The sequence below is a fragment of the Phyllostomus hastatus genome, unplaced genomic scaffold, assembly GCF_019186645.2.
Source record: "Phyllostomus hastatus isolate PE091 unplaced genomic scaffold, TTU_PhHast_1.1 phas_scaffold_182, whole genome shotgun sequence".
NCBI lineage: Eukaryota > Metazoa > Chordata > Mammalia > Chiroptera > Phyllostomidae > Phyllostomus > Phyllostomus hastatus.
Genome location: NW_025334013.1, coordinates 16,230,330 through 16,485,752, shown reverse-complemented (window position 1 = coordinate 16,485,752; position 255,423 = coordinate 16,230,330). Strand labels below are relative to the sequence as shown.

Below are 255,423 nucleotides of genomic sequence, written 5' to 3'. Positions count from 1 at the left end.
ACAAAGCTTTGGTTTCTAGCAGTAAACATGAGTTACATTCGTCCGTCTCCTATTAAACAATCTTGTGGCTACTTTGACATAAGTTTTTTGCACCTGCATAAAAGTTCCTGAGTGACTTGGATATACATTCATCTTCCCTTTCTTGGTCTCTCAACCCCACTTTCAAAATGCAAGGCCCCCTCATTGCTTCTCTGCCCTAGGATTAGAGATTAAAACACAGCAATCTAAGTGTTTGGCATGAATCAAATATCAAGGAATGGTCTGGACTCAGGGTATTGGGGAAAAAGGGATGGAATATTTTTAGCTTCTTCACATAGGGTGATACCCCACACATTTAGTGTGTATGTGTGTGAGTATGTGCACTTTTGTGGCGGGGTGAGGATAAAAGAGGAGACAGGGTAGGAGTCAAGTTTTTAGGACAGAATATGTGGTCCAAAATAGAAAATAGAGGAAAAGGAAACAAAAGAAAGGATGATTCAAGACCCCCACTTCAAGAGGGGTTTCAGATCCTTTTTGCCTGGTGCAGAACCTTTTGTCAAAGATGCTTTGGCTATTTTTCTCAATATGAAAAGAAGTTTGTAAACAATAAAGCCCCAAAAGAATATGGAGAAAGACCAACACATTTACACAAACTAGGCCACCTAGCAATCACCAAATCAGCTACTGTGAAGTCCCACAAAGCCCAGACAAATACAATAACAAGAGGGGGCAGCAACTGGGGGAGACAAGAACCCAGGATCAGACACACATAACCCAATGCATTCTATTGCATTTGCCCCGTTTCAACACAGTGAGGTAGGGTTTTGGTGATCTCACAGTATGTAAATGAAACCTGCTTTTCTCCTTTAGGTACTATGACACTAGTCACTGCTGCAGCAGGGCAGGACACTGGCTCTGGGCATCACAAAGAAGCCATCACTTATGGTCTCTCTGGAGGCCAAGAGGAAAAGCAAAGAATTTTTAAAGGTTGAAAAATTTAGTTGTTGCTTCAAATATCCATCCCCGGACAGCTTAAAGTGGGTAGAGAGGTATTGTTTTTAAAACCTATCTTTATTAACTCATTTTTTTGTTTTTAAGACACACACAGACACACACACAAACACCCCTTGTTGTGCATGGTAAGCCTAGCCCAATCTAGTGAGGTATGCATCTGGTATGTAATGTGAATCCCAAACCCTGGAATTAGAGGTCTGGAACAGGAATCCTTGGTTACACACATATAGACAACCTCACCTAATCTTGGCTTCCCCTCTGTGCCTTTCACCTAGCCCCTTCTCTCCTAACCTCTGTGCCAACCACTTATTCCTGTTCAGACCGTCTGCAATCTTCTGGTAGAAGGGGATTAAGTAATGGGGCCACCCAGTTAAAATCTAGTCTTCCACAAAACATTGAAGATGGAGGGGTTTCAAGAGGACACTATGGCAGAAAACCCAGCTCTAACTGGCAAAAAGGAGGTAGTTCAATAGGCTATACACTCCAAATAGTTGTTCTCCCTGATGATAAAACAACAAAAAGTATTCCTGCTGTGCAGACCCGGAGCTGCTGCCCACTTATCCCTGAGATTGCTCATGTACCTGAGAACACAGTGCAGGAACGAGGGCCTTAGATTAAAATACACAAAAATACAAAACCAGCATATTTATATTACGAAAAAAAAAAAAAAAGTTAAAATGCACAAGATACGTCGTTCGCACACAGCTAGTGCAGTTGGCATCCTGGAGAAAGTGGAACCCAAGGTGCAGTTATCCAAGGGACCAAATAAAATTGTATTGGCCCAGAAATGGGGTGGGAGGCAGCTTAGGAGCAGTGGGTCTGCAGCTGTTCCCCAACCATCCCTTTTGCCTATAGTCACAACCCATTGCTTGGGGCAATTTTCAGCACCCTCTCCCAAGAGTGCGGGATAAGGAAAAACCCTGCTGTACCCCTGAGAGATTCCCTCCCACAGAATGTAATCATTTGTGGGCTGGGTTCATCAATCTGGTCTCATAGTAATCTTTTCACTCTGGCAGGGGAAATATCATTACATATCCTTCTTTAAAAAGAAAACAACTCCCTATCCAGGTCACTTTCAGAAGCTGGAGACTCAATAAAGCCAGCACAGAGGTATTTTCCCCAAAGCCCTCACATGCATTGGATAGAGTGTGGTTGGGTTCCTTTGCCTCCCCGCTCCCCCTGACTGAGAAGGAAGAGGGGGTGAGTCTGTGGAACCCAGCCTGAGATACATGGCAGTGCCAGCTGCCCCTTACCCACCCTGTCCCCACTTTCTCCATTCTGCCGATTGATGCCTGCTCCTTGAAACTTCCTGATCACAAAAGGACAGCCTCCGACACACTGTAGCTCAATTCTGGGCATCTGGGAGCAGGGCAGGGCTATGGATCTCTTCCTCTTCATCCCGAAAGTAGGCTGGCTTTCCCTGTGAGCTGGGGGCCTGCTGGGCCTTCAATGGACATGAGGCCACCATATGGCTGATGCTTTGGCAGAAGTGGCACTTCTTGGGCTGGGGTGGCAGCTTGCATTCCTTGGCATGATGGTCTAGACCTCCACAGTTGTAGCACCTGGTACAAAGCAGGATGTAAAATTGAAAAAGGAATGAGAAGAGATCAGAAACCTTTTTTTCTGAGGATATTCAGGCTCTTTCCTTCCTGGAGACCAATTTTCCCACTTATAAAAGGAGACATGTGACTAGGTATCTTGAAGTCTTTTCCAAACCTGAATCTAGGTTTGGATCTTCAGATTCACATCACCTTGAAAACACTGAAATACCAAGAATAGAAACCATGGATCCCAAGTGAGCACTATGATTTGGGGGGGGGGGGGGTAGGTAAAACTCTACCATACCCTTAAAGATACTGTACCTGCCCTGGCTGGTGTGGCTCAAAGGATTAAACACCGGCCTGTGAACTAAAAGGTCACTGGTTCAGTTCCCAGTCAGAGCACACGCCTGGGTTTCAGGCCAGGCCCTGGGATGGGGGCGTGGGAGGGACAACCAATCAATGTCTCTCTCACACATTGGTGTTTCTCTCCCTCTTTCTTTCTCCCTTACCCTCTCTTTAAAAATAAAATAAAATTAAAATAAAATTAAAATAAAATAAAATTAAAATAAAATAAAATAAATAAAATAAAATATTAAAAAGACTGTATCTGCCTTTCATTAACAACATAGAAGAAATTAAAGGAGTCAGATTATACGTCTGTTTGAGCACAGAGCTACGATGAATGAAATCAGCCATTTGAAGACCTGGCGAAGGAGCAACAAGTACAGACACACCATTTCACAGCCAGTCTCCTTCGTTCTGAAGTAATCACGTGAGGTTAGTATCACTATTCCCACTTAGCAAGTGAGGCTACAGCTCACAGAGAAAAACTGTGTGTCAAGTACCCTCCTAATACACTACCTTCTCCTTGTCTCCCACATCTATGGGAGGTACCCTCACCATCCAGATGTTACCAGGGACCTTAGGCTTCATTTTATCTTTGGCAACCTGGTCCAAGAAATGAGGCAAGAAGATTGAGAGAACTCTCCCCATCCTCAGCATGTACCTACCAATCCACATAAGCCACCTTCCAATCCATACCTGTCTCCTTTTGATCTGCGCTTCTGCATGTTCTTCCCTTTTGGCCGCCTCTCACTTCCAATGCAGAAGACCCCACCGGGGCCAGTGACTCGAATAGACTCCAGGCCCTTGGCGGACTTCTTAAAGGTGAACTCTACTGCCTCGCCCTCCTTCAGGCTCCGGAAGCCCTCCATGTGCAGCTTACTCTGGGGAAGGGAAACACGGTAGATTTTACTGCTAGCATCCATCACTACACATCAAGTCCCCCCAACAAAAACCTGCACACATGTATTCTTGTAATGCAGGAATAACAAGTGTAATAACACTCCCATTTTATCAGTAAAGAAAAGGAGTCACCACAGTTAAGAACAAGAAATTTACATTATATTGACAAAGAACAATCATGTTATAACAGGTGCCATGACATTTTTTATAAAGCTAATCTCGTTTAAAGTTCCAAGTAAAATGGAAGAAAAAATTTTAAACATAGAATTTAAGGAAAAGACAGAATGACCCAAGCAGATGCATATATAAGGGCAAGTCCACTAGGAGAATCAAGCATATGAGGGGAAATCAATAGGTGACAAAAACAATTCAATAAATACCGTTGAGAACATTCACTGTATATTGGGAAATGAAGCCAGAATTCTACACTTTGTATCCTATGCATATAAAATATATTCCAGAACTTAAAATATGTATATGCTAAAAAGACTAAAACTATAAAATCAAGACAGATAATTAGACTGATAAAACTACAAAAAGCTACTATAAATTTAAAAAAAGAGAGAATCATAAAACAGAGTATAACTAGGTAATTTGCAGGACAGCACAATAATGTCATTGGTCGACAGCCCAGTCTACCTTGCTACTTACTGCTTCACAACACCTGGTTGGGGGCGACAGTCCCTCCCAGACCCTACCATGAAGCTGGTTAAAAGAATGTCACATCCCCGTTTTTGTCCACCGCTGCATTTTGCACCTAAATAATGCCTCACACATTTTTGGATTAATGAATAAGGAGTAGATTTTAATTACTTGACTTAGAAAAATGACCAAATATATTTAAAGGGAAAAAAAGATTTAGAATAATGTATGGAGCAACCCTAAAATACTACATATTTGTACCCAAGTTTAAAAACTTTGCAGGGAGCACTGGAGATCTTGCTTCCTGGCATATGTCATTAGTTTGGCTCAAATAAGCTCATAAAAATTCTCTAAAAAAAAAAAAAACCAAAAACCTGACACTTGCAAAGAAGAGCCTAGCAGCCTTCAGATAAACAGTTATTCACACAGCTAGTCAAGTGGCAAAGCCGGTGTCAAAAGAACCCAGGATTCCTGATTTGAAGCTCACAGCCCACTCCACCTTGCCCCTTACCGCTTAACATCACCTTACTAGAAGTGACAGCCCCTCCTATACCCTAACTCAGGATAGACTTCATTACAGCTTCCTTGATTACTTGGACAAATGTCAACAAGGTGTGGTCACCATAGAAAGTGGGGTTCAGAGAAGCAAGGGTCCTGGGGGCTGAAGGGAACATGAGGAAGTAGCATGAGTATTTTATAACTGGTGTTGGCGGAGGGGAGGGACGGGACACTATTTCAAACTGGGTGTTAGATGAAATGTGCTCTTTAGCCACATGGGGTCCCCAATTCATCAATCACATTTTTGTTTTAACCTAAATGGTGTTGCTTAAGACAATATTTCCACTGAGATAATTCATTAAGAGCACAGGCTCAGGTGCCAGATACATCCTGGGTCATGAAATGCTGGTTCTACCAATATCTGGCAGAGTAACCATGGTCAACCATTCACCTTTGGGCCTCAGATCCTTCAGAGGCAAGGGCTAACTACCAGCAGGGTATCTACATAAGGCTCCACTGCAGAAAGAAAGGTGCCAGCCCCCTTTCCCATCACACAGTAACGATCCTGAATTTGAAGTCAGATGTGATTTGTCTCTTGTTGAGCTGGACAAGCCATGAAATCAGGAGGTACTGGAGGAGTTGAATCACGACCCAGACAATAGCAGCTTCTCCTGTTTTCCTAGTGGGCTCATAGGCTGGGACACCCCCAGGTCTAGCTATAATTCAGCAGATGAGTGATTAAGAACAAGTCTGGAGACTTAGAAAGGAGGCCTGTTCCCTCCTTTCTAACCAACAAAATGGAAGTAAATACTAACTTTATGGTGGTACTGTGAGGTTTTAAGCATGAAAAAGTAATTAACACATCACCCGCCACACATAAATCCCCACTGAGTGGCAATTATCATCAACCTCTTCAAACTGGATCAAGGTAGAGAAGCAGAGGGAACCAAGTGTCAAGAGACTGGGAATTTTAACTCTGGTTTTTATCACTAATTAGCAGTGGAAACTCAGAAAACTATTCCCTCTTTGAGCTCCAATTTACTGAGGAAACACTCTCCTTATCTACATCTTATAGACTTACTGTAAGACCAAGAGGATAATATAAATGGGGCCAATATGAAACTGACTAGTCCTCTCAGGCCACCCACTCCATCATTGGAGGATTTGAGGTCTGTTTAAGACGTTCAAATAGTTAAAAAAACAACTGCAGCCATCTCACCATAACAGGTCAAGATTTAGACTGGATGTCTCTAGGGGTGGCTCCCTGCCCCCTGCTTGGCCCCTTCCTAAAACACATACTTTGAATTCCTCTCTTATCAGATAGGTAATCAGCATGCAGCCCCACTGAGCCAGGCTCACAGGGCCCAAATCAGAAAGGAGCCAGAAATTCTTGTTACAACCCCCACCCCACCCCACCCCCAACCACACACAAAGCAGGGCCCGCCCCTCTCCCCATCCCCTCCAAAAAAAGAAAAGGCTTGGGGCGGGGAGGGGCAAGGCTTGAGTTCCCCCAATAGAGCCCAGCCCCTGGAAACAAAGAGTTGACACTGGTTGGTTCTGGTGGTCAGATTCCTGGAGTTCCAGAGGCTGAGATTACACACACACACACACACACACACACACACACACTCACTCACTCACTCACTCACTCACCATTCATTGGTTCCTTCCTTCCTCTTCTCCTTGAGGTTATGGTTCCCGTGTGAGAAATGGAGACAGAGACACCTTTCTTCCCTAGTTAAGCATGGTGGGTCTGCCAGAGTCACCACCAGCAGCAGCCATCTTTCCTTCTCTCTGACCTGCCGCCCCTCGCTTCCAGGGCTGGAACTAAACAGGATCTGATCCCCTCCCCTCCAGTGCCTTCAGTCAAATCCTTTACACAGGAACATGAATTAGGGTTACTTACTCAGAAAAATTATTTTACGTATTTTTATTTTTATTTTGAGAGAGAGAGAGAAACATGGATTGATAGCCTCTCACGTGTCTCCAACTGGGGACCTGGCCTACAACCCAAGCATGGGCCCTGACTGGGAATCAAGCCAGCAACCTTTCAGTTCACAGGCTAGCGCTCAAACCACTGAGCAACACCAACCAGGGCTCAGGCTCCGATAAATTATTTTATAGGTGATGTAGGAGGCAGGTCTCCATTCTTCCTTTCCTAATGTGTTTAAGAAAGGAGGGCAAGCAGGCTACAGGGCAGCCCACTGCTCAGGGGAAGGTAGCATTTAATCAGACAGAAAAGTTTCAAAAGGCCTTTTTGGGGGATGGCAGGTAATGACTCGGGCCAGTTATGCCTTCTGCTCCCTTCATACCTCACCACTGCCTTCCGCAACCTTTCCCCACGTCAAGCATCCCCATCCCAGCACCAACCTATGCCCTTTAAGTTTAAAGAATGAAGAGACCAGACCTTAGGGGTCACTCAGGGAGTGTGAAGTAAAAAAGCTCACAGGAATTTGAGATTCCTTCATCCTGCTCAATGGAGGCTGGATAGCTTTGGTTCTTTAATCATCTGTAAAAGCAGGGATCAGACTTAGAGCCCTACCAGCTCTGACATATCTCTCCTCTGTGCTCCTCCCCACCTTTATCATATCGTTCTTTTCTACCTAAGGGGCAGAGTCAGGATTTCAGAACACTTACTCGTCTTGCCCACAGGAATCAAAGCTGGTGTTCCCAGCTTTTCTGTAACACCCACGGCCATTCCATCTCAAGACTACCTAGGGGCCCAGTATTGCACACAATTTGTGGAACAAACTATAGCCTGACTCTATAGCCAGCACTATGCAATGTAATGCCAATCACACAGACATTTTAAAACTTTCTAATAGCCACATTTAAAAAGTAAAAAGCAGGTAAAACTAATTTGAATGACTCAGTCCTGAAGTGTCCCATGTTCGGATCTGAGCTTCATTCCTGAAAGTAGAGGTTTGGTGGGGCTGGGACAAACCAGCCAGTTTTCCCAGAAGCAGTTTATTTGATAGTTTATTTGTTAGGGAGGGTGGGGAAAGAGATCTGTGCAGAACCACCTCCGTATCACCTCTGCTCAGACAGAGCCAGGACCACCAGCTCCTGCCTGGAGTCCTCCACCAGATGGTGCTGCTCATCAGCCCACTGGCACTAGGCTGCCAGCCGGCAGAAGGAAGGAGCTGCCTGTAAAGACAAGTGTTCACCTAGACTTCTCTCCCCAGCGACTTGGGGCAGACATCTCTTCTGTCCTCAGGCAGATGGAGTTTCAAGGGGACTGAACTCTGATGAGGGAGAGTCCCCTGGAAGGATGGGACGCTTACTCCTCACCTTGCCCCATCCTCCCACTCAGGGTACAAAAGAGGATCCTGGAGTTTTAAGCCAGTAACGCTGTGCTTACGCAATTTATAAAAGCCATTTATTTGGATTTCGGTTTCCTGTCTAAATTAAATGAACCCCAAACTGAGATAATTTAAACTTAATCTGTACTAATTGTGTACTATTCTTTCAAGTTTTCTCTTCCTCCTCCCTCACCTTCTTTGACCTCCCAGACTTAACGCTTAATAATTAGGCAATTACTATTCATACCCACGGAAGGGGGGGTAGATGTTTGCCTGGGGTAGTTTTCCCTTCCACCACAACCTAAAATTGAAAACAACCCATGGAATTACAGAAGGATGATGTTCTAGTTTGATTAGGAATGTTCCAGAAACCACACGCCCTGGGAGACACTGAAAACCACTTACAGGGCAAGTAGTAGTGTCACCAAATGCAAGTTATTAGTTTCTCATAGTGGAAGCTTTGCTCAGGATGGTGGTACAGCCCTTATTTGGGTCCTTTTCTAGAAACCACGTCTCCTCAGAAACAAAAGGACCCAAGAAGACACCTTAATGCTCAAATTAACCCAGGCACTTCTCTACCAACTTCCTTGAAAGTCAGTGATTCACTCATTTTTTAAAATATGCTTTATCCTATTAAGACGGAAATGAAGTAACCAATGACTGCCAATCCCATGGCTTCCAATCAATCCGTCCAGAAAGAGAGCAGCTATCAGTTACCATTCTCTCCCCATCTCCAGTCTTTCATTCTGAAGGAAGACCTGTACTAACAAGGACTCCAAACTGTTCGTGTGCTCCTGATTCTCCGAGGAGCCCCTTGCTTCTTCACATTCATTGCTTCAGCCTACCAACTGGGAACCAGAAAACTAACCCTGCAGCTAGTCCTTCCCTCTGAAGAGCTTACAGATTAGTTAGGGGAGGGGATAAGACTAAGTACATCACTGACTGGAGACGTGAGGTGAGCAGTCAGAGGTACCACTAATGCTATAACCCAGGTGAAAGATCTCTTTACACACACCACCCCCAGCCCCACGAGTCCTAGCCTAGACCCTGCCTGAGGCTGCACTTATCTGCAGGAAAAGCCGGTTTGAGCAGGTTCCAACAGTTTATCAGTATTAAAAACTTCTTCTAACCCAAACTCGATGGGGCTCTTCTTTTTCCTCCAAGCCTTCTAATACAGTCTTTCAGCCAGAAAGCTGTTTTTAAAATATTTGGGTTCTGATTAGTGGCAGGAGAAAGCAGGGCACCTTTTCTCATTTTTAATTTTGGGGGGTTTGGGAGTTAAGCCACAGGAAACATATTAAGCTAAAACGCTTCTCCAAAGGCCATGGAGATGTCAGAATCTCAGGAAATTGAGACTGTAGTTTTCTTGCTCCAGCTTTCCCTGTATACCTGTATTTCTCAACTGGGGGTGATTTTGCCTCTGAGGGGCATTTGATAATGTCTGGAGACATTTTTTTGTTGTCACAACTGAAGGATGCTCATAAAGAGGAATTATCCTGCTCAAATTACATCCTTAGTGGTTGAGAAACCTGGACTTAAGGGCTGGCCATCTGCCATTATTATGATTTTTAAATTCCTCTAACCCTAGGGACAGGCTAAGAGTTCTAGATCCAAAGACCTGTAGCTGAATAAAAGAAAAGAACTGTTAATCTCTTTGCTTTATTTTTTTTTAAAGGCTAAGGGTTTGTTGCATTTCCTACTCATTCAGACCCTGGGGGCATAAAGTGAGAGGGAGCGAAAGAACAGTAATGAACAGTGTTAAGCACCAAGTAGGCCCACCTAGGAAGGGAAAAGAAAATGTTAAATTGCTTTCCCCCCTTCCTCTCTCCTTAGAAGGGGCTCCCAGATCACCTCTCCTGAACTCTAACTCCAAGGTGCCCACCACCAGCAGTCAAAGAAGGGGAGATATCTTCTTAAAGAGAAATGTCTTACCCTCGCCCTCCACTTTGGGAACACTTTCCTCTCCCAGGACAATTTTTAAGGATCACCCTGAATCTACTTAATTCCTCTACATGAGAGTTCCAGAGAAATATTTCTCAAGTGCAGGGACTGGATCACTAGTCTAACTTACTGCTGTGGTAGGGTTTGAGGATTAATTCAAGCCCAGGCAGCGTGTTATCAAGACCTAATGCCCTGACCAGTGTGGCTCAGTTGGTTGGGCATCGTTCTGCAAAGCGAAAGGTAGCTGGCTTGCTTGCCCATCAGAGCACATTCCTGGGTTGTGGGTTTGGGTCTTGGTTGAGTTGCTGATGGATGTTTCTCTTCTTCTTTCTCCCTCACTTCCCCTTTCTCTAAAAATAAATAAATTAAAAAAAAAACTTTGGTGGGGGCGGGGGATGCTATCAAGTAAGGCTTAGTCACTGACTGTCCTGTGACTGTTTAGTCATAACAAATTTTAGATTCCTTCTCCCAGCTCAACTCCCTCTTGATAACTTATTCAACGGTGGAATGTTCCTGGAAATTCCAAGACTCTGAGGTCAATATTACCTCCTAACTAACCCATCTGAAACTGATGGTGTGGGCTTCACCCCCCACACCTGAAAGTTCCTGCTTTTCTCTCTGCCATCCAATATTTCCAATTGCTTTTGATCCTAAGGTTAAGTGCCCTGAGGCACAGATCTGCTTGCTCAGGGAAACCTTCCCCTGCACCTGGTTGTCCTGTGGGAGTTCAGAACTCGTCACACCAAGATGTGCCTCTGTGATATGTGGATTTTTCCAAGGAAAAGCTGCAGGATTAAGAAAGACTTCTTCTGCCCTTCCCTTACCTACCTATAAGAAGTTGAATTAGGGGCCTTGTCCATAGTAAGAATTTATCAGAAATAACCTCTTCTAACCAGTCTATAGGGTAGGGCAGGCCAAACTTCTTTTACTTCTTATGGTCCTACAGTAACCCTTCAAAGCCCCCAAGGCATCTTACCTCATCCCTAGCTCAGAATGTCTACAGGGGAACGCCCAGGTTTCCTTTGTATCTTCAAATCTCTTGTGCATGTGGAGTTCCTGACTCTCATATATGCAGGGTTCCTATACATGAGTATTAAATTTGGTTACTCTCTTGCTAATCTGTCTAATGCCTACTTGATTAGACCAGCCAAAAGAACCTTGAGGGTAGAGGAAAGTGTCTTCCTCCCCCACATCACCAAGGATCCCAAGATGATGAGGGGGTTACACCCCCCTATTCAGCAGCCTTAGGAATGAAGGCAAGGAAATGTTGATTCTGACCCTTATCCAAAGCCTCCCAAAGTTGGGGTAGTTGTCTAGTCCCTCTCCAGACCCAGAAGGGTTTTAATCTCTTTGTGATCAGATAAGTGGTAGAGTGGGGAACTGGCTACCTTGTGGAGGAGGGCCATTCAAAGCTGGTTCCTGTAATAAAGTGATCTAAAGAGGCTAATTTCCTTGTTTCTCCCACAATGACTTCCTGTGGATTATCATTCACATATGTAAATGAGACAGGGAAGGGGCAACGTCACTAACTAGAACTACCCGTAGTTGTCCGATACAGGTAAGAACCCGTGCTACAAGAGCGTAGGTAAGCGTCCCGCCGCAGACCCTCCTTGCCGATGTTCAAGCAGCCCAGTGACCCCAAGTCACCAACATTAACTGGCAGACCCCCATCTCTTTGGGTCCCCAATCTCCATTGTTGCCCCTCCCACACTTTACTTCCTCTAAGAGCCTTCAACCAGTCCACCCAGCATCTCCCTTCTCCACCCCTCCCCCTCCAGAACACCATCCCTCAGGCTCCAACTCTTAATCCCCACATCCTCCTTTCCCCTCCCCCATGGCTCTAAAGCCAACCTCCCCAAAGTAACCCCTCCCTGCCCGGCCTGGGTGCCCACCTCCTTGGCCTGGGATTAGTAGTTTCTTCTCACACCCAGCCCCAAACCTCCATAAAGGTGGAAGGGACACAAGCAACAACTTCCTTTACACAGTCCTTACGGGTGGCTAGTGTCCCAGGACCACCCAAAGGCTTCTAACATATTTAGGGAGGGGTGAGAGGGAGGCCAGGGAGGAGGAAAACCTGAAGTCTCTGGCTCCTTGTTTGAGGCTGGGAATGTTAGGACAGCAATGAATGGCTCTCTGGGGCCATAAATGCCAAGCTGAGAATAGGTCCAGAGGCTAGCCTCCCTCGACCCTTGCCCTGCGACACTGAATTTCACCCCCACTGTTCTGCCCTGCGGTAACTGAGAACTTGGGGTTGCGACCTAACTCCTCCCAACCTGGCCCAGGAATCTAACGCCTGGGCTCCTTAGATTTTCCTTTACGGTAGGAACCGGACAGCAAAAGCCCAGTCAGTAAACTGTATATCTGAGACTGGTCACTTGGCGGAGCTTCCAAGCCCCCAAATAGACCCTTTAAAGATCTGCCAAATTCGCCTCGGTAGGCCTCGGGGATTGAGTTTTGTGTGACCACCTGGCTGGTGAGGAGACCTGGCCGACTATAGCCTTTTCCTTGTTGGATCCTACAGCAGTTTCCCTTCCTCTCCCCGCCCGGGAGCTCCATTCACTTGTTAGTGAAACGCGCTTGGCACTCAGGGCCCTTGGTATGGCCGGGCATGTGCTTCCCTGGCCGGCATGCTGGCCCTCCCCCCACCCGCAAGCACAATACAACCTTAGTTTCTGCCACATGGGGTCACCTCCCCGCCCCTGCCCCCTTCCCAGGGGAAAGAGGTAACAAACACGTGGTAAGCCAGAAGGGTTCCCGGAAGGGAGTGGGAGGTGCTGATAATCCACTCTGCCTCTCACTCTCGTCCTGTAGGAGTTAACCAGGAATCAGATCTGGGGTACCATCGCAAAGATGGGAACGCACAATGGGGGCCCTTGATCGCCCTCAACCCAACAGCGGAGCGTGTTCGCTCACCCTTGAATATTCGCACCAACATCCCCTTCCGCGCTGAAGTTACCAGAATCGGTCTCACCTGGTGCACAAAGACATCCACCGGTGGGTCGAGCGCGACCCCGGCGCGGGCGGTCATGGACAGGAAACCGAACCCCATGCGCACGTTGAACCACTTACAGATGCCGGCACCGTGCAGCAACTGCGGCTCCTCTCCCGACGGGGCCGCGTCCGCCGGCGCCTCCTCCGGCGCCTTGGCGCAGCCACCTGGAGATTGAGAGAGCGCTCAGCTCGCGGGCCACGGAATTGGAGGGCCCTCCCAGAGGCCCGGCAGGAAGACCCGGGCTAGCCCCCCATGGACACCCAGGAGGCTGCAGCCAGTATAAAAGACCTGTCCCGGCTGCCTCCCGCGCTCCCCAACCTTACGCGGAGGCCAGTGGCGAGTGCCCCTGAAAGTTTTGCTCCTTTCCCCACAACACGTTGCCCTGGGATCGACCACCGGACAGGCCCTTCCTCTTCTCCCCCCTGCCCCGGTAGCCTCTGTGTGCACGCCACTGGGACACCAGCGTTCTTTGCTCCACAGATGACCCCCTGAAGCAGGAGACCGCACAGACTTGGGTTCTTCTGGCCAGCCTGGGGAACACTTTCCCACCTCCCTTTTAAGTGGCTTCTGGGAGCCCCTGAAGCCCAGAGTGTCCCCAGGAAGTCCCGAGCTCGAACCTGCAAACTGCTGGTTTGACACGGAGCCCATGGTAGTCAGCTAAGCCCGTGGCCCCGGGCCCCAGGTCCGGCGGCTGTTGGCCCCAGAGAAGTCCGGAGGCAAAGGGGTGGCTCAGAGAAGAGGCAGCTACATCTTCCCCAGCACAATAGCGGTGGGAGGGCCCACGGCTTTTCAAAGGCTCCCAAATTCTAATAGACAATGACCCAACCCCCCGCGGGCAGCCCCCTCCCCTCTCCTCCCTCTCCTTTCCCCTCCCTTTTCCTTCGGCTCCAGCTCCTGCCCTCCCCCACACTGCGTTCTCTGACACCTCTGGGGTGTCCCTTCTCAGAACCCTGAGGTTTGACACCTCCTCTCCATACACACATCTGGAAAGAGGGGCCGTCAGCCCTAAAAGTCTTGAGTACCCCAGGATTTGGAATCCTTCACTTTAATGACTCGTTGGGGGTCCCAAAGCAACATACAGGTGGGGGGACTCTGTGTGCGTGTGAGGGGTAGTTTCAAAACCACGTGACTTCTCCCCCACACACTCACACAGCACCCCCGCCCCCCGCGCAGATAATTATACATTCCAGAGAGTTGGGGGAGGGAGGTGTGAGCCTGGCGGCGCTGGCCAATCAGAGACACAAACCACCTGTCAAGGGAGAAATGGATGAGCCCTCCCCCTCCCCCAGCACTTTAGCGCCCCTCCCCCCCTTCCCCTTCAGGCCTCCGAGCTGACCCGGCTGCTCGGCGCTGACCCGCTCTCACCCCCCACCCCGTGTGCTTAGATAGACCTGGAGTTCAGGATACTGGGAAGCCGAGATGGGGGGAGCGCGGGGGGAGGCCGGACACCCGGCAGGACTGATCTCAAGTCCACACCAGGCCACTGCCTCCCCACGTCTGTTGGTCTCCTCAGTTTCCCTGCCTCCCTGAGTTACCGACTGAGTTTCTTCGGATCTCTCAAAGCGCTCCTAACTGATTGTGTAAAGAATCCTTCCCTTTTGCCTTCCAAATCTGCCTAAAATTGACCCCACGTGGAGCTTTCTGGGAAACCAGGAGGAACCCAAAACTTGAAGTGTGTTCCTGCCCCTGGCAGCGGCCTCCTCTCGCCCCAGCCCCACGCCGGCCCTGCGCGACGCTGGGAGAGGGGATGGGTGGGTGCGTGGGTCCAGGCACTGCCTCCAGTGCTCTGGGCACTGGTAGCCTCCTCGTTTCGGGGTCTACCCTGAAGCGTCCCCCTCTGCCCACAGAGGGGCTGGTAGGAGAACCAGAGTTGGGGATCTCCCCCTTGTAAGAGTCAGCTCCCCTTCTAGGAGATAAAGAGGGTTGGCCAGGGGGGTGGCCTAGTGCCCTGGTCGGAGATGGACAATGGCCCGGGGCTCAGTGCACGGCCCTGGCCCTGCCCCTTCACTTCCGGTGCTCAGTTCAAACTGGACAATGCCAGCTCCGGCCAGTTCCCCTCCCCCACTGCTACAACCCATTTAAAGGGACAGAGCCTGCTTTCGGAGGCTTCCGCTTGCTCTGAATTCAATTTTCTCCACCAAGCGCTTTTCACCCTGCGCCAGTGTGCTCGCACGTGCCTGTGTATTTGAGAAAGAGAAAGGGGATGCGTGGCGGTAGGGAAGGGGAAGGTGGTGAGGAGAGCAAGGGAGTGTGGAGAGATTATTTCTCTTTCCTACATGGAGGGCTGTCCAAGAGACTAAAACTTGAGTGTAAGGGGTGAGGGAGAGGACTTTTGGTGATAAAAAGGACAATGATGGACCTTTGCTACTCAGCCTAACAAATACAGACCATTAACAAATAGCATTAGCAATTCCCCGCTCCCAGCTGAGGACCCTAATTTAGATCTTGCAAGAGTTCTGAGAATATCAGCCAAATCAGTTTTTATTTATATACTGCTCCCCACCTCAGAGTCTTTTCTCCTTCGGTTACTAGCGCCCTTAAAAATATATTTACTCCCTTCATCTCTGTTCTTAAGATTCAGAAATGACTGAGTTCAGGTGAATGAGGTCTGGCTGAAGAAAAGAGAGAAGGGAGTTTAGCGTTCCGGCTTCGCTCGGTGCGCTCTGAATTGAGATTTGTTCTCCCAGCAGTCCCGACCACGTTCTCTGTCCAGGGTCCTGAGAGTTCCGGGAGCTCTGTCCACGGTGCTGAATTAAGCCTCGCTCTGCTCTCCCGGCTCCCAGCTTTGAGAGTGCCTTCTTGAGTCTCTACCTCCAAATCCTTCCCAGAAAACCTGACTCTTCTCATATCCCCAGTGACCCTGATAGACTTGAAACAAATTAAGTGATTCGCTTGAACACTAAAGAGGACACTTCCATCAATACATGACTCTGCAAGAGCGGTACAGGTATCTCATGCTCCCTTCCACAGAAATGGGTGTAACTGCACATGACCATGAGGGTGAAAAAAGAGGAGTTAATATTTTCTGATTCAAAGTAAACCACAGCACAAAATTTAAAAAACACTAAAAACAAACAAACAAAAAGTAAACCTGAGCAGAAGAGAGACTAATTTCTGTTTTCAAATTTTTCCCCTAATTATTAGCACTTTTCATAGGGGCACAGGCATTAAAGTCACCTTGCCCATGTTTGGCTATTAGCTCTATTACTTATGGCTCTGTGACCTGGGGCAACTTCTTTTTTTTATTTTATTTTAATCATTGTTCAAGTACAATTTTCTCCCCTTTACTCCCATTCCAGCCCACCCACCCAACCCTCCCCATGGGGCAACTTCTTTAACTTCTACATGCCTCCGTTTCCTCCTCTATCCAATGGGGATAATGAAAATATTTTACTCTCAGGATTATTATGAGGATAAAGATAGATCATGTAGGTAAAGCTTTTTAAATAGTGCCTGACATATAGTTACATTTTAATAATGTAAATTATTACTGTTATTATAGCTATTGTACACATATTTGTCTCTGTAACCTAGGACCTGCTGGCTCATTTGCTCCCTGAGGACTGGGACCATGCACATGTTATTTCTTTCTGCATCTTCTCCCACATCATAACCAGTACATAGTGCCTAGCCGACAGAAGGCACCCAAGGAGTGTTTCCTGAATAGGCTTTAACTGAAACATTAAACATTATTTTACAGTAGTCATAATGCTTATTTTTATAGGCTGCTTTCTTAAGTCTGAACACTGCAAGCCCAGAATGGGGTCAGGATCCCATCAAGTTGCATATGTAGAGCCCTGGCCAGGTGGCTCAGTTGCTTGGAGCACCCTCCCATTCACTGAAAGGTTACAGGTTCCATCTCCTGTCAGGGCACATACCAGAGTTGTGGGTTTGATTCCCAGTCATGGCACGTACAGGAAGCAACCAATCAATATTTCTCTCTCACATCAATGCTTCTCAATCTCTCTCTCTCTTTCTCTGTCACTCTTTGTCTCCCTCTCTTTCTCATTCTGTAAAATCAATAAACATATCCTCAGGTGAGGATTTTTTTTAATGGTTGCATATGTAAAGGCAGAGGATTCTTTAGGAAGGAGACATGATTCCCAACATAATTGATTCTTCATCCCCAGTGGAGTCCTTCCATGTGGGAGATGGGAACTCCTGTCCAAACCATCTTCCTTTCTTGGGTCCCTGTCTCAGTGAATAGTGCTGAGTTGTTAGGTACCCTCTGTAACCCAGTCATTGTGCTAGCTCACAAGTTTGGTGGGGAAATCAGGTAAACAAAATGCACTAAGCCCTGGCTGGTGTGGCTTAGTGGGTTGGGTGTCACCCTGTAAACCTAAAGGTCACTGGTACAATTCCCAGTTAGGGCACATTCCTGGGTTGAGGGCCAGATCCCTGGTTGGAGGCATGTGAGAGGCAACCGATGGATGTTTTTCTCTCATCACATCAATGTCTCTCTCCTTCTCTTTCTCCCATGCTTCCATTCTCTCCAAAAATAAAGTAAATCATTTAAAAAGTAATATGCATGAAGTGAAATAATGTCAAAATGTACCCCCACCACAAAAGTAAAGAAGAAATATTCTCCCGCTTCTAAGAAGTTACTGTATAGTTAGGAAGACAAGATGTGGTGTAGTTAAATATTGCAAGTTTCTTATGCATGGGTTTCTAAAAGTAATAATATCTAGGTAAAAGGGAAAAGGGGGAACTCTTTTTTCTTAACTTTTAAAAAAAAATTTTATTTATTTATTTTTAGAGAAAGAAGGGAGGGAGATAGAGAGAGAGAGAAACATCAATGTGTGGTTGCTGGGGGTTATGGCCTGCAATCCAGGAATGTACCCTGGCTGGGAATCGAACCTGCGACACTTCAGTTCGCAGCCCACGCTCAATCCACTGAGCTACACCAGCCAGGGCAGGGGGAACTCTTTAGACAAGACAAAGGTGTTTAGTATCAACACAAAGAATATTGGCCTTTAAATCACTTGGCCAGTCATGGCCCAACAGCTCAGTTGTTAGAGCATCATCCTGATATGCCAGTGTTTCTGGTTAGATTTGCAGTCAGGACACATACAAGAATCAACCAATGAATGTCAATAAGTGAAACAACAAATCTCTCTCTCAAATCAATCAGTAAAATTTTTTAAAAAGTACTTGCCAAGTTCCTCTTGTGTAGGTTTATGTTTTCATAAAAGAAAGAGCTGTAAGAGGTGCTAGTAATAATAATTACTTATTCAACATTTAAAAAATATTTATTGAACACTTTCTCTGTGGAAGACACTGTTATAAATGTTGAGAATACATCAATAAACAATACAAGCAAAAATCTTATATTTGTGAAGTTTATGTCCTGATAGGTAATAATAATAATAGCTATTATTTGTTGAGAATACAGGTACTTTTCTTATCTCATTCAAGGCTGTCAATAATTCTGAGTAACAGGTATTGATATTCCCACCTTACAGTAGAGGAATCTGAAGCTTAATGAATCAATCTAGCTTGCCAGGTATAGCTTAGCTAATATGTGACTGAGGCAGATTTGAACCCACATGTCGTACTCACATTGTTTTCATAGTTTGGGTATGTTGTTATTATGACTGGTGCTGACCTTGTTTTACCAATAAGGAATAAGATATGTTCAAGCAAAGAGACTATAGAGGGAGACTATATATTCAATATGGTTAGTAAATAGGACCTAAGCTTGTGATTCCTCTTCCCTGGGCTAGAGATCTAGTCTGGCTTTTCTACTGATCACCTTCTCCCAAACTCCTTGGCTTTCTAAATCAAAGGGCGAGCTGGCCAGAACCACAGCAGGTGCTCTTTTGGGCAGTCATCCATATCCAACTCCCATTTATGAAGTGTTTTGAGAACTCTGTGGTGGGGTCCAGGGTAGTTGTTTGGAGTTTAAACCCTGACCATCTACTAGCATGAATGATGGTGTGCATTTGATAAAGGTATTTCCCACAATGTGTCCCTCAGAATACTAGTTGCACGGGAAAGTTAAATATCTCACCATTTTTAAAAAGTTTCTATAGTGAAATCATATGGAAAATGGTATGTTAACTAGGTTTCCTCTGCAGGACTTTTGAAAGCCTTTAGTATGCTCTGAGATTCATCAGGAAGGAAATATGGTGTTTGCAGTGTTTCCATTCATTCATTCATCTGTTTATTCACTCACTCACCTAACAAATATTCATTGAGCATATATTATGTGTCATGTGGCACTGTTTGAAGAACTGGGAATATATCAGTGAACAAAATATGAAATTCCTGCCCTCATAGAGCTTATATTCTAGAGAAGAAGGACAGACAATAAACAAATAAGTAAAATGTATAGTACACAGTTTCAGTTTGTTAATTTGCTCTGTGATCTCAAGAAAGGCACCTGGTTTTACCCTTTAAGGGAAAAATGAGGGATTTGGATTAGTGGTTAGACAAATGTTTCTTCCAGTTATGATATTCTAAAGCTATAGTATGTGTGTGTGTGTGTGTGTGTGTGTGTGTGTGTGTGAGAGAGAGAGAGAGAGAGAGAGAGAGAGAGAGAGAGAGAGAGAGAGAGAGAGAGAGAGAGAGAGAGAGCCCATTCCTAATTACACGGAGAAACAATCTGCTTTTGCCCCATGCTGTCAACTTCATCCCTCTTTAAGGACTAGGGCTTCCTACATCAAGCAGGATTGTGCACCTCTCACCTCTTAGGCCTGTTGAATTGGCAGAAGGAGGATGAGCCAAGGGAGTCCCCTTCCTTCTTTCAGTTCTTCTCCCCATGCGGGCCTTGCTTCACAGAGCAAGACGCCAGGCACTTGCTTTCACCAATAATGGCTTCATTACATTGAAAGGAGAAGAGAGTGACCTCAGTGAAATAGACTTCCTGACCCCAGCTGACCTCTGACCCTCACCCTGACAGCCTCTAAATCTTTTCCTTCTGACACATCCCCCACAAGGTACAGCCAAGAGGAGAAAATGATGAGCCTGCTATAGAACACTGTCCAGTGACTGTAACTCTCCAAGTGTCCTCTTGTAGTGAAACTTGTCATGCCCAACTGTAATTTCCCTCATGGTTGCTGATCCTTTTCGTGATCCTCACTGTGACTCTACTGTGGCCTATGGGTCACAACTTATCCAGCTGTCATTCACCTGGTGTCCTTTTGTGTGTGTCCAATGATTGTCATGTATCATGGAGGCAGGAGGCAGGGTGTCTAACCAAATGCTGTCATTTCCCAAATGCTGCTTTAGGCTAGGTCTTTAACGTGTTCTTCCCTGACTGGGCACTTAACTGTTTATTGAGAGCAGATTATATACCAGGCATGTGCTAAGTGCTTTGCATGTCTTGTCTTTTTCTGTCCTCAATTAATATGACCTCTACTAGAGGAAACTGAGACTTAGTGGAGTTAACTGATTTGTCTTGACTCATAAATCACAAAGGGTACATCCCAGTCTAGCTCACTCTGATATTCTTCACTTTTTTTACAGTTAAAGTAATTAATGCATGTGGTTTAAAAAAATCAATCAGTATTGAAAGAATTATAATGAAGAACAACAGTCCCCTGACCACCCTACCCCCTCCACTCCCATGGGGCAACCGCTCTTTGAGTCATTTCTTCTGTAGGATATTTCCATATCTCTAAAAAGTAAGCATGCACCTATGTTCCTTGATTTATCAATTTTAGATACTGTCTGTTGATTTCCTGTTATAGTAGATGAGGGCCTACCTCCCCTTTCCTCTTCCTGCCAGTACAGTTAAGTCGCCATTTTCAGCTAAACTGATAAACGGCATTTACACTGTCACGATTACAGAAATGTTCACTGAATTGGCAAGTAGGATCCTAGGACAAAATTTTTTTTCATACTGTGTTTTATTTTCTAGCCTTTCCTTTTCCGCAATATTTGTCGTTGAAATATCCTCAATTATTTTCAAGAGCTTTATCACATTATCTTCTCCACTAAGCCCTCTTTGTCCCAGAGCCTCTTTCCTGGGACCCTCCCTCCTGGTTGCTCTCTAGGCTTGCTTCCAGCTGTCACCTCGGGGCTTCCTCTCACTGCGGTGGTTAGAGCCACTGTTTCCTGGACCCCAAGTCAACCTCTTTCTTGGTTCATACTTGAGGAGCACATCCTAAGAAAGGATGCTGGAGAGGGAATTTTCTGAATCTTACAAGTCTGATCATTTTTTTTAACCCTTACTCTTTTAATGGTTTCAAAGCCATACTCTTCACCATTCTGCTCTGCTGACTCCTAGCAAGTTGAAGAAAGACACTTGACTTGTTTTGGGGGCATTGAAGTAGAGACACCTTTTTCAAATTCTCAGGTGTGAACACAGATTTATCAGTGGAATAAAAATTACAATAGTTCATGCCTTTTGGTTCTTATTGTAATAAAAATTACAATAGTTCATGATAGGTTCATCATGTGCCAGGCACTGTTCTGAGTGCTTTACATAAATTATCTCAATCTTTACACCAAACTTTTGAGCTAGGCATGTCCTCATCTTACAGTTGTCCTCATCTTACAGTTGAAGCTGAGCACAGAGGGGTTAAGTAACTTGGTGAAGGTCACAAAGTAATAGAGTCAGTATTCAAACTCTGGTAGAATGAGCATTCATATTCAGTAATGTACACTTCTTCCATTAGAAGAGGATTAGTTAGAAGTTAGTATCTTCAGACTTTATCTTCCTCTTGCCCCATTTTGTAAATACAGAAATAAGACCTAAACTCGAGGCAACTTATGCTGTGGCTGGTGTGACTCAATGGAATGAGCATTGGCCTGTGAACCAAATGGTTGCTGGTTTGATTTCTGGTAAGAGCACATGCCTGGGTTGTGGGCCAGGTTCCCAGTTGGGGGTGGTATGAGAAGCAACCACGCATTGATGTTTCTCTCCCTCTTTTTTTCCTTCCCTTCCCATCTCTCTAAAATAAATAAATAAAATCTCTAAAATAAGATAAAATTTAGGCAATTTGTTCAATGTTCCATTGCTAGTTAACAACTGGAAACCCAGGTTTCCCAGTACCCTCTTCCAATCAGAGAATAGGGATTCCAATTCAGAATTGGCTTCTGAATCTTGGCTTCCCTGTCTGTTTAGTGAAAAGGACAGATATAAAAAGATATATGTTCCATCAGATTGTGGCTGGAACATGTAACAGAGGCATATATAATGCACTATGAAACAAGGAAAGCTAACTCATATGTTATGGAAGGCTTCACAGGGGAGGGGGCATTGCATTGGACCTTGCATAGGATTTTGAAGGCCAATGAGGGCGGGGCATTCCAGAAAAAAAGAAAAAAAAAAAAAGAGGAACAGCAGAATGAAAGCAAGGAGGCCTGAAAGTGAACAGTTGTCTGAGGAAAAAACTACAAAGTTTGGTTCTCATATCAGCAAGTCCTCCATGTCCCTGTGGAGAAATACAGAGAAACCTGTACCCTTTTCATTCATTTTTTTTAATTTTTAAAGAACTTTTATTATTTGATTGATTTGAGAAAGAGAGAAAAACATTAATTTGTTTTTCTACTTATTTATGCATTCATTGGTTGATTCTTGTATGTTTCCTGACCAGGGATCAAACCTGCAACCTTGGTGCATTGAGATGATGTTCTAACCAACTGAGCTACCTGGCCAGGACTCATTCAGTCTTCAACCACACATTCACTCAACATTTTGTCAATAATTGAGAAAGACTAACACGGCAAGAAAGTTCTTGCCCTGGCCAGTATGGCTCAGTGGATTGAGTGACAGCCTGTGAAATGAAAGGTTGCTGGTTCAATTCCCAGTCAGGGTACATGCCTGGGTTGCAGGCCAGGTCCTCAGTTGGGGGCAGGCAAGAGAAAGCCAACTGATGCTTCTCTCCCTCCTTTTCTCCCTTCCTTCCCTTGTCTCTAAAAATAAATAAATAAATAAATAAATAAATAAATAAGTTCTCAGTTCTAGTCCTAGATCTATCACTGTGTGACCTTGAGCAAATCTGTTCTCTGGGCCTCAGTTTCCCCATCTATCAAGTGGGAGAGTAGATTTATGATCTCTCAGATCTCCTCCTGCTTGATGCCTTTGTGAAAATTACAGAGAGAGAATAAAACAAAAGGTGTTGAGTTATCCTTGACTCCTCTCTGTTAGAGTAAGGAGGGAAATAACATTTGTTAATTCTTCTATGTGCTGGACATGACCCCCTCCAACCATTCTATGAGGGAGGTGTTGTCTCCCCATTTAACAGAAGAGTAAACTACAGCACAGACTGTTGGAATAACATCCTCAAATTCTCCCAGCAAGTAACAACAACAAAAACAAAAAACACATATGCACATTTACTGTATGCCAGACACATTGCCAAGCCCCTAAATTAGCTCATGTTCCTTTATTATATGGGAACTCTTATTCCATTTTTAAGACGAGGACACAGGAAATGTCTGATGCTGTAGTCTGTGCTCCTAATTACTAAGCTACACTGCATCTCTGTGATGCCTTCCTAGATAGCACCAAACTCCATATAAGCCACTCCAGAAGACAGGGGACTGCCCCTTTCTTTTCCTCACCACTGGGCCCCTGTGGTTTGGCCATGGTGGAGGAAGAATGACAGAAGGACAGATGCATGGAAGCTGTCCCTTTTCCCCTCAAGCCTCTCCTAAAAGCAAGCAGTACTTTGAGCTTCTGAGAAGAGATGCCTCTACCGCTATTCTTTTAAAGGAGGGAATATAGAGTGAGGAAAAGGGAGACCTGGGATCCTGGATTCCAAGACTCTAAGAGCCAAAAGAGATCTTGCAGCCCTGATTGGTATAGCTCAGCGGATTGAGCATGGGCCTGAGAAGCAAAGAGATCTTGCAGATCAGCTAATTCCCTCCCAGGCATTATGTCAATCATTTTCTAGGCTCAGCCTACAAATCTCTAGCAACCAGGAGTTTATTGCTTCTGAAGCCTTACCCATCCCTTGATAGATGCGACTGTTAGAAAAGTTCTCCACCACACCACCCCCGCCCCCCGCCCCCCGCAATTGAATTGAAACTGATCTCTACAGCCTTTACTCACTGGGGTCTTTAGAACAAGTTCCCTCCCTCTCTGCTGCAAAGACTCCAGGGTCCAGCTTTCTGTTTAAACTCTAGTCCCACCTTCCTTAGTTGTATGGCCTTGGACAACTTTGTTAGAGGCTCAATGCCTCGATTCTAATCAATTTCCCACTGTTCCTGTGGAAGTTACCTAAGGCCATATTTACCCAGCTTGATCCTCAGTGTTCTACAACCTCTTTCCATTGTCTGGGCCTTATTTCACACAGTGTTTTTCCAACCACACAGCCTATTTCCATGTATTATATCACCAGGCCCTGGAAGATGGGGCTGCTGGAAAAGGAGGGAGGCAAGATGGCCTGTGGTTATCTCAGTTTTGCAGGTAAGGCAGGTCTCTGGTCCCAAAACCATACTCACCTCCCAGCTTAACACCCCTTACTCCTGTCACCATTAGCTTTCCAGGGCCTCCATATGCCTTGTTCTTTCTTTATTTCTGGGGTTTCCCCTTGCTTACCCCTCTACCAAAAGCAATATTTCCCTTACTTTGCTGATCACTATCCATTCTTTAGGCTCCAACATAGATGTCACTTTGTTTAGGGATCTCTGCCTCCACCTACTCATTTACCCAACACACTCTCATGCTCTTATATACCCTGCACTTCTATAACAGAGTATTTACCCAACTTTATTATATTTGTTTATTTGATATTCTCTATCCCTGGCTGCTAGACTATAATCTCCATGAGGCCAGGGACTATGTCTCTGTCTTGTTCATTATTTGCCTAGCACAAAGCTTAGAATATAGTAATTGCTTATTAAATTTTTGTTGAATGAATAAATGAATGACTTGCCCAGTATTCCATGGTTAATGATGGCCAAAATTAGAATCTGGGTTTTATTTCTAAGTCCAAGAATTCTTTTTACAACCTTCTGGACCTAAGCTAATTCCTACCCCTAATGGCACTGTCACTACTTAATTCCCTAGAACTTTAGAGTGTGTACCTGGAAGGAATGTTAGGGCTCATCTGATTCAACCAGCTCATCTTACTTCATTTTATAGATAAAAAACTAAAATCCATAGAAGTTAAGTGGTTTGCCCAAGGCCATGCAGCAAACTGTGGCAATCCTTTCTGACTGCTAGATGGGTGCTTTCCCCCTGAGTTCACCTATGAGCTCACGGACTCCCAGAGTGAAGCAGTAACCAATAATTTCACCTAAGTCCCCACTTTCATGCTCTCTCACACATGTAAGTCCAGACATCAAGAATCTATCCTAAGACATCTCCCAGGCAGAAGTTTCAGGTGCCAGCCTGGTAGGGGAAGATACAGACATGAAAACAGGCTGTGCAGTTCAGCCCCACTGTTGTGGGGTCCCCCGAGGCTCCCACTGTGGCAACACCACTCCCTCTGCCCCTGAAGCTGACCTTTGGGGTCAGAGATCAATAACCTGTACTTTGACTTCAGCCCCCTTGAGCCCTCCAGTGACTACAGGCTGCTCAGAAGAGCTAGCAGGACTCAGGGTCATTAAGTAACTGTCACTCTTCCTCAGCCCCTCTTGGGGCACCGTTGGGGGAGGGGCCAGGGATGGAAACCACGCTGCAGGCACACAGGTGTGGTCCATTCTCCCCCGCCCCACCGGAGGAAGATCTACCTCTCTGTCTCCTTGATCTCCCTTTCTCTTCTCACTCAAGATTTCCTCTCCCCGTTCTGTCCCCTCCCTCATCCTTAGCACTGAGCCCCAACTCCCCCTACTGAGTCCCCAACCTCCTCTCTGAGCCTCCATTGTGTTTGCTGTGCCCCATGCCTTCCTCACTGAAAACCTGTATTTATCTTAGCCCAGTCTCTGTGACACCTCCTCCCATCCCATCACTGTGCTGTATAATTGGGATATTTTACACATTTCTCAGTCAAGGCAGTGGATGGGGATTCCTCATTCACCATTTTCTTTCTTTCTTTTTTTAAAAGACTTTATTTATTTATTTTTAGAGAGAAAGAAGGAAGAGAAACAACAGTATGTAAGAGAAACATTGATCGGCTCTCACATGCCCCTGACTGGGGACCTGGCCCACAACCCAGGCATGTGCTCTGACTGGGAACCTTTCAGTTCATAGGCCAGCACTCGGTCCACTGAGCCATACTAGCCAGGGCCCGTTCACCATTTTCTGTATGACTCATTCCAAGTGATTTCTCATCCCCCATGATCCCCCTTCTCCCTGTCCCCCCAAGAACAAATCCACCGTTAGCAAGATCCTGTTTCAGAAACACACTCACCCCCCACCCCAACCCCATCTCACCAACTTTCCAGGCTCCCTGTCCGCCATTCCTTCCCCACATCCACTCCAATGCCCCAGCCAATCACTTCTGATTGATTGATTAGGGAGCAGGAGGAAAGAGGATCAATGAAAGAATCTGGGCCTATTCTTATTCAAAGCTAAATGTCCAGGGGGGAGGGATACTAATTGTGGAGATGGTCACTATGGAGTTGGGGGTGAGGTGGTCAGTAGTATGCGGGAGGATGGGTGCAGGGAATCTGAAGGTTGGGAGGAGAGTGGTGGTGGGGCTGATAGAAGTGAGAAGGCACAAATCAGTAGGAGTTTGGCATTGGGTTTTGGTCGCACTATCCCACAGGTGAGAAATTTACCACCCTTTGTTCCAGCTTCAGAGAGGAGTCCTTAGTACTCCCAGTGTCCAGCAGGGGGTGCTCTGTCCCCACATTTCCCCTTCCCTCACCCACCAGACCCAAGTTTCTTTCTTTGTTCATTCATTGGAAAATATTGAGTACCACTGTATGCTAGGCACTGTGCACCAAACACTATGCCACAGACTGCAAAAAGGCAGGTATGGATGAGAGAGACAGACAGACAAACAAGGCCCCAGACTTCCTTGTACTTGCTAAGTAGGATTACAGTGAATAGTAAATAATGATAGTGGTTTAATTCAAGGGAAAGGGATCAGACAAAGTCTTCCCGAAAAACTGACTTTTATATTGAGAATTAACAGACGCTTAAATCTTAATCAGGTGACAAGGAGGAAAAGAGGTGAGGATGGGGTATGTAGGGGTTATGTAGGCAGAGGGAACAAAGTGCAGAAACAGGCAGGAAAGATCAGGGCCCCTTCAGAGGGAAGGAAAGGAGCCTGCCTGTATCTGATTCAGCTTTGGCCAGAGATTTAACCCTTTCTGTTGCGGGGCACACACCACTGGAACCCTCAATTATCGAAGCTCCATTTTCTTTCTTTTTAATCCCCCCCACGGACATTTTTTCATTGATTTTTAAAGAGAGAGGAAGGGAGGGAGGGGGGAGGGGGTGGGAAAAAGTTGATGTGAGAGAGAAACATCAACTAGCTGCCTCCCGAACAACTTGGGGGTCAAACCTGCAACCCAGGTATGTGCCCTGACCAGGAATTGAACCATCAACCTCCTGGTCCATGGGACAATGCTTTAACCAACTGAGCCACACTGGCCAGGGCTCAATTTTCTTGATAATTGCAATTTTTCAGAGAAGGGAAGGAGAGCCAGCAGGTCTCTGGGGCCTTTCTAGAGTAAACCAAACTTGGGAAGGAGAATTCCTGTTCATCCCCTTCCTAAATGCAAAAATTTTTATCCAGGAGTGGTACTGAAGCAGATTTAGTTTAAACTCTAGGGCCGCACCCAAGGATGTGTGGGGAGCCAAGGCCTGTGCTCACACATTTTTATGTGCAAAAATGAGATAATCACAGTTGGAAATTTTAAACATAAAATACCAGTAGCTGGTCTGTTAAAAAGTAACATAGAGGTATGCCAGACAACTAACTAATAGAAATATGTTTTATGCTCATGGTAGTTTTCAGCTTTTAAAACTTGTGATTTATCATGATGTCTTTTCTCATTCTAAATAAACACTCATTTGGGGTATACATTTTATATTTATGATCTTGTATTTCTTTTCTTAAAGAGAGTCTCCTAAACTGTGGAAGCTTCCAGCCCAATAAGACCTGGGTCTGCCCCAGTGGGATTCTAGAGCCCTCTGTCCACTGTCTCCACACCTTAACCTGCTCATGGACACTTCCTCCAACTTTGATCAGTCTCTTCTGTCCTGGGTGGGTGGCTCATGGGTAACAGAGATGCCAAGTGGATGGAGGGGCCCTGTGGTTCCTGTGGAGAGGCATGTTGAGGGCTACAGAAAATTGGAGCCATCTGTCCCCAGCTCCTTAGCTGGTCCCCAGAAGAGTAGCCTCCTGGAACTATTGAGGGTATTAGGCTGAAACAAGAGGCTGTGTGGATGCTGCTGTCGTTAATTCATTATTGCACCATGTTGACCCATCAGCAGCTCTAAAGGGCTTTGGTGACTTTGATGTCTACTTCACTAGTGTGTGTTAGTTCTGAGTCGGAAGCATCTTCATAGGCCCATTCTTAGGCAGTGCTGCAAACAAGGGGAGAGGCTGCACCTGATTTGCTCAGGTATTTTGAGATGGAGGTTGTTGGTGGTGTATGAGACTGATTTGAATGATGTAATTTCTTAGGATAGATCAAGCCTGACAGAGGGATGCGTCCCTGTCAGGCACTGGGTAACACTGATCCACATGAAAGAGCCTTGGATCTGAAGCTTGGATATCTGAGTTCGAATCCTGCTTCACCACTAATTTCACAGCCTGAGCAAGTATCCTCAGTTCTCGAAACCCTGGTACCACATTTATAAAGTAAAGATGTGATGGACCTTCTCCTCCAAATGCTATGTAGAGTCAATGAGATAATTGATGGTAAATGTTGTCTTTTAATTTTTTATTTTGCAATAAGTTGTAAGAATTCCTGTGTCCCCTTACCCACATTCCCCAAATGTTACAATTTTACCTCATTTGTTATCATACTCTCTCCCTCTATATACATATACTCAACTATTTCGGAGTAAATTGCTGACATTATGCCCATTTATCCCTAAATACCTGAGAGTGTGTTTCCTGAAAATTACAGAGACATTCTTGTATACAATCACAGTTACAATGATCAAAGTCAGGATGCTATAATACTACCTGTAAACCATACTTGAGTTTTTTTCGATTGTCCTGCTAAGGTTCTAATAATGTAATTTATTGTCCAGAATTATTCCAGATTCACTCATTATATTAAATTCTCTAAACTCTACCTCTTTAATATGAAATAGCTTCTTGTTTTTTCTTTCATGACCTGACATTTTAAAAAACAACAGGCCAGTTATTTTGTCAACTGGCCTTCAATTTGGGTCTCTCTAATGTTTCCTCAAAATTACATTCAAATTTTGCATTTTTGGCAAGAACACCACAGAAGTGATACAACTTTCCCAGTCCTTCCTATCAGGAGGTACATGATATTAATTTGTCCCATTACATGTTTAACATGAAGCACTTGGTTGAGGTGTCAGATTTCTTCACTGTAAACTTATTGTTTTCCTTTGTAACTAATAAGTATCTTGTAGGTGCATACACTGAGATGACATAAAAATCCTGTTTCTCACAACTTTCACCCAGTAGTTTTAGCATCCATTGATTAATCCTTGCCTAAATCAATTATTATTTTGACTATCAATTAGTGATTTTCTAATTACATTATCTCCCTACAGAAGAGCTTTCCTCTGTCCATTTATTCATTTATATAAGAATAAACTCATGGAGTCCTCATTTTTCTATGGGCCATAATTCATTACTATGAATTATTTTGATGTTTAAACCAACCCCAGTTGTACTGGTGGGAAGCCCTTCAAACTGGTTCCTGGGTCCTTGAGTCCTCCACTTTTTTTGAGCACTTTCTTGCTTTCTGGTACCTCAAACTCTTCCAGACTCCCCTATACTCTCCCAGCCCAACACTGAAGTCTGCATCTCTTCAAGGAGTTAAGTGTTTTATAAACTGAAAGGGATCTGCAGGAGCCGTGTTCCTTAGTGTTGAGCTTCGAATGTGTAGAGTGCAGTATCTTGTTTCTTAAAAAGCCTTTGGACTCAGAAAGAGCTGAGCTTGAACCAGCAGTCTGTTCCCTGGCTTTGTGACCTTAGGTAATAAAAAGTGGGAGCAACAGTGCCTATCCCCACCCCTCCCCCAAGTTGATGTGAGGATGGAAATGCCAGGAGGGCAAGAATCATTGTCCACTTCTGCCTGCAGTATCTCCAGCATCTTGTGAAGGCCAGTGTATTGTAGTCTTCATGACAGACTTGAAGGAAGAAATGACCTGGGATGACAGATGTAAAGCATTAGCATTGTGCCTGGCACACCGTCAATTGGCAGTGAAGGGTGGCCACTGTTATTTACTGGACTTGGTCTGTTTTGTGGACTGTTGGTATATGCTCAGAGTTAGAGGTAATTGTTAGGAGTGTGCTGGTGATAGGCGAGCTAGAGGCCTCTGCCCTTTTTAGAGGAGGGAAGGGTTCCTATTGAACAAACACAAAAAACTGGCCTAAGTATACTGCAAAGGAGGCCAAAGACAGGCAGTAAAGTCCAGAGGAAGTTGCAGCTAGAAATCAGCCAGCGGAAGCAGGGCGGTGGGGCAGGGTGCGGAGTAGATAATAGGCAGGGGGCACTGACAGGGCAGACTTCTGGGAGATGGGAAGAAGCTTTGTGCCAGACCTGGGAAGGTAAGTGGACGAAGCTGTATTTCGGAGACTCTGAATGACACTGCCAATCTAATGCAAGACACAGAGCCCACCCTGTGGGGCCTCCTCATTCAAGGGGAGACCAGGACACAACAGTTGAGGAACCCTTACTCAAATAGGAAAAACATAGTAGCCGCTCTTAGAAATCTCATACCCTGACCTTCTCTCCACTAACCTTGCCCCCCTTCTCCTTATTCTACTCCCTGATCCCCCTCCAAATCTGGATGGACCTTCAGACCCTTGGCTTGTCCCCCATGTGTCCAGGAAGCCTCATGATCTTGCACTGGGCTACATTTCATAAAAGCCGCCCTCCTTCACTCAGCTTCTGGGGGTTTCCTGGAAATAGGGTGGTGGTGAGAGTGGCCACCAGGCTCCCTCAGAGGTTATTTTGGAAGGTGATACCTTCCCCCTACTTACCACAACCCCCTCCAAAAGCCTCCCCCCCACCTCCTGACACCCACCACTGCTGACAGCCGATAGGGGGAAACCACAAGACCAGAAGTTGGGCCAGTTTGCTCAGGAGAAGCCAGCAGTGGAAAGTGGTGGGGAACAAGGCCCCTGCTTGGCACACCCAACTGGGCACAATGTAGAGGGTTCAGGATGAGCAGGCTTTGATGCCACATTGCCCTAGAATCCTCTGCCTAAGAGTTTGTCTCTAGGCAGAGATATACTGGCGGGGGGGGGGGGGGGGGGGGAGCGCGGCACTGAATGGCAGTTTCCAGAGACACATGAGAGCCCTTCTTTCTTGCACCTATTTTAGGTATGGAAACCAAGGAAGTGACTTGAAGAAGCTCCCAGAGCAAGTTAGTTGACAGAACTGGGCTAGAATCCCGGTCTCCCAGCTCTGCCCTATGTCTTCCCACGATCCCAATTTTCCCTTGCTCAGGAATCCATGGAATCCATAACTTTCCAAAATGTTTCCTGAGACTTCATGAAATATTCTAGAAACACAATTTTTAATAAAATGTATTAAAAATACATATATAATAAAAAATAAATACATTTCTAAGATTGGTCTTATTGTGACATGTTTATTATCTTTAATAAATGGTATGCCATGCCCAAGTGTTGTGCATGCCCCAACTCTAATGGCTGAAATCCATCACCACATTCTCTCTGAGGCCACACTTTCCATGGGCTACTCCCAGGCAGTGACTGAGCAGGCAAGGACAGGAACACAGGGCCATCCCAGGAGGTGAAGGAGTCCTCTGATGGGCAGTTTTGGAGGGAGGACTTCCCATTGGTTCTGCTGAAGCTTTCTTAGGATTGCAGAGTCTAAAACATTCCCTGCCTAACCTACATGCCCTCCTCTGTCCTCCATGAGGTCCCACCTACACCATGATCTGCCAGCATTCCTAGCTTCTTCTGGGTCCATTCTCATTTTCCCTCATAGGTATTTTCCCCAATAAATCCCTCCCACATCTAATCCCCTCTGGACTTTTGCTTCTCAGAGGACCTGAACTAATGCATTAAGAATTCCTACAAGGTTCACAAACTATTCTTCAATGTATAAATGCATTGTTTTGTTTCAACACATATTTTGTCAGCTTCCTATTACTGCATTTACCAATCATATATGGAGCTGCATTCAAGATATTTGGAAATTTTACTATGTTTTGCAACTGGTCTTATAACTTCAGCATGTGATACTCAGTGTTTATTGTCTATTCAAAATACTTGGGTTTTGAACATTTCTTGTAGCAGTTCATCTGTGACACCTCTGTTGTTTTGTGAGAAGCTAGGCTGTCTAATCTAGAGGTCATGATCTTCTGGTAGCGTTCTGCTAATATATTCTTACTTTATAAGTGTTCCATGGGAAATGAGTTTGAAAAGGGCTGGCCTGAGTCCATCTCAAACATGCATACCTTCTCAGCTCCTGATGCTGCTCAAGGCAATAGGCTTTAGGCAGCTCCTTTTGGCTGAGGGCAGAACAGAGTTTGGTATTGCCAGAATCCACAAGGAGCGAGTCTTCCAGAATTGGCATCTGCCCATCCTGACCAGAGAGGAGGACCTTCAGTTTTGCAAGCCACTTCATGCTGACCCCTTTGGCATCCTTTGATGTGATGATATTGTTGCATGACTTGAGGGTTTTGATCAAGATGAAAATATTTTCATGTTAACACAAAAGATTTTTACTATGAATGGTGGTTCAAATTTCTCTCATACACTTTCCAAGGTGTTTTCACAAGTTGCTTGTTTGGTTCTCAAAATGACTCTGGGATTCTTAAAGCACAGGCTCTGGAGCTAAGCCTGGGCTTAAATTCTACCTTGCTTTGTGACCTAGGGCAAATCATTTAAAATCTCTGAGCCTTATTTCCTTTTCTGTAAAGTAGAGATGCTACCTCCTCTGGAAGGATGCATTGAGGTCATGTGCATTTTAGTGGTGAGCTGGGCAGAGGCTGCATCAGACAATGCCTCAGAGGCTAAGCCAGGGGGTCTGAAGCATTTTGAGTGCTTAGTGACATGGTGAAATTACCTTCCCTGCCATGGTCCAGAGAGAAGAAGCCCTCCTGTTCTGTGCTCCCTCAACACTTTGTGTCTTAAAGCTCTTTATTATTATATCTTATTGGGATCTTTTCTACTCAGATTGGGAGATTTTGGGTGGCCAGAGCAGGTGTGGAGTCGACTGAGGTTCAGACACTATAGGTTGGCATGGGTCCCAGGAGCCCGTGTGTGTGAGGATGGAAGAGCCCCCAGGAGGATGAAATGGCAGTGATGCTGAGCCAGAGCCACTAGGTCTGGTTGGTCAGCAAGTCTACTTATCAGAGTCAAAGGAGTGGTTACCATGAAGGGCTCTGATATATGGGAGAGTAAGACATACCATTTTCTTTTTTTAAAAATCCTCATCTGGGAATATGTTTATTGATTTTTAGAGATAGAGGACAGGAGAGAGAAACATTGATATGAGAGAGAAACATTGATCAGTTGCCACCCATATCCATCAAAATGGGGATCAAACCCTCAACCTGGGGATCGAACCTGTGCAACCTTTTGGTGTATGGGATGACACCTCAACCAACTGAGCCACCTTGCCAGAGCAAGTCGTGCCATTTCTGCTCCCTCTGCGGACAAAGTGGGACCTGGGGGATGAGTGGATAATCTTCCTGTCACTGAGAGCAGAACATGGTTTTGTTTTGGTGGGTGTGACTTACTGGTTCAGTGCTTGGGGAGCCCCAGGAAGCACAAAGGTTGGCTTCCCATGGAGGTAGATGGGGGCATTACTCAGGTAGCATGTTTGGGAGCCTGAAATGCCATCACCAGAACCTCCCAGAAATAATCCTCTTAAGAGAACCCATTCATCCAGCCCTTACTCTGGGTGAGGTGCTGAGTTAAGCACTTTGTATGTGCAGAGTGCTACAACCGTCATAAGAACCCAAGACCTGGATCTATTACTATTCCTATTTGGTAGATTAGGAAACTGAAACTAAGGCATGCTACAGGACTGGCTCAAGGTGCAAGCAAGTGGCAGAGATGGGAATGGAACTCAGTATGATTGACTTTGGGTCCTTGGGCTATTAACCAAAATAGTCAACCACCATAGGAGAAATAGCTAGGAGATTTAAAGGCTGGGATGGAGTGAAATTTAAGTCATTTCTATCAATATACCCTCATCTATTTGCAAGCCTGGTGAAGTTGGGTGTTTGGATTACGTTTGCACCTTGTCTGTGCTAGGCACCTACCTGGCATTTGGAATTGTCTGTTATGTGACAGAGCTATGGCAGCAGGAGAAGTTCTGAGTCAGAACTGGGGGTCTTTCTGGTACCCAAGACCTTTGATTCTGGTCTTGGAAGTGCCTTCTGGCCAGGGTTCTGAGATCCTCCTGACCCCAACATGAACACAGCATCTTAGCATCATAGCATCTTAGCATCACAGCATCACAGCTGTGTTCCTGTATCCTTTGCTCCTTTGTAGATGATCAAAGGTGGTAAAAAGCTCAACAGACTTGGCTTATGATTCAGCTCTGCCACTTATGGCTGTGTGGCCTCCTACAAGTTAATTAGTCTTTCTGCATTCCATTTCTTATCTGTAAAACCAGAGGAAGAACATTCACTTTCTAGGGTTGTGGTGAGGAATAAATGAGGGAATAGATGTCGAGCACTTAACCCGCAGAAATCTTTAATAATAGAAAAGTTCCAATTCTTCTCCTCCTCCTCATTATTATCACTATTATTTTGCATGCCTTCTCAATCTCATAGCTTCTATGGGCTGCTGAGGGCGATTCTGGGTCCCCTCCCTGGATATGGAGGTTGAGACACCCAGCTCAGTTAAGCCCCTGCAGACTGACTGCACTGTCTATTCTGGAGGGGAGAGCTGCCTTCCGGTTCTGCCACAGGGAGGCTGGTTGGGGTCAGGCCTCAGAGCCAGGCACCTGAGTTCTCTTCCCAGCAAAGCCACCAATTTGCCAGGGGACCATGGGTGAATCACTTTTACTCTCTAAAGATCCCTTTCCCCATTGGTCAGCAGGGAGAGTTATATCTGCCTTGCTCATCTCACTGGGCTGTTGGGAGATAAACAGACCATGAGGATATGAAAATCTTCATAAGGGGTCAAGCCCTATAAGGGGCTATTGTGTCTCTTGAAGGAAGAGCAAGAAATGTAGGAACCCAGAGGATCCAAGCTGTCTCCTGCCTCCACACTTCTGACTAGAACTCTTCTTCTTCTTTGCCTGCTTCATTCATTCATTAATTCATTCATTCACTCCATACCTACTATGTACCAGGTTGGCTTTTAGGTGCTGAAAATACAGCAATTAGCAAAACAAAAATGTCTGCCTTCATGGTATTTCCATCCTAATGGTGTGTGTGACAAAGACACTAAAAGAACTATGTGCCAATGAATCATACCAGGCACCCCCCACCCCCAGAAAACTTTCCATGACCTTTACCCCCACTCTCTCTCCCCAAGTTAGACACCCCCCTCTGGCTCCTGTAGCCCAGTGAGCACACTGGTCTGTAATATCGAACTTATCTGTTTCATCACAGCCCGTGGGCCCCTCAGAGGCAAGGACGTTGTCTCCACCTTTGTATCATTGGCACTAAGCACAGGGCCTGAAACCTGTTTGAGACTCAAGACACATTTGTTCAACAAGTGAATGAATGAAATGAAATGAGTGATTTAGACCATAGGCTTCCAGTTGCTGACTCATTTGTTCTAACAGGTTTTGACAGGCAGCATCTATGTGTGTGAGAGTATGTGGGGGTGTGGATGGGTGTGGATGTTGACAAAAATAAAGTTCTGTCTCTGCCCTGAAGGACACTATAACCTGAAAGGAAATGGTAGGAGAGGGGCCAGGAGAGGAAACAACTATCTATTGAACAGGAATCGGGCTCTGAGTAAATCCCTTATAAGGGTTGCTTCTATATCTCTCCAGCAAGGTAAGTATCAGTAATGCTGTTTAACAGGTGAAGAAAGAGGTTCATAGAGGCTGCATCACATGCCAAGTCACACCGGCCGTGACTGATGTAGGTTTGAGATTAGTTCGGATCTCCCACTTTCTCCACTATAATCATGACACAAGGCAGGACATACTGTGCACCTGAAGAGCTGTCGATCTGAACTGAGGGCTGCTGACCCTCAGAGGTGGGAGAGTTTGCTGAACCAGAGTCTGATCTTAAGAGGTTTTTAGGAGGAGGAAGTTGCCCACTGTAACTTAAAGGTGGCGGGGGGGTTGGTGGGATGGGGACTAGGGGCCTCTCTGAGGGTGTGAAAGTCCAGAAGGCCTGGGGACAGTGTCCTTGGAAAGCTCTGAGGATGGCTGATGGTCAGGAGAGGGTGGAGTGATGACTCTACGTTGGTTCCCTGCTAGAGCACACACTCCTTCAAGAAGGCTCTGGGCCCATCTCCCTTCTAGAGGCACTAAGCCCACTGTTTGTTCTTGGTCAATGTAAGCCAAATGAATAGATCTTTCCTGATTCCTTGGATGAGCAATCAGGGTTGTAATCTGATCCAGATCCTAGCAAAGGACCTGTTGTCTTCCAAATTCTCTTTGTGATATTCAATGCGCTCCAGTTTTCTGAGGTGGTGTCCCTGCCCACTGAGAATTCCAACAGGCTGCAAATTATCTCTATTGAGATAATTTCTCATTGAAATGATGCCAACTCCTTTCTCCAAGGTGAATGGGATCTGGATCGTGTGCTAAAAGTAACAGATCTGTGTCCAGAATACTGATAAAAAGGTTCACACTGTGGACTCAGACACAAATAACTTCACATCCATTCTCTGCCTTCATGACTTGCTGATCTTAAGCCAAGTCCTTATCTTCTCTAAGCCTCAGTCTTCTCATCTGTAAAAGAGATCTACTGGTACTTAGACTGTCCAAGTCTGGTGGTCATTCCCTTGCACCCCTCTCTCACAGCTGACATAATTAATTCTATATTACTTGTCTCTGAGTTTTAAGGAATCAGAGACAGGGAAGATCAGGGCAGACTTCTGGGAAAAGGAGGATGCTGACTGAGTTTGTTTGGTGCCCCACAGGCATATAAACTATAATGACTCCTGATAAAATAACCAAAAAATAGCTTCAGTTCATTCAACTATTGTCAAATAGTGTACTAGGTACTTAAAATACTTCATATTTAATCCTCAGTAAGGTATTCTTGCTTTCATTGTAGAGATGAGGAAACAAAGGGTCAGAGTGATTACATCTTCATGAAATACCATTTGGGCGAAGCAGGTGTATTCATCAGGATGCACCTGCAGATAACAAAAACTGCTATTGCAGAGTGGAAAGAGATGTAATATTGGGCATTAAGCACTTCCAAAATCAGTGGAAGGGACAGAGAGCTGGTTCTAGACTATGTCTCCAGGAGTAACTCTAGAACAACTCCACGGAACTGACCAGCAAGGGAAGCTGCTCCCTTTGCTACACTCAGAAAGGTAGAGAATCTGTAATGTTGGCTCCAGACCTATGCTAGAGTCATATCAGGAAAGAAAAAAAAAAAAGATGCCCCAAACCCTGGCCCTGGCCCTCTGCTGACACAGTTGCAAAAATGGCTGACCTAGAGGCATTGACCTCTTCATTTTACCTTCCAATTCTCACCCAAATGTATATAGATTAGCAGAACCATATTCACCTGCAGAGTTCTAGCTGCAAGGGGGTCTGGGAACTGTAATTTTCCCACTTTCTACCTGTGCAAGACAGGAAGGCCTATTGGGAGGGAGCAAAAGATGTTGAATGCCAAGCCACCATCTACACCACCATGTCTGCCTGTGCATTGAATTTCTCTACTTGGGACTGCTCTTGCTCCCATACCTGTAAGTTTGTAGTGCGGGGTTGCTGACATACAGGTTTTAATGGAGACTTCCCTTGAACCTCCTTTCTTGGAGTTTCCTTTCTAGCAGAGGCATTAATGGGAAACTCTAAGAATGCATTCCAGTGTGAGGAAATCAAGAATATCCTCATATCTCTCTTTCTTTTTAACATCTTTAAGATATAATACTCATACTATACAATTCAACTATTTAAAGTGTACAATTCAGCAGTTCAAACATATTCACAAAATTGTGCAACCACCATGGTCTTAGAACGTCTTCATCACACTACAGCAGATACTCCCGATTTCCCCCCAGAACTCCAAACCCTAGGCAAGCACTGATCTGTTTTCTGTCTCCATAGATATACTTATGCTGACCATTTTATATGAAATTGTATAATATGTCACTTTTGTGACTGACTTCTTAACATATGTTTTCTTTAAAAAAATATTTATTTTTAGACAGAGGGGAAGGAGGGGAGAAAGAGAAAGAGGGAGAGAAACATCAATGTGTGGTTGCCTCTCATGCACCCCCACTGGGGATCTGGCCCACAACCCAGGCATGTGCCCCAACCGGGAATTGAACTGGTGACCCCTTGGTTCACAGGCTGGCACTCAATCCACTAAGCCACACCAACCAGGGTGGATTTTACTTATTTTTAGATAGAGGGGAGGGGAAGGGAAGGAGAGAGAGGGGGATAAAAATATCCATCAGCTGCTCCTCTCATTCACCCAACCAAAGGCCACACCAGCAACCCAGGCATGTGCCCTGACTGAGAATCAAACCAGCGACCTTTCAGTTCATAGGCTAGCACTCAATCCGCTGAGCCACACCAGCCCAGCCAGGGCTACTTTGCTTGTTTTTAAATTGGGTTATTTGTCCTTTATTACTGAGTTATAAGAGTTGTTTATATATTCTGGATACAAGTCCTTTGTGAGATATATGATTTAAAAATATTTTCTTCCACTTTGTGGGTCTTTTCATTTTTCTTAGAAAAGAAATTTATTGAAGTGAAATTCACACAACATAAAACCAACCATTTAAAGTGAACAATTCACTGGCATTTAAGATATTCATAACATTGTGAAACTACTACCTGTATCTTGTTCCAAAATATTTCCATATCTTTCCTAATCTTCATGCATTTCATTTATTTTTCTTATCTAATTGCCCTGGATAGAAAATCCAAGCAATATTGAACAGAAGTAGTGCGAGTGGGGGTCTTCCAGTCAAGATGATGGCATAGGCAGACATGGCTCGCCTCTTCACACAACCACATCAAAATTACAGCTAAAATTTTACCAAAATTACAACCATCACTCAGAATCATCAGAAATTGAGTTGAATGGAAGTCAACAACTACAGAATTAAAGAAACCACATCCATCCAGACTGGTAGGAGGGGTGTACAGGTGGAACTGGTTGGTCCCTCACCCATGTGTGGTGGATAAAAATTTGGGAGGGATATCTCAGGAGTGAGGAGTCCCAGCCCCACACCAGGCCCCCCAGTCCACAGTTCCAGTGTCAGAAAGATACATCCTCACAACCTCTGGCTGCAAAATAAACAGCAGGGATTGAGTCAGTGGAAGAAACTTCTGGAACCCCAACTAGTTTCTCTTAAAGAACCCACACATGGACTCACTTACTCAGACTCACTCCCTCTCAGCTCCAGCACAGGTGTAGCAGCTTGAAAGGCACCAGTGGCATAAAGGGAGGAAATGAAGTATCTGGAATCAAGGTGAGCAGAGGCCATTGTCCCTTTTCTAAACCCTCCCTCCACAGAGTCGGTAAGCTGTAGCCATAACTGGAACTCCATTAACCTGGATAACATTCTTTGATCCTCCTTGGAGATCCCTACCCAATTTATGGCCCCACCCAAGCTTCTTTTCCATATGAATGGCTGGTCTTGTCTCCAGCTTCACAACTTCCTAAATCCTCTCAAATAAGCAACAGCTGGGCTCAGTGAGCCCCAGGCCCGGCAGTAGCAGCAGCCAGCCTAGCTTGGCTTCACCTGGGAATCTCCAGGTCTAGCATGAGTAGCAGCGATCTCAGATTATAGCTCAGGCAGCCCCAGGCAAAACACTGGTGGGGGCTGACCTTGATCTGCACCACCTGGGAAACCCCAGGGCCAGTGCACCCAGTGAACAACTACAGACAATGTTGGAACACCACCACCCTGCCCCTGCACAACTGATACTCGAAAGAGGGCGGAGGTTGGTGGTCAGTGGTCACAGCCAGTCCTTACAGCTGTCTGGCCTGGGTAAATCCTTCCCATTGATTTACTAACAGCAACCAAGGCTCCACTACAAGAGGAGGGTATACTCAGCCCACACAAAGGGTGCACCTGGAGTACTCAATTGGGTGATAGGGAAGGCTGTGCCACTGGACCCTATAGGACACCTACTACATTAGGTCATACTACAAGGACATGAAGTCAAAGTAGCTATACCTAATACATAGAAACAAACACAGGGAGGCTGCCGAAAGGAGGAGGCAAAGAAACATGGTCCAAATGAAAGAACAGATCAAAACTCTAGAACTAGAGTTAAACGAAATGGAGATAAGCTATCTATCAGATTCAGAGTTCAAAACACTGGTTATCAGGATGCTCAAGGAACTTAGTGAGGACCTCAAGAGCATAAAAAGATCCAGTCAGAAGTGAAGGATACACTAATTGAAATAAAGAACAATTTACAGGGAAACAACAGTAGAGTGTATGAAGCCAAGAATCAAATCAATGATTTGGAACATAAGGAAGCAAAAAACAACCAGTCAGAACAACAAGAAGAAAAAAGATCCAAAAAAACAAATGAGGATAGTATAAGCAGTCCATAGGACAACTTCAACAGGTCCAACATTCACATCACAGGGGTGCCAGAAGGAGAAGAGAAAGAACAAGAAATTGGAAATCTATTTGAAAAAAATAATGAAAGAAAACTTCCCTAATTTGGTGAAGGAAATAGACATGCAAGTCCAGAGAGCACAGAGAATTCCAAACAAGATGGATGCAAAGAGGCGCACTCCATGATACATCATAATTAAAATGCCAAAGATTAACGATACAGAATCTTAAAAGCAGCAAGAGAAAAGAAGTTAGTTACCTACAGGGACATCCCCATAAGACTGTCAGCTGATTTCTCAAAATAAACTTTTAAGGCCAGAAGTGTTTGGCAAGAAATATTCAAAGTCATGAAAAGAAGGGACCTACAGACAAGATTGCTCTATCCAGCAAAGCTATCATTTCAAATTGAGGGGCAGATAAAGAGCTTCCCAGACAAGAAAAATCTAAAGGAGTTAATCATCTCCAAACTATTATTATGTGAAATGGTAAAGGCCTTATTTAAAAAAAAAAGAACAAGATCAAAACTATGAACAATAAAGTGGCAAAAAAAAAAAGCCTATCTATCAACAGTTGAATCTAAAAAACAAATTAAGCAAACAAGACAAACAAAAACAGACCTGGCTGGTATACAGTTCAGCAGATTGAGTGCCAGCCTGTGAACCAAAGGGTTGCTGGTTCGATTCCCAGTCAGGGCACATGTCTGGGTTTCAGGCCAGGTCCCCACTAGGGCACATGCATGAAGCAACCACACATTGATGTTTCTCTCCCTCTCCTTCCTTTCCCCTCTCTTTAAAAATAAATAAATAAAACCTTAAAAATAGAAAAACAGGATCATGGATACAGAGAGTGTTTTGGTGGTTGCCTGGTGGGAGGGGTGTGGGAGGGAATAGGTGAAGAGGTGAGGGGATTAAGAAGTACACATAGGTACAGAATAGCCACGGGGATGTAAAGTACAGTATAGGAAATGGAGTAGCCAAAGAACTTATATGTATGACTCAAGGACATGAACAATGGTGAAGGGATTGCCTGAGGGAGTGGGGGTTGCTGAGTGGGGGAGGGGCAAAAGGGGAAAGAAAAATCAGGACAACTGTAACAGCATAATCAATAAAATATAATAAAAAAAAGAAGTGGTGGGAGTGGATATCCTAGTCTTGTGTCTGCTGTGAGAGTGAAAGCAACAATGTTTTCACCATTAAGTACAATGTTGGTGGTGTATTTTTTGTAGATGCCCTTGTCACCATGAGGAACTTTTCTATCTGTAGCTGGGTAAATGCTCTTTGTTATGAAATGGTCTTAAATTTTGTCAAGTACATTTTCTGCATCTATTGAGATGATCATGTGGTTTTGGTCCTTTATTCTATTCACATAGTACCTTACATTAATTGATTTTTGGATGTTAAACCACTTCTGGTATAAATCCCATTTGGTCATGATGTATAGTCCTTCTTTTGTGCTCTTGGATCCTGTTTGCTCATATTTTGTTGTGGATTTTCATCTATTCAATATATTCTTAAGGGATATTAGTTTTGTTTTCTTGTGAGGTCTTTGGTTTTGATATCAGGGTAATACTGGCCTTATAGAATGAGTTGGGAACTGTTCCCTCTTCTGTTTTTTTGAAAACTCTGTAAATAATTGACATTAATTCTTTGAATGTGTGGTAGACTCCATTTGGATTGTATCTTTTGGAAATAACTGGAAACAAAGAAAGTCCTGGGCTCCTGGGATCTTGGGCAGAGGCAGCTGAATCTGGCATGCAGATCCCTCCTGATTGACGAGCATATTACTTTAAAACATTTGAACCAACTTTGGAAAAAATCTAGGGATTTTACATTAAAATCCTGATTTTAAAATCTCTAGAAAAGTCTGAATCTGGCCACACTGGTACCTAATTATGCTGAGTCATGGCAAATGGCCCCTGGTTCTCTGGTTTGTCTCAGTCCCCATCGTTGCCTGTCAATCCTGACACCAAAGCTAAGTGTCAGGTACTGTCTGTATCATATTCATTGCTGGATAATATTATGTTAACATTATGACATGGCCACTGTAAGTATGTGAATTGATACTACCTGGTACCTTTACTGAATGTTTTCTCATGTATAAAATGGAGACATTAATAATTCTTACCTTGGAAGATTTTGAGGAAGATTAGATGAGATAAAATTGTGAAGAGATTTGGCATATAGGATACACTCAATAAATGTACTCTTCGCTTTTTCCTGGCTGCATGGTATTCTGTCGCATAGCCATACATAATACGTAGCATTCTTCTAATGGTGGGCAAATAGGTGGACTTGAATTTTTCCATTTCACACGAGGGTGGAAAGGGCATCCATGGCATGGTGTGCAGCATTGCATGGTGGTTAACAGTATATCAGCTTCAGTGGGTTTGAAACCCAGCGATGTGACCTCTTTTTTATCTCCTATTCTCTAGGATGGAAGAGATGAGAGGATTGGTGAGATGACCTCAGAATTAATTTGAAGGCATATCTGCAAATTTTCCCACAGAGGGACTGGAAAGTCACGAGTGGGTGTAGGGGAAGATGCAAGAGTCTTGAGGCTCCTTCTGCAAATGTGAAAGCAGGCATGCCCTATCTCAAGATCTCTCCACCCCAGGGTGTGAAGCCAAAGTCCAACTCATTGCATCTGACAGACTGACAGCTGGGCTGTCCGGTGAGATGAGATAAGTGGGTGTCAGGCAGAGGGAGGCAGGTGTCAACCACAGAGCAAAGTGAAACGAGAGCACTGTGCACTGGGCTGAGCTCCCCACCCTCAACCCTGTCCTCAGAGTCACATTCCACACACAGCTGCTTAACCCTCTGGACCAGTGATGGACCCAGACCCCCTCCTGGACTCCTTCCTTGATGTCCTTCAAAAGTATCCATGCAGCAGAGCTCCAGGTCCCATGCACTGAGCTAGCCGGGAGCTCAGCTGGCTGGCCTCAAGGTTGGAGGCGGCAGTGGTTATGGATTAGAGAGTCTCTGAGGTTTTCAAAGAGGAAGTAGGGCTTCTGCCTGTAGTCCCATTTCTTCTCTTTGTTACTGCACAAGCCAACCTGACACGCTTGGCTCTACTTTGCTTCCTGAGCCCCCACCCTACAATAATAAGCCCTGATGGTCACACACTGTTTTCTATTTCAGCAACATCCCACAAGCCTTCTGATAAGTGGATTGTAAATTCCAAGGTCTGAGTTATGTTCCTATGGGCTGTATTCCAAGCAACTAGCCCAATGCCTGATTACATAGCTGGCAATCAAGAAATAGATGAATGAATAAGTGAATGAATCAATGAAAGGTTCTTGTAGAGTGCTAGGTGCTAATACCACAGCTCATTTCCCCAGTCCTTAATTTGGGCCTCTGTCACTTTTCATTTTTCTGGAAGCTCTTTGGCTCTTGAAGGGAATCCAGACTCTACTATACCACGTTTGCGGTCCCTTTTACTTCTTCCTAGGTGCCCCTGCAGCAACTCTTCTGTGAGCTGTTCTTCCCCTCTGGAGATGTCACAGCCCCAACCTGGGTGATGTGACCTTGAATCGGTCACTTTCCTTCTCTGAGTGTCAGTTTTCTTGCCTGTAAAACAGGAATAATTACATCCATCTTGTAGAGTCATTGTGCTGATGGAGTTAAACAAAGCATGTTGAAATGCTTTGCAGGGTTCCTGGCACATGGCGAGTCGAGGGTTGAATGCCTAGAGCAAGTATTGTTGTAGTGTGTAGACTGGGGAAGGCTACATTGGATGAGAGCAATGGTCTCCATCCAGGTTTTCATAAACAAGGGAACAAAGATGAATATAGTTCATCTCCCCATGCGTGCTGCCCACATTCTGGTCTTTCAAAGTGAGCCAGAAACATCTATCACACTTTTAACCCTTTTAGGAAGCTGACTGGCAGATACTTGCCTACTGAGACAAAGATTAATGTACAATATTAACTGTAAACCATTCACATTTGTCGAGTGCTTGCTTAGGGCCAGAGCTTTATGTGAATTAGCTTGTGGAATCTTCAAAGAAAAATCCTGTGAGGCAAAAACTATTATTATCTCCATTTGACCGATGAGAAAAAAAGATAAATGACTTGCCATAAGGTCACAAAGCTAGGATTAAATCCAGCAGAGCTAATATTCTTAACCTCTGAATGGAGGTTCTTTTCAGTATTGCATGGAACAGGGCAAAATTGGAGTCTGCCAATAGAGGAATGCTGAGTATTATGTCCATGCCTGCAATAGAATACTACACAGTCAGGAAAAAGCAGGAGACAGATGTATATGTTCTGACATGAAATCATGACCACAGTAGACTGTTGAATAGAAAAAGCTGAAGAACAGTATGCGTCATATAATCCATTTGAATGTAAAACAAAATTAAAAATTCTATCTACCTCCCTGGCTGGCGTAGCTCAGTGGATTGAGTGCGGGCTGCGAACCAAAGTGTCGTAGGTTCAATTCCCAGTCAGGCCACATACCTGGGTTGCAGGCCACGGCCCCCAGCAACCGCACATTGATGTTTCTCTCTCTCTATCTTTCTCCCTCCCTTCCCTCTCTAAAAATAAATAAATAAAATCTTAAAAAAAATGCTATCTACCTGTTTGTGGGTTTGTAGATAAAGGTCTGGAAGGATAGCCCTGACCATGTGGCTCAGTTGGTTGGGCATTGTCCCACAAAGAGAAAGGTCTCTGGTTCAACTCCCAGTCAAGGCACATGCCAGGGTTGTAGGTCCAGTCTCTGGAGAAGGAACTAATCAGTATTTCTCTCCTTTTCTTTCTCCTTCCCTTACCCTCCCTCTAAAAAGAAATAATTAAAATCTTTAAAATACATACATACATACAAACATATCTAGAAGGATAAACATCAAACAATTCACAATGACTCCTGGAAAATTGTGAAGGAGGGGAGCTTCCACCTTTTTGTCTCTACATTCTACGTTGTTTGAAATGTTTACCACTATTATGTGTTATTTTGTAATTATTAATTACATTACTTATTTAATAATAATTAATTAAATACACTATAACCCAGGAGCCTGAGGACCCCTGTCTATGCCTTCAGCTCTTGTCCCCACTTCAGATGCAGCTTTTCTTCAAAGGCCTCCCTAGTGATTCCCACTCACCCCGAAAGGCCCCTCAACCCTAGTTCCCATCCATGAGCACTTCCCAAGGACCAGAGATAGCAACTCTTCTCTCCTTTTCACCCCCACATACTAAAATTCCAGTGGCCTGCCAGTTCACGGTGGTTCAAAAACCAGCACGTTCAATTAACGACACACACATACATTTAGATGGAGTACATCTCCATGCCAGTCATTTTATTATTCAGTTCACAGAAAGTGATGAGCGTGAAGCATCTCTGACCTCTTGCAGTAACTTGGTGTCCCTGAGGGATTATTCAGCCACCAATTGGGAAACACTGGATTAGAGCTGAAACATGACGTGAAAAGAGGAAGGGATGCTCAATAATCTGTAAAGTGTTTCCAGAAACTTCCCCCCCACCCACCATACCAGCATGTTGTCCTGTAGAGTTGCCACAGGTAGGTAAAGGCTAGAGGGCGGCTCCCTTTGTCAGGTCTCACAGGGCCTCCAGCCTGCCCTCTTCTTCCTATTTGTGGCAACATCAAACATAACACCTTCCTGTCATCTCTCTGCACACACTGGGGCCTCAGCCACAGACAGCAGCTACCCGCCTGCCCACCTCCTTCCTTCTCCGGCCAGGAGGACTTCTGCGGAGCCAGGTGAAGAGCCTCAAGCAGGAGGCCCCTCCTTTTGGGGTGTTTGTTTTGAGACCTGGGACAGGATTGGGAGGAGTTGGGGAAAAGGAAAGGAGTCTGGGTTTTGGAGGGTGCTGGGATCCCCAGGGACACTTGGGGTAAAGAGGGAATGCAGTTACTGAGGGAAAGGGGAAGGGCCTTGGGGTGTTTGCTGAGCTGAGGTGATTTGAGTGCTTTGTGACCTTCGGTGAAAGACGGCAGAGAAGCGAGGTGCTAGCTGAACAGACAGCTGAGCACTCAGGGCATCTTCCCAGCAGGCCAGTCAGCGGACCTGAAGGACTCTTGGCCCGCTCTCGTACGCTGACCGTGGTGACAGAGCTGAGCCGGGGCAGTCTGGGCGGCAGGACACTGGGGCTTCCTTAGCTGCCCAGAAAAGCTATGTGGGTGAGCTAGAATGCAATTCTCCTTGGTGGAGAGCTGCCCTTGGTGGGGCACCTGTGGTTGGTAGAGTCATCGAGAGAGTCATGTGTCCCTCCCATCACGGAGGAGAGTGGCTTCTTAATTACCTGTGGCCCCAAGGAGTCTGGAATATTCCCTCAGATCTCTGAGCGCACTTGGTAATAACCTTCATGAAGACCTTTGTCTCTCCTCTCTTCCCCTGTGAAGGGAATCAGGCCAGCTCTGCTCCTCACCTCTGAATGGCTGGTCTCCACTCGATCCTCTTCCTGTACCTACCAGGAACAGATCGTTGACTTCTAAATGTCAGCACTGAGAGAGTCCTCACACATCAGCGGGTCCAACTCTTCCATTTCGCAGATAGGGAAACTAAGGCCAGGGGGCCAGTGAATGGCTTGAGGTCACACGGTGGTTTGATGGAGAATCTGCCCTTGGAGCCATGCTATTTAGAGGACCTGCTCCAAATTTACTGCTCACCTGTGACTGATTTGTCTTCCCAGCAGGTAGTAGGGGCATGAAGGGGGAACCTGCTCCAGAACTGGGTTGTTGCCACAAGACCAAACCCCTGAGCAGAACAGGGAGCACCCTGTCCCCCAGTCTGGACTTCCAGGCTTGCAAAGGTGACCAGGTAAGGTGGAATCCCAGCCCTAACTTTGAGGTCAGTCTGCTGTGGAGGGAGGGGATGTTAGAAGGAAGTGGGGGAAAATCTGAAGGGACCTGGATTCCTACCATCCACTGGTCCTGGGCACCCCTACCCCAGCACATCATGGGGGTGGGCCCTGGAGGTGCTGGAGACCCTCTCCCGTGCCCTAGGAGCCAGACTGTCCTGTGGACCATAAGAAAGGGACAGGGCCATGCAGGAGGCTTGGTTGTTTGATCCTGGCCTTGGCCTTAGGGATCATCTTGTAGAGTTTACATTTTTTATGAGGGTTTTCTCCAAGTTCACCTTGACTCCACTCAAAACATAGTAGACGGCCTGAGACACAGTAGGATCAGGGCGGTCAGGAAGAGAAGTGGGAGGGAGAATGCTAGATAAGGGGTTCTAGGAACAGAGGAAAGGTAATTCTGGAGTAGGCATGAAAGCCCCTGGGGAAAGAAATCTTTGGATGAGAGAAAGGGAAGTGATTTGAGTGATACATATGGTGAGGGCGAGTGGTTCTTAGCTTCTCCCCTCTCTTTGGAAACCAGGGTAGAGATGGGCTCCTCCCAGGGACCCAAGAGTCACAGCCCCCAGCCCCTTGCCCCTTACCCTCCAGGTCTCTCCAGTCTGTAGGCCGATTCCAGACACAGTGGACATTCATGGCCCACCCTGTGCCAGCTGGCTGTGCCCCTCTCCACTGGTACCAGCCAGGTCTGCCCTGCTGGCCTGCTCCCAGGGCCCGGACCTCTACCTATGCACTCCGCAGCTGGCACCCCCAAGCACAGCCCCACAGGGTCTCAGAGAGGACTCTTTGAGCACAAGTAAGCCCAGGCCATGCAGCTGCACCTTGGTGGAGGCTGGGGGTGGGGGGCACTGTTAGGTTTTGGGACGGGAAGCGGAGGGGATCGAGTATCATCAGTAAGGATGGAGCCTCAGGCACAGTAAACTAGCACACCTTGGCCTGGAGCTCTGACCTAGGGATGCAGGGATCTTTCAAGCTGGTGACACCTGAGCCAGAGGAGGTAGGCGATGGCTTTCTCAGGCATGGGGGTGGGATCGGGTGCAGGTGGGTTGAGGATGGTGCTTGCGTACCTGTTTAGCTGGAGGAGTCTTTATTATGGGAAAGGAGCCCTGACTGGGACTCAGGGAGTTGGGGTGGAGTCCTGGTGCTGCCTCTTTAGCTCAAAGACCTTGAACACATCACGGAGGCCCATTTCCCCTTCCATAAAATAAGCTCTCACTGTCCCCATGTTCTATGCTGTTGCATTATAATACGCTATCTCCTTAGGCCACTGTGACCTCCTGGAGGGCAGGGACTGCACTCATTTATCACCGCTATCCACCCTGCCAGAGCACAAAGCAAAAAGTTGCTTGAGTAAATGAATGACAATCCAAGCAGACAATCTACTTTTTAATATTTTTTCTTTTTAGTATTTTACTTTATATCACTCCTGGTCAGCTCCTACCTTACTGGCTGTTGCATCTCAGTCTTCCCTGCTAAGCTCTTCTCTACCTACCTCCTAAATATTCACCTGTTCTTCCTCTCTCCCTCCCCCAACCCTCCTCTTCTCCCCCCACCCCTTCTTTCCCTCCTCGGCTCTCCTGTTCTCTTTATTTACAGTAGTGCTGTATGGCAGAACTTCCTGCAATAATGGAAATGTTCTATACCTGGCTGTCCAATACCATACCTATTGAGATTTTTCAATATGGCTGGTGTCATCAAGGAGCTGAATTTTCTGTTGGATTTATTTTCATTAATTTCAACGTAGACTTGCTGTGTCCATTTTGGACACAGCAGATCTAGTGTCGTCCCCATGTGATATCATCTGGGCCCCTGGAGCTCAAATTTATACTCCAGCTCAGACCTCTCTTTGAAACTCCAAACCAGTTCATCCAACTGCACACTTGACTGCTCCACGTAGCTATCTAACAGGCTTCTTGAATCGTTTTCTCTCCCTAAAATTGTTCGGCACTGCACAGATATTAGCTGCTTTTCTTGGCAAGTGCAATTGCAAACCAGGAAAGTTCAGGGAGGGGGAAATGCTTTGTCCCAGTCAACCAACAGGCTTGCAGGCTAGAGCTCTCTCCCAACCCGGAGTGAGGCAGGTTAGATGGGGGGCAGAACTTTTACCCCAGCCTGTGGGGCCCTGACTGGCTTCCCTTTCCTTCTCAGAGCACCAGCCACCAGGGCCACATGCTGGCTCCCCCAACGACGAGAAACTAACAGCCAAGTATCCTCTGAGCAGGGACGAGATGGGAAGCCAGGAAGAAAGAGCTGACGAGGGGGTCCCCTGCCCATCCTTCTCTCCTTACAGCAGCTCTTCCTCAACCCCCTGGCAGAATAGAAAGAACCCCAACCCCTTGGCTTTCTGCCCCTGCCCCTCGCCTACTTTCATCTCCAAAGAACTCCCATTTCACCTTCATCCCCTCTGTCCTGAGTATCCATTTCTCCTGCCCCCACCTTACCTGTTTGCCTATGGGGCCCCACCTTCTGTCCAATGTCACCCCGTCTTCATGTTGCCACAAGACACCTCCTACCCCATCAGGGCTGTGCCCAGCTTGCTGATGAGTGTCAGTGAGTCTGGGCACCACAGCTCCTGGGGTGAGATCCTGCATCCTTACCCAGGGGCCTTCCAAGCCTCTGGCCAAACCCAACTCCCCCAGGCATGGATTCCAGGCCCTGGAGCCGCCAGGACCTACTCCCAAGGGCCAGAGCGTGCTGGCAGCGTGGTTCCAGCAAAGCGGACTCCACTGGGCTCCCGGGCAGCCCTGCCTTACCCGCTGAAGAAAGAGAATGGCAAAATCCTGTATGAATGCAATGTGTGCAGCAAGAGCTTCGGGCAGCTCTCCAACCTCAAGGTATTGTCCTCCTGGGCTCTGCTGCCTCTCCTCACCATCCTTTAGTGACCCCCCCCCCACCCGCTCCCATCCTGCTTCTAGCATCAAGGACGTTAAAGCCAGAAGGAACTCCCGGACAGCATCTAGGCTGTGACCTTGGATGGCTCATTTGGTCCTTCAGTTTCACATCTGTAGAGAGAAGATGTAAGATAAGATGGCTACCAAAGTCCTCTTCACCCTAAAAGACTGTCTATGAGATCATCTAATTTAAGTAAAAATGGGGAAACTGAGATTCCTAATGGGAAGAGTTTGCCCAAGGTCACTTTGATTTAATGGTGCAATTAGGCCTTGATCTCAGTCTCTCAGCATCTACTGCAAAGCGCTTTCCTGAACAACTATCCCTTCTGGATTCACAGTTAAGCCTTCTCAGGTTTATTTGTCTGATATTGAGTGGGGAACGTGTAGCTTTTAGTGAGTCCAGACGGCACAACTGATGTCTTTTTAAAGTGGGATGCCACAAATCAGCGCTGGTGCTCCTGATGTCCAGCAGGGGGTGACCATGGGTACAACTCTGTGTATCAGCAAAGGGGCAGCTATGCAGAAATTGGCACTGCTGAAGTTGAGGAAAGGTTAAGATTTTGGGGGAAGATCCTTTCTTGATCCTCTAGGACATGAGTTGTTAAACTTTACTGAGCCTCAAGCTATCAAGAGAGCTAGTAAACATGCAGATTCTTAGGCCCCAGCCCTAGAGATTCTAATTCAGCTGGTCATGGTGGAGCCTAAGAATCTGTAGTTTTAACATAGATGTTGCTGGTCTGTGGACCACACTTTGAGAGGAGTTGCTCAGGACATATGTTACTCTCACCTGGCCTTCTGACCACTGCCATCCCCGCTCCCTCAGAGCAACAGAAAGAGAAGGTATCCTGAGGAATGGGAGAGAGACCCTAAGGAGGGTGACAGAGGGGCAAGGGGGTTGAGAGGCCTTCAGGTCGAAACAAGGTCCTGTGGAGGTGTGGGTAGAGATTCAGAGAGGGTCCCAGGCCCTGCTGGGGGACCCCGGGCAGTCAGCAGCCTTTCTCCCACACCTGGCTCAGGTCCATCTGCGTGTGCACAGTGGGGAGCGCCCGTTCCAGTGTGCCCTGTGCCAGAAGAGCTTCACCCAGTTCGCCCACCTGCAGAAGCACCACCTGGTGCATACTGGGGAGCGGCCCCACAAGTGCCCGGTGAGACCCTGCTCCCCGTCCCCTGCACTCCTGCAGGAAGGAGTTCCAGGTCCCTTGGTGGGGTGGGGGGTGGCACCTGAGGCTCCATTCCCAATCCTCCTGAGCAAGTAGAGAGGACAGGAGGTGAAGGTGGGGGAGGAGAAGGATGCAGAAGACAGTGAAAATGACCCCTCTTAGCCTGGAAGGGACAGGATGTCCAAATCCTGGGATTTGGAGGGCGGAATAGAGTTGCAAGTCTGTAGGAGGAGGATAATAAAATTGGTGGTGGGGGGGGTGGTCCTGGGGAGTGGGTACCCATTACCTTCTTCCCAGCATTGCTGGAGGACACTGTCTATAACATCAGCTCAGTGTTGCTCCTTTCCTCTTTGAGCCTCACCACATCCCTTGGGAGCTTGGAAGGGCAGGAACTCTTGCCTTGTTTTACAGAGGCAGAAATGAAAGCAGCTTTGTGGTTATGAGTCTGGGCTATGTGGGTTCAAATCCTTGCTCTGCCTTAAACTTGCTGTGTGATCTTTGACTAGTGGCTTCACTCCTCTGAGCCTCTGCTTTCTCACTGGAATATAGGAGTTGTACTAGCACTTAGTCATGCTTCTCCAGGGTCCTGGGGAAAACTACATGAGCCAATTCCTGGCATGTGGCTGTTCCCAGTAACTGTTAATTACGCCCACTGAAGCTGCAGCTCCACTCATAAAGTTTCCATGTGATTACCTCGTTCAGCCCATTATACTGATGAGGTTAACTATCAGTAGCCACATGTAACCTATAAGGAGAGCAAGGCTCAGAGAGGGGAAGTCACCTATACAAGGTCATGCAGGGTGTAAAAGAACGAGGATACTAACCCAGGTCTGCCTGGCTCCAATGTGCCAGACACTGTGGGTCCAGGGTGGAATCCTGGTTGGGGAAGGGGGCTTCCAAGCCTGAATTACAGGAAGGGGGTGGGGAAGGGAGAGCAGAGATCCTGAGCCAGCTGTGTGGGCAGAACTGATGCCAATGCCCATTCCCATCAGATATGCCACAAGTGCTTCAGCAGCTCCAGCAACCTCAAGACCCACCTGCGCCTGCACTCGGGTGCCCGGCCGTTTCAGTGCAGTGTCTGCCCCAGTCGCTTCTCCCAGCACATTCACCTGAAGCTGCACCGTCGGCTGCACGATCCACTGCCCTGTAGCCTAGCTCACACCCACCTGCCTCTGGCATCTCTCACCTGCCTTGCCCGGTGGCACCAGGGGGCACTAGATCTTGTGACAGTGCCATCACAGGGGCAGAGGGGCTGGGATTCAGACAAGATCAAGGTGCCCTCAGCATCTCAGGGAAAGGAAGGGCAGTCAGCCTAAGTCGTGGTGTCTGGACTGCCCTGGGGAGGGCTCGGGGCAGAGCAATTAAAGGATTTTCTCTACAACCTGTTGAGGCCTCCTGAGCTTCAACAGTGGAGGGGGAAGCCACTGTGTATTTGCCAGACTTCACATCTCACCTTGGAGCAAGTCAAGAGACAGGCAGGAAGAGCCTGTGCTACCACACCTGGGATGGATGCCTGCAGCCATTCTGCCTCTGGCTCGGGTTTGGGTTCTGCTCCCTCTTGGGACCAGACCCTTCATCTCAGCTCACAGATGGACTGGATGGTCCTGCCTCCCAGGACTCTGCAAGGCGCAGGCTGTGCTGCCAAGTAGGAGACACATTGCCCTCTGACCTGTCCAGATGTCTGTCTGCTGCTTCCCACCACCTTCTTGTCTTAGTTCTTAGGAGGCCATAGTGCCCCTTTAACTGGTTACTCCCTGCCATGCATGGCCTGTACATGTCAGGGTTGAGGCTCCTGTGTGAGCAGAGGGGCAGGAGCACAGGAGGATGTCAGTGTCCATCATGATCCAGAAGCACGATGTCCTGTGTGCCAGGACCAGTCACCACAGAGGGCAAAAGGCTAAGGAGGTGCTGGGCTCAGGGAGGGGGTAGAGGCCCTGCAAAGACTTACAGGCAGGGAAGGACTAGCAAAGATTGCCCGCGGAACTAGGACCCTCCTGACGGCCTTTCTTGCGTCCCAGAGGATCCCCTCAATTGTGCAAGGTGTTCCCTAACCGCGCTGGAGAGTTACAGAGGCAGCATCAGGTGGGAAAGAGCACTGCCCGGGAGGCAGAAGGCCCAGTTTTTATTACCATAAACAGTAGCTATTATTAAATAATAATAGCTGGACAGCTAGTATGCGGCGCCATTCCCACCCATGTGGGTTTCACAGCCGTTTCCGGTGCAGCCAACCCCGTGCAGGTCTCCAGGACCGAGAACTCTCATAAGGAGCGCACCGTGGCCGGGCAATGGCAGGGTGGGCTTCAGTACCAACCGGTAATCAAAGTCCGGGTTCCAAGCCCACCCAGTCACCCCTCTGGCCCCAAGCCAGATGCCAGCGTCGGGGCTAGGTCCTCCCAGTCGACCAGACATCGCTCATTCCCGCGCACGGCCCCGCCCTTGTGTTATAGCCCCTCCTTCGTGGTGGTGGTGGTGGTGGTGGGGAGACCCTTCGCTCAGCCCGCCTCCCGGCTTCAGCGCATCCCAGTCCTTTTTTCCGGTCCACCTAGTTTAGACCCGGCTTAGGCTTAGGCGATACCTGTATCAGTTGGCCCCGCCCGAAGGAGACCTCAGGTAGCGAGGGCAAGGCCTCCGGGAGAGGAGGCTCAAGCGCAGCCACCCAGGGGCTGCGGTGGCCCCTGCAGAGCGCACCCGCTGCCCCCAGGTATAGGCCAGGTCAGGATCGGTGCCCCGCCTGCACACGGGCGGGGCAGCTGTTTGTTCAGCGGGATGGGCCTTCTCAGTAGGCGGTTCTCCGCAAATGAGCGGATCCGGGTGGGCCCGGCAGGCAGGCCCGAGCGGTCAGGTGCCCCATGCCCCAAGCCCGGGACTTGCTCTAGCCATGGCCGAGCGGCACGAGAGCTGGGGGGTCCGCCTGGCCCGCCGCCTGGCTGGGTTAGGGATCCGCAGGGAGCGCAGGGGGAAGCAGACCCCAGAGGAAGCCAGAGCCCGGGATAGGTGAGGGGATGGAGGGAGGGCCTTGTGGGGTGCCACTGGGGCCCAGGGTGAGTGAGTGTGTGTGTGTGTGTGTGTGTGTGTGTGTGTGTGTCTTAGAGTGTAGTGGATATTCAAATAAACGTCTGTGAGTGTCTCGGAGCATACAAATGTGTCGATTTTGAATATGTGAATGTGAAAATGGTCTTTATAAAGTTCTTGTACTCTTTGAAAACTTTAAAACAACTTCTGCGATTTCCTAAGCCAGGCTAGTGGCCTGCAGACCATGATTTCTTCTCCCGGGGAGACAGTTTTAAAGGCAAATGCAGTAGCTCCTTCCACCCCTGTGGACTTTGATTCTCACATCGCAGGACAGCTTCCCTCTGGTCTTCCTGTCCTTTCGTCAGGAGTGTGACAAGTTCCCGAATTGTCTCAGGCTGCACTGCATTTGCCCTTAGATCCCACAGAGGTTTGTCCTGTCATCCCAGATCGCAGTAACAATCAACTTTTATTTGCCACTTGCTTAGTGCCTTACTTGAATGATCTCATTTAATCCTTCCAGCAGCTCTGTGAGACAGGTGTTCCGTGTGATTCAGACATGGAAATGGAGGTTCAGAGACGTGAAGTTGCCCGGCCAACATCACCACTGGGGAGTGGTGGAGCTGGATACCAGCTTCAGCAGTCTGATTCCAGAGCTTGCATCCGGAGCCCTGGGCCGCTCTGCTGCCTGATAGAGAGACCACAGGACTGCGAGCCAGAGCACTGTCCTAATCCTAACCCTCGGTGCCCCTGGCCGTGTGGCCTTGAACAAATTGCTTTATCTCTCCGAGCCCATTCACTGGCCGCTGATGTTTGAGGGGAAGGAAAAAGGCTTTGTGGGTGGCTGGGTCAGATGGCTGGGAGGGGCAACAGGGAAGAGGACCCCAGTAGCTCCTGGGCCCTGTATTCAAAAACACGGTGAGTATTTGTGTGTCTATGCAGTTATTCAGCCATTTGTCCTGATCTTATTGTGACACACAAGTCTTCAGCTCACCCTGGGAGCCATGGGGGTTTGGTGGGGGCAGAGTGAGGGGAAGGGTTTATACTGCTCTCTCACCCCAGAGAGAGGGGAGGGAAGGGCCTAGCCACCCTATGCTGGGAAGCCCGGGTGGCCTGGGGGGGTGCCCACACCCTGCCAGTGCCTTGCCCTCCCCTGCTGGAAGACACACCCTCTCCCTTTACCCTGTTTGGCAGGAACCTGCCCTATAGGCCCAGGTGGCACTGCCTCTCCCTTTCCCCACTTGAGAGGAGGTGGGGTTGGGGTGCAGGTGATTCAGAGGTGTGGAGGGAAGGGGAGGGACTGTGTAGGCTTCTGCACTGGCATGATGACACATCCCGTGTCTGCACTTGGACTCAGTTCTCACCAGCCTGAGCACAGAGGCACAGGCCTCTGATTCCTGCTGATTTCCCGGGCTGAAGGTCAGCAGCACAGGGGAGGTAGCCAAGGCACATCCTCATCTTGCCCCCCATTAGTGTGGCAATATCCAGCCAGCCTTTGAAGCAGGATGGTCCCCGTGTCTTAATTCCAAGGCGCATTAGTTGTGTGACTCTAGGCAAACTACTTCACTTCTCTGAGCTTCAATTTCCTTAACTAAAAAATGGGGCACCAATATCCACCTTTTAGGCTTATTGTGAGGCTTAAAGAAGATCATGCAGGTGCAATGCCTAGTGCTAAGCCTGGCACAGCAACTGGTGAGCTTTTGAATTATTGGGGCTCTGTACTTTTTCTGTGTTCTGGCGCTGATACAGGCCTAGTCTCACTGTTCTCCCAAGCCCATCCTGTCTCTTTCTCTGTCCCTGAGAACAGAATGGACAGTTAGGGGAGGGAGCAGAAAGGAGGCTGCTGCAGACTCCCCACCTTCTCCAAGTTTCAGGAGCTCATCTGTCCTGTGGGCTCTGAGAGAAGTTGGGGGAGGACCACTGGGTCCAGTCTTTGGGTGGGAGGGGAGGGGACTACCTCACTCCCTTCCCCTTGTGCTTCCTTTCCAGGCCCTGGGGTGGCCAGAGCTGCCCCGACCTGGCCCAAGGCCAGAGCAGCACCAACAATGTCAGCCTCAAGGTAGGAGAGAATGCAAAGGGGAGGCAAGGAATGGGCAGGAGCTCTGGGAGGGGCAGACCCTGAGAACCCTGACTCATGATTCAGACAACTGGAGTTCTCTAGCCCTCCCTCTGCCACTGGGTGACCCTGGGCAGATCACTCCTCATCACCCCTCATCTCTGAGAACCTCCGTTTCTCCTTCTGCAAAATGGAGACAATAATGCCTCTCAGAGCAGCTGTGAGAAATGAGGTAATGGATGTAGGACATCCGGTTTGGGTTTAGATGCTCAGGAAATATGAGCTTCCTAATGCCTGGCCCCTGGGGAGGCACGTAGGGTCTGTACCTGTTCCCAGGACCTCCTTCTCCACACTTCCTGCTTTACCTTGGCCTCCCCCAACCTTTGGTCCCTTTTCCTCACTTCCTGGCATGGACCCCTGGGGGTGATGCTGGGCCAGGGGTCCATCTCTCCTGGACACTTCATCTTCTGGCCACAGTTTTCCCATCTGAGCCATGGGCTGGGCAGTACTGAGTGTCCTCCCCTTAGAGTTGGGGAGGCCTCCCCTCAAGCAGCTGTGTGTCTCTCTGTGGTCCTGAGTGCCATTCATAATTATTAGTGCTTAACTGAGTACTTGTTATTTGCTGGTGCTCTGCATGGATTATCTCATGAAATCTTTATAGCACTCCCTGAAAGCAGATACTATTATTATCATGCCAATTTTATACATGGAGAATCTAAGATGCGAGAGGTATCGCAGCTAGGAAGTAGCAAAGCTAGGATTCAAGCCCAGGTCGCCACCTCCCGGCCCATATGAACCACTCTCCCCGCCTGGCTCTTGAGGTGTTCAGTCCCTGCTGAAGGAGAGGCTGCATCTATTCACAGATGAGTAAATTGAGGCATTTGGAATCAAGGGTCCCTGCTAAAAGGAATTTTTGACCTCACACTTGGCTGCTCTGTTGCCAAGAGCATAAACCCGTTCTCGAAAACTGGTGGTTTTGTGGGAGGGAGGGCAGTGTCCGTATGGGTCTGGTGTCCTGGGCCCTACCGCCTCAGCCCCACAGCCAGACTGGGCCCTGGTGGCAGACAACAGACACAGGTTGGCTTGTCCCAATTTCAGGGAAGCCCTCTTCCCTGACTCCCTCACGTCCCAGGTCCATCACCCTGCCCAGGTGTGCCTGTGCCTGGAAATCTCAAGTGGGAGGGTACTGGGGAGGTGGCTGCAGGCTCTCTGGAAACCTGGAGTGGGCAGAGGCCATGGGCACTTGTGGCAGACATGCTCACGGAGCCCCTCATCCCCTGCGCAGCTGATTCCGAAGGAGCAGAGACCTGTGGATCTCGGGAAAGCAGCAGCTGGCCTGAGAGTTGGGCCCTCACTTGTGACAATACTCCTGTCGGTGTCCTCTCTGGGCTTCCCTTTTCTCATATGTAAAATGGGAGGGGGTGAGTTAAATGCTCAGGGGCTTTCCCAGAGCCCTGCCCCTTCATCCAGCTCATGGTCCTGGCAGCATCTCCTCAGGGAAGCTCTGCTTCTCCTGTGCCAAGGAGGGCAGTCAAGGGTGATTAGGGGTGCCTGGAGGGCAGGGGGAAGATGCTGTCACCAGGCCCTGCCTCTGTTTTCCCTCAGACCCAAGCCAAGAGCCGCTCAGAGTGGGACCTTCAGGATGGGAGCCGTGGTCCCTGGCTTTGGAAGCGAAGACACAGCTCAGGGGGGCCTGCTCAGCCCCTGGGGCGCCTACAGAGGCCAGCTGTGGGCAGCGCCTCTGACATGGCCAACTATGCCTCCATGGGCCTGGAGAGCCCAGCGCTGGCAGCAGACTCTGCTGGTGCCAGGTGCCCCTCATGCCCGGTGCCAGCTCCTGGATATTTGGAAGAGGGAACCCCAGACTGCCCTTGCTCACAACCCCCATACATGGCCCCAGAGGTCCCTCTGAATCCTGAGCCACCTGGTAATGTGAAAGACATGCTGCCCCGCCCAGCATCCCTCCTCAAGGCAGAGGGGACAAAGGGCAAGCCTGCCACCCCAGAGCCAGCGCTGCCAGAAACAGCCCAGATCCAGCCTGAGTGTCCTTCTGCCAGGAGGACCCGCTACCACATCACTGTCATCCTGCAGGGGCGTGGGCAGACTGCTGGGGAAGAGGGTGAGGAGCCCAAACCGGCCCAACAAGCTCTCCACCCCTTCTGCCCTGAGGAATTCAGGGGCTGGCAAAATCCTCCCCAGGGGCTCCGCCCCATCACGGGGTGCCCAACTGACCCACCCCAGGAGTCCCGGTTAAGAGCTTCACGGCATCAGGAAAGCTCAGCCCAGCAGCAGGAGCTCCAGGCCCCCTGGATACCTGGGTCCCCACACAGACGGTGAGTACAGGTTGGTCCCCACGTCGGGTGGTGGTGGGAGGAGAAACTGGCCCTTTCTGGGGATCTATGCCTCGTCTCTAGACTTTCTCAACTCCAGGCCCATTCATTCAGCTCCCTGGGCATGAACTGACTCTGCCTTCTCCCCCCAACTTGCCTTCCTCTCCCTCCCCTCACCCACACCCACGTTCCTGGTCCTGGAACCCACTGCTGTTCCCCTCCCCTGTCCACCTGAGGAGAGAGAGAGGATGGGGGAGGGGTCACCTCCTCAGCAACACCACCACTCTCTGCTTCTGTCCAGGAGACCACAGACCCCACCTGGGAATAGTCAAGCTGCTGGGTGTCCTGGGGCAAGTTGCTTAACCAATCTGGTCCTGGAGCTGTCAAACAGATTTGGTAACAGGAGATGAGGTGGTTACAGGATTATGCTTTGAACTCCAGAGAGTTGTGCTGCCAAAATAGCAGAGATGCTTATTAATAACACCTCAGGTGCAGCAATAATTACCCACCTGGCTCTGTGTCGGTGACCAAAGAGGAGCAGACACTGAGATTCCCAATCTTTCTTGATTTTTAGTTGTATTGAAATAACTCTCCCAACTCTGCTGAGTGGGCTCAGAGATGAAAGGGTGGGTTCTCTAAGACTCATCTGGAAAGGGGTGAACATGGCATCTCTCTAGGACCACCAGGAAGGGGCACTGGGCCTCAAATAGGGCTCTGAAAAGTTTCTAATGATGATGGTTGTAGCTGGGTCATTTATGGTTTTCTAAACATAATCCTATTTTACCCTCACAACAGCCCCGTGGAGTAGGACGAATCCTGCTCCACACCCCAGGCCCCAGTTATAGTAGAGAAACTAAGGCTCAGAGAGGTTACACCCCTTACCCAAAGTCAACCAGAAAGTGAAGGGACCAGAGTTTGAACATGGGTGCCTGGGCTCTAACCACTTCTCTCTTCTGCCTCTTATAGAGGCTCTAGGCACACAGTGGAGGGTTGAGTGTGGTTGTCCTGCAAACTCCAGGGTTTTCTCTGACCCTGTGGAGGTGGGTTTGGTGGCACTGTGCTAGCAGAAGCAGCATCAGGGTGCCCAGGCTGCTGGGCAAGAGTCAGGGTGCCTGGTCCTGTGGCAGGGAAGAGGGGGATGCGGGACCTCGGCTGGCTTGGAGATCTGCTCTGGTGCTGCAGCTGGAAGAGAAGGGCTGCAGACAGGGAAGGTGGTGGAGGAAGCAGGCCTGGGCAGAGGGCAGAAGAAGTAGCAGGTCTGTCTGGGGGGACTGGGTCTGTATCTGCCACTCCCTGCCTATTTTGGGCCCAGGTAAATGACAGACTCTGGTGGGAGGCTTGGGCTCACTTAGAGAGGAGGAAGGGGACCTCCAGGGACAGCATCCTTCTATGTCCCCAGGGTTCCCAGGCCAGCATTGGTAAATAATGGGGGGCGGAGGTGTGTGACACAGTTGGGTCCGCAAGTGGGAATGTGGACGCATTCAAGGGGGTGTGTCCGTGTTCGAGTACGGGTGAATTTCAAGAAGAGGAGGGCTTGGGGCTATGAATTGACTAAGTGCATGTATCATGAATGTGTGTTTGTGTCATTGGATCTGTGTGTTTCTGTGTGTCTGTGACTTGTGTGTTGCTGTGTCTCTGTAGCTCTGTGTGTTGGTGGGTCTGACTGTGTAAGTCAGCATAATGGCCTGTGTGTGTTTTCGTGCATGTGCTAATCTGTGGGTTTATGCTGGTGTCTGTCTGTGTGTCAGTGCATGCCAGTGTGACATAGCATGCGTTTGTGGGCATGTGGACCTGTAGACTGGTTTGGCTTAGTCTGGGTGACTCACAGGTAAGCGCGGAGAATCCAGGACTTGTTGGGTTAGAAAGGCTCTTTCCCACACTCCCCCCGCCCCTTCCTCAGCCTCTCCCTTCCACACACCTTGTTTGGAGGTTACAGGTTACCCTGCCAACAAATCCACTTCTGATATGGGGCCCTGGCAGGGCTCTGGGAATGGGGACTTTTCCTGGCCTATGAAAGGCATCCTGTGTCATCAGGGAATATCTTCAGAGCAAGGACAAAGAGGGGGAGCTATTGATAGCCGGGTTCCAGGATAGTCTGAAGAACATTCTAGCAGTCATGACTGTCCAGGGATCAGTCAGGTCAACTGTCAAATGATGACCTCTCTGTCCCTAGAGGTATGCAAGCAGAGGCCAATGACAGAATGCTTGAGGAATGAATGACTGTCAGGGGTGTTGTCCAGGAGTGGGGTTGGGCTGAGAGAGGCATTGCATTCTGACAATGGCTAATTTGATTATCAATGGCTTCCTCTGAAGCTGCTTTCCTGTCGCTTTGCCAAAGCCTATGGGGCCTTCTAAATACTGTTTCTGTCTTTATGTCTAATTTTTTGACCCCTGGACTGCTAGGATACCACCTTCATGGGGAAGTTGGCTTTGGATGAACCTAACCAGAAAGTAGAGCATCACCTAACATAATTAACATTGAATGAATGAATGACTTAGAACCCAGGCTTTGTCCCTTAATATATTTTTTTAAATTTTATTTTAATCATTGTTCTGTCCCTTAATATTAATGCCATTAGGGACAGGGAATCTCAGCAAATGGTAGTTGTTATTATTGTTATTCAGAAATGAACAGGAGACTCAGGGGGCTCAGCAAGGGGGTAAAGCTTATATAGGCGAAATCCCAACAAAGAGGACAGGGGTTCTGTTGGAAGAAAGGGGGCTCCTTAGTGAGAATGGGGTGGGGGAGGGTCAGATGCTTAGTGAAGGGCTATGCGTCCAGGCCTTCAGGTGTCTGAAGGTGTCCTGCTCTCAGGACTTCTGGTTTTGGAAAAGGACTGGGGCTCCTTCTTAGCCTGCCACCTTCCGGATACACAAGGCTTTTCTGGGGGCACTCAAACCCTGCCCCGGGCCAGGTCATATGCTGTTACAGTCACCAGTGGTCTCCGAGTCGGGTCAGGCTTCCCTAAGCCTCAGTCCCTTTCATCTCTGCCCCTCATAAAACCTGAGTCACTGCTGGGCTACAAGCAGGGTCAAAGTTCTGGGTTTTACCAGCTTAGGAGAGAGGAAAACAGAGATGGGGGAGGGAAGTTGGGGTACTGGGTCCATTTCTGGTCTTAACTTCCTTCAGAGTGGTCTAGGGTCTGCCTCATGGAAAGGCGGTGGGGCAGACCTGAAGACAGGCTTGAGGCTGCGGATGAACGGGTGGACTTCATGGGTCCTTAGGGCCAAACAGTAGGGTTGCCCTGGTCAGTGTGACTTGGAAGTCAGAATGGGGGCTGCATGACCCCTCCAGGACTGCTGTGACCCCCTTTAAAAGCAAACCTCCACGCCTTGACTGGCTTAGTTCAGTTGGTTGGGCGTTGTTGGCAAAGCAAAGGGTCGCTGGTTTTATTCCTGGTCAGGGCACATGCCTGGGTCATGGGTGCGTCTGGTTGAGGTGCGTGCAAGAGGCAACCAACTGATTGATGTTTCTCTCTCACATCAATGTTTCTTTCCCTCTCTTCCTCCCTCCCTTCCCCCTCTCTAAAAATGCAACAAAATAAAATATGAAATAAAATAATGTAAGCAAACCTTCAAACCATTGAGTCTCAGTTACCAGGTAATTGAGGAGTTTGCTATGGTGGTTAAGCACTTAGGGTTGGGGTTCAAGTACTGTCTCTGATACTGTGTGACTCTGGGCAAATTTCTTAACCTCTCTGAGCCCTTTTCCCCCTCATTTGCAAAATGGGAATATTTGTTCCTAAATTACTAATAATTTATTCTTTATGAGGTATCAAATGCATGGGATTCTTTTGAGGATCCCATAGGACCATGAACATAAAGGACAACGTAAAGCAAGGTGTTTGGCACAGAGTCAGCCCTCAACAAATGGCTATTGTTACTATTAAAACAGATTCACCCGAGAGTTTCTAGGGAGCTTAGAGATCTCCTAAGACATTTGTTATTATTACCCCCATTTAATAAAGGAGGTAATGGAGACCCAGAGAGATCAAAGAGGGTCAGAAAAGCAATAAGACCCTCGTCCCGCCCCTTAAAAGAGTGAAGGTAAGATGTGCTCTGCTGGAGAGGACCACTGGAATATCTAGATGTGATCCGAGCCTTTATCTTGGGAGCAGAAGGGAAGATGCCTGGACGTGGATTCAGATACGACTTCAATCCCCACCTTCAAACTTGGCAGGTGCATCACCCTGAGCCAGCCACTCCTCTTCTCCGACCCTGGGCTTCTTCACGTGTACAATAGGGGAAATGATCAGAGAGGAGAGAATTGAGGGAAAGTGCCTTTAAGTCCAAAGAGCTGGGTCCTGAGAAGCTTCATGAAGACCCATAGATGCACCCAGACGTGCGCCAACAGTCACACTGCAGGCCAAAGCTAGCACACAGGTGTCCCCACCTGCTGGTATTCGGTCACAATTCTCCAAGGTGACAAAGCAGAGTTTATGAGCCCGACTTTTAGTTTATAAGGCGAGTTTTTGTTCTTTCTCTCTTATTGCATCCTGACAATAACCCTATGGAGCACACACTCTTATTATTACGGTTTTGTGGCTTGGAGCCCTGAAACTTGAGGGGGCAAGTAGCCTGCTCAAGGTTATCTAGCTCGTGAGTGGCAGGGCCAAGGGGAACCCAGCTCTGCTTGAAGCCAAGGCCAGCCTTTCCCTCCCTTCTCTTATAATGGCAGAATGGGGTCTGAACCGTTGCCTAGTTTTCAGCTCTTTGGTTTTCCAGTTTTGGGGCTCCTCGGAGGGCTCCTCGGGCAGAGTCCCAGCCCCACCCATAGACCAGTGGGTCAGATTCTATGTCCTTTTTGCTCTATCCCTTCCCTCTCCTTCCAGGCTTAGGACACCGCTTTACCCCTTGAAGGTCCCTGGCACGGGGGACCACCTGAACATGGGGAGAGGGCTGGGAGTATCATGCCCATTCTACAGATAAAGAAACAAAGGCCCCAAAGACCAAAGGACTTGCCTGAGGTTATCCATCTGACTTTGGCAGAAGTAGTTATTCTGCACCACAGAGAGCCACCATCACCACTCCTGACCCTGTCTCTCTTTTTTTCTGGCACCTCTGCAGGGAGCTGGGCCAGACCGAACCAAGTACTCTTCAGGACGGGCTGCTGGAGCCCAGCATGGAGGAGGCAGGCAGGTCCCCAGCTCGGACAGAGGCCCGAGTGGTGAGTGCCAGACTGGCATGGCAGCAGCGGCCCCCTGCCCAGGAAGAGAGCAGACATCGTTTTCACAAGGTGTCCTTGGTATCGGAGGCCCACGTGGAAGCCCCTCAGAAGGAGATGTTTGAGTACAGTCACCGTGGAGAGGGAGTCAATGGTTTTGCTGCAGGGGGAGAAGAGACTGTGAATCACCGAGGCCCCCGAGTTGGGGCTGACTCCAAGAGCTTCCAGAGCCATGGGCCCATCTTTTCCAAAAAGTACACACTACCTCCCAGGGATAAGAGGCTGGTGGGGAGGCTGAAAGAGGCTGTGGACCAGAGTGATGGCAGCTCCCAAGACCCTAGGACTGAGCCACCAAGCCTGGGAGCCATAGCAAGGAGTGAGCTCTTGGTGCCCCTGCCTGGGCCCCGTGAGCCAAGCCCCCACCCAGGTACGAGCCTTGAGAAACGGCGGGTGACACGCACTGTGCGGACCACTGTAGTAGTAGGAGGGCATGTGGACCAACGGGTGAGAAGCTCTGTGACCTTGGAGCCAGTGCTGCCTAGGGGCCGCAGTGTTGTCCGGGCGGTGGTGGTGAGCCCCAGGGTTGAGGGCTTGCCCAGCCGCAGTCAGGCCCTGGAGCTGCTAAGTAGTATTGTGCCTGCTGAGCAAAAGCCACCTGCCAGCAGGCTTCCCCGGCCCATGGCTCCGGTGCCAAGGAGTGCAGGTCTGAGCAGCACAGTGGACACAGCCCTGGGACAGCTCCCCGAGATGGAGAAACCAGAGCCAAAAGACAGATCTGCCCCAGACCCTGTAGGTATCCCAGAGGGTGCTCACTCACCTCAGAACCAAGAGGTCCCTGCAGCCCGCCCAGACCAAGACCAGGTCCGAGCTTGGGACACTACGGACCATGAGGTCCCAAGGGTGCAGGGAGCCTCTAACCCCCCCACCCAGCTCTCCCTCCACACCTCTCAGGGCCACACACCAGTACCCTCTCCTCCCAGACTCCAGACCCACACCCCTTCCCCAGTCCTAGACCACGTTCCCGAGCAGCCTGTGGTGCCCTCTCACCCCAGAGTCCAGCTCATCCTTGACCCCCAGGGACCCCAGGCCCTGCCCTCTGTAAAAAAGGAGGGGATCACAGGTCCCCCTGCTGCCACCGTCATGCCTATGGGAACCAGTGAGGCTGCTACTGTTCCTGGACAACCTCCATCCTCTCCAAGAAGGAAGTGTATCCCCAGCCCAGAAAATCTGTCTGCTCCCTCTTCCCCAAGGAATAAGGTTGTTCAGGACTCTGAAAACGGCCCTATCTTCCCCTTTACCCAGAAAGAGACAGTGGAGGTCCCTGATATTCCTGCTGACACAGCCCCCACCCACAAAGGGGTTGTGCAGGGTCCCGGTACTCCTGCTGCTTCATCCCCCAAACCAACTGAGGTTGTCCAGGATCCAGAAGGCAGGCCTAGCACCCCCCCAAAAGTCATCCAGGGTATTGAGAGCAGCCATGGCTCTTCCCTCACCAAGGAAGAGTCTGTTCAAGGCCTGATTGCTCCTGCAATCCCATCCTCCCACAAGGATGAGGTTGTCCAGGACTCTGAAGGGAGCCCCATCTCATCTCCCACCCAAACCCAAAAGGAGGTTGTCCAGGGCCCTGCTGTTCTCCCTGCTCCCTCCTCCTCAGTGGGCGAGGTGCCCCCCAGCCCAGGAGGACCCCCAGACCCAGAGCCAATGGGAACAGGGGCCAGCCCCGAGTCCCGGCTTGTCCCTGACTCCACTGAAGACAAGACGCTCCTGCAGTCATTGAGGGACGAGGAGGAGGTGGCCCTGGATGCCGACCTGGAGACTTTCCTGGACACCCTGCGGAGCATGGAGTCCCCTGAGATCCTCCGCACTCACCGGCTGCCACGAGCGCCCCGCTCCTCCTACCTGGCCATGTACGCCACGCTACCCGCTATTGAGGAGGACCAGCCCAGGCCAGGGGCACTGGGACCCAGCCCCCAGGAGGTGCCTGCACTGGAAGAAAAGGAAGAAGAGGAGGAAGAGGAGGAGGAACCAGAGAACCCCTACCTGAGTGATGATGAGAAGCTCCAGCGCAGGCAGGAGAAAGCCTGGGGCCTCTGGGACTCCGGCCCTACCAGGCCCCACCAGACCTCTTCTTCTCCTCTGGAGATGATGAAGAAGCATGTCACAGATGCCAAGCGCTCCCAGTCAGAGCCAGGGTCAGAGTGGCAGACGGGCACGAGGCCTACTTCCCGCCTTGGAGGCAGTCTTTTCTTTGGTGGTCTGGTGCCTACCACCAAGGAGGTCCTCACCTTCGGATCACTGGGCACAAAACTCTCTGCTCTGCCTCCCCATGAGGCACCAGGGCTCAGAAAGGTGCCAGGACAGCTGCCCCTGCTCTGCAGCGAAAAGTTGCCGACAGAGAAGGCTGAATGTGCTGGGCCCCCTGAGGGCTGGGTGAGTGAGGCCTTGGTTGGGCAAGGGAGGGTGCCTGGCCTCTCCAGGGTTTGGATGGTATGAGGACCATGGTACTGGCAGGCAGAATCTTCAGGGGCAGAGGTTTGGGCCTTGTGTTTGGGCCTGAGCTTTGGCTCAGTGTGACCCTGTGCAAGCTACACCTCTCTGGGCCTCAGTCTTCCTGTTCGAACAGGAAGAGGTTTGCACTGTGGATTCCCAAGGGCTTAGTGGCTCCAATCTCTTGGAAGCTGGGGAAGGGGAGTAATAGGGACACAGCTCCTGGGACAGGGTAGGTTGAAGACAAGTGTGGTGTGCTCTGTGGGGATAGAGACCGATACGGAGGATGTGGGATGCTTGGAATAGCAGGCTGTGGGGGGCAGTAAGAAGACAACCCCATTAGACTTCTTACTACTCACTGCCTCCATTCCAGAGTTCAGCACCGAAGACCCAGGGCAAACTGAACACCAGGCCAGGAAAGGTAGGTGGGTGGGGGGCAAGTGTGTGGGAGGAGGCCACAGGAGGTGGAATCTTCAGCAGAGCCTGAGGACCCCTTCTGTGTCTTCTCCAGGTGATCCTCTTCTCAGAGCCCGGCTGCCAAGGCAGCAGCAGGGAGGTTTGGGAAGACATTGCTGATGCCTCCGGCTGGGCCCAGGTGGCCTCCATAAGGGTGCTTCGAGGCTGGTGAGTGCAGAGTGCCTGAGGAGCGAGGGCTTGCCCGTGAACCTGGGGCAGTGGGGGCAGCAAGTGCAGCGAGAAGTGCTCGGGCCAACCCAGCAGAAACCCCCTCAGCTATCCGGAAGCCCTGCCTTGTGGGCACGTCCTCTCCCACCCAGTGATGCTAGTTCTCTGTGCCCACAGCTGGGTGCTATATGAAGAGCCAGAGTTCCAGGGCCAGAAGCTGGTCCTGCCTGAAGGAGATGTGGAACTCAGGGCCTCAGGGACAGCGTGGAGTCTCAAAAGCATCGGGTCCCTGAGGAGGGTTGTCCAGGTGAGTGGTCTGGAGTTGGGGGCTGGATGTTGCCCTGTCTACCCTGGGCCCCAGGCCCTGAGGAGGAAGAAAGCCTCAGGCGCCTAGAGTTGGAATCTCTGGGATAGATCACACTGAGTAGGGGACAGAAGGGTTAGGGTTATTAGGGACTCACCTGTAGATTCCTGACCTTGGAGCCAGCTGGAGAGTGTTCAGCTTGGTTTGAGGGGGTGGGGCCAGGCAGAGGCCAATCCCCAGCTTGGGAAAGCAGCCTGGGGAGGTTTGAGCTGGCTCTGGAGAAAGAGTTCATTAGAATCACAGAAACAGGTGGGGGTGGATATGGGCGCTTCCCCGGTCGCCAGGGCCCAGGCTCTTAGGCCCACACTTAGACCCCAGGTGCCTTGGACATTTGTTCTTTCATTGGCTCAAGGACACTTGATAATGTTTGCTGTGTGCCAGTTCCCATGCCGGGCAATGGGGCTGGGGAGACCTGCTCTCTGCCCTGCTGAACTCAGGGTCAGGCTAAGGTCTCGGGATGGGGTTTGAAACAGAAATGCCATGCAATAAGATTAGAGATTTATAAACACCCCTGGCTGCCAGGAGGAGAAGAGACCAGATGGGGACCCCAGAGGCAGGAAGCCCAGGAAAGACTGTGATGTCCAGCTCAGGAGCACTCCTGGATTTTGAGGGTGGGATGTGTGGTTGGAAAAGGCATAGTCAATATTATAGTTTCATATCTGTAAAGCAGAAAAAACAACAACAACATTGTTTTTATAACATCAGTTTATAAACTACCAAAATTAAACTTGGCAAAACCATCTTGGCCACTAGGGAGAACCAGAAGAGAAAGCAGGGCCGGCCAGGAGGTTTTTTTGTTTTGTTTCGTGTTTTTGTTTTTAATGAGTGGAGGCATCACTCTGAGTCCAGAGCTGTTGCAGTCCTCCTAGTGAGAGGACGAGAGCTGATGACTCTTAACCAGGGCAGTGGCCCAACCATGCAAAGGGGGGACAGTTTCAAAGCCTCTCCTGAAACACACAAACGTTTGTAGACAATTTATTGCGATCTTCTCATCATGGTGTGGAAGCTAACGAGGTATAAGAGAAAAGGGTTTTGAGGTCAGGTGGACCTGGATTCATCTGATTAATTCAGTGCAGATCAGACACTTAGTGTGTTCCGGGCACATGGGGGGTGCTCAGTTCTTGGCCCTGCTACTTACAGGCCGTGTGCCCTTGGGCAGGCTGCTTAACTTCACTGAGCCTCTTTCCTAGTCTGAGAATGGAGTGATAACTCCCATTGACAGGACCAAGTGAAATGGGGTAAGATGCCCTTAGCAAAGTGCCTTGCAATCTGTGGATGCTTCTTAAACATGGGGTGAAGGAGGGAGTCAATGAAAATGGTTCTGATGAGGAAGAAACGCCCAGAATTTGGAGGGGACCTGCTGCTTCCTGGGATGAGGTGCAAGTGGAACCAGTCTGGACAGAGGTTGGAATTATATTTAAAGGAATAGTTGAAGTTAGACCTCAGGGAGCAGCTGTCCATCCCACCTGTCCTTCCAGCAGGCTGGAAGCCCGGCCACCCAGAGACAAGGCAAAAGGCATGGCACTTGGCAGGCTTCTGCTGAGAACTTTGGTCTCAGGTCCTAATGGAACAGGGCGGGACCAGCAAGGACTTTGGTGTTGGGATTGTCTAGCTGACCTTAAGAGTACACCCCAGTCATCCTCCTGGCTTCTGGGGAGACTGTCACAAAGGTTTCCCTGAAGCCTCCTGGAGCCCCGGTTGGGCAGACTTGGGGAAGCAGGTGCGGATGTGGTAGTCTCTGAGGGGTGCTGCTTTACACTTCATTTTTCCACCCTTCTCCTTCAGGACTATGTTACCCCAGAGATCAGCCTGTACTCTGAGAAGGGCCTCCAGGGGGAGCAAGTGAAGCTAACCGAGCCCTTGGAGGACCCCCAGAGCCTGAAGAGGCCCATGCAGGTGGCATCTGCCACTGTCTCTGCAGGACTGTGAGTCTGGGCTGTTCTGGAATCCCTTCATCCAACATTCACTGTGCTGGGGACACATGGGCGACAGGATACAGTCTTGTCCTCAAGAAGTGCTCAGTCTACTGGTGGGGAGAGGGAAGTAAGCAGACCGTGGCAATCCAGGGTTCTGGGATGGGGGAGCACAGAGCTGTGGGAGTACAGAAAAGCAGCAAACCAGCCAGAGGTCACAGAGGCCTGCCAGGAGGAGGAGATACCTCAGCTGGGAGGAGTTGGCCCCAGGAGAATAGAAGTTCCCTGAGGACAGGGATTGTGTAGACTTAGTTCACTACTGTATCCCTGATGCCTAAAGCAGGGCCTGGCACGGGGTAGATGCTCCTAAATGTTTGTTAATTGAATGAAGGGGGGAAAGAGTATATCCAGCAAAGGGAACAGCACCTGCAAAGGTCCAGAGGTGTGAGATCTAAGCTTTGAAAACCCAGTCTGTTCAGAGAGAGCAGCAAATGGGGAGATGCGAGGCCTGGGAGGAAGGCAGGGGGACAGACCGAAGGGCTTCTTTGTGCAGCTGGACTGTAGCGTCAGGCTAACAGGAAATTACAGGGGATGTTTCAGCAGGTCTGTGCACTGGAAAGAACTCTCCAGCTGCTGTGTGAAACGAGAGAGGGACAGGTCAGAGGAAGGGACACTGATGGAGTGGCTACTGCCCAAGATTATGGGGGTCTGACATGTCCTCCAGAGTCCCCTTGACAGAGGCCTTTCCCCCAAGACCTCCTTCTCCTCTCTAAGCCTTCCCTCCCATCCACCAATCTGTGTCCCCAGGTGTTTGGGGTGAAGCTACCTCTCTGCCTCCCCCAGGTGGCTGCTGTACCCCAAACCCTTGTTTGAAGGCACTCCCTGCATCCTGGAACCTGGAGAGTACCCCAACTCTGAGGCCTGGGGTACATCAGACCCCAGTGTGGGCTCCCTGAAGCCCATAAAATTGGTAAGGATATAGGTGGTTCCAAGTAGCCTTGTCCTACCGTCTGGGGGAGGGGGCAGGGCCTGGGAGCTCCCACAGGGAATGGGACCGGAGGAGAGGTGGAATTACCCAAGAGGTGGGGGATAGGGAGAACATGGGGTTGGCCATTTTTAGGGGTGTCAGGATCAAGTAAATCCTAGGTCACCAGCCCCATCTGCCTTCCCCCACCTCTGGGCTGGTGTCTCAGCTCTGTCTCCTCTGCAGGGCTGCCCAAGAGTGGAGAAGCCAGGGGAGCCCAAGGTAAGAGTCTGGGCTTTCGGGCCAAAAAGGACGTTTGGGCGGGTTTTGTGCATGTGTGTGGCTATCACGGCCTGGACTGGAAGACAGGAGAGGAAGGTCCTGGGAGCCAGCAGCTGGGTCTTGGAAGGTGGAACCTGATGGGCTCACTGGGAACTGGCTGTTACGTGTAAGGACCAGGCCAGAGGTCAGAGAAGAGACTAGAGTTAGGGCCTCTAGTCTCTAGAGTGAGTGAGTGGGAGGGCTTAGCTATATGGGCTGATGCTGGGCAGAGCCATCCTGGACTGGCTGGGTATGTTTGGGTCCGGATCACTCCCTACCAACCAGACTACCCCTTACCCCAGGCTGTGGTGTATGAGGCCCCAGGCTTTCAGGGCCAAAGCTGGGAAGTGAGCCGAGACATCTACAACCTTCAGCAGCCAGAGGACAGTCACAGCCCCCACCTGGCCTCTGTGGGGTCCCTGCAAATTCTTGGAGGCTGGTAAGGACTCAGGACCCTTCCTTCTACCTTATCCACCCCACTGGTCTCTACCCTGGGAATGGGAAATGATCATCCGGTTTGCCTGTGGGTGGGGGCAACTGTCTTACACACCCAGGGGTTTTCTGTGACTGAATCTGTCTGTCTGCCTCCACCCTCCCCCAGCTGGGTGGGCTATGAGAAGGAAGGCTTCAGGGGCCACCAGTATCTGCTGGAGGAGGGGGAATACCCTGACTGGTCACACTGGGGAGGCTATGATGAGGCGCTGATCTCCCTACGGGTCATCAGGACGGTAAGCAACATCAGTTGGGCCATCCCTCTGCCTCTGGTCAGAGCCATATTCCCCGCGCCCCGCCCCCCTGCCCCACCCCCAGTACAACTAGTTGAGGGAAGAATTTATGTTCCATCTCCCTCTTCTCCACTGCATCTGAATTGTTCCCTGAGGTCTAGCCTCTCTCCCTCCTGCTCCTTTTCTCCAGGCCACACTGATCACCTCACCCCAAAGTCCCCTGCTGGTCTGCCTCCCTGGGGTCTGGTTACTCCCAGGGGTTTCAGTGGGTGGGCGGGAGAGACCTGACTGTCCCTGGGGCCCAGGACTTCTCGGATCCGGCTGTGGTGCTGTTTGAGGCCATGGACTTCGAGGGGCACCACGTAGAGGTGAGCGAGGCACTGCCGGACGTGGAGCTGGCGGGACATCGCACTCACACGCAGTCTATCCACGTGCTCAGCGGCGTGTGAGTGACAGCGTGACAGCGGGGCGGGCTGGGGCGGTTCCTGCAGAGGTGCTGGCTCCGCCCCGCTGATCCGTGCCTCTCCCTTCTACTGTAGGTGGGTGGCCTATCAGGAGGTGGGCTTCTCCGGGGAACAGTTTGTGCTGGAGAAAGGAGTGTACCGCAACTGCGACGACTGGGGCGCAGGCAACAGCGCCCTCGCTTCGCTTCAGCCGGTCCTGCAGGTGCGGTCTGAAAGCGGGGCCTCTGGGAGGGTGGGACTTGGAGCCCGCGGCGGGGCTATTGACAGGAGACTGGAGAGCCGCAGCTGGCTAAGGTCGGGGATTTTGAAGCCCGAGGAGCTAAGGCGAGGGGCTGGTTCCCTCCTTATGTTTTGAATCTTTGATCTCTCCTTTCAGGCGGAGGAGCACAATCTGCACTTTGTCTCAAAGGTAAGGAGCTGGCGGAGGCCCATGTCTCTTCCCCCATTTGAGATCTCTCCCCCTCTTCCCCATTTTCTCCGGCTCACGCCATTGTCCTCCTTCACTCTGATCTGTTCCCGTCTCCGCCCCCAGATTCAGCTTTTCTCGGGTCCCGACTTCCTGGGAGACCACATCTCCTTCGAGGATGACCAGGCCTCTCTGCCCCCTTCTTTCCAGCCCCAGTCCTGCCTCGTCCACGGCGGCAGGTGAGGATGTGGGGGAGGGAAGCTCGGGGCGGGTGGACCTGCCCTGAAACATTTAACTCACTTTGGAAATTGGAGCTGCAGAAAGAGGGTCTTTATTTCAAATGATTTCCTTACTCTGGTTTCATTGAAAGGAGCTATTCTGTCCCGAAACATTAAAAAAAGCAAAGCAAAATTAAGTTTCAATGGAAATGTAAAACTTGTAGATAATATAGTATAAAGAATCCCAATCTTGTTTTGTCTGTCCCTCTGCTGTTTTTTTAGTGGAGTATTTAAAATTCCTGGCCCAACATAAAATTTCACAGGTAAATACTTAACCATGTATATCTAAAAAGAAAAGACCCCCCCCACACACACACATACAGTCACAAGTTATAACATCTAATAAAATTAACAATAATTAATACCTAATACCCAGGCCATGTCCAATTTCTCCTGTTGTTTCAAAAAAAATGCCTTTTTAAATTGGTTTGTTTTTCGCAGGACCCAAACAAGGTGCACACATTGCAATTGGTCAATTTGGTCTCCAGTGTATAACAAGCCCCTGCCCCCTTTTCACTTTGTTTTACACCATTTATTTGTTTGAGGAAACCCAATAACTTGCGCTGTGAGTTTCCCTTCTCCTGTATTTGGCTGATTGCTTCCTAGTCTTGTCTTTTAACTTGTTCTTCTCTGCCCCATATTTTCTATAAGCTGGTAGTTAGATCTGGAGGACTGATGAAATTAAAGGCATTTTGTTTTATTTTGTTGGCAATACTATATACATGGTTCTGTGGACTTCCACTGCCTAACACCAGGAGGCCTGTGTCTGCTTGTCCCACTTTCAATGACATTAAGATGCCTGCATCCTAAGATTTCCCACCTACCTTTCACCTAATGGTGTTAGTCTATTGATAATTGCCTAGATCCATGACTTCCTTAGAAGTTACAAAATAATGATTTTCTAATTTTTGTGATGCTTTCTACATGTACTAGCTGGAATGCTGAGGGTTTTCCTTTTCAACTATTTGTTTACCTATACAAAAAGAAAAAAGGCAATTTGATTTTTCCCAGGAATCAGTGTTTCATCTACCTCTTTCTCTTGATCAATTTTCAGAATAATTTCTGAATTGGTGCTCTAGTGGCTTCCAAAGCTGACCATTGAAGATTTTTTAAAAAAGAACTGTTACGAATTCATAGAGTTTTATGTATTTGAAATGCTTCAATCCATTGGAGTCACTATTCTTTTGTGTGCTCAAATTTTCCATCTCTGGCCAATGGGAGCCTCTTGAAATTGCCTCCTGGGTCCTTTTGACATGACCCCAATAGTTCTTTAAAAAAATAATAACTTCCTTGTTTTTCCTGGTACAATAAGATGCTCCAGGACAATTTTGCATCCCCACCACCCCCTGCCAAACCCACACAAACATTTGGAATCAGCCATTCCCCAAGGAGCTCTGGCTCCTTTTAGTGGGACCTAACTATTCAGAGACCAAAATCTGCATGCTAGGTTTCTAAAATTATAATAGTGATACTACTACTAACGGTAAAAGCCAGTGACTGCTATTTGAGGTTTCCCTGAGTTCTTTATGTCCTCAGGACATTCACCTACATACCACTGGGCATGTTTATATTGTTCAAAATATTGTGTTTTTAAGACATTTGAAATAATGCGTGGTTTTTCTTTGTGGGTATGCTACCAACCCGAGGCAAAGTTATAAATTAAAATGATTTAATTTAATTTATTTTAATTTTTAGGCATATCCTTCATTTTTATTTAATTCTGTTTTTTAAAAGATTTTATTTATTTCCTGGCTGGCATAGCTCAGTGGATTGAGCGCAGGCTGTGAACCAAAGGGTCTCAGGTTCTATTCCCAGTCAGGGCACATGCCTGGGTTGCAGGCCACGGCCCCCAGCAACCGCACATTGATGTCTCTCTCTCTCTCTCTTTCTCCCTCCCTTCCCTCTCTAAAATAAATAAATAAATAAATTAAATTAAAAGATTTTATTTATTTATTTATTTTTAGAGAGAGGGAAAGGGAGGGAAAAAGGGAGGGAGAGAAACATCAATGTGTGGTTCCCTCTCATGTGCCCCCAACTGGGGACCTGGCCTGCAAACCCAGGCATGTGTCCTGACAGAATCAAACCCGTGACCCCTTGATTCACAGGCCGGCACTCAGTCCACTGAGCCACACCAGCCAGGGCTTAATTCTGTTTTTTAATTACATAAAATATTTACAGTGTTCCTGTCCTAGTCAGCTTGGGCTGCTATAACAAAACAGCATACCCTGGGTAGCTTAAACAACAATTTATTTATTTTCTCTCAGTTCTGGAGGCTGGGAAGTGCTGGCGGATTCAGCTTCCTGGTGAGGGCCCTCTTCCTGCCTTCCAGCTACCACATGCACCCCCACCCCCCATGGTGGAAACAAAGCTCCTGCCTCTTCCTCTTCTTACAAGGACACTAATCCCATCTCGGGGGCTCTACCCTCAGGACCGCTTCTAACCCTGTTTACCTCCCACAGTCCGTTATTGGAGGTTGGGGCCTTCAACTTATGAATTTTGGGGGGACTCACGAACATTCAGTCCATGCAGTTCCAAAGTTAAGACTTAAAAACATTAGCTTCTGTCTCTGTCTCTGCTACATTTTCCCCTCCCTCCCCTGCAGGTGATTTTTTTTTTTTAGTGTTTAGTTTATTCACCCATTGTTTCTTCCCATTGTTTCACCCATTGAAAATATAGCTAAATATATATCCATATAAATTTACATATAACTATAGAAATCAAATATATTTTGCTTCCCTCCTTCCTCATTTTCTTACACAGAAAGACATATACTGCAACTTGGTGAATCTACTAAAGACCACCAAATTGTGTACTTGAAAAGAGTGAATTTTATGGTATGCAAATTACATTTCAGTTTTTTAAAAAGAAGCATACTACCCTGGCTGGTGTAGCTCAGTGGACTGAGCACCAGACTGCGAAGCAAAGGGTCGTGGGTTTGATTCCCAGTCTGGGCACATGCCTGGGTTGCGGGCCGGGTTCCTCAGTAAGGGGTGTGTGAGAGGCAACCACACATTGATGTTTCTCTCACTCTCTTTCTTTCGCCCTTCCTGTCTGTCTAAAAATAAATAAAATCCTCAAAAAAAAAAAAAAAAGAAGCATACTATAAATTACAGTAATATACTTTTTTTTTACTTAACAATTTGGAGATAACTATATCTCTTTAAGAAGTAATTTTTATTCCTTTCTACTGCTATATTATACTCCACATCCTTAGTGTGTTCAGACAGTCCCTCACTGATGGACATTTGGGCCGCCTCCACTCTTTGCCATTGCAAACCGTGCTGCAATGCATGGTCATGTGTGCTTGTGTTATTTTATGTTTTTGGAGGGGTCCTTGGGATAGATTCCAAGAAATAGGATTGCTGAATAATTGCTTGATATGGCCAAATTTTCCTCCTTAGGGGCTTTTTAAAAAAAGATTTTATTTATTTTCAGAGAGAGGGGAAGGGAGGGAGAAAGAGAGGGAGAAAAACATCGATGTGTGAGAGAAATACATCAATCAGTTGCCTCCCGCACACCCCAAGTGGGGACCTGGCCCTCAACCCAGGCATGTGCCCTGACTGGGAATCCAACTGACGACCTTTTGGTTTGTGGGCCAGCACTGGATCCTCTAAGCCACACCAGCCAGAGCCTTCCCCCCACCCCTTTTAAAAAACAAAACAAAACAAAACAAAACTGATTTTAGAGAGAGAGAAACATTGATTTGTTGTTCCACTTATTTATGCATTCATTGGTTTCTTCGTCCATGCACCTGCAATCTTAGCATATCAGGACAATGCTCTAACCTACTGAGCTACCCTGTCAGGGCTCAATCAGTCCTTTCTTAAGTCTGACCTCTTAAGGCTGCTGCAGTGCCTGTTCATCCTTGACCTCTCCTGGACTGGGGGTTGTGATCAAGTCTGCATCTACTCTGCTGTGTCTCAGGGGGCCTGCGCAGGTTGAAGACAGGGCAGGCTCAAATACCCATCCACTCATGTCCCCCCACCCTTCCCCTTTCCCAGCTGGATCCTGTTTGATGAGAAGAACTTTGAGGGTGACCAGCACATTCTCTCCGAGGGCGAGTTCCCCACTCTCACGGCCATGGGCTGTCCAGCCTCCACAGTCCTGGGCTCCCTCCAGAAAGTACCCCTGGTGAGTGCCCCTGTGCAGTTCCAGGCCATCCCTGAGTGCTGCTGGGACGTCCTGAGCCTCTTCCCACGGCTGAGGGGGCTGGTGGAGCTTGAGTCCAGTCTTCCTCAGAACCAGCTCAGGTCCCCCTGACCCCAGGGCTTCAAAGCCAGTTCAACTTACTAGAGATTTATCCAGCGTCTGCCAAGATAAGTCCTGGGGACGATGAAATAAATCAGACACAGCCCTGCCTTCGAGGAACCCACAGTCACATTGACATAGAGATTGCCGTGCGCAGTGGTGTGTCCAGATATAGAAGTGGTACAGGGACAGGAGGGACTGGCACTTGGGTGGGCTGGGGGGCAGGGCCAGACTGCTGAGGCCGTGGTCTGTGAGGAGAGGCGTGACACGGAAAGACGGCTCTGCTGTCGTGTGGAGAGTGAATGGGTGGGGGCCAGGCAATGGGGTTGTTTCCACAGTGAGCCAGCGTAAGTCATCATGGCCTGGACCAGGGAAGAGGTGGAGAGGAGAGACATGGGCTGTATTAAAGAGCTAACATCTGTAGCACTTGGTGACCATCACTGGGTGGGCCAGCGGTGGCAGCACAAACAGAACAGCCAACATTTACTGAACACACACCATGCTCCCGGCTCTTTAAAAAAAGGCTTTTAATCCTTCCCACAACCCTGGGCGGCTGCTGGCAGGCAGAGCCAGGTTCTCCCCGAGGCAGCCCAGCTCCTGAGGCCGAGCTCTTTACAACTACACCCTGGGCTCTGGAGGCAGATAGGCCTGGTCCTGAAGCCCATCTTTAGGGGTTTAATCTTCTCCAGCCTCAGTTTCCCCTCTGCTAAGCAAAGATAATAACGGCACCTAACTTATAGGGTTGTTGAGAAGTTGTAATGAGATCAGGTAAAGTACTTAGCACTGAATCTGGCATGTAGTAAGCCCCAAATATGTGAAACTGCTATGATTAACAGTATTGTTAGCATACTGTTCTTAGAAGTGCCATTTACTGGAAAGAAGGTTTGAGGGGTAATGGGGGCCCCATCTGGCACTTGCTGTATCTGAGACTTTGGGGGACATCCAGCTGCCAGTGCCCGGGAGTCAGGAGTCCTGTGGGGTGGGTTTCAGGAGGGAAGAGAGCCTGAAATACCCATCTGGGAGTTGGGAGGCTGAGTGTGGGGCCAGGGCTTTCTTGGGTTCACCCCTTTTCCACACCCCCGGACCCCCAGCACTTTTCAGAGCCCTCCATTTTCCTGTATGGACTGGAGTGCTTCGAGGGGAAGGAGATTGAGCTCAGTGGAGAGGTGCGGAGCCTGCAGGCCGAGGGCTTCAGCAACCACGTGCTGTCCGTGCGGATCCAGGGGGGCACGTGAGTGGCTTGTGGGGAGGCACAGGGTACGGGGGCTGCTTGTAAGTGCGGGCTGGGCCCCTGGCTTCTTCCCTCCCGCACTTCTATTCCTGTCTCCTCCCACCCAGGAGGGAGGTAGAAGTGGACTGAGGAGCGGCATTGATTCCCAGGGCTTCGACCCCAGCCCAGGGAGGAAGGGGCTCTTCAGGACCCTCCTCAGCCCTGCAAACCCCAAATCCACTTCCAATCCACTTCCCAGCCTCTCTCTCCCCCCTTGAGACCCCAACTCCAGACAGAAGAGTCCCAGCAGGAGAGAAGAGGAGGTGGGGAATGTTCTGACATTCTTGCCTTCTCCACCCCTCTGTCTTCTCCTCTGTGTCTGGCACGTGCTGGGCCCAGCTGGGTGCTGTGTGAACACAGTGACTTCCGGGGCCGCCAGTGGCTGGTGGGCAGCTGCGAGATCACCAACTGGCTGACCTACAGTGGGACACAGAGGGTAGGCTCCCTCTACCCCATCAAGCAGGTGGGTAGCGTGTCAGGCTGAGTGTGTCCATGATGTCTTGTCTGGGTGTGTGTGTCTGGGTATTTCCCATGTTTCCCAAACTCAGCATTTGTGTGCTTTTATCACAATTTTACCATGTCATCATTCTTCTTCTTTTCTGTTTAAAGGTTTTATTTATTTATTTATTTATTTTTAGAGAGGGGAAGGGAGGGAGAGAGAAACGCCAATGTGTGGTTGCTTCTTGCACACCTCCTACTGGGGACCTGGCCTGCAACCCAGGCATGTGCCCTGACTGGGAATCGAACCAGCGACCCTTTGGTTCACAGGCCTGTGCTCAATCCACTGAGCCACACCAGCCAGTGCTTGTCATTCTTCTTGAACCATTACCTACTTAATATTTTTCTCTAAATCAATTCACCTTTTTCCCTACTGTATCTTTATCTTAGGAATAATATTCATAAAATCATGGGTTTGATGTGGATGTGTGATTTTTCCTTAATAGACAATATAGTAAATACATTACCATTAAATTTTTAACAATAAGTTTATCCATCGAGGACTGAAGATTATGCCACTTTGAGAAACCTGTGTCCACATGTCTGGACGTGTGTCTTATTTCTTGCATGTGCATTAATGTGGACGCCTGGCCTTAGGGTCTGCATGGGTTTGTGTGTGCCTGTTTGAGGGTCTTTTCTGTGTTTGAGGGTCTTTTCTGTGTCTGTGAAGTCATTCGTGACCACGGGTCTGCGTAGGTGACTTGTGGTTTGTGTGCATATGCATCTGTGAGAGCACGTTCTCGAGGACATGTGACTGTGACACTGTTGTGGTCCATAAAGCCACAGACTCTTATAACATCAGTGCTAGAAGAAACCTCGGAGATTATCTCCAACTCCCACACTTTACAGATGGGGGAATAAAGGCCCCGAGAAGTGGACAAGGACTTGTTCTGCCATCTTGAGCAGGGCAGGAAGTACAGCACCTCCATGGACCTGAGCTTCCTCACCTTTAAAATGGGGGTAACACATATGATGGAATTGGTTTGAGGACTGCAGAGAATGTATATAAAGTCCTTAGAACAGTGCTTGAGTGGATAAGCATAAGCAAACGTCAACTGTGATGCTTATGACTGTGACTGCCATCACCGGTACCCGAGGTCCCCAGCTGATTGGCAGCAGAGGCTGATCTGAGGGCTGACAGTGCCGCGTCTGCCCTGCCAAGGCAGCGCTTTAGCATGGGCGTGTGCGCACGCATCCGTATTCCTACACGTACCCGTAGCAAACCTAAGCGCCTGGTGTGGAGTAGGTGGGAGGGACCCTGCGTTGGTTAGGATGTGTGAGTTTGCATGGCTGTGAGTATCCGTGTGTCTGTTGCAAACTTCTGTGCAACTGTGTGGACCTTGGGTTTATCTGCTAGTGTGTCCCTCTGCACACATCCGTGAGTATGTATGGACATGGAACTGTGTGGGTGTGGATGTATGCTTTAGATGTGCCCTTGGTATTTGTGTGGGAAACAAGGGATGACTTAAAGAAGGGCCAAGGAAGGTGTAGGGGCAGGAAGGAGGGCTTGGGAGCTTGGGATACTGGAGGGTCCAGAGGTATGGGTGTTGGGGGCCCAGCTGGGAGCATCTCTGACCAGGGAGCCCTGACTCTCAGCTCCCTCCACTCAACAGCGCCGGGCTTATTTCCGCCTCTGGAATGCGGCACTGGGGGGATTCCTGGCTGTGCCAGACCACGTGGAAGACATGAAGGCAGGCCGTGTGGTGGTCTCTGAGCCTGCAGCTGGAGGTAGTTGCATCTGGTACTATGAAGATGGGCTGCTGAAGAACCAGGTACTGGTTTAGTGGCTGGGACAGGGACCCCAGGACCCCAGGCATACACAGGCTTACCTTGGGAGTCCCAGTGCAGTCAGTAACAGGACCCCCTCTTGGGCCAGAGACACATACATACAGACACTAAGACCCTGGGGAGGTGGAGAATGCAGGCTGTTTACCCCCTGGGCATTCAGGCTCAGTCCCCCATGTGCAAAACAAGAGCTTTGATCCAGATGCTTCTAAGGGGCTTCCCAGCTGTGATATCCTGTGACAGAACCTGGGTCCTGGTAACACTGATGGGTCCACTGCGCAGACATTTCCCAGGCACCGACTCTGTGCAGGACACTGCTCTGGGTGCCGGGAGTACAGCAGTGAGGAGGCGGAAATGACTCTTGCCCTCCTGAAGCTTACATCCTCGTGAGGAGTGGCAGAAACAACTTAAATGAGTAAAATATCTTAGCACCTTAGATGATGGAAAGTATAATAGAGCAACAATTTTCAACCTTTGTCATCTCATGGCACATATAAATTAATGACTAAAATTCTGCGGCACACTAAAAAATATATTTTTCTGCTGATCTGACCAAAAATAGGTATAATTTTGATTGATTTATAAATAATAATAATAAGTAATTACTTACCCTTTTTACTCCAGAGTGACTTTTTAAAAAACCAGGTGCCTATACTTGTATATAAGGATTTCTGGCACCACAAAAATTAACCAATCAGATGCAACCTTAGCAACGTGACTAATAAGGTGCAACTCTATTATATGACCTATACATTTATGGTTCAAGACGGCATCCACACTGGATGACTATTGTTGTGTTGGCTTTTGTAATTTAAAAAAATTTATTTATTTATTTATTTATTTTTAGAGGGGAAAGGTGGGAGAGAGGGAGAGAAACATAAATGTGAGAGAGAAACAAATATTGATTGCTTGGTTACCTGTAGCATGTGCCATGACCGGGGACTGAACCTAGAAGCCAGGCATGTGCCCCAACCGGGAATCCAACTGGTGACCTTTCATTTTGTGAGATGATGTCCCACCAACAGAGCCATGCCAGTCAGGGCCTGTCGTCATTTTTTTATTTGACAATCTAAGGGAAAAAAAATCAATGCCCCTGCCTACATAGTCAAGTATTGCATGTTTTAAAAATTCTTCCTGGCTGGCGTAGCTCAGTGGATTGAGTGCAGGCTGTGAACCAAAGTGTCGCAGGTTCGATTCCCAATCCCTGGGTTGCAGGCCATGACCCCCAGCAACCGCACATTGATGTTTCTCTCTCTATCTATCTATCTCCCTCCCTTCCCTCTCTAAAAACAAATAAATAAAATATTTAAAAAAAATTCTTGTGGCACACTGATTGAAAATTGCAGCAACAGAGAAAAAAAAAATGAATCAAAGAAATAGGAAGTATCAGTAGCTCTGACAAGGGGACCCCTTTCAGAGAAAGTGCCGTTTGAAGGGCGCAGCCAAGCAAATGTCTGATGAAAGTGTTCCAGATAGAAGGAACAGCAGGTGCAAAGGCCCTGAGGTAGGAACATGCCTGGCATTTTCCAGGACTAGCAAGACCACCTGCATGGCTGGATTGAAGCGAGTAAAGGAAGAAGGAGCAGGAGATGATATCAGAAAGATTATGGGGGTGTAGGTCTTTGTAGGCTATTAAAAGGGGGTTGTCTTTCAATGAGAATAAAAGGAAACACTGGCTATGTACTCAGGGTGCTGTGTTAAGCCCTTCACACGAATACCCCCTATAATCCATAGGGAACACGAGGGCAGATTCTATTTTGCTCTCCCTTTTACAGGTTAGGAAAGCAGAGCACAGAGAAGTTAAGCACATGACTAAAAGTCACACAACCAATAAGTGTGCCATGGCTTGTCTGATGCTGAAACCTGTGTTTTGGGAGTCGGTCATAGAAGATTTCCTGGAGGAACTAATATTTTTTCAGCCCTCATATGACTTCTCACTGTTGAACCCTCACAACAGTGAGCACTCAAGGGGTTCCCATCTCCAAGGAAACTAAAGCTCAGGAGGATTAAGAGATTTGCCCAGGGTCATAGTCCAGAAGGATTCAAAGCTGGGTGTGTCAAGGGTGTCTTTGGTGGAATCTCTGTGAAGAGGAACAAACAGTGCCTGACAACCTCTTGGGGGCGCAGGTGGCCCCCACCATGAGCCTGCAGGTGATTGGGCCCCCCAGCACAGGCTCAAAGGTGGTGCTGTGGGCTGAGAGCCGCCTGCCCCGTCAGACGTGGAGCATCAGCAAATCGGGCCACATCTGCAGCCAGATGTTTGAAGGTCGGATTCTAGATGTGAAGGGTAAGTTGGGGGATATGTGTGGGAGAAGGCACCTGAGGGGGTGAGGGGCAATGGTGTCCCCAGCTTGTGCTGACTATTTCCCCATCTCTTTCTCCTCCCCCAGGTGGCCGGGGCTATGACCGGGACCACGTGGTGCTGTGGGAGCTGGCCAAGGACAGGGCTTCCCAGATCTGGACCATACATGTGCTTTGACACCCTACCCTCCCAGTCCCGGTGGCTTTCTCTGAGATGAAATGTTTTTATAGTATTTTTTGTTGTTGTAACATAAGTTGTTTTCTAATATCCTCCTGGGTGTCCTCCTTTCTGTGCACTTGATATTTGGGGGTGGGATTGAGGATTCGTTCACCTGCCTTCTTCCCCCTGCACTCAGTCTTGATTCTTCCCTTCCGGCTTGTCCTGGGGCTCAGATGCAAGGCCTCCCTTTACCATCAGAGGGAGCCCTGGGACCGGACAAACTGTTGAGTGTGGTCGTTTATGGAGAGTCACCCCAAATGATGTGTTTTGAGAGCCTGTTCTGAGCTAGCCCGGCTCTGCGCTGTGGGAGCACACACAGGAACCAATCCCCCTGGTCCCTGCCCTCGGGAAACTCACAGGTTCCAGTGGAGGATTCTGATGGTGAAGACGGTAGGTCTCTGCAAGGCGATCAGAAGGGGAAGGGCCTCACCATTTGGACTTTGGAGGAGGCAAGCTGGGGTGGGAGCTCCCTAGCACAAACTCCTGCTGATGGGGGCATGATTGGGGGGGGGGCATGGGAGGCTCCTTGGTGCTGCTGCAAGCCTGGTTTTGGGGGCCCGATGATGTCCAGTGACCACACATAGGACCCTACTCTGAGTACAGGACAACTTTATTGTACTTGGGCTGGGTGATGCTAACCCCTTTCCCGTCAGTACCTCCCTGTGTCGGCCTTTGCCCCCAAGGCACTTCCTGTCACCACAACGGGTGACATCTGGTATGAACCTCTTCCAAGTATCGGGGTGAGGAGCTTCTCTTAGTAGTGATGGTGGCAGCTAACACGGAGGACGCAGGGCTAGGGCTGAGGCATGACCTCAGCTGAGGTGGAAGAGCTGGATGAAGGTGTTGGTCAAGACGATGAGGATGCTGACACCGCCCAGGCTGCTGAGTGCTGGGGCCGCACCTGTTTGTTTCTTGGTGGTGGCAAAGGGGGTAGTGGGGTTCTCAATGAGGGTGGTTTGGGTCGTGGTTTGGGCCGTGCTGCGGGCTGTGGTGCGGGCCGTGGTGCGGGCCGTGGTGCGGGCCGTGGTGCGGGCAGGGGTGCGGGCCGTGGCTTGGGCGGTGGTGTGGGCAGGGGTGCTGGGGGCGGCGGCGGTGGAGACGGTGGTGTGGGTGCTTTGCGCGGTGGCGGCGGCGGTGGTGGTGGTGGAGGTGGTTTGCAACATTCCTCTTTGTATCTACAAGAAAAGTGGGGCAAGCTTTCGAATCTCAAGTTTGTGTAGAGACAGAGATCCCCTCCCCAACACAATAGTCCTCACTTCTCTGTCCCCTGACCATGACTTCTGCCACCAGTTCCTGTGGAGACAACTGGCTGCTTCCTGCCTTGACACAGGCAGGGTCACAGGCAGGGTCACAGGCAGGGTCACAGGCAGTCCCTGGCCCACCTCCCACAGAACTTTCCTGTCACTTCCAGGCCACCAGCTTCTCCAGCATGTGGAAGATAGGGGAGCGAGCGGCCCCAGCCTCTGACCTTACCAGTTGGGCTAGGGGCTTAGCCTATCTGAGCCCCAGGTCCCTCATATTGTGAATGGGGAGAAGAGCACATCACTCTTGGCAGTGGTGGTGCAGGGAGTGGGGGTGGGGGGAGCACATGAGACAAGGCTGGTGAAAAGGCAGCTGGCAAAGTGTAGGTGAGTAGATGGATAGATGGGGAGGGTACGATCTTCTCCCTGAGTACATGGCCAGATGGTGATCAAACTGTCCTCAATGCATGATCAAGCTGCAACTAAAGCTGCCCCTGATGGAGATGAAGCCGTTTCTGGTGGTGCTCAAGCTGTTCTTGCTGGTTGATCAAGCTGTTCTTCATCAAGACCTTGATGGCTCCCTCTCTTATGCTGACTAGAGCCCTCCAGGCACATAGGATGCTGCTGAAGCTGCCTCCGGAATAGCAGTTGGTTTTGAGACTTCAGCTATTTCTGGAGTGGGCAATTTCCACCTTCTCTACGTTCCCAAACACCTCGGCTTGTCTCGCCGGGGGTTCCCTGCCACCTCCAGAACAGGATCAGAACTGGAACATTTCCTGGCCCCTCCTAGTAAGACCATTTCCCCAGGTTCCTGGTGGGTTGATGCCATCCTCACTCAGGGTTGTCTTTCCAGGCCTCTACATTCACTATTATTCCACAGTACCCCTTGGGTGCCTCCATGTTCCTGGCACTCTGAAAATGCTCCCTAGCCTCAGGTGCCGGCTTCTGTTCAGGGGCAACCCTGAAGCAGTCTGAACCCAGCCGGAAGGGTGAGACGGCTAGGGGCCAGACCCCTCTTAGTTCTTGGTTTGCCTGCTGGAGCCTTTCCTCCTCTGTTCCCATGGGAGAAGGCGGGGTGCCTAGGAACCTGTATTCCCTTCCTTACATACTGGCCTGGTCTGGGGGACCTGGGCAGTGGTGCCAGGGGCTCTGAGGGGTTGGTCTTACCTGAAGCATAACCAGGAAGCTGATGGTGAATAGGAGGAAGAAGCCCTTCATCTTGAAAGGATCTTGGTAGCAGCTTTTGGAGATAAGCTCGGGGCTTTCTGCAGGCTCCTTAAGGCTTGGCTGTTTTTGAACAAGGAGGCGGGGTGAATGGGAGAGGAAGGAGGGCCTATGGGGTAGGGTGGGGAGTTGCTTCCTTTTTACAGATCGCAGGGTTTAGGATACTAGGCCCCTAGGCTCTAGGGCCCAGGCTGATGGTGCATTCTGGGTTGGGAGCCAGCAAGATCCCAACCCCAAGGGATAGTAGGTGGGCAAGACAAGTAGGGACAGTAGGTGGGCAGCTGGAGGGCAGTGAATAGGGACCTGGGCTTGGAGTCCTGCCTGCTGGGGATTGACTTTTGGTTTAATTACCTAGCAATTCTGCAACCCTGGGCCAGACACTGTACCTCTCTGAGCCTTTAACAAAAGAGCAGCTGGAGAATTAAGCACAGTATAACCCATTTAAGTGTGCCAACACATAGTAAATTGTATATATATATATATATATATATGTATATATAATTTTTCAAAGAAGATTAGGGTGGGGTTTTTGGAGCTGAAAGAGAAAAGTTGGGATAGATTTAGGTTTCAAAGGAAGGTTGCATATGGCTGCGCAGGTCCAGAACATTAATGTTTGGGTTTGGGGGAGGGACAGTAGGTTTCTGTGGAAACATAGGGCCGCTGCCTTAGCACGCTGGGAACCTGGCCTCCAGGTAGGCCCACTGCCTCTGAGCCTCCTAGGTCTCACTTTAACTGAGAAGAGTAAAGTGAATTATTTCTGAAGTTTCTTAAGTAAGTCCTAGCATTTTTGTGATTTGGGTAAAGAAAATGGCAGACGGGTTGTTTGTGCCAATCTAGGATGGATGGGTTGCGGGGCTAGTGGAGGGACGAGCAGGAGACTAAACCGCAGTGGCAGGGATTTGGGGGGAGGGGCCGCTGTCCCAGGAAGGGATGGGGATCAGGTGAATCATAAAGCTATCCGGGCCACACTCCACTCTTTATTCTCTGTGTATTTTCTCACATTATTGTTTCGGTGGGGCCCTGCAGTAGGTCTTTCGACTATTCCCACTTTCCTGCTGAAGAAACTGAGGCTTAGATATTAACTGACTTGTCCAAGGTAACAAATGGTGGAGGTAGTCTCACTTGAACTTGAACCTAGGTCTCTCAGACACCACAGTCATGCATGTAACCTCTGGGGCTGCCCTAGAAGTCTTGATTTCCTGTCCCTGTCCTTCCTGGAGGATCCAGGTGTTGGCTCCTTAGCCCAGCTCCAGCCTCGCCCACTCTCCCTTTCATAGTCTGTTTTGTGTCTCATTTGCATGCCAGACAGTAAAAGAAAACTCCCTCTCACTTCCCTTTAATTGTTTTGGGCCTCCTGTTGCAAGCCTCAGAAAAACCTGAGTGGGCCCTAGGGACCTACAGCCCTGGCTAAAAAGAACTGAGAGTCCACTGGTGAGAGGAAGTGAAGAAGTGCAGAGGGAAGGGCCAGGAGTCTTGAGGACCCTGGGAGGGAAATGGGAAGAGCTCTCAATTACCAACTGCCACCCCTGTCAGCTTCTTCCCCAGAAGTCTCTTTCTGACCCAGGCTCAAGTATTAGCTTTTTTTTTTAGTACACTGATGGGGGTGCGTGATTGTGGGGGCTCATAAGAGTTGGGGAGGCAGCGTGTGCTGGAAGGGCACTGGCCCAGGAGACAGGACACCCGTGTTGACGTCCAAGATCGCTCTGCTGAAAGTTGGCCCCGTCTCACCGGGCAATCTTCTTTCCTCTTATGAGGAGGCAGCTGGACAGACTAAGCCCTGGGGCCAGCTGTGTCATCCCTTTTCCATGCTGCGGGTGCATATGAGGATACTTTGTAAAACTTTTCTCATCCCAGAAATTTCATTTTCACATTCCGCGCGTCTGTGGTGTGAGCCTGAGCCGCTGGTGGTGGTGGGGCCTTGTCTGTGATGGAAGGGTTTTTCAGGGTCATCAGGACTTGGGGCGTGGATGCCTGGAGTCCATCAGTACCTGAGAGAAGTGGCGCTTCACACCATTACCTCTCCTGCCCTCTCCTCTGAGCAGTTTTATTCTGTCTTGACCACATCTGGAGAGACAGAAACTTGGTCACGAAACTCCCATTTTGCAGACTGGAAGAAAGACTGAGGGCCAAAGACGGGCAGATTAATGGCAGACCTGGAGACAGAGCCTAGTCATCTATTGACTTCAGTGTCCTACTGTGCACGTTCTCCAAACCTGAGTTCTGAACCTTAACTAGCAAGGTGGGAAATCTCAGTCCACAACCCCTGCAACTCTGCTCAGAGATCAAGACCGACCTCTTTAGTGTGATACTCAGAGTTCCTGCCTTTCTTCCCAGTCTGGTGTTATGGGTTACATAACATCCCTCCCACACACCCTAGCCTTCAGACACATCCAACTTGCATCTCCTTAGCTTCTCCAGGCGCTTTATTATTATTATTATTATTATTATTATTATTATTATTATTATTATTTAGACAGAGGGGAAGGGAGAGAGAGAGAGGGCGAGAAACATCAATGTGTGGTTGCCTCCCGCATGCCCCCTACTGGGGACCTGGCCCACAACCCAAGCATGTGCCCTGACTGGGAATTGAACCGGCAACCCTTTGGTTCACAGGGCAGCACTCAATCTGCTTAGCCACACCAGCCAGGACTTCTGGTGCTTTTATACTCCATGTGTTTTCTCCACAAGCAAGGCCCTTCTCTAGTTTTTTCTTTTCTTTAAATCTGGCAAACTCTTATTTGTCCTTTAAGACTTAGCTGAGAAGTCCTTTCCCCGGGAAACTTTCCACTTCCCCCCTAGGAAATTCCTTCAAAGAGAGGGAGTTCCTCAGTATTACAAGAGCCCCTTCTGTTGGTCTCTGCTGTAAAGATTGTGTCAACTTAGAATATGGTCTTGTCCTTTGAGGAGGGACTAGGTCTTCCCACCTCTTTAGCCCGGCATAGCACAGAACATCGTGCAGAGTGTGTGTTAGGGAGAGCTGAACATGTGAATATAAGGTGACCACTCCCACCTTCAAGCCTTGCATGCCTGTATTCAGTCAGTTAGACATATTATGGACATTATGAGGCAGCAGCAGATTAAGTATTGGAGAGTTACTAACGCAGGGTAAAATTAAGGGAAGAAGGAAGTGAGCCCTTCATTTGGGACTGTTTTTTCCCTAAAAGTATTTGCCACTTCCAGAAAGGACAGCTGAGAAACTGAGCAGAGCTTTCTACAAATTTATGAGGCTAGGAGGAGAAAATTTATATAGTTCAAGACCCACTAAGAAAAGGGGACTCTGGTAAACTCCCTCACTCCCCCACTAGGCTTTGGGTCGGGACCATGACAGATTATACCTAGGAGTAAGCAAAAGGAAACAACAGCCCAGCCTTCACAGAAATGATAATAGAAACAATTACATAAAAGATCCAGATAATGAAATTATCAAGTAAACTTTCAAATAACAATGCTTAGTATATACATATAAGACAAGCTTAAGAACTGTAAATTATACAAAAGAATCAAATGAAATTTCTAGAACTTAAAAATACAATATTAGAAATTAAGAACTCAGTGGTTTGTTTAACATCAGCTTGGACACAAATGAAGAGAGAATTAGTGAAGTGGAAGACAGATCCTAAGAAAACATTATAGCATAATATATGTCCTAAGTGCCTACCACGTGGCAGGTACTTTTCTAGGCAGTACCTGACTAGACAGAACGAAAAGGCAGAGTCCCTGTGCTTACAGAGCTGACATTCAAATGGGGGAAACAAATAAAAAGTGGTAATTCCAGATTTCAGTAAATGCTATGAAGAAGTCAAGAGGGTAATGTGAGAAAAGAGACATGTGAAGAGGACATATTCTAGGTACATATTAGAGGAAGACCACTCAGAGGAAATGTTTGCGTTGAGACCTGCAGAACGAGAGGGACCTAAGCATGCGAAACACCTCAGCACACTCCCTGTCCCAGTTTCACAGTGTTCTTTGGTGACTGTCCCCAGGGCTCATCACAGTGTCACACAGGGCAGGTGCTTAATACGTACTTGAACTCAGCGATGGAATGGAATACTGCAAGGATGCAGGGAGAGGAAAGGGGTTGCAGCATATATTACAGGATGATCTGCCCTTCATTTTTCATCCCCACCACACGAAGGCTGTGGTCCGAATGCACCGTAGAGCTCTCCAAGGTAAATCGTCATCCACCTGTCTGTTCATCCATCCATTTCAGGCCATTTATTGATGCCTACTGGCAAGATGAATGAGCGAGGGCCCTTTCCCTGAGGAGCTCATAGTCCAGGAGGGAGACACATACTGAAATCATGACAAAACTAAATAAGAAATGCTATAATGGCAGCAGGGCTATTAGAATGTAGAGTGTAATTCTGCTTGGGGGGAGTGGGAGTATTCATGGAGGAGGGGACATTTGAAGTAATTCTTGAAGGATGGAGGGGGATCTTCCCAAGGGGAAAAGGCAAAGAAGGATGTCCCCATTGGAAGGAGAAGCCTGAGATAGGAAGGAGCATAGCAGTTTCTGGAACACTGAGAAGGGTGGAGGGCAGAACTCATAATATCAAGGCCTGAAATGTCATGCTAGGTGAGGGTTTGATGCAAGCGGGCAGGGATGTGAGTGGGGCAGAGGAGGGAGGCTGGAGAGTGGGGTTTCTATTCTGAAGAAATGCATGGACTTAGAGGACTTCTCTGTCCTTTATTATTTACTTTTCCCTCCTGAGCTGCTAGGTCCTAATCAATTCTTTAGTCCCAAAGGGTCATAACCAATAAGGACCTTTCAGGAAATGACCTAAAAGCAAAGTAGACTACATCTATTCTCAAGAATAAGGACTTCCAGAGACATTTTACTCCAGGGCTGGGGTGTCCTTCCTACAGGTGAGAAACAGGCGTGGAAAGATCCTTGTTTAGAACCTTCCTCCTCCCAGTCCAGGGCCTTTCCACCATTGTCAGGCAGTGGGCATCCACCATGGGACAGGAACAAGAAGAGACCATGCCCTGGCTCGTGTGGTTCGGTTGGTTGGACATCATCCTGCAGACAAAAAGGTTGTGGGTTCGATTCCTGGTCAGGGTATATATGCCTGGGTTGTGGGTTTGGTCCCCAGTTGGGACATGTGCAGGAGACAACCGATTAATGTTTCTCTTCCTCTCTTTCTCCCTCCCTTCCCCTCTTTCTGGAATCACTTAAAAAACAAAAAAGAGGCCAGAGGTAGAGGGAATCCTGGGTGAACTTGGAAGCTGGACAGATTGACCTCCAATGTCCTCCCAAAACTTAAATCTTATGTGAGCCCAGAGACCTAGGAAAAGGTTTTCAGAACCCTTTTAAAATGGGGGTTAGAGAAATATAGATCAGAAAAATAAATAATAGATGAGCGTAGACTCTTGTTTTTATAACTTTGTTTTCAGGAAACACCTTTTAGAAAAAATAATGTGGCAAGGTTATGAGAAATTTAATTTACCCAATAGTCCTGTGAGGCAGGTTTTTATTAGAATCTCTATTTACAGATACGGAAAGTGAGGCTCAGGTAAGTGAAGCACCTTCGGCAGGAACAGCCAGCAAGTGACAGCACCCAGCCTCACAGACTTGTTAAATGATGCTGACCCATAATCTAGTCTCAGTAAATGATAGCTATTATTATTTTCCAAGTTTCTACAATGAAAACATTTATGTTTATAATAAGGCTCTGACTTCTCCCAATAAATGCCATTTAAAAAATAATGAACTGGCCCACCAGGTTAGAGGACTGCCATCAACCTCACACGAATTAGATGTCTGCTGAGTGCCTGCTGCAGAGTATGAGCAGAGCTCTGGGTAAGAGGAAGGTATGTGGCAAGTCCTGATGCCTGGGTAAACGCCAGTTCATGCTTCCCAGCCTTTCTGAGGCAGGAGGCAGTGGACAGAACATGGCAGGTCTCATGAGGCCAGAGCCCACTGCCTCCCATACTGTTGGTCCTTGCTGAAGGAACACAGGCAAGGTGACAGTATAAGGTTGCTAGTCCCCTGACCATAGCTTCAAGCCCCAAAAAACACTTGGCCCCCAGCATGACCTCAGACTTTCTCATCTCATACATGAAGCCTCAGAGAACTCTGGAAGCAGCTCAGCAGTAAGAGAACTTTCCCGCCTCTCACTTCCAGTCACACTCTCACCTGAACCCCTTCCTTGGCGGTGGGCATGTACCACTGGCACCTTGGCGCATTTTGCCTGCCTGTTTTGCTAAAGTGGGAGCATCTAGAAAGAGCTGAGACTCTTGGGACAGACAGTTCTGGGTTTTAATCTACTTCTACTGCTTTCTACCTGCATAGTCTTAAGCAAGTCACCTCACTTTCTGAGCTTTGGTTTTCTCATCTGTAAACTTCCTAATGTTGGCAGCAGGCACTTGGAAGGCACTCTTTAGTTGGTAGCTCCCTTCAGCCTCCAACTGGTGTGCAAAGAATGCTCAGTTAGTCTTCCGGATACACCAAGGTTGTGGTTCACCTGGTTAGGGCACATATATGAAGCAACCAGTAAATGCATAAATGGCAAATCTGCCCTCCCCTGAATGCAGATTAGAAAGTCAAATGGAAAATGTAAAAAAGTGCAGTCTGAGACATGCAGAGAAAGGTTTTTGGTGGTTAAGCTCAGGCATAAAGAAGTAGGCTCCTCAGAATCACAGAAATGATCACATGGAGGGTTACAGCGGGGGAGTGGGAGGAGGAGAGAGGGGAAAAAGGTACAGAGAATAAGTAGCATAAATGGTAGGTAGAAAATAGACGGGGGGGGGGGTTAATAATAGTATGGGAAATGTAGAAGCCAAAGAACTTAAATGTACAACCCATGAACATGAACTAAAGTGGGGGAATGCAGGTTGGAGGGGGTGTGCAGGGCGGAGGGGAAAAAGGGGGGGATGGGACAACTGTAATAGCATAACCAATAAAATATATTTTTTAAAAAAGAAGTGGGTTCCTGAAATCAGAAGTCATAGAACCCCAGACCATCACAGCTGAAGACTGAGGAATAAAGATAATGACAGTTCAAAGTAAGAAATGCTTCTTAAAACTTACTCTGCATGGGTGTTGAGACAAGTACTTTGCATTATCTCATTTAATCCTCACAGAAACTCTGTAGGATGGGTATTATCCCCATTTTACAGATGAAGAAACTAAGGTGAATAACTTGCCCAAGAACACACACAGGTCAGGGGCCGGGACTCCTGAGGCCAAAGTTCATGCTGCATGCTCTTAAATGAACTGCTTAGTTGCTCTAATCTAATCTCACACCTTAATTTTACAGATGAGGCTCAGGGATAGGAAGTGTCTCACCTAAACTTTCACACAAAGGAACTGTATAATTTGAGCGTCCCTGCAGAGTGCCATCCAGTCAAGACGTTTGCAGAGATATTCAGATTTAATAAATATTTATTAAATACTTGCATCATTTCAATTCATGTTCAAAATAGCCCCCACCAAATACTGATTAGATGGGGAACAGGCTCGGAGGGATAATTTCTCCAAATATCAATTTAGCATAACTACGGCATTCTCATCATTGCACATTCAGGTCCAGAGGCTTCCAGCAGCTTCATGATGCCAATCCTAGTTTATCTACTTTCTGGACCTCCAGGTGGTATAAAGTACCTTTCGTTTCCATAGACCTTGAGTACGCTCAAAGCGGTGGATTCTGGGATTTACAGTACCCCTGCGAAGATTAAAGTCTGTGGACCAATAGAATTTGAGCACGGACGGCTGTACTTGCCTCCGCTGACTTTAGCTTCTCAGACACCCCCTCGAATTAGCCAATGAGAGGCGGATGGGTCCTGGTCGCCTAGGAAACCGCGTGACAACAAGATGGCGCCGCGGGACTGCACAGTGGGCCTGCGTGGTGAGTCCCGACCTAAGGCCTTTCTGCTCGCGGGGTACCCCACGCATGCTGGGGCCTCGCCTCAAAAGTCCCGAAGGCCTCACTCCTCCAGCGGCCTGGCTACCCCAGCAGGACCCCGGCGTTCTGGGATCGGATTCGGGCCCTTGCCTACCATGGCTACGCGTGGAGGCGGGAGGCAGCGACGCGGCTCCCAGGGCGCGCGGTTAGGTGGTGAAATACGGCTCTCCCAGAGCGCTTCCAGCTGGGTACCTAGGGCTTACAACTTTCCGGGGCCTGTAGGCGCTGGAAAGCACCGGGGCATGGGGGAAGCCAACAGGTCGAATAGGTGTGACGAAAGATGTCAGTCAAGCACAGTTCTGAACTTGGGTCCCAAAGGTGTAGAGGCATAGGACACTTCTTTCCCCTCAAAGCCCAAGCTTTAAACGAGAGACAGTGCAACCGTAAAGCGTCCCAGGTCCGAGAGAGGAGACAGAGTTTGCCCCTGGAAGCCCCCCAAGTGACATGGCTCTATCCGTAGGGACCCCGGGTCTGAGGGAGTAGGAGAGACACATCCCTGTGCTCAGGAGTCCCCAGACTGATGGAAAGACACAGTCGTCGTACTCAGGGGTCTCCTATAATCCATGGGAACATTGATCTGGAGACATTGTGTTGGATTAGCCTGGAGTGAAACTGGAAAAAGAGAAGTCAATTGTGGGCAATTGTGACAGCCCCAAAGAAGGACACTGAAAGCCCCACTATGATGGCCAACAGTGGGCATACAAAGGAATACCTAGGTGTGAGAGGGGTTGCAGAGTTTAACCTGCAGGGTGTGGTACCTGATGGGATGGGATTAATAGGAAAGGAAGAAGAGAAAATTTTTGTGGTTGGATGATTGGGTCCCATTAAGATGGGGGAAGTAGGAAGAACTTTGTTTTGAGGAAAAAATGTTGGGTTTGGTTTGGGAATCAGCTCCTTTCCTTCTATGATTGCTTTATTGAAATATAATCCACACCTTTAAAATGTAAAGTTCACTAGTTTTTAGTATATTTATAGAATTGTGCGATCATCACCACAATTTTAGAACTTTCCATTAGGCAAAAAGGACTCCCTGCACACTTCAGCCGTTACTGCCCATTTACTCCACAGCTGCGCCCAGCCCTAGGCAACCACTAATCTACTTCGTTACTGTATGAAATGCACATTCTGTATATTTCATATAAATGGAAGAGTAACAATATGTAACCTTTTGTGACTAACTTCTTTTCCCTCAGCACAATGTTTTCAAAGGCCATTCACACTGTAGCATGGACAGTGGTACCTTGGTACTTGTCATTAGTTCTGAACTCGTGGAGAGTGCTGGAACCAATGACCACCCAACCATGAAGCATTTTCTTTTGTGGGACAGCATCGTGACTCACACAAGTTGTAGCAAGTGCGATGAGTCCCTAGCAAGCACCAAGTGCTGAAACATTTTTTGTCATCAAAATGTGACAAGTACAGGGTTTGACAGGTTTTGAAGCCAACAAGTACCAAGATATGACTGTACTTCATTCTTTTTTATTGCCAAATAATATTCCATTATAAGAATATACCACATTTGTTTATTGGTTGATCGACATTTGGGTTTATACTTTTTTAGCTGCTATGACTAATGCTGCTGTGAACATGTGTGGAGATAACTTTTATTTCTCTTGGGTATATGCCTAGGCATGAAATTGCTAGGCCATGAGGTGTGCTGAATCTTTAATTGAATTGCCAGACTGTTTGCCTCTGCAGCTGCACCATTTTACAGTTCAACAAATTACAGTCCGATTTCCCTACATCCTCACCAAGACTTAATTTCTGTCTTTTGTCTAGTTTCTTTTTTTTTAAGATTTTATTTATTTTTAGGCAGAGGTGAAGGGAGGAAGAAAGAGAGGAAGGGAAACATCATTGTGTGGTTGCCTCTCATGTACCCAACAACCAGGGACCTGGCCTGCAACCCAGGCATGTGTCCTCACTGGGAATTGAACCAGTGACCCTTTGGTTTGCAGGCTGGTGCCCAATCCATGAGCCGCACTAGCCAGGACTGTCTAGTTTCTTTTGAGGGGTCATTGTGGTGACAAAAGTTTGGAGGAGGAAGGGGTGATCAAGTGTGGGGGGAGTTTATGCCCAGTAGTTTTAGTCACTAAATGCACAGTGTCTGGGACTTTTTAGAGTAATAAAAATGTTCTAAAATTGATTGTGGTGATGATTTCACTCTTTGATATTGATTAAGAACCATTGAACAGTGCCCTTTACAAGGGTTTAGTATGTGAACTATATCTCACTAAAGCTGCTTTCTTTTTCTGTTTTTAGCTCACATGTTGTATGATTCCATTTATATAACCTTCTTGAAGTAGGAAAATTGTAGAGATGGAAAATGGAGCCGTGATTGCCAGGAGTTAGAGGTGGTGGAGAGGGGAGGCACGTGTGACTCTAAAGGAGTAGCGTGAGGGAAGTCTTCATGTGACAGGACAGTTCTGTGTCTTGACTACGGTGGCAGTTCCATGAAGCTGCACATGGATGACAGGGCGTGGAAGGATGCACGCATATAGTGACGTAAAATGGGGGGGATCTGGGTGAAGGAAACACAAGACCTTTCTGTACTATTTTCCTATGAATCTATAATAATTTTAAAGTAAAAAGTGAAAATACGCGTCTAACTAAAGAACAAACAAAAACAGACTGAGAAAAGAAAAAGGAATCGGCCCAGTCCAGGGAAGGGTGTGGCTGGCAGCAGGGAGACTGTTCCAGGAGCCGAGCTCCAGGCTGGCGGCCATGCGCACAAAGGCCTGGTGCATCTGAGGCCAGGCTGGCAGCTCCGAGCTGCTGAAGGGTGGAAGGAGGAGAGGAGCAATGAGGTCAGGAGACACGGGCTGGGACCAGATCATTTAAGTTAAGGAAATTTGAACTTTTTTCTGTGGGTAAGAAGGAGCCACTGGGAGTTTTTAGCAGGGACACGTCAGCTTTGTGTTTAAGATCCTTCTGACACCATTTGTAAATTGGTAAAGGAGCCACAAGGGATTGTCACACTTGGCCACAAAACCATGAGAGTGCCCAGACAAGACAGCAGGGCCTGGGGCAGGACAGGGACAGATTTGGGAGGCTGGATAGAGGGTATGAGGAAACTCTGGACCTGGTCTTTAGAGGGCTCCTCTGAGTCCCAGGCTCCTGAGTGAAGACAGAGGGGCTGCCTCCAGGCGGCACGGTCCCCAGCTCCACAGCCGCAGGGGCAGGCTGGAGCCACACCTCTCCACAGTGGAACAAAAGCCTCAATTCAGGCTCTGGCGGAGGTCCTTTGGTTCTAGAGTTTATAGATATTATTAGTCACATAATATACTATTTAATTAGCTGAATATAGTAGTGGCTTTTGGTTACTTTCCTGATGTGCATTCATCTTTCCACCAGGAAGAGAGAAGGAAGGGAAACCAACAAAAGCCAAAGCTGTATTTCCCATTTTTAAGTGCCTCCTTTGCGCAAGAAAGTTTCAGACTACTTCCTTGTCCTGAGGAAATGCTCCCAAGGACTGACTTCCTTCTTTCCACTCAGGGAGTTCCTGACAGCTAGAGTCTAGAAGAACTATGAGCTCACCTTTGGCCTCCCTTGGCAAGACCCGGAGAGTGCCCCTGCAGTCAGAGTCCGTGAATTCAGGGTAGGAGGCCAGCCGCCGGGGCCTTGGCGTCCGTGCCCCTGCCTCCTCCTTGCCCCTCCTGTGGACTATGAGAATGAGTGTCTTGGGGAGAACACTAAGGAGTCGTGTAGCTTTCCCTGACCACCTCATCTCTCTGTACCGTCTGGGAGGCTCTACGTTGTGGTGCCAAGCACACACTGGGTGGTGCCTGATAGTAAGGTCTGGGCTCCGTGGGAGTGGCTTAGCATGCATCTACTTACTCATTCTCATTCATTCTGCAAACGCTGACAATGCACCTGGTCTGCGCCCCGCCACGTGCCAGATTCACTCAGGTGTAAGGGAGTCCTTTACATCTGTCTAGCACTTTCATCTTTTCAAGTGCTTTTTTTTTAACCTCTCTTCTGCACATCACTTGAGTCATTTGAAGGGGATCCAGAGTGGTTGAGTGACGGGTCTGGGATCCCACGGCCATTTCAAAGCAGAGCTGGGGCTGGACTCCTTGACTTGGGGATCCTTGTCTTCCAGCCAAGACTCTACGCTTCAGATCTTCCCCATCCTTCTGCGTTGGGAGGAGTTGCATACCTTTCTTTTTTCTTTCTTGTTTTTGTTTTTGAAGATTTTATTTATTTATTTTTAGAGAGAGGGGAAGGGAGGGAGAGAAACATCAGTGTGTGGTTGCCTCTTGTGCACCCCAGTCGGGAACCTGGCCCACAACCCAGGTATGTGCCCTAACTGGGAATCGAACCGGTGACCCTTTTGTTCGCAGGCTGGCACTCAATGAGTTGAATACCTTGAAGCCTGCCCCTTGTCTTGTCCCAGTGCCAGGATGGGCTTTGGGGGTGGATATCCTCAGGAGGCAGAGGCCCAACCTCCATCTCCTTAAGGCTTGGCTAGGGGGTTGGAGCTTAGGGCCTCTCCCTTGGTGACATTCCAGGGTGTTCTAACTTGTCTGCCTTCCTTCTCCTTCCTGCCCGGTTTCCCAGGAGGCGAGGGATAAAACTCTATGGAGACGGTAAGTGAGGGCCCTGCCCTCATCTCTTCCTCACCTTCCATCTGCCGCGTCTCCCTGTGGTTGGGCAGACGGAGTGAAAGAACACGGTGAACACTTCTGTCAGCCAGAGCGGCAGGCCCAGCCCCAGTTTGACCTGCAGCTGCCATCCCTTCCTGAGGACAGGGCTTCCTCCCGGCAGCTCTCAGTAGGAGGGCCCACACCCTTAGCAGAGATGCCTTCACTAACGTTAGAACTCCTCCACCCCTGTGCAGTTGGCTGGTGAGTGCTGAGAATCCATGAGGGGCCAGAGCCCAGCCCTCCTTCCCCTGACAACCCCCTCCAACCCATAATAGGTTTTCCTCCCCGAGGCCCTGTCCTCACATCGCTATTCTGAGTCCTGCAGACTCAGATCTTTGCATCCCAACCCCACTCTTGCCCCCACTGTGGGGCTGGTATTGCTCATTCAGGAGCCAGGCAGGGAGAACGCTGAGAAGAAGCCTGTTCTGTTTGGATTCTTGCTCACCAGCATCCCCAGTATTCTGTCCTCCTGTGTTTGGGGGACACAATACAGGCTGTTCTGTCTTGGCCAGGGCCCAGAGCCCCCACTTTACTCTGGGCCTTAGCGCCAGTGCAGTGACCTGGGCATCTTGTCTGCAGAAAATGAGGTGGACTTGCTGAATGATGGACAGGGCTCAGAAGAAAGGATCTCCGTCCCTTCCTGCTATGGCGGCATAGGTGCCCCTGTGAGTAGGCAAGGTGAGAGCAGAGGCCTACAGGGGTCTGGGTTCCCGGCAGCAGGAGAGGGCCCCAGGGAAGGAGAGAGGCTCAGAGGGGCATGGCACCTACCCCCCCGCCTGCTGGGTCTGAGGCAGCTGCTCCCACTTCTGGCTGCCAATGGCTAGATACCTGTACCCCAAAACCTGTCCAAGGCCCAGTTTGGCATAAAGCTGTGTGGGCCCCACCCTTAGGTCAAGAGGGCCCCAGGCCAGGCTTTGTCTAGTGGAGTCACCATCGAGTGTGACGTCAGCGGGTCCAGGATCCAGGGTCAGAGGAATGAAGGGCCTGAGAGTGAAGCTCTGCCTTCAGCCACCTGCTTCCAGCTCTGCAGGGCTCTGGGCAGGTCCCCGAGTCCACAGGATAGCCTTCCTCGCCTGGCCCAGAGCATCCCTGAAGGGCTGTGGTGGCACTCCGGTCCTGTAGGCACCTAACGTAGGATGGGGCTCATCAGGGCGACTTCCCAGAGCAGGCAGGATTGATCAGGCTTGGGCAAAGGGGAGACTTGGGCAGACAGGGTGAGCTGTGCAGAGTTGCTGAGCAGGGTCAGAGTCTGAGTCGGGAGTCTGGAGGAAAGAGCTGGGGATGAGGTTAGAAGTGGCTGCTAGCTGCGTATCGCGGATAAACCCCTTCCCATCTCTCTCCGTCCCTTTCCTCCTCTGTGAAGTAGGAATGGGAACTCCTAGGTCAGCATGTTGAGGTGAGGATTCAGTGGGGGGCTCCTCCACCAAGCACTCATCCACTTAATGGGCAGGGAGGAGAGCTGAGGGAGACAGAAAGAGCCTGGCCCCAGAGCCATGCAGTCGCAAAGCCAGAATCTCCTTCAAAGCAGCTGGGGACACTGGCAGCAGTAATCCCAGTGGGCAGCTCCTCCCCTCAAAGAGCCTTGAGCATGCTCTCTGCACCGCTCACCTGCCGTTCACCCCTCACCCCCGCTCAGCCAGTGTCTGTACCCCTGAAGCTCTCGCTGGTCCCATCTCACTGCTCTGCACAGCAGCGTCCCACATGGCAGGTTCACCGTTCCCTCCTCCTCAGAACACCCAGGCTCTTGGCCGCCATGACCACGCTACCTGATGTCTTCCTGCCTCCCAGGTTTTTCCCTGAGCACTCTTTGCTAGCTCCGTATTCTCCCGGCTTTTCGGTGTGACCTCTGGCCGGGGTTCTCCTCTCTCTTTCCTCTCTGCCTCAGGTGGTGAGCTCATACACCTGCCTGCATCTCTGTGCTGGCACTCCCAAATGCCTGTGTGTCAGTTGAGAAGCTTTTAACTACAAGTCAGAGAACGCCCTCCCTTAGCTGGCATGGACTATGAAGGAGGGCTTATTGGTCCACATCCCTAAGGAAGCAGCCCAAGGGTTGTTAGTGCAGCACCTCAAAGGCACCCTCACAACTTCAGGTTCCTCCATCTTGCCCCTGCTTCCCTTGGCCCGCCAGCCCCACGCGGCCGCAGGGTGGCAGCTGCAGCTCCGGCCTTACACTTAGAAAGACAGCAACCCCGGGGAAGAAGAGCGCCTGCCTCTTCCCATGTCTCTCTCTTGTTTTTTTTTCCCCCTCAAGCTTCTTAATTTGAAATCTTTCTAGCATATAGGAAAGTTGACACAATAGTACAGTGAACACCCCTAGGCCCCTCATCTGGAAGCACTTAGTGTCATTTTGCCACGTTTGCTTTCTCTCCATACACACGGATATGAATGGGAATGTATTTCCGGATGAACCATTCAGAAGTCGGTCACAGACGGCACGGCATTCCACCTCTGGATTCTCCGGCGTGCATCTCCCAGGCGCGAGGAGACACGCAGCCCAGTGCCGGGATCACACCCGAGAGCGTGCAACACTCAGTCACACTCTCCGGCATCTCTTCTGTCCTCACGTGTCCCCAGTTCCAAAATACGTCTCAGTTCTCCTGATCCGGGTCAAGGGTCATGTGCTGCTTTTGGTTGTAACACGTTTGTAAAACAGTCCCTGCCTTTTCGAAGAGTGGCGCTGACTTTCTGAGGAGTTCAGGCCCCTGTCTTGCAGCGTGTCCCACGCTGGGTCTGTCTCCTGTTCAGCTTGCTCCTCCACCCTCCCTCTCTCCTGTGACCTGGGCCTGAGGTCAGAGGTTTGATTTGACTGAGGCGGAACTTTCTGAAAGTGCTTCAGGCAGTGTGACCCATATGTCTCACCACTTACTCCGCACACCTCAAATGACTGGATGTCTCTGCCTCAGTTTCCCATAGCAGTTCACTTCCTCACAGGCATGTTGTGGGGATTGCAGAAGTTGATACATGAAAAGTGTTTGGCGTGGTCCCTGTTATGTAGGTGACAGCTGTTGTTATTACTCTTATTTCCACTCCTGGGGACCCCGCTCCCTCTCCCCTGGACCCCACGCCTCAGCCTCAGCTCTAGACACGAGCTCTCGGACTTTGTCTGGTTGGCAGACCCCACGGCCCACAACTCAGAGCTGCTGGCCACCATGACGATGAAGGTGCGGGACCTGGAGCGGCAGGTGAAGGCTCAGACTGACGAGATGCTGTCCAAGGTGGGACCCCTCTCCCAGCGGGGAGGGGGCCAGGGTCCGGTCCGAAGGGTGGAGGGGTCCGGGCAGGTGTGGCCAGTGCTGCCACTGCAACAGGCCAGGGTGAGCGGGTGTGGGAACCACCCGCACACCAAACTGCCTGGTCCGAGGGCCAGGAGCGGCCCGGGACTGATCAGGTCACAGGGGTGACCTGAGCAGAGAGGCTGGGGGCATTCTCCTCAGCGGAGCAAGGAAGGCCCTTGGGCCTCAGAGTGGATGGCAGCAGTGACTGCTGGGATCTAGGGCACTTGGGGGGCCTCCACGCCTTTCCCCCCGCCTCCGTGGAACCACAAGGATCACCTGAGATGCCGGAGCAGAGGCTGTGCCAAAGTGGGGGCAGGGGCTTTAGGCTCCCTAGTGCCCCCACAGAGGCAAACATGCTGGATCTTCCCTTCTGGAAGGGGCTCCCCTGGGCTCTGGGAGCTCCAGGCCTGTCTGTACCCCCTCGCACGTCTCGTTGCTGCAGGATCGGAAGATCCGGGCCCTGGAGAAAATGGTGGAGACCCTGCAGGAGAACGAGGGTAAGAGGCGGCCGTCTCCGTGGGCCGCTTGGCCCTCCTGTCGCACCTCCCCTGGGCCACTGGCCCCTCGGCACCAGGGCTCCAAAGCATCAGGCTGAGTTGTTGCGGGGTCTGGACAGCTGAGCACAGAGAAGGGCAGAGACACACTGAGGACGGTGCCCTCCTGTGTGGGACTGGGTCCCGAGAGTGTAGGCGCAGCCCAGCCCTGAGCACACGGCGCTCCACTGAAAATGTGGAGGAAACGCAGCCTCCTCAGGAAACTTGCTCCAGGGGGACGGCGACCTCCTCAGTCAGGAGGGCATCCCCTGTCGGGGTCAGGAGGAGAGACTAGAAGCGGTTCTCAGGGGATCCCTCAAGTTCTCAAGGGACAGCTGCCTCAGATGACCCTCCAGGCAGACCTCTGGTCGAGGTAGCCTGGCAACCCCCAGGCCGGGGCAGCGGAACCCCTTCCCATCTCTCCAGAAGGTCAGGCGTCCCTGCAGCGGCAGGAGGAGCTGGAGACCATGTGCATGAAGCTGCAGCGGCAGGTCGGGGAGATGGAGGTGAGCGGGGCAGGGGCCAGGGCTGCCTGCCCCTCGGCAACGGGGTCAGAGCCCGCCTCGTGGGGTCCCCTCGTCCCACTTCCCACCCCTGGGCCCTGCTCTGGTCTCCCTGCTCAGGGCGAACCTGGAGGTGAGAGAGTCGGAAAGGGGTCCGGGCGGGGCACACTCCTTTCCGCCCGCCCGGGCCTCCTCTTCAGTTTCCTCTCGAGTTTCACCTTGAGCAGCTCTCCCCTCCAGCCCCAGGCCCTGCCTCTGGTTCTTTGACCACACTGAGCCCTTTCTCACCTCAGAACTTTGGCCCATGCCGATCCTTCTGCCTGAAATGTACCCCCCCCGCCCCCCCGGTGAGTTTTCACTCATCCTCAGTCTCAAATCAGGTGGGGCCCTTCCTCAGGAGCCCCTCTCGGACTCGGACCAGGGCAGGCCCTCTGTCCTGCGCTTCCTCAGTGCCTTGCCTCTCCCCTTGGGACGGGAACTCCGTTGGGGGGGGGGGGGGCGCTTTCCTCCCGTTTGTTCGCTGTTGCTCGCCCAGGACCTGGCGTGGCTCCCGTCCATGTGTGTTCACAGATGGGTCACGGCTATGCCCTGCCTCTGACTTTGGCATCTGAGTCCCCCTGGGTCACTTCCCTTGCCCCCATTCATACAGCAAACCTCGGACAGGAAGGGCCCTATGTTTAAGGGAGGGTCCCGGGGGACACGCTTTGTCGGTGCCCCTCGCTTCCGTGCTGGCCCCAGCAGAAGCTCTTCCTGGGGTCTGACCCCTCTCCCTGTGCAGGGTTGTGTTCCAAAGCCCCAACCGAACTTAAGACCACAACAGCAAACCCCTAAGCTGCGGCTGCAGCTGAGGGCCCTCCCCACGACCACACCCCCCACCTGATTGTACCTGGGGCTGTGGGGAAGCAAAGCGCTGCTCCCCGAGCGGCCTGCTGGGAATGCCGGCAGCCTGGGCCGGCCGAGGGGGTCCTATGCAGCCCCTCTGTTCACAGTGCTCACACACTTACTACTCCGTTAATGTAACAAACTCATAAGAGGTATCTCCTGTGTCCCAGGCTTTGGCATGTAGATGTGGCCCCTGCCCTCGTGAGACAAGTCTGGAGGGGACAGAGACATGAGCAAGCGCACGGAAAATAGCACACGTGCAGAGAGATGATGAAATATTCAGTGGGCGGCCCAGCAGAGACTAGTTGGGGTTTGTTCCACTCTGTGGGGTGGTACTGAACAAGAAGTCTAGCTTGGGGGTGCCAAACTCAATTTCCACCGGGGGCCACATCAGCCTCGCAGTAGTCATCAAAGGGCCGAATGTAACTTTAGGACTATGTCAGTGTAACTACTCCTTAACAGTTAAGGGAGAGCTTGGCACTGCTGCCAGGTAGAAACAAGGTGCTGGGCCGGATAAAACAAGGTGGAGGCTGGATTCAGCCCGAGGGCCTTGTGTTTGCCACCTGTGCTCCAGAGGCTACAAGGGGACTGGGGAAAGAGCTTCTAGGCCAAAGATGAAAAGCTCCACCTGTCACCACAGAAACTTGGCTTATGGTGGGGTGTTTGTGGGAGCAAGAGGGAGAGCGAGAAGAGGCTGCAGGAAGCACGTGACGGGGGCAGGGGGCAGGGGGGACCACCCACCGAGGGAGGTTGGATTCGGTTCTGCAGGAATTGGGAACCACAGGAAGGTTTCAGTTAGAGGGGATGGGGGAAGGTCGGTAGAACCTCTGAGTTGTCCAGGAGGGAGATGACCGAGGAGACCTGAACGAGAGCGGCGACAGAGGAGGCAGTCGAGTGGATGGATCTGAGCCTGCTTTGGCGTTGGCGCCCACAGGTGTTGAAGATCCTGGGGAGGCAGAGAGAGGAGTGGGTCATGGATGAGGCCTGGGCGGAAGGGGTGCCGTGGAGGACGGCGGGAGACCTGGAGTGCAGGAGGTTTGGAAGGTAGGGGCAGGGAGTGGTGACTGTTTGGGTCAAGTTCACTTCGAGCTTCCTATTAGACATCGAATCGTAGATGGCAGGAAATGTGAAACTGAAAACAGTGCGTGTTACGGGGGATAAAGACAAACCTGCTGGGTCTGGCACCGGGCAGGTTGGTGGTGGCTGCACATAAGCAGTGGATAGAGGGGAGGAAGGGAGAGGGGGCGCCAGCAAAGGAAGTGTAGACAATTCAGAAGTTTTCCTGTGGCAGAGATGTGAGCCCCAGCCCCAGGGAGGCCGTGAGGGGGTGGCTACGCCCCCTCAGTCCTACGGAGTGGGGTGTCCCTGCCCCTCGGACTCAGGCCAGACCCATGTGGTTTCCCACCACTGCAATGGCTGCCTTCAGCGAGTTCTTGTGCCGGCTCTATGCTAGGTGCTTGACATGAATTATCTTGCCGAGTCCTCCTCACAAGCCTGTGGTGAAGGCACTGTCATCTCCACTGTATAAGGAGGAGCCTGAGGCTGTAGGAGGTGAAGTGGCTTCCCAAGTTCACAGCCAGAAGGTGGCCAAGACCCCTGGGCTTGTCCCCTCTGCCCAGTCGGCTCTGGGACCTGAGGCTGGGGCTTGGGCAGATGCCTCCTCTTTCCTGGGAACTGACTGAGCTGACAGTGCCCCTGGCATCTCCCTCCCCAGCGGTTCCTCGGTGACTATGGCCTGCGCTGGGTGGGTGAGCCCACGGACCAGGAGGACTCGGAGGACAGCACAGGCTCAGAGGACGACAAGAGGGACTGGATGAAGGCCAACAAGTTCTGGAAGCCAGGTAGAGTAGGGGGCTCACCCCAGCCCCTCCCACAAAAGGAATTCGGCAACAGCTTCCTTTCAGCCGGAAGCCGTCCAGAGGCCACGTCTCATTCACACGCCTGCCTCCAGGCACGGGGTGTTTTGAGACGCCCCACACCTCGCCACGGACACGGGGCAGGCGGGAAAGGCCTTGGCCTGCATCGCTGACCCCTAACCTGCCACCACTTTCTTCCTCTGGTCTCACGTCAGACTCTCTCTCTGCTCGCTCGTCTCTCAAAGACCCAGAGGTATAAGCTGTAACAAGACCTAATTTTTCTCAGGCACCATAGTTTATAAAATGCCATCCATCTAAAAGCTATTGCCTTCAAAAGCAGTCCCTCTGCTTTGGAAGCTGGACCCCTCTTTGGGTCCCTTTTCATGTTCCTTTATAGCCAGACTTGAAATCTACCTGCTTCTGTGAGACTTACCACTTAAACAGAAATGAGAGAGGAAGGAGAAACACTGGTGGTTGTCCCACTTACTCATGTGCTCACCGGTTGCTTCTTGTATGTGCCCTGACCTGGGATCAAACCTGCAGCCTTGGCGTGTCAGGACCGAGCTCCCCGGCCAGGGCACCACTTTTTGTTTTTACTTCGACTGCTCGTATCTCGAGGCCTGCAGCCCGTGGATAATGGTTTGTAGGTCTGAACAACTGGCCGTATCCGAACGCTAGGTCCATTCTTTTGAAAGAATGGAGGTGGTTGCCTCCATTCAGCTCTTAGCTCTTCTGCCAAAAGAATGACATGTTTTCCATTTATAGCCACTTTTCCTCCTGGGACTCCCCTCTCTCCTTGTTTCCCTGCATCCTCCCCGCTCTACCTTGTCCCCAGATAGCAGACTGCTCCTGCCCCAGGGGCCCCTCGGATCCACAGAGCTGGCCTCTTGCCTGTCCTGCTGCTACGGTTCTTCCTCTGTGGGGTGGATACCAGGCCCCACGGGCCCTGGGGCACCCGGCCATCTGTACTGGGGCTGATTAAACGTTCCAGAGCTTGGACTCCTGCCTTAGGGAAGAGGACCCAGCAGCAGGGAGAGCCTTTCAAGGGTTTGGCCTCAGGCTGGATGATTCACCCCTTCCCACCCGTATATTGAGCCTCAGACGGGATGTGTGCCAGGTGCCTCAGGGTGTTCAGAGACAGGGAGGGGACAGGCCTGTTCTGGTCACAACAGGTATTGAGCCTCAGGGCTGAGTTCCTCACTACTTCCCTGTCCCCCTCTGAGCTCCTCACTACCCCTTCTCTGTCCCCCTCTGAGCTTCTTCCTACCTCCTGCCCTGGCCCCCTCTGAGCTCCTCACTACCCCACACCCCTGTCACCACTGAACTCCTCACTTCCGCTACCTTTCCTCAAGGTCCTGCCCTCCTACATCTCCCCCTCACCCTGCCAGCCACCTCCTGCCCTGTCACCCTTCTCCCCAAGCCCTGGGCTGCTGTGTTTGGGTGGGGACCTCCTCCCTTCCCTGCACAGTAAGCCGTGCTTGCTCCACGGGCTGCAGCAGCTCCACTTGTCCGTAGGCTGCCCTCAAGCCCCTGGAAATGGCTTGACCTAGACCCCAAGCAGGCTAGCTCTTCCCCTCACTTGCCACCCCTCAGGCCAGTTCTATGTCCCCTGAAGTGCCTTGCCCCCTTTTCTCTCCTTTTGAAGCTCAGCTAGAACCTGACCGGCCTCAGCAAATGCTCATGGAGCGCCTGCTCTGGGCCAGGCGTGTGCCACCTACACCACCACCACCGCACACGGGAAGGGGCTGTGCATTAGAGTCCTCCTCTGTGAAATGGTGGGCCCCTAAGGCTGCCAAGAGCAGCAAACACCATAGTGCATGTGGAATGTTCCTGCAGGCCGATGCTTCATGGCCATGAGCCATTGTTGCGTAGCCCTGTGATGTCCCGGAGTGCTCAGCACAGTGCTTTGCCCCTAGGCCGGGGCCTGTGCACATACACGTGACTGGTGGGTGGCACCCAGGCACCCAGGCCTGGGTAATCAGAGCACACTGGGGCAAGTGGGCGGCAATGCTCGGCAGCAGGGGCCACAGATTTGTTTGTGGCCCTTGCAGAGCAGAGTGGATGTAGGTGAAGTCCTCAGAGCAGGGCGTGACTTGCAGGTTTGTGGAAATAATGGGTCCATTTCCTGTTCAACAGCCTTTACTCGAGGTGGTGGGGACGGGCCGTGCTGGGGTGTTCTGGGCACTACCTTGACATTTCACGGTGAAGATGGTGCTCCCAGCAGAGGTGCCAGGAACCGTTCTAGTGCAGGCCCGCCACTCCCCTGCTGGTAGTGGAGAGGGGCGGGGTGCCGAAGCCCCCACAGTGGCACTTACTACATGCCACTGTCACTGTTTGTCACCCTGTCTCCTTCACTCAAGTACAAGCCCAAGGAGGACAGGACTCTGGGTATGGGCATAGCTGTGGTCCTCTGGGCCTAGCAGAGAGTGGGTCCTCCAGATGTATTTGCTGGATGGCAGGACAGAGGGACATATCCAGTGCAGCCTTCTTGAGCAGCCACCCTTGGCCAGGCCTGGGGCTGGGTGCTCTAGCCTGGGTTCAAGAAGTATGTAGTGTGGTTGGAAAGTCAAACAAACAAAATGACAACAGCCTGTTGACAAGGACCAAGGAAGTAGCTCAAGGGCTCCAGAAACCCAGGAAGAACAGGGGCCCAGCCTCAGGGGGTGAGGCTGTTAGCAAGGCCCCTCAGGGCAGGTGCCAAAAGGACAGGCTGAGCCCAGCAATGAGCAAGAGGATGGAGTTAGTGACAGCAAGTTAGCGGCCAGGCACTTCCTCACAGCGACCCTGTGAAGTGGGGACTGTTACTCTGATCTTATAGAAGAGGAAGCCGAGGCCCAGAGAGGTCGGCCCACTTGCCCAGGGTCACACAGCTTGGAAGCAGCAGCCTTGGCAGTGTGTCTCCAGAGTGTGAAGGGGGACCACATTGAGGGGAGGCTGGGAGTCCAGGCTCTGAGGGTCTCCAGAGTTGGGCCAAGGAGTCTAGACTTGATCTCCATGCCTGCCTACTACTATTTTCAATAAAGCCATGGGCCCTCAAAGTTGAATGAGGCCTCAGAGAGGACCTTGCTGCACTGCACGTCTCCTTGGAATGGGACGCCAGTGAGCGGTGTCCAAAGAACCAGCTCTGAAACCAGCCTGTGTGCTCGCTGGGAACAGAAGCTTAGTCCTGGCTGGTGCAGCTCAGGGGACCTAGCACCGGCCTGTGAACCGGAGGGTCACCGGAGGGTCGCTGGTGGATTCCCAGTCAGGACACATGCCTGGGCTGTGGGCCAGGTCCCCAGTGGGGGGCATGTGAGAGGCAACCACACATTGATGTTTCTCTTCCTCCCTTCCCCTCTGTCTAAAAATAAATAAATAAATAAAATCTAAAACAAAAAAAGGAACAGAAGCTTAGAGTCACCTGGGTCCTGCAAGCTCCAGGCCCCGGGCACGTTGCCTCGTGAGGCCCAATCTCCCCGATCTCCCGTCTGTAAAACGGGAGTGGCAGCGCCGTCTCCAGAGCTCAGATGAAGTAAACACTGAGTCATCACTACAGTGGGCGGGATGGCGGTTCCTGTTAGCCACCCATTGCACAGGAAAGGAAAGCCGCGGCTCAGATGGCGTGCCTTACCTGAGCTCCACCCTGCCTTGCTCCGTGGGACCCCACTGCACTGTTCTGTTGAGCACTCCCTGCAGGCTGGTAGTCATGCCAGGCTCTTTCTGCCTTATTTTTTTCAGCCCTGCTTTGCCCAGAGCTACAGGTTCTTCTCAGGGGCTCCTCGCCTCGGCCTCGCTGTGCTGCAGCCTGCCGGCCCACCCTGACTTCGCTTTGCCATTCACTAGCTCACTGGCCAAGGGCCTTCGGGCTGATTTTCTCAGCAAACTTCTTTTCCCTCTCATTTCTTCTCGGCATCCTTCCCTGGGCTTCTGCCTGCCCCTTCCTCCGGTGACCGCCCCGTGCCCTGTCAGCTCCCACAAGAAGCCCTGGCCCGGGGAGCAGCTGCATTAGCAGTCAGCCTACGGAGAGGTTTTCCTGGCTCTGCTCGGTGGGGTCTGCTTGGGCCAAGTCGTCTTGGTCTCACCTTTCTAGGCCTCACTTTCCCCATCTGTAGGAATATGGGGACCAGGGCAGGTGTTGAAGATGAGCTTCTCTGTTGTTATTTTTAGGTTAACCCATGTGTTCTGAACGTAGTTGTTAAAGGAAAATAGTGTCTTGACATTGTTCTGACTCATACCAGGCATGCCGTGTTCTGGGAGTTTTTCTCAGGAATCTTAGGGACTCCAGGAGGAGATGGGGGCAGGTGCGGCCCCTGTAGCAGTGGAAATTACAGGGGAAAGGGAAGGACCGCTGGAGCCGACTGTTTCAGCAGTACAAAGGCAACAGGAAATGGCCACCCACATCTGTACTTCCCCCGGGTACAGCCACTGTAACCATTGTGGGGAAAGGAATTAGGTCCCCAGAGCCCTGACCCACATGCTGGTGCAGACTGTCTGTCCTGGTGACAAACATCTTCCAGGAAGGCCCAGAGAGCCTCTGGGGTTCGGTGGGGATTACACCCTAGCAGATGACTTCCTTGGGAGCCAGGTCCCTTCAAGGACTGAGAACAGCTCCCCGGCCTGTCCCCCGCCAGCCTCCCACCAGCTTTCCGCTCTGGCATGTGCCGTGGCTGTCCCGCCACCCCATCTGCACCGCCTGAGGCTGACGCACAGCTGTACAGGCGGCACATTTTTTCAGACTTGGAGGTCAGAGCTTCTGTCAGCTTCTCAGAGGGGTCTGTGACCCAGAAGTAGTTGCACAACCGAAGATCTGCCCCACATCTGTCCTATTCAGCAGCTGTCCCGACATCCTCCTTAGTAGCCCCTTGTCCTTAGTCCGACCTCTCTTTCCTGATAGTGCAGATGGGCAGGAGAAAGACTCTAGGGTCAGCCCCTCCAACTTGCCAGGGGGCCTGGGGCAAGTCGTTTTTCATCTCTGTGGGCCTGTTTCCTCATGTGTAAAATGGAGACCAACCCCACCCCCCATAGCCTCTGGGGTGGCCTGAGGCCCATCTTTTGCAAGGTAGAGAGTTGGGAACAATGAGTAACATAGACAGAGCGCTTGTTCCTAGCTGGCCCTTACATGGTCATCTTCTTGGAATCCAGCTGCTGACCCAGCGCCTGACACGGACCAATCGGATCCCGCTCTCGCCGCTCATTCTGTGGATCCCTAGGCATACCATTAATCTTCCCTAATCAGTCTCCTCATCTGAAAAATGGGGCTGATTATAGCCCTACGGCATAGGGTTGGAATGAAGAGAGGAAAGGTTAATAGATATGAACGCCCTAGCACACAGTTACCCTCAATAAAAGATAGCTGTTATTATCATCTAGTGTTAGTTGTCCTTCCTCCTCTTCAGGTGGCCACTTAAAGAGGTGCTAAAGTTACTGCCTATCATGGGGGGGCAGGTGTGGGCATGGAAGCCAGGGCTGCTAGGCCATGCTGTGGTCAAGAAGAGAGGCTCGCCCTGGCTGGCGTAGCTCAGTGGATTGAGTGTGGCTGCGAGCCAAAGTGTCGCAGGTTCGATTCCCAGTCAGGGTACATGCTTGGGTTGCAGGCCATGGCCCCCAGCAACCACACATTGATGTTTCTCTCTCTCTCTTTCTCCCTCCCTTCCCTCTAAAAATAAATATATAAAATCTTAAAAAAAAAAAAGAAGAGAGGCTCACGGGTGTCTGTCCTCTTTACCAGGGGATTCACTGGTCCCTGAGGTGGACTTTGACAGGCTGCTGGCTAGCCTGAAGGATCTCAGTGAGCTGGTGGTAGACGATGACACCCAAGAGACGCCAGTGCCCTGCGGAGCACAGCCCTGCGTCCTTGAGCCCATCCCACTGAAGCTGTACCGGAACGGCATCATGATGTTTGACGGGCCCTTCCGGCCGTTCCATGATCCTGCCACACAGGTAGGAGTGGGGGGGAGGGAAGACGGGCCTGCGGTGCTCCCCACGCTATTCATCATTAGTTGGAGGTGGTGGGGACCAGTCTGCCCACTACGGGCACTCAGACCCATGAAGGACTTGCGGAGCCCCCCACCCCCACCCCTGCCGAGTCCTGGGCCAGAGACTGGTCCACTGGGTAAGCCCGAGGCCCAGGGTCTGCCATCCAGGCAGGAAGCAGGGTGGGGTGGCTACACAGGCCTGGCCAGTTGTTACCCTTCTTCTCCCTCCTGCAGCGCTGCCTCCGAGACATATTGGATGGCTTCTTCCCCTCAGAGCTCCAGCGCCTGTACCCTGATGGGGGCCCTTTTAAGGTGATGAGCTGCTCCTCAAACCAGTCAGGGCTCCCTGTGTGGGGATTTTGCAGGGTGGTGGGGACAGCTTCCTCAGGCATCACTCAATCTGAGGCTTGAAGCATGTGCCCCACCTCAGGGGCTCCCAGTCTGATGACATTCAGGAGGAGGGTGAGCCTGAAGTCTGGCTGGGAAGGGAGCAGGTGGCTGCCCTGGCCCAGACAGCCTGTGACTAAGCAGCAGGCAGCGCCCCCTGCTGGCACTCTGAAGGCACAGCCCTCAGCTGTGGGACCACTGCCCCTCCTCCAGCATTTGAGACAACTTGACTGCCTGGGGTCCCTGAGGAGTCTACAAAGGTGACCTGGCTTCCCCTAAAGGCTCCTGGAGCCATCTGGTTGGGATGGGAGGTAGTGCCATAGCTGGGGGGGCGGGCAGGAAATGTTGGGACTAGAGGACAGGAGAGGGGGCTGGTCCTCTGCGGGTGTGTAGGATGGAGGGTGCTGTGATGGGAGCACAGGAGGCAGTGTCCCGAGGTCGGGGGTGGGTGAGTGTTAGTTCCACAATGAAGGCGTGTGCCACCATGGCTTGAAAAATAGTCATGATTGGGGGCCCATGCCGAGACAGGGGCCCAGGAGGTGTGTCTTGATGGGGACAAGTGAGGTGGTGACATGTAGAATGATGGGGTCCGCACTGCAGCCTACATAAGGGCTTTGTCCTCTCTGGGTACCCTCATCCCTGTCTTCCCTGTGGGCTCCTGAAAGGGGCTCTCGGAGAAGGATGTCAGGACTGTGGCTCAGTGAGGGCTGCCTGCAGGATGAGCAGGGCCCAGGTGTGCAGGATAAGCAGGGCCCAGGTGTGCAGGATGGGCCGGGCCCAGGTGTGCAGGATGAGCCGGGCCCAGGTGATGCAACAGTGTGAACTACAGCTCTCTTCCTGCTCTGTCTCAGGGCCTCAGTTTAATCACCTGCAAAGGGGATTGTGTCAGACCATCCCATGGGTCCATTCCTGGGGCTTGGGCAAGCAGGGGTCGGGGTGGAGCCAGGGCTGAAGAGCTGGGCCCACCGCTGTCTCCCTTCTTGCCAGGTGAGTGACCTGCGCAACCAGGTCTACCCAGAGAATAGGCTGGACCCATTTCCAGGCGAGGGCCGCGTGGTGGGCTGGCAGAGGATTCGAAAGCCCTCAGTCACAATGGAGCACCCAGGTGAGCTCGGCCATGAGGCTGAGCCAGGTGGCGGGGATGCTGTACAGGACACGCTCCAGGTGGCCTCCTCCACCATCACTCACAGATACCCACCCTCCCCGCCCCAAGCCTCTCGATGCCCTCCCCGCAGGCTCCAAGATGACTGCAGAGAGGTTTCTGAGCAGGCTCCCCAAGTATGTGATCCGTCAAGGCGAGGTGATTGACATCCGGGGCCCTATCCGGGACACCCTGAAGGTGAGGCCAGTCCTGGCTCCCCCAGTCTTCTTGGGGGCTTTACTGTGAACCCTGGCCCAGCCTACCAGAGCAGTGGTTTGTGTGGAGGCTGACCTAGGGGTGTCTGTGGAGGGCCTGGGTGACAGATGGGTGTCCTGGAGCTGTCCCACTGTCTCTTGGAACCTGGAGCTGTTGAGGGCTCTGGGCTGGAACCCAGAGAGCGGCTGGGTTGGCAAGGGTGTGGCTGTAAGAGGGGGAAGTCAGAGTCTTTTTAGGCCAGAAGTGGGCCTTGGGCCACCCCCTCAAAGTCCAGACCAAAAATCCAGTTCGGCTCTGGAGATCACTTCCTGGCCCTCACAGAACTCATCGCCCTCTCCTCACTCCTCCCATGTCTGTACTCGTGAAAGGTACCAAGCCTCACCTTCCCAGCACTCTGCCCCCTCTGCCCCACACTGCCAAGTCCCATCTGACCCGTCGACCTCCAGAGCGTCTGAATCCATCCCTTCTCTCCATTCCCACCACCCTCGTCTAGGCTCCAGAAGGTCTCTCCCAGACAACTGCAGCGGCCTCGCTGGCCTCCCACGTCCACTCCGGCCCTGCCAGCCACCCTCCCCTAAGCAGCCTCTGCTCTTATTTTTGTTTGTTTTCCATGTCCCCCCATTCATAATACAGACCAGGCGAAGGGCCTGAGCTGAGGTGCTCACTGGGTGCCTTTACTCTGCCTCTTCTTTCCGGAGTCAGCGTGAGAACATGGCCTGTGGGGAGCCCTGGGAGGCCGGCCTCCACTTTTAAAGATGTAAATTGGATCTTGGCTCTTTCTGGTTGAAACCCTCTAGTAGAGGTTCTTGGTAAAGCTAAGCCCTTGACCCCAGCCCCCCAGCCCACCTTTTCTTTCTTCCAGTCCCACTTGATTCCCAACTTGTCCCGCAAACTGCTGACACTTTCCCAAATGTATCACCTCCTTTCTGACCTGGGGACCTTTGCCCATGCTGCCTGCAGTATCCCTGCCCCCATTCCGTTTTCAAGGACTCCCCCTCTTCCTTCAGTCACCGCTCAGGTGTCATTTCCCTGGGGAGGTCTTCCCCGACCTCTGCGGGGCCAGGCATCCTGCCTGGTCATCATCAGTATGGGGTCCTCTCTCCCCCACTAGACTTTGGAACCTCAAAGCTTCCCTTCCATGTCCTCTCCTTGAAACTCCTTCACACAGAACACCCCCACCTTCCCCTTAGACTCATTGGTTTCAGCAATCCCTGGTCATGAACAAGCCCTCACTAAGGGCTGGGGTTGGGGCGTGACTCTGGCAGGGTTCGGGGCTCTGTCCACGGTCCATTGATGCCTTCTAGAGCTGCTGCCCGTGGCCTGTCCCGGTCCAGGAGATTGTGGTGGAGACACCTGCCCTGACTTCGGAGCGTAAGAGGTGAGGGCAGAGTGGAGAGGCAGGACCTGGGGGTTGGACCTTGGGGGCACCGACCGCCTCTGGGCCCACAGGATCCAGGAGTCACCGGAGTCGCCTGCTCCCCGGCTCTCCATGCTGCGCGTCAAGTCTGAGGACGGTGAGCAGGCCTTTCTGCTGCTGATGCGGCCCGAGGACACTGTCGGTGATGTGCATGACCTGCTCGCACAGGCCAGGTGGGTGTGAGGCCAGGCTGGCAGCTGCAGCAGGGATCTGGTCCCAGGACCCAGCCTGATCCATTCTGCCGGGTCCTCAGGGCCCTGGACGCAAACACCTTCGAGATCTTCCGTCCGTTCCCGCCCACAGTCTACGAGGACAACGCGCTCACGCTGCAGGCTGCAGGACTGGTGCCCAACGCAGTTCTGCTACTGCGTGCACGCCGCCAGGCTCTGCCACCTGCCCCCTGACCCAGCCCGGCCACCAATCCCAATAAAGCGCCCGCCCCTAACCAGCTGCTGCTCAGAGAGGCTCCTCTGTGGGGCAGCCCAGCTGGGCTCCAGGGAAGGCTGGGGCCCAGCTGGGCCGGGGAGGGGGCGGTGCTGACCCGCCCTCTCTGTAACTTGAGCCCCAGCTGGCAGGCCTAGGCGCTGGGTCTTTGTCTCCCAGGTTCCTCTTTCTCCCCAGAAGGGTTAAGCAGTTCCAGTGAAGGGGAGGCTGGCTCCAGCACTGGCTCAGCTGGGGCGGCAGAGCCTCATGGGCCAGTGTGTAGCCAGCAGATCCCCGTGCACAGATATGCACAGAACCACAAACATGTGGGAAGCTTCCTTGACACTGTGCACAAAGCCACTGTCCCCAAACTGGCAGAACTGCAGCTGTGCACCGATTCCCATGACACACCCACACTTAGCCAATTTGCTGGAACACAGGCAGGCAGCCACATGGCCCAGCCACATTACTGACAGACATGCAAATGTGTAGTACACGCCAAGGCAGAGATGTATCATCACATGCATGTGAACTGGAAGGGGACCCACCCACACTGTTTGCAGAAACCATTGGTCCACACAGACGTGTGCCGGACATACATCCAAACACATGCACTATCTCACGCAAGTGCCACACAGGGGACAGCTCAACCGACCTGCCCACAGGAGCACAGCCTCAGCAGACTTACATCTACCAGCCTTGCTCAGAGCAGGAACTCAGGATGTCTAGGCAACACCAAACAGACAAGGTGCCAATGGAATGGGACATTTAATCATCTGTCGGGTGCTCTCAGGTTGGGGTCTGCGGGGCCTTTGGCAGAGCGCTGGCTAATGGAACCAACAAAGGTGCCCATCAGCCAGTGCCAGGCAGGGTGGCAGCCCCAGGGCCAGGCTGAGACAGCCAGCACTTGGGCTGTTGTTTAAGACAATTTCTGAGACTACTGGGTAAGGAATGTTGCCTCTGAATGGAGGAGAGGGAAGAGGAGGATAGGCTTTGGTTGGAGGGCAGGGCTTCAAGGTCAGAAGGTTAGGAATAAAGGAGTTGGTCACAAGGTCCTTCATGGCCCACAATGGCTGGGGGCTGGGGGAATGTGGTGGCCGGGTACAGTTGGCCGGCTGGGGCTGGGCTCAGGCCAGTTTCAGGAACTCCTGCAGCGTGTTTTGTTCCACAGCCTCCACAAAGAGCTCATAGTCCTGGGGGAGGGGACGAGAGAGGGGCTCACCTGAGTGCTGGTGCTCTGTCTCAGGTCTGACTTTGGCCCGAGTCCTTCTATCACACTCCCCCTCCCCAACTCCCGGGCTCATACCCCACAGTATTGATCTCCGTTGACAATCTGAGGTGGGGTGGCCTTGGGGTTGCCCGCCAAGGCTCGCATCTCATCCCGCAGGGCGTTGTCCTGGGAGATGTCCACTAGCTGGTACTGGATGCGCTTCCCATCTAAGATGCGGGTCACCTCGCTCTGCTGGGATTTGATCTGGGGGCACGGGGAAGGCAGGGTTTGATGAGCAGGCTGGAAGGCTTAGAGGGGAAACCCAGGGCACACAGGGACTGTGGCCAGGAGCTTTTGTTCCCCCACTTCCCCCTCCACGTTCTGGAGGAGGGTTCTTGCTACTAGGACTTTTGAGGATGAGTCAGGCTTGCAGTGGTGTGGGAGAGAGGGGCCACCGACCAAGGGGAGGTAAGTCAGAGTAAAGGGAGGCGGGGTGAGGTTCAGGGTAGGTAGAGCCACAAGCTCATCCGTGGCAAGGCAGGGCAGGCCTGAGTACAGGCTGGTAAGGGGCCATCCCGTTCTAGGTACACGCGACAGAGGAGAGGAAGGGAAGGATGAGGAAACAGTGTGGGTCGTCCTGGTAGTGGGGGTGCAGAGAATGAGTGTCCGAGTGACACTGGATGGGTGTGGGCAGTTCCTGCTGGGGCTGCTGAGGCCCCAGGATGCCCAATGAAGGTGTTCAGGATGGGACCCAAGCCCGGAGGCCGAGCCTCGCAGCCCCCGCCCCGCCCTCACCCTGGGGGCGGATCCCGGTGCCCACGCTTTCCCCCAGCGTGGGCCCCAGGCACGCACTCACTTCGCGGGACCCGGTGACCGACGTGCTGTAGACGCGCAGGCCGCTCATGCTGCCGGTGAAAGGACTGGCGGATGAGCGGCGGTAGCTGTAGCTGCACGGCCTGGAGACGACGCCGCCGCTCGCTTGGGGAGCGGTTTCCTTCCTGCTCAGCCCGCGAGTCACCGCTCTCGGGACCAATGGGCGGCGCGGGCAGGGGCGGGGCCGGGGCAGGGCCTGTGCTACCCGCCCCTCGCACCGCAGGTCCCCTCCATCCCCACCAGGGCCCGGGCTTTCGCCCTTCTCTCTTCTGGGTTCCGTGTGAGACTGGGGAGGGACCCGAGGGCTGGAAAGGCCAGGAGGGCAGAGTTTGGCAGCGGCCACCTCCGCAGCTTCGTTCGGATTTGTTGTGCCCAACCACCCACCCTTGGTGCCACGACAGCGCCACGGAGCTCAGCTCCCGGCTTTGAATTTTGAAGGCTGTTTTCAGACAATCTAGCTCCAAGGGCCCCTTCTCTACAGCCCCCCAAGGCACACCCACAAATGGCTAACCCGCTGGGATAGGCACACCAAGGCAGGGACAACCCCTGCTTGAGAAGTTTTCCCCAATGTCCCTCGCCACTCTTGCAAACAGACAAGCAAGGGTGGTGGCAGGATACAGGGCCACACCCTCAAGGAGCCAGATGGAGGCCAAGGTAAGAAGAGGCTGCTGGGTCTGGAATGGGCGGAGGCAGAGGTTGGTGTCAGACTCCTTGTTCAAGATCCGCAGCTGGTCCTGGGTGGGGTGTCCCCAGCCCAGCCCCAACTCCAGGTCACAGATGGCACTCCCGACATCACTCCTACTCCCAGCACAAATGCAGGGTGTTCACAGGGAGCAGAGTGTAGCAGCCAGCCCAGTTTTGGAGATTGCTGTCTGGGGTTGGACATGACACCCCTCCAGAAGCCCCCCAGGTCCAGGGCTCAAAGAGTGCCCCAGCAAGACGACCCTAGCTCTTTGAGGCAAACAGCACCCTGCCTTGCTCCAGGGGAAGCCACTTCCTCACCCAGAGGCAGCTGACTTCCTCTTGCACACATCACTGCAACTCCAACCGCGACTTCGTTCTGTGACTCAGGGCAGCTCTGCCCAATAGAAAGCGGTATGGGAAGAGACCTGGTTTTCCTCGCAGAACAACAGAGAAGTAGAGACACAGACACGAGGCTGGTCCTGCCAAAGGTCCCTCCTTGCTGCTGTCTGGGGAACTTGGCCAAACTCCCAGGCTTTGGCTTCAACAAGCCAAAATAAGGGGTGGAGTAGGGGATAGCGGTGATGGAAGGCAATAGGAAACTGAGGAGTCTGTTAAATTTTTATTTTGTAATCAAAATAGGCAATACAAACCAGTTGACATAACAAGAGTTCATATAAATAACTGCTTATAAACTTTATGAAGAAAAATACCCGTGAGCATGGTGGCTGAGCTCCCAGCACAGGGTGGAGACCAACCAGGCAGTTCTGCTTTCGGGAGGCAGGAGCCCAGAGGCTGAGGGATGGCTGGGTGGGGCTGCTCTGAATGGAAGGGACAAGTCACTGCATAAATAAAACACAATTTGTAAAAACACTTAACGGGTCTCATTCAGGCCCAGCAGTGAGGTCCAGGATGTTTCCCTGACAGCCCAAAGCTCAGCAAGAACTCCACGGTGGCTCCTGAACTGCTCACTGCTCCCCATTCCTACACACGGCCTCCGCCTGGCCTGGCTCCGGCTCTAGAGGCGGCCTGGGGCCAGCCCGGCAACCAGATAAAAACATCTGTGAGATGCCCCCTCAATAGGAGGCAACAAAAAACAGAAAGCCCAGAGGCCCTAGAGAAACAACAACACCCCAGAAAACACTGAAGTGTACCTTAAAACCTGTACTGGGCACTCTGAACTCTCAAGGAGCCCAGAGCGGGAAAGGGAACCCCACGCACCCAACACAAAAGGCACAAATCAGGTCTGGGCAGGGGCCCCTGCCCCAGGGTGAGAGGGTGAGCAGCTTGACAGTTGACCTGGGGCATCCTGGGGGGAAATCCTGCCTAAACCCAGAACCACAAAGGAGTTTGCACTCCAAGTCCAAGAAGGGGGCTACCTGGACGGCCTGAGAATAAAGGAGAAAGGGGCTGTGCTAAACATATGGCCAGGGCCCCAAGGCCTCAGGGCAGCTGGAGAGTGGGGTCTCCTGCAAAATGGCACAGATGAAGGAGCCTATAATCCTTAGGCCCCCAATTCTAGTAGGTACTTGGCTAATGAACAGATCACCCTGAGGTGTCTGGGAGGACAAGAGCCCTGAGGAAGAAGCAGTGGGACTGGGCCTAAGCAAACCCCGGAGCTAGCCCAGCTCCCAGGAAGGCTGACACACGAGGCTTGAGAATTCTCAAATGACCACTGTTACTGGTACTCGGCCTTTCAAGGCCCTCTAACAAAATCTGTGCATCAGCCGGACCAAGGTATGGATCCGGAATGAATGTGGATCCACCCTAAAGGATGCAGAAGGGAGGTGAGAAGCCTGTTTGTCTTTGAGGTCAGTCTGAGGCTTGAAATAGTTTGTGAGGACTTACCAGGTGACCTGCAAAAGTTAATCATAACTCACCTTCAAAGGGTGAATCAGGATGATAGGACAAATGCAATCCAACAAGGCAAAGCCAGCAAGTGACAGAGCGGTCACAGTTCCCTAGGTAGCCCTTGGCCCCACATGGAGGCTCTTACCTCCCTTCCACACTTTCTCTGGGAATAGCAGCACACAGGAGGCAAGAGACTGTCAGGGCAGGGCCTGCTGGACTGTGCTCTCAGCAGACCAGATCCTCCCTTGGGGAATACAACCTGTCCCACACCCAGCATTCCTCACTGCGTGACACAGTTTTCTCCCATGTCCTGGGCGTATCTATCTGACATGGTGGTCCTTAAATCCTCGATGTCATGGCGCAGCTGTTGAACCTCTTCTAATTTCCTCCTGATTACATCCGGTTTCTGTAAATCGAGTGGAGTCCCTGGGTGCTGTGCAGCTGGGGAGGAGAGCATTTTGAGAGAATGTTAGTCAAAGGACACTTTTAGGTGGAGGGGCAGTATGCACAGGCTGTACCTGGAGGCCCCACAGTCTTGAGACACAGCATTTTTAAAATAGCAAAACAGCTGGGGATAGTGGGCTGCCCAAGGGCCACTTTTTGCTTGTCCTGCACCCAGGTACCCCCAAAACATGCCTGTTCTCAAAACAGATTTACAGAACATCTACTTTGCAAACACACAAACTCTCAGAGGACAGTAATCAGGCCCCCAGAGCCTTGTTCACACATTGCCATAAGGATGGGGAAGTCGGATGAGGGTGAAAGGAGAATGAACTCTCCTGGGTCCCAGACTGGCCTGAGGACTCACAGTGAATGCCCAGGAGCAGGGAGAGATTGGGGTCATGGCCCTGGGCCCTCTGGGTCACAATGCTACAGACAGCCTGCAGATCTTGAAGACAACTGGCCAACTCCTGGTGCAGCTCAAATGCCAGCTGGGCTGTGTCTGGTGAAGATGGGGACCCTGGTTGAGCTTGGTGCAGGTATTCCTGAAGCGTCAGATTCTTTTCAATCAGGTCCTGGTTCTGTGCTGAAAGCTGAGAGGAGAGATGGGCAAGAACATTAACCCAGGCCCAGGGAAAGACAGCATATCTGTATCTGAGTGTGAATATATGTATATTTGTATGTGAGAGGAGGCTATGAGTCAGGTGATGTCCCCCCTTACACCCCCCTTCCGGTATCGGGGCCTAGTTCCTCCTGTAGGTAGGCTGAGTCCACAGGGCTCCCGCAATGGCGAGGAAACCACTCCCCAGCAGACTCTGAATCATCAGCCTCCAGGTTTCTGTTCAGGAACCAGAGAAGATACTCCCACCCCTCGGAACTCTATCTGAAGCCAGTCCCTCAGCCAACTCTGTTAGCCAGGCTATTAGAGAAGGCTTAACGTGAACCGTGAAATCTGAGGAGACACTGGTTTCAATCTCTCCCTGCCACCCTGACAAAAGTGGCCACCAGCCAGTCTGATCAGTGTGTGTCAGAGGAATAGAGGGAGCAATAATGACAACGTGACAGCTAGTGGGCGGTGGGAGAAGCTGGGGACCTGGAGCAGACAGTGCTGGAATACAGCCTTCCTTTCTGAACCTTAGCTCAGTGGAGTTGGGCTTCGCTATGTAGACCAGTTACTCACATACACGTGTGTCTCTTCCCCCTCACCCTGCACAGCTTAACCCACTCTCCTCCCCTCCCTCCCTCCATCCTATTTTAAAGACACTGAAAAGACTTCCTCCTCCAGTGCCAGCCCTTTACCCATGCTGGGCCATGTGACGATCCTTGCTCTGGGAGACTCCCCAGAGGCACTTGGCCAGTGAACTTGGTTGCCCCCGATGACAGCGGTTTACTCCATGAAGACGACCAAGCCCTCAGTATTCCTGAACCCTTCCCTTCCCAACCCTACAAATCTGTGGCTGCAGGAAGACAAAGGGAGAGAGAATGACTTCCCACATACAAAAAGCATTCCTGGGTAATCATGACCACTCTAACTAAGCCAGGCTTAGGACCTTTAGTACAAAGGATAATGCAATGTCCCTTCCTATTCTTCCACCAAAAAAACCTCAGCAAGCACCTTTCAAACATGGGGGCTCATGTGGGAGTAGGGCTGGGGAGTGAGCACGCACAGAGAAACAGTACCAAGACGCCCGGCTGACGCTGCTCACCTCTTTCACAGCTGTGCGGAGCTGCTGCAGGGCCGTCTCCCTCCGCTGGGCCTCCTCTTTCAGGGCTTGGCTTGTTCCTTCTTCTTGAGCCACTTGCTGCTGTAGGCTCTAAGTTCCATGGCAAGGAGTGGTGGGAGAACACACCAGGTAACTAGTCTGGTTCAGAGCCTATCACCATGGCCTGGACTATATAGCAAAGCCCTACCCTGCCCACACACTGCTGCTAAGTGTTTATTTTGGAACGCCCTGACTGGAACCCTCCTACAGCCAGTGACCTTGTACAAAGTAAGAGGCCAGTTCCTCAGGAGGACATTCCAGGCCAGTCTGGCCCTTACCTACTTTTCAGTTCATCTCTCTTTTTACCCTCCACACAATTTACACTCCGGCCACACGGAATGACTAGGTGGCCTTCATCCCCAAAGGCTCCAGCTCCAGGATTGTTGCTCACTTCTCTTCCCCTTCGCCTAGACTCCTCTTCTGCTCTGTCACGTAGGAAACCTCCAAGGCCCACCTGAATGTTCCTTAATCTGCAAACCGGAGTCAATTAATCCTAACCTCACCCTGCTACTCATACCCCCATCGGAGCTCACGAGTGCATCCACTGGCTATGCACACAATGCCTCCCTCCACTACGCAGTAACTTTCTTGAGGGCAGGCAACAGAATCCATTCAGTTGAGTTCAATATTTATTGAGCACTTACTATGATGGGCTACAGAGGCTACTGAAAATAATACCAGTCTTCAGGGCACTCACAGCCCAAGTCCTTGACAATACTGTTTCAAATGCTTTTGACAGAGATGAGGAGTAGTAGAACATTCCTACAGGCACCAAATCTAGTCAATGTGTGTGTGTGGGGGGCAGGGGTAGTTTGGGGAAGGAGGTATTTATTTATATTTATCTTCCATCTCTCATTCTATTCATCCCAATATCCCCCCGATTTTATAGCTGATTTAAATAAAGTATAAAGGACACTCCCACTCTGGTTCAAAACAGAAGCCAGGAGTCCTTGATTTTTTCCTTATTCTTCAACCCCCTAATTCTGTCAGTCACTGATTCCTCTCCATTTCACCCACTAAAACTCACTCAAACCCATCCCCTCACATCTCCTTGCTGTGCTGCCTGACGCCAGGCTCCTCCTTCATCTCTCACGAGGGTCTGCACAAGTCCACTGGCCTCCAGCCTTGCCTCTCTCCGAGTGCCAATCTTCTTCCATGCCTGAGTTGCAAACCTGACCACATCACACCCCAATTAAATGCTGTAGTCGATTCCCATCACCTACCTAAAGAATAAAAGCTAACTAAATGGGAGACAGAGCCCTCCCACAGCCTACTTCTCCATTTGCCATCTTACTTCAACAATATCAAAGTGCTTGCAGCTCCATTTGTAAAACTGCAATTTTGTGCCTTCATGTTCCTACCCATGCCGTTCCTTCTATCTGGAGTTCCAGCTCCATCCTTTCCAGTTCCATTTCTTTGCCTAATTCCTCCTCTTCCCTCAAGGGTCATGACCTCCAGCAACTCTTGGCCTCCGCCTCTCCCACTGACTCTTCTACGCTCCCCTAGTGTAACATGGACATTGCTCTCACAGCCCTGTGCTGAAACCCTTCCCAACAAGACTGTAGGCTAAAAGCACTGATTGGGTCTCATTCTTGTTGTATTCCTAACACTAAGCAAATTGCATAGCAGAGACCAGTATAGACAGCTGGCTAAATTCCAGAGATTCCATCATTAAGTCATGCCTACAATGTCCCAAGGACTCTACTTCACCTGTACTTTTGAACGCAAGTGATCCATCTTCTGCTGTTGGTTTTCCACAATCTGAAAGGCAGAGTTATCAAGGAAGGCTGTAAGCACAGGCTGATGTTGCAGTAAAAGGCAAGAGGGGAAGAGGCTACACTAGGACCTGTGGTTTGTCTGTTAGTGCTACTGGTGAGACCAGTAGGGTGAAGACAAGTTAGCTCTATCCACAGAAATATGTGTAAGTCAGATTCCCTGTCCTGGATAACCAGTTTCACCCTCCTGTGCTTTATTTACCAGGAAGGAAAAAAAAATAATAGTGTGGACTCATGATCACTGCTGCGGGTTGAAGTGGGTGGGGGAGATGACTCACCTGATGACTGTAGGCCAGTGCCATTAATTTTATACACAGTCCGTGTAATTCTGATTCGTTGGTAAAGGGCATGCACGACTACAAGTACAGTTTAATAAAGCCTGCCCTATCCACGGATGTGATAGTTGTTACTTACAGCCTTTGTTACACTGATGTTCAAGGAGAGAAACTGAACAGGCCCAGTTTCCTGTCCTTTAAGACCTCAGGTATTCTCTGAATTACTTCTGGGTTTTCTTTTTTGCTGATCTGTGATCAGTCTCACCGGCAAGCCCTGGTCTCCTTCTTCCTTGCTGAATCAGGGCCACCTCAATGGTTAGATCCCCGCCCAGCGCAAGAGGTTCTGTATGGGGCCTGAGCCGTGAGTGAAGTGCACCAAGCTTCAGTGCGCCATTTTGAAGGATCTAGTCTGAACGTTTAGAGGCATGTCCTTCCCTTACTTTGCCTGCCTGTCATAAGAATAAATATCTAAAATGCAAACTTATTATGTAGGAATGGCTTCTTGGAAAAGAGGAAAAGCCCTGGGTAACAGACCCTAGGTGGCCCGGGGCCCAAAATTCAGGTTCCTTCCCAACACACGACTTTTCTCTTTCCTCTCAGCCTTGCCCCTCGTGACAGCCGCGATACCCTCAGTCACCTTCCGCAGGGAAGCACACTCCTTTTGGCAGGACTCCATTTCCACCTTCGGGCACTCTTCCTGTTGGGCTGGACTTTCTCCACTGGCCTCAACGCACTGCTTGTCTTGCAGGCTGAAAGACAGTGGCCTCTTTAAGAAGTCTGAGGTCAGGCAGAAGTGGCTCTGACTCCTGATCTATTTATTTACTGTATGTTTTGGGGAAAATCACTTAGGCCCTTCTGAGCCACAGCTGAGGATAATCTTAAGTCTGTTGTAATGTAGGGTCGGCCACACAAAAGCCGCTCAGTCTGTGTTAGTTCCCTTCCTTAGAAGCCAACATCTATACGATGGCCACCTGCCCAAGGCTTTTTTTATTCTTTGCTTTGATATATAAAAACAAACATTCATGACATGTATTTGGATTATAAAAGTCATACATGTGTACTTTAGAATTTTGGAAAATACAAAAAAATCTCTTTTTCTTGGCAAACATAGTTTGGGGCACAGGCAACTTTATCCCCTAACCTCACTTCCAACTCCAGCCGGTGGTCTCCTCCAGTGGACCCCTATACTCACTTTCATCGCAGCTGAGATAAACAACGGGGTTGAATATGGGATGAGAAATCCAATCCATCCATTAGAAACTGGATTTGGTCCAAGAGGCTGTTGAACCCAGCCATCACATTTTCAGAAAACCGCTATAAATATGGAGGAGGCTCCCAAGACACCCTGAGAGCACATTATAGCATCTTGTTTTGCTCTCAGAACCTGCTGTAACAATTGAGAGCAATCCCGAGGGCTGAGGAGAAACGGATGCTGCTGGTAGCCTTTAACTTACAAGGTTCAAAATGTGGATAACTCCCAGTTTTTAGCACCAGGACCTACTTTTGCAAATATACAGACAACTCATCTCCCAGTTTATAAAGTACTTCTATTCACTGAACACAAATACTCAAGGATTATTATCCAGCATTATTATGGTGGGCACTGAGTTGGATCCTTTCAAGGGCTACAATGACAAGCTCCCACTGCACCATTACGTGCCCCGCACTCCACCTAAAAGACATCCCTTACCCACAGGCAGCTTTCCTGTAAATCACAATCCAAAGAAAAGGAAGCCTGGAGAAGAAAAGCTATTTGAGCAGTCACGCAGGTAGTGAGTGGGACAGCCTGGACCAGACCCTGTTCTTCACTTCTTCCCGCAACCCACAGGGATATTTACCTATGTCTAGTGGAGAAGTCGGCTTCTCGCTGTCTTAGACCTTCCAGCTGAACCTCCTTCTCTCTGCAGGCTGCCTGGGTCTCCTCCAGCAAACTCTCCAGCTCGGTCACTCTGTCTTGTAGCTCTGTGTTCTTCAACTCAGAATCCTTAAGCTGAGAGACAAAACCTCATACTTAGGTCAACAAACCAAAAAGACTGTCTGGGTACCTAAAAAGTTTAGAGTCTAGTTGTAAATTTGACAGGTGTCAGTCTCAACATCTAGGGGTTTGAGGGGTTTTCCTTTCAGGAAACCACAGAGTAACTGCACAGAGCAGACTCTGAGAAAGCCCGCCTGGCTTGGCCACTCGCCGCTGGCCCCAGATATGCCCAGACATTGCTACTACCTGCTGACTCTGCTTCTGATGGTCTTCCAAGGTGGGCAGGTCAGCCAGGTAGCGCTCCAAAGTCTCAATACGCTGCTGCTTCTCCCGATTCTGCTCTGATTCTTTCTGACATTTCTTTTTCAAATTATTGATATGCTTATCACGACCTTTGACCTATGGAAAGAAATGTCAAGAACCTGTCTCCATTGACTCCTCTAGGACCATCAACTTTTTTCGAACTGACCATTGTCTCTGTCCTTATGGCTCTAAATGTTGTTTTACTGCACCAGGCTGATCAAATTTTTGATCAAAAGCTGATCAAATTTTTCCATTTGAGATTAGAACATAAATTGCCAAGTTAACACACCTGAACTTTTCAATCAAAGGCAAGGAAGAAGGGCTCCCTAGGCATTTTTCTAAAATTCCCCAAAGCACTTCTGCATAATAAAAAATTTGTCTGGTCTTTGTCCCAGGTTCCTTGGAGGTAATTTCTAAACTCTTGGAATTGGCCGAATAATAGGAGTGTCTTTGTTATTCACAGTGGGCCAAAGCCCACCATGAATGCATTTATGCTAATGAGATAACTCAGCATGATAGTCATTAGAAAGACCAAAGGAACTAAGCTCATAGTGCCCACCCAACAAAACTCCAATAAAAACTCTGGACACTGAAGCTCAGTGAGCTTCCTGTTTGGCGAACAAAAGGATGTGCTAGTAAGGTGGCATACACTGATTCCACGGGGAGAAAGCACAGAAGCCCTGCTTTCAAGACCTTCCCAGACCTTGCCCTTTGTGTGTCTTCATTTAGCTGGTCCTGATTTGTATCCTTTATAATAAAACTGCAATCCTAGGAAAGAGGACTCATGGACATGGATAACAGTGTGGTGATTGTGTGTGGGTGTGGGGGGAAAGTGGCTATAAGGGGACTAAATGGTAATGGGAAAAAATACAATAAAAAAAAAGCATAAAAAAACTTCCCAAACACTGTAATCCTAAATATAGCACTTTCCTAAATTCTGAGTTGTTCTGGGGAATCCAGAACTTGCAGCTGGCATCTGAAATAAGTGCAGTCTTGTTGGGGACCATGCCCTTAAACCTGTGGAATCTGATGCTAACTCTGGGTGTTCTGCATCAGAAATGAATTGCAGAAGTATATACAACTTCCTTGTAGACATTCAACTAGCCTGGTGTGTTCTGGTTAATAGGCAATGCATTCTTTTCTAAATACCACACGACACAAAGCTAAGCAATATCAACGGAAAGGGTTAATGAGACTGTAAACTTCTTGACAGGAAGGGCTGTGCCCATTTTTCTCATCATCATACCCCCAACACATAGCACAGTGGTCAACACAAAGCAGGCACTCAATCAAGATTTGTTAAATGGAGACTTTTTTCCCCACTATTATGGCTTTTTCTTTGACTTATGAAAAAGGAAGCTGGAGGAAGAAAGAGAAAGCAGAGGAAAGACAGATATACTGATGGCAAAGAGGAGGCAAAGGTCTAATTTAATCCAGAGATAAGACAGTACTAAGAGAGATCCCTAAAAATCAGTGTAAAGCTTTACCTGAGATACAATCTATATTCTTCAAGTTCAGAACCAGTGATTCTCACATTCTAATTTGTATCAGAATCACCTGGGAAGCTTGTTAAAAATGCTGATGACCAACTTTGAACTTTAAAAAATGATGGACAGACTACAGCTGTTTATCTTTTTCTCCCTCCCAAGACATCTCTAAAATGACAGGAAGAAAATAAATTTATTAGCTCGCCCTGACTAGTGTGGCTCAGCGGATTGAACATCATCCCGCAAACTGAAAGGTCACTGGTTGGATTCCCAGTGGGAGCACAAGGCTGGGTTGTGGGTCAGGTCCCCAGTCGGGGGAGTGCAGGAGGCAAACACACAGTGATATTTCTCTCCCTCTCTAAAAATAAATAAATAAAACCTTTTTTTTTAAGAGAAATATAGAGATATATATCAGGAGGAAGAGAATAATTGACAATGAATAATACCTTTGTGGAATGATCTGAAAACAGAACTACTTTTATTATAAACCTATTGATATTTGGTTATTTAACTTAGATACGTGTATTACTTTTTATGAAAAGTTTCTTTTTAAAAAGTCCTTGCTGTACCAATGGCGCCAACATCACTTGGGAGCTTGTCAGAAATGCAGGCTCTCAGGTCCCGTCTCCTCCCAGAAACACTGAAGCTAGATCTGCATTTTTAACAAGATCTCCAAATAATTCTTAAAAAAAAAAAAAAAAGATTTTATTTATTTATTTTTAGATAGAGGGGAAGGGAGAAAGAGAAACATCAATGTGTGGTTGCCTTTCGAGCGCCCCCTACTGAGGGCCTGGCCTGCAACCCAGGTTTGTGCCCTAGACTGGAAGTTGAACTAGTGACCCTCTGATTGGCAGGTGGCAATCAACCATTGAGCCACACCAGCCGGGGCCAGTAATTCTTTTTTCATTTTTCCTATCCTTAACCTAGAATCTAACTTTAATCTTAACCTTAACCCTAACCATATACCTATGTTCAACCTAAACCTAGCCCTAACTCTAACATTAAATTATACCTAACCATCTTGATAACCCTAACACTAACCCTAACCCATATCCTAATCCAAACCTATACCTATCCTCAACACTAACCCTAACCCTAACCATAGACCTAACTCAACTCTCTATTACAGACTCTAACCAGAAACATAACCCTATACTATCCTCAACCCTAATACTACATCTAACCCTCCTTCGACCCTAACCATATACCAAAACCTACCCTCATTCTAACTCAAAATGTAACTCTAATCCTACTTTCACCCTAACTTTAACTCTAACATTATACTTAATCCTCTCTAACCCTAGCCCAAATCCTAATCCTAAACCTATATCTAACCTTATCGTTAACCTAACTCTAACACTAACTTTACCAATATACCTAACCTTAATCCTAAACTAATCCTAACACTAGCCTTACACCTAAACTGAAACCAAAACCCAACCTTAACCCTAACTCTATCTATTACTAACCTCAACCCTACACCTAACCTTCACCCTAAACCTTACTCTAACCCTAACTATAACTTCAACCTATACTTAACCTCAACCATAGCCCAAGCTAACACTAGCTCTATATCTATTTTCAACCCAAAACCTAAGGTGAAACCTAAACCTATACTTAATCTAAACTTACCCTAAAACTAACCCTATACCTGATGCAACTCTACACCTATTCTAAATCCAAGTGATTCTTCTTCTTTTTTAAGAGAAGATTTCAGAAGGGAAGAGAGGAAAAGAAACATCAATATATGAGAAATACATTGTCACTTGCTCACCTCCAACTTGGGGACCTGGCCCACAACCCAGGCCTGTGCTCTGACTGGGAATCGAACCGGTGACCTCTTGGTACGCAGGCCAGCACTCAATCCACTGAACCACACCAGCCAGGTTCCAAGTGATTCTTAAGCACATTAAAGTTTAACATTTAAGAAGCACTGCTCTAGCTGATTTTGATGCAAGTGGTCCAGAGCTAAAATTACTAAACTGGTCCCCAAAGAACATCTGCATTAGAGCCAGCTGTGAACAGAATCAAAAGGTTTTAAATCAACTCCTCCTATGATGAACAAGCTCATCCAAAGGCAAATCTAAGTGCAATGGCAAAAATATCAGAACTCCCAAGCTGGCTGCACATGTGGAATTCTTCCCTTCGTTTTAAGCAGAGTGAGGAAAAACCAGGCTGAATGGTGTGAATTTACCACAGGATTTATACATCATGCAACAATACCATCTGGTGTGACTGCTCAGGTGGGTTTTCCATCCAAGCCAGCTGGTTGGGGGCCCATCGCATCCTGGGGCAGTGAGGGTTCTTTCTGTGATACAGTATTTTTGTGAAGATGAAACAGAAAGGAGGAGTTCCATTTCTGGAAGACCAGTCCTGCATGAGAAGTCAATGCAGGGTCTGACTCAACTGGCTCCTCCTGGTTCCAAGAATGGGAGCCAGAAACAGCTTAGAGCTTGGCGGAGAGGGCTATTGACTCTTTTGGGAATAAGAGAGCTATTCGCTCCTTAGCTCACCCTTTCTTCCTGTTTCTTCCCCTCCTCTGAATGCTTCTGCAACGCCACTTTGAGCGACTCTCTGATGAGCTGGACTTCAACTTCTGAGGCAGAGAGTTTCCTTTCAAGCTCGATCTTTTCTTTATTCAAGGCTTCTGTCTTCTGTGCAAATTGTGCACGTAAGAAAGTGTTCTCTCGCTGTAATTCCTGCAGAAAGATTCTCAATGTATCTATTCCTTAATCTTACAGTCCCCATCTACTTTACTTATCCCAGGAGACGTTGAGGTCAAATATCATCTTTCTCTAAACATTTCTTCAAGTAGTGCTTCTCAAAAGATGGTCTTAAGACTAACAGCATCAGTATCACCTGGGAATTTGTTAGAATGGCAAATTCTTGCACCCAGTTCCCAGGCCCACTGAATCCAAAATTCTGAGGTTGGGTCTCAACAATATATATTTTTAAATTTTATTTATTGATTTTAAAGAGAGTAGAAGGAAGAGAGAGAGAGAGAAACATCAATTTGTTATTCCATTTATTTATGCATTCATTAGTTGATCCTTGTATGTGTCCTGCCAGGGATTGAACCTTCAACCTTGGCCTATCGGGACGATGTTCCAACCAACCGAGCTACCAGGCCAGAGTTCAACAATCTGTGTTTTAAAATGCCCTCCAGGTGATTCTGATGCATGCTCACATTTCAGAACCACTGCCTTAAAGCAATACATGAGGAGTTGTAGTATAAAGGAAGGAACACAGGGCAAGACATTAGAAGACCTGGGCTGAAGGCCTGGTTCTCCTCCACTCTTTCTCTATACGATCTTAGGGAAGTTCTTTCTCCTTCCTTGGCCTCAGTTTCATTTTTAGAAAACTGAACTACAGTTTATCTAAGGGCCCTTCTCACTGTAACAATCTGATTCTATCAGATGGAACAGTCTTAACAGGCCCACTAGGTGGCAAAGCCAGTACTATAATCTGTCTATATTCACCACTCAAAAGCCCAAATTGCGGAGCTTGGTCAATAAACCAGGCTTCTTCTATAGCCACTGACCTTAGTGAGAAAATGATTTCCTTCAGCTGCTCCTAGACATGGAAGATAAAAATTAAAAAATGGCTCTAAATATCCCATTACACCTGCCTCTCCTTCCATTGGCCAGGGCTAGTACATTAAGACTTCTCAGAACATCACTCAACTCTAAGACCTTACCATGTACCTTCCTCTGCCTTCCTTTTCTCCCAAGTATGTCCTGACACCAAAGCATCTGGACAGCCACTTCATTCTACCCTCAAGTTTTTTCTGCCCCCTCAAGGGCAGGAGAGGGATGCTTTACAATTAGGATGCTTACTCTTCGAGGGCAGAAACACCTTATATCACTTGGTTTCTTTTTTATCTCCTGAAGATAATCTATCTTTTATCTATGCTAGCAGTGCCAAGCATAGCAAAGACACTGAATTATGACAAGCACAATGCCAACATAGCTGCCAATGCTTACCTGTAGCCTTAGCAAGCAGAAATCCCCAAAAGGGGCAGGGCGGCCCAAAAGGGCACTGTGGACTTGCAGTTCACTCTCTCGCACTTTCTGCTCCAGCTGAGAAATGTGTTTCCTCTGCCTGCAAAAGTCAGCAGAATGAGGTCCGGGGTCTGACACTAACCCACTTGCAATTATAAGCCTCCACTTTCCTTAGATGGGTACAATCCATACTATACAAGCAAGAACCTTGGATTCTGGGCAGTACTTTTTTGCTGGAGGAAGAACAAATGAGATAGCTGACTGAGGGGAAATGAGGAAAGATGAGCTGCAAAAAACCAGATGCCCCCTTTAAATGCACCCCCAGGGCCCATGCAGATACACAACTGATCTAACACATTAGTCAGATACAGGACTAGGCTGCTCATCGACCTAGCTCTACCATAAAGCAAGGAGTGGGCCTAAACAGAGGAGGATGTACTACTTTTGAGGAGACTTCATTAGGTCTCCCAAGTAGGGGCTGGGAGAACAGAAGCTGGTCCTATGGTACCCTTTGCTCTCTTACTTGTCAATGAGGAGCTCCTTTTCCTTCAGAAGGTGTTCATTACTGTTCAAGATGCTGACCCACTGTGCTGGTTCTAATGTGGGCAGTGAAGGAGCAAAAGCAGTGGGATGGTGGCAAGTGATTCCATTCTGAAGCTGAAAGACAAGCAGGTCCAAAGGGGCTTAATCTTAAACCATAGGCACCTGAAAACACCTGAGTAGTACCTGGCTGTCTCTGTAGCCAAGGCTCACTCTGGCTCAGCCTAAGAGGGCCCAGTGTTTATGAAATAATTTTAGCTCTGATGCATGACTGGAAAGAACCTGCCAGGGAGACTTCTGCCAACTGGATACTGCTCAGAAAGGCTCTAGTTTCTAAGAAAAGGTCAGTTATCTTTCATTATCTGGCAGCAGAGGCAAACCAAGAGCTAAGATGTCCTCAACAACCAGGAAAAGAGAGTATGTCCAGCTTCTTTCCTTCCCACTCTTAAGCAGCAGGACTCTTTTTTAAAACACAAAAGTGGTGTAGTGGGAAAAGTATAGCAGTGCAGAGATAGTTTTTAAACCCTAGCTCTGTCACTTAACCAGCTTTGTGACCCTGGACAATTACTTATTCTAAGAACCTGGTAAACTTCTACATATATCTCACCAGGATGCTATAAGGAATAAATAAGATTTTGTATGTAAAAGTACTAGCCTGGTGACTTTTTGGGGTCTTCCTTATAACCCTCTACTTTGGAGAACGCATCTGGTGTTTAATTAGACCACCAACAGATTCAATGGGATTTATAAGCCTTAACTTTCTATCTACAAACATCTTCCCTGTTTCTTATGAATGTTTTCTTTAGAGTCAAAACAAGACAAAACTTATACAGTGCAACGATCTGCACAGGACCTGCAAAATCCAAGGAAAGAAGGGCCTCTACCTGCATTTGCTCCATTTGTAAACGAATCAACTCCAGATGCTGCCGACAAGTGCTGAGCTCACAAGATTGCTCACGAGGATGCCAAGGGTCAGAGTTTGGCTGCCACACCTGAGAGGGTAGAGGCTTGGAGAGCCCAGGAGCAGGCTGAAGACCCAAAGGGAGCAACCCACTGCTACTAGGGTGTAGTCCATTCCGCTCACATACCACCCCACTGCCTGGTGCCTTCTTGGTCTCAGGCAACACTTTGTATAACTCCTTGTTTGGGTCAGTTCTTAGGTTGTGGAAGTGGGCTTTGTAGCGAGGATCTGAATAAAGTGTCTCCATCATTGCCGACTGATTGAAGGTAGACTCCATATTGGGAATATCAAACTTCCTCATCTCTTCTTCCCGTTCATGGCCCACTGCTGGAAACCAAGACTGCTCAATTCCAGTTTCTCCAGCGGCACCACAAAGATACATGGAGTCTCTAGACAGGCCTGGAGAACGTCTCATTGCACCAAGGTCTCCATTTCTTGTCATCCCCACACTTTCAGCCAATCCTGATAAAGGGATTTTAGAGGAAGAGGGTCTGTCAGATGTAGAATTTGGCTTAGCAGGAGAAGTCCCCAAAGTAGAAGGCATCACATGGGCTGTTGGAATGGTTACGTGGCTTTTGATGGGCTGGAAAGACGGGCTGCTACTCGAGCTGCAAAAATCTGTGGAGAAAACAGTCTTCCATAAGTCAAAATTGAAGCAGCAAGCTTTCTTCTGTTTAGCTGCTATGTCAGATGCCCTCTGCCTACCCTGAGACCAGGGAGAGAGGGTACTATCATCACAAATATCAGGAAGAAAGACACGACAGCCTAACTGGGAGATGTGTGTCCTAAGGTCTCAAATGCCATTCACAAGGTAAACCAACAAAAGGCAACACTGGCTTCATTTTTAACTTACACCCTGTTCCTCACATGTGAATAAAAAAAAATCTTGCCAGTCAACAAACAAAGCTGAAAACTGAACTTAAAAAAAAAAAAATCACTTACTTAAGGGAAATGGATTAGGTCCTACTCTTCTGGGAGCTGGGTACCTCTAATAAAAATATCCTTTCCAAAGGCTGCAAGAATCTCCTGTGACCTCCGAAAGCTCCACAGTGAAGGTGAGCAATGAATCAAAACTATCTGAAGAATAAGGCGAACTGGATAGTGCTGCTCTGTATCCAGGGCAGGGAGTACAGCATCTGAATCAGGATTTTGTTCTCTCTCCCACACTCCAGAAGTGACTGCCTGGATATGTGAAGTTATTCTTAGTAACTCTCAGGTTTCACTCTAGCACAGAGAGCACTCTCAAGTGGGTACACACTGAAATCCTCTATTTTATATTTTGCCTTTCACTTACACCTTTGCCTGTCTCCAACTGCAATTTTTCCCCTTTTCCTTCATACTGGACTTACATTTCCTTTAGCTCCTTCTAGTCTTGGGAGACAACTCTCATTAGCCATGCCAGAGAAGTCTCACATTTCTACACATTTCCAACTTTAAGGTGCTACACCGAAGAAGCCCTAGCCAGTGTGGATCAGTGGACTGAACGTTGGCCTATGAACAGCAAGGTTGCTGGTTCGATTCCTGGTCAGGACACATGACTGGGCTGTGGGCCAAATCCCTAGTTAGGGGCATGCGAGAGGCAGCCAATTGATGTTTCTTTCCCTTCCTTCTCCTCTCTCTAAAAATAAACAAACAAAAAATAAAGTGCTACTCTGAAGAAGACTACAAGGTCACAGAACTGATATGTCAGGGCAGTGGACTACAAGCAAACAAGAAAACATACCTGTTACCTTCAACATGCAGAAACCTGAGTAAGGGGATAAGGAATATAACTGTCTTCCCTTTTCAAGTATGGCCAGTACTCTTTTCCAAACCAAGCACATCTACCATGAAAAGAGTGGACTATCAACCTGTTTCACTTTTTTCTTTTTATGTTTTTTTTTTTAAGATTTTATTTATTTACTTTTAGAGAGAGGGGAAGGGAGGGAGAAAGAAAGGGACAGAAACATCAATGTGTGGTTGCCTCTCGTGTGACCCCTACCAGGGACCTGGCCCGCAACCCAGACATGTGCTCTGACTGGGTATCGAACTGGTGACCCTTTGCTTCACAGTCTGGCGCTCAATCCACTGAGACACACCAGCCAGGGCTCACTTTTTTCTTTCCATCAAACAACACAGAACACGCTCAGCTAATGAGGACAGATGCTATAACCTTTCCTAGAATTAAATCAGTATAGATGAGCTACCATCTTTTCATATGGGTTTATAAGCAGCTCTTTAAAAACAAATGCGAACCAAATTATCCCTTGTAATGTATTCAGAGTATCTAATTCCCTACACTCAAGATATCTTGGGGCTAAAAGGCCATACTAAAAACAAGCAAAGAAAACAAAAAAACCAGTAATTTCTGATAGCATGCATCAGCCTCTCAGGACCAAGAAAGAAGGACATTTCAGAGTCAAAGAATGTTTTTGATGTCCCACAATTTAAATATAGGACTAGTCAACAGGTAGACTGGTGGTGATGAAGACTTCTAATACTAGTAAACTCTCAATTGAAAATCCTCCATAATGGCACCATAGTATCCACTCTCACCAATGGTCCTTGCTTCCAAAATATAGTTTTGGAACAGAAGACAGTGAGATTGGGCATACAAGGGATTGCTACTATGTTGATGTTAGTAACACCTTCCATTCTCTGTCCACAGTATCGCTGTTTCTCAAGATTCATCAAATTCAGTTTTGATTTCGTAACATCCAAAATAGTAATGCCAAAACCAAAGCCAAAAATGTACCAACTGACCCAGGAGAATGTTGCTTTTCTAATTTCCTAGTGAGTGAGGTCTCCCTATGGATGATAGAAGAAAGTGAAATCTTTGTCAGCATTTGTCACTTGTCTATTTGGTTTAATTATATTAAGGAAACTGCCTGATTCTGACAAATTGCTATAAAAGTAAAGTTACACCTTAAGTCTGGTTTGCGGTTCAGAACATTCTAAAACAAAATAGCAACATTTATTTTCCAAGGGGTCACTATTTTGCACAATTTTCAAAGGCTTTCAAAATTTAGTGTATGGGATATGTCATTTTTATTTAGACAAGTCTGCAGTCCCTCAAATGATTAGGTTTTTACCACTTTAAAGATATATTTCTAAATCTCTCTTCTCCTCAACCACATCCTCCCCCACACCCCTCCAAAAAAACCCACAACCAATTCTTTTTAGCAACCCTCCTTTCCTAGTAAGGGGTAGTAGATTCAGCTATTGTTAAACCTTGATCATTCTGCCTACATCACTTACTGGTTTATAAAATATGAAGTCTGAACTAAGCCAGTGATTATGTCAGTCTTTAGCAAAGAGTTGAAAGCTTTTTGAGCTCTCCAGTATCTACCTCTGCCCTGTCCCTTGCGAATGAATCTTCAAGGTAAAACACCTTAGTGGAATGGAATCAAAAGCAAGCTTGTTCAATTTATAGATGCAACAATGAAATGTATTTTATACCAGTCATAAGGGTTCTTGTCAGCTGTGCTCCAAATAAACCAAGCTAGATTCATGAATGAAATGAGCAAAAATTAAGGGTCACAGTATATAACAAACCTGGTAGAAAAAACATCTTACATTCTTTAAAAAACTTCTAGACCAATGGCTTTGACCACTACATCAAGACTACTACAATTTAAAAAGAATGCATTACAGCGCAGTGGATTGCATGCCAGCCTGCGAATCAAAAGGCAATGTCGATGTATCTTTCACACGATGTTTCTCTCCTCCTCCGTCCCCTCTCCCGAAAAATAAATAAATAAAATCTTAAAAAAAAATTGTGCAGCTGAGTTTCCTATGTTTGGGGAAATCAAGGGTCAGCACATCTGGAATGCAATGAATAAGCCTCACCCAGAAAAAAAACACCTTCCCGATCATGGTATCTCCCCTCAGGTTAAGTATGTGTTTGGCTTTTTTTACTTAGCATAAATGTTTTCAAAGTTCACTCATTTTGTAGCATGTATCAATGCTTCATTTCTTTTTTATTGCTGAATAATATCCTATTCTATGAATACACTATTTACATTTTACTACCATTTATCATTATTATTTTTTTAATTTTATTTGTTTTTAGAGGGGAAGGGAGGGAGAAAAAGAGGAAAAGAAACATCACTGTGAGGTTGCCTCTCCCAGGTCCCCTACTGGGGACCTGGCCCACAATCCAGGCATGTGCCCTGACTGGGAATCAAACTGGCGACCTTTTGGTTCGCAGGCCAGTGCTTAATCCACTGAGTCACACCAGCCAGGGCCCATTTATCATTTAATAGAGATTTGGGTTGTTTCCATTTTTTGGCTACTATAAATAATGCTACTATAAGCATTTGTGTGTCTATGCCTAAGAGTAGAAATGTTGAGTTACAAGGTAACTAACTTCATGTTTGGCAGTTTCTTTTCAGAAACTGCCAAATTGCTTTCCAAAGCTGCTATAATATTTTACATTCCCACCAGCAATGTAAAAAAGTCCCAATTTCTCTACATTTTCACCAGGACTTATTATTATCTTTTTGATCACAGCCAGATATCTAGTGGGTGTCACATATGTCAAAGCACCAAAGTAATTAGTTTTGTGATTTTAATCAATTAATTTAAAACACTTTTGAGCCCTGACTGGTGTGGCTCAGTTGGCTGGGTGTCATTCCACAAAGCGAAAGGTTGACAGTTTGATTCCTGGTCAGGGCATATGCCTGGGTTGTGGGTTCAGTCCCCAGTTGGGGTATATATGAGAAGCAACCTATCAGTGTTTCTCTCCCTCCTTCCCCTTCTCTCTAAAAAGAAATAAAATCTTAAAAGTAAATAAACAAATAATTTCTAAAAAACATTTTGAGTCCTGGTTGGTGTGACTCAGTAGACTGAGTACTAGCCTCTGAACCAAAAGGTCACTAGTCCGATTCCCAGTTGGAGGGCACATGCCTGGGTTGCAGGCCAGGTACCCAGGTGTGGGGAGGTGAGAGGCAACCTATTAATGTTTCTCTCTTACATCAATGTTTCTCTCCCTTTCTTTCTCCCTCCCTTTTGTCTCTGAAAATAAATGAATAAAATCTTAAAAAAAAAACCTTTGATATTCAGTGATCTTATCTGTAAAATGAAAATAAAATATTTCATAAGGTTCTTAAAGTCATTAAAGAAAAAATATTTTTAAAATTTAGTGCAGTATCCATCACAAAGTATTTAATAAGTTGTTATTAATAATTATCATCAGGTCCTCTGCCTTCTAGGAATTCACCATCTAAATGAAAAACAAAATATCATCTAAACAAGAAACAAAAAGTACTGCTGGCATTTATTAATTTAAGTGCCAAAACAAGTGACAGAAACAATGAAGATATAAGGTTGTAAAAAGGAGGATCAGCAATGGGTGGAAATGATGGGGAAAGTCTTGTCAGGCACTTCACTAACCTTGAAAAATAAGGCCAGCATAGCTGGGAGGGACAAGAGGAGGTGGGAATACCATAAATAGGACCAGATTAAAGAAGCCCAGATATTAAAAAAAAAATTCTTCTCTTTCATAGCACAGTAAGACAAGAGACCTGGTACCAGTAAGAAACACACTGAAATAGGCGGGAGAAGAACTGAGGCCTCTGAATTTTATCCTGCAAATAATGAAAACAATTGACAACTACAAAAAGGGAAAACTATGAAATCAAGCTTTCAGAAGGATTAGTCTGGCAGTAGAGGGACAGATTAAAAAGTTGTTTGAGATAGGACAAACAGTAGAAATTGAGAAGGGAGAGGCTTTGAGAAGCAATGGGGTAAGAAGAATCAAACAGACTCCTTTCTGCGTGGACTGATTTATGAATATTCTGGAAATGACAATACACCTGAAACACAATCTGAAAATAATAACACAAACTGGTAATCAAATCATTAATACAAACTTACCCTCTGCCATGTCTGAGCACGATGTGCCAATGGCTGTGTCTCCACTGTCAGTAGCACTTGAACAGCGACTGAAGCGGCTCCGAAAGGCCTCCGAGATAACCGGGGTCTGCCATTCACAACCCAGAGAACTGCCTTTCTGAATCACACTGGAAGCTGAAACAAGTGGGATTTCCACCTTTAGTGTTAACCAGCTGATAATAACCCCACAATACTGTTTTTAAAAAAATCACTTAAACCTATGAAGGAAGAGCAGCACCCTACCCCTTTCTCTCTCCTGTGCCTATTTCAGCAACTCTCATTTTATTAATTTTCTTTTTCTTAATTTTGTCATTGTTGTTCAATTACAGTTGTCTCCCTTTTTCCCCCATTACTCTCTCCTGCCCTGCCCACCCTTTAAAAAAAAGATTTATTTATTTTTAGAGAAAGGGGAAAGGAGGGAAAGAGAGAGTGACAGAGACATCAACGTGTAAGAGAAACACCAATCAGTTGCCTCTCGCACACCCCCAACCAGGAACCTGGCCCACAACCCAGGGATGTGCCCTGACCAGGAACTGAACCGGTAACTCTTCACTCTGCAGGCCAGTGCTAAATCCACTGAGCCATACCAGCCAAGGCTGATTTTGTTAATTTTGAATGGAAATAGCATGAGAGGTGAGAACATTTAAAGACAGAACTAAAACCTATCAAGAATCCAAGTGTACTGAGACAGAAAACAAAATAACATTTAATACAGCTACCATTTCCTGAAACCCAGAAGCCATAACACTTTATAAACATGATCTCATCTACCTACTTGCAGAGAAGTATTATCTCACTGACACCCCTATTTTACAGAGGATAGAGCTGAGGTTTGGATCCAGGTTGTTCTAATCCCAATACCCACATTATTTCCTCTTACAAGGTTTCCTAACAGGTGCTTTTCGTGTTCTTGGGAAGACAATTCTTCCATGTATAGTCTATACATCGCAGGATGGTTTAGCATTCCTGGTCCCCATCCACTAAATGCCAGGAGCACCCTCACCCCTTCCTGCCATCACTGTGAAACCTGAAAATACCCTGTATGTTCCCAAATGCTCCTTAGGGTAACAGGCAGTAGAGTCCCTGTTGAAAACCACTGCTTGACTGAACCACAGCACCCTCATGGACAGGGTTGAATCTAGATCAAAATCAATCTGAAGAGCTTTTGAAAGTAATGCAAAAAGAAAGAAGGAAGGAAGGGGGGGAGGAAGGCCAACTACTAAAATTCCTGAGAGGTTAAGATATAAAACTGATGGAATTTATTTGACTTTATCATTTTGCTGTTTAAGGGCCGGTAAGTAGGAAGTGTTCAATAAATACCTGATTTAGTAATGTACTAGCAAAGACTTAAATTCAAATTATCTTTTTAAAACTACTATAATTTTCCTAAATTATACCTGATTATCCATGTAAACAAACAAGCAAAAAGGTAATGGCAGCTACTTATTCATTTAAAGTGTCAGAGTTTAAGCTGAAATCAGAACATATGGTCCTTACAGACTCTCTGATCCAGTGGAAAGCCAATGATAATTGAGAGCAGAAATTATCTTATTCCCTCCTTCCAAGCTACCTAATTCTTTCTTCTTGGGCTACCTTTTTGCTACCCTTACTTCTGCCTTCCACTGAAGGAAACCTAATTTTACCCAAAGACTCCTTTTATCCTTTTGGTCACAGTGGACTACCTGATTTGAAAGAATCTATTTACCTGCAGTAATCTGTAATAATCTTTTTTTTTAAGATTTTATTTTTTATTTATTTTTAGAGAGGGGAAGGGAGGGAAAGAGAGAGAGAGAAACATCAATGTGTGGTTGCATCTCACGTGGCCCCCACTGGGGACCTGGCCTGCAACCCAGGCATGTGCCCTAACTGGGAATCAAACCTGTGACCCTTTGGTTCGCAGCCCATGCTCAATCCACTGAGCTACACCAGCTAGGGCTCTTCTTTTTGTAATAATCGTTAACAAAAGACATAGCCAACAATCAGAGTTGCTGATCAGCATAAGATTAACCAGTGTTAACTATGCTAAATTAGTGTAATTTTAGCCAGAAGCAAAGAATTTGACTTCTTGGTGTGTCTATATGGTGTTATGTGTCTAGTCAGTGTACCATTTGCCAGGCTTTTTGAAATACTGAAAATTGATGCTTGAGGACCTGTATTTACTATGTTCCTGGCCTCCTACTGGGAACCAGTCCCTGTTGTTATTACTACTAATTTTCCATTCTTCACCCCTACCACTTTTCCATGCACCCATTTCATACACCAATTCTAAAGATATATTTCCTAAAATAAAAGTATGTTTTGGTATAGAGGCTTATGATTATTTCTAAATTCAAGTTTAAAAGCTGAAATTTTCTTGTATTATGCCACATGGCCTAGCAGTAGCATCCTTATCAAACATTAAATCATTATGAATCAAATGAGACTACTGAACACAAAACTATGAGAAAAGCAGTTAAGCTTTGCTAGGAATTGCCACATTCCAAAAACTTGCATTATACACAAAATTGTCATAAGAAATTGTGACAATTTTGTGTATAATGACAATGCCCTAAGACAGTGCATGGCATATAACAGATGTTCAATAAATATTTGTTGAGTGAGTCTTGAATTGATCCAGCAAACACTTTTCAAAGTACCTACTATATGCAAGATAGCACGTCTAGAAGAATAGAACAAATATCTACCAAATGTCTGTTTAAGTCACTGTGGGATATTTTTTGTTTAAGATTTTATTTGTTTTTAGAGAGGGAAGGGAGGACAAAGAGAGGGAGAGAAAGATCAATGTGTTGTTGCCTCTCATGTGGCCCCCACTGGGGACCTGGCTCACAACCCAGGCATGCACGCTGACCAGGAATCAAACCAGAGACTCTTTGGTTCTCAGGCCAGTGCTTAATCCACTGAGCTACACCAGCCAGAGTGGCACTGTGGGATTTTAAAGTTAAATAAAAAATACCCTCCTTAGTTGTATAAAATATACCCTTTTCTTCATAAATACCACAGAGCTCAAGAGTTATTTCTAAAATGCTATTTAAATGTACGATATCTATTTAATGTGTATGGAATGTGTGTATACATTTATATATGTTTTATATCCTTAATATATCCTTTTAGTATATCTACTGAGCTTTCAAAATCTTGTCAATCCATTCTAGAGATAAATTCCTGAATCTCTAGTGCCAATACAACTGAGACTGTTGACATTCAAGAAGAATTCCAATCTTTGTGGGCCAGCAGATGTCTGACCCACCCACAGGACTACAAAGACAACATAGAACACAGTAATTTATGCTGTGTTTTTCTGATTTCAAATGGAACTATGTTCCAAAGTCATTCTGTTCCAATCCTTTATGTGTCCTCCCCTCTCAATCAATCACGTGGTCTTGTTGCAAGCCATGTAGGATCAGGGATAGACAGTTGTTCTCTTGGAGAGACCTCTTTTTCTATTCAATATGGCCCCATTTTATTTTTATTCCTTTAATACCAACAGCTCAGGGAATGCTTGCTTGCTCAGTATGTTCTTTAAAAGAAATTTCTATTATGAAATACCAGGGCAAAGGTCAGAATTTACCCAGAAAACTCTGACTACTCACCTGGTGAAGTAGCATGCGAGTTCCTCTCACTTGGATATTTTTCCTGCATGGCCATCAACAGTTATCTGAGCCAACTGTAGAATGAAGGAGTAACCAGTCAGATCTCTCCACTATCTTTCAATTACCTGTAACTCATTTCCATTCAACTGAAACTATCAAAATCACATAGAGCATTCAAGTAGTCATCCACATGTTTTACTCCTATGGATTACTTTTTAAGGCAAAGCTATTCCCAAAACTCCAACCTACTTTTCTTCCCAAAGCAAGGAGAGAAAACCTAGAACCAAACAGATTCTCAACATCGATCCTATATGGTCCTAGAACCCCCTCCAATTGTTGCAAAAATTAAAAATAATATTACTTTAAAATTTTTTAATTTATTGATTTGAGAGAGAGAATAGGTGGGGGAGAAACATCTGTTATTCCACTAATTTATGTATTCATTGGCTGCTTCTTATATGGGCCCTGACCAGGGATCAAGCCTGCAACCTTGGCATATTGGGACAATGCTCTAGCCAACTAAGCTGCCCGACCAGGGTTTACTGTTACTTTAAAATTAACAAACTGCCATGGATCTTCTTAGCCATGGGGACAGGATGGGGTGGAGCAAGAACTAAATAACCAAACCAACAATTAAGTATTATGGCTTCAATTGTGATTAACATAAAACAAATTCCCTGATCAATCCAGTAATGAAAGTTAGTCACATGATGAACAAAGTTGAACAAGTTCTTGGTCATTAGCAGAACCCCAGTCCTCAGATGGGAACATGAAGTTTTTTTCTCATCTCTCCATTCTTTAAAATCTTTGTATTTACTCTAATGTAAGTTCTGAGAATTCAGCAGAAGCTGATTACTATCTGTGTAAGTAAAAGTTGTTTTGCTTTTTTTTTAAGATTTTATTTGCCCCTGGCTGGTGTAGCTCAGTGGATTGAGCACAGGTTGCGAACCAAAGTGTCACAGGCTTGATTCCCAGTCAGGGCACATGCCTGGGTTGCAGGCCATGGCCCCCAGCAACTGCACATTGATGTCTCTCTCTCTCTCTCTTTCTCCCTCCCTTCCCTCTCTAAAAATAAATAAACAAAATCTTAAAAAAAAAAAAAAAGATTTTATTTGCCCTGGCTGGTGTGGCTCAGTGGACTGAGCACCACCTATAAACCAAAGGGTCGCTGGTTCAATTCCCAGTCAGGGCACATGCTTGGGTTGTAGGCCAGGTCCCCAGTGGGGGGCACACAAGAGGCAACCACAGATTGATGTTTCTCTCTCTCTTCTCCCTCCTTTCCCCTCTGTCTAAAAATAAACAAAATCTTTTTAAAAAATTATTTATTTATTTTTTAGAGAGAGGGGAAAGTAGGGAGAGAACCATCACTGTGCAAGAGACACATCAATTTGCTGCCTCTCGCACACCCTCAACTGGGGACCTGGCACCAACCCAGGCATGTGCCCCGACTGGGATTTGAACTGTCAACCTTTTGGATCACAGGCAGACAATAAATCCATTGAACCACACCAGGCAGGGCTGTATAAACAAAAGGTTTAATTAACTGTAACCAATAACAGCAAATAGCCCTGGTCAAGTGGTTAAATTGGTTGGAGGATCATCCCACCAAAACGTTGCAGGTTCAATCCCTAGTTGGGGTGCATATAGGAGGCAACTGATTGATGTTTCTCTCCTTTACTTTCTCTCTAAAATCAATAAACATATTCTCAGGTAAGGATTTAAAAAAATAACAATAATAGCAAATAATATCTTTGCACAATACTTGACAGGCAGTATAGAGAAGCGGTTCACAGTATGGACTCTCGATCAGACAGCTTCAGACACCTGGGTCTGAAGCTTGACTTAGCAGTTTATTTGCTGTATAACAGGTAAAAATTTCTTAATATCTCTGTGCCAGCCCCGACCAGGTAGCTCTGTTGGTCAGAGTGCCATCCCTATATGCCAACAATGTGGGTTTGATCCTGGGTCAAGGCACATACAATAGTCAACCAATGAATGCATAAATAAGTGGAACAAAGCGATGTTTTTCTCTCACTCTTCCTCTCTCTAAAATCAATAAATTAAGCCCTGGCTGGTGTGGCTCAGTGGATTCAGTGCCCGCCTTTGAACTGAAAGGTCACTGGTTTGATTCCCAGTCACAGCACACGCCTGGATTGTGGGCCAGGTCCCCAGTTAGGAGCATGTGAGAGGCAACGGACTGAGGTATCTCTTGCATATTGCTGTTTCTCTCCTCCTCTTTCTCCCTCTCTTCCCTTCTCTCTAGAAGTAAAATAAACTCTTAAAAAATATATACCTGTGCCTCAGTTCCTTATAAAAAAGAGGGTAGAGACAGGACCCAATTCATGCTAATTCATTTAGAATGAAATTACAATAGTGTCTGACAAATATTAAGTGCTTTATTAATTTTTTTAAAAATTATACTTGGCAGCTTATATTAATAAAAAGTGACATAGTACAGTTCCTGGAAGATAAAACATAAATTTAGAAACTTTTTTTTAAAGATTTTATTTTTTTTTTAAAGATTTTATTTATTTATTTTTGGGGAGGGAAGGGAGGGAGATAGAGAGAAACATCAATGTGCAGTTGCTAGGGGTCATGGCCTGCAACCCAGGCATGTACCCTGACTGGGAATCGAACCCGCGACACTTAGTTCAGCCCGTGCTCAATCCACTGAGCTATGCCAGCCAGGGCAGAAACTTTTAACTAAGAAGAACCCCCAAAGAGTTTAGAACAAACTCTGCTAACAGAAGAACTCTTAGAGATTAAATTAAAACACTGGAGGGAAAAAAAAATTATATGGTACTATTTCTCTAATGTACTTTACTGACCTCTATAGTTTTCTCTTAGTAACAACAACCCAAATCCTCACTAATTCGCTGTATTTACAACAGAAATCCCAAGTCTTCGCATACTGGGTAACAGAAGTTTTGTTCAGTAATAAAAGTTTCAATTTATGGCCAGTATCATTCAGTGTATTAATGGTGAAATAGAAGGATAAGATTACCTACCTACTAGTGATATCAAACAATCAACATCAAAATCCTTTTTTCACCCCTTTCTTTAAAATACAACAAAATGATAGGCCCACTGGATTCTAACACCTTTCCAAATTTAGATAAATTGAAAACAGGATGACAAAAGAACTTTCAATGAAACAAAGAGTTACCTTATGACTTAGCAGTTCCACACCTAGGTATATAATACCTATATTCTATACCTATATTCAAGAGAAATAAAAATATAGGCCCACACAAAATCTTGTATTGAGTACATGAATACTCATAGCAGCATTATTTATAATAGCCAAAAAGTAGAACAAACTCAAATGTTCAACTGTTAATGAATAAGTATAGCAATAAAAAGCAATGAAGTACCAGTACATGCTACAACATAGACATTGAAAACATGATAGTAAATGAAAGAAGCCAAAAACTAAAGGCCAAATTTTATGTGATTCCATTTATATGGAATGTCCAGAATTGGCAAATCCATAGAGACAGTAGATTATAGGTTGCCAGGGACTAACAGGGGGGCCATAGGGGAATGGGGAGTAAATGCTAATGGATATGGAGTTTCTTTCCAGGGTGATCAAAATGTTCTGAGATTAGGTAGTGGTGATAGCGCACAACCTTGTGAATATACTAAAACCAGTGAACTGTATACACATAAAATTAAAATTTAATGATATGTGAATTGTATCTCAATTAAGAACTCCCACAAGGGTCTAAGGCCATACCACCTGACCGCACCTGATCTCGTCTGATCTTGGAAGCTAAGCAGGGCTAGGGTCTGGTTAGTACTTGGATGGGAAGAACTCCCACGAGGAGTAAAACAGTAAAATAACTACTGACTTTCTCCTATTAAGTTCAGAAGCAGATGGGCTACTGGTGGAAATTTTTAGGACCATTTGAAGATAAGAGATTTCCTGAAATAAAAGTGAGAGAAAAGGTATGAGAACCAAAACAGCCAAGAAAGGTAGGAGTGAATGGAGGCAGAAAGAAAAAAAGCACCCAGTATTGATGACTTTTATCTTCAAAGCCCTTTAAACTACAGTAATATTCATCCATTCAATAAATTTGACATGTATTCAGTACTTACTTACCCATCAAGCACTGAGCTAATCATGTCTTATGTTTAATGCTCACATCAAACCTAAGAGGCAGTTACCATCATTATCCTCATTTTCTGGATGAAAAAATAAAAATTTAGAGAGGTGAAAGTCGTATAGTTAGAAGAAGCTTCACAGCCAGGACTGTGCTCTAATGCTGTGGAAGTCTAATCAGCATTCTTTCTGTGTGTAACAAAGAGGGAAATACAGGAAGTCCTAAGGCACCACAAATTGTAAGTTTCTGCCTCAGACACAGCCAGACCTGCAAGCCCCAGAGCAGTCAGGAGCAGAGACAGCTCATATAATTTCTTCACTTTGTTCTTGGTCACCACCCAGGGTCTATTTCCCAAGCTGCTACCCAGAAATTAAGTTTTGACTGTTATAAGCATTTCTCCCCTTCAAGAATTATAATCTTAGTGTGGAAAGTCACACTAAGCAGCTGTTGAGAGAATCACAAGACAGGAGAGGATCTGAAGGCATGGATACACAGGCACATTAAGAATCCCACACCAACATCACAGTATTTTCATGGCCTTGATCATTCATTAAACCAGACCTAAAGAGAAGCCAAATCATTGCCAAGAAGTTTCCTTGACAAAGAACAAGTCCTGAAACATACTATACCAACAGACGATTATAAAACAGACAAGGCCTAAGGGCAAGTAATGAGGCGCGGTCATCTTCCTCACCCTGGTAGCACCACTCCTTCCTACCTAACATTCATCAACCAAAGTTGACCGAGTGCCTACTATCTGCCTTACTCTCTGTCAGGTGGCGCAAATACACTGGTGTAAAAGACAAACAGGACTCCGATCCTCCCAGTTTACTGTGATGAAGCAAGCACTAAATATCCTCTATTGACCAACTACGTTCTAACAACAAATGCACAAGCTCCTCCTTGCCTCGAGCAGGGTTCCTTAATCTCCATACTAAGATACTGACATTTTAGGTCGGGTAAGTGTTTGTTGTGAGGGCTGTGCGGTATATACCGTAAAGTGTTTAGCAGCAGCACCCCTGACTTCTACCCACTAGATGCCAGGGAGAATCCCGGAGCTGTGACCATCAAAAAATCTCCACATGTTGTCAAGTATCCCGTGGGGAGCAAAATCTCCCTGGCTCAAAAACTCTGGCCCGAGGCCTTCACAAGTGCTCTCGGTCCCCCAACCTTAACTCTCTATTCATTCTTCAAATCTCAGCTCACACTTCACTTCCTCAGGGAGGGCTCCCTGCCCTCTCAGACTCCAGCCGCACGCCTTCCACATCGTACTCATCGGACTCCACCCTGCACTGAGTGCTGAGCGCGTAAACCACCTCCTTAACGTCTCTCCTCCCCCTGGACTGTGCGCTGCAGGAGGGCAAGGACCCCGCTTCCCGCCGTCCAACCGGCAAAGGGCTCGTCCTCTACCAAGGTACAGCAACTGCTGTGGCGTGAATGACGACGGAGTAGAAAGCAACGCGATAAACACGAGGGGGCGTGTGTGCAGCATGATTTTAGGAAGCCCTAGCAGCGAGGAACCTAGGAGGACGGAGTTGTCATTCTGCGCATGCGCGTTCGCTCACCCGCGCCAGCCCCCTTCCCCCGCCCACAGAGAAGGCTCGTGCGTGTCCGAGGCTCCTCCAGACCTCTCCAAGGTATAGTACGGTTTGTCAGTCCGGCGGGGTGCACCCAAGGGAGGGAGGACTTACGTGGGCCTGAAAGCGGACGGCGAAATGCCTCACTCAGGGATACCAACTGCAGTCACCACGTCGACCACGGGCGGTGACTCCGTCCCTCAGCTCTCCAACGGCCGTTACACGCCCGCCAGGCCGCGCGCCTCACCGCGCGCGCCGCCCCGGCCCCACCCCTTTCTGCCCTCCTGCGACCAATCAGGAGTGGGACCGCGCCGGCGTTCCGCCCTTGCACGCTGCCCTGGGCTCTTAGAGCGGTCAGCTCTCTCTGCGCATGACCCCGCCTCCCCCGCGAGCCTTCTAGTAGGTCTCCCGCCGGAGTCGCGTCTCCGCCAAGAGGCGAAGAGTGCTGCTTACCCAGGCACGGGGTAACTTGCGGGGCATGTGCAGATGGAGAAACTGGAGGCCAGGGCAAATCATTCCGGAATCCCACTCGGAAACCTGCCCCACTCTCCTTCCATTTTCCACCTCTTATCAGGACTCCCACCTGAAGCTGGGGGTCAGTCAGGTTGTGACCAGTGGTTGCGGTGTGGGTCGCTGCCGCGTCGGGGTTAGGGCTTGTGCTGGATTAGCGATCATTTTATGACCAGGATTCAGGTTGAAGGATTAGTCTTGCCTTCTTACCCAAATTCAGTTCCCAGGAAAAGGAACTAACTTTATTTGCATTAATATATACTTAAGAATCATACTGGGAAATTGTTTAAAGGAGGAACAAAGCTATCAGCCAAAGGATAGTGAAACTCCAGGGTTTCTGAAAAGCTGACTTTGGAAAGAGAGACATTCAAAAGTTGTATGATTTTTTTTTTTTTTTAACTTTGAAGAACCAGACTAAAGAGCTTTAATTACTGGATCAAATTCACTAGAGGAAGGACTCTGGGGACGTGCTCCAGGGTTCTAGCTCCACCTTCATATTTTAAGAATACAGAAGGCATAAAATAGATTTCATGGATAATGAATCTGGGTATGATGATAGATGAATATAGGGAGTATCCTTTGAGATTAGAAATTGTTAAAATACTAATGATAAGGATAGGTGTCTAAATGAATGCATCTGTGGACTGGTGGATAGGAAATAGACTGGTAGGTGGCGGAAACGTCCACTCCATGGCTTCCATTTCTTTTGTGAAAAGCATCTATGAGGAGGGAGGGAACAGGAACATGTAGAGGACTTTGAATAAGCGGGAGGATTTGAAGAGCTGATGCAGAGAATGGAAGAGAAACCTGACTGGAAACAGTGAGAGGCTGAGATTTAAATTTACAAATGGCAATAAAATAATACTGAATATCAACTGTAATTGAAAAATAAAATTTTAAAAAAGAAAAAATGTACAAACGGCAAACAGTACATTTGTACAGTTTTTCTCCAATGTATATCTTTATTTTAAAAGAAACTTGCACTACCAGTTTTAAAATGTTAATGACTCCTCATTTATATTTTAACAAAGACTTTTGGTGTTAATTTCAGAGAATATTCACAATCAATTTTTAGGTATGATATATCCTCTTTTTAAGATTATACTTATTTTTAGAGAGTGGGGAAGGGAGGAAGAAAAAGAGGGAGAAAAACATTGATCAGTTGTCTCTCATATGCACTGCAACTAGGGGTCAAATCCACAACCCAGGCATATGTCCTGACTGGGGATCACACTGGTGACCTTTCACCGTGTGGGATGACGCCCAACAAGCTGAGCCATACCAATTCAGGGCGGTATGAAGTATTTTTAAATTTTCAGATATCTTATTACTTTTAAAAGACTTGCTACTTATTTTAATAGAATATATCAATGGAATTATTATATGCAATGACTAAAAAAGGACTCAAGTTGGCCATATATGCCCCACCCCAACTTAGCCAGAGAAAATGAACTGCACCTTAGTTGTAATAAGAGCTACTGCTTCCACAAGCATTAAGTGTTGTTTGGCAGTTTATAAGTACAGTCATACCTTGTTACTCGTCAAATCCTGTGCTCATCTCATTTTGACGAGAAAAAAATGTTTCAGCACTCAGTGCTTGCTCGGATGTCATCGCCCTTGCTAGAGCTTGTATGAATCACGATGATGCCCCACAAGAGAAAATGCTTCATTGTTTGGTACTCATAAGTTTCGACACTCATCACAAGTTCCGGAACAAATTGACAATGAGTACCAAGGTATCACTGTATCTATTGTTACACAGAACAGAGGTTTGATTTTGTTGTTTGTTTGTTTGTTTAAAGATTTTATTTTTTATTATTTATTTTTAGAGAGGGGAAGGGAGGGAGAAAGAGAGAGAGAACTAATGTGTGGTTGCCTCTCACATGGCCCCCAATGGGACGTGGCCTGCAACCCAGGCATGTGCCCTAACTGGGAACCGAGCCTGCGATGCTTTGGTTCAAAGCCCGCCCTCAATCCACTGAGCTACGCCAGCCAGGGCTTGTTTGTTTTTAACATGGCTAACTAAGTACAGCTGAATCTCAATAGCTTCCTTGTTCACTTAATTTTGTTTCATTCTATTTTCTTCTTGAGATATTTAAACATGGTACAGTCAATAATATTTTGCCCTTATCTTCCAGGATTTATTTTAAATAAGAGCAGAGCCTTTGTCAACAGGGCTTTTTTTTTAGAAGTTTAATTTTTTAAAATTGATTTCTAGAGAGAAAAACATCAATTTGTAGTTCCTCTTATTTATGCATTCCTCGGTTGCCTCGGTTGTATGTGCCCTGACTGACCTGCAGTCTTGGCGTACTGGGACAATGCTCTAACCAACTGAGCTACCTTGCCAGGGCCACAGTAGGGCTATTTAAACAGTCTACTCCAAACCTGTAAAGTCAGTATGAATTTCCAATGAAACATAATTAATTGTCCTGCTTTAATAAATGTGTAACTTTGATATATAGGGAAAAATAATATGGATTGATCATCTGACTTTTTTTTAGGAGCTGTTAAAGCATTAAATGACAAAAGTTTTTTCAACTAAAACATTAAGACTGTTAGTTAAACTTAACTTTTATTTTATTGCTTGCACCAACATTTTCCCAAGAAACTTCAAAGTGATTATAGGTATCAATAAAAAGTATTTCAAAAGTAAAACAAACAACACCCTGTGTGGCTCAGTTAGTTAGGCATTGTACCTCAAAGGAAAAGGTCACTGGTTCAGTTCCCATCAGGGCACATGCCTGGGTTGCAGGTTCGGTCCCTGGTTGGGGTGAATACGAGAGGCAACCAATCAATGTTTCTCACATTGATGTTTCTGTCCCCGTCTTTTCCCTCCCTTCCCCCCTCTCTAAAAATAATTTTTTTAAAAAAAGTAAAACAAGCAAAAAGAGGCACAGGGTCTTCTTAGGATTTTGTGACAGTGCCACCTGTACCAACTTACAAAGCCTGTCCTGCTTCCTGGTCCATACCACCTGCTTCCTGTACTCGGCTGTCTTTCTGTAAGGTCAAAGACTATCTTGTGTACTGTTGAATCCTCAGGGCCTAACACAGGAACTGGTACTTAGTATAATATTCCAACCTGTTTTTGAATGAATAAATGATAGCAATAACAGTGCTGCATGTATCCACCTTCTCCTACAAAGAGGAAGTGTATGAGATTCTAAATAATGGTCAGGGTACTATATTATATGGATACGTTTAATTGTAATTATGAAATTGAATAGCTCTTGCCTATTCTGCAGGAAAAAGATATAGGACCAGGTGGCCAAGACCTAGGAACTTACCCTGGAACAAAAGTCAGAGTCCCCATGTTGAAGCAAAGATCATCTAGTCAAACTCTTTCATTTTACATATGGGGGAAGAGAGACCCATAGAGGAATAAGTGACTACACACACACACACACCATTCCTCATATAAACTCTGTGGTTAGATTATATAGAAAAGGAGTCATATAGCCCTGGCTGCTGTGGCTCAGTGGATTGAGCACCAGACTGCAGACCAAAAGGCTGCTGGTTTGATTCCCAGTCAGGGCACATGCCTGGGTTGCAGTCCAGGTCCCTGCCTGGCTGGGGGCCTGTGAGAGGCTACCAACTGATGTTTCTCTCCTATATTGATGTTTCTCTCTCTCTTCCTCCTTTCCCCTCTCTCTAAAAATAAATAAGTAAAACCTTAAACAAAAAAAGAGTCAGACAAAGTATAATTCCCTGCTGTTTATTGGGCATACGTTCTGCTCTGCCCCCTGCCAAATGGAGAGGCTCAATCTTGCCCTTGAAAAGTATCAGAGATGGGAAGGGGAAAATTGGGTGAAGAAACATGGCTTGAGGCTCAGTAGCCACATTCCTTACCAAACAGTAATTTTCTCTCCCTAAATCTTCTTCCACCTCACCTTTCCTTCAAGCAACTAAGCTAAAGGCCAAGGGCTAGTGTTGGAGCATATATCCCGGGCAGGATTTTATCCTTGTATCCACCCCATCACCATCAGAAGAAAAATAGCCATCCAGGCTCCTGTAGGAAAGAAAGAAATAATTATGAGATTTGAGAACCTAGAAAACTTTAGGCTTAGATATTCCGCTTTGGGGATTACTTAGTAACCTATTCATTCACTCTTTTTTTTTTTAACCCTCCCCAAGGACATACTTATTGATTTTATGGAGGAGGGGGCAGAGAGATAAACACTGATGTGAGAAATACTCATCAGTTGCCTCCTGGGGGTGGAATCCACAATCTAGGTATGTGCCCTGACCAGAGTGAGCAAGCCCACAACCTTTTTGGTGCTCGGGTTGAGCCACCAGCCAGTGCCATTTATTCTTTAAACAAAACTTTCCTGGGACTGACTTCATGCCAGTCCCTCCATTAGATTGGAGGTGAGGCAGATGGAGATGAGAGATGAAATTCGCTAATTCTATGAGGATCTCACTCAGCTCCCACCCCACTGTGGTCACATGCCTAGCCCTGTATCTTAAAATTTCAACCCCTATTCTAAATCATTTCTGGAGAATCTCAGGTTCTGATGAGGTATAAAACTCTACTGTGGACAAAAAAGGAGTTCTAAGTTAACCTAACAGGGTGATCTGACCATAAACTCCTAACTGGGCAGGTCTTGCTGGGTAGGCAGCCCCAGGCATATGACTCCTCAATAAAAGCTTTATCTTTGCCTTAAGCAAGCCCCATCCATTGTTTTTTGTGCATTTAGTTTACTGCACCTTTGAAATAAGCATAACCACCTCAAGAGAGCACAATATCTTGTTGACTACCCTATAGTCCAGTCACCACCTGTTCCCTTCTCAATCTTAAATTCATAAGAGAAACTACAAAACTGTATTTCTCTGTATTTGAGATCTTGCTTCTCAGCAATTGCCATTAGTTGTGGCAAAAAAATAAGTAAATAAACTAAAAAACAACAACAAACAAAACCCCACAAAAAGAAGGAAATAGACTTCCAGTAAGTCCAGGAAGCTCAGAGAGTCCCAAAGAAATTAGACCCAAGGAGGAATATACTGAGACACATCACAATTAAATTACCCAAGATTAAAGATAAGGAGAGAATCTTAAAAGCAGCAAGAGAAAAGAAGAGAGTTACCTACAGAGGGGTGCCCGTAAGACTATCAGCTGTTTCTCAAAAGAAACCTTACAGTCCAGAAAGGGTTGGAAAGTATTCAAAGTCATGAAAGGCAAGGACCTACATACAAGATTATTCTATCCAGCAAAGCAATCATTTAGAATGAAGGGCAGATAAAGTACTTCCCAGATAAGGTCAAGTTAAAGGAGTTCACCATCACCAAGCCCTTATATGAAATGTTAAAGGGACTTATCTAAGAAAAAGAAGATTGAAACTATAAACAGTAAAATGACAAGAGACTCACAACTATCTACAACCAAACCTAAAAAAAACAAAAGCAAACTAAGCAAACACCTAGAACACGAACAGAATCACCAAAATGGAGATGACATGGAGGGTTATCAGTGGGGAGGGGGAGGAGAGAGAATGGGGGAAAAGGTACAGGGAATAAGAAGCATAAATTATAGGTACAAAGTAGACAGGGGAAGATTAAGAATAGTATGGGAAATGGAGAAGCCAAAGAATTTATATGTATGACCCATGGACACGAACTAAGGGGAGGCAATGCTGGTGAGACAGGGAGTGCAGGGTGGAGGGGGATAAAGGGGAGAAAAACAGTGGGACAACTGTAATAGCATAATCAATAAAATATACTTAAAAAACATAAAAATTCTCTACAGGTTTGGATGTTCTTACACTGACACTATGACTATCTCACAATAACTCATGTACTGCTAAGGAGGTTGAGGCTCCAAGAGGGTAACTGACTTCTCCCAAGTCACAGAGTTGAGCAGAAACAGGATCCAGGAACAGCACCTGCCAGAACCGCGTGCGCAGCCCCAGGCCCTGGTGCCATCCTTGTGTACCAACCTGCCGAACTCCTGCTGCTGGAAGCACTGGACGCTAAAACCACACAGAAAGAAAGATTGAAAGAAAGATTAAGCTTGAGGAGCCATCCGGACAGGATATGGGCAACATGCTCCCATCGACATTGGGCAAAAAGCTGACCCCTTTTTGAAGCTGGGACTCACAAGGGTGTAATGATGAACCTTCTGCCTCTAATAAGAATAGATTTACTAAGGAGACAGGCTTGCCCTTGAGGGTGGGATCTTGAGAGGGCTTGAGACCAGCAAGGAGGATTTACGAAATCTCGCTGGCACAAGGGACTAACAGATTAGGAGAGAAGTGCTCCGCTGTGGCAGCAGGAAAGGTGAGAAATGGAGAACGGAAGCAGAGACGACTCAGACTAGGAGTTGAATGAGTAGCAGAAGGACCTTTCCAGAGCACAGGGGCAGGCCAGGAGGATATGGGCCTAGGGAGGAGACTTGGATTTAGGAAGGAGTGAGAGGGCATGAAGGTAGGAGGGGCCCTAGTGAAGGGTCAGGTGTCAGAGCAAGTCAGTGAGAGCTCTGGAATGGAAGTTGGAAAGGCTCCCAGAAGATCCAGTTACCGCTTATTCGGATGGGCCCGAACACCATCCGGCCCACGCCGCTCTCCGAGCGCCTGCGTGCCCAGGCTCCATTCTTCGCAGGCGGATTCTTCAGACTACAGGTCTGTCGGGACACCAGCGTGAGGGTAGCGAGGCCCCTTCCCACCCCAACAGGATCCGGCCTCTGCGGGAGGCTCCAGACAGCCCCCGTGAGTTCGCCAATCCGCTAGACCCTGGGCTCCCGTCGCGGTATAAGTCAATCACCTCCCCAAGCTGCCCCTCAGCCCCGCCCTTGGCAAGTTAGGCCACTGTCCCGCCCCGTCTTCTACGTCCCCGAGTCTTTCCCCCAGGATGACCGCATTGCTAGGCGTCCGGCTCCCTGCTGGCCGCGGGGAGCTGAGACCAGGCAGGGCTGCAAGGACGGCCAGGAGCCCCCACCGCCTACCCCCACCCAAGCTGTTCGCTCACCGGCTGGCATGGGCGTCCCGCCTGCTTGTCACACAGGGTCACTCGGCCATGCAGGTAGAGCATATCGCTGTTCAAGCGGAACAGTTTGAAGGCCAATGTCACCTCCAGAGAGGCCCCGTTGTCCCGCAATCCCCAGAGCAACCGGTGGCTGACTGGACAGCTGTGGGGAGAGGCAGCGTCACTCATTTATAGGAGCCCCGGCTCGGGGCCCCGCAGTGTGGATGGACAAACACCGAGGTCTCCCTTTTGTGCTTGTCCTGTATGTTTGTAGGTGCTGGGTCTCTTACTAAGAACTTTATGTGCGTTATTTCATTTCATCCTCACATCAATCCTAGGAGCAAGACAATAGTTTGCCTCCTTCCCCTTTCTTTTCTTTTCTTCCTTAAAACAAAAACAAAAACAAACTTCTCTCCCCCGCTGTCTTTTCCTTTCTTCTCCTCCTCTTCCTCCTTACTATTATTATTTTGATAGTGTGGTGGTGGTAATTCATGGTGAGGTGACCCTTTATTTTTCTTCATTATCATTTCCCCCCACTAAGGCTCTGTCCTTTCAATAAAGTTTGTTTCCTGAATGAGCATAGTTCATCAGTGACCCCTTATTACCAACATCTGCTCCAAATTGAAAAGGAAATCTCAGTTACTGGTGGCAATTGTAGGGATTGGTGACAGTCTTGACAGACATTAAATTCTGAAATAAGGAATTCAGAGATCGTGATCTGAACTGTCCACAATATTAGCATAGTGACTTTTTCTGAGGTGACAATAACCTAAATGTAACTGCTTCACCGTAACTGGTAATAGTTGGATAGACCTGTGGTGTAGAGGCCATGGATAGAAATGCATTCTTACATAGCTCTGTTGTAGATGCTTGGAAAAATTAGGGAACGCGAGTGAACAAAACAGACCAACACCTCCTATTCTCTTGTGGGCGAGAGGAGACAGACAATAAATAACTTAATTAAAAAAGTAAATGATCTCATGTAGTACAGTACATAGTTTGGAGGTGATGAGTAGATAGAAGAAACAAGTAGGGATCTAGAGTGGATGAGTGCAGGGTAGTCTGCAGTTTTAAAAAGCATGGGCGGGTAGCAACGGTGGCATTTTAGCAGACTTAAAGGAGATGAGAGTTTTCCATGTGGGTACCAGTGAGTTGAGCACTCTAGGAAGAGAAACTAGTCTATGCAAAAAACCTGAAAAAAGAAAAGGCAAGAAAAAAAGAAAGAAAAAGCCTAAAGGACAGCAAACTACTTTCCCACTGAGTTATTCAGTGGGAAAGTCCCACTGTCCATTCAGATGCCACCTCCTGTGGGCACTGGGGAGTCACCCCTCTGGTCTCTACCCAAAGCTTAGTTAGTCTTTGTGACCTGGGACTTTTATTCTAGGGCTCAAGCTCACCATCAATAAATCCATTCCAGTTTCCCCCTGGATGAACCCTTTCTTTTTTAAAGATGGGGAAACTGAGGCTCAGAGAGGTTGAGTAGGTTACCCAAATTTCTTCAGGTGGCAGCCTGGCTCTAGTGCCCACCCGTACCCTAATGACTAAGTTCTATTTCCTCCTGAAAAAGGAGGAATTACACGCCAGGACAGACTTAGTGTTTCAGAACCTGGACAATGGAGCATGAATAGAACAAAAGTGTGTCCTTGGTCAAGTCGTTTAAACTCTCTGAAACTTCTCTAATCCCTTCATCTCTAAAGTGAGGGAAATAATATTTCACAGGGCTGTTTCAGGAATAAATGAGGTCATGAATGATTTGCTGTACTCTGTAAAGACTTGTTAATATTAATTAAATACAATCTAGAAGTCAGGAGACCCAGCTCCTTTTCTAGACCATCAGTTGTTAAGAGTAAGGACTTCGCCTTACCTATCTTTGTGTTCCCAACACTTAGTAAGATTGGCCACTTACAAACTGTGTGACCTGAGCCTGTCTCACCATCTATAACATAACAAAAATACTACTTCATACAATGTGTTGTAAGCCTTAAATGAATTAATATATGTGCAGTGACTTGAACAGTGACTCGCCAGGGAGTAAATGCTATGTCAGTATTAGCTATTATTAGCTATTAAATGTAATGCATGTCAAATGTCTAACAGTGTACAGCACTCTGAATGTTAGGGTTTGTTTTTTGTTTTTTTTTACTTTTATCCCTGTAAGCCCCCAATAATTGAGCAAAGAATAAAAGGAATGAATGTCATTTACTGGCTGTAATCTTGGACAGACCTGAATTTCCCTACACCTTAATTTAATAATCTACAAAATGGGAATAATAATAATACTTGCATTCATTCAACAAACATTCACTCAACAGTTACTTCCTCCCAGTGTTTATGTACCAGGGGTACAGAGGAGAGTGACAGGATCTGTGCTCGTAGGTACAAAAGAACCCAGCACAAATCATAGTCCACGGGCTAGTCTGGCACGGGCAGGAGGTTACCAGGCCTGACAGACACTTACCTCTCCTTCACAAAGTGATGGGTGGCCTTAGCAGCACCTGTCATGAAGATGCTGGTGCTGGCAAAGACCTCATTGGCCACCAGGGCAAATCTGTCTGGATCACTGCTTGTGTCTCTGAGGACCACGTAGAGAGGCTTGCCAAGGGGAGATGGTCTGTTCTCAAGTGGAGACAAGAGCTCAGGGTCTGTGAAGATGCCCAGGATGACGATGGTGTCCCCAATCCCCGGAACATGGATGGTGCTATATCTGGAGAGGGACTGGAATGAGACCCCAGAGGGGGACCCCATAGGAACGGACACCCACTTCATTTCTGCCTTGCACCCAAAGTCACTGAGCACTTGTAGCTAGAGAGAATAAGGCAGGGGGAGGAGCAAATCTGCTAAGCTTCCTCCTGGACCTCCTAAAAAGTGAGGGCCCTCCTCATAGATCCCCAGACCTAGGACCCTTGAAGCTATCCAAGCCATCCTATTACATGGTGATTTACATAAACAACCCATAACACATTACTTCATAAAAGCATCTTTTTTTTTCTTCCACGAATGCTTCAAGTCTTGATCTAACAGGTTTCCATGGTTGGTGGGTGGTCATGGAAAACTGTCATCCTGAGGGTGCTGACTCCTTTTGTCTGGATTAGACATAGCAATGGGAACTCAGGAACCCCCACAGGGCCCAGCCTGAGAGGCAGATGACAGAGCAGAACTCACGGGAAGGAGGTCACCGGGTAGGGGTGGGTTTGGCTGATGTTCACCACCAGAGGGTACACACAACTGAGGCTAAGCACTGTGGCGTTGGAAGTGGTAACACCAGGGAGATCCTGCAGAAGATGCTCCTCTAGCGAATAAAGGGCATGGCTGCTATTGGTCTAGAAAAGACAGGGAGGCAGCTGTTACTCTCGGGTCTCCTGAGGAAACTTCCCATCTTGATTGGCTGCAAGTTGTTTATTTAAATAAAAGTAGTGACCCAACTTTACTGAGCATGTGGCTGTATGCCAGGCACCGTGGCTTGACCGTGATTCTCCGAGGAGGGCTCTGTTATCAGTCCCATTTTACAGAAGAGCAAACTGAGGCTTAGAGAGTTAAAAGGCTTGCTGAAAGCAAGTAACAGAGCCAGAATTTAACATCTCTCTGATTCTAGAGCCCATGTTCTTAACCTAGGTGCCAGTGGTTCTCATATATCATTGTGTATTTTAGAATCCCTCAGAAAAAAATAAATAAAAGAATTGCTAGGGTGTTTGGGAAATTGCCAAGTCCTGGTCTCTATTCCAATATTCATATATTTTTTTGATATTGAAACCAGAAAAGTCAGCATTTGTTCTGCTTGTCCCTATCAGAACCAATAAGTAGAGACAAGGATTGAATATTTATGGGCATGTTATTCAGATCTGGTGATCTGAGAAGATGGCGGGTTATGTACCCTAAAAACAACCTTAACATCTTATTTCAAGCCAACCTTTTTATGAGGAGAAGAAAAGGATAGGTAAAGGGCTTGGGAAAAAGTTTAATCGGAGAAGAGTCGCAGCCCATGGAGATTTTCCTAGTATTTCTTTATCTGATGACCAACAATTTTTTATCTGCATCATGGATATTCCTTCCCTGAAACACAATGGCTCAGATACCATCTCGACCCCTGGGGCACATAGGTGGACCTGCTCATGGGCCTCCTGGAGTCAGGCATTCCAGTTCCTGGAATAACAGCTTTTCACGTGTACGAGTCACTTAAGCCTATCAACTATAACTAAGGCTGAAATATTTAATTCTTGAGTTCCCCTACCAATATTTTATTGTTTCCATAAGGTTTTTAAAAAAGAATCAAAATGACTTGTTTTGTTGCTATAAAATAAAGCAGTTATTACAAAGAACACTGAGAGTTTTAGAGGCATAGCCATGGACTCAGCTATTCTGTGTTGAAACTGCCAACTTTGTTCCATGACCTAAGCAAGGAAACGCATGAATCTCTGAGGGGTGGCAGAACTAGGGAGGATGGTAGACACTGGTGGAACTAAATCACCCCCCGTATGACAATCTGATTTTCAAACCGAGTCAAAGGAGCCCCAGAGGGCATCCCGAAGAGGCGTGAAAGTCCACCTGTATGTGAGGGGGAAGTTGACCCAGCAGAACACTCTTCCTCCTCCCTCATTCAGTCAGAGCCAAACTGCTTCCACATACTTATTTTTACATTCGGCATTTATGTAAGATTTCTTCCAAAGAAAGGAGGCAGCAGCCCTGGTGAAGAGTACAAACAAGCTCTGTTAATAACTAACCATGAGAGTTAGGAACATCCCTCAACTAAGATTGCTGATCTTAGATTGCTCATCTGTAAAATGGGAACTTCACAGGATTATTGTGGAGACTTAATGAGATAATGCATGTAAAAAAAGACTGACCCACAGCACATAGCATGTGCGTGATAGGAAATGAATAAATATTGATTGTGGTTGTTATTTTAAGGGTTTTATAAAATTAAATGGTTTTGTAAGTAAATATAAAAGGTTTCATGACAGAGAAGTTTGGAAACCAATATCCCTATTCATCAAACACAGTACCCAAGTATAAGCACATTCCCAGTATGATGGGGGATTGGTCTTTCCCCCAGAAAAGACTGGCCTCAAGGCTAAGACTTGTCTTAGTTTTGGAGAATCATTCCTCAGCTAGATGAAAATAGTCACAACTGGAGCCCAGTCATTGCTTTCCTAGCCCCACCCCACCACACACACCTGCCCCACCTTCCTACCAGGTGGCCCCTCCCAGCTTGCTTACAGAGAGGCGGAGTCCACAGGTACCCTCCTTCTTCTCCATCCTGAAGACTTGGGCACGGAGACCTTCCTCTATCTCGCTGACATTGGAGCATCCTGAGAAGGCACCTTCCCTCAGGATCCAATGGCGAGCCTTCAGGAAGCAGCTTCTCAGGACCACCTCAATTTTCTGTGGCTTGCAGTGCAGGGCCACCAATACTCCGGACAGTTCTGCGGGAAGACAAGAACCAGGGCAAGGGCCCTCTGAGGCTGCTGGGATGATGCCATGGGAAGGGATACTGGTTCTAATGTGGGTGGAAGAGACACTGTGGGGCTATTAGCCCAACCCACAATGACTCCTTTAAACAAAGACTCTCCCTCACAGGAGGTGAGATCCCTGTACCATGATTGCACCAGGGGACGCAGCCTGAGATGATCCATGTGCAGTTTCTTTCCCAGGAACTGGGCCTAAAAGGGGATGGTATCAAGCCTGAGAGTCATGAGGCTGCCTTGTTGGCTGAGAGGCAGGAAAAGCCTGTGTGTGGAGAGAGAAACTAAACAGATGCAGGTGCCCAATGGGAGAAGCAAGATTGAGAAGGGAGAGAGGCGACCTCCTGGTTCCTGCCACTTTCACAATTCCAAGTCCTAGTCCCCGGAGAACTTGGTTGGAGCCTTGGGTTCCATCAGACACCCTTATAATAAATTCTCCTGTTTTCCCTTAGCCAGCCCAGTTGGTTTCTGTTACTTATGTGGCAAGATTATTTTTGACGATATTAATTTATTTTGTCTTTGATTTTCCTCCCACTCCAAAAGGTAGCCTGGGCCATGGGGTTTTTTAAGAGACTTAAACTGCTTGAAATTAATGGCTCTTCCTGTCTTATAAAAGCCTAAACCCCGAAGAGGCAGAGCTGAGGGAGGGGGTGGAGGGAGCTCCTTTAAGAGCCATGAGGGGGAAGGGTCAGAGTCTTCAAGTCCTCTTCAGGACTTTTTAGTTTTGTGAGCCAGTGGATTTTGTTTTATTTCGCTTCATGTTTTCCAGTTTTTGAAATGTACTTACTTACTTTGCTCAAGCCAGTTCGAGTTGGTCTTCTATCATTGGCACCACAAGGTGTCCTGACAGATGTCAAACACCGGTGCTTTTTGGGTGAGGAACGAGAAAGTAACACTTAACCCTGTCTTTCTTTCTGTGCCTGCTCTCTTGCTTCCTGTTGTATTTGGGATGAACTGCTTAATGGCTAGTCACTAAAAAATAATGGAAATCCTATTGTAAAACATGTCTGGACTTGCTCCATCATTTTGAATTTAAGTATTTTTTTCCTTTTCTTTTTATTTTTTAATTTTTTAAAAGATTTGATTTATTTATTTTTAGAGAGGGAAGGGAGGGAGAAAGAGAGAGAGAGAGAAACATCAATGTGCAGTTGCTGGGGACCGTGGCCTGCAACCCAGGCATGTGCCCTGACTGGGAATCGAACCTGTGATGCTTTGGTTCACAGCCCGAGCTCAATCTACTGAGCTATGCCAGCCAGGGCTTTTTTTTCCTTTTCTTTTTAAAAAAGCTCACTGTCTTTATCTTGGTAGCATGTTTGGTCAGAGAGACAGGCAGCAATTTAAGAGCAGGTACTTTGTACCAGTGTGTGTTGGTGGGTGTGGCAGAGTTTAAGCCAATCACATACATTTCTGCTATTGCAATTAATACAATGTGATGCGGAATGCCAAATAATAATATTAATAAGGGCTAACGCTCAAGCTCTAACACTATGAAATAAATGTGCTCTTATTGTTCCCATAAGAAGAAAATGAGGGATAATTCAAACTCAGGTAATCTATCTTACAGAGTCCATGTTCTTACTCACAGGGAAAAATTAACATAAAGAAGCCATCTTGGTCCTTGGCTGCTGTGGCTCAGTGGGTTGAGCACTGGCCTGCAAACCAAAGGGTCGCTGGTGCAATTCCCAGTCAGGGCACATGCCTGGGTTGCAGGCCAGGTCCCCAGTAGGGGATGCTTGAGAGGCAACCTCACATTGATGTTTCTCTCCCTTTCTTTCTCCCCCTGCCCTCTCTAAAAATAAAGAAAGAAAATCTTAAAAAATAATAAGAAGAAGCTGTCTTGGGCCCTGGCCAGGTAGCTCAGTTGGTTGAAGCATCATCCCAATATACTAAGGTTTCAGATTCGATCCCCAGTCAGAGCACATACAAGAAGCAACCAATGAATGCATGAATAAGTGGAACACCAAATCGACATTTTTTTCCTCTCTCTCTCCCCTCCTGCTTCCTCTATCTAAAAATCAATAAATAAAAAAAATTTAAGAGCTGTGTCATTCTTAATGAATGAGAACAATGATATACTTTATACTTTCTGTGGATGGACATATGCAGCATTGTGAGAGTGAGCACAGAAACCTCAGTCTTACCAAGAGACTACGATGACATTTGAAAACTCTCTACTGCCCTGACAGGTGTGGCTCAGTGGATTGAGCAGTGCCCTGTGAACCAAAGGGTTGCTGGCTTGATTACTGGTCAGGGCACATGCCTGGGTTTCGGGCCAGGTCCCCAGTTGGGGGTGTGTGAGAGGCAACCAATCAATGTATCTCTAGCACATCGATGTTTCCCTCCCTCTGTTTCTTCCTCCTTTTCCATCTCTCTAAAAAATAAATAAATAAAATCTAAAATTAAAAAAAAAAACCCTCCACTGAGCCACCTCATACTCAGTTTGACTAAATCTCCCAAATCCTCCCTGAGTGGGACTTGTCATCCTGGTCTTTTCTACCTGCCCAGCACTGTTCAGCTCTTGTCTGAATTCCCAGTCCTCTGCAACAGAGGATACTCCAAGGTGCTGTGCAAATGTTCCTCAACACAAGGAACAGGGGACAGACATGATTCTGGGGACAGACACTCTTGGAACATGCATGCTACAATCTGCTTTAAAAATCTGACTTTTTAGGGAGTCACAGTGAACAGTGGAATATTACAATTTCAAGGCTCTGAAAACTCTTGCAGTCAAGAAATAGTTTTGTATAATCCAGTATTTCCCAAGTATATTTGACAACAGCACCCTTTTTGTTCATCTAATGTCTATTGAAATCCCATAGCGCTGGTGTCCCACAAAATACATTTTGGAAAATACTGGCCTATTGACTAAGCACTGCTCAGTTTTGAAGGTAATAAAAACTTCATCCCAAGGCTGGATTATCCAGTAGACCAGAGCAGGAGTGCAAAGAGACATTTTTTTAAGGAATTTGATATTTAGAAAAGCAGAGTAGTTATTTTAGGAAAATCAGAATTATATTAAATTTGGATGTTTTGGGGGTTAGAATGATTTCAACTGTGGCACACGTTCGGGGCACACTGTCATCTCTTTGGTTCCCAGGGCCCAGAACATGTGGCACAAGAGATGACACATGTTCGGGGCACACTGTCATCTCTTTGGTTCCCAGGGCCCGGTTTCCACCCTCCCAGAGGGCGGGCCTGGGCGTTAGTTGCACCACCTGGGGGAGGCCCTGTGAGGCCAGCCTTTCTATGTTATCTGCCACGCAGGTCTTGCCGCGACTGCAAGATTCTGGCCTCCCTTTCCTGGCTCGGCCCTCCAGGACTCTGCTGTGGCTACAGCCTTTGTCTCTGGTAGGTCATCAGCTCCTTCCCCCGGGGCGGTTTCCTCTCGGGCCAGTAGTGAGAGTCTTAGGGGCAAGGGTGGGCAAACTCTTGCCACCTCTGCTACAGACTGACCCTTGTGTCCCCCGAGCCCGTGGGTGAAACCCTAATATCCAAAACTATGGTATTAAGAGGTGAAGCCTTTAGAAGGTAATTAGGTCATGAGGGTGGAGCCTTCATAAATGGGATTAGTGTCCTTATAAAAGGGACACCCCCCACCCCAGCTCTTGTTTGCCCCTCCCACACTGAAGAAGGCAGCTGTCTATGAACCAGGACACAGGCTCTCACCAGACACCAGATCTGCTGGTGCCTTGATCTTAGACTTCCAGCCTCCAGGTCTGTGAGGACTACATTTCTTTTGTTTATAAGCCAACCAGTGTATGCACTGTGTTGTAACAACCCTGACTTACTAAGTCCTGAGGCCCAGCTCTCTGTCCTCTGACTGGAGATCACCTTTACCCGGATGGAATCCTTAGATGCCAATGTCTGACGGAACCTCACCCGCCCTCCCATTCCCTCTGGGTCTTCGCAGTGTATGGGGTCCACTCTGGCCCCCACCTCTTCTTTGCTGTCCTGATGTGAGTTCCTCAGACTTACCTGAGTGAGTGTAGTAGCTGTCATTGCACATACAGACTCCCTTGCTGTCTAGGTACTCGTCTGAAGCACAGGCTCCTGCTCCGGAACTACTGGTCTGGGTGGGCTTCGGGGAAGCTTCACTGGCCCCAGTCATGGCAGGGGGGTTTGTTGTCCCTGAGGGGCTGGGGACAAGGGCTGTTGAATGAACAGCTGTTATCTCAGGTGGCTGGGCTGTTGCAGGGCCAGCACTGGGGGCTGATTCCACCACACCAGAGGGTGTCTGTGTGGTGATGCTGTGACGTGTTTCAGACAGCGTGCCCATTGTGGGGGCTATTGTTGGGGTTGGGGGTTGTGCAGCTGTAGTTTCCCCTTCCTGAGTTCCAGACATGGTTGTCCCGAGAACAGTTGCTCCCAGGCTGGTCAGTGTTAGTGAAATGGTGTGGATAACTGTGCTGGTTGTCATGGGTGGAGATCCTTTCACGTCAGTGATTTTGTTCAGTGTTGTTGGGGATATTGACTTCTTGGAGATAGTGGTTGCCATGGACACTGGTGATGTAATGTCATTGCCTGTTGTGCTTAAAGCTGTTAGAGCTCTGAGAGTGGATGACTTCTGAGAGTCAGTGGATACTGATGTTTCCAATATATTGACCGTGGGACTTGGTGCTAACGGGGCTGCAGCTGAAGCTCTCTGATTCTGCTCTGAGGTCTCATCTGAAGTGGCCATAGTGGATGAGGCTGTCCTTCCCTGTTCCTTCAATGTAGAAGTCACCATGGAATTTGACAGTGTTGTGCCCTTGGAGGCTGTGATGTTAGCTGTATGTAATATCTCCTCCTGAGGGTTATGTATTGCGGTTGCCCACCCAGTGGACCCAGCAGAGTTGTAGGCTGGCAGTGAAGTTGAAATTGTAGCTGGTGTTGTATGCGTCTGGGCCTCAGCTGTTGCTGCCCTCCTGCTTGTGACTGAGGTGTTAAGTGGAACTGTAGGGGTGTTGTCTCTCTGACTGTTGGGAAGAGCTGAGGATGCATCTGAACACATTGTGGTTTCCTTAGGTGTGGAACTTGTTACAGCTGACTCACACCCCCAGTTGGTAATAATGCCTGTAAAACAAACAAAAAGAAACCAACACACCTGTTCCCTCCACCAATTCAGAGTTCTTCTCAGATGTTCTTACTTACCAAGTATCCTTGCTGGAAGATTCAATAAAAATAACATTAACGCCAACCACATTCGATGTATTCATTTATTTATGTGCCAGCTCTGTGAAATAGATCTCAGATGATACATGTCAAGGAGGTCAATTTAACTAAAGCGGGCAACTGTCTCCTTCCACTCAATGACTATTCGAGACTCAGAATCAGAAAAGACAGAAATCTGTTATCTCATTTGGTCTTCGATTTCTTGATACCTTTTGATGTATTTCCTATTGCATTGACTATGAGTCTAATATTTAAAGACATACAGTTTTTTATACGACCTGACCCCTAGTTGCAAGCCATCAGCTTTATTGAGTGCAAAAGCAGTCAAGGATAGTTTTGACATCGTTCAATTTCCACCTTGTCTGAGTAAGGTGTTGCTCCGATGAGCATTGGTTCATTGAGTCCTCACAACCAACCTGAATTTAGGACAATTATTTCTACTAATCAGACGGAGAAACTGGGCCCAAACAGGTCACACAGCCAGGAATGGTGGCGCTGTATTTGAAACCAGGTTCGTCAGACCCTAGAGCCCTGTGTCTTCCCTACTATGCTTCACTGCTTCACAAAATCACAGCTTCATTCACTCTCTCTAGAGAGAAGCGCCCAGCTCGGACCCCTGGAAACCTTCCTCTTTTCCCTGGGCAATGGGCAGAAATAGGCCCATCACCTGATGCCCTGTCATTGCATTCTTGGCAGTTGTCAAAGGCCTAATGCAGAAAACTGGAGGTGACCCAACCCAGGTGACAGGCTCATCATTCCCACAACCTAGCTTTGAGAAGGCACTGACCCTTGTCTCCAACTTTACCCGTGTCTGGCACCTGCTCCTTCCACACCCAACTTTCTTCCAGCCCTGTGAACACATAAGAGGTCACAATAGGGCAGGGAAGCTAGCCAGGACACGTAGGAAGAGTAGGGGGATCTATGCTTTAGACCTGGTTCTATTAGCGACTTGTTCTGTGATCTTGGGAAAGATCCCACTTTGCTCAGTGCCTCCATGTCCCCTTCAGTGCGGTGAGGGACTTGGGCTCAATGTTGGAGGAGCCCTCTAAACTCTGGTGACCCAAGGGTCTATTTGCTACAAAAGTCCAGGCTAAAATGAGCAGATGTATTACTACAGGGGTGTTAAGTTTTTATTTGCAGGGAGAGATGTTTCCATTGGACTTAATTTTATGGGTTTTTTTCCATGTGGTTAACCAGTTGTCCCTGCCTCCCTATGGAAAAGTCCATCCTTTCCCCACTGACTTGCCATGCTACCTCTCATTATGTATCCAGACTGATTTCCATGCCCTCGTTCGCATTTCATTGGTTCACTCTTGTCTATCCCGGGACCAACACCATGCTATGTTGCTGTTACTTTAATGTAAATCTCAGTATCTGGTAGAGTGAGTCTCCTGTCTTGTTCTTCAGAATTATCTTGGCAACGTTGGCCTTTCATTTTTCCTTCTATATATTACAATCTGTATATTCAGTTATGATGTTGATTGGAAGTTTGCCACAGTTATAGATTTGGTGAGATTGACAGCCTTTATGATTCTGAGGTTTCCCACCCACAGCAGCTCCTTCGAGAGGAAATGGATTGTGGCTTGTGATAGAATCCAACTTCTGTGATAGGGGATAAATCACTCCATGTCTCTGAGCCTCAGTTTCCTCAACAGTAAAACAGGGATGACAACAGTATCCACCTCACTGATGGTCATAAGGATTAAATAAGGTAATGCATGCGAAGCACCTAGCACAGTACTTAGCATATACTAGGTGCTCAACATGCTATTTTGTAATAGCTATCCCTTTCTGTTCCTCTCACAAAAATTGCTATCTACTTCCTTGGCGCTTTGTCAAGGATACTACTGTTCCTGGAAAAAGTCATGGACTCACGGGAGTGGTGAAACATGCAATTTCCAGCCACCTCCCAATATCTCCAGCCATACTGTTCTAGGGGCTCAGGATCTAGGGCTGCACTCCAACCTCAGGCTCGGCGAAGCTCTTTGCTGGAGTAGGGCAGGTGAGGGCAACAGGTGTCCAAGCCCCTGGGCTCCCAGGTATAGGCCAGTGTGGAGAAAACTAGCCTGCTAAAACCCCAAGCTACAGGCCCAGCCCATAGAACAGACAAAAAGGGGGAGACAGCTGAGATGATGGACAAAATAGAAGATGTGGACAAAGACAGCATCTGGAAGAGGGTGGATGAGCAAAGCCAGGAGCCCCTTGGAGGTCATCCCATCATGCTCCTGCCTCCAAACTCATTGGTACCCAAGCCTTTTAGACAGTTAAGAGGTGGGATGGAGGATGGCTGTGGTCACATTCTAGGATCTTCCTGGGGATACTACCTGATCTTCCACCACCTTCTTCCCCTCTCTGGCCAGCCAGAAGAGGGGCTGTGAGAGTCCCCAGAGAAGGATAAATGGAAAGGGAGTATGTGGACACTCACCAGTCAGATTGAGGGTTCCATCCCCAATAAATAGCAGCAGCAGCAGCAGCAGCAAAAGCCACAGGTTGCCCATAGCTCTGCTGGTTGATGATCCTGGAGGACACTGGGAAGCAGTCCTTGCCCAAACGGGAATGACAGTGTATCCAAGAGAGTGAAGCACTGCTGGCACTGGTGCCACCTCTCACCTGCCTGCTGACTATACCACCACATCCCCAGGTGTTCAGACTTTTTCCCAGTAGGCCCCAGTGGGCTTCTCCAGAGTGAAACCAATGCTGATTGTTGTGGGGTGGGGTGGGGTGGGGTGGGGAAGGAAGGTGGAGTTTCCCAGCAGCTGCAATCAGTGGGCCTCTGGGGATGCCCATTCAAATTGGTGAATATCCCCAAGGCCCCTAATTATCAGTCCTTGCTTAACAGCTGAGCAGAGCTCTGGGCCTTTCAGCCTCCCACTCCACCCAACACCAGGGAAGCTGAGCCTCAGCAGTGTGGCAGATCTCCTCGGTCTCCCAACTCCTGAGCTGAGAGCTGGCTATTTGATTTTAGAGCTGGAGATCAATCTTATCCTCTCCCCCCTGCACAGATGGGGAAAATGAGGCCCAGTGATTTGTCTGAGGACCAGAATCCTGCCCTCCAACGCATATCTTTCTATTGCCCATGCCTGCCAGAGCTTCCTCAGACTCTGCATTGCCTAGCTCTGGAACCTGCTTTGTCTCTTGATGGTTTTTGGTGTGAAGGTCCCACAGAGGCCTTGTAGGCCACAAGACCCCCACCAGACTTCATCAGCCTGGTCCACAGATGCTTTCTGCTGTCTTCCAGTAAGCTGCAGTGTCCCTCCCCTCCTGCAAGCCTGCCAGGACCACACTTGGCCCAGTCATTCTCCATTGCCCGAAGATGGAGCTTCCTGTGCTTGCGTGCCTTGGTCAAAGGGGACCTCATCAGACTAGGGTTCCCCAGAGTGAGGTCCAGTCTCTTCCGCCTTCAGATAGAGAGGGTAGGGCTGTCTCTTGCCTCAGGCAGAGGACCAGACTTTCAGCCCTAAAATTTAGGACTATCAGGGGTTATATCTCCACCATTAAGTCAGAAATGTTTAGGGTATGGATTCTCTCTCGCATTAGACTGGAAGCTCTGGAGAGTAGTTAGTGACTCTCCCATCAGAAAGTCAGGCTTTTGAGGGGCAAGGTCTGTCTTGTCCATCAAATCAGGGACAAGGTTGCCCCAAGGGGTTGGAGATCCACCAGTCAGACACATCGATCCCAACACAAAACTTTATTGTCAATACACAAATGCTTGGCCTTACTGGCCTCACCTTTCTCCTCTTAGTTCTCGGGCCCACTCAGGCCCCACCTAGCTCTGGCCTAGGGCAGGATGCCAGGGATGCCCCTCCTTAGTCCAAATCCTGGCTGCCTTAGCCAGCAGCCCTTTGCTGTAGGGCTCCCACTCTTATCCCGTGACCTTCTTCATCCCGGCTCCTCTGAACCTGGGGCTCACAGGCATGGGCCCAGAGAAGCTGCCCCCTCCATAGCTCCAGGCATCTGCCCAGGTATAAGGGAGAGGATGGTCTCAGGCCAGGCTTAGCCAAGTCACGCTAAGGATGCAGGAAGATGCAGCAGCTGGGTGTGTGCACACAGGCCCCTTGGCTCCCCTTCTGCCCTCTCAGCGGCTACTCTTGCGCTTGTTGAGTATACTTGTGTTAGACTCCTGGACCTGCAAACCGAGAGGTCTTGTCAGCGCCCTACCCTGGCATGGCAGATGCTCCCTTCCTCCCTTCCTCTAGCTTCAAGGGTGCCCCATTCAGGCCTCCCGGGGAAGTCCTCCATCTGTCTAACTCTAGCCTGCCTAGTATCCTCTCTGAGCTTGGGAGGCCAGGCTGTGAACATTCACAAAGCTCCACATCATTTTACAGCAGTCAGGTAGTATGGGAGGCAGAAACTAATGTGGGTGTGTGTCTTTTTCTCCCTAGGAGCTTCCTCCCTCAGAAGGAGGCTACTCTTATGCACCCTCAACAGGACCCAGGGGTCCTTCGCCATCAGTGGGCTTAAGTATCTGCCACTAAGCAAGAACTAGGCTGGCTCAAGCCTCACTAAGAAAGGGTAGATTTGAAGGCACTAGAGTCAGAAGTGGCTCAGTGGGCAGAACCTGGTGGGTGTGGCAGGGACTCTTAGAGAAGGAAAGGTGGAACCTAACCCTAATGGCGGACTGGCAGTGACTGCTGGGGTGTGGGAGTCTAGCAGCAGGGGGGCGGGGGCAGACCTGGAATAGACAGAAACCTTGACTACTGCAGCAGAGGCTAGACTAGGCTGGCATGGGCTGCGTGGGGTGGCCGAGTGAGCACAGACTGGGGGACAGAGGAAAGTCACACCTTTTCCCTGGTGACAAGCGCAGTGAGCAAGTCTTGCTGGCTGGCCATCTCACGGATGTCCATGGAAGACTTGCTCTCCATCAACAGGCTCTTTGAGACATGTCTATGCAACAGTGCTTCCTCCTGCTCCTGGTTGAAGCGGATGGAGCGTACCTCCTCCACTATCCTGGGGTCGAAGGAGTGAGTGTATTCCAGAGTGGGGAAAAAGGGGGTAGCCCTCCCACCACTTCCCTGGTGTCCACCCGCTTCATCCTCCCTCCACTCTGTTAGAGACCCAGGCCAAGCAGTGCAATCGCTTGCTTGCGTGAGATGAGAGGAACTGAGAAGTCTGGATTCCTGCTCCTCCAAAAGGCTGGGGAACCATGAGCAAGTCACTTAACCTCTCTGGGCCCCTGGGTCTGCATAATAAAATGGTGAGGACGTAAGGCCAGAGAAATCTGAGGTTCCACTCAGCTCTAACTCACAGGACTCAGGGGCAGCCCCAGTACCCGCCCTACGTGTTGAGCTCATCTCGGATCTCTTTGTACTGCATCAAGTTCTCCTGTATTGCCTCCAGCACCAAGCAAAAGTTGTCACAGGTGTTTTCTGAGAGGTTTGACATGGGGCCTCCCATAAGTGGCTCCTGGGGAAGGCCGGACATGTCCATACGGGCCACCACACAGTGCACCAGTGGGAGGTCGTAATTCTCATACTCTGCCATGTTGACTGTCTAGGGGAGGGGAAACGGAGAGAGGACAGACAGCTCAGCTGGCACCACCTTCCCCAGCCCCTGCCTGCTTGGCTTCGGGAAAGATGAGTCTCAGGACACCAGGATTCCAATGTACCTCATTTCAGCCTCCAACCACACTCAGTCTCCATACCTTGCTATGGGAGCTCAGCTTCAAATAAATACACAAGCCCTTCCCCTACTTCTTTGGAAATTCTCATCCCTCTTTAAAACTTAGCCCCCCACCCCCATTTCACTGCTAGTGAATCCAACCCAGCAAACTTCTAAAGCCCTATCTGCTCTCAAGTCACAGCCCGGGGCCCTCAACACTTTGAGAAGTCTCACACCCTCCACCTCCCCAACCTTTTGGAAGTTCTACCTCTGAATAAATAATACTGTAGCTAACATTTATTGAGTTCTTAGTATGTGTCATTTACTCATGTGGTTCTCATAATAGCCCTAGGAGGGAAGTACTATCATCATTCCCATTTTACAGAAGAAACTGAAGTTTAGATGGGTTAAATGCCCTAAGGTCATCCAGCTGCTCAGTTTTGAGTTGCCATAGAAACAAGACAGCTAGGAAATCCACACCCCTCAAAAGCACAGTTGGTGAATTGTCACTCAGGGTGGGGAATGCTGCCTTGGGGGTCTCAGGCTTGGCTTTCTGCCAGCACATACATTCATCTAAATACGTGCAAGTCCACACTCGCACACACCCTCCCTCTCCTCCCCCTGCCCTGCCCATCCCACTCACCTCTGTGAAGTTTAGTTGATTCTGTTGCCCCTGCTCTCCTGCCTTCACCATTAGCTCCAGGTTGGTGGTCACCACAACAACCAACAGGTTGATGCCAATGAAGGCACCGATGGTGATGAAGGTGGCAAAGTAGAGGGCACCCCCAATCTCCATTGCATAGTCCCTGATCTCCAGCCTGGAGATGACAGACAGAGACCCTGTCACTGCCCTGGCCCTTTGAGCTCAGTTTCCTCATCTATGAAATGGGGAAATAATCTCAAGACCTGCTAGGACTTCTGTTGCCTCACTGCTATTGTGCAGATCTATTGCCTACTTCTAATTGTCACCAAAAAAGATTTTATTTTTTTATTTTCAGGGAGAGGAGAGGGAAGGGAGAAACATCAATCGGTTGCCTCTTGCACACTCCCCAAATGAGGACCTGGCCCACAACTTAGGCATGTGCCCTGACTGGGAACCAAACTGGCTGCCTTTAGGTTTGCAGGACAACGCCCAGCCCACTGAGCCACACCAGTCAGGGCAGCAGCTGCTCTTTCCTGAGTACCTGCCACACTGCCAGATGGTGGGGTCTCCAACCCAGCCCTGCAGGGTGGAGATTTGTACATCAGCATTATCAAGTTTAATCTATTGACTATATTCTTCCTTATTATGAAAAGTAATTCAAGCTCACTATAGAAAGTTCAGAAGGAAGATATACAGGAAAAATTCCATCCACTATTAACATCTGTTTTAAATCTCCCATAAAATATTTTTCCAGCCCTAGCTGATATGGCTCAGTTGGTTGGAGCATTGTCCCATAAACTGAAAGGTCATGCATTCAATTCAAGGTCAGGGCACAAGCCCAGGTTGTGGGTTTGGTTCCTGGTTGGGCTTGTAGAAGAAGCAACCAACTGATATTTCTCTTCCTCTCTGTCTCCCTCCCTTCTCCTCTCTCTAAAATCAATAAGCATGTCCCCAGGTGAGGATAAAAAATATATTTTTTTCCCAGATATTAGTGTCCTCTCTCTCTGTCTTCTGTGTGTGTGTGTGTGTGTGTGTGTGTGTGTGTGTGTGTACTACGCCAAGCTCTATGCTAAGAGATTCATATAGATTTTCTGTTGATCCTCACAGCAATCCATGACATAGTTAATATTGTATTATAATCCCCAACTGACAGACGAGGAAACTAAGGCTCAGAAAAGAGATAAAATAATTTGCCTAACATTGCACAGCTAGTGTGGTGGAACAAAGACTCAAAAGCCCAGCCCACCTTTACAGGACACTCTGGTTTCTCCGCTACCTAAATCATAATGGGTAATGACAGCAGAAGCCCTTTACCAACTGGACTTGACTCTCACATGAAGGGAATGAGAGGAAATCAGTCAGGGGACCCAACTCCCTGGAATGGGCTAGAAACAAATAGGGTTTAGACTTAATGGCAAAGGGGTAAGAAACAGAACCCAGACAACCATCTATGGCCAAACATGACCTTGGGCAGCATGTCTAAGAGTAAATGAAATGAGACCCTAAGTTCCCAGGAGTCCAGGCAGTTTGGTGGGCTCCAGTGCGGGCTGGGAGGCCACCCTGAAGCCCTAGTGCAACCACAGACAGTGCCGCTGCCCAAGGCCAAGCTGCCCAGGTGTTTAGTGTGATGGGAGGGATATCTGTGAATAGGTCTGTGGTGGGACTTTGAATGGGTGGAGTTTCAAGAGGACAAGTCTTCAAGTGGTGCACACACCCAGAGGCCCCAGCCCCAGGGTTCTCCTTTCCTCCAGTTTAAAGTTCTGACACACTCTTCCTGTTGGGCCACCCTCACCCCCAGCCCCGGGAGCTCCACTCCCATCCAGAGCCCCTTTCCTTCCCCTCTCAGTAGTTTGCTTCATGGAAGCCCAGCCCCTGCTTTGCCTGGCTGGGCTGGGGGACCAAAACCCCCCAGGACTCACTGAAAGTCATCGTAGATGACCACCCAGCCATCCTGGGTGATGCAGATGAAGAGGGTGTACAGGGCAACCTGCATGTTCTCGAAATGCTTGGGCACGAAGGCACCAAAGAGAGTGACCCCAAACACGGAGAACACCTGCCAGAGAGACCGAAGACACGCCCTGACTTCACCCGAGAGCCTTGGAGGTAGGACATGCAAATGAACACTACCAAGGGAATCACAGGGGTTCAGACCCTTAGGCATCTCCTCTCCCACAGACACCCCTGTAACCCCAATAACCCAGGGCCTGTTCAGGGAAAGGGAGTGGCTGAGGCTGGGGGAGGGCACTGACCAGCATGAAGAAGAGGATGAGGGCCATGATATTGGCCATGTCAGGCACCGACTGCAGGATGACTCGGATGATCCGGGCCAGCGGCTCCACCGCCATGCACACGTGCAGCAGACGAAGTACCCTGTGGCAGAGCCTCTCAGGGGTGTCCCTCCGCCCTTCCCAGACCCCTCCCCCTCACTGCCACCCTACCTGTTCAGACAGGCAGAACTAATCCCCAGCTGGTAACAACCCCCATCTCTTCCCCAGAGTCCAGACAGGTCCCCCTCGTTTCTCCAGAGGGCCCAGCTCACCTGAGGGTGTAGGTGATGGAGATGACATTGAGTTCACTAATGAAGAACCCCAGGAGCAAGGTAAATATGATAAGGAAGTTGAGGATGTTCCAGCCGTCCTGGGGATGGGATGGGCCAGCCCCAGTGGGGTCTGTCAGGCCCATCCTCTGGGGACGGCCTGGGTCTGCCTTCCCCACACCCCAAGGGTAGGGGGCTCAATGTTCCTCTCACATCAGGGCCAGCCATTTGCCATCCACTGCTGTTACTCATTCTGTTGCCCCCAAAACATGCCACCGAACAGGCATGCGCTCGCTGTCCCATGCATGTGTCAACAGCCAAGTGCAGTCTCAGAGACACGCAGTGGAGACTCGCATACATACAGCTGGTGCCTAAGCTGAGCACCACCTCAGTGAGCATACTGCTGGAAATGGCCTTGCCCTACAGTTAAGTGACAGGAAAGTGGACACTCCAGGCTTTGTGTGACACACACTCCAATTAATAATAAAATGAAAATAAATGCTAATAAAAACATTAAGGACCACTGCTTCCATAGGCAGTTCAGAGGCAAACTAGCCCTCACTGTATAAGAGAGAGGAAATTTTTCCAAGCCCTTTGTCCAATAAGGCACAAACTCATCTAGGAGTGGGGAAGGGGAAGGAAGCTCACATGGCTGAAAAATTCAAGCACAGCTACTAAAGTGGGGAAGTTGCCCTATCTAATAAACAAATGATGCATTTACCTTTGACCAGTGATCTTACTTCTAGACAGCTGACCTACACAAACTCTGGTACAAGTACAAAATGACATTTGAGGTTGAAAACAACCAAAGTGTCCAGGAATTGAACCCTGGATGAATAAACTATTACACATTCATTTAATGGATTCTGTGTAGCCGTAAGAAGAAAAATAAGAAAGATCTCCATGTATTGACATAGAAAGTTTGCCAGAGCACGGGCTGCGAACCAAAGGGTCGTTGGTTCAATTCCTGGTTAGGGCACATGGCTGGGTTGCGACCCAGGTCCTCAGTGGGAGCCAAGTAAGAGGCAACTGCACATTGATGTTTCTCTCCCTCTCTTTCTCCCTCCCTTCCCCTCTCTCTAAAAATAAATAAACAAAAACTTAAAAAAAGTTTGCTAGTATTTATTAAGTGACAACAGCAAAGTGCAGAACACTGTTTATAGTATGCCACTGTTAGAGAAGGGGGAACTAAAAATATATACATGTTTGCAAAACAAACACTAAGAGGATAAACAAGGGACTATAAATACACAAAGATCACCTAGAGAGGGTGTGGGTATGGAACGAGGGATGAAAGGAAAGGAGTGAAAGCAAGAATTCTGTGTGTATTTTTCTTTTTCTTTTTTTAGATTTTATTTATTTTTATAGAGAAGGGAAGGGAGAGAGAAAGAGAGGAAGAGAATCATCGATGTATGAGAGATACATCCATCAGCTGCCTCTCATTCACCCCCATCTGGGGACCCGACCCACAACCCAAGCATGTGCACTGACTGGGAATTGAACTGGCAACCCTTTGGTTCCCAGGCTGGCACTCAGTCCACTGAGCTGCACCAACCAGGGCTATGTGTACTTTTCAATATAGTTTTGACCAATATGCATCTGCATCAAATATTAAAAAAGAAAACTGTTTTTTAATGGGAAAAAATGTTCTTAAATTTCTTGGGCAGTCCAATAAACACAGGGTCTCCTGGTGTCCCACGTTCAGAATGTCTGCACCTACACACACACAAGGAGACCCAAGCCAGCTTGTCTACAGACCCATCCCTCTGTCCATACAGTATGACGTTCATACTCTACACCAGGCCTTGAACCACATTCTGGAGATACAGGAGTTTTGCCCTGCTGCACTCACTGGTTATTTTATGTTGAGGGAGGTGGACAGGCAGTAAAATTTTAACTCCAGGTAAGGGAGATAAGCACATAGTGTTAGAGAGACACAGAGCAACACCTAACCTAGTCTGGGAAAGACAGGAAGACTTCCTGGAAGAGAAGACATTTTAATGAATCTTAAACTGTAAGTAGGTGTAAACCATGTGAATTAAGTGGTGGAGAGCTTGCCTAGACAAGGGTCAGCATGGACAAGGACAAGGAGGTGAGAAGCAGCAGTGTGTGTGTGTGTGTGTGTGTGTGTGTGTGTATGCGCTGCACACTGGGGGATATAACTACATGCATTTTGGTGCAGCTAGAACACCAAGGGTGAGGCCAGCAGTGATGAAGCTGCAAAAATAAGCAACGATACTTTGACTTGTGCCTTGGGAAGATCACTTTGATGGCAGGTGGGGACACAGGAAGAAATAGCAACATCCTGGTGAGAACAGACAAGCTAAAACAGGGGTAGCAGCCCTGGCCAGTGATGCTCAGTTGGTTGGAGCATTGTCCCAGACATTGAAAGGGTTCAATTCTCAGTCAATTCTCATTCAAGGCACATACCTAGGTTGTGGGTTCAGTCCCAGGTCAGGGCATGTATGGGAAGCAACAGCTTGATGTTTCTCTTTCACATAGATGTTTCTCTCTTTCTCTCTCCCTCCCTCCCTTCCTCTCTCTAAAAGCAATGAAAAGATGTCCTCAGGTGAGGATTAAGAAAAAACAAAACAAACCAGCAGGGGTATAGTGCTAAATGGGCTGTGGAGGTGAGGAAGCAGAAGGAGTCACTCCAGGATAGTAAAACAAAAAAACAAACAAACAAAAAAAACATGAGAGCTGGGAACAAAACTGGGGATCCCTATGTGGCTGGGTATAACATTTGAGATGTTAATTTCCAGACTTTCCTCCCTTCCCTGTATTTTTCCCTTTCCCTCCTCTCACCAACCCATCCACCACACCCATGCAACAGGAGCAAGCAGGCTTTGTGTACCAGGACCCAGGGGAAAGGCTGAGGGTGGGAAAGGAGGCAAAAACAGCTTCTAACAAGCCCTGGCTTTTGGCACTGGTAGCCTGACCCCAGATGGAAGGTTAGAGTTTGGAACATCATCTCAGCTGAGGGTGATTTTGCCCTCCAGGGGACATTTGGCAATGTCTGGGGACATTTTGGTTGTCACAACTAGGATGGTGCTCATGGCAGGAATGAGTAGATGCCAGGAATACAGCTAAACACCCTACAATGCCTAGGACGGTGCCCACCACAAAGAATTATCCGGGCCAAAATATCAGTACGGTAGCGCTGAGGTTGAGAAGCCATGGCTTAGGGTATGAGTAGAATGGCTTGGAGGAGCACAAGACCCTCACGCTTGCTTCAAGTCTCCGGTGCTAAGAAACTCTGGGGCTTAGCCTTGAAAGTGCAGGCCCCTAACTGCTACTGAAATCTCAGGCAGAATTGGAGGAGGAATGTCCTCTCTCAGGGAATGGATGTCTGCCTGCATCCTAGAGCTAGTTCTGATAAAGCACCGTGGTGCCTGCTCTCCTCTCTCGTGTGGAGATATGTAAATACAAACCATCCTATCCTTTTCTCTGCTAATGAGTATCCTTGCAAGTGTTGTTTGCCCAAAGCAGTCTCTAAGACATTCAGACTTCAGCATTTTTTGTTCCAGGCTTTACATTCTGTGTCCTATAAAGTGAAACTTCTAAACCAGGGGCATCAAACTCATTTTCACTGGGGGCCACATATCAGCCTTGCAGTTGCCTTCAAAGGGCCGAATGTAATTTTAGGATGGATAAATGTAACTACTCCTTAACAGTTAAGGGAGAGCTCGGCGCTGCCACCGGATAGAAACAAGGCGCCGGGCCGATAAAACAAGGTGGAGGGCCGGAGTCAGGGCCAGGGCCTTGTGTTGGCCACCTGTGCTCTAAATCACAGAAAGCTTTTAATTCTAACTGGTTGTTCTGGTAACTAAATTTAAATGATACTTCCTTTTTATGAGAGGTGTTTTTTTCATGTTTTTTTTTTTCCTTTAAAACCTCTTCTGGAACATTCCCAAAGGCAAAATAAATGTCTTGGCTCCAGGAATCCCTTGATTCCAGAAGTCCTATTCAAACAAAGAGTTTGAGTCTTTGTCTCACTTAATGTAACTTGCAGCCCTGGCTGGGGTAGCTCAGTGAATTGAGCATCGCCTGCAACTGAAGGGTGGTGGTCGGTTTGATTCCTAGTCAGGGCACATGCCTGGGTTGCAGGCCAGGTCCCCAGCAGGGGGCGCATGAGAGGCAAACACACATTTATGTTTCTCTCCCTCTCTTTCTCCCTCCCTTCCCCTTGCTAAAAATAAAATAAAATCTTTTTTAAAAAGTCATTTTAATGTAACTTTCAGGCCCACTCCCACCCACACAGCTGCTTGATGCCCTCCAGCACAGGGGTTCACAGACTGTAGGCCAGGGGCCAATCTGGCCAGCAGCTCTGTTTTCATAAAACCCTCAGGCTAAGAACGATTTTCATATATTTTTTTAATGGTTGGTAGGGGAAAAAAATCAAAAGAATAATATTTGGTGACGCATGAAAATAATATGAAGTTCAAATTTCGGTGTCCTCGAGTGGGGTGACCCCTGCAGAGGTGGTCACACACCGCACAGGTGAGTGTTTGCAACTGAGACCGGATGGCCCACAGAGCTTAAAATACTTATCTGGCCCTTTATAGAAAAATTTTGTTGAGTCCTACTCTTGAACCCTGTAAATTAAGGTGAATGTTTTCGATCTCATTTCTTTTTTTTTAAAAGATTTTATTTATTTATTTTTAGAGAGGGAAGGGAGGGAGAGAGAGAGAGAGAGAGAGAAACATCAATGTGTGGTTGCTGGGGGCCGTGGCATGTGCCCTGACTGGGAATCAAACCTGCAACACTTTGGTTTACAGCCCGCACTCAATCCACTGAGCTACGCCAGCCAGGGCTCAATCTCATTTCTTATATAAGAACATGAAGATTTTCCCGGGATCACAGAATGGTGGAAGGTTAGAAAAGGGATGGAACCCAGGGAGGCTGCACTTCTAGTACAAGTTACTGCATCAGACATCTCAGAAGTAATCAGTCTCTGTCTTTCTCTCTCTCTTATTTCTCTCATTCCACCCTCCTCCCTCATTTCTCTCTGTCTCTCTCTCATTTCTCTCTGTCTCTCTCATTTCTGTCTCTCTGTCTCTCTCTACACACACACACACACACACACACACACACACACACTCCTCAGTCTGCAGGGCCAGGAGCACAGGGATGGGGACAGGATGGGGGTGAGGTTCCTAAGAAGGCACAGGGGCAATGACAGGGAGGGCCCAGGATCTCACCTTCCAGAAAATCCAGAAGCCATTTAACCAGCCAAGGAGAACCTCACAGATAAGGATGGTCAGCACAATGTCATCTATGGTAGAGAACAACTCATAGTGTTTCTGCATGGAAGACAGAGAAAAAGAGAGGGACAGAAAGGTCAGTGGAGTGGGAGACTGGGCCTGGTCGGGGAGCGAGAATGTCCTGGGGAGAGGGAAGGCTTATATTCCTGCTGCTCTTCATCCTCAGCACCGTCGCTGCTCCTTTAGGCATGCTTTGCATGCATAGGCCAGGCCCCACGCCACGACCACCCTTGCACCATTTCACGTTACCATCACCATCGTCCTACAAAGCAGGCTGTATTCCCATCTTACAGATGAGAAATGAGAGGTGCCCAAGGTCAGACAGTTAGCAATAAAGACTATTGAATCTGCTCCTCTGGGGTGAGGACACTTGTAGAAGGGAGGCGGGGGAGAGGCAGACCTGCCTCCAGAGTTGGGAGGAGAAGCCCTGGCCCCTGAGGTGGAGGACAGCAAGTTTCATCCCCCTCCCCTGCCTGTCCCAGCCACTCCTGCTGGCCCAGCTCCCAGATCCCCCCGGCCAGCCTGACCGCACTCCCTGGGTGGGTGCGTTGTGGTCGGATGACCATGTGGTGTTGAATTCTGTTTAAACTCCAACTCGCTTTCCCCCAACCTCCATCCCTTAGCGCCCATTAAGCTGTGATACCACTATATTCTGTGACCCTATTAACACCTCCCAGCCCCCCCGACTCTTCCCTGGCAGTTACCAGAGTCACCAGGACTCCTCACTTTTTCCACTTCCGTGGCCAACAAACTCTGCTCCAAGGCTCGCTGCCACACACGAAGACCACCTGCTATCCACTGCTTGCCACCACTGTACCCCCATGCACCGGCTGGGCTGTGCTTCTTCAACCCATATGGGAAGTTGAGGTTTATGGGCTCCCTGCCTGTCCCAAATTCCCAAAGGGCTTCATGGGCCAGGGATGGCAGCCTACAACAAGGAAGGGCTTTCTGTCCCCTCAGTGCCATCCCACTGGCCACTGAGGGCAATACGCTCTCCTCACTATAGAAAGAACTTTCTAAATAGTCCTTCTGCCTTCTCCAAGTCGTGGTCATCTGTGGCTAAATCAGAGTTGCCTTCTCTACCCACAAGCCTTCCATGGTTCCCTATGGCCTTCAGGGCAAGGTTCAAAACCAGTTTGGCATCCTCGGGCCTCTAGGATTTGCCCTCTGTGGACACATACCCTATACTATGTTTGATTGGGACCCATAGTAAGAGAAATATATTTTATATCTTATAACATGACTCTCTCCCTCCCTCTCTCCCCAAACCCCCCCCCCACCATCACCCCCACATACACAGACAATTCCTATTTCATTCTTTTTCATCTTGGTATTTCATCCTGTACCCGAACGTTAGCATCTGCACTCTGAACTGATTTCCTGATCCATCAGTGCGTGCCATCTGCCCTCCAGGCTACTCCACACTCTGGCAGTTGGGATTTGCCTCCACCGCACCAGAGGCATCTCTCCTCAAGGGCGTAAGAGCTAAGTCCAGGGGAAGCTCCCTAGTCCTCACTGCCGCTGCGCCCGCCCCACTGGGAGCACAGCTCCCGGGGTTCCTCCCACTTCTCCAGCTCTCCTTCGCCTCAGTCTCCCTTTGTACCTCCTCCTCCACTTTCCGCCCTTCACCTGCAGGCTCTCCTCGGAGCCAGGGCCGTGCGTTGGCCCCTTCTCTCCTCACTCAATTCTCTCTCCCCAGGCAACCTCATCCCTTCCTTTAGCGTCAGCAAACCCAGAGGCTGGCAACTCTCCCGTCACCACCTCCATCCCAGTGCTCTCTGAGGCCTTTCGGAGTTGACCTCTCACCCCTTACTAGACATTTTTCTGTGGATATTGCACGGGCACCTCAGATACTCAGACAACTCAAACTGAACTCAGCGTCCTTCCCAAACTGACTCATCCTCATCTGTCCCCATCTCCCAACAAACAGTACCATCCCCATATAGCCGCTCAGGCCAGAAACATAACTCCTTGCTCTCCCTTCCTCTGTCCGTGTGTGCAGTGATGACGGATGTTAACCGAGGCAGCACAAGTAAGTGCTCACTAAGTGTTGCTAGGAAGAAAATCGGTCTGGAAGGCCCATGGATCCAGGCACTAGGGAGCTTCAGAGGCCCATGGTCCCTTTTCCCCACTGCCGTTGTCCTGCTCCACGTCCACCGTCTTTCGCCTGGAATTCTACAACACGGTCCCGCAGGCTTCACCTTTTCAAGTTCTTGACCCTCTCCCTCCCGTGGCCTGCCAGCCAGTGTAAGGTTTCTAAACACATGCCTGGTCATGTCACTTCCATGCTTTAAACTCTTCCCTGGCTTTCCGGTGACGTAGGATAAAGGCCACCCTCCTTAACAGAATGTAAAGACACGGCTGCCGACCATCTCTCTGAGCTCATCTGCCACCACACTGAACATTTTAAAAATATTGGTTTTAAATATCACAACTCATGCGTGTGATATCCTCCTTGTAAGAAGGTAAAACAATCAAGTCTCACTGGATTTCATGCTGGACACGGAGAACACATGTTATTTCTGCCTTCTCCCTCTCTGCCTGGCCAGCTTCCACTCTTTCTTTATGCTCAGCTTAAGGGTCCCTTCCTCCGCAAAGCTTTCTTCAGCCCCTCAGGCTTGATGCCTTCTCTGAGCTCCCATGTGCTCTGATTCTCAGGCATTTAACGAACTATAGAAATGGTCCCTGAAAGTCTAGCCTTTGACACTCAGGCATTTGTATAATGGCACGTTTGTGTCTGCCTGAGACAGAGCTGGGTCTGCTGTGCTCATACCTGGAACCCTGGCTCTCAGTGCAGTGCCCGGCACGGAGAGATTCTCTCTCAGTGACTATTGATTAAAACGGGATATGCTTCCCTACCAGGCACGCATTTGCCTGCCTCTCCTCACACCACTTTTTCCTGTCCTTCTTTATACAAAAGCAATGTGTTCCTCAAAGCTGGGGACCCTCCACCACAATGTCTTTCTTGACTTGACTACTGGAAGGTCAGAGCTAACCGGTCCTTGAAGAGCAGCCAATCCAATCATCATGGACAGATGAGGAGCCTGAGGCTCAGAGAGGGAAGCACCTTACCAGGCCCTTCCTCATTAGATCAGTGGGTGCGGAGGTCAGGCCAGAGTCCCACCTGGTGAAGGACGGAGTTGGTGCGGAGCGCAATGGTGATGGCGTTGGTCACCAGCAGCATCGCCAGCAGCAGCTGAAAGGCCCAGTGTCGGAGCAGCTGCTTGACATACATTCTGGCGATGAACTCCTGCACGTCCCAGGCATCCTGGGAGAGGGCAGGAGACCTTTCTTCAGGCAGGTGTCGCCGTAGGAGGCCTCTGCCTGGCTGTTTGTTCTCAGTGAGTGGGGCTCCCTGGGGAGGCCCCTCTCAGGGGAAGGGGCCTAAGAGGGAATCAGGGAATGGGAGATCAGTGTTGAGGTCCCTACCCAAATGGCTCACTGCTGGGGGATCTTTGTGAGGGTCATTGCAAGAAGGCTCTTTTAGGGTATCTGGCAGCGGGTGGCCGTCATTATATAGGGGTTCCTGTGAGTGGCACTGACAAATCCTGTCAGGTAGTTACTAACAAATCAGGGGGTGTGACTGCAGGGATTACTGCTAGGGAGTGTCCTCTGGAAGGACGCTTTGAAGGCAAAAGGGACAGAGTTATTATGAGGCCTATTGCCCCGTGGGCGCAGCTGCAAAAGGGCCACCGTGGGGGTGAGGACGGATGCAGCCCAGCCCTGTGCTTACCGTTCTGCTGGTGATTTCTCGGCGGTCGATGAGCACTTGCTCCTCTGGCCGGATGTAGTGCTCTTGAGTGGACCTCTGCAAGGGTGAGGAGAGGGCCTATCAGTGCGGCCCCTGCCCCGCCGGACCTAGTACAGTCCTCCCGTGCTCCTGCCAACCCTGGGATGCCCAGATTGAGTGTGGAGCCAGGCAGGAGCCACCTACCATGACATTCAAAGATTTGATATTGGTGCTGTCGATCCATTGCTGCCACCAGCTTTCCATCACAGCTGCTCAGTTTCCTCCCACACCTCAAAGAAATTTTATTCCAAGTGGTCTTGCTCCCTCTTGTGGTGATATCATAGAGGCCTCTGTGACCTCCAGCCATTTGCATTCCACCTAGGAATTCCAATCTTGAGAGAAGCTCCTCCCACTGAACCCCCTCACACAATACAGAGGAAGTCCCAGATGTTAAGGGCTGCGGCTGAGGTCAGAAGCCGAGAGGTTGATGGGAGCAGGTCAGGTCTCCTCCACGACCTGGATGGAGACACAGGGGTGTGTCCCTATTTTGGATCCAGGAGCTGGAGAAGACACTGGGCTGAGGAGAGGAAAAAATGTCTCACCTCAAGGCTCTCCTCCTGGTAGACCACAGCCTGCACCCCTCCCCACGGGCTACTCCATCCCACCACCCTGGTCCCCAGGAGCCCACCCTGCCCTTCCATGCCAGGTATGTTCTCCATCTAGAGAGTGAAAGGCTGGTCTCTATTTCTCACTCTGAGATGAGGCAGGGAAGTACCCTCTGGTCTCCAGGGGGCCGGGGCCAGATGAGCCTGAGTCAAAGCCCTCATGAGCCACAGATTAGCAATCTTCATCCCGGTAGACAGGGCTTCCTGCTGAGCCCAGGCACGGGGCCGCCAGTGGGCTAGTTACCAGGAGCATTCACGCGTCTGACAGCTTTTTATCCCAGTCCCCTGGGGAGCAGATTCCTGATTCTAATGCGGAAGTTAAAGGCACACATTAAATTCATGTTAGCAAAATTGACTTTATTTGGTTGAAAAGTGTCTCTGTGTGAAGTGAAGAATGCCTATACGGGTTTGGGGAGGAGAGAAGTGCCGGGTTTGGGGAGGAGAGAAGTGCCGAGGGCCTGAGGGAGGCAGGTTCGTGGCCCCACAGGTCAGAGGACGGATGGGAGTTTCTTCCAGTCCAGCCTCCCATTCCTTCATTGGCAAGGGGGCAGAGAGTGGTACACAGCTCACATCATCTTATCTCACTCCAGGGCAGAGGGGAGCAGAAATGGTATATGCTCAGGCCGAGGGGTCAGCTTGGGGTGACACCATGGACCTGTTTTACCTCCAACCCTGAACAAAACCCAAGGCTGCTCTGTGCTAGGCATGTTGAGGCCAGGGTGGAGGTGGTCCTCAGAGCCAGAGGTCGGGAGCTAGGTGCTGGCCAGGGTCAGAGATCAGGAGGTTGGAGGTTGCTCTCTGAGGTCAGGGTGCTGAGATGGGAGAGCTCTTCAGGGTCAGAGGTCAGAGGGTGAGAAGACTGTTCTCTGGAGTCAGAGGTCAGGACTTGGGAGCTGCCCTCAGCCTGCACCACTCCCCAGGCCCCCAGACTCTCTGAGTAGAGCTCCTGGTTCTGCTCTTTCCACCGTCGGAACTTCTCTCCAGTGAGCTCGGGGTCGCCTAGCACTTCCTCCAGGGCCTGCAGTTCTTGCAGCTTTGCCTGTGAAGACAGCAGGGGCCAAGGGGCCATGATCACCGGGGAGGGTGGCAGAGCCTGAACCCAGAGCCAGCTGAGTACTTAAAACCCAGCACCTGGCCCAGTGTAGTCCGGGTCCTCAAGTCAGGAGCCTAGAACTGGGCCCAGTACACGGCTGAGCCCAGAGCTGTGGGCCAGGAACCGGAGCCAAAAGCCTAGAGCCCAGCCCGTTGCCATGCCCAGCGCCCCCTGGCTGACCTTGAGGGTGCTCTGTAGTGTCCTCACACGGTGCACGCGCTCATTGAGCTGGGGGTCTCGGTTGCGCCTCATGAAAGAGCTCCGCCATTGTTCCTGAGTGAAGGGCTGTGGCTGGCCCAGGAGGGACAGACCACCCTGCCTCAGTCCCCGTACCATTCCTTCCAATGCCCCGTCACTGTTGTCTGTGGGAGGGGGAGCAGATGAGGGTGTGCCCAACCCAGCCCTCCATCTCAGCGCCCAACCCCAGCACAGCACCTGCCGGAAGGCCAAAGGAGGTCTGCGGGCTGCCCTGTGCGGGGGAGGCTGCGGGTGACGTGTCTCCGTGAAGTGGACCCGCAGCTTGGGCAGCGCCGGGCTGTAGGCCGGGTGGAGGAGAGAGGAAGGTATCAGTCTGAGCCCTACGTCCCGCTACTCACCCCCACCAGGCCCCTACTCACCAAGGATGAGAGGGACCCAACCTCATCGTCAGGGTCTTCTGCTTCCGTCTCACTGTAGCAGTCTGGGGTGGACAGGAGCAGTTAGGGAACCCACTAAGCTTCACGGGGGTTTTGGAGGCCAGGAAGTGGGTTAGGGCATTTGAGTTCCCAGCCCCTATCCCAGGAAAGGCAAAGGCTCAGGTGAGACCTGGTGAGATCCATCCCTGCGAGATACCTACCTTCCTCTCGGGGTAGGGAGGCCCGGCCCGGAGACTGGTACTTGGAAATGCAGGTTATGAGATGGCGCACCCACCTGCAGAGGGGCAAATGGGTTCAGGGAAGTTTCATTTACTGTGTACCGAGGGCCTTTCCCCCAAAGCATCTTGATTCAATCCTCAGAGCAACTCTGAGAGGTAGGAACTCTTACTAGCCCATATTATAGATGATGAAACTGAGACAGAGGAGTGCCTGGATCAACCACCATCAGAGAGCTGAGATTCCAATCCAGGCTCCAAGCACTCATGTGGGAGTTTGGGGGTGAGCGGGGGTGGCACTCACATGCTCAGATCTGTCAGGGTATCAGCAGCGAAGATGAAGGGTTTGTACACATCATGAGTGAGCTGGAACACACTGCCAGGGAGCAGAGGGGCTGCACTCAGCCTGGGTGTGCCCGTCTGGAACCCAGAGAGGCTGCACTGGCCTCCACCCCTCCCCCACTGTTAGCTTTTACCTTCCTTTCTCTACCCACCACCGTGCCCCGTCACACCCAGGACTTAACTATTTTTTCTTCTGGTCATGCCCACTTTCCAGACTGTAGTTGGAGACATTGATGAGGCCCTCAGCCTTCGCGTCCTGGGGGGACCACAGGGAGGGTCAGCATGGAACCCCAATACCCTCCAGGTTCAGACTCTCGAGGCCACCTCCTGGGCTGTCTAACCACAGACCTCTGCGTCAGGAGCTCAGGGCAGGAATCTGGGGTGGGGGCAAGGGGAGTGACCAAGGGGTGCCTTGGAACCAGGAAAGGGGAGCCAAACAGATCCAGAGAAACGGCCACGGGAAGAGCCCGCTCCTGAGTTTGTTCTGTCAGTGGGCGCAGCCGAAGCTGCTTCACGCCCCGAGCTCCGCAGAGGCTGTTCTCCCCACTTCTGGCTTTCTCTCTCCTCTCCGTCTGACCGACCCTTGGACACGATGTCTCAGGGAGCTTCGCCGCTCCTCGGGCTGGACTGGCCGCCTCTGCGGGCTCCCACCCATCCCCTAGGCTTTTCCTTCGTCACAGCATGTATTCCCCGCACTGTCCTTGGTTCTCCCTCTCCGCCACCAGCATGGAGTAGCAAGAACTGCCCAAGTCTCCCTGTGTCTGCAGGGCCCAGCCCAAAGCTGAGCACACAGTAGGCACCCGAATGCGTGTTGAATGAGTAAACAATTGAGGAAACAGCCTACCACTAGGATGGACAGAATAGAAGAGGAAGGAAAGATGCTTTTACACACACAGGTGCCCATTTCTCTCTGAAGAGTGTCCCCATTTTAGAGACAGGAACACTGGGGCGCATGAGGGATTGTGGCCCACCTGTGTGACCACAGACGGGAGTAGACAGTGCAGTAGGAGCAAGAACTGCGGCCTGAAGGCAACTCAGGTGTGTGCGGGGTCTCACCTGGGGCTGGCGGTACCAGTAGAGTGTGTGTCTCTTGAGCACGAACCAGCAGCGGCGCCAGCGAGGGCCCATGAAGCCACTGGGCACCTTGCGCAGCAGGAGCCAGCCGTCACAGTCGGGCAGGCCCAGCTCCCGGCATGACACCCGCCGGCGGCTCAGCCGCGTCGCCACGCCTGCAGCAGCACAGCACGGGCGTTCAGTGAGGGGCTGGCAAGGCACCCTGGACCCCCGAACCTGCTCCCTTGCCCACCACGAGCATCCCCAGCTGATATTTCTGAACCCATACTCTGTGCTCGGAGTTCGGCTCGGAGCAATGGCTCCCACTTTAGAGGTGAGGAAATCGAAGACCAGAGGACGAGCTGTTAGCTCTAAGTCACAGAGCTCATGACAGGCCCAGGCTGGGAACACAGGTCTGTCTGACCCCAGAAACAGAGCTCTTTCCAGAAGAGGCTGTGTGCGAAGTGTATGTGTGTGTGTGTGGGGGGGGGGGGGGCGGTCTTGTCCAGCACCATAAAGACTTCTAAGAGCTCCTCATGTCAGGGGACCCCCACCCAGCCGGGTGCATCTCATACCTTTTGATTTCTTCCGACCAGGGTCAGGACTCTGAAAGGACCATAGGGGGTTAGAGCCGGGTCTCGGCCCAGAGTCATGCCCCTCCTTGCTGAGCCCTCAGCTTACCTTGTTTTCTGGGGGTCCACGAGCCTCTGCTACCCCCACGGGGACTGTGGCTGGGGGTGCAGGGGCACTGAGCAGGGGCTCGGGGTCAAGGGAGGCAGAGTCTGTCAGGGAAGGGGAAAAGAACAGGGTCCATGAGCCGAGCCCCAGCCCTGGCAGTAGGATGGGGGTATCAGAGTCCAGGGCTCAGAGCCAGGTTCCCACATGTCCTTCCTGGGGCATCTACCACCGTGTGGGGCTTTGGAACTACCTATTGAGGCAGGGCTGAGCCCAGGACTTGGGTTTGAAGCCAGGTTGAAGTCAAAGACGTCTTCGGATGGGGCCCTGCGGAGAGGAGAGCAAGGGGAGATGACATGAACCCAAGGCTCCCCCACCAAGATGCGCCCGGGGCAGAGCCTCTTACCCAGGAGACAGTGGGCTCAGAGCCGGCGATGGGACCCTCAGCTCTGGGGAGCCTGGGGTCCGAGGAGGAGTCTGGGGAACAACCAGAAACAGGGTGATGGAATGGCAACAGGAATCTGAGAGCGGGCCAAGGGCAGGGTTGGGCAACAGGTACCTGTGGGGGTGTCTCCGGCACTGGGACCTTCTTCAGCACCAGGCTGACCCCGGCTGGCTCCCGGAACAGCTCCCTTACCACATTCTTATGGGGCCAGCCCACCTGGGGGCGAGGACAGGAACACTGGGCTGGATCAAGCTGCGCAGGAGGCTCTGAAGCAACCCAATGGTCCCCTCCCTTGGAGCACTCTCTCATCCTCCTGCTTTGCCTCACGGCCTCCTCCTCCAGGAAGCCTCCATGATCCCCTCACCTTGGCTCTGCTGAGGCCGCCCTGGCCTGTGTGAGCTGGCTCATGTCAGGTAAGGTACCTCCCACAACCCTGGTTTCCCCTAGAGCCCCTCCTCACCCACCAGCCCTGGGTCCTACTCAGTAACCCCTTCGTTCCCACCAGGTCGCTCTCCTTCTCACTCACCACCACCTGCTCGTTGACCTGGACAATCTCATCTCCAGGCAGGATCTGCAGCCGGAAGTTGGAGGGGACCTGGTATGGAAAGTGGGGCTCAGAGGGTGTGCCCTCCTGGGGCTGCAGCTGGCTTGGCTGGTGGGTAAAAGGGTCTTGAGGGGCGGTGGCTGAAAGGGGTGTGGGGCACTCACCTGGGTGCCCACTCGGGACACGAAGTGCAGGCAGTTGCCGGTGGTGTGGATTTCCAGGCCCTGGGAAGGCAGAGGTTACAGTCACTGTGGGTGTGGGGACAGCAGGGCAGGACCCCACCTGGGCAACAAAATTCTCGGGTGAGCAGAACCGGGGAAAGAGCTGGCCCCAAGCTGGCACCGCCCAACTTGCTGTGTGACTTTGGGCCTACCACTCCTCTGTGGGCCTCTGCCTCCTCCTCCAGAAGGGTCAGAGGGAAGTTGGGGTGGCTGCCTTCTGAGGTATGAGGTTGTTAGCAGCTCTCCTAAAGGGGTAAGCAGGGATGGCAGGGCAGGGGCAGGGCTGGGGCTCCGGTTCTCCCAAATGGAAATATTAAAGCGGAAAAGTTCATGTCCTCTCCCCTAACCTTCCAGGTCTACGTCTCAGGGCTACAGTGTGTCCCCTGAGACCATGTCTCAGGGCTACAATGTGTCCCCTGTTGCCCCTCAGGACTGGGGAAGGTGCTGAATAGCAGTGAGATCCCCAAAAGTCCTCTGTGCCTTTAACATCTGAACAAAAAAAGGCCTTATAGCTGTAACAGTACAGAATTCTGTGGAATCCTGGAATGATGTTTCAGGGCCTGGGCCAAGCTGCCAGGAGGTGAGAGGTGAGAGGTAAGAGGTCAGAGCTCACCAAAGGATTGTCCAGCTGTACACGCTCTAGCACGGCCTTCTGCTCCAGCAGTTCCTGGGGGCTGCAGCTCAGGATGTTGTGGCAGATCCCAGTCACGTGGCTGCACTGGGGGATGGGGAACAGAATGTCCAGCCTGAGCCCTATCCACTGCACCCCCTCTCCACTCACCCCCCACGCCCCACCCACACTTACAATCCTCAGGACTTGGCTCTCCTTCTCAGCTGCTGGACAGTCCTGCAAGCAGTGAGAGCAGGGGCCTTCCCTAAGTGGGGGCACTGCCTTCTCCGGAGGGCAGGGTAGGCTCCCTGCACTTCCTCCCTGCCTCCTGAACCCTGGCCCCCTTCCCGGAAGTACACGGCCTCAGAGCTTCGGCCCCAAGGTCTCCCCCACAGCGGCACCACGCCCCCAGAAGTCACCACACATGCCCTCTTCCCTCCCTCTCCCGAGAGTCAAAGTTCCAGGGCTGCCCCTGCCAGGTAGGAGACCCCGTGCTCCCATTGCCCCTACCCGGTGCCTGGCTACCTCTCTTCCTGCCCTCGCCTCTTCCTGCCCTCAACCTGATCTTGTGCTGATTCACAGGTTATAAAAAGCTCTCGCCTGACTTGGTCTCTATAGCCTGGGCCAAGCCTGGCCCCTGGTTATCCTACCTCCTGCAAGGCCTGGCCCAGCTTCCTGCACAACTCCCCAATCTCTTGGCAGGTCGAGAAGTCGTTTAAGTGAGAGAAGAGGTACCTGGCAGGAGGAAGGATGGAACAGTGGTTAGCAGACTGTGTTTAACAGCCAAGTCCCAGAAGCACTCAGAGCTGACTACCCATCTGAGACGTGGGGATAATACCTACTCTGACGGGTTATGGTTTAGAGTAAGGGACGATTGATACCACTCAAGAGCTTAGCACAGGGCTTGTTGGTCCAGAACCTAATAGTGCGAGGCTCTGTTTAGGCACTGGGGAGACAGAAGTTAAACTCATAATTCCATCAACAATGAGTTAACCTCAATGACTCTGAAGTGTAGGGAGCTCTGACAGTTTATAACAGGGAAGGCTTCCCTGAGGAGGTGATACTGTGCTGGGACCTGCGGACAAGCAGCAACCAGCGAAGCAGAGGAAAAGCTCTCTGTGCAGCATCACTGACGTGACTGCTGTGATTACAGGCTGGGGGGCGGGTGGGAACCCAGGCATCCCAGTGCCCCCACACAGTCAGCTAACCTCTTTGCCCTCTTCCGCCATATCTGAGCAAGAACCCAGCTCTGTTTTTCTTTCCCAGGCCTCGAGGAGGCCGAGGATGAGGAGAGTCCCCTCACCAGTCACCCCAACCGGTGCCCTAGGAGGAGCCTGGGGTACCTGTTGAGCCAGAAGAGAAGGGCACGGGCCTCACGCACCAGATCCACAGCCGCACTGAGGACATCAGTGGGGGGCTCATCACGGCCCTCCAAGCGGCCTTTTACTAAGCTCTGGAAGACACGGGTCCCCTCCAGCAGCCCCTCAGTCAGGCTCTGCAGGTTCTCTGTCTGGAGCCCAGAGCTCTGTGCCAAAGAGGAAGCAGGTCACCTCCCTGGCAGTGGCCAGCCCTCCAGACACCCCCAGGTGGGTGGGAACTGCAGCCAGTGTGGCCACCACTCACTCACCAGGGCTCGGAGCTGTTCCACCCCTTCCAGGATGAGCTCCTGGTGGCCCAGAGGCCACACGGTCAGAGCCTCAAGACTACGGGGGCAGAGCTGGAGCAGGTACTTGCCAGGCAGCTGCCAGTCCTCAAAGCAATAGTCCTGCAGGGAATCATCGAGGCCTGGAGGGACAGCAGGGTCACGAATTTTCTGGCCGCTTCTTCACATCCATAAAGCCCTAGTCCCTCCCATCTGCTCCTAATAACAACCCTGAGACCTAGGCTGTGTTCTGCACACTTCACAGATGAGGCTACTAAGTTGAGAAGTAGGATAGCTTAGGGCAGTGGCTTTGGTCCCCAGACAGCAGCAGCAGCCTCACTGGAAAGCCTGTTACAAATGCAAAGTTTTGGCCCCCTCCCACACCTGCGAGATAACCCAGGGGTAGGGCCCAGCAGTTCACATTTTAACAAATCCTCCAGGTGTTCTGACGCTCACTTGTCTCCTGGATCAGGATTAAGAACGTGGATGGGGCTCTGGAGTCAGGGAGACCTGAGTGCCAGCGCTTGAGCAAGTGATTTTTTTCAGTACTCACCCAAGAATATATATTTATTGATTTTAGAGGGGGGGCAAGGGGTGTGGGGGAGAGAGAGGAACATTGATCAGTTGTTTCCCAGATGAATTCCAACCAGGAATCGAACCATAACCTAGATATGTGCCCTGACCGGAGATCAAACCCACAGCCTTTCGGTATTTCCTCATTTGTAAATGGTGATAATAAAGCACCTACCTTCTAATCATGTGGAAATGACATGATGCATGCCAAACACTTGGCCCATTTCTTAGTTTGTGGTTGACAGTAACAGCCACTGGACTATTATCACCAGGCTTTTTATCGTGGTCTTTAAGGCCTGGTATGACAGGCTGCCCCCTGCCTCTCCGGTCTCATCATTTGTCACAGCCCCTCAGACTCAACACTTCAGATCCAGAGCACCAACTCCCTGCAGCTCCTGGAATGTCCTTGTGTCTCAGGGACCTTGCAGGTGCTACTCCTTCTGCCTGGACTGCTCTTCCAGCTCCCTCACTCCCTTTTCATCTAATGCCCTCCAGGGAGCATCCCACAGCTCCCCAGGCTGCCCCCACTGCCCCCTGTGCCTCCAGAAAGCCCTGCAATTGAGCACAGCCTCTTCCACTTTATCAAGAGCTCTTCAAGGACCGGGCCTTAAATAACCATTCTTCTCTAATTCCAGCCCTGCCTGGCACGAGGTAGACCTTCAAAAATAAGAAAAATCTCTATTGAATGTTTACTATGAGTGGAGCAACATTTTAAGGGCTTTAAACATATTCAGACATTTGATCCTCACCAAATCTAAAGCTAGAGACTACTGCTATTCCCATTTTACAGATGAGAAAACTGATACAGATAAAGGTTAACAGTCTGCTCACTCTTTGAAGGAATTCCTGCCATTCCAAGCCAAGTCAAATGCCCTCTCGGAGAAGCTGTGTGTGACCGACAGCTCTCCCTCGTTCCCTGCGTGACGTTAGAGCCCTGGACAGGGGTTCATAAACCTGGCACTCCATGGCTGTAGGCACTTGAGCGACTTCTTGCCAGTGTATAGTGAGTGTGCTGTGTTGTCTCCCACAGACCCTGGCACTGAGCTACACAGCCCAGGCACCTGGCATGATTGTGTCGCTATGCACTTCATGACGCCTGAGTTGCCATTCTCACTTAATGGAGAGGAAAACTGAGACCTATGGTCACAGAAGTGGCAAGTGCAGGGGCTGGGCCTAAAACCCAGTCTGGGAGTCTGAATTCAACCCTGAATCCCTGCTTTTATGAGGGCTGGTTACCCTGAACCTGCCCCTAGTATACTCCTGCCCTTCCTCTCCCCCTCCCCCTCTAGAGGAAACCACCTGACATGCCTCCCCCTCCCACCAGCATGTCAGAGGTCTTCACTTCTCTGGGTCTGTCCGGCGTCTGGGCCCTTTCCCACCCACCTGGGCTCACTGAGCCTGGGGACATCTCCCTTGGAGGGCCCTGGGGCGGAAGGGGCTGTGCCAACCCTTTCATCTGGCTGGGGCTTCAGCTTCACACCCTGGGAGCATCGGCGGGGAGAAGGGAAAAGGGTCGGCCCTGTGCCAAAGCCTGCGCAAATCACTTCCTGGCTCAATGCGTCAGTTTCCGCTTCTGAAAAATGGGTTTAATAACAGCTCTCTCCGCCCTGGGTCGGAGGGAAGATGAACACATAGTGGGTGTTAACGCTCAGATTAACGCTCAGAATAGTGGGTGTGGGCAGCGCCGGGGCCGTCCCCCTCTGTTTTCATTACACCCACCGCCTTCCCTTCGCCAGCCCCGGGGTCTCTTGGGATGCTCCAGGCAATGGGAGACCTGTTTTGGTTCCTCGGGCCTCCCGGGCTCATCTCTGCCTGGCAGAGTATCGCATACATGGTAGCCGCTTATAAATACTTGTTCACACACTAACCTACTGACGGTCTCAGCAGGCCCTTTTTCCTTTACCTCTCCCCGTCCTAATGCTCCTCAAGACCAACTCTGCCCCGACCCCACCCACCTCTCAGCCAGGCTGCCACCTTCCCGGGGGTCCAGGTCTCTACTGGCTCCATGGCAGAGTCCGCCGGATGGGATGGGCACTCGCTCTGTCCCGCGAGCGCAGGAATTTCCGCTCCCAGAGCCCAGGGCTGGGGAGGGGCCGGGCTGGGTACTGGGCGGAGCCACCGGCATACCTGGGCCCACGTGGCTGGCCAGGTGAGGCACTGAGTCTGCCATTGGCCCACCGCCTGTCCGCCTTGTACACGCCCTTCGGACAGCCCTGGGCAGCCGGGCTGCTCGATACAGGGGCGGTGCCGTTGGTGTTTGACCCATGAGACCTCAGAGCTCGTCTGGGGTCCCGCCCCAAACTGGCCTCACAAGACCCGACCTTGAAATAAGGGGCTTTTCAAAAAGGGGCTGAAAAGTGAACAGTGAGCGAAGCCGCAAAGCACAGCTCTGCAGCTTGTTAGCTGCGGAACCAGGGGATAATTTACCCACCTTGCATCAGTTTTCCTGTCTGCAAAATGGGCTGCTGTGCAGAATTCCCAAATTAATAGCTCTAAATCTTTTAGAGCAGGGATCTTAGCCCCTATCTTTTTTGTACCAAGAACCCTATTGGCAATCTGGTAAAATCTCTGGACCCTTACTCAGAATAATAATTTTAAAAGTGTAAAACAAAATGCTGAAGATTACATGGAGGACAATTAGTATAAAAATGTAAAAACCACAAATTTATAATATGGTAATGTTTTTATTATCATTAAATAACAAGACTGGCAGGTTATCAAAGTTATATTTCCTTTTCTAATAACATCAGTGTGTTATTGCTCAGCTTGAGTAAGAACATTGAACTGAGGGGTGGTCATTGACGTACCTGAAACCAACTGACCAGCAATCAACTAAGGATAGAGAATGCAAGGAAGTAACAGAGAAGCCTGAGTTACTGATAGGAAAACAGGAGGATTCGCCATTAGGTCACGGACCCTCACAGCGGTGCCCAGCTCTACTGCAGGAGTGTCTGAAACTGGTGTGATTTAACAGGGGCTTAAAAAGTATCAGGATTTTGAAATAGTTATGAGCATAAATATTTTGAGGTACATGCAATAATCACAATTCGATATGAAAATCTGTGGTTTCTATTGGAGACAAAGCCACAGATACTGCTAACACTTCAATCCATATAAAAGGAAATGACAAATTTTGGTTAGAGCTTAGAGAGAAAAAAATATTATATATATATATATTCTATCCAAGTTTATGGGCCCCTGAACTCTGAAGCCCAGGTTAAGAGTCTTCCCCTTGGCTCAGTGGATTGAGTGCCGGCCTGTGAACCAAAGGGTCGCTGGTTCAATTCCCAGTCAGAGCACATGCCTGGGGTGCAGACCAGGTCCCCAGTAGGGGGCACACGAGAGGCAACCACACATTAATGCTTCTGTCCCTCTCTTTCTCCCTCCCTTCCCCTCTGTCTAAAAATATTAAAGTCTTTTTTTAAAAAAAGAGTCTTCCTCTTAGACCATCTGAAACACACTAAATGTTTGCAGTTTCATTATTAGCAGAGGCCAGCCCAGGCTATGAGACTCCCAGGATTTGGAATCAGAATCAGTTCCATTTGCTCTAAGACTGAGTCCAAACTCTACCCCTCTCTGAACTTGTTTTTTCTTCTCTAAAGGGGGCGGGGGCAGCACCTAGACCTTAGTGCTGTGAGGAGGCCGTTTAAGTATTTTGAAATCCATAACACGAGGAAGAGTTGAGTTATTGCTTTAATTTTGTGGGGAGGCCTTCCTAGAGCCCACCCTTATGACTGTGTCACCTAATTTGAAATCCCTACCAGTGCTCCAAGACCTGGTTTTCAAAGCCTATCACTACTCTGCCTGTAACCAAGACCTAAAGTCTGAATTTGGCCCACAGATGCCCATGTCGTGTGTGTGTGTGTGTGTGTGTGTGTGTGTGTGTGTTATGGGTGTGTGTTGTCATCATTTAATAATTTCGCATACAAACTGAGTCTCTGGAACCTGGCCAGCTCTGCTGACCCCATCTCACCTGCACTCATAGAACCAAACACGAGTGCAGATCGTCGGCGCTTCCTTCAAAGAGGACTCCCTTCCTGGCTCAGTGCATGTTTCTGCTTCTGAAAGTGGGTTTGGTGACAGCCCTCTATGCCCGGCTCACCTGGGCCCGGCAGGTCTAGCTCCCTCTTTTGAGAACCAGTAGGCTCCAGATTTGCAGCACGGCCCTCACCTCTCTGGCTTTGTCCTTTGCCTCACGTTCTCACACCCTGCACTGCATGGCCCCTCCAATCCTCCTCCATGCTGCGTCCTCATTTTTTCTTTTTGCCTCTTTCTTCCTATAACAGCCTCCCTATGGCAGACGCATCTGCACCATCCTGATGTCATCAAACACTTACCCTGAGCTGGCACAAGATACAGAAGTGAGAAGCCACCCAGCCTCTGCCCTCCCGAACTCCCAATCCTGTACAGGAGCAACAGACAAGAACTCACCAGCTATACTCACGTACTCCCCTAGGAGGACTGGGGCCTAACAACCACGACAGTGTCTATTCTCGGTGCCCCTGGCACCCGGCACTGGGCAGGGCAAGGCAGTTAGGGGCACAATAAATAGTAGCTTCTATTTTAAGGTAGTTTTATGAGTTCACAAAAGTCCTTTTTACATATTTGCTGTAAAAATTTCAAAGGTCATTACATAACTGTAGGTCATTAAATAAAAAGAGGACCTTCCTAGCACATCCTTAGCTCATTCCCCAGTGGGGACCACTGTTAAGCATGTAGATATTCTACATACTATTCCGCAAATATGGCTTTTTTCATTTTACGAGATAATCAATGCCAAATGAAATGATACATGTACTTAGAATACTGCTGCCTATGATGTACTAAAAAATATAATAAGCCTTGTTAATCACTATATGCAAATCTTTTATTATTGTTCCCAAGCTGAGGGTAGGAAAGTCCCTGCAGGAACTCCATGTTGGGGAAAGGGGTGATATGTGCTCTCTCCAAAGGTAGGGGTGGTTGATTCAGCCAAGACCAATGGAAAAAAGGAGCACTACATTTTTGGGGGGGAGGGGGGCAGTTAAGGTACTCCTTCCCTCCTTTGCTGAGAGCTGATTGGTGACATCCAATCATCTGAGATAGGGATGGGGCCAGGACCAGGGCTTCAGAAGCCCTCCAGGACCTGATACAGGCCTGAGACTCCAGAGCGCTGTCAGGCAAGGCCTCTCCTGGCTACCCAGCATGGCCTCCCTGGAGGGTGGGGGAGGTGCTACTCAGGCCTGATGCTGATCTCTCCTGACAGCTGCTCCTAAGGCTAGCAGGGCAGGCAGGCGGACAGGCGGGGGGAAGGGACCAGATTTAAAGGTGCAGCAGCCCCGCCCCTCGCTAGACCTAGGAGGGCAGATTCTGGTGAGCATCCACCAAGGGCGCGGTTCTTATGCATATGAGAGATCAGGAACCTCTCTCCCCTGATATTTCTACTTCTTGGTACCATGAACACCACGGGTCCTCACTCCTGCTTCCACCCCACAGGCTGCCAGGGAGACTAGTGGCGCCCATCATGCAATTTCGACGCCTGACTCCTGGCTACTTCCGGATTCTACAGGTAAGTACCCCTAATTTACAGTTTTTGGCACGGACCCCTTCCTCCCCCTATCATGGCTGGGTTGTCGGCTCCAACAGCCAGGGAACATTGTCACGTTCCCTGCCGCATGAGCAGCCAGGGCCTAGATGGGCACTGAAGCGAGAGGGACTGGGGTGGAATCGCCCTGGGGCAGCAATGGCGGCCATATCTCCTTCACCCGGCTGTACTTTCTCAGCACCTTCCCTTACTAGAAGTCTCAGTTAACCGCTCAGGTGACCCCTCTGTACATCCCTAGATGCAGGTGGCGGGGGAGCTGAAGGCAGAGCCCCGGAGTCCGCTGGCTGGGGTTGTCGCTACACTGCTGGCTGTCCTTGGACTGGGTGGCTCCTGCTACGCTGTCTGGAAGATGGTGGGACAACAGCCACCACCACAGGCCCCATGAAGAAGTGGGAAGCTTCTCACCTGTGCCCTGGGGGGTAGGTAACTTACCAGGGACTACAATCTTGGGATCCCGCTTCTTTCCTGCCCTCATTGGAAGCGGTGCAGTATAAACCTGACCCTACTCCCCACCTCTCCCTACTGCACCTGGGCTCTGCCTGGGGGCTCCGGCCTGGAGGCCAGGACCCCCCCGAGGAAGGCGAGGATGCAGGTTCCAAAGTTAGACCAAATAGGGAATAGACACCCCAAGTCCTGCCCACAATAGTAGTAGAGAAGTCATCACAGGGCAGGAGTTAGGCAAGTGCCCTGCAGGTTAGGGAGTCAGAAGCAAGCACTCTTTATCCAGTTCCTTTATTTGGGCGGGGGGGGCAGGGGCACCCAGAAGAAGCCATCCACTCAACAAACTCCAGGCCGGAAAAAGGTTGGCACAGTCTTTCCCAGCGTAACCCTGCATCACTGTCCATGGGCAGCTCCTCTGCTTTGCATCCTCAGGCCATGTCAGGTAGATGTGTCCATCTCAGGGACCTCAGTGGATATTTCTGTGGGCACTGCCAGCCGCTGCGGGGGCACATAGGAGCCCATACCCGCTGCCCTCTCAGCCTCTTCCTGAGTGTAGGGTTCCACACTCAGCTGCTTTAACCTGGGAGAAAAAAGAGGAGTTGGGAGCTGCCCAGATGAGAGCCCTGTAACTCAGGCACCCACCCGTGAATCCTGTCCTTATTTCTTCATACCTTTTCTTGTGGTCTTTGGATCGGAAGTGGGTCTTCAGGTTGGCGGAATCGATGAAGTACCTCCTGTAGGGATGAGGAGTAATAGGAGAGTGAGGGGGTGACTGATGCCTCTCAGATACGTCTATCTCCCTGACCACATCTCATTCCCTGACGCCAAGCTTCGGGTCTCAAGGGATGGGAGGCCCACAGACCCACGGATCCCAAGAGAGGAGACTCCGCGCGCCCGGGGCCTGGACTTACGCACAGGCCAGACAGCGATGCAGGCCGCCCCCCGGCAAGTCAGGGTCGGGTTGGGCACCTGGGTCTGGCCGGGGCCGTGAGGGAACCTGGGGCCGCAGCTCGCGGTGAATCTCGTCCAGATCCGGCAGCCGTCGCTTCGCCTTCATCTGGCGGGCCAGAGAGTGAGCTCGGTGCGCACCAGTCCGGCGGGAGCGACCCATGGCTGGTGACAGCGGAACCGGAGAGCCCAGGGAAGTTCACGTGCCGGCGCTTCCGGACTGTTCAATGACGTCATGGACGCCCGGGGGCGGGGCAGGCTCGAGCAGACCGACTCTGATGGCGTCACTCGCACGGGCCGCGCCTTGAGCGACCTCTGGCGGTCATAAATATCAGTGACGGGGTCCGGGGGAGGACCCAACGAAATGTCCTAACCCGTGGACGTGAGAAGGCCTTTCGGGTCGTCGCTGGGGAAGGGGGCGGGGATGGTGCCTGCTCTTGGGGGATTCCTGTGCGTCCCGCTACCCTGCCATCCTCGAACCGCACCACCTATCTCAGCGTTATCCTCTGGCCCCATCACTCCTTCTTGTTCCTCCGCGGTGGAGGAGGGACATGCTTTAAGTCCCTCCGGGAGACGCTGAAAAATGTGTTACGGGAAGAAATTAATACATGAATGAGACTGAATAAGTTTGGGGTTCCAGTCCCCATAGGGCTGCCTGAGATACCTCCATTCCCTGACAAATCCTAGCCCCTTCTCACTTGCTCCCCAATTATTCCCTCCGTTGTCCATCCCCACCCCCCCACCCCCAGCCAAACCCCAGGGAAGGGTGGAAGGGGTGTTCCTCCCCATAGATCACAGTGCTCAGGCATTCTGTCAGACTTAAGAGGGATCAGCTCCCTCCACAAGAAAGGGAGGTGTTCCTGGGAGGGCCTCCCATCTTTGCTTCCTTTCTCTGAGCCTTGGACTCCCATGTGTGGGCTAGCAGCGAAGGCAGAGAGAAAGATACAGCCTCGGTGTTGGGTGCTCGGAGTAGGGAGAGGGCCAGAGAAGCCTTTTCCCATTCACCGGGGCCTGGTGCCTTCCAGGCTGACCAGAGGAGCTCAGTAATAATTCAGGGGCTCCAGCTCTTTGGAACCTGTTGCCAGGAAACAGGGAGACAGGCACGTGCATCCCTGGGGAATCAGTTTCCAGCCCAGACAAAACAGTGAAATGTAAGCCCAGGGAACTGCCTGGGGGCCCTGAGACTGTCCCACTGCAATTCACAGAGGCTAAGTGGGGACACAGGGCAGGGCCCTGTGGAGGGCACAGCAGGTATGGCTGTAGTCACAGGAGCTCCAGTGTGGGACCTAGGTCCAAGGACTTTGGAAATGGACTTAGTGAAAGGAAGAGGATTTTTCTGAAGCCATTCCAAGAGATCAAATTCAAGAACTTCTCGGCCCACGAAGGAGGCCACTGTGGAGAGAGATGTCTTCATTATTCTTAGCCAATATGGGTCACAACAAGGGGCTGAGGTGGCAGAGCTGGCTCTGTGTCACCCCCACCCTGGATGACTTTGGATCAGTTCACTTGCTGGGCACTGTGCCAGCTGGAGAGGCTGGTGCATCTTTAATGAAGTCACCAGATCCCTGGGACAGGCTCTCTGTCTCACCAAGTTTCTAAAGCCAGACCCATTGGGTGCCCACCGAGCCTCTCACTGCCTTCCTGTGCCTGGGTGCCAGACCCATTTCCCCTGCAACTATGAACCAGACCTTCTGGAAAACCTACAAATCCAAAGTGCTACAGACCCTGAGCGGGGAATCTGAGGAGGACCTGACAGAGGAGGTGGGTACCATCCATGCTTGCTGTGTGGGGCAGGAATGGGGGGCATCGGGAATGAAAGGCACAAAGAAGGGCAAGGGACAGGCTTGGGGTGGGGCACATTTGTGTGGAAGTCATCAGCACATTCAGGGATGACACATGGCATGGTGCAGTGTCAGAAGGCCAGGACATTCAATCAGAGAAGACTTGGGGGACACCAGAGGGTTAGTCACTATCTCCAGAGATCTCAAGGGCTGCCACAGGGAAGAGACCCTTCTAGGCCCCCTGGCAGTGGCCACACAAGGTACACTCAGCTTGACACAACTTTCTGATGGGCACAGCTAAGCTGAGTGGGATGGCTTGCCTTGAGGGGGAAGTGAGCCCCTTGATACGGGAGGTAGGCAAAGTGACACTTGTATTCCGAGGGTCACTGTCACAGCATCAGATCAGAGCCACACTTGGACGGTGTTTATCCTGATGTTAAAAACTGAAAAGGCTCTGACACAGTCTGACATCTAGAGGTCGTGATAAGTAGCAACTGTGCAAATAGATGTGGCAGGGGCAGGGACACGTCCTGTGCTGTGTGTGTGTGTGTGTGTGTGTGTGTGCACGCGTGCGTGCAAATTAGTGTATATCTAGACAGGTTGGTGTCCGGGGCTGGGCATGTGTAGAAGTATTTGCAGGTCGCTGTTAGGATTGGTGTCCGTGTGGAATCCCCAGTGAAGGTGTATGTGCACGTGTGAACCAGGTATAGGTATTTTCAGGTGTGTACATTTGGGCAGAAGCCCGTGCCTGCATGGTCGATGGGTGTTCTGTTCCTATGGGGTGGGTGTTTGTGTATACATCTGTGTCTTGGTGTCTGCGGATGGGTGCAGGGGTTTTGCGTGCTGTGGGTGGTCCTCTGTGCAGCTGTCTGCAGTTGTAGAGGTACACCAGTGTGAATAGTATACTTGTGTACATGTCCTTGTATAAGTGCCTCACAGTGCGTACAGCCACATATAGTTGAAGAGCTATAGCCATGTAGAGGCATGCTCACGCACAGGTGTGTGTACGTCAGTGTGCGTGCCCAGTGTCCACATGTTTCTGGGTGTGTATGGATGTGTCTGTAGGTGGGCATGTATGTGTGCTCAAGGGCTTCTGGAGGGATTTTTCTATACAGCTAATGTATGTGACTGGTCATTTTGCTTAGAGGAGTACTTGTATGTACTTGTGCAGGGTGCGAGGGGACGAGGTGTGTATTTGGTCCTGTGGAGTTTGGGGCGCCTGGTGTATGTGTACCAGGCCGGCAGTGGGGGAGGGAGTTCTTATTCCCTTGGGGCCTCTCTCATACTGAGGGGAGTCTTGTGTCCCAGAAGGAGAACCCAGCCTTAGTGGAGCCTGAGACAGCAGAGCCGACCCCAGAGGCCTTGAATCCCATGTCACAGCTGGCCCGCCGGGTGAGTTCTCCCTTCTTCCCATGTAGCCCTGAGGAACACAGCAGAGGCTGCCCGGGGGCCCTGGGACCGGGTGCTTTGGCCCCTCACTGACTCCCAGCTCCTCCCTCCCAGGTTCAGGGGGTCGGGGTGAAAGGCTGGCTGACAATGTCGTCTCTGTTTAACAAAGAAGATGAGGACAAGCTGCTGCCACCGGAACCCTGTGCTGACCAGTATGTGTGTGTGTGTGTGTGCAGGGGCGGGGGGTGGGTAGGGTGTAGGTTCTGGGATGGGCCTGAGGTCTCCTTCTCCATGGCCTTTACATATGGTCTGTTGGAGGGGTGGGGAGGGCCAGCCCCTGCTGTATCTGTTTCTCTTAGCAGGTAAGAGGCCAAATGAGCCTATCTGGGAAATTAGGTTAGGTCTCAGGAGGAATTTACCAGCTCTTAGGACTGAGGTGCTAGAAGGTATTATGGGCTCGCTCTCTCTCTCTCCCTCCCCCTCCCTCCCTCCATCCATTTGGCTGGGTGGGTGGGGGGATGTCATCTCTCTTTAACCAGGGAACTAACTGTGCAGAGAACCTTTAGGTATTTGGAACAGAAGGTGGTCCAGATCGGTGGTTCCCAAATACTGGTCTAAACTCTCAATCCTCCCAGAGAGCTTGTGACAAACACAAATTCCCAGACCCTCCAAAGATTCTGCTCAGCAGGTGTGGGCTGAGGCCCGGCACCAAGATTTTCAGCAAGCTCTCTGATGATCCGAGTAGTTTAGGGACCAGTCTTAGCATGATTTTGATGCTGGAGGGTTAGCGGGGAGGACCCAGGGCCTCAGTCTTCCTCCTAGTCTGTTTCTGGCATGCACTGCATCTCTTCCCCTTCCTCCAGCCCAGTCACACACACCCTTCGACGCTGTCCTACTCCATTCTGCCCTGGGCCCCCTGACCCAGCCATCTCTCCCAGAACCTATCTCCTCTCCTTCCCAGCTTTGTAAGGTTGTAAGGGCTCTTCCTCAGACCTCAAGGCATACCCCCACATCACCTTGCTACCTCTTGAGTCCCCTCTCCCTTCCCCTGAACCTCTGATTTAGACCTTTCTTCTTCCCTTGGGGTCGCTCCATCCGTCTTTCTCCGGTGACCACTTATTTTCCTGGTCCCCCTATCCCTCCATGGCAGTACCTGACCCCAGTCCCCGCCCCGCCTGTTTTCCCGTGGTCCACCCTTAGCTTTCCTGACCGCAGCCTCCAGAGTCTGAACCTGCCCCTCCCCCGCCCCTCCCGGTCCCACGCCACTCTCGCGAATCACTGGGGCCCCACCCCTTTCCCAGGGGTCCACCCTGAGACTTGACGCCTCTGGCTTTCCTCCTTTGGCCTCGCTTGGAGTTGCTTTCTTAATCCCCAGACCCTGTCCCACCCCAGCCCCCTTTCCGGGTGCCTCTGAGCCCTCACCCTACCTCCAGGTCCCAAGCTGCGCCCAGTCTCCCGGCCCCTCCAGTCCCGGGTCCCTTGGCCCCATTACTGGTCCTTAGACCCCGCCTCCTCTTCTTCGTGCTCTCCGGGACCTCTCCGCTTATCTGTCACCCCACCTGTCTCCTGCAGCCCACTAGCTGCACCGCCCTCATCCCAAGCAGCGGTGGCGGAGGCAGAGGCAGAGGCGGAGCCGCGCGGGCCAGGATTCTGGGATGCATTTGCCAGCAGGTGGCAGCAGCAGCAGGCCGCCGCGGCGTCTGTGCTGCGCAGCGTGGAACCCACCCCAGAGCAGGTCCCCGAAGCCGGGGAAGAGGCCACGGAGGAGGCCGCCCAGCGCGTGGAGCCACAGGAGGCCGACACGGCTGCTGACTTCAAGTGGGGCTTCCTCACTCACAAACTGGCTGAGATGAGGTTGAAGGTTGCGCCCAAAGGGGACTAGCCAGACGGCCGAACTGGGCGCCCACTCCTCCCCACCAACATAAAAAAACCCTGCGCCGACAGCCCGTGTGACCGCGTGCTTTTGTCAGGACCGCCAGGAAAGCTGCTTTGGGGCGGGCGACATCAGGGTGGGGGTCCAGCTAGAGGAATCCTTCCCTCCTTATCTCACAAACATCCAGGGAGAAAATGACCAGGGAAAGACTGGGTATCAGATAGATAGTGTTAGAATTAGGGTACAACTTTCCAGGAAGCTGGGGAACCCCCCAGGACAGACTCCATGGCTCTGTCCAGCCTCTTAATTTGGCAAACGTTGCCTGTGACCCTACTATGTGCGCCGTTTTTGTACTAAGATGTCACAGACTAACAAGAGAATCAGACTATCAGTGGGTTCCACACAGGTGACAAATTGAGACTCAAAGTACAGGGCTGTATTTGGGGACTCAGAGATGAGGCTGACTGCGGAATTCAGGAGTTCCTTAGGGAGAATGAACATGTGTAATCTTAGAAGGACAAGTGGAGAGAAAGGAGAAGGTAACCCAGACAGAAGGAGGACGGTGAACGAAGACTTAGAGGTGCAAACGTGTGAGGAAGGCAGGTAACCTTGTGTGTCTTGGAGGGAAAGGAGACAGTGGCCGGATGTGAGGCTCGGTGGCACAATCCTAGTGTGAAGGGTCCCTTCCTTTATTGTCCTCAACTCTGGTTCAGCCCTTCATATCTAGTAACCAAAAGGTGTCCACAAACTTCATGAATGAGGACCTTGTAGACATCCCTGGACCCCAGATTTCTAGGGAAGGCCCCTCCCCAGAACCCTTTAAACATGCACTTTCTGGTTCCTGGATCTAGTTTGGGCCGGCGGAGGACACGGTCGTAATAGTGTAACTAGATTCTGAGTCGGTAGTGCCCATAGCAACTGTCGTCCGCTGAGCGCCTCTTTCTTTCTATGTGCTGGCTCGTAGCCATGAGCTTTACAACTATTTCAAAAATATTTTGATCACGTGAAAGGCACACCTACAGTCCAGAGATGTTAAGTGCTCACGGGAGGGGGGTGGGGGGGACGGTCACACAGCCTGGAACCCACACTCCAAAACCCACGAGATACACACTTGCAACCCCCCCCCCCGCCCCTTCCTCAACATCAACCTCACGGCTGGCTTAATGTTTTGACTTTATTCAGCAGGTTCTCTGAAATTCTCAGCCCAGTCTTCACTCCCCAGACCCGGTCTCCACAGGGGCCACGAGGTGGCCCCTCCGCCTCCTCCGCCTCCGTTGTCTGCCCTAGGAAGGGCCTTGGGAATCATTTTGTCCCATGCCTCCATGTTTATTTGGGGAAGCCAAGGTCCAGAGGGGTAGGGCTTGCCAAAAGGTAACCTGTGTGTCAGTGGCAGGGCGTCCCTGCCCGTGACCGGGTCCAGCCCCGTGCTTACCCCCTGATCATCCCTGGACCCCAGACTCCCCGGGAGCCCGCTCCCGAGAGACTGCGGTCACACCTCAGACTCGCGTGGTGGGCCACGGGCGCGCTGGCAGCCGTACAACCACTGGATGACGCGCGCGTTGCGCTCCACCACGGACACCGGGGGGCGCTCGTCCCGCGCTGAGCCTGCAGCCTCCGAGCCTTCGCCGCCTCGGCCTCCGCCTACATGATCCGAGTTTTCAGAGCCTCCATCGCTGGACGTCCAGTCGCTGGCACCCCCAGAGCCGGGTGGCTGTGGCGTTCCAGGCTGGGGGCTGGCGTCAGTGCCCCAGCTCTGCGGAGAGAAGCGCTCGGCGCCCAGCACCTCCACCAGCGCGCGTTCCAGGCCACAGTAGTTAAAGAAGCGCTCCTTTTCAGATAGGGGCAACGAGCACGTGGGGCACAGCGCTCGCTTTCCCACCTCTTCTGGGGCACCTTGGGGCTCTGCCCAACCCCCAGGAGCTGTAGGTCGCTCCGTAGGGCCTGGGCTGCTGGAGGTGGCGTCTTGGGGGGTGCCCAGAAAGAGGCGCCGCACCAGCCCCTGACCCTTGGCGTTCTCTTTGTTCACGGAAGCCTTGCAGTCCCGCTTCTGGCGGTAGAAGATGAGGGAGTCCGGCCTTGGCAGCCGCCTGCCGCTCCCCCGGCGGGCGGGCCTGGGAGTCCTGGGTGATGCAGGGGCCCCCAGCTCATTGCAGGGGTGCGGCGTGAGCGGCCCTGGACCCCCGCGCAGGGCTGGCTCCTGGCGTCGCACTATCACCTGGTGCGTCTTGACATACTTGGCTTTGTCAGCCTCCAGCCTCTCCACCGCGCTGGGGGTCCGTGCTCTGGATGGGGTGGAGGGAGAGGCCAGGAGCATCTTAGCAGGACTGGACAGGACAGTGCCCCATAAGCCGCTAGAGGTAGGCAGCTAGTTGAGTCGCTGAGAGCAATTGGCGGGGGCTCCCGGGGCCTGCAGGGAAAGAGAAGCGGTCAGGGGCAGAGTAGATAGATATCCCTGCCCCTCTTCTGGAGGCATTCCTGGGAACAGGATAGGCCAGCCACCCCTCCCCCAGCCGAGTCAGCGGCTGCCGTGCCCAGGGCCCAGAGGCTCAGGCCAATCCTTACCTCCATTCCTCAGAGACATTGGGCAGGGGCTCCCTGGCCACCCATAAACATATGCCCCTTTGAGTGTTGCCCCGTCTGGTCACAGGGCCATGCCAAGCAAGCATCAACAGGCAACACTTGGAAAAGGAAATGGGGCTGGTCCCGGCCCAATTCCCGAAAGTGGCCTCAACCGGAAAAAATACCTCTTCCCAGCCCAGCAACTTGGAGTCCAAGACAAGGAGGCTTCCCAAGCAGAGGCTGGCTCCAGCAGGGCCCACCCTTCCCACCCCGCAGCACCGGAGGTCAGGGATATAACCACAGGGTAGGCCTCCAGTAATTGCAGCCAACTGCCCTGCCCAGGCCCAGCGGGGTGGTTGGGGAGGAGAAGGCAGCGGTCACCAGGTTATGTCAGCCAGCTACCTGCTCTGTGCCCCTCCCTGTCGAGAGAATTCCAGAATGTCTAATTGTAAACATCACCTTATCTGCCTCTGCATTTCTATTTCATAGAAGATGACCCTGGCCCAGAGAGGAGGGGGCTTGCTCGGGGCTTACTGAGAGTTAGGGACCCAGTCTAGAACCCGGGCCTCTTGCCTTTCAGTCTCCAGCCGGTTCAGATTGGATCTCACACTTGCCCGTCAGAACATCCCTCTTTTTCCTTTCTTGTGTCCCCGCTGCTACAAAAGCAAGCAAGTTCTACTAGAGATGGGCCTCTTGCCTCACTAAAAATTTTCCTTCCACTAACTCCAAAATCTGCGCTCCCAGAAATCTGCCCTGGAGGTCGCTGCCCTCTTCTCATCCTGAGACCCTATGACCCTTCCCCTCCACCTCCCTTCTGCAGGGGAAGGGGGCCAGGAGGGGTTGTAAATCAAAAGCTGACAGTTTCCTTGGCAGTAACAGAAGGGGCCACCCACATGGCTCAGCACACCCCACCCCACCCCTGCCCTTTCACTCCCCCCACCCTCCATTCAGATGAGAGAGTCGGTCAGTGCTGGGTGCTCAGGAGACCTCAAGTCTGGAGGCAACAAAGGAATAGACCTTGTCAGGGATGGGGGAGGGGAGCCCCGGTGAGGGGCCAAGGGGCAGAGACCCTGCCAACTCCCCACCCCACCGCCACCCCTCCAGCACAACCTGTTGAGATTTGTGCGTGCATGTGTGCACACACACACTCACTCACACCCAGCTAGTGCCCAGTAAGTCAGCCCATCGGTAACTGGGAACCCAGACAGCGAGGAGAGCCGGACAGTGCCCTCCTTCCTGGCTCCCAAGGGCTACACCAGGCAATGGGTGAGTTTCCAAGGTCCCGGCAGGGCACTGTTCTTATCTGACCTCATGGACACCCTCACATCCCCTGTCATCTCCTCCTCTTCCCAGTCCCAAGTGCAGAGGCTATAAAAAGTCTCTAAACACAGGGACCAAAATAGTCTGCCATCCACTGTCCCTTCCCTGCCTTCTGGGCTGCCCTTGATGCCCAACCACAGATGTTCCACCCTAGATGCCTGGCAGACATCCCTGTGCCCTGCATCCCTTCGCCCACTTTCTCCCAGTCCTGTGCTTAGTGGTCTAAGCTTTGCTTAAGGCTCCTGCTCTAGAGGAGGGCTGGGGGACTGTGCTCATTGGCTGGAAGCCAGCCTCTCTGCCTTGTGGTTCCTGGGTGCCCTCCCACCCCAGCGCTGGGCTCTAGATACACTCACCTCTGCGTGGGAAGGCTGAATGCAGGGGACCCGGGGCAGGGCCAGACTGAGGGCTGGAGGGACAGCAGGGACTAGAAGTAACTTTGGTGGCAGCCAAACCTCACTCTCCACAGGAAAAGCTGAAAGAGCCTCCACCCCCCCAGATTAACTCTTGCCTTCCTGACCCAGAGCCTGGCCTGTTAACTCCTTCCTGATCAGGCTTAGTGTTGGAGAGGACTTATGGACCAGGTCCAGCTCCTTTATTTTATAGATGGTCACACAGGCCCCAGCAGGTTAAGTGATTTGCACGGAGGCACAGTGAGCTTGGGCCACAGCTAGGACCTCAAACAAGGTCTCCTGATTCCCAGGCTTCCTTCAGAGTCTTGGGGCCAGATGTGCTATTCCCGTGGGGTCAGCCCCCTCTCTTGGGCCTTGGCAAATCCTCTTGGTTGGAATTGGGAAGACAAAGCAGGGTTCTAACTGATTGTGCCTTTTCCCCTCTGCAGCAGGCTTAGACCTGTCCTGGTCTGGGTGTGTGGGTGATGGCAAGCCTGCTCTCCACAGGGGTGAGGCCAGGAATCTGCAGCCTAAGGGTGGGGACAGTGGTGCTGCAGATGTTCAGGGTGAGCCTGTCCCTGCAAGTCTTGGCTTGAAGGTCACCTGCAAGCCCATTGGAGGTGTTCTTCCCCAAAGTCCAATGATGGCAAAGGGGATTGGCTGGGAAGAGGATAATGAAGGGATTATTCTGGGGCCAAGCCTGGGTCCTTTGGCCTCCTTCCTCCTCTGCCCCATCTTGGGGACTTCTAGAGCCAGCACAGTTTCTTATCTGGCACTTCATGTCTCAAGAGGGGTCCTGTCCCTACCGTGCTGGTGACAGGAGGCTCCTCCCCTCTTCCCAGCAAATAAACTCTGCAGTGCCCAGAGCTCAAAGACCAATGTCCCGCCAAGGGGTCCCTGCCCCATTCTAGCTGGCCACTTTCCACAAATCCCTCTTCCTCCCCTCTAGCAGTTTTTGATAGTTACAAAGCACATTCACTCCTGTGCTCTCTGATCACCTCTGTCCTGCCCAAGGACCCTAGACAGGGTCCAGCAGGTGAAGGAAACTGGATCAGACAGGGGACAGGCTTGCCCAAGCCCAACCCTAAATCCACTCTTTCTGCTGCATCCTCTGCCGGTCAAATGAGGCAATGAGTCCATCTCCTGCAAGAGATTTTTATCACCTATTTGGGGTTATTATTATTTTGTCCATGATAGTTCCATAGTATGTTGCTCCAACACTGTACAAATGCTTTCACGTGCATTATCACAATTCATGCCCAGGACAATCTTTGGGGTGGGTTTTATTATGTTTCCCATTTGACAGCAGAAGAGACTGAGGGAGGCTCAGAGAGGCGAAATGGCTGATGTCAGCTCACGCGATTAGGCATCGCAGCTAACTTTTACTGAGAGATTTCCGTATGCGAGGTGCTTTTCTGAGTATCTCACACAAATGATGAACACATTTAATCCCCAAAACAACCAAACCAAATGGGCACTTTCATTCTCCTAATTTTATAGATGAAGGTGGGGGGTGTGGGTCGGTAGCCCTGAGAGCTGGTCACGATGGGGTTAAGCATGGAGGCTGGGCAGGGCCCAGCTGGGATGCTGTCAATGGCAGGAAACCTGGCCTGTGGAGGAGGGGGAGGATGGGGCTGTTGTGTCTGATTCCTGATATCACCCCCACCCCTTAAAGGAGTATCCGGGTTGGCCCCTTTCTCGGCTTTTTTCCAGGGGCCAAAGACAGATGCTGGGCGACAGGAAGGGGATTCAGGAGGAAATGCAGGTGCCGTGGGTGAGGGGAGGCAGCCTCAGGTCTGAGGAGGTGATTGGAAGTGACCCCGCTTCCCTGCCAGAGCCTCTGTCAGAGGGGGGTAGACACTGAGTCTACCCTGAGAGTCTCCAGTCCGAGGGGGTAGACACGGCTCTGCCCTCAGGAGCCTGAGGCGGAAGGTGGTGAAGGAACCTTGCTCTCAGGAGCTCCCACTCCGAGGGGTGACAGGACCCTGCCCGAGATGCCAGTGGACACAGACCCTCTACCATACTGGTAGAGCAAGGTCATGGGGGAGAGGTCAAATTGGATCGGCTTCCTGGGAGAGAGAGCCCTGAAAGGGTCAGTGGGAGATGGGGGACAATGGGGTGGAGCTGCAGGGGCCTGCCCTGCCTGTCTCTTGGCCACACTTGCTGTGAACTGGATCACGTGTCTTTCTGGTCATGGGTCCCCAGGGAGAGATCCTTAAAGTGGTTCCTTCCAGCCCTAGAGCCAGGACCTTGGGCAAAGGGGGGAAGCCAAATCCGAGAGAAATTTCCTTCCTATTTCCGAGCTCATTCCCGACTCGCCCTGAGGATCGATGGGAATGGGTCTGAGTCAGAACTGGCTCCTTCTAGAAGAGGGTGGTGGGACGATGGGGAAGCCACTTTCATCCGTGTTGGGAATAATGAGACGGTCCAGGGAGGCCCTTCAGGTCTAACCTTAGACTCCAACCCACACTGTCACAGGGGAGAAATGTGTCAGCTCCCTCGCCATCCAGCTGCCCTTGCCATAGCCACCCACACCTCTGCGCACCTTCGAGTCTAATCCTGGCCAACCATTCACTGGCTGTGTGGCCTTGAGCAAGAACGTAACCTCTCTGAATTCCCTTTCGTGTAAAATGGAAATAAGACACAGTTCTTCTTTTTAAAGATTTTATTTATTTTTAGAAAGAAGGGAAGCGGGGGGAGAGAGAGAGAGAGAGAGAAACATCCATGTGTGAGAGATACGTGGATGGGTTGCCTCTCACACACCCCCACCTGGAGACCTGGCTCCCAACCCAGGCATGTGCCCTGAACCGGCAACCTTTCAGCACGCAGGCTGGTGCCCAGTCCACAGAGCCACACCAGCCAGGGCCAGACCCAGTTCCTGCGTGGCACAGAGAAGTGAGGGCGAGAAGGGAAAGCACCTGGTGCCTCGAGGTGCCCAAAATGCTCGGTGAATCGGCCTCTTAGCTCTGCCCCCGTCCAACACCTTCCTGACAACTCTGGCCTACATCTTTTCCCCACCCCCTTCCCTATTCCCACAGTCTCACTCTCAGCTGCTGTCAACAAATCATTCTGAACACTGCTCTGTGCCACGGGGTCAGCAGATGGGTCGGCAGACAAGGTTTTTGCTCCCAGGGAAGCTCAGCCTGCTGCAGGGTGGAGGTGGGGGCGGGGCAGAGGTGTGAAGGACCCATCACAAAGTGAGGGCGGTGCTGCTGTGACAGAGATGAACAAAGCAGAGGACATGTTTGTTCTGTCTGGGGAGGTGGGAAGCTTTCAAAGAGGAGAGGGTATCTGGGCCTGGAAGGGGTGGGAGGTGGGGATGTGGGAGGTTGGAGTGCACAGGGTGGGGGGATTGTGGGAGGGATGGTGAGACCTCCTGCGTCGGCAAAAGGCTAGGAAAGGGATTTGTGGGGGATGCGGCTCAGGAGGGCTTGGAGAGAAGACAGGGTGAAGAGAAGGGAGGGGTTTTGTGAGGAGATGGATTCAGTGAGGTAATGGGGACCCCGAGAAGAGGCAGGCTTAGAATGAGAGGAGGGGGCTCAAAGGGGGCGGGGGATGCAGAGAGAGGGAAGGGTGAGGCCCCGGGCTTCTGCAATACTCTGGCACCACAGGAGGAGCCCCTCTCGGCAGGCCCTTGTGTAAGTCCCCAGAGGGATTAGAGCAGCCATCCTCCCATTCAGCGCTTTCCGTTTCGGAAAGAATTTCTGCCACAACAATAGTCTGGCTCCCGCCCTCCCTCTGAGACAGTGACCTCTGGCAGAGCCGGGTGCCCAGCACCCACTGTCCAGTAGTCACTGGGGGGGAGGCTCAGAGGTGGCCAGAGAGGGGAGGGCAGTGGGGTGGTGGAGAGGGATTTATTAAGCATTTTGCCCCCCATGCATCTAATGAACAGTAAATAAAATAGGATTTCTGCTCTCTTAGAGCTTACAGCCTAGTGTTCCAGCAACAAAACCAGCCACCTCTTCTGTTTACTGTATGCTTGGTACTATGCTGAGTGCTTTCCGCTCAGGGCCTCATTTGCTTCTGACAAAGCCCGAGGAGACAGGCAGAGAGAGGTGATGTGAGCCACCGAGGGTCACACAGCTTGCAGATGGAAGAGCCGGGACTCCAGGGCTGGCTCATAGCCCCTGGGTAGCCCACCGCCTTGACCGTGCACAGGCAGGGCTGCAGCGAGTCCACTCTCACTGCCCCCGGCCTTCCTGCTTTGCTTGCTCTGTTGGCTGGGCTCGGGGGACTGAAGCAAGGACTGGAATGGGGGCAGCCTAATGGCAGTCCTCGCTCCAGTCCTTGTCACCTACATCTCTGTCACCACATCCTCATCAGCATCTCCATCATCTCCACTTCCCACCGCCACCGTCTTCATCAACATGCCCGCATTCAGGACAAGGAACAAAAAACACCCAACCTAGACTTCGTCAGATAGGGGAACACGTGGAAAAGAAACAGGGATGTCTCATGAAATGCAGGGACAAGACTTCTGTCCTCCTATCTCGACAAATACGCCTTCATAACGATGTGCTGAAAGCTGTTCAGCCAGGCCAGGTAGGTCAGCAGGTTAGAGCATCCTCCTAATACGCCAAGGCTGCAGTTCAATCCCCGGGAAAGGCACATGTAGGAATCAACCAATGAATACATAAATAAGTGGAACAACAAATCAATGTTTTTAATTTTCTTTCTCCCTTCCTTTCTCTCTAAAATCAATTTTAAAATGTTAGATTTTTTTTACACAGAGAAAGTCATCAAAATATTAGAGATGATTCAATTTAATTATTATTAAGCATGTATGAGTGTTCTGTTAAAGGGCCAGCAATGCTGAATGAGCAAGAAAAGAAAGATGTGATTAATTTATAAATAATTACATCTTTAGTTCATAAAACCTACTTTTCTTGCCTTGATTTGAGCAAAATTACTGATTATGTGGCTGTAATTAGATAACCTCTCTTCAGTCTTTTTTTTTTTAATAGTTTTTGATTGCTGAGGTAGTAGCAACTAGAATTGAAAATCAAGTTCTTGCCGTGGCTGGGTACTGGAGTGGGTTAGATTGTCATTCCCCTATGCCACGGTTGTGGTTTCCTTCCCTTGTCAGGACCCGTACGAGAATCAACAATGAGTCGTGACTGGTGTGGCTCAGTTGGCTGGGCTTTGTCCTGCAAACCAAAAGGTTGCTGGTGTGATTCCCTGTGAGGGCACGTGCCTGGTGGCAGGTTCGGTCCCCAGTTGGGGCAAGTCGCAACCGATCGATGTTTCTCTCTCACGTGGGGGTTTCTCTCCCTCTTTTTCTCCCTCCCTTCCCTTTTCTATGGACTCAATAAAAAGAAAAGAAAAAGAATCAACCAATGAATACGTAACTAAGCGGAACAACAAATCCAGGTTTCTGTCTTCCTCTGTTTCTCTAAAAACCAATAAATAAAAAATTTAAAGAAAAGAAAAATTCTTAAAGCAGTATTTACATTTGGAGATGAACTATGTTATATAACATGGTCAAACATTTAAATGGTTATATGTAATAAATTATGAACACAAAATATTACATTTTAATGGCATCATGTACATCCCCACTTCTTACATCACAGTTCTCACCATCTCCTAGAGCAGTTGGCACCAGGTTTCTTGCATGTCATGCCTAGTCTTCATTTACAATTTAAAAGTAAAATACACTGTTCAATACTGCAGAATGTTCCTCCGCCATCACGGGCGTCATCGCACGTACATACCGTGCTGCGCGCTGCAACACAGTGAAGCCAGAAAACGGACACTCCGCACTCGATGGGAAGCAATAGTTTCTTGCGCATGAATCTATGGCATTCACGCTCTCCGAGAGGAAGGATGGGACGAGTTAATTAATTTGTCGTTTCTCTTACCGAAGTGCTTTCACCACGGAGCCTTCCCTGCGACCCACGCAGTGGCTGTCTGCAGTGTCAGCAGCAGCGCAAAATTTTGTGGCGTGTAGCAGTCTTTTATTTTGAGGACACAGGGCAAGGGATGTGGAGAAGTTTGTCTGGCTGAGACTGAGAGCAGATGTTGAGGGGCACGGCTTACCCTGGGTCCCGAGGGACAGACGCCCACGTGTTCTTCAATAAATGACGTTTGTGGTGTGTTTTGTATCAGGGTTTCTTTAAAGGCAGGGGACCTCCTAGTGAATTCTCAGGGTGGCACTGAACTATGGCCATGGAAGTGTTGCACCACACTGAATGTACCCAAATACGGAGACGTACACTTTTCTAGGTGAGGAGGGCAGTTCCCACAGAATGTGGAGGTGGAGGGCGGGGCGATGGTGGCATTGTAATCACCATTCCTATCATCATTACAGCATTATAACTAACACCTTAATCCTCCCCCTGCATTCTAACTGTCACCTTCTTCAGTCATTGTCAGCTTCCTCATCGTTCCACACGGAGCACCTGCAGTTTTGCCGTTCCGCAGTGACTCATTGTCTTCTGGCAGTCTTACCTGACCTTGGCCGCCTCCCTCCCACTCTCAGTCCTTGTGCTCCCAGAGTGGGGTAACTTGACTCAGGGTGGGGCACTTGACCTAGACCTGGGTCAAAAGCCTATCCCATTTCTCTGGCCCCACTACTTCATTTAAAAATGGACCTGTAACTGGAATCATAACCAATGAGACTTGTTGTAACGTCTGAGAAAAAGCTTTTCCCGTCATCCTCGCTGAGTGAGAACCGGGGCAGACAGAGCCCTGAGAGGTCAGCCTGCCCCCAGGACTGAGTCAGCCAGGAGTGGAGACAGTGAGAACCAGCTTCGATGAGTGGGACCTCCGCACCTAGTCATGTCTGAAGCAAGCCCGCCTGTGGTCCTCACAGCTGGATAAACACATTTCCTCTTGGCTTAACTGTGTTGGGTTGGTTTTTCAGGCGCATGAGAAGGAAACACACTGTTTTCTCCAAAACTAGGGTCACCTTCCTCGCAGTGCCCGTAGCATCGAACCTGTGCAACCTTGGTTTGCTCGCCATTCTAACCCATCTCCACACTAATTTCTCAGGGATGCTCACCAGGTCCCTCCAGGTTTGTTACAAAGTGACCTGGAAGAGCAGTGGAAGTTACCATGGAGTCAGGAGACCCAAGTTCTAGTCCTGACTTTACTAGGAACTCACTCTCGGTCTGGAGCAAGTCCCCAATTAGACAGGCGATTCCCAGATGCCACTCCTTGGGTGCATTCCAGCTGGCTACATAAAATCTACCTGGGGAGTTTGTTAACAAGGCAGACATCAGGACTCCACCCTCCGAGAACCTGATTTAGTGTATCTGGGGTGGAGTCAAGGAGAAAACAAAACCCTAGATTGTACTGATTTTATTAATGAGTGTGCCCTTACTAGAGATTCCAGATTTAATGTGTTACCTCTTGCAGCCAAAAGTAGCTCTAATGGTTTGCTCATTCAGTCAGCTAGAATTAGTACTCAGCGTGACCTGTGCATTGCTGATGAGGTTGAGGTGCCAGCACTTCCTTGGATAATCTGTCTGATGCTCAAGAATACAGGAATGTTGGAGAAGATTTATCGCATGAAACTGCACACTTTCCATAATCCTCCTGAGTACATTCCCCACGAGGGCTCAGAGGGCAGTTCTTCACCTAGGTGCCCAGATAAGTATTCGTGAAAGCAGCATCAGGATCTTTGAAAAATTTCATGGTGGGTGTCCTCCGTAGCAGGGGCATATTGGAAGAGGTGCCACTGAGATGGGCTCCCTGCTATCCCTGGGGATGATGGAGTCTCAGAGGAGCAGAGGCCAAGTGGCAGAGCTGAACTGAACTGCCAGAGTCAAGGTGGCGAATGTGCAGTAGGATGAAGTGATCATCAAAATGTTTTGACTTGCAGGAATTTTTTAAAAGATTTTATTTATATATTTTTAGAGGGAGAGAGGGAGGGAAACATCAATGTGTGGTTGCCTCTCATGCCCCCCCTACTGGGGACCTGGCCTGCAACCCAGGCATGTGCCCTGACTGGGAATCGAACCGGCAACTCTTTGGTCCCAGGCTGGCGCTCAGTCCACTGAGCCACACCAGCCAGGGCAACACTTACAGGGATCTTTCATCAGAGTGTCTCTAAGAATGAAACAGATTAGCCGCTTATTAAATATTATTGAGGTATATTACAGAAAAACCTCAATGTCTTATGGTCAGAAGCCTAACTTGAATTGTTGCCGCAATGGAGCATCTCAACTTTTTGGGCTAATTTCCAGATCTCAGGCAGTTCACAGACCTGAAATCCTGACTGAATAGGAGGCCAGGTCCCTGAGAGGAGAACCCTGCAGCACTGCCATAACTATGCGCAGTAAGGAAGTCTTCTCCAAGAAAGGGAGAGGGGAAAGTGCAGACATTTTGGGAATTTTTAGACATCGAGTTTGAATGGATGCTAATATGTGGGAGCCCAAGATTCAACATGTCCAATGTTTTATATCTCCCGTCCCTCCGGATCTCCTCCACCACTGTTTTCCTCTTCTCGGTTGATCCTTCATCTCAGCACCTTTCCAACTGCTCAAGTCAAAAGTGTGGAGTAATCTTGGACGCATCTCCTTTCACATTCCACATCTAATCTGTCAGCAACACCCTTTGGCTCTAGCTTCAGACTATGTCCAGATTGGCCTGCCCTCCCTCCCCGAGCACGCCCACCTCAGCCTTTCTCTCTCCCGAGCTCCAGGGCCCTTCCCCGGCCTCTGTAACTTGTTTCCTGAGCCCCCCACAGCCCAGCTGGCTCACTTCTACCACGTCTGTAACTTTCTAAACAAACTTTCTCTTATAATTTGGGGGGGCGGGGAAGAATAAATCCAGATTTAGATCGCTTCTGTCCCACCCCACTCCTACCACCCTGGTCCAGACCATCACCATCTCTTGTCTGGATGGCATCCTCAGCCCCCAAGAACAATTTGGCTTCTCCAGCTTTTCTCCTGAGATCCCATTCAGAGATCCCAAGGCCATCTGAAGGGGGACTTTCTTTGTAGTTCCTCCAACACATCTCTTTCTACTCTGTTTGAAATTCAGACACCCTTTCCCACTTCCTCCCTTCAACATTCGTTCTACACACAAGTGTTAAGCACCCACCAGTTCCAGAGCCTTCATAATCTTTAAATGAGTTCAGGAGAGAGATGAGAATAAATCTTTGGGTCATAAAGGGCCAAGACCCTGAGTCGTGCACTCCCTCTGGTAGTCAGAGAGGCCATCCTTGCTAAGCCTAGGGATCTTGAAGAGATCGGTCATCAGGAGGTTGGAGCCTAGGCCAGCTCTTGTTTAGTGACACACTGGGCATCTGCAGTCAATCACTTACCCTTCAGAGACTGCCCCCAACAAGACTGTGAGATTAGGCAAACTTGGCATTGTGAGGCACAGGCAACAGTGATAATTTTGTTTCCCAAATTGTCACACCCTATCCTATCACATCTACAGGAAGTAAGTCTATGGAACTGAGGGGAGGCGGAGGTTCAGCTCAGGGAGTGGTTTACCCAAGGACACCCAGAAAGCACGAGTCCAATGGTGCTCAAGCAAGGTGTTCCAGGCTCATCCTCCAGAGGGCAGGCTTTACCCTTCAAGAAGCCTTGATTCGTTTTTACCTGCAGGCTGTCTTTCCCGGCTCCCGGTAGCCCAGGGGTGCACACCTCAGCTCTGCTCTTCCACCTGGTGACCAATCCGCTGGTTATTTACCTTGGTACTGGTGCTTGGTAATACCAGTTAACCCAACTCATAAGAGCAGCAATCCCTTTTCTTTATATTTTTTCCTGCAGTTTATGAAATACCTTCACATTATTTTCATCTGGTTTGCAAAGGAACTTAGACAAATAATTCATTATTATGGCCACTTTTTAGAAGAGGTGAGTGAGGCTCACAAAGGTGAAGTTGCTCCACCAAATTCACAGAGTAAGCTCTGTCGCTGCCGCTGCTGCTGCCACTGTCACAGACATTTACCAAGCACTTGCTCTGAGCCAAGGATGATGTTAAGGGTTAATTTATTTAATGCTATGGTAATTAAGACAATGAAGTATCGACATAGGGATAGACATATAGATTACTGAACTTACAGAGCTTATTAATTGTAAGGTTCAAAGCTCCCATGTCCTCACTGAATTTTTATTTATTTGCTCTATCAGTTGCTAGGAGAGGTGTATTAAAATACCCCACGACGGGATGGCAGATTTGCCCATTTTTCTCTAGCACTTTGAGACTATGCTATTTGATGCATACCAATTTAGACATGTTCTCTCTCTGGTTACGCGACCTTATTATATAGTGACCCTCTTTATTGATGCTTTTTGCTTAAGCATAATTTCATCCTTTTTCCTTTCTAGTGTTTCTTTTTCCAAACTTTGTTAATCTGTATTTTTATGTTTTAGATTTGTCTTTTGCGAACAAAACATCACTGGATTTTATTCTTTTATTTGTTCTGACATCCTTTATCTTTTAATTGAGATCAATATAGTTTTTATTCCTGTCATCTTATAATGTGCATCGTTAGTCATGCTTTCCTACCCTCCGTTTTAAAAACTTTTTTTATTTACTGATTTTTGAAAGCGAGAGAGAGAGGAAGAGAGAAGTATCGATTTGTTGTTCCACTTATTTATGCATTCATCAGTTGATCCTTGTACATGCTCTGACCAGGTTTTGAAACTGCAACCTTGGTGTATTGGGGAGATGCTCTAACCAACTGAACTACCTGGCCAGGGCTGACATTTTTTTTTAATTGATTTCTTCCCCTAGAAACATGTATATCGTTACAGATCCACTAACATTTCAGGGGGTCCAAGATTCTCTGAGGTCCATTCATGGATCCTGTGTTAAGAACCCATGAATGTTATAGTGCTGAGAGGTGGAACAAAAAGACACACTCATTTTCTAGCTTTTTTGTTTTCCAAATATTTTATTTACTTATTTTTAGAGAGAGGGGAAGGGAGGGAGAAAGGGTGGAGAGAAACATCAATCTGCGGCATCCCACGTGCCCCCAACTAGGGATCCAGTCTGCGACTCCGGTATGTGCCCTGACTGGGAATCGAACCTGAGACCTTTTGGCTCACAGGCCAGTACTCAATCCACTGAGCCACACCAGCCAGGGCCATTTTTTAGCTTTTATTTAAAGTTCATATTTCTCTGCTTGTCTTCCAAAACCATTCATAATCTGATCTCACTGTATTCATCTCACTGTTTTTTTCCTGATGCACATTCTCAGCGATAGTCCATCCAGGCATTTCCAGGATCTCTCCTCAATTCTATACTGGCCTCTATTTGTGTGATGTAGAGTAGTCACTGAGATCGTAGGTTCTCAGGCCAAGAGAGCCTGGGTTTAGATCCCCAACTAGCTGTGGGCCTGGGCAGGTTATCTACCCTCTCTTTGCCTCTGTTTCTGTACCTGTAAAACGGTGAAGAACAGTACTTACCTTGCACGGTTCTGGAGGATATAAGTCAGTGCATTTGAAGCACTTAAAGCAATGCCTGGCTCATAATAACTGCTTGAGACACTTTAGTTGTGAATACTGTTCGTTCCTGTATATCTTGTCATTATTAGTTTCCTGTATCTCATCTGTAAGCTGGGAGAGGACTCTCGTAAATACAATAAAGTCTCTAACAAAGTATCCGACACATAGTAGGGCTCATTTTCTTGAGAGGCAATTTTTCTTTTGCTGTTTTAAGGGGGAAATAGAGCTCTCTGTACTGGAAATCTATGGTTTCACTTGTCCCAGTGGAGAAACAAATGCTTTGCTTTTCAATCTCAAAGGCAATGAAATGGCTCAAAAAGCTGAAATTCAGGGGAATGAGCAACCCCACCACCTCAACAAGGGTGGTCTTCTGAGACTGGAGAAAATGCACAGGTGGCTGGTTCTGTGAGAACTAAGCTCAAGCAGCGACTCCTGGCAACGAGGCTTCTGGTGAGAAGGAATGTGACTAAAGTGCCAGTGTTTGAACAAGGCATGAAGAGAACCCCATGAACAGGAGTTGCTGGACCATTTGGATTTGGCCAATAAGCATGTCAGTGGACAGACTGAAGCCCTTTTCCAAATCTTATCCTGGAGAAATTCCTTGTAATCTTGGCTGTTTGGGAATAAAGAAATATGACATTTCGTATATCCTAGAGCATTTTTTTTTTTAATGCTAACTCTAGGGCATTGATTTTTAGAGAGAGAACAAGTGAAAGAAACATCGATGTGAAGGAGAAGCATTGATTGGTTGCCTCCTGTATGCGCCTGGACCGAGGATCATACGTGCCCAGACCACAGATCAGACCTGCAGCCCAGGTATGTGCCCTGAGTGGGAATCAAATATGCAACTTTTCAGTTACTAGACGACATTCCAATCAACTGAGTCACACAGGCCAAGGCTTAGAGCAAATTTTTTTTCCCACCTCATTCTGCTTCATTCTTTCTTTAAAAAAAATATATGTTATTGATCATGCTATTACAGTTGCCCCAATTCTTCCCCCTTCCTCCCAGTATCCCCTTCCCTCCAGTAATCCTCCCCCTTAGCTCATGTCCATGGGTCGTACATATAAGTTCTTTGGCTTCTCCATTTCCTGTACTATTCTTAACCTCCCTCTATTTTGTACCTACCAATTATGCTTCTTAATCCCTGTACCTTTCCCCCCATTTTCCCCCTTCCCCCTCCCAGCTGTTAACCCTCCAAATGATCTCCATATCTATGATTCTGTTCCTGTTCTGCTTGTTGGCTTAGTTTGTTTTTTTAGATTCAGCTCTTGATAGTTGATAATTTGTTGCCCTTTTAATGTTCATAGACTTGATCTTCTTCTTTTTCTTAAATAAGTCCCTTTAACATTTCATGTGATAATGGCTTGGTATTGATGAACTCCTTTAGCTATGCTTTGTCTGGGAAGCACTTTATCTGCCCTTCCATTCTAAATAATATCTTTGCTGGATAGAGTAATCTAGGTTGTAGGTCTCTGCTTTTCATCACTTCAAATACTTATTGCCAGTCCCTTACTGCCTGCAAAATTTCTTTTGAGAAATCAGCTGATAGTCTTATGGGAGCTCCTTTATAGGGAACTCTCTGCTTTCCTCCTTTTTGAAAAATGTATTTTATTGATTATGCTATTACAGTTGTCCCATCCCCCTGCTTTTATTCCCCTCCACCCTGCACACCCCCTCCCACCTGCATTCCCCCACTTTAGTTCATGTCCATGGGTCCTACATATAGGGAACTGGCTCACGTGGCCATGGTGAATGTAGCTCTACCCTGGTTCGGAAAACGGTTGGGAGCTCGAGGTGGCACACAGGAGCCAGGCCCACAGAGCGGCTTTCTTATGGGAAACCAAGCCTGCATTATATCCAGGCTGCTTTGAGGCTTGCTTTTGCTAAAACTCCCTCACCCTGAGTTAAGGCAGCAGATGTTTAATGCTTATCTTTGAAGCTACTTCCTAAAGTCTGTGCTAAACCTCCCAAGAACGGAGTGTAACCAGTTCAACCACTTTTTCCCTTGTATTTGCAACATCCTTTTCTTTGTTATCTGTAAAAGGTAATCACCTAAAGCAAGCCTGTACATAATGAATGAGGACTTTCCTTGATGTAATGCTCCCAGAAAAGCAATAAAAGCTTGTCCAGGCAGAGATTGGGGTGCTCACTCACTCATGCTGTCCCTCTTCTCCCCAGGACTTCTGCAGTCCATGTGAATTTGTTCATTGCATCCACACCACCACGAACACCGCTGGTCGGAGTCTGTATCACATACATATAAGTTATTTGGATTCTACGTTTTCTATACTATTCTTAACCTCCCCCTGTCTATTTTCTACCTACCACTTGTGCTACTTATTCTCCATACCTTTTCCCCCTCTTTCCCCCTCCCACTCCTCCGCTCATAACCCTCCAATGGAGATAATCACAGATCTCCATTTCTGTGATTCTGTTCCTGTTCTAGTTGTTTGCTTAGTTTGTTTTTGTTCTAGGTTCGGTTGTTAATGGCTGTGGGTTTATTGTCATTTTACTGTTCATATTTTTTATCTTCTTTTTCTTAGATAAGTCCCTTTAACATTTCATGTAATAATAGCTTGGTGTTGATGAACTCCTTTAGTTTTACCTTGTCTGGGAAGCACTGTATCTGCCATTCCATTCTAAATGATAGCTTTGCTGGATAAAGTAATCTTGGATGTAGGCCTTTGCCTTTCATGACTTCGAATATTTCTTTCCAGCCCCTTCTTGCCTCAAGGTTTCTTTTGAGAAATCAGCCGATAGTCTTATGAGTACTCCTTTGTAGGTACTTATCTCCTTTTCTCTTGCTGCTTTTACAATTCTCTCCTTATCTTTAATCTTGGCTAATGTAATTATGATGTGCCTTGGTGTGTTCCTCCTTGGGTCCAACTTTTTTAGGACTCTCTGAGCTTCATGGACTTCCTGAAAATCTATTTACTTTGCCCGATTGGGGAAGTTCTCCTTCATTATTTTTTCAAATAAGTTTTGAAGCAACAGTGTGTTGCTTCTCCTTCTGGCATCCCTATGATTCCATGTTGGAATGTTTAAAGATGTCCTGGAGGTTCCTAAGCCTCTCCTCATTTTTTTTGAATTCTTGTTTCTTCATTCTGTTCTAGTCAAATGTTTCTTTCTTCCTTCTGCTTCAAACTGTTCATTTGAATCCGAGTTTCCTTCCTGCCACTATTGGTTCCCTGTACATTTTCCTTTCCTTAGCATAGCCCTCATTTTTCCCTCTAATTTATAACCACATTCAACCAATTCTGTGAGCAACCTGATTACCAGTGTTTTCAACTGTGTAATCTGATAGGTTGGCTATCTCTTTGTCATTTAGTTGTATTTTTTCTGGAGCTTTAATTTGTTCTTTCATTTGGGCCATTTTTGGAGGGGGGGTCTCAGTGCACCTGTTATGCAGTGAGGGGCGGAGCCTTAGGTGTTCACCAGGGCAGGGCAACCCACGTTGCTGTGTTGTGGCCTGTATGTGAGGGAGGTGTCCGAGAGGGAACAATGGCACTTGCTCTGCTCTCTGCCGGATTTTAGTCACTTTCCCCGCTACCCACAAGCAAACTGGGCCCTTCTTGTGCTGACTCCTAGATGGGTGGGCTTGTGTACATTCTAGAACCCTGTGGGTCTCTCCAATGGATTCTCCTGTGAGACTGGGAGTTCTTCCCGCTGCCTCAACCCGCACAGGTGTTTTCAGTCAGAGGCTTTGAGGCTTTATTTCCTTGCACTGGAAACCTGGGTTGCATGGTCTGACTCACTCCCCAGTTGTTCCTCCCAGTTTATCCACACACAAATATGGGACCGCCCACTCCACCAGCCACTGCCTCACCCATCCTGGTCCTCTAGCTGCCGCCTTGCTGTGAGTTCCCTCCACCTGGCTGCTGGTCTCCACCCCTCCTACCGGTCTGGATGAATGTTTCTTCTTTAACTCATTGATTGTTGGACTTCCATACAGTTTATTATTTGATCAGTTCTGGTTGTTTTTTGTTTTTATATCTGTTGTTGTCCTTTTTTTTGGTTGCATGAGGAGGCACAGTGTCTGCTTTCCTCTTGCTGCTTTTAAGATTCTCTGTCTTTAACCTTTGGCATTTTAATTATGATGTGTCTTGGTATGGTTCTCTTTGGGTCCAACTTGTTTGAAACTCTCTGTGCTTCCTGGACTTGAATGTCTATTTCCTTCACCAAATTAGGATAGTTTTCATTTATCATTTTTTCAGATAAGTTTTCGATTTCTTTCTCTTTTTCTTCTCCTTCTGGCACTCCTATGATTCAGATGTTTGTATGTTTAAAATTGTCTTAGAGGTTCCTAAGCTTATCCTCATTTTTTAAAATTCTTTTTTTCTTCCTGCTGTTCTGATTGAATGCTTTTTCCTGCCTTGTGTTCCAAATTGTTGATTTGATTCTTGGCTTCATCCTCTCCACTGTTGGTTCCATGTAGATTTTTCTTTATTTCACTTAGTGTAACCTTCATTTCTTCCTTTATGTTTTTACCATACTCAGTGAGTTCTTTGAGCCTCCTCATCACCAGTGTTTTGAACTCTGCGTCTGATAGGCTGGTTATCTCCATTTCGTTTAGTTCTGTCTCCTGGATATGTACTGTTCTTTCATTTTGGCCATATTTCTTTGTCTCCTCAATTTGTCAGCCTCCCTCTGTTTGTTTCTGTGAATTAGGTAGAACTCCTTTGACTCTCTATAAAAGGAATCCATCTGGATGAATGTGGCTTCTTTAAATCCTTGGTTGTCAGACTTCCATACAACTTGATTTTCTGATGGTTCTGGTTGTTATTTGTTTTGAGAATTAGTTGTAATTCTCTCTGTGGTTGCACAAGGAGGTCAAAAATGTCTACCTATGCCTCCGTCTTGACCGAAAGTCTAGAACAAATTTTTAATGATACATTATGTACTTTGTTTTCTCAACCAAGTGCAGGGGCTGTGTGATACTCCTTTGTGACTCTTGCAGTTCTTTCATTAGTAATTTTCCATGATGGGTAGAATAACTAAATTTTAGAGCTGGAAGGACTCTTGGAAATTGTACCTAGATTAATTATGTGAAGACCAAAGGTATCACCCTATTTAAGTACTATGTCCTTGAAAGAAATGCTGGTCAGAAATTTCTCCTCTCCCCAGAGGGAGGGTGGCCTGGGGCAGGATGGTTGTGTACTGTGACAGGGTGTCGCGTGGATGGTGCATTTGAGCCAAGTGTGTGAGTGGACACAAGAGGGGTGATCATGCGGGGGGTGTGCAAGACAAGTGTGTACCCCCTGTGGTTATCCTCCCACCTACACATTGATCTTATTTGATCAGGTTGTGACCCCAGCCCCACCAGGCCAACTGCAGATGAAAAGAAATTTCTCTTCTAAGGACTGGGCCAAAGGTAAACATGTAATTTAACCCCAAAGAATTTGTTTGTTCTCCACAGCTCATTGTAGCCCACATGTACTGATATTCCTTTGGAGAAGACTGTAAGAACCAAGTGTCTTCTTCCATCTGCCGGTACTGATATGATCAGAGGGGTTGAGGGCCCACCAGATCTCTCACTAGCTTCAGGAAATCCTGTTAAACTGGAAGACCCAGGGCCAAGTGAAATCTCTGGAGCAGACTGGTTAGTTTGCGAGTCAGCTGCAGAAGGACCAGAGCTCCTGCAGACACAGATAGTTGTGTTTTGACATGTAAACCTAGATAAGAACGGGTACCACCCAGTTGACAACCAGTCAACTCCAGCCTTTCTTTGGCTAGTCTGTGACTTAGCTTTCCAGTCATTTTGGTGTTCATTCTTTTCAACATCCACCCGACTTACCCTATATCCAGAGTTTTCATGCAGTGGTTCTGTCACAGGTGTGCACAGGTGTGCACAGGTAACCAGGTTCTTAGTGATCGAGGACAAAGAATTGAACCGAACACACAAAGTTTATAGCATAAAGAAAGAGGGAGGTTTATTAAGTGATAGTACACACCACAGGACACGGGAGTGAGCCAGCTCTGAGCAGAGGAAAAAAAAAGGGCACGTGGGCTGGGGGGATTCTATTCTTATAGGGGCAGAAGCCCCCCTGCTAGTCTTTGGCGGGCTTTTCCTGCGCAGGTACAAGGAGTTCGATTTCAAAGCTACTGCGCATGCGTGGTTTCCCATGACTTTCTTGATTGGCTACTGGAGAAGGGAGTCCCACAATGTTATTTCATTATAATGATATTATAATGAATCAGGGGGTAGTGCGCAGGCGCATTCTATGATTCAGAGTTATCCCAGAAAACAGGAACAACCCGTCTTAGGGGGTCTTTGTCATGTATAGGTGTTTTCTACCTCAGCCCTGCGGGGCCTCTGGAGCTTCCTTCCTGACTACCTCCTGCCTCAGTTCTTTGTGACTAGAATAGTGGTTCTTATAATAGTGGCAATAGTAGTTCAAAGATCTTTTGGACCTTTTCAAGAATCTGTGAAAAGTTAGGAACTCTCTCCATGGAAAAATGCATATACACATAAGATTGTGCTTATAATTCTCGTGGGTTCACTGATAATCCTGGATTCCTTTGTTGAATTCTGGCTGAAGAAGCCCTGCCCTAGAGTGAGATACCTGGTAGCTCAGTCGGTTGGAACACTGCTCTGATACACCAAGGATGTGGGTTTGAATTCCCTAGTCAGGACACATGCAAGAATCAACCAATGAATGCATGAGTAAGTGGAACAGCAAATTGATGTTGCTTTCATTCTCTCTCTTAAAAAAAAAAAAATCTTTACAGGCTTGGACATTTCTCATGTTGATATGTGTATTATCTTTGACCCTTACAAAACCTCTGAAATGTAAATATCTCCACTTTACAGATAGAGGAACTAAGGCTCAGAATGAAGTGACTTGCCCAATGCCGCACATTAATTATGTAGGCGTTTGCAAAGCTAGTATTCAACAGGAGATCTGCTACACCAAAGCATGTACTTCTGCTACAAAGCCACGATGCCTTTGGCAATAGCAAATTGCCTAACTTCTGTTGAGGAAAAGCTAAGCCTGAAATATTGGGGCTGAACAGGAAATGAAAGTGTGAAGTCAAACAAAAGCCCGGGCATCTCTTAAAAAAAAACAACAACAACCTCTAACCAATGAAAAATCATTGTAAAAGGGAAAGTACTGCCTTTAAAAGACGCACTTTGCCCTCGAGAGGTGTGGTCGGTAGGCTTGTCAAGCAGGAGTTATTATCTAACCACAAACCAACCGTCTGTCATTACCCTGCACTTCAGCAGACATCTGTGATTGGGCGACAGGGAGCAATATTTGAATTTAAAGAAAGGACCAAAATAAGGAAGGGCCATTACTTCAGTGAAAAAGATAGAGCTTTGTTGTTAGAGAAAACTGGGGACAGAGATTTAGGCACCAAAACCCTGTGATAAGGTAAAACCATTACCTCACTAACTGGTGTTATTACTAAAAATTCCTCATCAAGAAATCGTCTCATATTTTAAGTGAAACCTATTGAAAAGATATGCAAAAGCATGTGAAGGCACTTTGTAAACTACAAAGGGTTACCAAAAGGCTAGTAAATACAAATATTTATAGCTTAAGATATAATTTAAAAAAAATAATCTTTAAATACAAAGCAAAATTTGCCTGTCTACAAAGGCTATCCCAGGAAAGGATGGCAGAGTCAGAAGCAGCCATAGTTACTGATGCCTCCTTTTCTGCTCATCACTACCTCTGGCAAAGGTTTTCTGGCTCCCATTTTCCCTGTGCTGTTCCATTGGACCATCAATGCACTGTATCCTCAGTACTTTGTTTATTCTGGAGAAGGCATACATAACAGAACCTACAGAGCAAAGAAAAAAGTGGGCCAGATGATTCTGTGGAAAAGAAATCATAGTCTCAAGTTACAGATTGAAAAGCTGCATCTTCTTCATTCTGGGTCTGGAATGTATCCCTAGCTTAATGAGATAGAAAGATTAAAAAAAAAATCAGGCAGTACAAGTTCTTCTGACAAATACTGAAAGATAGTAAGCACTGAAATTTTAGACAACTTAAAATGCTGAAAGGAACTCCTATAATTCAATCATATTTTCCTTAGTAATAGCTTCTATTACAGAAAGTTTAATTTAATAGATAAAGCTGAAAATGACACTGTTTCAAATTTTATATCCTCTATTACATTCATGAAGTACTACAGGGCTATTCAGAGAGCCACCAAAGCAGTAATGTAGAATTCTCAGTGGGGTTTTTTTGTTGAAACTCACTTTATTTAAAAAAAAAGTCATGAACAATAAATTACAATCATTTCCCCCCTTTTATAAATTCTTCATAAAATATATTCGACAATTTTAAAAGAAAATTTCAAAAGTTGCTTTCATTTTTGAAGTGCTGATGACTTATTTTTTGACCATTTTGTCATGCTGGTGAATTATTTTGTAGCTGCTACAATAGTTTGATAAACATTTTACAATTAAAAACACCAACAAAGAGGAAAAAACAGACCAGCAGAAAAAACAATTCAGTGTGCTATTTATCTGACACTTAACACTTACTTTATCATAATGACAAAGTATCCCTTAGCACCAAAAAATCTACAGGAACCCCATCGTTCTAAGTGACAACTAGTGCAAAATAACATTCTAGGAACTAACTGTACAACCCCATATTTTAACTGGCCACAGCTGCCTATAAGCTTATTTGAAATATTTGGTCTTTTTTCAATTAAGACAAATTTCATAAAACACTATAAACCATGGCAAGAGACTCTATGAAGAATAATTGTTTACTGAGTACCTATTATGGGCAAGGCACTATACAAATTCTTGCTTTCATTTTTCCTCTAGCAAATATTCAGGAATTTTTAAGTACCACTAATCATCTTGTATTTTTTACTCCTGGTTGGAAAAGACCTGTGGCTATAAACTGTTGCTAAATTGTCATTTTATCAACTGACCTTTAGTGCTGAGCACACAGTAGGTACTTAATAGATACCTCCTGACTGAAAGAATAAAGACAAAGAATTTACTATCATTTTGCTTGGTGTCATAGTCTTTTAGAATACGAGGACTTAAAAAAATTCCAGAAGAAACTACCTGATCACCTCACACCCTCACCACCAATGGAAGAATTCCGCTTCACAGGTAAAATCTTTCAAAATAAATTATAATCATTAACTTTTAAATAAAGCAGGACCAAAAACTATGTACTTAGGAAACCATGGCTCCAAGCACATAGATATTCGAAGAGCAAATGAAGTGCTGGAATGCTATCACCTGAATCGTGAACCTCTGCCATGTTATTGACAGACACTGTAACGATGCTTTTTATTGCCAATAACTTGATCCCCTTGGCCAGATCTGTTATACTAACTTGGTGACCCAGAGGGTCAGTTATCATGAGGTGTCAGTTTTCCACCTCTTGTTATCTTGTTATCTTGAAAAAAATGATTTTTGTTTTTATTTTAAAAGGCTTTATTTCAATAAAACCTTTTAGCCCAAGTTTTGAACATCTGGATCAAGTAACACATAGTTCAGAAATTTTATGTACTCTAATTTCTTTGTGCTTTTTCACCTCCTATAGTCCCCTGAACAAATTTTAAATAAGGAAAAATTTATGATAGCAATATTCCAAAAGTTGTGGAATTCAAAAAGAACATCTGAAGAGACTATGCAAACTATCAATGATTTCAATATTCTAATCTTTTAAAATACTTTTGACCAAAGATTCTAGTGCTTTAATAAAGGTTAACCTAGATACATGATTTTAAGTTCTCTCTAACCTTAAAGGCTAATGTTCTGTTTTAGGAAAAACTTCTTTCCTTAAATATTAACTACCTGCATTTACAGAAAAACAAACTGGAGACAACCGTGGAAGGCAAAAGTCAAACTGACTTCCAGAAGAATAATGGTCTATTGGTTTCGACATAGACCATACCAAGTGATTGTATAAAGTCTCTAACTTTTCTACTTGAAAGATATAGTTGATGCCACAATATATTATCCATTTGCCAAACTATAAAGGTATCATCTCCCACATTAACAAAAGGTGATCAACATTTAATACTACTACATCACTACCATTACTGTGTCAAATTAGACAAGACAGCATTAGTGCCAAAATGAAAGGAATTCCAGTGATGAAACAAGAGACCCTATTAGGGCAGGTAATGTGAGGATAGAGCTCATTTGGTTTCTTCAATTTTATGCTGAGGCTCAGACAAAAAGTCTTAAAATAAAAAGTTAATATATCAAGTACTGTAGTACATATATATAGCAATGTCTTCAGAAACAGAAAAATCCTGTATTCGGATTGCAGATGCTCAAGTGCAGACATGTCCCAGTGCAGTGGTTTAATTGGTTAATCGAATGCTTGGCTACCTACAGAAGGTACGACTGAATCATAAATATCCTTGCCAACCTGCTACCACGTGACTGTGTGGCTAATTCTATTCCTGCAGCTATAGGGCACTGGAGAGTTCAAACATACTTCAGCAGCTTTGGATCACTTAATTTCATTTAGGTTTAATTAGATTATTTTAGGCCCTCCAAAATGATCCCTTAAAAAATTGTATATTACAAAAATAAAAAACTTAGTATGATTTCATTAGAGGGAGGGACAGGGTAGGATGATGAAGGAAGGTTCTTTTATTTCTCATCACTGATTTCACCAGCAAATCTCAAAAAACCCAAACCTACATCAAATAATTTAAACAGAAGTGGCATTTTCTTCATATGGAATGCAAAATGCACACATTCACATACTTACATATACATAAATATATACATATATGTTTCCTTTACAAAGCTTCAAAGGTTGCATTACCAGCATGCAAACCTCTTCTTCCGTGGAAATTCCTAATACTGACAAGGAATGTCTAAAATACTTAGAGACATATTTCCAGAAAACTGGACTCTCTTTTCTTCTTGGCTCTTAGAGAATTTTCCTGTCAAACTTCTACCAATGATCACTAAAAAAAATTTACACCCACATTGGTAATACATTTAAAACATACTAACAAAATGGCCATCTTGGACTCAAGAAAAATGAGGAAAAAAACACCCCACAATAAAATCTAACCCCATAGAAGGTGGAGTTCATCTTTTTATATCCTTTTTCAGCCACATTATGTTGCATCACTGTTAAAAAACAGAAGCAGCATATCATCCAATATATTTGCAAATAATATATGTGTCACGTTTCCCAGCTGCTATCTTTAAATGCAATTTGTACTAATCTGAGTTCTAGTTCAAAAGCGTCTGGACGATCCTGAGGATTTGCAGCCAGCATTTCCTTAATCAGTTGTTTCATTCTCCCATTCATAGACTTTTTCTTCACAGGAATGAGAAGTTCCATTTTGGGATTTTCCAGAAGTGCCTCCCCAACAGGCACAATCTCAGTTCCTTGTTTCACGTAACTCCCCAAGAGTTCCTTCTTTGTCTCTGTGTCTATAAATGTGATCCTTTCCAGCATTGCCCAGATGATAATCCCCAGAGCAAAGATGTCAGCTTTTGCTGTGTAATGTCCCTCCCACACTTCAGGAGCCATGTAGAAATCTGTTCCACAAGCTGTGGAAAGGAAACACTTGTTTACACTGACAGGTTCTTCTGGGTTCTGTCCAGAGGCTGAACATACTTTACTTAGGCCAAAATCAGCCACTTTCAGTGTGGGTTCCAAGTCATTGGTATCCAACCTGCTTTGTGAAATCAAGATGTTATCAGGTTTAAGATCTCGGTGGATGATCTGGTTTTTATGCAAGAAAGCCAGGGCACTGCTCAGCTGAAGCATGAAGCTGGTGTTCGTTTTGCGATTGGGTTTCCTGGATAACAGGTACTCGTTCATATCTCCTCCGTCACAAAAATCCATCACAAACCACAAGTAATAGGCGCTTCTGGGATCAAAGGCAATTTCTCCTTTTAATGAAGTCTCTACAAGCTTTAAGAAGGAAAAAAAGACAGAATACAATCATTTGTACAGTTTATGCAATTCAGCTACTATATTTTGCTGTGTATAATGCATACCCATGTTTTTGGCTGAAACTTTCATGAAAATAATTTTTTCATTTTAATTTTATAATTCCATTTTTTATCTATTTATGTAATTTGTTTTTTGTATTACAAAGGAATTTTAGCATTTATTTTTGAACATACAAATACTGTTATTGCTTTCTAGACTTACATTTTTAATGCATAAGCATAAGTAAAAGAATTAAAAACACGTATATAGATAAGGAACTAGTATGACCCATGTATAATGCTCATCCTTATTTTTCCCTCAAAAATTTGGGCAAAAAAGTGTGCATCATAAACAGCAAAATATGGTATATAAAAAAAGTAGCTGGTTAAGTTAGTCTCCAATTTTACATGGATATTCCATACATATTTAATTTGGTCAGTGTTTTCATATGTTCATTTTATTTTAAACTTCAGTACTTCAAACTGTCACTTCATCCCTAATGAGTACATACCAAATCTCTAAGTCAAGAGGTAAAAACTTACTTAAAAATAGCTTTAGTTTGAAAAGTGTCCAAATGGCTGTACATTTTCTGCATGTGTCAATGGAGTTGAACTCTACTCATTTAGCTAATAGCTTCATGAAAAGATGCATGTTTCAGTAGCTAGATATTGGGAGACTGCCAGCTGGGATATAAACATCAATTAGGAAATTCTATTAAATGAAACCGCCTAAAATATTTTACTTACTTATTGCACATACACTATCAACATCATCTGAGAAATCAAGAGAAAAAATAATCAAGGAACAACTAGTTATTATAGAAACAAAGTGCTCCTGTAGTCACTGATAAAGGAAGCCTGACATCACTACTTCATACACTTCCACAGGCATAATGCAAACATGTTGGCTATCTCTATGACTGGATGGCTTCGAAAACCAATTTCTAACAGTCACATCTGCATTTTGATATGAAAATTCAAATCTGAGTTTGCATATTTCTGTGAAGCTAAAATCTAGAATAAATCAGTTTTGTTATTATCTAATTATAGATCTATTACTTGAGATTCAAGAATACTAGTTACTTCAGTGAACATGAACTACCATTCTAAAATAGAGGCAGCATTTACTGCTCTGAAAGCATGTGTCCTATGGTGTCTTCTTCAGGACCATGGGTTTAATAAAAACTTAGTTAGGAAGCCAAAGAGTTTCCATAGTCTCTTCAGATGTTCCTTTTGAACTTCCACAACTTTTGGAATTTTTTTTTAAAGATTTTATTTATTTATTTATTTATTTTTTAGAGAGGGAAGGGAGAGAGATAGAGAGAGAGAGAGAGAGAAACATCAATGTGCGGTTGCTGGGGGTTATGGCCTGTAACCCAGGAATGTACCCTGGCTGGGAATCGAACCAGTGGAATTTTTTTTAATATATTTTTCTTTTCATCCTCACCTGAGGACATGCCCATTGATCTCAGAGAGAGGAGAATGGACGGGGAGAGAGAGGGAGAGAAACATCAATGTGAGAGAGAAATGTCAATCGGCTGCCTAAACCCGAGACCTTTTGGTTTATAGGACTACATTCCAACAAACTGAGCCATACAGGCCATGGCTATAAAGAACAATTTTAATAAAGCTACATAGCACTGAATACTTCCTAAGTGCCAAATATTGTATCTGCATCACCTCTAATTTTGACAACTCCCATGGAAGGAAGAAATTATTATTCCTATTTTATATACAAAGATACAGATGCTGGAAAAAGTTAGGTTATTTATTCAAGGTCGTATACCTAGCAAAAACTGCCACAAGTCAGAGACCTATCAAACTTTAAAAAAGGGAAGATATCACTAAACAAAAAGCTGGTTTTGATGAAAAAAAAAATCACTGAATGAAGTTTGGAAGTACGAACATTTTGAAGCCTTGAAAGGTCAGCTAATCCCTAGTTACTACAAAGATTGCTTGATCTGGACTCAAGAATACTACTAGCACTAAGTCATATTTTTACATGTCTTTTGGGAAAAGATTATGCATCTTGATCTCCAAACTTCAATGCAAAGTTCAGTAAGGTTCTATACACCTTTTAGAGGAAATGTGGCGGTAAGAATGCTTCTGATATCTTCTGAGTGCAACTTATAAAATAAGCACTTTTATTTTTATTTTTTAAAGATTTGATTTAGTTTTAGAAAGAGGGGAAGGAAGGAAGGAAGAGAGGGAAATATTGATGTGTGAGAGATACATGGATCAGTTGCCTCTTGCAAGCCCCCAACTGGGGACCTGACCCACCACCCAGGCAAATGCCCTGACTGGGAATTGAACCAGCAACCTTCTGGTTTGCAGGCGGGCACTCAATCCACTGAGCCAGGGCTAAAATAAGTACTTTGAAAAAAAAGAAGCAAAATAGTTTTGTTTTTTATTCAGTCTTAGGAGAGGAAACTTCAGGGCATAGCATGTTAAACTGCAATATAAATTAGATTCTCAAGATTGATATTTGTTCACCATAAAATGAAACTTGGGACTTTCTAATTACACACATATTGTGTTTGTTTTCTTGTTGTCTCTAGCCTATAAGCCTTTTTTAAAATTATTACTTTTAATCTTCAACTAAGGGTATACCCATTGATTCCCTATAGTAAGGGAGGGGGTGGGGGGTGGGGGGGGGCGGGGGAGAGAGAGAGAGAGAAACATCCATCAGTTGTCTACTGAATGCGCCTGACAGGGGACTGAACCTGAAACCTAGGCATGTGCCCTGACAAGGAATTGAACTCTTGACCCTTTGGTCTATGGGACAGCACTCCAACTGAGCCAAACCGGCCAGAGCAAGCCTTTGTTGTTTTAAAAACAGACATTTGTATCCTGATTGTAAATCCTGAATTTAGACACACTCATGGAAAATTGTTTCCTTTTCCAGGAACGAGTGGACTTAACAAATTTTGCCCTGGCCTTTTCCTAGTTATGTCTTAATTACCTTTTCTCTTTAACTAGTACAGAGCTAGTAGAGATTTTAATCTATGGCAGAAGCCAACCTAAAAAACAAAACGAACCCCTAATCTTTTCTGTTTTCCTATGTTAATGTTTTTCCCAGGCCTATAAAATAGTACCTTGGAGGTGAAAGAGTAATTTGGAGGTTAAAAGAGCACAAGTTTTTAGCTGACAGATAGTCCTATGTTCAGCTCCCAATTCTGCTACCTGTTAGCTGTGTGACTTTGGATAAATTCATTATGTATTCTAAGCCTCAGTTTCTTCATTTGTAATGTAGATAATAATAGCATTTTCCTCATAGTACTGTTCTGAACAACTGCCTTTAAAGCACTTAACACACAGCATGGAACTAAGTAGGAACCCAAATATTAGCTTTATCATTGTTAGTAACATTCAGGTGTTAAGCCACATACTTCATGAATATTAAGTGGAACTGAATGGTTGAGAAACCACATAACCTTGTAAAACAGCAGAGGCTTATGGTCAAAGCAGTGCCCAATTATCTATGGGTACTGGTATTGGTTGTACAGTTTTTCCTTTTCTTCAGTCTTCAGTTTTAAAAAAATTGATTTCAAATAAGTCAACTTATTAAATTCTAGTCTTGATCACTGCTCTAGCTCCTGTGTTGCCCTATTCCTATGCAAATTGGCAAGTATCGTGGCATAACAGGTGGCTTATGTTATTTTTAGGTATTTGCATCACAGGTTTAAATAAAACTGTGTTTTAAAGCAAACATCTACTCAATTATTGGCAGACCCCTATCTACTCCTAGCTATATAAACACCTGCATTCAAAAGTAGTTCATCTGACTCTTTCATTTCTCTTCTTGTTCACCAATGCTATGTTCAAATCATTTCTATTTCCCATTCAAATACACATACCTGTAAGTAAAGAGAAGAATTAGAGCCATGGGACATCTTTTGCACCATTCCATCTTTTTGCAGGATGCATTCCTCCAAGTGAATCACATTTGGATGTTGGCTCTTGATACTGCTTAGTGCCCAGAACTCACGCAGGGCTAGTTCAACATTCTCAGGAGCATGGCATCGAATTTTCTTCACTGCCACCCGTGCAGAGGTCTTTCTGATAACTGCTTCATACACAACACCGTAACTACCTCGGCCTACCTCCCGTATTAGATCGTACTTTGGCTGGCTACTCACCATCTTCAAGGTCAAGGTTTCTGGAAAAATAAACAAAGTGCTCTAATGAAATTAAGCATGCATACTGGCTTGTATTTCTTAAGTATGATTTAGTTATCATTTACCTCACTGTTTACTTTGCTTGAAAGGTATCTGCTATACCTTAGGCAAATCTGAATATTTTAATAACAGTAAAGCAGCTAACATTTATGTAGTACTTACCATGTATCAGGAACCAAGCACTTTATAATATCGAGTAGGGCAAAAGTAGGTTTACAGTTGTGAGTACACAAAGTTTATTCCTGTATTATTTACTAATTATTGTATTTTTCCATACTGTAAACCTACTTTTGACCCACCCTTTGTCAGATATACTATTAATCCACTTAGTACTCATAATAATGTTATGAAGTAGATACTATTATGGTCATTTTATAGATGAGAAAATTAAAGCATGGAGAGTTTAAGCAACATGCCCAAGGTCACCCAGGACCTGAGATCTGAAACCAGGCCACCTGGCTCTGACACCTGCAGTTTTAACCACTAAATTGCTTTGTACCTGAACTGCTTCAATATATCCCTGTTAAAGATAAACCAAAAAAATCAGCATTCTTACTTATTGATCACGAAAAATGAAGTTCCAACGTCTCCTTAAAGCTGATGCACACATAAAAAGGTCATGAAATAGCAAAAATAAAAACAAAAAGCAAAAACCTGTCAGTTAGAAATACAAACACCTGGTTTATGTTTAGGGACTGAAAGTGAACCAGATCACTTATAGAACTGAAAATGTGTTTTTATTATTTGAAAGTAAAAAGTCAAAATACATATATGCTTCCATTTTAATTGTTACTTCCTTATTTCTTGCAAACTAAATGAAAATAAATGTGGAGAATAACGTTCCTTTAAAAATAAAGGAAGCTACTTCAAATGATACCATTCTGTGGTTGAACAATAGTTATTTAGGTCTTCTTCATTTTTGCCAACAAAAACTGTCCTACAAATCAAAGGGCTCTCTTTGGGGAAACAAAAAAAAACTCCTGACCCTCGAGCCTGAAAAATTCGGAACAGCTACTTTTAAGTCCAAGTATCGATTTAATAAAGAAAACAAAAGCGTCCGAGATTGCTTCTTAGCCCCACTTCTGATTGGACACCCACCCTGCACATTCCTAGTGCATTTCCTAGTGTCTGATTTCCTGGCCCAGAATCTTGTGTCCCGATTACACAGTGGACTTTCTTTTCTGCTCTCCGTGGATCTCCAGTTATTGTCCGTCTCAAAGTGGCTGTGTCTTTGAAGCTGTCCCATATGGGGGAGGGAGGGTGTTTATGAAATCCTGGCGATCCGGATCAGAACACGGCACGGTGATGCATCCTGTGCGGACCTCCGCCACTGGGGCCACCGGGGCCGGCGTTGCCCGGGCCCCCACGCCCACTGGGCTAGTTCGGCGCTCGGGCGCGGGCCGCCGGGCCGCACACCTGCAGGTGCCCGCGAAGGGCCAGTCCTGGGCAGAGGTGCGGCCCGGCGCGGCGGCGCAGGGCCCAGCTCATTGGCCAAGTGTCAGACCCACCCCCTCCTCAGCTGAGTCCAGGCGGAACCCGGAGGGGATCCTCCCGAGGCCCTTCACCCGCGGGGGGCCAGTCCTGCGGCTGCCCCCACCTTTCGGGGCTGGAGGCCGAGGCCAGGGTCATAAGAGGAGACCGCAGATGGGGCCGGTGGCCTGAGGCGTGCCAGTCGGAGGCCGGAGGAGCGCGAGGCCTTCTCCAGGTTGACTCCGCTGACAGGTCTGTGACAGGCCCCCCCGCAGAGGGGGGCACGTGCAGGACCCTCGGCTGTGCAGCAGGGCCTCTCTGCCAGGCCGGAGGGCCGGATTTACCTCAGGGTAGCCACTGCCGCTTCTCCCTCTCACGGGCTCTGCAGGCCGCCATTATCGGGCAGCTCGCGCCTCCGTCGCCGCGGCCTCCAGTCAGAGGCCGGCGCGCGCCCCCGTGGTGCGCGGACACACAACCTTACGCCTTGCGGCCCCGCCCCCCTCCGGCTTTCCGTAGCGTGAACCGGGACGCCGCGCGCTGTCCCTATTGGGCGCGCGCCCCAGCCTCCCCTGGCCACCTCCCCTCTTCCCTGGCTTTCAAGAGCCTGGAGTCGCGGAAGGTGTGCGCGCGTCGGCACGCACCACCCCAGTCCCTCCACGCAGGGGAGGCCAGGCCCGGGAGCCAGGAGGCCACTGCACGCTCGGGACACGGTCATACTCCAGCCTCAGCAGGCGCGTGCGGCCCCAGAGCTGGCCCTCAGCAGCAGCAGATCCGGGCCGGGTGGTGCGGGTGGTGCTCACGATCTGCGCGGCGACTGCTCCCCCTCCGCCCCCCTGCCGACCTACCGTTGGGCGGCCAGGTGTGCGAGAGTCGCTGGGGTGGGATTCCTGGTGCATCTTCTTCGGCGCAGACCTGGGGTGCGTGCAGGATGCAGGACGCTTTGGCAGGCACGCTGGGAGACGCGGCGGGACCTGGGAGGCCTGGCGTCCGCCCCGCCAGGAGGGAGGCTGCACCTTTTGTCAGAGTCACTGAGCCATGTTTGCGGGCGGTGCAGTTGCTGAGGCGGCGGTGGCGCGGGGCTGGGTGCGATCATCTGGGAAGACGCTGTCCCCTGCCCCGCCGGCGCGGTGGTATCTCCCTTAAAGAAGCCGGCACCTCATTGTTCCTGGGCCGAGGCTGCCCTGCCCCGAGCCAGGAGGAAGGGGCGGTGACTCCCGCACCTGAGAGTAGCCGCTGGCGTACATCCTGCCTTGAGGCCACATCCGCCCGCTCCTGGAGAGTCGGCATCCAGCTGGTGCGTGGCTAAAGGCTGCGGTCTGAGCCCGCGGGGGCTCGGATTGACAGCGAACACTGCCACTCTCTCGGGGGTCCTTCGGTCAGCTCCAGTCTTCGGGCCACCCGGCAGCCGTCAGTCAGTTCCCAGCGCTCATTCTCCTAAGCCAGCCCAGGACTGTCAGTTACTCAGAGACCAGGACCAGTCCGTCTTTCAGTTAGTTACACAGATCAGTAAGCATCCGCCAGAAATATCTATTCCCTCTTAACTTATTATGCACCTACTACTTGTCAATAAGGTGGTGGTTCCTCCTCCCATTGCTGTATAACGCGAAATGCAAAGAATCCATCACTGCCTTCAAGGATCAACCAATTACCCATTTTGTTTTCTATTCTCCCTTTATTGACCTTCCCTCTAGAATTTGAAACTGGGTTAGGTCTTTAAATTATGTCACCTAATCATAACCAAACCACACAAGGGCAGACTTTATCATTTAACCCTATTTTTATAAGTGAGGAAACAAACTTATTTGACCTAAAGGTGTTTTTGGGGGCGGGAGGGTGGCTGCTTTGAATACTCACTTCCCTGGTGTATTACCTCTCTGCCACCCAAAACTGCTCTGTAATCTGTTCCAGACTTTTGTCCCAAGTGCCGTGTACCAGTCTTCATCTTCCTACTGGGACTACTGAGGTCGGCCGAGGCTTGGTTTCTGCTTTTGAAAGTAGAGGGGAAATATGGAAGGCTCTGTGCAGACAGCTAAGCTACCCATGTGGGTGATGGTCAGAATCGGGTGGGGTATCACTTTGGGCCAGAGGAGGCTTTTCCTGCTGCTTGCCTCACTCATTAAATGTAGGAGTCCCTCCTTTCAAGCTGGCAGTAGAACTGAGACTTGGAATCCACCACCCCCAGCCCCAAAGATAGGCTGAAGCTGAAGTCTGTAAGGTGGATTCAGGACTTGTAGAGCCTGGAACTTAAAAAATTCGGGGTGTCCTCTTTAGGAAAAAGATTACAAAATGGCTCTGTAAACACATTGCTGGGGCCTTGGAAAGGCTTTCTAAGGGAGGCACTTAGAAGCTTAAGCTTCATTTGCTTCAGGGTAAATCTATTATTACATTATATCATTGTTTGTTTGCCCTTAGGTCTGCTGGAGTGAGAGTTCCTGGGACTCTTGAGACAGGAACCTTGTCTGTGATTCATCTCTGCGGCCTTTTCTATCTGATATGATACCAAAATATACCTGAGGATAGCATTCTCGGGTGTAGTAATGTGTCATTAGTGGGAAGGCAAAATGACTAACTCTAATTAAGGAAATTTGGCAATATGCAGCCGTATTACATGTTTTCACTCTTTCACCCAGTAAGAAATTCCAGGTTAGATCCTTAACTTCTAGGAATCTATCCTCTTGGTATATTGGCAAAAATACAAAAGCCGTATCACAAGACTGTTCACCATGGCATTATTTTTATAACAAAAGATTGCCAACTACTCACATGTCAATAACTGGGTGGATAATTTATAGGACATAGAATGGAGTGCTATGCGGCTCTTGCAGCATGCAGTGTTCCTGTCCCAGCTCTGGCACCTTACTGTTTTGATAAGGACCTTGTCTTTCTACCAACTTATTACTTGAAATGATAATATAGTCTGTCTGTTTACTACTCTATTTCAGGACTGTGATATACCTAGTGGTCTGGTTTTAAAAAAATAAATAAGGTTTAAATGGAGATCGCATGGAGGGTTATCAACAGGGGAGTGGGAGGGGGGGAGGGGGAAAAGGTACAGAGAATAAGTAGCATAAATAGTAGGTAGAAAATAGACAGGGGGAGGGTAAGAACAGTATAGGAAATGTAGAAGCCAAAGAACTTATATGTAGGACCCATGGACATGAACTAAAGGTGGGGATGCAGGTGGGAGGGGGTGTGCAGGGTGGAGGGGAATAAAAGGGGGACAATGGGACAACTGTAATAGCATAATCAATAAAATATATTAAAAATAAATTAGGTTTAATTTCTAATAAAAATTAAAAGATACATAGGTTTCTTATATACTAATAAATGTACTAGTATGAAGTGATGTCCATATGTATTAAGTGAAATATAGTGCATAATAGTGTTTATAGGATGATTTCTTCTGCGTACATAATCAGAATATGTAAATATACATTAATTGCTTATACTTAAAAGTTAACCAATGGAAGAATAAACCCCAGTCTTTAAAACAATTTTTTCAATTATAGTTTACATTGACTTATTTTGTATTAGTTTCAGATGTACAACACAGTGATTAGACAATCATACTTTACAAAGTGTTCCCCTGATATTTCCAGCACCCAACTGGCACTATACAAGTTTATTATGATATTATTGACTATATTTCCCATGCTGTACTTTATATCCCCATGACATTTGTAACTACACATCTGTACTTCTTAACCCTTTCACTTTTTTCACCCAGTCCCCCTCCCTTCTGGCAACCAACAGTCTGTTTTTTGTATATGTGAGTCTGTTTCTGTTTTGTTTGTTTATATTGTTTTCTAGATTCCACATATCAATGAAATCATGTGGTATTTGTCTCCTTCTGACTAATTTTACTTAGCATAATACCCTCTAGGTCCATCCATGCTGTTGCAAATGCTAAGATTTTGTTCTTTTTTATGGACAAGTAATATTCCATTGGGTATATGTACCAGAACTTTTTAAAACCAACCCCAAATCAAAAAATGGTTTACTATATGGGTCAGAGCAGGTGGGGATGGAAATGAGACTTCTGTGAATGTACATTGTTATATAGTTCCTATTTTGGACTTTTGTAAATATTTTGCATATTTATATGACAAAGTTTAATAAAAAGAATAAAATATTCCATAAAAATTAAAAACAAATGGAAGGAAATGAATCATTTATATGTCATATTGGTGGCATAACTACACAGAGAAAACAGTTTCAACTGGCTTTATAAGTATTTTGACTGTACTTCCCTAATGGGATATAGACTTACCGTAACTAGAACTGCATAGAAATATTAAATTGCGTTTATTAGTTTCATTGTTTTTTTTTTATTTTTTTAAATTTTATTTATTTATTTTTAGAGAGGGGAGGAAGGGAGAAAGAGAGAGAGAGAAACATCAATGTGCGGTTGCTGGGGGCCGTGGCCTGCAACCCAGGCATGTGCCCTGACTGGAAATCGAACTTGCAATGCTTTGGTTCACAGCCTGTGCTCAATCCACTGAGCTGCTCCAGCCAGGAGTTTTCTTGTTAATAGTAATATTAACATTTCTATTTTGAAACTAATAGGCATATTTTAGTATACAACAAATAAATAATTATGTTAATGGCATTAGGAATATTTTCAGTGTATCAGAAAGAGTTACAAGTATTGAAGACATTTATAATTTTAGATCTGAATAAGCAGAATGAAGTATGTATTTTTCTCTTAAAATTGTATTTTTGTTTTAAAAAAATTAGTTGACTTTTAGAAAAGGAGAGAGAGAAACATTAATTTGTTGTTCCACTTACTGATGCATTCATTGGTTGACTCTTGTATGTGCTTTGACTGGGGATCAAATCCGAAACCCTTGCATTGGGACGATGTTCTAACCAACTGAGCTACCTGGCCTGGACAAAAATAAAAATGTATTTTTCAATTCTGCCTAGATGCAATGACCAACTTAGTAGTAATGAGCATCACTAGTGGACAGATTTGGTCTCTAAATACCATTTTCTAATTTAAACAAATTAAAAATTAAATTCAAGACTAATTTGATAAATGGCTTGTTCCAGATCTGGAGCAGGAAAGATGAGCTTGGGCATCTTGTGCCTGGAAGCCGGGAAACTATCAGACTATTGAGGACTGTGTAGGGGACCCTACTGGCCGAAGATGGACCAATTTGAACATTAAAAGAAAAATGACTAGTAAATTACAATACATTAAAAAGTCTAAAGATCCATTAACAATGATACTTCAGGAAAATACATTTGTTGCCATTGGAATTTTGTAGGGCATCAACTAGTTTACTCTGAGCATTGATAAATAAAGGGAAATAATTAAATATTTTCGTGGTCTTTCCTTAATGGATTATATTCCAGGTAACCAAGTAGTAATCACAATAAGTCTAGTTAACATCCATCACAAGAAAAGTTATTTTTATAGAAGAATTCCAACTAATAAATGTTGGGAACCACCTTGTCTGGTTCCACAAACTATAACACCCCACAGCTAAAGCTAAGTAAAAAGACCTTTGGGCCATAAGCCAATAAGGAGACAAATCTTATCTTCCCAGCAGGAGTGCAGCCTCTGCCCCCTTTACTTCATCCTGCTTGGGCCCGCGGCGGGTGACTGGTTAGCCAATGACAGGTAAGATTCCTCAAGGCAGGGATGACCTAAGACAGGCATGGACTTGAAGGGAGTATCAGGGAAGGACTTACGGGACTATAGAAAAGGGGTGATGGACTCTCATTCTTTGGCTTTGTCGTAGCCTAAGCCCTCATTTTATCTGTAAAAAGTCTAATCTCTTGGTTGCTTGCATCCCCCACCTGACTTAAGCCTAAAACAATGCCAGAGGCGGGTGTGGCCCTGTGCTGGAATGGGCAGTTCCCTAGGGCAATCAGGCCTAAGAAAGAATGCATAAAATCCTGTGAAACCTGCTTTGCTAAGAATACCCTCCATTTAAATGATAAGGGTCCAGGCATAAGATGAGTTTGTTTCCCAAATAACCCTGACTCAATAAGCCTTCCTAGTTCTTTGAATGTTATCTATTATTTGATCATTACTGCCTAACAGTGATTGATGAGCTTTACTATATATGCCCTGTATTCCTCTGCCAACTAAACCCAATAAAAGCCCGTTGAGGAACAGGCTCAAGGCCGTTCTCTGAGATATTGGCCGCCTTTCCTTCCCAAGCAGGTCATACCTTAGTAGACTTACTCTCATCTGCGATGGCCAGGGGAGCTCTGATGGACAAAGCTTCCCCACAAGTAAACACAGAAGAGATGATAACATTAGAAAAACACGATTTTGCAAATTGTAGGCAACGATCATGAAATGATGCTAAAACATTTGGGTTAAATACTGTTGTGGAACTTTGTGATAGAGAGCTTATGCTGACACAGTGAATCCACTAACCAATCCTAAAATCACTAAGTGCTCTCCATGAAAAATACTTGCATGTAAAAAAAGAAAAAGAATCCACACCTAATGAAACCAGTCTAATTAACAGGTTACCAGAAACATGGGGGACAGGCTGTCACCACAATCAGCCAAACTTAAAATGTGGACATTCTATGGGACAACTAATCTGGTTTCTGCAACAAACTAATGGCATGAAAATAAAAAGGAAGGTAGAATATTAAAGAATGAAAGTCAAAACCATAGCAAATGCAAAAACATTTGAATCCTGATTTAAGTGAGCCAACTCTCAAAAGACATCTTTGATACAATCATGACATTTAAAACATGAACCAATAGATTAAGTCAAGGAATTATAGTTCTTTGTAAGGTGTGATGATTACACAGTGCTTATAGACATAAAAACCTTTAAAAAATATTAGAGCACTGGCTGGTGTGGCTCAATGGGGCGACGTCCTGTGAACCGAAAGATCACTGGTTCCATTCCTGGTCAGGGCACATATCTAAGGTTACAGGTTCAGTCCCCAGTCCGGGCTTGTGCAGGAGGCAACTGATTGATATCTCTCTCTCACACTGATGTTTCTCTCCCTTTCTTTCTCCCTCTCTTACCCTCTCTCTAGAATAAATAAAAAAATTAGAACTGCACAGTGATGTATTATTGATAAAATAAAAGTGAGAGTTCTGGGATATGCTTTTAAAATACTCCACAGGCAGCATAGCAAACAAAAAGAGAGAAGAATATTGGTAGTTGTTGAAACCTGGTGCTGGCAACATGAGGTTTGTTATACTATTCAACTTTTGTGTACTTTTGAATTGTTTTCTTAATAGGTTAGACAACTATGCTCAAAAAATGAATGTCTGAACTAGGTGGGAACTTGGATGTAGCAAGCCTGCCCTCTGGTGGCATGTTCTATTAGTGCAGCTGCTGCCCCAGCCCACTCAGATCTGAATTCCCAGACCTGTCTAGAAGAGCAATACTTCTCAGAGAAGGCCAAGTTAAAGGAGTTCATCGTCACCAAGCCCTTATTATATGAAATGTTAAAGGGGCTTATCTAAGAAAAAGAAGATAGAGCCCTGGCTGGTGTAGCTCAGTGGATTGAGCGCGGGCTGCAGACCAAAGCATCGCAGGTTCGATTCCCAGTCAGGGCACATGCCTGGGTTGCAGGCCACAGCCCCCAGCAACCGCACATTGATGTTTCTCTCTCTCTCTTTCTCCCTCCCTTCCCTCTCTAAAAATAAATAAGTAAAATCCTTGATATTAAAAAAAAGAAGATAAAAAATATAAACAGTAAAAAATGACATCAAACTCACAGTTAGTAACAACCACACTTAAAACAAAAGCAAACTAAGCAAACAAATAGAACAGGAACAGAACCACAGAAATGGAGATCACATGGAGGGTTAGCAACAGGGAAGCGGGAGGAAGAGAGAGTGGAACAAGGTACAGAGAATAAGTAGCATAGACAATAGGTAGAAAATAGACAGGGGGATGGCAAGAATAGTATGGGAAATGTAGAAGCTAAAGAACTTATGACACATGGACATGAACTAAAGGGGGGGGAATGTGGGTGGGAGGGGGTGGGCAGGATGGAGGGGAGTGAAGGGGGAAAATGGGACAACTGTAGTAGCATAATCAATAAAATATATTTAAAAAAGAGTAATGCCATTAATGAATCTCACTAAATGCACGAAGTAGTTAGTACTGGTATACCATTTTATAGCTGAGGAAACAAACTCAGAAGGACCCAGTAACTTAAGTTTCTGATAAGTCAATGGTGGGGCCAAGATTCCATGTTTTAAACCCCATAGATTGGTGTTTCTGGACCTTTTCCCGTATGAACAAAGGGTCACGTGGGAAAAGGCCAAGTGGAGATGCCCCTAATTAGAATGGATCCCCAGGAAGCAGATCATCAGAGAGCAATTTCAACTATGAACAATAGATAAATAAGTGTAAATAAGTAATAGAAATAAAAATAGGTAATATTCCTATTACCTACCATGTCAGGCACTGTGCAAGTGCTATTTAAGCATGATCTCATTTACTCTAGTTTTCTGTGAGGTACACACCCTTTACAACTGAGGAAATGAAGGTTCTAAGAGGTGAGGAGACTCATAGCAAGGAAATATCTGAATTGTCCAACATTTCATAGCAAGGAAATATCTGAATTGGAACTTGAACCCAGGTCTGACTACGATGCCTATGTTCTTTAATTAATATTTTGAGATATGGTTTTCATACAGTGAAGTAAGTACTCACATAATGCTTGTGTTTTAACCTCTAGTAACTATTGCATACTGCTTGTCTCACTTTAGCATGAATGCATATATTATTTTTTCCTGGAAAATTGATTAATTGTTTTCTAAGTAGGAATGGGAGTAATGAACAAGAAGAAGGTGACCAAGCAAGGGAAGGTGGAGTCCTGACCAGCGTGGCTCAGGTGGTTGGGCATCCCCCTGCAAAGCATAAGGTCACTGACTCCTGGTAGGGTGACCAGGCCTGCCCATCCCTCTGATGATTTTCTCTTCTTTCTTTGCTTGCTTTCTTGCTTTGCTTTCTTTCTCTTCTTGCTTTGTCTTTGTATGGGTCCTAGTTGTCTCCTTGGTGAGGACTGAGAATAGTTGGAGCAGCTGGTAGTTTAGACCTAGCTCCACACCCCCTGCCTGTGGCACCAAAAGCCGCTGCTGGGGATGTCCCTATCTGGGAGCCACAGTGGATGAGCAGTTGAGGACAGCACTACAGGGTCCCTAGGGCATCACAAAGTGAGGATTCACTTAGCTCCCCAGAAGGTACTGAGATATGGAAGCTTGGCTGCCTCTGACCCTTCTAGATGATGCCTGTTACAAGGGCAGAAACCCAACTCAAACTGACTTAAAGGGAATGATTGGCACATGTGCCTGAGAAGAATGGAGATGGGAAGGCTGATTTCAGGACAGGTTGATTTAGCAGCTCACATTATCGCCAAAGACTCTGCTTCCTGCATTGTGCCTTCCACAGTGCTGGCTTCATCTTTGTGCTGCCTCCTCTCACGGGCCCACGTGGTCAGCAGTGCCCCCGGGGATTTAGCCTCATTGGTTCGCATCCCACTTCCCACAGGAATGAGAAAGCCAGCTTCTCCATTCCCCAGACTACAGTCCTGGAATTGAGTCTTTTTGGATCTGATTGGCTTGTCTAGGGTTGTGGGTCCTTCCCTGACCAAGGTCTGTGTCGTGGAGGATGGGGGTTACTGGCTGGCTTCAATCCAGAGGCTTAAGGGCAGCTAGCAAATGTCAGAACCCATGCCCCACTCTGAGGGGCCAACATGGTGGGCACTTTATTCATTAAGTCAACAGCTATTTAGTGAGCCCTTACTATAAGTAAGAAATTGTACTAGATGCTGGTGACAAAGCAGAGAACAAGAAGACAAGGTTCCCACCCACGTGGTCCTCACAGTTTAGTAGGGAGAAAATACAGGCAGGGACAGTACAGTGTGATTAGTACCAGAAGGCAATGCATGTGCCCAGAGTAGGGGACCCTAAACCGTTCTTATGTGAAGGGCATGGGAGGTCAGGGAAAGCTTTTGAAAGGAGGTGGCATTTAAATTGAGGTTTGAGGGTCAAGATGAGACATTTGGACACTCCTTCAAACTGACATTCTTTGAATATTTGGTCAATAGTTATTCGGAGCAGGGGCTGGCTGAGTGCTGCTTGGGGAAGGTTCGAGAAGGAGGCGCCAGGCAACTGCACTTAGCTTCTTTATGGCCCTAAGCCATGGGTCCCGGATCAACTCGCAAACCCCACATCATGAAACAAAAAGGCCTCTACTCAGTGCAGCACCGAACGTCACCTTTGAGAGCAGTGCCGGTGACTACAATGTTCTTGAACAGGCATGGGAGCCTAGGAGTGAGGCACTGAGCCAGGCACTGGGGATGTGGCCATGAACAAAACGTGCGGAGGGCCTGCTCTCACGGAGCTTACATTGTTGTTTACTTCCACAAGAGATCATGGGGAGATCCCACATATATACAGTTGTGGAAAGTGTTAGGAAGAAGCAGCTCTAGGAGCCACAAGATTGGTGAGAAGGCCGGGAGTGGAGGTAGGGTGGGTCGTTTGGCTCATGGAAGGCCTCTCTGAGCATGTGCCATTTACACCAAGCCAATGACTAATGAGTGGCGAGCAGCCAAGCGAACTGTGGAGGGAAGAGCATCCTAGGCAGAGGGAATATATGTGCCCAGCTGCTCTACCAAAGACTGAGCTAGAAGTTGGAATCAGGATTTGGTGGAAGGCAACAGGTGGAGGGAGTTACTAGGAGGCTCCATGGTGCACACCTTGTCTCCAGCCCAACATTATCATAATGAAGCCTGTATCTTTCTCTTTCCATCTGTCTTCCATTTCTATTTCCTAGCAGGTTCAGATTCCAGTTGAAGGTGGAAGAGTTGTGATGGTGAGGCAAGGCCAGGTCTGGTAAGGTGTTGAATATGTTAATGGGTTTTGAAATCAAAGTAATGGGCCATTGAAGGTTGTTGTTTTTTTAATTGTGGTAAAATATGCATAACATAAAATTTACTGGTTTAGCCCTGGCTGGTGTGGCTCAGTGGATTGAGTGCTGGTCTGTGAACCAAAGGGTTGCTGGTTCGATTCCCAGTCAGGGCACATGCCTGGGTTGCGGGCCAGGTCCCCAGTTGGGGGCACATGAGAGGCAGCCACACACTGATGTTTCTCTCCCTCTCTTTCTCCCTCCCTTCCCCATTCTCTAAAAATAAATAAATAAAAATATTTTTTAAAAATGTACTGGTTTAATCATTTTAAGTGTACAGAGTTCAGAGGCATTAACTGAGCTTACACTGTTATGCAACCACTGCCACTATCCATCTCCAAAACCTTCATCTTTCTGGAATGAAACTCCATGTACCCATTACAATATAACACTCCATTCCCCTCACCCGCTGGCAACTTTCACTGTCTGTTGGGAACTGCCCTGCCTGGTATCAGAAGCTGTAACCCCCCCGCAAGGCTAAGGCTGAGGGAGGGGCCTTGGACCACAAGCCAGCAAGGAGATAAAAGCTTATCTCCCTGGCAGGAGCACTGCTTCTGCTGCTTCTTCTATAACTGGCCCCCAATGCTTGGTCGGTTAGCCAATGATGGGTAAGATTCCCCAAGGGGGGAACAACCTAAGACAGACACAATCACATGGGAGGCCCCCAAGAAAGGACTTGGGGGCTACAGCAAAAGGGGGTGATGGACCCTTGCTCTTCAGCTTTGACATAGCCTGAGTCCTCATCGTCTGGGAGAAAATCTCCTTATCTCTTGGTTGCCTTAGTTCCCTTGCTCCACCTAAGCCTGAAACAATGACAGGGTGGTGCAGCTCTGTGCTGAAAAGGGCGGGTTCCCCAGGTGATCAGGCCTAAGAAAGAATATGTAAAATCCTGTGAAACCTGCTTTGTTTAGAATGTTTCAGTTGAATGATAAGGGTCCAGGGAAGAAGTAAGTTTGTTCCTTAAAGTTTTTTACAGCTCTTTGACCCTGACTCAAAATAGGCCCTCAGACTTCCTTGTTACCTATTGTTTGATCCTTACTTCCTAGCAGTGAGTAATGAGCTTTACCTGAATTCTTATGCAAACAAAACCAATAAAAAGCCTCTCCAGTGGGGGAATGGGGCGCTCTCCCCCCCAGAGAGAGTGGCCATTTCGTTCCTACTTTCCCACAGAAACTGCTTGTCTCTGTGTATGTCTTGCGTTTCAATGAGCCATCTGCAGCGTTCCATGCCCACTGCCGGCCAGTGAGCACGCGTCAACTGTCTATCTCTATTAATTGGACTGTTCGAGGTAACTCGTATAAGCAGGATCATGCAATATTTGGCCTCTTGTGTCAGTCTTTTTTCACTTAGCACAATGTCTTCCAGGTTCATTCATGTCATAGTAAGTATCAGAATTTCTTTACAGCTGAATAATCTTCCACTGTGTGTATACAGGGTGGGGCAAAAGTAGGTTTACAGTTGTGAGTGCACAAAACACAGAGCCTATTTTTGTTTTATTGTTTATTATTTATTGTGTTATTTTCCATTCAAACAACTGTAAACCTACTTTTGCCCCACCCTGTATAAGCACATTTTGTATATCCATTTATCTACTTTTTTTTGTTGTTTGTCCATTTCATCACCAAACCCTTCCATCACCAAGGGGTTTTTAAGTAGAGATTTTAAACGTGATCAATTTCTAGTTTAAAAGATTGCTCTTAGCCCTGGTTAGTGTAGCTCAGTGGATTGAGTGCAGGCCTGCGAACCAAAGGGCACTGGTTCGATTCCCAGTCAGGGCACATGCCTGGGTTGCGCACCAGGTCCCCAGCTGAGGACATGTGAGGGGCAACCACACATTGATGTTGCTCTCCCTCTCTTTCTCCTGCCCTTCCTGTCTCAATAAATAAATAAATAAATAAATAAATAAATAAATAAATAAAACCTTAAAAAATAAGTAAAAGATTAGTTTTAGCTGCAAGATGGAGATGGGACTAAGTATGGGCAAGAGAGAGACAGGGAGGTCAGTTACAAAGGTCTAGGTGAGAGATGATGGTGATCGGAACTAGGCTATGATCAGGAAGATGGGGAGAATTAGAAGATTTAAGGGCAGGGGGGAGATTGCACAGGATATGAGGTTTGCAAGTTTAGGGTGGAAAGGATGAACCATCAAAGAATGCTGGACTGAACTCCATTTTCTTTAAAGACTCAAAGCTAAGGGAGTCTGTTGAGCTGAATGTAAAGGCTCTGTCTCTCCACATCTCAGTGCTTCCTTCTCACCTGATCTAAATAGTTCAGTTTTTTTTTAAGATTTTATTTATTTATTTTTAGAGAGAGGGGAAGGAAGGGAGAAAGAGAGGGAGAGAAACATTGAATGGTTGCCTCTTGCATGCCCCCAACTGGGAACCTGGCCCACAACCCAGGCATGTGCCCTGACTGGGAATTGAACCAGTGATGTTTCAGTTTTCAAGCGGGTGCTCGATCCACTGAGCCACACTAGCCAGGACCAACTATGTACAATTCTAACATTGTGAAACTGAGTCCCAAACTCAAGAAAGATCTTGTCTTGTGATTCTTCATGCCAGTCAAACTTCTCGTGGAGACACACTACCCCACAGAAGTATACGCTGAGGATTCTTGCTAAAACAACCTAAGAACACAGGTGACTGAGCTGGTCTCTAGTTAGGCTGTGTGCCCATAGCTTCTTCCTCCCACTGTCATTGGACCTGTATAACATTTTAGGAAAGCAGTCTGTCAATATTTACCAATATTCAATCATCAACCCCACTTCTGAGAGTCTAGCCCAAGGAGATAATTAGAAATGTGGCATTCACTGCAGCACTGTTGATAACCATGAGAAACTAAAAGCAAAATGTGTGTCCAGCAATATACCCATAGAACAGAATATTCCGAGTCAATGAAAAAATAGGCATTCTCAAAAAAACAGATCATGTTCTTAAAACAAATAAAGCCAATCTATGTGGACAGAGCCAGATTAGCTGCTGGGAAGAGGGGTAGTGATTGATGGAGAAGGTAAAAAAATCTTCTGGGGTGATGGAAATGTTCTGTACATCAATCTGGGTGGTAATTACATGGTTGAATATATATGTAAAAATCTACTGGACTCCACACTTCACATTTGTACTCTCTACTGTATATAAATGAGACCTCAATGTAAAAGAAGGAGTTATTATAGGGAATATAGTCAATAATACTGAAATAACTATGTGCAGTGCCAGGTGGGTACTTGACGTATCAGGGGACCAAAAGCACAGGTGGCAAACACAAGGCCCGAGGGCCAAATCCGGCCCTCCACCTTTTTTTATCCGGCCCGGCACCTTGTTTCTACCCAGCGGCAGCGTCAAGCTCTCGCTTAACTGTTAAGAGTAGTTATATGTATACAGTCCTAAAATGATACTCGACCCTTTGAAGACAACCTTGAGGCTGATGTGGCCCCTGGTGAAAATGAGTTTGACACCCCTGTTGTAAAAGTATATGATTATCTAATCACCTGAAACTAATAAAAAATAATATTGAATGCATGCCCTGACTGGTGTAGCTCAGTGGATGGAGCACAGGCCTGTGAACCAAAGGGTTGCTGGTTTGATTCCCAGTCAGGGAACGTGCCTGGGTTGTGAGCCAGGCCTCCAGTAGGAGACGTTCAAGAGGCAACCAGGAGTTGATGTTTCTCTCCCTCTCTTCTTCCCTTTCCCCGCTCTCTAAAAATAAATAAAATATTTTTTAAAAAATAAATAATATTGAATGCAAACTGTAATTTTTTTTTTTTAAAGTGAGTTATAAAGGCAGTAGAGCGATGCCCAGTGGATGTAAGCTCCTGGAGAGAAGGCATTTGTTCTGCTAGCTGTCATATAGCCAGAGCCTAGAACAATGCTCAGTGCATAGCAGACCTTCAATAAAAATCTATGGAATGATTATAGGAAATGCTTAGGATAAGAAGTTAAGTGAAAAAGTCTCAAAGTTGCACAACTTTTAAAAAAATCAGAAGGAAATGGAGTGATACGGTATCAGTGGTTATGTTGAATGGTAGAATGATAGGGAATGATTTTTAGTTTTAATTTTTAAATTATTTTATTGTTCAATTACAGTTGTCTGCATGTACCCTCACCCCCACCCTCATCCCCAGGAGATGATTTTTAAAGTTTCCTTGATGAATGTCTAATTTCCATTGTGTCTATGATAGGGAAACTGAGGCACAGAGGTTAAGGAACTTCAGCAAAGCTACATGGCCCTAAGTGACCTGGGAGGGAGACCTAGCGGAATCTGGCTCCAGAGGCTGCAGGCTCAAGTACTAGGGCACACTGCCCTTCAAGAGCTAATGTCAAAAGCCTAAATTCAAGGCCTTTGTGACCCCAAGCCCTTGGACAAATAGGCCTCTTTGCTTTTCTCTCCCTGTGATTGACCCAGTCTCCTGGGAGAATCCGAGTCGTCAGGCACCTCAAAGGAGAGAGGTGAGTGAGGCATGGAAAACCAGAACCAAAAGAGAGATGAGCAGAGGGGTCAGGGCCTGCTCCAAGCAGAACGGTGTCTTCCCTGGGCAGGAGCACATGCTCCTGTCACCTGATTCCCCACGCCAGAAGCCCTGGGAGGGCCCCTCTCCCAGGCTGGCACTGTTCCTGTCCCCTGGGGCAGTCCGGAAGCCTGGGCCAGCAGGCCAGGTCCTGCTGTCAACGCAAGAGGTAGCTTCCTGGAAGTTCCACCCCCTCCCCTGTCCCATCCCAGTCGACTCTGTTCCTGGAAGCTAACGAAACTGGGCCACAGTGTTTGTTGTGCCTGAGCAGGATGCCTGTCACTGGCTCTTACCTACCACGGGAGAGCTTGGTGCTGAGGCAGATAGGATTTCAGTTCCTGCCCAGCCATCCCCTGCTGTGTGGTCTGGGGCAAGTTACTTGACCTCTCACGAGGCTCAACCTCCCCACATGGAAAATGGAGACACTAGAAGTACCTGAAGGGACTGAATGCAACAACGTGAGCAACACATTTGTCACTGTGGCCTGGCACCCTACCGCACTCAAAAAAACCCAGGGTGTCTGTGATTATTACCAGTATCCTGCTACCCTCATTCTCTTCCCAGCCATGAAAGGCTTGCAGTAATGGGCTGAAAAGGCACTCCTATGTCTTGGCTGCCAGGAGGGAAGCCTTTCTTTCTTTCTTTTTTTTTATTTTTAAGAAAAGATTTTTATTTTTTAGAGGGAGGAGAAAGAAGGGAGAAAGAAAGGGAGAGAGAAACATTGATGTGAGAGATGTATGAGAGATCGGTTGCCCCTCCCATGCCCCCAGCTGAGGACCTGGCCCACAACCCAGGCATGTGCCCGGACCAGGAATTGAACCGGCGACCCTTCAGTTAGCACACACTAGGACAGGAATGCCTTTCTAATGAGTATTGTTGAGTCAACTCAGAAAGAGTCATGAGGCTTTAGCTAGTAGTAAATAATGAAGATTTATTCAAAGGTCTTAGGTTTTGCCAACTGAAGGCACAACTAGGCAATACCCAGCGTGTTCCGAAGAAGAAAGAGAAGGTAAGAGTTCCTATAGTGAAAAGTACATTCTTGAGAAGATTAGTCCTGCATTTTTGGCCTCTAGATTGGTCCAAGATAGTGACTTTCCAGATGACAGAGTCTAGATCATGGATGTCAGGGGGTCTGGATACCTTAGTCCTTCAGAGGAAAATCAGAGGGTTATCTGGAGGACTGGTGTATATCCAGGCATTGACACTGAACTGGACAGTTCAAAAATTTAAATTCTCAGGCTAGTTCAAGCAAAAATAACATTGTTTCCTCGTGCCTTAACCTACTTGATTTTATAATTTAGCAGCTCTACTATAGTGACTCCTTTTTATCTCTTCACTCGATCCCTCATCACAAAAGTCAGAGTCTGGTCCCACCAGCTCTTGGATTTAGCATTTCAAAAGAAGGTGGGGAGGGCGGGGCCCAGGAACAGGCGGCTGTGGAGCAGCCCTTCCCAGACTCCAAGGCAGCACTTGGCTGCTTCTCCTGCCAGACACCCTCCACCTGCAGTCTAGGGTCTGAGAAGGTGCGAAATTCCTTCATAAAGTCAAGCTCCAGGCCGTCAAATTCTCAGTCCCCTAAGGGCACAACACTGTCCTTCCAGGGATCCAATGCCCCAGTCAGCAGGGCCACCCAACTGGGCCCCCAGAGGAGACAAAACAACTTACAGAATCACGGAATGTTGGAGGTAGAAGGGGGCTGAGAGAGCCCCCCAACTTGTCTGATGGCCTAGAGGTCATCCTCTGGGCTCAGATAATCAGGTGACTGGGGAAATCTATATCCCTCAGCCTCAGTTTCTCTAGCTGTTAAATGGGAACAATAGTAATTTCCAACCCTTCATGTAATATAAACATTTGTGTTTGCCTGATGAAAGAATGAATGCAGTGATTCATGTAAAGCACTGGGCTTAGCACGCAGTAAGTGTCCAGTAAAGAGTAGGTGCTTGCAGCCCAATCTCTGTTTACACAGGACTTCTTTCTTGTTCCTTCCCATGTGAGTGGTGGCAGACCTCAAGAAACAAAGATCTTCCAGGAATTTCCCATTCCGCACCGGAGCTAATAATTATACCAGACAATGCTTCTTTGTTTTCTTGTATCGATTTTTTAAAAAATAAATAACCTTTATTTTTTGGAGCATTTTAGGTTCACAGCAAAATTGAGCAGAAAGTACAGAGAGTCCCCATATACCCCCTGTTTCCTCCCAACCCCCACAGCATCCCCCACCATC

The 255,423-nt window shown here is 48.4% G+C and overlaps 15 protein-coding genes and 3 non-coding genes across 36 annotated transcripts; 6 read left to right on the top strand and 12 right to left on the bottom strand.

Moving 5' to 3' along the window:
- Positions 1–2,338: 2,338 nt before the first annotated feature.
- On the bottom strand, positions 2,339–13,802 carry LIN28A (lin-28 homolog A). Its single transcript, XM_045859899.1, has 4 exons — positions 13,772–13,802; positions 13,134–13,318; positions 3,576–3,760; positions 2,339–2,555 (listed from the first exon to the last, which is right to left on the bottom strand). The coding sequence occupies exons 1-4, from the start codon at positions 13,800–13,802 to the stop codon at positions 2,339–2,341; spliced, it is 618 nt and encodes a 205-aa protein (XP_045715855.1).
- Positions 13,803–46,424: 32,622 nt separating this feature from the next.
- ZNF683 (zinc finger protein 683) lies at positions 46,425–53,066 on the top strand. Of its 2 annotated transcripts, none has more exons than XM_045858967.1 (6): positions 46,425–46,537; positions 47,473–47,597; positions 48,226–48,430; positions 49,783–50,468; positions 51,542–51,670; positions 52,678–53,066. In XM_045858967.1, the coding sequence occupies exons 2-6, from the start codon at positions 47,484–47,486 to the stop codon at positions 52,999–53,001; spliced, it is 1,458 nt and encodes a 485-aa protein (XP_045714923.1). In that variant the 5' UTR covers positions 46,425–46,537; positions 47,473–47,483; the 3' UTR covers positions 53,002–53,066. The 2 variants fall into 2 exon arrangements, with proteins under 2 accessions (XP_045714923.1, XP_045714922.1); XM_045858966.1 differs by having other exon boundaries at positions 46,441–46,537; positions 47,470–47,597.
- CRYBG2 (crystallin beta-gamma domain containing 2) lies at positions 53,030–83,160 on the top strand. 2 transcript variants are annotated; one of them, XM_045858965.1, is made up of 22 exons: positions 54,148–54,679; positions 56,684–56,753; positions 58,356–59,083; positions 64,148–66,674; positions 67,105–67,152; positions 67,243–67,355; positions 67,533–67,662; positions 69,505–69,644; positions 70,476–70,602; positions 70,843–70,878; positions 71,220–71,356; positions 71,519–71,645; positions 71,948–72,087; positions 72,182–72,308; positions 72,483–72,515; positions 72,639–72,751; positions 76,792–76,921; positions 78,130–78,269; positions 78,648–78,771; positions 80,420–80,578; positions 82,719–82,878; positions 82,982–83,160. In XM_045858965.1, the coding sequence occupies exons 1-22, from the start codon at positions 54,483–54,485 to the stop codon at positions 83,068–83,070; spliced, it is 5,595 nt and encodes a 1,864-aa protein (XP_045714921.1). In that variant the 5' UTR covers positions 54,148–54,482; the 3' UTR covers positions 83,071–83,160. The 2 variants fall into 2 exon arrangements, 1 of the variants encoding a protein (XP_045714921.1); XR_006787963.1 differs by lacking the exons at positions 72,483–72,515; positions 72,639–72,751; positions 76,792–76,921; ... (3 more) ...; positions 82,719–82,878; positions 82,982–83,160 and having other exon boundaries at positions 53,030–54,679; positions 71,833–72,087.
- A 544-nt stretch (positions 83,161–83,704) lies between these two features.
- LOC123831707 (placenta-expressed transcript 1 protein-like) lies at positions 83,705–91,740 on the bottom strand. The gene is made up of 3 exons (XM_045858827.1): positions 91,714–91,740; positions 85,521–85,640; positions 83,705–84,287 (listed from the first exon to the last, which is right to left on the bottom strand). The coding sequence occupies exons 1-3, from the start codon at positions 91,738–91,740 to the stop codon at positions 83,925–83,927; spliced, it is 510 nt and encodes a 169-aa protein (XP_045714783.1). The 3' UTR covers positions 83,705–83,924.
- A 1,630-nt stretch (positions 91,741–93,370) lies between these two features.
- Positions 93,371–115,797, top strand: UBXN11 (UBX domain protein 11). 6 transcript variants are annotated; one of them, XM_045859723.1, is made up of 15 exons: positions 93,371–93,424; positions 96,974–97,076; positions 98,039–98,067; positions 98,704–98,802; positions 101,239–101,339; positions 101,842–101,896; positions 102,362–102,438; positions 105,032–105,158; positions 110,881–111,092; positions 111,362–111,439; positions 112,502–112,619; positions 112,750–112,853; positions 114,176–114,249; positions 114,321–114,461; positions 114,542–115,797. In XM_045859723.1, exons 2-15 carry the CDS (start codon positions 97,006–97,008, stop codon positions 114,690–114,692), a joined length of 1,437 nt encoding a protein of 478 aa, XP_045715679.1. In that variant the 5' UTR covers positions 93,371–93,424; positions 96,974–97,005; the 3' UTR covers positions 114,693–115,797. The 6 variants fall into 6 exon arrangements, with proteins under 6 accessions (XP_045715679.1, XP_045715678.1, XP_045715681.1 ...); XM_045859722.1 differs by having other exon boundaries at positions 102,359–102,438; XM_045859725.1 differs by lacking the exon at positions 98,704–98,802.
- LOC123832372 lies at positions 113,480–113,609 on the bottom strand. The gene has a single exon (XR_006788031.1). It is a non-coding gene; the product is annotated as a small nucleolar RNA SNORA51 (small nucleolar RNA).
- Positions 115,461–116,936, bottom strand: SH3BGRL3 (SH3 domain binding glutamate rich protein like 3). Its single transcript, XM_045859728.1, has 3 exons — positions 116,778–116,936; positions 116,018–116,185; positions 115,461–115,904 (listed from the first exon to the last, which is right to left on the bottom strand). Exons 1-3 carry the CDS (start codon positions 116,823–116,825, stop codon positions 115,839–115,841), a joined length of 282 nt encoding a protein of 93 aa, XP_045715684.1. The 5' UTR covers positions 116,826–116,936; the 3' UTR covers positions 115,461–115,838.
- Positions 116,937–118,084: 1,148 nt separating this feature from the next.
- CEP85 (centrosomal protein 85) lies at positions 118,085–148,220 on the bottom strand. Of its 5 annotated transcripts, XM_045859125.1 has the most exons (14): positions 148,106–148,220; positions 142,312–142,385; positions 138,704–138,856; positions 132,771–133,465; positions 131,870–132,003; positions 131,329–131,446; positions 129,859–130,044; positions 125,802–125,954; positions 125,419–125,570; positions 124,218–124,329; positions 123,241–123,291; positions 121,474–121,581; positions 120,135–120,360; positions 118,085–119,767 (listed from the first exon to the last, which is right to left on the bottom strand). In XM_045859125.1, the coding sequence occupies exons 2-14, from the start codon at positions 142,364–142,366 to the stop codon at positions 119,607–119,609; spliced, it is 2,304 nt and encodes a 767-aa protein (XP_045715081.1). In that variant the 5' UTR covers positions 142,367–142,385; positions 148,106–148,220; the 3' UTR covers positions 118,085–119,606. The 5 variants fall into 5 exon arrangements, with proteins under 5 accessions (XP_045715081.1, XP_045715082.1, XP_045715083.1 ...); XM_045859126.1 differs by lacking the exon at positions 129,859–130,044; XM_045859127.1 differs by lacking the exons at positions 138,704–138,856; positions 142,312–142,385; positions 148,106–148,220 and adding an exon at positions 133,790–133,988.
- On the bottom strand, positions 136,570–136,726 carry LOC123832373. The gene has a single exon (XR_006788032.1). It is a non-coding gene; the product is annotated as a U1 spliceosomal RNA (small nuclear RNA).
- Positions 148,221–152,197: 3,977 nt separating the features above from the next.
- Positions 152,198–156,764, bottom strand: LOC123831855 (uromodulin-like). Of its 2 annotated transcripts, XM_045859130.1 has the most exons (4): positions 155,459–156,764; positions 155,012–155,114; positions 154,432–154,464; positions 152,198–152,507 (listed from the first exon to the last, which is right to left on the bottom strand). In XM_045859130.1, exons 1-4 carry the CDS (start codon positions 155,642–155,644, stop codon positions 152,455–152,457), a joined length of 375 nt encoding a protein of 124 aa, XP_045715086.1. In that variant the 5' UTR covers positions 155,645–156,764; the 3' UTR covers positions 152,198–152,454. The 2 variants fall into 2 exon arrangements, 1 of the variants encoding a protein (XP_045715086.1); XR_006787976.1 differs by lacking the exons at positions 154,432–154,464; positions 155,459–156,764 and having other exon boundaries at positions 155,012–155,450.
- A 13,376-nt stretch (positions 156,765–170,140) lies between these two features.
- Positions 170,141–184,108, bottom strand: CATSPER4 (cation channel sperm associated 4). The gene is made up of 12 exons (XM_045860057.1): positions 184,041–184,108; positions 183,840–183,914; positions 183,231–183,374; positions 180,044–180,145; positions 174,846–174,943; positions 174,556–174,676; positions 174,226–174,359; positions 172,307–172,481; positions 171,898–171,915; positions 171,344–171,537; positions 170,847–171,012; positions 170,141–170,191 (listed from the first exon to the last, which is right to left on the bottom strand). Exons 1-12 carry the CDS (start codon positions 184,098–184,100, stop codon positions 170,141–170,143), a joined length of 1,338 nt encoding a protein of 445 aa, XP_045716013.1. The 5' UTR covers positions 184,101–184,108.
- A 744-nt stretch (positions 184,109–184,852) lies between these two features.
- CNKSR1 (connector enhancer of kinase suppressor of Ras 1) lies at positions 184,853–194,593 on the bottom strand. 2 transcript variants are annotated; one of them, XM_045859015.1, is made up of 22 exons: positions 194,505–194,560; positions 193,933–194,156; positions 191,962–192,119; positions 191,678–191,859; positions 190,985–191,069; positions 190,530–190,571; positions 190,338–190,442; positions 189,668–189,727; positions 189,486–189,554; positions 189,074–189,175; positions 188,921–188,991; positions 188,768–188,841; positions 188,521–188,621; positions 188,415–188,445; positions 187,843–188,015; positions 186,969–187,042; positions 186,749–186,820; positions 186,430–186,503; positions 186,212–186,273; positions 186,030–186,129; positions 185,775–185,956; positions 184,853–185,540 (listed from the first exon to the last, which is right to left on the bottom strand). In XM_045859015.1, the coding sequence occupies exons 2-22, from the start codon at positions 194,003–194,005 to the stop codon at positions 185,271–185,273; spliced, it is 2,160 nt and encodes a 719-aa protein (XP_045714971.1). In that variant the 5' UTR covers positions 194,006–194,156; positions 194,505–194,560; the 3' UTR covers positions 184,853–185,270. The 2 variants fall into 2 exon arrangements, with proteins under 2 accessions (XP_045714971.1, XP_045714972.1); XM_045859016.1 differs by lacking the exon at positions 193,933–194,156 and having other exon boundaries at positions 194,505–194,593.
- A 3,385-nt stretch (positions 194,594–197,978) lies between these two features.
- ZNF593OS (ZNF593 opposite strand) lies at positions 197,979–198,827 on the top strand. Its single transcript, XM_045860043.1, has 2 exons — positions 197,979–198,097; positions 198,372–198,827. The coding sequence occupies exons 1-2, from the start codon at positions 198,053–198,055 to the stop codon at positions 198,516–198,518; spliced, it is 192 nt and encodes a 63-aa protein (XP_045715999.1). The 5' UTR covers positions 197,979–198,052; the 3' UTR covers positions 198,519–198,827.
- Positions 198,828–198,881: 54 nt separating this feature from the next.
- On the bottom strand, positions 198,882–199,890 carry ZNF593 (zinc finger protein 593). The gene is made up of 3 exons (XM_045860068.1): positions 199,486–199,890; positions 199,246–199,308; positions 198,882–199,154 (listed from the first exon to the last, which is right to left on the bottom strand). Exons 1-3 carry the CDS (start codon positions 199,683–199,685, stop codon positions 199,013–199,015), a joined length of 405 nt encoding a protein of 134 aa, XP_045716024.1. The 5' UTR covers positions 199,686–199,890; the 3' UTR covers positions 198,882–199,012.
- A 1,041-nt stretch (positions 199,891–200,931) lies between these two features.
- On the top strand, positions 200,932–204,617 carry CUNH1orf232 (chromosome unknown C1orf232 homolog). The gene is made up of 4 exons (XM_045860067.1): positions 200,932–201,283; positions 202,612–202,695; positions 202,807–202,904; positions 204,265–204,617. Exons 1-4 carry the CDS (start codon positions 201,200–201,202, stop codon positions 204,572–204,574), a joined length of 576 nt encoding a protein of 191 aa, XP_045716023.1. The 5' UTR covers positions 200,932–201,199; the 3' UTR covers positions 204,575–204,617.
- A 1,104-nt stretch (positions 204,618–205,721) lies between these two features.
- On the bottom strand, positions 205,722–208,901 carry FAM110D (family with sequence similarity 110 member D). Of its 2 annotated transcripts, none has more exons than XM_045860065.1 (2): positions 208,798–208,901; positions 205,722–206,972 (listed from the first exon to the last, which is right to left on the bottom strand). In XM_045860065.1, exon 2 carries the CDS (start codon positions 206,877–206,879, stop codon positions 206,055–206,057), a length of 825 nt encoding a protein of 274 aa, XP_045716021.1. In that variant the 5' UTR covers positions 206,880–206,972; positions 208,798–208,901; the 3' UTR covers positions 205,722–206,054. The 2 variants fall into 2 exon arrangements, with proteins under 2 accessions (XP_045716021.1, XP_045716022.1); XM_045860066.1 differs by lacking the exon at positions 208,798–208,901 and adding an exon at positions 207,128–207,220.
- Positions 208,902–225,359: 16,458 nt separating this feature from the next.
- Positions 225,360–225,604, top strand: LOC123832382. Its single transcript, XR_006788040.1, has one exon. It is a non-coding gene; the product is annotated as a small Cajal body-specific RNA 2 (non-coding RNA).
- A 2,840-nt stretch (positions 225,605–228,444) lies between these two features.
- PDIK1L (PDLIM1 interacting kinase 1 like) lies at positions 228,445–240,167 on the bottom strand. Of its 5 annotated transcripts, none has more exons than XM_045859053.1 (3): positions 238,631–240,167; positions 235,995–236,296; positions 228,445–232,117 (listed from the first exon to the last, which is right to left on the bottom strand). In XM_045859053.1, the coding sequence occupies exons 2-3, from the start codon at positions 236,277–236,279 to the stop codon at positions 231,377–231,379; spliced, it is 1,026 nt and encodes a 341-aa protein (XP_045715009.1). In that variant the 5' UTR covers positions 236,280–236,296; positions 238,631–240,167; the 3' UTR covers positions 228,445–231,376. The 5 variants fall into 5 exon arrangements, with proteins under 5 accessions (XP_045715009.1, XP_045715006.1, XP_045715007.1 ...); XM_045859050.1 differs by lacking the exon at positions 238,631–240,167 and adding an exon at positions 238,130–238,254; XM_045859051.1 differs by lacking the exon at positions 238,631–240,167 and adding an exon at positions 237,913–238,051.
- Positions 240,168–255,423: the final 15,256 nt, after the last annotated feature.

Coding starts and splice junctions, on each gene's coding strand:
- CRYBG2 (XM_045858965.1), top strand. CDS start 54,483: ATGAGCGGATCCGGGTGGGCCCGGCAGGCAGGCCCGAGCGGTCAGGTG. Junction 67,356..67,532: donor ATAAGGGTGCTTCGAGGCTG/GTGAGTGCAGAG, acceptor CTGTGCCCACAG/CTGGGTGCTATATGAAGAGC. Junction 72,088..72,181: donor ATCCACGTGCTCAGCGGCGT/GTGAGTGACAGC, acceptor CTTCTACTGTAG/GTGGGTGGCCTATCAGGAGG.
- CNKSR1 (XM_045859015.1), bottom strand. CDS start 194,005: ATGAAAGGGTTGGCACAGCCCCTTCCGCCCCAGGGCCCTCCAAGGGAG. Junction 191,860..191,961: donor TGGAACAGCTCCGAGCCCTG/GTGAGTGAGTGG, acceptor TCTTTGGCACAG/AGCTCTGGGCTCCAGACAGA. Junction 186,504..186,748: donor ACCCTGACAGATCTGAGCAT/GTGAGTGCCACC, acceptor GCCCCTCTGCAG/GTGGGTGCGCCATCTCATAA.
- LOC123831707 (XM_045858827.1), bottom strand. CDS start 91,740: ATGCCCACCGCCAAGGAAGGGGTTCAG. Junction 85,641..91,713: donor CCGCCAAGGAAGGGGTTCAG/GTGAGAGTGTGA, acceptor GTTCAAAAACAG/CCAAGCCTTAAGGAGCCTGC. Junction 84,288..85,520: donor GCTTCCTGGTTATGCTTCAG/GTAAGACCAACC, acceptor CTTTTCTTGTAG/ATACAAAGAGGAATGTTGCA.
- LIN28A (XM_045859899.1), bottom strand. CDS start 13,802: ATGGGCTCCGTGTCAAACCAGCAGTTTGCAG. Junction 13,319..13,771: donor GTCAAACCAGCAGTTTGCAG/GTTCGAGCTCGG, acceptor CTCAATCTCCAG/GTGGCTGCGCCAAGGCGCCG. Junction 3,761..13,133: donor TGGATGTCTTTGTGCACCAG/GTGAGACCGATT, acceptor TCCCTTCCCCAG/AGTAAGCTGCACATGGAGGG.
- ZNF593 (XM_045860068.1), bottom strand. CDS start 199,685: ATGGGTCGCTCCCGCCGGACTGGTGCGCACCGAGCTCACTCTCTGGCC. Junction 199,309..199,485: donor CATCGCTGTCTGGCCTGTGC/GTAAGTCCAGGC, acceptor TCATCCCTACAG/GAGGTACTTCATCGATTCCG. Junction 199,155..199,245: donor TCCAAAGACCACAAGAAAAG/GTATGAAGAAAT, acceptor TTTTTCTCCCAG/GTTAAAGCAGCTGAGTGTGG.
- LOC123831855 (XM_045859130.1), bottom strand. CDS start 155,644: ATGAGTGACGCTGCCTCTCCCCACAGCTGTCCAGTCAGCCACCGGTTG. Junction 154,465..155,011: donor CGGGCCCATCCGAATAAGCG/GTAACTGGATCT, acceptor GTGTGGTTTTAG/CGTCCAGTGCTTCCAGCAGC. Junction 152,508..154,431: donor CAGCAGCAGGAGTTCGGCAG/GTTGGTACACAA, acceptor TCTTTCCTACAG/GAGCCTGGATGGCTATTTTT.
- CUNH1orf232 (XM_045860067.1), top strand. CDS start 201,200: ATGAACCAGACCTTCTGGAAAACCTACAAATCCAAAGTGCTACAGACC. Junction 201,284..202,611: donor AGGAGGACCTGACAGAGGAG/GTGGGTACCATC, acceptor CTTGTGTCCCAG/AAGGAGAACCCAGCCTTAGT. Junction 202,905..204,264: donor CCGGAACCCTGTGCTGACCA/GTATGTGTGTGT, acceptor TGTCTCCTGCAG/CCCACTAGCTGCACCGCCCT.
- FAM110D (XM_045860065.1), bottom strand. CDS start 206,879: ATGCTCCTGGCCTCTCCCTCCACCCCATCCAGAGCACGGACCCCCAGC.
- CATSPER4 (XM_045860057.1), bottom strand. CDS start 184,100: ATGGAAAGCTGGTGGCAGCAATGGATCGACAGCACCAATATCAAATCT. Junction 180,146..183,230: donor CCAACTCCGTCCTTCACCAG/GTGGGACTCTGG, acceptor TCTTCCATGCAG/AAACACTATGAGTTGTTCTC. Junction 174,360..174,555: donor TCATCCTCTTCTTCATGCTG/GTCAGTGCCCTC, acceptor TCTCTCTGGCAG/GTGTTCTCCGTGTTTGGGGT.
- ZNF593OS (XM_045860043.1), top strand. CDS start 198,053: ATGCAATTTCGACGCCTGACTCCTGGCTACTTCCGGATTCTACAG. Junction 198,098..198,371: donor GCTACTTCCGGATTCTACAG/GTAAGTACCCCT, acceptor GTACATCCCTAG/ATGCAGGTGGCGGGGGAGCT.
- UBXN11 (XM_045859722.1), top strand. CDS start 97,006: ATGAGCTCACCTTTGGCCTCCCTTGGCAAGACCCGGAGAGTGCCCCTG. Junction 101,340..101,841: donor CTGACGAGATGCTGTCCAAG/GTGGGACCCCTC, acceptor TCGTTGCTGCAG/GATCGGAAGATCCGGGCCCT. Junction 111,093..111,361: donor TCCATGATCCTGCCACACAG/GTAGGAGTGGGG, acceptor TCCCTCCTGCAG/CGCTGCCTCCGAGACATATT.
- ZNF683 (XM_045858967.1), top strand. CDS start 47,484: ATGAAGGGGGAACCTGCTCCAGAACTGGGTTGTTGCCACAAGACCAAA. Junction 47,598..48,225: donor AGGCTTGCAAAGGTGACCAG/GTAAGGTGGAAT, acceptor CTTACCCTCCAG/GTCTCTCCAGTCTGTAGGCC. Junction 50,469..51,541: donor GGCAGCTCTCCAACCTCAAG/GTATTGTCCTCC, acceptor CACCTGGCTCAG/GTCCATCTGCGTGTGCACAG.
- PDIK1L (XM_045859049.1), bottom strand. CDS start 237,561: ATGGGACAGCTTCAAAGACACAGCCACTTTGAGACGGACAATAACTGG. Junction 236,297..237,413: donor ATGCACTAGGAATGTGCAGG/GTGGGTGTCCAA, acceptor TTATTTTTCCAG/AAACCTTGACCTTGAAGATG. Junction 232,118..235,994: donor ATTCTTCTCTTTACTTACAG/GTATGTGTATTT, acceptor TCCTTCTTAAAG/CTTGTAGAGACTTCATTAAA.
- CEP85 (XM_045859125.1), bottom strand. CDS start 142,366: ATGGCCATGCAGGAAAAATATCCAAGTGAGAGGAACTCGCATGCTACT. Junction 138,857..142,311: donor CTCGCATGCTACTTCACCAG/GTGAGTAGTCAG, acceptor CACTTGTTTCAG/CTTCCAGTGTGATTCAGAAA. Junction 131,447..131,869: donor AAGGAGCTCCTCATTGACAA/GTAAGAGAGCAA, acceptor TGACTTTTGCAG/GCAGAGGAAACACATTTCTC.
- SH3BGRL3 (XM_045859728.1), bottom strand. CDS start 116,825: ATGAGCGGCCTGCGCGTCTACAGCACGTCGGTCACCGGGTCCCGCGAA. Junction 116,186..116,777: donor CGGTCACCGGGTCCCGCGAA/GTGAGTGCGTGC, acceptor CCGTGCCCCCAG/ATCAAATCCCAGCAGAGCGA. Junction 115,905..116,017: donor ACGGAGATCAATACTGTGGG/GTATGAGCCCGG, acceptor CCCCTCCCCCAG/GACTATGAGCTCTTTGTGGA.